The 227,317-nt window shown below is 48.3% G+C and overlaps 6 protein-coding genes across 16 annotated transcripts; 1 reads left to right on the top strand and 5 right to left on the bottom strand.

Annotated features, from left to right (window-relative positions):
• Window positions 1-5,879: 5,879 nt before the first annotated feature.
• MYORG (myogenesis regulating glycosidase (putative)) lies at window positions 5,880-17,390 on the bottom strand. The gene is made up of 2 exons (XM_012463226.2): window positions 17,276-17,390; window positions 5,880-12,411 (listed from the first exon to the last, which is right to left on the bottom strand). Exon 2 carries the CDS (start codon window positions 12,346-12,348, stop codon window positions 10,204-10,206), a length of 2,145 nt encoding a protein of 714 aa, XP_012318649.2. The 5' UTR covers window positions 12,349-12,411; window positions 17,276-17,390; the 3' UTR covers window positions 5,880-10,203.
• Window positions 17,391-18,779: 1,389 nt separating this feature from the next.
• SPMIP6 (sperm microtubule inner protein 6) lies at window positions 18,780-37,238 on the bottom strand. 2 transcript variants are annotated; one of them, XM_064376093.1, is made up of 7 exons: window positions 36,962-37,238; window positions 25,596-25,740; window positions 22,768-22,883; window positions 21,379-21,454; window positions 20,913-21,147; window positions 19,525-19,611; window positions 18,780-19,057 (listed from the first exon to the last, which is right to left on the bottom strand). In XM_064376093.1, exons 1-7 carry the CDS (start codon window positions 37,094-37,096, stop codon window positions 18,952-18,954), a joined length of 900 nt encoding a protein of 299 aa, XP_064232163.1. In that variant the 5' UTR covers window positions 37,097-37,238; the 3' UTR covers window positions 18,780-18,951. The 2 variants fall into 2 exon arrangements, with proteins under 2 accessions (XP_064232163.1, XP_064232158.1); XM_064376088.1 differs by lacking the exons at window positions 22,768-22,883; window positions 25,596-25,740; window positions 36,962-37,238 and having other exon boundaries at window positions 21,072-21,147; window positions 21,379-21,601.
• A 440-nt stretch (window positions 37,239-37,678) lies between these two features.
• FAM219A (family with sequence similarity 219 member A) lies at window positions 37,679-97,004 on the bottom strand. Of its 4 annotated transcripts, none has more exons than XM_012463227.2 (6): window positions 96,637-97,004; window positions 45,306-45,405; window positions 42,180-42,282; window positions 41,860-41,940; window positions 41,126-41,180; window positions 37,679-40,594 (listed from the first exon to the last, which is right to left on the bottom strand). In XM_012463227.2, exons 1-6 carry the CDS (start codon window positions 96,694-96,696, stop codon window positions 40,436-40,438), a joined length of 558 nt encoding a protein of 185 aa, XP_012318650.1. In that variant the 5' UTR covers window positions 96,697-97,004; the 3' UTR covers window positions 37,679-40,435. The 4 variants fall into 4 exon arrangements, with proteins under 4 accessions (XP_012318650.1, XP_012318651.1, XP_012318653.1 ...); XM_012463228.2 differs by having other exon boundaries at window positions 37,679-40,591; XM_012463230.2 differs by having other exon boundaries at window positions 45,357-45,405.
• Window positions 97,005-97,260: 256 nt separating this feature from the next.
• Window positions 97,261-161,496, top strand: DNAI1 (dynein axonemal intermediate chain 1). The gene is made up of 20 exons (XM_012463240.2): window positions 97,261-97,472; window positions 123,616-123,648; window positions 125,304-125,402; window positions 125,598-125,678; window positions 129,405-129,531; window positions 129,816-129,931; window positions 130,179-130,298; window positions 131,331-131,390; window positions 133,407-133,541; window positions 137,596-137,680; window positions 141,529-141,646; window positions 141,941-141,984; window positions 147,417-147,664; window positions 152,760-152,849; window positions 152,980-153,067; window positions 153,737-153,816; window positions 155,144-155,292; window positions 155,390-155,489; window positions 158,019-158,204; window positions 161,183-161,496. The coding sequence occupies exons 1-20, from the start codon at window positions 97,425-97,427 to the stop codon at window positions 161,279-161,281; spliced, it is 2,106 nt and encodes a 701-aa protein (XP_012318663.2). The 5' UTR covers window positions 97,261-97,424; the 3' UTR covers window positions 161,282-161,496.
• Window positions 161,497-161,558: 62 nt separating this feature from the next.
• ENHO (energy homeostasis associated) lies at window positions 161,559-163,489 on the bottom strand. Its single transcript, XM_012463238.3, has 2 exons — window positions 163,276-163,489; window positions 161,559-162,361 (listed from the first exon to the last, which is right to left on the bottom strand). Exon 2 carries the CDS (start codon window positions 162,208-162,210, stop codon window positions 161,980-161,982), a length of 231 nt encoding a protein of 76 aa, XP_012318661.1. The 5' UTR covers window positions 162,211-162,361; window positions 163,276-163,489; the 3' UTR covers window positions 161,559-161,979.
• Window positions 163,490-174,370: 10,881 nt separating this feature from the next.
• On the bottom strand, window positions 174,371-226,056 carry CNTFR (ciliary neurotrophic factor receptor). Of its 7 annotated transcripts, XM_012463232.2 has the most exons (10): window positions 225,283-225,446; window positions 216,533-216,647; window positions 204,343-204,427; window positions 200,074-200,307; window positions 192,980-193,097; window positions 192,639-192,805; window positions 191,349-191,512; window positions 187,860-188,040; window positions 187,324-187,492; window positions 174,371-187,234 (listed from the first exon to the last, which is right to left on the bottom strand). In XM_012463232.2, coding segments are annotated over exons 3-10 (1,119 nt in total). In that variant the 5' UTR covers window positions 216,533-216,647; window positions 225,283-225,446; the 3' UTR covers window positions 174,371-187,233. The 7 variants fall into 7 exon arrangements, with proteins under 7 accessions (XP_012318655.1, XP_012318657.1, XP_012318658.2 ...); XM_012463234.2 differs by lacking the exon at window positions 225,283-225,446 and having other exon boundaries at window positions 216,533-217,927; XM_012463235.2 differs by lacking the exons at window positions 174,371-187,234; window positions 225,283-225,446 and adding an exon at window positions 225,986-226,056 and having other exon boundaries at window positions 187,320-187,492.
• Between the last annotated feature and the right edge of the window lie 1,261 nt (window positions 226,057-227,317).

The raw sequence follows: 227,317 nt of genomic DNA, 5'->3' as shown, positions 1-227,317 counted from the left end.
AATTAGCCAGGCATGGTGGCTCACTCCTGTAGTCCCAGCTACTCGGGAGGTTGAGGCAGGAGAATCACTTGAACCCGGGAGGCAGAGGTTGTAGTGAGCCGAGATCATGCCACTGCACTCAAGCCTGAGTGACACTCCAGACTCTGTCTCAAAATAAAATAAAATAAAATAGAGCATTTTGCCAATATGATACAAGGTGTAATGGACAGTGTTAAGCAAGATTCTAAAAAAATACTAACAACCCTCCCACCTACCCAAGGATACCTAACATGCTAGTAAAAAACAACATTCCTTACAAATCCATCTGCATTGATTTCAGGAGAAAAGGAACAAAGAATGAAATCTTACCACCATAAAAACAAGAAAAACCCAGGAAAAATATTTCTCTGAAGAAAGACAACTACAGAGACTGCTAGAAACATAAAGAATGATTGCAGAGCTGGTTATTTAATGCAAGTAAACACTTTGCTACACACATTAACATTCAGTCAGTGTGCTCTAAGACAGTCTTAAGGAATATAGTACCCGAGCTTATAAGTTAGTACAATCATTAAGGCTGGGAGTGGTTGCTCATGCCTGTAATCCAAGCACTTTGGAGGCCAAGGTGGGTGGATCACCTGAGGTCAGGAGTTCAAGACCAGCCTGACCAACACGGTGAAACCGCGTCTTAAAAAAAAAAAATCATTGAAAGAAGGTCTAAGACCATGTGGATACACAAAATTTTCAGAATCATTGCTGGTTAAGTGATGATGGCAAACATCCCACCAGGCTGGCTTGTTAACCTGTAAGATCAATTTTAAAAATAGACATTCTTGAGGTGTCTCTTCACCATGGTATTTATAAGCCAAGCTCACAATAATGACAGTGGTCTTAGGACCCTCCTCTCTTCCAACCAAACCAAAAATTAACTAGGGAAGAAAAGAGGCAGGAGGGCCAATACGATATATTCTGGTAATGTGCTTCTCAGCTTTATCAAGTATTTAATAAACAAGTGAAAAAAACCGCCCATCAACATGTTACCTTTGGTAGAAAAAAAATTAAAACACAAAAGAGCAACACACACTTCATCAGTCATTGCTCAGTAAAAACAGTGATTGTCCAGTATTATTGTAATTCTTAATTTTTTTTTCTTTTTTATACTAGCAGTGGGGTCTCATCATATTTCCCAGACTGATCTGGAGCTCCTGGGCTCAAGCGATCCCCCTACCTCAGCCTCCCAAACTGCTAGGATTACAGGTGTGAGCCACCGTGCTTGGCTGTTGTTATTGAAATCTCTATTTCTGCCTTCAATTCTGACAGTGTTTGCTGTTTGTATTTTTGGACTTTTTGTTTCACCCAACTTTTATGCTGAAAGTAGAGTTAGACTAAATCATAATTGATCATTAAAGTTCATTAAAAGTGGGTCAAACTGTATATGTGTTCCACTATTTTAAATCTTGTTTATCATTGTAAATCACTTTTTAAATAGAATGTAATTTATTTTGTGCCTGAGTGCAGTGGCTCATGCCTGTGATTCTAGCACTTTGGGAGGCTGAGGCGGGCGGATTGCCTAAACTCAGGAGTTCAAGACGACCCTGGGCAACATGGTGACACCCTGTCTCTACTAAAATAAAAAAAATTAGTTGAGTGTAGTGATGCCCACCTGTAGTCCCAGCTACTGGGGAGGATAAAGCATGAGAATCACTTGAGCCTGGGGGGCAGAGGTTGCAGTGAGCTGAGATTGCACCACTGCACTCCAGTCTGGGTGACAGAGCAAGAGTCCGTCTCCAAAAAAAAAAAAAAAAAAAAAAGTAATTTATTTTGTGCTTTGATTTTGATAAGAAATTTGCTTATATAAAAAGCACTATTTATTTGTTTTAAAGAGATGGTGGCTTACTATATTAGCCAGGTTGGTCTCAAATTCCTGGCCTCAAGTAATCCTCCCTCCTCGGCCCTGCAAAGTGCTGAGATTACAGGCATGAGCCATTGTCCCCAGCACCCAAAAAAGCACAATTTGGTCGAATCATGTTTTAACATAGACTCAATGCTTCCCTGCCCTTGAACAGGGGCCACAGAGTTCTAGTCTGGCTTCTGTGTCATGTTTAGAGGATGTGGTCCCGACAGAATCATCAATGGTCAGAGTCAGGGCTCAACCTGGAGCTCAGTGGTATAGCTAGGAGTAGAATTCAAGCATAACACTATTGAGAGGCTAATTGTGGGCACTAGGGAGGGGAGAGGAAGCAAGTGTTCTAAGTGCAACAGACTATGTATGTCCCTGTGCCTGAAAGAACTGGACATAGCCAGGTTCTGGCCCCCAAGGTTTGTAAGGTTTAGAAGGTGGCCAGTATCTCTTGTGATGTCTCAGGCACAGAGATAAATGTGCAGGGAACTATGTGCCTCTTCTGGTCCCTGTGGGGTGGACTCTGGCTGGGTGATAGGGAAGGCAACTAGGTAAATATTGTGGGAGTCAGTGAAGGTGGATAGTTTACCTCCTTGTATTGGATGTGGTTTCACCCATGATGGGACGTGTGGGGCTGAGACCTCAATTTCCCCTTCAATTGGGAGCCCTTCAAGCTCCAGAGCATCTCCTCCTAGAAATTTTTCCTAATAACCACTCATCCTATTTTCCCACTCACATGAAAGAGGCTCTGCCTAGAGCACCACCTGTTTTCCCACTACCCCCTTCACTGCCCAGAGTGAAGCAGCATCGAATGACCCTCTCCCCAGCAGGGTGGTCTTAAGCTTTCACTTCTTGGGGCATTTCGTAGAGGTAGCAGAAAACCAAAATACCCTTTTGACCTTAAAAAACAATGCCTTACACCTCTACTGAAAGTGCTTGTTTGCTGAATTGAAGACTTTAAGGAATGAAATTATAATGGCAAAATTTCAATTGAAATTCTGTACAGACATGTGACCCCAGGTGAGGCCGCTATGTTTGGAGAATAGAGGCAGACCTCCAGCCATCCAGACTTTGGCCCAACTCATGCTTTCTTTTCTAGAAGAAGTGCCACCCTCCCATCTCCCCGCTGCTTCCTCTTGAAGCTGTGTTACAGACACCCAGTCTCAATGAGACCAGTTGTCTGCCTTTCCCCAATCCCCACCAAATCCACTTTCCGTCCCCTCCCACCCCTGATCCTGCTCAGGATTATGTAATAGGAAGTTCTCAACTAGACTCCCTGGGGAGGGAAAAGGGACCTGAGAGGGAAAACAGCACAAGAATACAGAGCACAAGAGGCACAACCTCTTCCTGTTCTCTAGACTGGGAGCTACCCAGAACGGGGCCGGCCTCCACTTCTGTTTTCTCCCATACCTCCCCCCAAACCCTGGAGCCATGTAACCCAGGGCTTGCCACATAAGGCCAAGTGTTCTATCCTTCCCTCAAGCTGCTAGAAAAATCCTTGGGCAGGACTAGCCTTAAGATAAAAAGCAGGCTGTCTCTTTGGGAGCTGGGGTGTGTGTGTGGAGAGGGTAGGGTGTCAGCAGAAGCCCCACCGAGTCAAACAATGGCAGGAAAGAAAACCACACAGTTGCCACTGCATTTTTCTTCAAGGCTGACTCTGCACAGACCTTTCCTGGAAGGGATAGTTGTATAGCTGTTTCCAGAATAGAAGGTAGTATTTCTTCAAATGCTTTCCAAAATATGATGACATGTGTGTGTGTTTCCCTCACAGAAGCAGAGACAGAGGAGCAAGAAGGAGCCAGATCATAGAGGCCTTAAACACCAAAGCTTTGATTTTTTTCTAAATGACATGAATGAATTTTACAAAGATTTCCTTGGCTGCTGTGTGGATTGGATTCCAGGGTCCAAGAGTGGAAAGTGTTAGGAGGCCACTATAGTGGTTCGGGCTCCAATTGATTAGATCTGATGTGGGATAGTGGCCAGGGGACAAAGAGGTCAACACTGGCCCTTACTCAGAGAGAAGAGAAGGGACCAGAGTACATGGTGTGGGGAATCAGAGAAGAATACTGCTCTGGAGCCATATCCAGGGTCAGATCTGGGGAAACTAGGACAAAAACTCTCCCAGAAAACCCATAGCTTGGGCTCATAGAGCAGGCTTGGGTGGGGCTCAACCCATTCATATGGTGTTGGAAGGGAAACACTCTCAGGAACAGAGGGTCTCAGGAACAGAGGGTCACAGAATGGGAGCCTAGGCCCCAGTCCCAGCCTTCCTATAATGGCCACTGAGTTTGTCCCTATTACTCCTGAAGAAGGGAGTTCCTCATTTATGCATATCACACCCACCACCCACCAGCCCAGGGGTAGAATGAAGGCTAATGAGGAATTCTGGCCATGACAAGGTTGCTGGAAGCTCCACAGAGGAGGGTCAGCACCCGCCCCGCCCTGCCCCTGCCCAGATCCAGATGTGCAGAGAGAGAGAAACTTGGAATGTGCAGGGACAGGGGACTGGACAAGGTTGGCAAGAGCCAGAGTTCCTGGCACCCTGGAGAATTAGGGATGGGGTAGCTGGCAGCCCAGTTCTTTTTTCTTTCCCTAGCTCCAAGAAAGACCCTTGTGAATCCTGACATTTCAGCATGCCCTCCCAATTTCTTGAATCCTTTCTGAAAGTCAGTAGGGAAAGGGGAAACACTTCTCGGCCTAGAATCAGGCCTACTTGGTGGCAACTTCAGAGATGCACATTTCAGCTAGCTCCCATCCTTGGAGGTATACAGCCTGGCATGGGCCATGCTGTTGAAAGGGGGTGAGTTCTAGGTCTGAGATTCTAGATCCCGGGAAATAGGACACCAAGGTTCTAGTGTCGCCGTGGTTACTCATTTTCCATGATCTCAGGCCAATATCCTCCTCTCTCAGAGCTTCTATTTGTTCATCTGTGCTTTTGTGATTAATGGGGTCAATGGCAGAAGCCAGACTACAAACCAGATCCCAAGCCAAGGACCAGTTTGTTGGAATTTGGCCAGACAGGCTGTGCGGTCTGGCTTTTTCCCCCATCCAGGCTGTCAGACACTTCTGCCTGCCTTCAATGCCCTTCTAAAAAGTATTCCTCCTCCAGGGAAGCCTCACAGATTATCTTCTTCCTTCCCATGTCATACACTGCTTGGTCCAGGGCTGTCCAATAATACTTGTTGCAACTATGTAAATGATGTGTAATTTGCACCATCCATTACATTAGCTACTAGTCACATATGGCTGTTGAACATTTGAAGTGTGGCTAATATGCCTAAAGAACTGAATTTTAATTAACTTTAGAAGTAAATTTAAGAAGCCATATGTGGCTACTGACTACTATATTGGACAACACAGGTTCTAGCCACAGTTTTTCTCTCTTTGTTCCTTGTTTATAATAGTTTATAGGAGTTACCATTTATTGAGCACTTATGCTTTGCCAGTTTTTGCATAAGTGCTTTATACATCTCAGTGACTCCTAGAAATTCCATTTTAAAGATGAAGAAACCGAGGTTGGGTAAAACTTATTTCAGGTTGCATAGAAAGCTGGAGAACCACTCAAATGTGGGTCATGTTCTCCAGCCATTAAAGCAACTTTCCAAGGCCCAACCTGGGGTTCTCCTTCTACACTTACTCTACAGCACATGGCTGGACACCAGGCCTGGGGAGGCTTATCAGTGAGTTATCAGTTGGTAGATGGTAGATGCTTGATGAAAAGGAGAGAAATTAACTCTACTCCCATGCAAGTCCAAAATCCAGCTTTCACTTTCCATCTCCCGGGGCCTAGGAATCCTGGCTGCTGACATCCCACCTTCAGGTATCTCTCTTTTTGCCTTTCTCCTGGACTACAGTGTCCTTTGGTGACAACTCAGAGCTCAACTGGGTGCTATGTGCAGAGGATTGGGGAGGGGGTGTCACAGGCAGGCCCAGAGAAAGCCATTCAGGCTGAGAGCTGGGTTCTAGAAGGATCCTTGTTTTTAATCAAGAAAACAAGAAATAGTATTATAATAACTACCTTTTATTGAGCACCTACTTTGTGCCAGGCACTTTACACACATTTGTGCTTATAACTCTTACAACAACCTGGGGAGGTAGGCATTATTATCACCATTGTACATATGAGAAAACAGAGGCTCAGCAAGGTTAAGCAGCTTGTTCAAGTTAACAGAGCTGATAGATGAGTCATAGAATCGGCACTTGAGTTGTGCATCTGTGAGGGGCCCCAAAGCTTTCATCAGGCATTTTTCACACTGAGAAAATAAAGAAGGTAGAGGAGTGGTGTATTAGTCCACTTTCGCACTGCTGATAAAGACATACCTGAGACTGGGTAATTTATAAAGAAAAAGAGGTTTAATTAACTCACAGTTCCACGTGGCTGGGGAGGCCTCACAATCATGGTGGAAGGCTAAAGGCACGTCTATACGGCAGCAGGCAAGAGAGAATGAGAGCCAAACAAAAGGGGAAACCCCTTATAAAGCCAATGGATCTCATGAGACTTATTCACTACCACCAGGACAGTATGCGGAAAACTGCCCCCATGACTTAATTATCTCCCACAAGGTCCCTCCCACAAATATGGGAGCTACAGTTTAAGGTGAGATATGGGTGGGGGTACAGCCAAACCATATCATTCTCTCCTTGTACCCTCCCAAATCTCATGTCCTCTCATTTAAAAATCAATCATGCCTTCCCAAAAGTCCCCCAAAGTCTTTTTTTTTTTAAATTTTTTGTTTAAAATTTTTTAACATTAGCCAGCAGCTTCCAAGGGCAGAACAAAGTCTTAACTCATTTCAGCATTAGCTCAAAAGTCCACAGTCCAAAGTCTCATCTGAGACAAGGCAAGTCCCTTCTGCCTGTGAGCCTGTAAAATCAAAGGCAAGTTAGTTACTTCATAGGTACAATGGAGGTACAGGCATTGGATAAATACACCCAATCCAAGGGGAGAAGTTGGCCAAAACAAAGGAGAAATGCCCCGTGAAAGTCTGAAATCCAGCAGGGCAGTTAAATCTTAAAGCTTCAAAATGATCTCCTTTGACTCCATGTCTTACATCCAGGTCACACTGATGCAGGAGGTGGGTTCCCATGGTCTTGGGCAGATCCACCCCTGTGGCATTACAGGGTATAGCCTACCTCTTGGCTGGTTTCACAGGCTGGTGTTGAGTGTCTGTGGCTTTTCCAGGTGCATGGTGCAAGCTGTCAGTGGATATACCATTCTAGGGTCTGGAGGACAGTGGCCCTCTTCTCACAGCTCTACTAGGCAGTGCCTCAGTGGGGACTCTGTGTGGGGGCTTCAACCCCACATTTCCCTTCCCGATTGCCCTAGGAGAGGTTCTCCATGAGGGCCCCACCCCTGTAACAAACTTCTGCCTGGACATCCATGAATTTCCATACATCCTCTGAAATCTAGGCAGAGGTTCCTAAAACTCAATTCTTGACTTCTGTGCACCTGCAGGCTCAACACCATGTGGAAGCTGCCAAGCCTTGGGGCTTGCACCCTCTGAAGCCGTGGCCCAAGCTGTACCTTGGGCCCTTTTAGCCATGGCTAGAGTGGCTGGGATGCAGGGCACCACATCCTGGACTGCACACAGCATGGAGACCCTGGGCTTGGCCCACAAAACCATTTTTTTCTCCTAGGCCTCCAGGCCTGTGATGGGAGGTGCTGCTGCAAAGGTCTCTAATATGCCTTGGAGACATTTTCCCCATGTCTTGGTGATTAACATTTGGCTCCTTGTTACTAATGCAAATTTCTGCAGCAGGCTTGAATTTCTCCTCAGAAAATGGATTTTTCTTTTCTATCTCACTGCCAGGCTGCAGATTTTCCAAACTTTTATGCTCTGTTTCCTTTTGAAAACTGAATGCTTTTAACAGTACCCAAGTCACTTCTTGAATGCTTTGTTGCTTAGAAATTTCTTCTGCCAGATACCCTAAATCATCTCCCTCAAGTTCAAATTTCCACAAATCTCTTTGGCTGGGCAAAATGCAGCCAGTCTCTTTGCTAAAATATAGCAAGAGTTCCCTTTGCTCCAGTACCCAACAAGTTCCTCATCTCCATCTGAGACCGCCTCAGCCTGGATTTCATTGTCCATATCATTATCAGCATTTTGGTCAAAGCCATTTAACAAGTCTCTAGGAAGTTCCAAACGTTCCCACATTTTCCTGTCTTCCGATCCCTCCAAACTGTTCCAACCTCTGCCTGTTACCCAGTTCCAAAGTTTATTCCACATTTTTGGTTATTTACAGCAGCACCCCACTCTATTGGTACCAAATTTACTGTATTAGTTCATTTTCACACTGCTGATAAAGGCATAACCAAGACTGGGTAATTTATAAGGAAAAAGAGGTTTAATGAACTCACAGTTCCACTTGGCTGGGGAGACCTCACAATCATGGTGGAAAGGCACGTCTTACATGGTGGCAGGCAAGAGAGAATGAGAGCCAAGTGAAAGGGGAAACCCTTTGTGAGATCATCAGATCTCATGAGACCTATTCACTACCACCAGAACAGTATGGTGGAAACTGCCCCCATGATTCAATTATCTCCCACCAGGTCCTTCCCATAACATATGGCACTTATGGGAGCTACAATTCAAGATGAGTTTTAGGTGGTGACACAGCCAAACCATATCAGGTGGCAAAAGGATACATTCTCTAGGGGTTGGGGGATTGGTTCTGCTACCAGAGCTGTTGATGGAAGCTGAAGTCCACCCTGTTTCGCACCTACCCACTCTGGCATGCCACTTTTCTCCAGACTGAGCTGCAAAGTCAGAAAAAATTCACTCCGCTGAGGTTGCTCTTCTCAGAAAGAGAAAATGGCTGGCACAGTGGCTCATGCCTGTAATCTGAGCACTTTGGGAGGCCAAGGCAGGTGGATCATGAGGTCAAGAGATCAAGACCATCCTGGCCAACATGGTGAAACCCTGTCTCTACTAAAATACAAAAACTAGCTGGGCATGGTGGCACACGCCTGTAGCCCCAGCTACCCAGGAGGCTGAGGCAGCAGAATGGCTTGAACCCAGGAGGTGGAGGTTGCAGTGAGCCAAGATCGCGCCACTGCACTCCAGTCTGGTGCTTGGCGACAGAGCAGGACTCTTGTCTCAAAACAAACAAACAACCAGGCATAGTAATGTGTGCCTGTAATTCCAGCTATTTGGGAAGCTGAGGCTGGAGAATCGCTTGAATCTGGGAGGCAGAGGTTGCAGCAAGCCGAGATTGCACCATTGTACTCCAGCCTGGGTGACAGAGCAAGACTCTATCTCAAAAAAAAAAAAAAAAAAAAAAGAAAGAAAAGAAAAGAGAAAATGGCTGACATGAAAGACCTTCCCCTGTCTGTTTATTGGTAGTTGTCAGTGTGTGCATGTACTTTATGTTCAGAAGCAGCACAGATCACCAGAATAAGAACATCACTCCCATTCTAGGCCACACCCCAGGCACATGTGCAGGGAGTGAGGCAGCTGAGGAATCTTGAAAGGGCTATTTATTTCCTACCGGAGTCCCAGGGAAACCACCTGGGAGGAGGCTGGCTCAGCAATCAGAACCTCAGATTTGCTCCATGCTTTCTTCCTCCAGATTAACCAGCCTCAGAGAGGTTGTGTTCATTTCATAGATCAGGGACCCACGATGCGACTTTCTCTCTCTCTCTTTCACACACACACACACACACACACACACACACACACACGAGTTAAGGCACAAAGTCTGGCCTGCATGGCTCTGCAAGTCTGTTCCATCAGGCACATCTGGCCCAGGGCTGAGCCTGTGTATGTACACAAATGGATTAGTGCAGTATTAGGAGTCTCTTCACAAATAGGGAACATGATGATGGCTCTGTGCTAAGCCCAGTCCTCCTGTTCCCTGGGAGGGGACCTCTTGCCTCCTTGTCAGTTAGCCAAACACCTTCTCTCCAGCTGGGCTGGGACCAAATCAGCCACAGTTCGGGTGAGTGCTGGGAACTAAGGACCTGGCTTCCAACACTAAGAAAGCATACTTTCTAAGTGTGGTGAGGGCTATTTGGGGACCTTAAATAAGATCAAGTCCCCACCTCAGATGGACAAAGATGGCCACCAAGGCCAGGATGAAGAGGTTTCTCTTTGTGCTTTTAAACCCCAACCATGTGTAACAGGAAGAGAGCTGACCTATTTCCTCTAAGCTCTCTGGCTCCCACCCCAGGGAAGAGGCTTCTGCAGACCGGTGTGAGTGTGCAGGAGGGGGAAGGGCACAGTATAGAGGTGGAGGTTCCTGGGAGTACACGGTGCGGGTGTGACGGAGAGTTCGAGGTCTGCATGAAGGCTGGGGGCTGTGTGGTTCCCGGGCCCTGGGCTGGGTCAGGACGCCCAGGTAAAGTAGGCAACCTCATCCAGGTCGACCGGGTAATCGGTGAGCAGCACCGGCGTCTTGTCGAAAAGCTCGCCCTTATAGCTGCGCCACTTGCCTGCGGGCAAATAGACGTCGCGTTCCTGCTTGCCCGGCTCCAGCACCGGCGCCACAAGCAGCGTGTCCCCAATAAGGAACTGCGAGTCGATGCGGTGAGCTGTCTCGTCGCCGGGAGCGATCCACCAAAGGGGGCGCACGATGGGGTCACCCGTGTCGGTGACCTCGCCCGCCAGCTCAAGCAACAGCGGGGCCACGAGCGAGGCCCGTAGGGCTGCGAACTTCTGCGCGATGGCCACCACTTCCGCGTCGTAGCGCCAGGGCGGGATAGAGAACTGCATGGCGGGCATGAAGGCGGCCACTTCCAGCCAGCGAATGTAGAGTTCGCGCTCGGGCACGTCGCCGCCGGCTGTGCGCTCGGGCACGGCGTTGCCGCCCACCATATCGGGTAGGATGAATGGGTAGCCCAGCATGCTGACGGTGAGCACCGCCGGGATGAGCGAGCGCAGCCCCAGGTCGTAGCCCCACACCGAGTCGCGATCCACCAGGCGGAAGAAGCAGGAGATGTTCTGTGACTGGTAGCCCACGCGCACCTCCGCCAGCGAGAAGAAGGGCAGCGCCATTTCAGTGTAGCGCCGGCTCCAGACGCTGGGGTCCGGCAGCGGCCGGTAGGTGCTGAAGTCCCGTGGCAGGTAGCTGACCTCGCCCGCGTCGAACTTGAAGGAAACCACGGAGTAGCGAGAGCGCAGCCGCCGCAGGTGTCCCTGGAACCAGTCGCGGGCTTTCGGGTTGGTGAAGTCGAGCACGGCACCGATGCCATTCCACCAGCGCACCAGCGCGGGCAGCCGGCCCGTGGGTTCGCGCACGAACAGCTCGCGCTCCACACCCTCGCCAAAGCGTGACGAGTTGTAGTTGACAAACGGGTGCACCCAGAGCGTGACGCGGAAGCCAGCGTCGCGCAGGCGGCGGAACATGTCGCTGGCATTGGGGAATTTGACCTCGTCAAAGTCGAAGTCGCCATAAGCGGGTGTGTACATGTCGTCAATTTCCAGGTGGCTGCTGTTGAAGCGGTGCTGGCGAATCTGTTGTGCAAAATGCAGCACCTTCTCCTGGTCCACGGCGCGCCCGTACAGCGCCCACGTGGACCAAATGGGGTCTCGGAAGGCCTCGGGCGCTGGCACCCTCGAAGGCTTGTTGAAGTAGCGGCGCACCATGTACTTGTGGATGGAGGTGACGTCCGAGCCCACGCACACTCGGTAGCTCAGCTCCAGCGCTGCGGCGCGGCCGGCGGCCGGCTTGTAGGGCGTGTCGTGGTAGCGTGCCTGCAGCCGCAGCGAGCGCTCCGTGCTGTTCCAGCCCAGGTGGAAGGGCACTGAGTCGTTGACTTTGATGGCGGCCGCGCGTGAAGATAGCCAGTAGCGCTCAAGGATGCCCCCAAACGCGGCGTCGGAGGAGTAGACATCGCTGGTGACGAAGGGCTGGGGCTCCTGCTGGCCGTCCAGGCGGATGGGCCAGTGTTGCGTCCTCATCTCGGCGCCACCATACCAGTGCGCCGCCGCGTCGCCCAGGAACATGGCGTGCTCGACCGCCCTGCCCTGCACAGCCTCCTCCCAGCGCACGCGGTAGCACATGACCGTGTCCTTGGGCCGCACCGTCTGGATGAAGTAGTTCAGAGGCCGCCCATCGGCCGTGAGTGAGCAGCCCAGCAGGGCGCCGTCGCGGCTGCAGGAATCGAGGTCCAGAGCGCCGGAGCGGAAGGCCAGGCGGAAGACCTGCTCTCCCTTCTGGTTGCGGATGGAGAAGCCGCCAGCGTTGAGGTCCAGCAGCTCGGCGCGAAGTCGCTCCGCCTTGCGTAGGGAGACGCTGTAGTAGCACCAGGCTACCACGGAGGCCAGCACCAGCAGCAGCCCAAGGACTGCGGAGCCCAGCAGCGGCTTCAGCTCTTTGGAAGGCTTGGGCTTGGTAGGCGAGAAGTTATCGGGCAGGAAGGTGTACATAGCTGCCGCTGCGTCGGTCTCCGGATTCTGACGGTCTGCGTAGCAGCCAGGCTGGCGGTGGCGGGGATAAGCCTGGCTCTTCTCCTGAGGGTTCTGGAGCATTAGTGGCCTGCTAAGAAAGGAGCGGGCCGTGCGGCCATCTGACCGAGCTCATCTCAACCTGCTCTGAAAGGAGGAGAGAGAGATGGAACTGAGCTTTTTCATCCCATGTTATTTCCATTTGCTGCCGCAAGCTAAGAAGAGGCGTATACTTTGGGAAGGTGAATACTGGAACCTGAAGGCTTGATGAGTGGCAAAGGTGAGACTCTTACCAGGACAATCTGTGTCTAAGCTACCCTTTCTCATGGTTCCTAATGCTTGCCCAAATTAGGACTCTGTGACTGGGGGGCGGGGCATGTGCTGGGAGATGGCAGGCATCCTCATTTTCCTAGTGGAGAAATAAACCTTGAGAGGGTCAGGAAGCTTTCCAGGATCACAGGGTAAACCAGGCCTCCCCGTATCACACATGGCGGCGTTTGGGCTGAAGAGATGGGGACGGAACTGGAAAAGTCCTGCTGTCCTAGAGGTGTGGATGGCCAGGGTGAGAGAGAAGAGATGGTTCAGCCAGCCCCTTGAGACTTTCTTTCTCTCTCTCTCTTCCTTCCTTTTTTTTTTTCTTTTCTTTTCTTTTCTCTCTTTCTTTCTTTCTTTTCAGATGGCGTCTCCCTCTGTCACTCAGACTGGAGTGCAGTGCTGCAATATCAGCTCACTGCAACCTCTGCCTCCTGGGTTTAAACGATTCTCCTGCCTCACCCTCCCAAGTAGCTGGATTAAAGGCACACACCGCCACACCCAGCTAATTTTTTAATTTTTGGTAGAGATGGGGTTTCACCATGTTGGTCAGGCTGGTCTCGAACTCATGACCTCAAATGATCCACCCACCTCGGCCTCCAGATGTGCTGGGACTACAGGCGTGAGTCACCGTGGCTGACCCCCCTAGAGTTTTTTTTTTCTCTTGAGTTGGAGTTTTGCTCTTGTTGCCTAGGCTGGAGTACAGTGGCACGATCTCGGCTCAATGCAACCTCCGCTTCCCGGATTCAAGTGATTTTCCTGCCTCAGCCTCCCGAGTAACTAGGATTACAGGCATGTGCTATCATGCCTGGCTTTTTTTTGTATTTTTAGTAGAGATGAGGTTTCTTCATGTTGGTCAGGCTGGTCTCGAACTTCCAACCTCAGGTGATCCGCCCACCTCAGCCTCCTAAAGTGCTGGGATTATAGGCATGAGCCACCACACCTGGCCTCCTTAATACTTTTAACAGAGTGGCAGGCTAGCTTCCCTGTCCCCAGAGGGTGAGAGGAGGGAGGAAGGGAGAATAGCTCAGGAATGGGTTTTTATCTTGAGTCAAAAGCCAAATGAAATCTGGAGATTAAAGAAGACACCCAAAGCCAGACTCAGCCCCAGGGCCTGGTTTGGAGGGAGGTAGGACTGGAACATTAGGGTCTGGGGCAGGAGCCTGGCATGGGAGGCCAGTTGTTTCTCACATGTGCTTCTCTTTGCCCTCAAGCTCACCCAGCTCTCAGCCTTCCATCACCAAGTCCATTTCCCTGCTCACCTTCCTGCTCTGCTCCTGGCACCACATCTGTGGGCCAGCTACTTCCTAGCTCTGTTTCTACCATTCACTCACTGTCCTGTTTCTGTCATAGTTTGGGTGCTGTCACTTCTCCTCAATATTACTGTATTATTATTCCCCCAATAGGACTCTCTGCTTCTAAATTCTTTCTTATCAGTGCCTTCTGATCTCGGCAACCGTAGTGATTTTTCTAAAGCACTTATCAAACCATGTCTATTCCTAGCTTCAAGAGCTGTTCATTACTCCCATGATGAATTTTTTTTTTTTTTTTTTTTTTTTTTTTTTTGACATAGAGTCTTGCTCTGTAGCCCAGGCTGAAATGCAGTGGCAAGATCTCAGCTCACTGCAACCTCTGCCTCCAGGGTCCCAGTTCAAGCAATTTTCCTACCTCAGCCTCCCAAGTCACTGGATTACACCATGCCTAGATAATTTTTATATTTTTTAGGAGAGATGGGGTTTTACCATGTTGGCCAGTCTGGTCTTGAACTCCTAACCTCGTGATCCACCCGCCTCAGCCTCCCAAACTTCTGGGATTACAGGTGTGAGCCACTGCGCCTGGCCCATGATGAAATTTAAAAGTGTTTGCTTTGGCCGGGCACAGTGGCTCAAGCCTGTAATCCCAGCACTTTGGGAGGCCGAGGCAGGTGGATCACGAGTCAAGAGATCGAGACCATCCTGGTCAACACGGTGAAACCCCGTCTCTACTAATACAAAAAAAATTAGCTGGGCATGGTGGCGCATGCCTGTAATCCCAGCTACTCAGGAGACTGAGGCAGGAGAATTGCCTAAACCCAGGAGGCGGAGGTTGCAGTGAGCCAAGATCACGCCATTACACTCCAGCCTGGGTAACAAGAGTGAAACTCCGTCTCAAAAAAAAAAAAAAAAGTGTTTGCTTTGCATTAGAGGCTCGAGGCATGATGTGTTTTCAGCTACCATTCTGACTCCATTTCCAGCCAGGCCTATCTTGTGACTACTAAGCTCGTTTCTTCCCCAGCCTAAATCCTTTAGGCCACCTGCTTCAAGAGATTTCACTCACCTAGCTCAGACCAACACACCTCCTCCACCTACCTGCTCTCCAGGGATCAGACACCCATCACTACCCCTATAACACATAAACTCTGACACACTATATGCTAAACATCCAGATATGAGGCCATGCATGGTGCTCACGCCTGTAATCCTAGCACTTTGGGAGGCCAAGGAGGGTGGATTGCTCGATCTCAGGAGTTTGAGACTAGTCTAGGCAACATGTCGAAACCCGTCTCTACCAAAAATACAAAAAAAAAAAAAAAAGAAGAAGAAAAAAACATTAGCCAGGCATGGTTGCACGCACCTGTAGTCCCAGCTACTTGGTGGGGGGAGCTGAGATGGGAGGGTCACTTGAGCCCAGGAGGTTGAGATTGCAGTGAGCCAAGATTGTGCCACTTCACTCTAGCCTGGGTGACAAAGTAAGACCCTATCTGAAAAAAAAAAATGTCCAGATATGACTGCAGGGAAACACAGGCTCAGGGGAAGAAGTGTGTCCCAGTCTGTGATTCAAGGCCACTGACTGTACCTGTCCAAGTTTTTAGATCAGAGTCCAACAAAGAAATAGTACCAGCCAGGTGCACACACAGGCATACACACAGCTAGCCAGCAGTTGCCTAACTGCTCCAGCTCGGGGGAAGAACAGGAAACTGGCAAACAGTAATTAACCTCCTCCCAGATGCCAGTGTCTGTCTCTAAGTCCCCAGGGACTTCTAAGGAGATGCCGGAACTACTCAGATTTTTCACCTCCCCTATGCAGAGACTCTGAAGAATGCAAGGTGTGGAGCAGAATTTGATTCTAAATGCCAATACACAGCTCCTCTCAGAGGCACTCCCCACAAGGTGCTAGCTCAGGGCCTCATTCTCAGTTCCCTCTGCCCCCAGTTGCTTCAGTTTGTCAGCCCTAGCTGGTCTTTAACAGACTCTTATTCCCTTCCTCTCAGCCTACAATGACTTAGCTTTCCTCCCTATTCCTATATAGATACATCTCCTCATCCTCCCAAAGTGGAAAACTCCTCCTGGAAAATGCAGCCAGCGGCCTTTAGCTGATGCCCTTAAGCTGAGCAGAACCCAAAGAAGGCCTTAGGTGGCTCAGATCATACTTGTGAGTTTATATTCATTCATTCAACACAACCAAAGCCACATTCTGGGCACCAAGGAAATAAGGAGAGAGAGGGTCAGTATCTGAAGAGAGAGACTCCCTCATTCTCAAAACTTTCATATGAAGTCAGCCTATCTCATGAGCCCTGGAGGCATGAAGAGGCCACCAAAGTGGGTTCAAAAGCCCTTTCCAACAGTTAGGTTCTGCAAATCTCAATTTTCCAGGATCTGAGGTTCTTTGATGAAAGACAGAAGCCCACAGGCTTGGGCACCCAGCCACCTCAGGCACCATGATAGTCTCCCAAATGCCACCACAGCATCCAATTCTATCAACAGTGTGATATAGCAAACATAGCCACAGTGTCCATTTTACAGATGAGGAAATGTGGCCCAAACGGAAAAAGGAACTTGTCTGAAGTCTGCCAGGTAGCAAGGCTGCCTGGATCTAAAATCCCAGCTCAGCTCCCCACAGCACAAGTTTTAGGAGGAGATGGGATGTAATGGTCTGACCTGGCTGCCTGAATGCAGTAGCAGAAAGGAGCCCTGTGGCTGAGCTGGTGGAACTGGCTTCCATCAGATGGACATGGCATGGTGAGACCTGTCTTTTCAAGGGCTGGTGCTGCTGCTTGCTCCATGCCAACCTCAGGGCCTCTTAGGGGCAGCAAAGAGGGCAGTTTTAATGGCATCTAGTACCCAGGCTTTGGGGGAGGAACTCTGTGGTTCTGGTGTTAACAGTGGCACCAGAGACCTCTGTAATCTGCCACCTCCGCCATCTAGCCAACCCAAGGCTAGTGCTAGCAGGTGGAGTTTGCAGGGCGAATCTCCCTGGGCTCTTCTCCTGCTGAGCCTCTCCCCACTGGACACTCAACCTCAGTCTTGGCTGCCATGGCTAGTTTGATCTGAGGGGGAGGGCCCCACCCTGCTCAACTGAGGGAAGGCCATTCCTAGTAGAATAGTTAGTTGGACACAGTTCCCAGTGGGGGATGGAAATGTCAAAGGCAACTCGATCCGGCTCATCTCCCTCTTCTGCTCAGCGATGGGATCCGCGGGATCGAGTGACTGCCTACACAGCCTGGAATACTCTACATTCCCCCTCAGCACCCTGCCCGAAGGCTCTACTGTCCGAAGGGACCGGCCGAGGTCAAGGGACCTGTCGCCCGGAGGGAATCGCGGCCGTGGGATGGGCCCAGGTGTCCAGGCTCGCTCCACCCATTCATCGGTGGGAACTAAAGTTCAGAAATCGTGCCCCCTCAGTAGCTCCCCGTCCCCCACGGCCCTCCTGCTGGGCTCACCCACTGCAGCTACAGCCCGGTAGAAGTAGGGGTGAAGGAGCTTCCCGCCGATCCCCTCCGCTTGAGCCAGAGTGGAGCTGCCGCGGCGCCGCGCGGGGTGCTGCCTGGCAGGACACAGCTGAGCCCCTCCTCGGGCCCCGCCCTGGGGCTCCTCGGCCACGCCCCTGTCATCCAGTCTCGCGTCGGGCCTCAGAGTCCAGCCCAGCCCCTGGCGTTCGACCTCTCCTCCCAGGTTATCACGCGGACCTGAGGCCCTGCCCCTCAGCCCCACCTTCCTCTCACTGCTCTGTACTCTGCCCCTGGCGTTTCAGGCTTGCTCAGTCCCGCGCCCCCCGGTTCCGCCTCCCGCCGGCGGGCTCGCGCCTGCTGGGCTACTGAGTACCCGCAAGCGGGCGGGGCTCAGCCCCAGGCCTGCTGGGACATGTAGTTCTGCAGAAAGGAGCAGCTGCGGAAGGTTGGGGTTCTTGTGCCCCTAGCCAAGGTTTGGAATGAAGATGAGAGGGAGAGAGCCTCAGGGTAAAGGAGCAGGGCTGACCTTTGGAATTCCTTCCTTCCCAGTTTGGGCAAGGTATACCGATATAACGTTATACCGCCATATGGGTATAACGCTCTCACAAGCCCTCAGTTTTCCCATATGGAAAAGGAATGGCGGAATTCTGGGAGTATCTCAGCGCCCAATGCAGGGTGATTCCAATCAAGGGCCCCACGAAGGGAGCTGTAGTTCCAACCAGCCGGGAATCCAAGTTGTCGGTTCCCACCGGATCAAACCAGAGGTGTCCGAGGTCAGAAACTGAGAAGACCAGTTTCTGTTTGGTGTTTTACAACGTAACCTGTCTCCCTGACCGCCACCCCCAGACAAGTTATTTATAGGGTCCAGTCCCTCCTCCTAGTTACAGCCTTTAGTTAGAAATGCCCAAGCTGCGGGAAAGTGGGCGTGCCCCGCCATGCCCCCGTCTCCGGGGAGTGTGCAAGACTTTGAGGTTTCATTTCTATTTTCTATTTTATTTTATTTTATTTACATATTTATTTATTTTTGAGTTTCCCTCTTGTTGCCTAGGCTGGAGTACAATGGCGCGATGTTGGCTCACTACAACCTCTGCCTCCCGGGTTCAAGCAATTATTCTGCCTCAACTTTCCAAGTAGCTGGAATTACAGGCATGCGCCAACACGCCCGGCTAATTTTGTATTTTTAGTAGAGACGGGGTTTCACCATGTTGGTCAGGCTGGTCTCAAACTCCTGACCTCAGGTGATCCACTGCCTCGGTCTCCCAAAGTGCTGGGATTACAAGCTTGAGCCTCTGATGTCTGGGAGGGCATCTAAGTTTGGGGGCATACTGAGGAGGGTCTTCATGGGGTGGGAAGTAGATGACTCCTGCCTGCATTGCAACATGGACCCATTTGTTTGGGCTCTGGGATGCAGGGGAGGAGGACAGCAGCTGGATATAGGGCTACTGTTCGGTATCAGGAGGGCACTCAGGGACGTACTGAGATGATGGGATTGGAAAGGCTCAGGGAAGGGCGACTTTGAGAAAAATTGTATCTCAGTTGAAGGGGTTTGGTAGAGGCCTGAGTGGCCCTTCACTTCCAGATCCTGCTGGGTAAGGACACAGGAGGCAGGCTTTGGGGGTGAAGAGTTTATTTATTGCTCTGCCCCCATGGCCCAGCGAGCCCAGGCTCTACCAGCAACGATAGTCAGGATAGGTCTCAGACACAAACTCAGGATGGATGACATAGTTGTTTCTCTGGGGACCACCAGTCTTCTTGAAGTGACTTGTGTCCCACCTTCAGGGAGAGATGGGTAGCCCTTTTGGATCCTCATCTGCCAAAGTGAATCTGACTCCAGTTCGTAATGCTAACCTTATCCCTACACTTTGCCTATAGCACTGACCTTGGGTTTCAATACTGACCTCCTGACCTTAGGTTCCACTGTTAAATGGCTGATACCCAATATTTCCTCCTTAACATTGACTTCTTACTCTTTACTTCAAGCTCTGAGCCCAATGCCAACCCTGTACCCCACTGCCAACCTGTAACCCTTCAATATCGGCCTCCTAGCCTTCTCCTAGGGTCCTTTGACCTTACCACCTTTGACTGCTCCATGGCACTAGCTCCCCCTGGTGGTATCTGCCTGTCAGTGCACTGCAGCGGAGCGTTCTCGTTTCATTTACCCGCCATCCTCCCCCCGCCCGCCCCGCCGCACCGAGACTCCAAGATCTGTGTGCAAATGAGTGTGTGCGCACTAGACTTACCTAAGGTTCGGATATGGGCAGTATGACGGCAGGGGAGTTGTAACAGCACACTGCATTCCGGGTCGGTGCTCGTAGGGAGGTACACATCTGGAGGAGGAGGAAACCGTGGGCAGGGAGGGGTTGGGCCTTTTGACTCGCATCCCACAATTTAGACCAAGCCCCTGGACGGCGCTTCAGGTGTCCATCCCAAGGCCACAAATCCTCCTCTCCTTCTTCCCCACTCTTCAAGACCCCCACTGTAGCACTGGCTCGGGAAGTCCCCCTTGGAAGTCTTCCTCCCGGCAAGGCCTCATTTCTGCCGTTCAGGGAAGAACGCTGGACGCTGGGGAGGGTCGGGCTCTGGTCGTTGAGTGGGGCAGAGGGATGCAAGAGAGATGGAGGAAGCTGATGGGAGCAGGGTGGCTGGGAAGATGGGAGGAGATGGCATCCGGAATGCACTTAGAGGGATCTGTTTGTAGGAGGTTAATCCTTTCTCCAACTCTCTAAGGATGAGAACCAGGGCCCTTCCCCCGCTACTGGACAGCAGTTTCTCCAGCACGAGGACGAGGCATCGTTTCTGAGCTTTCTAAAGGCTCAGATACTTTCCCGCACCCCCATGCCCTTGAGAGGGATAAGACTCAGTCTCGCACAATGAATCAGGCTCTATCGGCCCGGAATGGGGTGGGGGATCACTATGGACGCCCTCTGCACAGCTCTCTGGGCTACCGCGGACGAAGTTCTCCCAGGCTTGGCTGCCGCCGGGTGCAGGACAAATGCCGCGCTGCAGTCTGGGCTCCAGCTGTGCGCTCGGGCCTCAGTTTACTTAGCAGTAACACGCGAGGGTGCCTACCTCTGCAGGTGGTGCGGGATCCGAGGAGGCCAGAGCCATTCTGGTAAAGTGGTAACCATTTCCTGGCTCACGTAGCCCCCAGCGATGACCCCTACCCACTACGGACGGTGACGGGGACCCAGGAAGAGAGGACATTTTTCTGAGGACTTAGGGCGCTCCACAGCCTAGAACCTGTGTCTCTAAGGCCAGGTGTCCAGGGAAGGGGGCAGGGCCAAGGAGACGTGGGAAGAGGATGCGACTGATGTGCGGGGTTTCTTCCTCAAAAACCCTCGGGCGGGACCTCCAGAGCATATACAGAGGCTAGGATGACCTTGAGCCCAGTTTGAGAGGGACAGGGGTCGGGGACTTGGAGTAACCTCCGTTCTGGTTCTCCCGCCTTAGTTGTTAGCTCAGGCCTTGAAGCCCGAAGGCGGGACACGGCGGGGCCTCGAGAGCTTGCAGCGCGGGGGTAGAGCAGGCTAGGGGCCCGCCCAGAGGACGCCGGCCTGGCAGTGGGGCGGGGCTCTGGGGCGGGGCTTGTGGGCTGGAGCCCGGCTGAGGCGGGCCGGGCCCTGCGAACCTTACAGTCGGTTGTTCCCGGCACCAAGGCCGCAGGCGGCGGTCAGTGCAGGGCGTCCCGCTGGCGTAGGAGTCCATCCCGCGCAGACAGTAGTGGCGGCCAGAGCAAGCACTTTCGTAACCGTGGAAGGGCAGGCGGCTGGGCAGCGGGTCCACGCACCCGCATCGGGGCGCGATCCGCGGCAGTTGCTGGTTCCGCGATAGTGAGTTCAGCATGTTCACCACCACTTCGCGCTCTGCGCCCGCGGGTTTCAAGTGCAGGAGACCCAAAGACAGATGCACAGGGATGGGAAGAGGCCGCGTCACAGAGCGAGGCGGAGACAAAAGCCGGACGGATAAATTCAGGGTTCCGCCCTCTCCAGGACCCTCGGCCTCCTCTCCGTCCTCAGGTCCCCATCGCGCCCTCCTCCTGGCCTTCCCCTACCCTCTCCACCTGTTCTTTCCACCGCCCCACTACCACTCTTTACCGTAGGCATTGAACCGCTCCGGCTTAGGAGGGCATTCCAAGGGTATTCCTCGAATTGCTGTCTCCATCCCAGCCTCCTAGAAGTGGCACACATGCTACCTCAAGCTCTGACTTGGCAGAGCTGCTCCCTTTTTGGGATCCTCCCAGAACACCCGGACCTATCGCCCAGGCCGTGCCGTCTCCTGCCCCTCAGCAGCTCCCCACCTTTCTCCAGGGCTCTGAGTGTTTGCCGCTGTCGCCTGGCAACGCGTTTACGCTGCCTCCAGGAGCGGGTGGGATGGGGAAGGCTGAAGGTGAATGCAGTTTGGCCCCGGGGCCTGTGACAACCCTGTTTCAGAGTTTGCCTTTGATTTTACCCCTCTTTGTCTAGCTGACTGTTTAGCTGTGTCAGGGTGCCTCTCGAATGGGGGTTTTTAGTATTGCTTGCCCATTCCATTCAGAACTTGTGCAAGAGTCTAATTCTTGAGGAAGTTCTAATTCAAAAGGGTTCTGTCAACCCAGGGTCAGCCATCAGCCTGCAGTTAAGAGCCCCGGCTCTGGTCTTGGGTCCTCTCAGGTGACCTTTAGCCTGGGGCCGTGGCTGGACCTTCTCATGTGTCCTTGGAAGACTCTCCTGTATCTGCACTGCTACTGAGTAGCCTTGGTCTTCCTCTTTCCATCTGTGCTCACATCACAAAGGAGGGGAAGGTGGAGCAGGGAGATTGAGTGTATCACTGACTCCTTGGCTAGCCCCAGTATCACAGGGACCAGACTATATGGGGAGGGGCCAGCTGGCAAGCTTCAGAAAGGTAGCATATCAAGAAGTGCACACCAGCCATGTCCCTATAAAGGCCAGCCAGGGATTGGGGCAGAGAGCACCCAATCCCCAGAGACTGAGAGCCAGGGGCCCAGCACAGCCCCACTCTTGGGTTCCTTTTTCAACTAAAAAGAAATACAAACCTGGCCAGGCATGGTGGCTGATGCCGGTAATCCCAGCACTTTAGGAGACTGAGGCAGACAGATCACTTGAGGCCAGGAGTCCAAGACCAGCCTGGCCAACATGGCAAGATCCCCATCTCTATTGAAAACACAAAAATTAGCCAGGTGTGTTGGCACACGACTGTAATCCCAGCTACTCAGGAGGCTGAGGCAGCAGAATTGCTTGAACCTGGGAGGGAGAGGCTGCAGTGAGCTGAGACTGTGCCATTGTGCTCCAGCCTGTGTGATAGAGTGAGCCTCTGTCTAAAATATATATATAAACTCTAGTTTCACAGATGGGGAAGAGCCCTGGGGCAGTATTGTTGGGAAAGCAATGAGGACCTAATGGTGAAATATCAGTCACTGTGGTTTGGGAAGTGGTGGGATATGCCTGTCCCAGTCCCCAGGCATCTGTGCTGGGTGCAATAGATACCTTAGGCAGCCAAGGAAGGTAGGTGGTATATTTGTTGCAGCAGCTGCTGTTGTAAGGTTCCGTCCTCCATGTGTTGTACCGGTCACTGCTCAGGTAGTTTGTTGTGCATTTGTCTGCTGGATTTTAGGGGTGGAGATGTCAAATAGTGTTACTTCTTACTCCAGGATCTGGGATCCCTCACGTGTTTCTCTTCTGATCCCCAGTACAAAGCTGAGCCTCACAGACTGTCCTCAGGCCAGATCCTAAGCCCAGCGGGCCTACACTTGTCTTAAACACTGAGATGCAGCCCATGTCCCACGTAAGGCAACCTTCTGAGTTTAGTCTGAATCCACTGTGCCACTCTTCATCCTGCCACTACCCTTTTTGAATCAGCCTACCTGGACGAGGGGACTCTTCCCAATTCCTCCCTCTCTCTCATCTTCTACTCTAGGTTCCAAGGTTTTCCTATTCTACCTCCTTCAAAATCACTTGAATCTGGCCAGGTGCGGTGGCTCAGAAGCTGGGGCAGGCGGATCACTTGAGTTCAGGAGTTCAAGACCAGCCTGGCCAATATGGCAAAATCCTGTCTCTACTAAAAATACAAAAATTAGTTGGGCATGGTGGTGTGCACCTGTAAACCCAGCTTCAGGGGGCTGAGGCATGAGAATCGCTCGAACCAAGGAGGTGGAGGTTTCAGTGAGCCGAGGTCATGCCACTGCACTCCAGCCTGGGTGACAGATCAAGACTCAGTCTAAATAAATAAATAAATAAATAAATCACTTGAATCTACTCCCTCTTCCAGTGCCCCATGATCTCACTTCGTATCTTCGCAGCACCTTAACCAGGAGACATATAATTTCTTGGTTAATAGATACCTGTCTCTGCAGATAGACTGCTCGTGTTCAAATTTCAGTTTTGCCAATTATTATCTGTGTGACCTTGACCAAGTTAATTAATTTTGCTATGTCTCAGTTTCTCCAACTTTAAAATGGGGATAATAGTACTATTTACTTCACAGGGTTGCTGTGAGATTTAAATGAGTTAGTATATGTAAGACATTTAGAATGATGCTTGGCACATGAACAGCTGTTAGGAATATTCTACTGTTCTCCTTGCCTCATCTTTGAAATTCTATAATCCAACCTTGACATAGCAGCTGTGGTACTTTTTCACAAATGAAAATTTAGCCAAGACACTCTCCTACTTAAAACCCTGTAGGGTTTGCCCCGCTCAGCCCCCAGTCACCTAAGCCTGTCCTACAAGGCCCTCCATGATCCAACAGTCTGAAAGAACACATGTGTGAGACAGTGTGGAAGAAGCCCTAGCAGAAGAGGAGCTGTGTGAGGGGAGGGGTGGAGTGCTGGGATTTGGAGTTCAGGGATGGTAGTTTGGACATACTGAGACTGAGGTATTTGGGGACATCCAGGTCAAGATGACTATAAGCATATGAAGGAGAGTGGATTTTGGGTGAGAGGACAAATCTGGAAATTAGGACTTAAAGCTGTCAGTAATTAAAGCCTTGTGCTAACTCAAATGGCCTTGGAGGAGGAGCAAGGGGAGAAGAGGGTGCAGGATAATACCCCGAGGAACCCCATGTTTCCACAGTGGATGCACAGGAAAGGGAGGCATCAGAGCAGCTGAGGAGGAAGTTGTTTCAGGAAGTAGAGAGTGGTCATAGTGTGCGTGCTGGAGGATTAACATATATATAAAAAAAAAGTAGGGAGTGGTCAGAAGAGTGCAAGTCATTGGTCTAGGACGGTAAAGATCTCGAAAGGTAAAGACTGCAGTCCTGTGGATTTGGTAATCAGAGCCACTCAAGAGCAATTTACTGTTTCATTATAGGAGATGCATACCCCCAACTTACAGTGGGAATTCTCAATCCATTCAACAAAGACTTAACGAAGCCAGGTGCTGTGCTCGATGGAGAGGCACAGCTGTGAAAAAGACCAGACTTGGCTCTTTTTGAACGTACAGCCAGACAGATCATAGATGCCCAAGCAAATAAGAAGACAGTTTCTCATAAGGTATAAGAAGGGGTGAGGAAATAGAGACAGTGAGTACAGATCATGTTTCTGAGAACCTTGGCTGTTGAGGAGAGGAGCAAGAGAGAATTTTCAGTTGGGAAGAAACTTCTCTAGTTCCAGGTTGAGGGAAAGAGGTATGGTGGGGCAGAGGGATACAGGAGAGATGAAGGGAGCTGATGGGAGCAGGGTGGCTGGGAAGATGGGAGGAGATGGCATCCGGAATGCACTTGGAAGGATCTGTTTGTGGGAGGTTCATCCTTTCTCCAACTCTCTAAGGATGAGACCTAGGGCCCTTCCAGCTCTTTTTTTTTTCCCACAGACAAGAACCCCAAAAGGCAAGGCATAGGTCATCTCTAGGACCAGGGTCAGGTCAGGTAGTTGGGAATCGAGGGTGGTCAGGGAAGAAATCTAGGTCATAAGTGGAGATAAAGTTGATATAGAATCAGGATGGAGGCCAGGACTGGTGGCTTAGGCCTGTAATCCCAGTACTTTGGGAGGCTGAAGCGGGCAGATCACCTGAGGTCAGAAGTTTGAGACCAGTCTGGCTAACATTGTGAAACCCTGTCTCTACTGAAAATACAAAAATTAGCCAGGTGTGGTGGCGGGTGCCTGTAATCTCAGCTACTCAGGAGGCTGAGGCAGGAAAATCACTTGAACCCAGGAGGTGGAGGCCAAGATCGTGCCATTGCACTTCACACTGTGCTACAAGAGCAAAACTCTGTCTCAAAAAAATAAATAAATAAAAAAGAGGATGGAGTTCAGGATCCAGGTGGTCAGGTTCAGGTTGGGGGTCATTTTAGGGGTCAGCAAAGGGCAAGACCTTACCTTCCTCTTGAGAAAACCAGTACTTCTCAGGCAAATAGGGGTGGCCTGATATGGACCCTCTATAGCTGTAGTCCTGTAGGGCACATTTGGCCATCTTCTGCAGGGCTTTGGGATCCACATGGCGCTCCATGGTATGAGTCAGACCCTGTGCCAGGGAAGAGGGGAGAGGGGAGAAGTGGTCAGGGGCATAGAGACCCCAGCCTTGGGGTGTTGCTGGATCTAGATCCAGCCTCTCTTGAGAAGGTCAGCCCAGGTGGGTCTCCCAACCCCCCTCCCCATGTCAGAGGGATTCCCATGCCAGCCTTGGCTCCTCTGCACAGTTCTCTTGTCTGAGTTACCCTTTTCTCCTTTCTCTTCATCCAAGGCTGGGACTTGGAACCAAGCAGTGGCCTTAAGTCAGAGTAGTTTTCTGACTTTCTAATTTCTGCCATTTCCTGTCTGGTAGCTCATAAAGCTCAGAGTTACATGTTCCTGTCCTTTTTCTCCTAGACTGTGTGCTGCCTGGTAGCAGGGCCGGGTTTCCACCAACAGTGCAACAGGCCCTAGCACAATCTGGAGTCTCAGAAAAGGGGGCTACCCTGGAGCTGGCTGCCTTATGTAGGTGTCTTGGACAGGGAAGGCTCTCTGGGAATCTAGCATCTTGAAGAAAATGAAGGACAGTGCTGGAGGGGCACCTATTTTAAAATGTAATTCCTGGTCAGGCCCAGTGACTCACGCCTATAATCCCAGCACTTTGGGAGGCTGAGGCAGGCGGATCATGAAGTCAAGAGATGGAGACCATCCTGGCCAACATGGTGAAACCCTGTCTCTACTAAAAATACAAAAATTAGCTGGGTATGGTGGCACGTGCTTTTAGTCCCAGCTACTCAGGAGGCTGAGGCAGGAGAATCGCTTGAACCCAGGAGGTGGCGGAGGTTGCAGTGAACCAAGATTGTGCCATAGCACTCTAGCTTGGTGCTAGAGCAAGACTCTGTCTCAGAAAAAAAATATTTAATTCCCTGACTCCAGCCTCACCCTGATTCTGCTGTGGCTCTGACCCTCGATTTGGCCTGGTCCTCATCCTTCCTTGACACTTTTCCTGTTCTTGGTCCAGGCCCTGGTCCCCTCTACTTTTTGGAGTTCACCTCAACTTATCCTGTCACTTCTCGTCTGATTAGATCTGTGAAGCCTGGATCAAGGCCTCCCTTCCAGGCCCCTTTCTCCTTAGCTGAGGGCTGAATGCCAAGTTAGTTGTGGACCCACAGGTATCTGCAGGCAGCTGGTCTGAAAAGGCAGCTGGGTCACAGGGGTGGGACACTCAGCAAAGTCAGATAGGGCTTCTTCCTCATAACAGGCAGTGAGGTGCTGGGACAGTGATGTTATCACCCACACTTGCTCCTTATGTTTTTTTTTTTTGAGACAATGTCTCACTCTGCCATCCAGGCTGGAGTACAGTGGCGCCACCATGGGTGCAGTCCTAACCTCCCAGGCTCAAGTGATCCTCCCGCCTCAGCCTCCCAGGCATGTGCACCACACCTGGCTAATTTTTGTATTTTTTGTAGCGATGGAGTTTCACCATGTTGCCTAGGCTAATCTTGAACTCCTGGACTCAAGTGATCCTTGTTGGCTTCTCAAAGTGCTGGAGTTATAGGCATGAGCTGCCACACCTTGACCTTCTCTTGGCCAAGGTTGAGACCTGGTTGCTCCCAGTGCTCTAACCATCCTGAAAACCTCTCTCTCGAGGGCTTCTGGGATCAACTGTGCCCAGCTGACATTGTTCTGTGGGCAGAGCCTGCACAGTCACACTTCTGTGTGGATGGAGAGCAGAATATGGGAGATGGGTGGATGGGTCCCATAACTCAGCATTTCTCTGAGCTTTATACACACACAAGCACACACACACCCCTGTGCACCCAGATACACTCATAGATGCATGTATAGATGTATATTCATATGTCCACTTACACACTAAACACTCAGACACACAAACACAAAACAGTCATTTAGAATAATTCATAGATATCATCAGTTTTTCTGTGAGATGTTTTCCTAAGGCGCGTGCCATCTCTGTCTGCTCCTATTGATAAGTAGGAGATTATAAAAACTTGTAGAAGGCTCTGAGCTGTGTGTGGGCTTTGTACACCATCAGCATCATTGTCCAAACATGTCTTTGGACAATGTTTTGCAAACTCTGAAGTCAGTATGTGTAGGTCTTTCCTCTTGGCTGATGAGATTCTTCAGAAAAGAATCCTTCAACCTTTGGCCTGAGGGTAATGACTTAGCTGCCAGTGTTCTGAGAATCTAGTGCTGACGATCGCGCTGGGGATTTTAGCCTTCAGTATATGGAGGTTTACTTGGTTTCAAAATGGTACCCTGTCCTCAATTGGTATCCCTAGTCCTGAGGTCCTTGCCAAAAATTAGCCTTCTGACTTTTGCAGAGGCAGAGGTGGGCAGTTACCCTGTGGCATGAAATAGAAGGGGTGGCTAGTGGGTTTAACTTTTTTTTTTTTGAGATGGAGTTTTGCTCTTATCACCCAGGCTGGAGTGCAATGGTGCAATCTTGGCTCACTACAACTTCCGCCTCCTGGAGTTCAAGGGATTCTCCTGCCTCAGCCTCTCAAGTGGCTGGGATTACAGGTGCCCTCCACCATGTTCAGCTAATTTTTTTTAAATTTTTTTTATTTTTAGTAGAGACAGGGTTTCGTCATGTTGGCCAGCTTGGTCTCGAGCTACTGACCTCAGGTGATCCACCCATTTTGGCCTCCTAAAGTGCTGGGATTACAGGTGTGAGCCACCTGGCCTGACTTAACTGCCTCTTAAACAGCTTTCAAATAATCTTTATATTTTGCCTTGGTCCTGTCCCATCCTCAGTTCCAGAGAAGCCTAGGATTACCAGTTCCTGAGCCTTTCAGAAATTCTGCAGTTTTACATTGAATTATGGCTTGGCTTTCCCATTGCTGGCTTTAGATTCAGCTTTCTCAGATCTGCTAAGTCAATTGCTACTTATTTATCATCTTTTCCAACTTCCAAAATTGTGTTGTCATTGCCTCTTCCTTCTCACCATCCTTATGAGTTTATCTCTTAAATATTCATTTACTGTAGTTTTAGAGGGGTTTAGGAGGGAGTCAAAACGTGTTCAATTTTAACCAAGAGAATTATAATTCTTCATATATTCCGTATATTAGTTCTTTACTACTGGCACCTGTACATGTTGCAAATTATCTTTTCTGTTTGTGGCTTCTGTCTTTACATTTCTTTCTTTCTTTCTTTTTTTTTTTTTTGAGACAAGGTCTCACTCTGTTGTCCAGGCTGGAGTGCAGTGGCACAATCACAGTTCACTGCAGCCTTGATCTCCTGGGCTAAAGCTATCCTCCTGCCTCAGCCTACTGAGTAGCTGGGACTACAGGTGCACACCATCACACCCAGCTAATTTTTTTAAAATTTGTTTGTAGAGATGATGTCTCCCTGTGTTGCCCCGGGTAGTATTGAACTCCTGAGCTCACGTGATCCTCCTACCTTAGACTCCCAAAGTACTTAGATTACAGGTGTGAGCCATTCCACCTGGCTTTTACTTCTCTTTATAGTGTCTTGATGAACAGAACTTCTTAATTTTAATATACTTGAATTAATTAAATTCTTCTTTTGTGATTAGTGCTTTTTGTGAATTATTTAAGAAATCCATCCATACTCTCAGATGGAGATAATGTTCTCTATTTCCTTATAAAAGCAAAACAGTTTTATTTTCCATATTTAATCTGTCAGGAGTTTGGACAACTCATCTTCTTCAGGTGTGTTTTAGTTATTTCTTGAACTTTTGCCCTTCTCTATAAATTTTAAAAACAGTTTGTTGAATTTTTCAAAAAATCCTGTTGGGATTTTAATTAGTAGCTGGGACTACAGGCACATGCCACCACACCCTGCCAAATTTTGTATTTTTTGTAGAGATGAGCCTTCACCATACTGCCTACGCTGATCTTGAACTCCTGAGTTCAAGCAATCTGCCTGCCTCGATCTCTTAAAGTGCTGGGAACTGTGCCCAGCTGCACTTAATCTTTATGATAGTAACTCTCCCTATTCGAGAGCATGTTATATCTCTCCATTTATTTAAGTATTTTTAAAAAAGTATTCAGTAAAGTTGGCTGGGCGCAGTGGATCACACCTGTAATCCCAGCACTCTGAGAGGCCGAGGCGAGCGGATCCTGAGGTCAGGAGTTCAAGACCAGCCTGGCCAACATGGTAAAACACTGTCTTTACTAAAAATGCAAAAATTAGCCAGGGGTGGTAGCGGGCACCTGGAATTCCGGCTACTTGGGAGGCTGAGGTATGAGAATCACTTGAACCAGGGAGGCAGAGATTGCAGTGAGCCGAGATCATACCATTGCACTCCAGCCTTGGCAACAGAGCAAGACTCTATCTCAAAAAAGAAAAAAGTATTCAATAAAGTTTTATAATATTATCCATACAGTTTTACACACATCATTAATTTCTAATTATCTTTATTTTTTGTTGCTAGAATAATGCATATTTAAAAAATTATGCTTCCTAAATGTTGGTGTGAAGAAATGTGATTGACTTTTAATATTTATCCAATTATTATAATAATTTGTGTAGATTCTTTTTTTAAAAAGACTAGTCCAACACAGTAGTGAGAAAGAAAGAGTGGAACATGAAGTTTGATCTGGGCCAGGCATGGTGGCTCATGCCTGAAATCCCAGCACTTTGGGAGGCCAAGGCAGGTGGATCACCTGAGGTCGAGAGTTTGAGACCAACCTGACCAACATGGAGAAACCCTATCTCTACTAAAAATACAAAAATTGGCTGGGCGTGGTGTCACATGCCTGTAATTGCAGCTACTCAGGAGGCTAAGTCAGGAGAATTGCTTGGAACTGGGAGGGCGAGATTGTGGTGAGTCGATAGCACCACAGCACTCCAGCCCGGGCAACAAGAGCGAGACTCAATCTGAAAGAACAAAAACAAAAATAAAAAGTAGTTTGATTTGTAACTGGCTGTGAACAATCAATTGAGATAACTCACTACCTTAAACCAGTCAATTTATCGATTCTATATGTGCAGTTGTATTATCTGCAAATAATGACAGTTTTGTTTTTTCCTTTCCTATCCTTACATCTTTTTACTTTTTCTTTTTGTGGTTCCTTGCGAGGACCTCCAGTACGATGCTGAGTAGAAGTAGTGAACATCCTTGTCTTGATTGCTTCTACCATTTAATCAGAATAATGTTGGCTGTATACTTTTGGTATATATTCTTCATTGGGTTATATTTGCTAAGTTTTTCTTTTTTAGTTATGAATGGGTAATAAATTTTAGTAACTGCTATTTCTGCAACTTTTTTTTAAATAGCTTTATAGAGGTATAATTTGCATACCATAAATTTCACTCAAAGTGTACAGTTCAAGATTTTTTAGTAAGATCCCATGTCCATTTCTGCATATTTTGAAATGATCTTGTGGTTTTCTCTTGAATCTGTTAATGTGATGAATGATATTTATTTTTCTAATGTTAAACCATCCTTGCATTTATGAAATAAATACAATGTAACTATCATGAATTATTTTTTATACACTGCTGGATACGGTTTTCCAATATTTTATTTAAACTTTTGCTTTTGTATTTATGAGTGCATTAGCCTATATACTTTTCTTATACTGTTTTGATTAATTTTTTTTTGTGGGCTCAAGTGACCCTTCTGCCTCAGCCTCCCTAGTAGCTGGGACCATAGGTGTGTGCCACCACACCTAGCTAATTTTTAAAAAATTTTTGTGGAGACGAGGTCTCGCTATTTTTCCCTGGCTGGTCTTAAACTCCTGGGCTCAAGCAATTCTCCTGCCTCAGCCTCCCAAAGTGCTGGGATTACAGGTGTGAGCCACTGTGCCTGGCCCTCTTGATTAATTTTGTATCAAAGTTATGCTGGCTTCATATAATGAGTTAGGAAGCATCCTCTTTTTTCTGTTCTCTGACAGAGAGTTTGTATAAGATTAAAACAACTGTTTTTCGAGCATTTGAGGAATGCAACTTTATATTGGGTGTTTTCTTTGTGGGAAGTTTTCAAATTACTGGTTTAATTTTTTAAATTGTTATAGGAGCATTCAGATTTTTTTCTAATTCTTCTTGAACTGGTTTGGCAAGTTTTATTTTTCTAGTTTTGTCCATTTGTTTTCAATTTTATTAGCATAAAGTTGTTCAGAACATTCTCTTTTATTTTCTTCTACATCCACTGTTAGACCCTTCTTTTATTCATCTGTGCCTTGTTTTTCTTAATTCTCTAGAGATTTGTCTATTTTATGAGTCTCATCAAATAATCAACTTTTGCCTGTTCATCTTGTTGAATCTTTGCTTTCTAGTTTAACTTTTGCTCTTATTTTCATTATCTCCATGCTTCTATTTTTTAACATTCATTCTTTTCCCCAAACTTGTTAAGTTTGATGTTCAGGTCATTTATGTTTTACATTTATTTTTAGACAAGGATTTAGGCATATAGGTTTTCCTCTACAGCTTTTCTCATACTTCACAAGTTTTGATATGCAGTCTTTTCAGTTCTGAGTATATTTCCATTTGTTTTCTTATTTGACCTGTTATTTACAATGGTGTTATAAAAAATTTTAAACTTACAAAGGATTTTGCTTATCTTTTTGTTGTTGATCTGTAATTTTATTACATTGAGGTTAGAGACAGTTATTTTGCATGATGTCAGTCTTTGAATTTGGTTTATGTTTGTTTTATAACCTAGTACTTGGTCAATTTTTTTTTTTTTTGAGATGGAGTCTTGCTCTGTTGCCCAGGCTAGAGTGCAGTGGCATGATCTCAGCTCACTGCAACCTCTGCCTCCCAGGTTCAAGAGATTCTCCTGCCTCAGCCTCCTGAGTAGCTGGGAATACAGGCACGCGCCACCACACGCAGCTAATTTTTGTAGAGAAGGGGTTTTACCATGTTGGTCAGGCTGGCCTCATACTCCTGACCTTGTGATCTGCCTGCCTCAGCCTCTCAAAGTGCTGGGATTACAATTTGGTCAACTTTTATCATGTCCCTTGTATGTTTAAATCTGTAGTTATTGAGTTCAGGTTCTATTTATATTAAATCAAGTATATTAATTATGTTTCAAGAGTTTTAGATCTTTGATTTTTTGGGGGATTGGGGAGGAGGTCTGCTTGACCTATCAGTAATTGTAGTATGTTACAATCTAATATGGTATATTTTTATCAATTTCTCCTTCTGGTAATTCTTTATTTTTATTTTAAAAAAAATTTGTAGAGATGAGGTCTTGCTTTGTTGCTCAGGCTGGCTTTTTTTTTTTTTTTTTGAGATAGGGTCTTGCTTTGTCACCCAAGCTGGAGCACAGTGGTGTGATCATGGCTCATTGCAGCCTCAAACTCCTGAGCTCGAGCCATCTTCCTGTCTCAGCTTCCTGACTATAGACACACACCACAACACCCAGATAATTTTTAGCTTTTTTTTTTTTGGTAGAGATGGTGTCTTGCTATGTTGTCCAGGCTGTTCCTAAACTCCTGGGCTCAAACGATCCTCCTACCTTGGTCTCCCAAAGTGCTGGAATTACAGGTCCTTCTACTAATCATTTTCCTTCTCCCCAGAGTATATCCTTTAGAAGTTCCTTTATTGTATATAGATCTGATGGTAGTAAACATTTACATTTTTGTTCGCTTGCAAATGTCTTATCTTTCCGTGGTTCTTGAAAAGAAGATACTTTGAAAATACCTTTTTCTCTGTCTGCTTTTAAGGTCATCTCTTAACCTGGCATAACTGCAGTTTCACTGTGAGGTGACTGTGGAATTTCTTCAATCTTTTTTTTCCTCTATTTGTGGATTCATTTATTTCATTAGTTCTGGAAAATTCTGAGCCTTTTTCTTTTTAGATAATTCCTGTTCTTTATGCTCTTTCCTTCTGAGGCTCCCATTAGATGTGTGTGGAATCTTCTCATCCTTTCATATTGTTTAATGTTTCTTTCATATTTTCATCTCTTTGTTTCTCTCTGTTATGTTCTGGGAAAATTCTTTCAGTCTATCTTTCATTTCACTGGACTTTTCAGCTGTGTTGACTCTGCTTTTTAATCCATCCACTGAGTTTTTGGTTTAATAAATATATTTTTTATTTATAAAAATTCTATTCAGTTCCTTCATATATTTGTCTACTCATTTTTAAATCTCTTATTGCTTGCTTTTTAAATGATTTCATATTTTTAGTTGCTTTTATTTTTTAAATAGAGACAAGGTCTATGTTGCTCAGGCTAGTCTTGAACTCTTGCCCTCAAGTGATCTTCCTGTCTCAGCCTCTCAAAGTGCTGGGATTAGTACAGCCACTATGCTTGCCAAATTTCACATTAGAAAAAAATCATAATGATTCTATATTCTTTATTAATTCTAATATCTGAAATTCTTGGGAGTTTAAGTTTACTGTTTGTTGTGTCTGCAGGTTCTGTAATATGGTGGTTTGTTTTCTTTTATCTCTTATTGCGAGCTCATGTTTAGTTGGCTTTTCTCCAAAGGATACCTGGAAACCTACATTGAGGATGTTTTCCACCATAGAAGATAAACATTCATGGTGTGTGTCTGTGTTGGGGAGTAGGGCAGAGACATGAAACTTTCTGGTTAAGTTTGGAATTTACAGACTTAATTCCTCTACCTTTCAGCTAGTTTAAGGCCTAAATGCCTGTTTGTAGTGTCAATAATGGCATTTGTCCTCAGGACAATCCTGCCTTCTTAATTATACTTACCACTCATCTCCATGAGAGTCCAGTACAAAATAAAAATTAATTTTTATTCAGAACTTGAGTTGTTTCGAAGCAGGAGGGCCCTTCAGAGTTTCTAGGCCACCATACTGCCAAAAGCAGAAGTCTTCCTTTTTTTTTTTTTAAGAGACAGGGCCTTGCTCTGTCATCCAGGCTGGAGTGAAGCGGTGTGATCATGGCTTATTGCAGCCTCAACCTCCTGGGCTCAGGTGATCCTCCCATCTCAGCCTCCTGAGTAACTGGGACTATGAGCACATGCCACTGTGCCTGGCTAATCTTTGTATTTTTAGAGAGACAGGATTTCACCATGTTGCCCAGGCTGGTCTCGAACCCGTAGGCTCAAGCAATTCGTCTGTCTGCCTCAGCCCCCCAAAGTGCTTGGATTACAGGCATGAGCCACTGTGCCTGGCCTTTCCTTCGTTCTTAATCCCACTGCTATCTGACTTTTACTCCTCACCATTTATTGAAGCTGTCTGGTTAAGTTACCAAGAGTTACTACATCCAAGAGATCTCTTTCTCTCTCACTAATGCTTGACACTGATCTTTGTCTAATAATGCTGTCTTTATTGGTTTATCTTTGATTTTTCTCCTAGTTCTCAGGCAATAATTTTCTGTCTTCTTTTATGGCTTTTCTTCCTTAACCTACCCTTAAATATTTGTATTCTCCAAAGTTATGTCCTTGGCCATTTTCTCTCTCTTCTTTGGCAATTTATCTCTTCCTATGACTTCACCGACCATTTATATGATGATGACTTCAAAATCTCTATCTATAACCCAGACCTCTTTCCTTTGCTTCAGATAAGTATATCTAACTACTTGCCAAACATCTTTTCCTGGATATCCTCAAATATTTTTGTCCTAAAATGAACTCCAAATCTCAAATCTGTTATTCCAAACCTCAGTTGATAGTGTTAGCATTCCTCCGGTTGCCACAGCCAAAAACTCAAAGGTCACCCTAATCTCTCCTTTCACCATCCAGATGGTGACCAAGATCTGTCGATCTACTTTTTAAAATTCCTTCCTATTGAGTATGGAAAAACAGGCACGCTCATATTTTGCTTGTGGAAGTGTAAATTGTTACAAGCCTTACTTATTACAGCAATTTGAGGTATATAGCAAAAGTTTTAATAATGTGTATATCCTTTCTCCCAACAATTTCACATCTAGTAATTTATCCTAAGGAAATAATTGGAAATGTGTACAAAGATATGTGTATAAGAATGATTATACTAGCAAAATTGTATAAAGAACCTAAATTTTCAATAAGATTCCTTAAATATACCACTTTGTAATAAATTTTATTTTTATAATATTTGTTTCCTGAAAGGGCATATAATAATATATTAACAGTGGTTATTTTAGGTAGTAGGATTTTAGACCTTTATTCTTTGTGCTTCTCTGAGTTATCCACATTTTCTACATTGAGCAAGTATTTATTTTGTAGTTAGACAAAATAAATTATTTTAAAAAATTCTCTGCTGTTCAACAAATTCCTTTTTTCACTGTGACAATCTCCTTATCTTCCATCTACATCCTCCTTCCTCATCTTTCACCCCTCATTGGCCTTCCTGTCCTCAGCCCCAGACCCTGCAATTCCCTGACACTGTGGCCAGAGTAGCCTAACTCAAAATTCAACCATGACTCTCCCTCCCAGGTTCAAAAACCTGGAGCCTGATGTCCATGCTCTTCAGCATAGCCGGAGAGGCCCTTCTTGGTCTGCAGACTCCTCTCTTATCCAAGGACTAAACTCTCCTGCTCCAGCAGTTTGTTTTGCCCACAGGCTGCCTTTTCTCATGACTCTCTTCTGCTGAAAGCTTCGTCCTCCTGGATCACGCAGGAGATCTGCCCTTCAAGTTGGGCAGTGCTCTCCCCTTTCTGGCTCTCCACCTCTGCTTTTGCATGTTCCACATTGGGCAACTCTACTTTGTTTGCTTGTTTGCTGTGAGCTTCTCAAAGGCAAGGTCTGCCCCTTCCCTTTTGTATACTGGGTTGCCTACACATGAAGATACTCAGCAATGTTTTGTTGGATGGTACACACAGATAGATTCTCTTAGGCAGAGTCACAGTTAGACTCACAGATTTCCGTCCACCTGGCCACCAATCTTCAAGCACAGACACAAGGAAACTGTGATACATATACATAAAGGCATAGCTATAGAACAGTTTCTGGCCGATTTCACAGGCAGCCTCTGGGACTTTGCACTTTCTGATCACTCGTCTGGAACTTTCAGCTCTTCTATTCTTTCAGTTCTTCATGTGGCTAGTTCTCTCTCATCTTTCCAGTCTCAGTTTACTGTCACCTTGATAGAGAGTTTTCCATGACCTAAGTAGCCCTCCCTTTCCATTTCTACTTCCAATATTCTATTTCCTTTACAGTATTTTTGAAGAATTTATAAAACTGTTGTTTATTTCTTGTTCATTATCTGTCTGTTCCTACCTCCTACCCTGATGTGATTCCATGAAGGCTGGATTTTTGTGCTACTTTACAAACCATTGTAAATTCTGTGCCTAAGTAAATGAATAAAACACACTCATATACAAGCTACACATAATTAAAACACACATTGCCAGGCATCCAGACTGGCCATACACACTCTGGCAGGCCCCTCCGCGCCAATCTCCCACTTACCGGAGTCAGAAACTTGTTGGCTTCCCAGGCCCACAGAGGTGGGTCCTTATAGACCTCCTTCATGGAGGTGGGAGCCCTGTAGGATTCACTGTAGGTACTGATAGGGGTCTTGGTCTTATGGGAGAACAGGTACATGGTGTAGTCTTGGAGATGCTGTGGTAGGCTCTACCTGTCAAGGGCTCCTGCTGGACATCAGTGACCACCCTTCCCCTAGACAGCCCACACCTCCAGCCTGGCAGGTGCCCCTAGCTGCTGCAATCCCCTCCTGCAGAGGATCTCTCAGCTTCCTTCCCCAATAGTCTTCCTGCTCCCACCCCACAGTGATGCCCCGTCTTCCTGCTCCCACCCCACAGTGATGCCCCCTCCAGGATGGGCAGTGCCCATTGTGATATCACCTGGCTCAGTCCCATCCCTGGGGAGGTGAGGAGGTGTAATTCCCTCGCTGCTCCTGACCCCCTCCTGCCTCCGGTCTATCAAAAGAGCCCAATTTCTAAGAGTTCAGAGGGCCTCTGGAGATCTTCTAGGTCAGGCTTCTCACTGTTGAAGAGAAACAGAGGTTCTGAGGGGTTGTGACTCACCCAGGGTCATGCAACAGGTCAGTGGCATGCCTGGGAAACTGTGGGTGGAGGTGGAGTAACATGTGCGCCCAGAGGACTGGTTCTCTCTGCTTCCCAGCCCACCTGCCCCTTGCCCATACCCCAGGGAGGGAGCTGAGGCTGGCTTGTTTGATGCTTTTAATATCATTATTTGTGTTACACGATACACAACCAAGGATGATGGTCAATACTGCAATGAAAATGTTAAAAAAAATATTATACACGGCTCATGTCTTCCACACACCTTCCTGGAAATAAATTAGTGAGCACGGAGAAACCTGGCTGGGTGGCAGCCACAGCTGAGAGTAGAGGGAGTGTTAAGGCAGTATCTACAAGGGGAAGGGCGGCAGGAGGGCAAGCTAAGGCCTAGATTCTTCACTCTAACCTCCCAGACAGGGAAGCGGGGAGCCATGCCCCTCCCTAGACACAGAAGCTGCCACTACCAGCTTCCTGTCTCTCTCTGCCACACATACACTGCCTCAGCTGGAAGCCCTTGCCTGACAGAGAACTAGTATGTCCTGTGGAAGGGAGATTTTCCCTGGTGTCTCAGGGCCACAGTGATTGAACAATGGGCCCGAGTCACACAGCAAGTCAGCAGCAAAGTCTAAATGAGCCCCCAAAAAGAGGAGGTACCCATGTTCTAGAAAGGTGAGTCAGGAGCCCTGGGTTGGTGGAGGTGGTAGTGGGAGGCCTGGTTCTGAGGTCTAGATGATAGGGGCACAGGGGTTGGGGGGATGTTGATCTGGGGGGTAGAGATGGGCTCAGATGGGGGCTAATATGGGCCTTTTGGGTTCTGCGGGTACCTTCTCTGTCCTTGCCTCCCTTTGGCATTTTCTCATTATCTAACTTGGGCCCCTGCATTAGAGGAGGTAGGGATGGGTTGGTGGATTGGGGAGTGGTGAGCTGTACCCCAATAGTTTCGAGTTGGCAGTTCCTGGGTATGATGCAGGGAGAGGTGCCACCCTTCCTAAGCCAACAGCCTCACTCCCTCCTCTCATTGCTCCTCATTCCAGCTCCTACCTCCCAGGATTGGTGTCCAGAGAGTGGGTTGTGGGTGAGTCCACTACATGCCTGCAGCATGTGAGTGGATCCATGGGAGTGGATTCACCAACATGTGTGGGGTGTTAGCATGAGCTGATCCACCTGAGCCTGTGCTATAAGGTATGTAGGGCACAGGCCTGTGCAGTCTTAGGCTAGCTGCACTTTCATTTTTCTTCACACGGTGGCAGGTCTACACTGCCCAGCCCCAGAGGAGGGCCTTCCTCACCTCTTTCTTCTTGATTTTCAACCTCAGCTTTCTTTTCACCCTCCCCCAAACCAGCAATAGCAGAAGCAGCTGTATACACATCTTGACCTACAGATACCCTATGCAGTCACACACAGTAGACATCCCCCAACACACATACACATTCACAGACAAACATGTAATCCCAAACAGAGCCACATGTGCTCAGACATACACAGTCCTGATAGGAACTGCCCCTTCCCCTTTCTACAGACACACACAACTCATCCCACCCCAACCTCTCGGTGTACTGAGACACACAGAGATTACCCCCTCCCCACCACAGAAATTCCTGTGAAGAAACACTTTCAGGTATAAAAGGATCTTAAAAATAATTTCAGCTGCTGTTCATTTTCTAGCTGAGGAAATTGAAGCCCAGAGAAAGCAAGTGGCTTGCTGAAGATCACAGGGAGGGGTCAGAGCCACCACAGAGAACCCAGGCTCTGACTCCCAACCCAGGGCTCTCAGCCCATTGCACTGCTGAGCTGCCTTCTGCACTGTAAACAGACCACACAGGCACTTCCCCACCAGCGACACCCACATCTATGACGGGAATAGACTGAGGAGAGGCAGGTCCAACAGAGACACACACACCCACCCCCTGACAGCCTCAGAGATACACACACATTCTGCTAAGCACTCCCTACCACATCCAAATAACCACATCCATACAGCCACTCAGCCCACTGGATTCTCCAAAGCTTGCTCCTGGATTCTTACTGGGAAGCAGCCTCCCAGATCTTGGTGAGGGGAATGGGCCATTGGAGGCCAGCCTTACTCCCTGCTTCCAGGGTGGCATTGAGACTAATGAGGAGACGGGTGGGTGAGGGTGGGGGTGGGATAGGGTGGTGGCAGAGAGATAGATGCATTGGTGAGGGGCCAATGAGGACAGATCACACCATCCAAACTTCAGCCTGTCTCTAGGCCCACCTTACCCTGCCCTACTCCCAGGGAGCAAGGAAGTGGGTGAATGGGGCAAGAGGAGGAAGAAAGCAGTGATCCAATGAGTGAGGGGCACTACCCTGAAGGGCAGCTTTGCCAGGCTTCCCATCTGAGGAGGGGGAAATGCAAATAGAAACATGGGCCCTCAGGGGGCGTGTGAAGGGGGCTCTGAGGTGCTGGGATCCGTTCCCACTGCCCTGGGCCTTTCTCCCTCTGAGCCCCTTTCCTGGTTAGGCTGAGGCCGGGGCTGGGGGGTTCATGGCTTCGCTGGGGTGGGGCCAAGTCCCTGGTTTTGTGATCCCCCTACTCGTTAATGTTGACCTCCCTGACGTCCAGTCTTCTCTCTCCGCCACCGGACTCAGCCCTGGGAAGTGGGGTAGGGTCTGGGTGAGGTTCCCCCAGGTAAGTGAACAAACGGCCCCACCCCTCCTCAGCCCCCGGGTGGAGAGAGACCCGATTTTGGTTTCTCCGGCTCCATGAACACACAGAGGTACACGTCCTACCATAGGAGGAAGCAATGATTTTTATGAGGTTGGCGGCTGCAGGGGCATGGGGCCGGGGACAGGCAGACGAGCTGGGGAGGGGTTGGCCTCTGCCCGTCCTACCCGGCCCTTGGCGGCTCTGCCCCAGCGGCCGCAGTGGCCCCGCCTGCTACTGAATGTGGCAGGCGGTGGAGGACATGGCCTGGCAGCACATGCAGGTGGGGTTCACGGACTTGGGGGGAATGAGGTCTAGGTCCTCATCGTCGGGGATCTCATCTAACCGGTAGCCGTCCTTCAGCAGCTGGATGTTCAAATCTTGGTTGATCTGCTGTAGGCAAAGGGGAGGGAGGTCAGGCCCGAGCGGCAGGGAGGCACCACCCATGGCTCTGCAGCCACTCCAGGTGGTCTGTGCCCCAATCCAGACGGCGAGCACTGCCCTGTCCCCGGTCTGTCCATACCCCTAGGCCCTGTCCTGCCCAGGCGCCTCCCTCCGCCTCTGGACTCACTCTCTTTCTAGTCACCCCTCCCCATTCTAAGGTCAACTTCATACCTCTAGTCCTGCTTCTATTTGGGTTTTGCCCCTATCAGGCTGGCTATCACCTGTATTTCACAGCGTTTCACATCGTTCTATTTAAGTAGCCTGCTCCAATCTAAACCCCGCTCCTAACCCTGGGCTCCCTGCACTTGAGGCCAGTGACAGCTTCTTTTCCATCCTATCCTAGGCCTACCCTGTGCAGGGTACCACCCAGCCCTGCCCAGCCCTCTTTTCCCATGTACTTGGGTGTTGACCCCAGCCCTCCCACTGGATAGCGGTGATCCTGTCTGGTGATGTCTAGGGCGGAAAGGGGTAGGGGCTCACTTCGGCAGAGGAGTAGCCGGAGGAGGAGTATCTGGACATGTCAAAGTCATCATCGCTGGCCATGGAGGAAAGAGAGGGAAAGTGATTCTAAGAAATTAAGTAGAAAACTCTCTGCAATCCCATCTCCCCATTAGTCAGCATCCCACACCTCCTTCATAGTTCCAAATAAACAGCAAAATCTCAATAAAAGCCATGCCTGCTATGCAAATGCAGAATTTTTAAAGACAAGTTCCCTAGCCCCACCTTTGAAAATAAATTGCTATCCTTAACCTCCTTTGAAATATAGCAGGTACTCCTTTTGCCCCCTTCCTTCTCATCTTTTTTTTTTTTTCTAGACTCAAATCACCCTGACTTGTGGAGTTTTCTCAAAGTCCAAGTCTAGCCAGGTGTTTTCCAAGGACTAGGGCTCCTCCCTGAGACGGTGGGGCATTAAGCATCACATTTTGCTAGCCAGGGACCACATCACAGGCCAGTTAGGAAAAACCATTGGATCAGTTGTCCCAGGCTGACAGCAGACAGCACAGGCCCCCCTTTCCTCTCTCTGCCACCTCCCTTAAGCCTCTGGTCCCTGCCACTATAAAAAAAATTCCAGTCCCTGGAGAATTCACCCTTGGAGAGATTCTGGCTGAAGAATACTGTAATTCTGACATTATAGCAGGTATGGCCTGTATGGCCCACTTGTGCAACACAGGTTCCTTTGGTCTGCCCAGCTACCCCCAGGCCCCCATACACACCTGTCTGTGTCAAGGGCTACCAGTGGCTTCTCATCTGGGCTCTGGTCAAGCGAGGAGTAGCCTTTATTGGGGACGACCAGCCTGGGTGAAGAATTTTGGGAGTTGGAGTGGCAAGTGGAGCATACAAACCTGGCAAGGGACTAGGTTGGGCCCCGTCCTACCACTTCCTTCCTTTCCTCCCTCCCCACCTTGGATCCTGTTGAGGCTGTCTCCTCTCAGAGAGGAGCTGGGCCTGAGGAGGGAGGAAAGAGGGGGAGGCTCAAGACCAGCAAAGATGTTACTGGCTGGCAGGGTCCAGGTGGGGTAGGGAGGGCCTTTACCTCGTTCGGGCCATGACATTGTTCTTCTTGGGTTGCTGGATGACAGGGCTACCCATGCTGCCGTTCTTCAGGGAGCCCTTCTGGGCCAGCTCCCGCTGCTTCTCTGCAGGAAAACATGGGAAGGAAGCTGTGTCCTGCCCCTGAGGCCACCTGCCTTACCACTCAGGGCAGCCTGGGCTGGGCCTCCACTGTGAAACCAACTGCTCCTAGAAGGACTGAGGCAGGGACCCCAACTCTAGGCCCCTGCTGCTTGGTGGATATAGTACCTGGCTCTGCACAACCTGAGGCAGACAGTGGGGGGGAAAAGAGGAGGCTGCCCCCTGTTTTCTAGGAACCACAACTCCCATGTCTAGTAGTTAGTGGGTACTTGATGCCAGGGAAAGGCTGGAGAGGGAGAGACAACCACAGAAGGATGGGACAGTCAGAGAGGGCTTCCTTTAGGTGACACCATGACCTGGAGAGAGGTGGGCATTCTAGGAAGGAGGGATAATATGTGCAAAAATGCATTGATAAGTGAGCACAAATGTGGCTTTGGATACAGGGGTGAAGAGAGAGGTCAGGTTAGCGAAGTAAAATCCATTTATTCAGTCACTTATTCATTCAGCAAATATCCATGTCACTAATCATATGTCAGGTTCTGTGCTTAGAGGCTGAAGACTCTCTCTGGTTACAAACTCAGAACATGAAGGACTTGAATGCCAGACAGAGGAGTATGGGATTAATGCAGAAGGAAAAAGGAGCCACTGAAGGTTGTGATGTGGGAGAGGCAGAATTGGGCTGCAAGGTAGCGGGCAGGAGGTTGGGGGAGCCCATTTAGCTACACTGCCTGAGTGGTGTTCCTGATTCCTTTGCCAAGGTCTGAGTTCTCCAAGGCTCCAGAGCCTACTAGGTTCATGGGATTGGCCATCAGGTGACCCACTCCACTGCTTGGTGTGTGACAACTGTTACAATAAGTAGCTGTCTGGGCCCTGGAGGAGCCCCATCTACCCTTCCCTACTCTACTCAAGTAAAGCCCAGATATAGGAAAAGGAACTGTTAGGTGGAGAGGGACGCTAGGGAAAATGTCTCATAAAATAACCAAATGCTCCAGAGGGTAAGGATGAGAATGACCTTTACAGCTACTGTGACTCACTTTGAAATTTCCCCTGACCTCATGTCTCTGAATCTCTGTCTCCTATGCTTTGACCCTCTTTCTTTGCCACTGCTCATCTGATTCCAGCTTTTTCCCAGCTTCTTTCCAGCAGACGGCAGATGCCATTACCACTCTAGGCCTCTAGGGGGTGCAATTTGCCTTAAAGTTTCTGGTGGTACTTGGTGCAACAGGAGCAATGCTGTGAATTTTCAGGAGGAGCTTTGATGGTAATGTAATGGAGAGGAAAAAAAAGATGTTATTTTAAAAGCATGCTAAAATTGTTTGAAATAGTGGGAAAAAGCAAACAATAAACTGGCAAAAGCAAACTACAGACTACTATACAACCATTTAAAAGAATGAAGTCACTTTCTATATGCTGACATTGGAAAGAGCTCTAAGAGTTAAGTGGTGGGAGAGCGAAGGCCAAGTTTCAGAAAATGTGCACGATATGATACCACTTATGTTAAAATACAAAGTAAAAATACGAAAACTAAAAAGGCTTGGAATAGTTAGCTCTTAGGAGAAGAGTGTAATGGGGGAGAGTAAAGAAGTTATGTTTGTTAAAATACTTGTATTGTTACATTAAACAATAATAGGCTGGGCATGGTGGCTCACACCTGTAATCCCAGCACTCTGGGAGGCCAAGGTGGGCAGATCACTTGAAATGAGGAATTCAAGACCAGCCTGGCCAACGTGGCAAAACCCCATCTTTACTAAAAATACAAAAATTAGCCGGGTATGGTGGTGCATGCTTGTAATTCCAGCTACTTGAGAGGCTGAGGTAGGAGAATCATTTGAACCTGGGAGGTAGATGTTGCAGTGAGACAAGATTGGGCCACTGCACTCCAGCCTGGGCAACAGAGCAAGACTCCGTCTAAAAAACCCCAATAATAAATAAAATTGGCTGAAGTTTTAATCTGATGTCCTAGGAATATGAACATATTCCACTGAGAGAACTGTTCTTGTTTAGAAAAACAGCTCAAGAGGCTCCCTGGGTGTGGTCTGGAAGGAGAGAAGCAAGCAAGGTAAGAAAAAAAAAATAGTAGTTGAATAATAAAAGCATAGGGTTCTGTGGAAAGGAGGGAGGAAGTTGTAGGGAAAGGGCCTTTCAGACTGAGGAGGCAGCAGTCATTGTTGGGCAGCAGGAGGCTGAGGAGGAGGATGGACAGAAGGGTGCCTCGGATGGCAGAGGAATGTGGAAGGACAGTCATGACCTAATTTTAATTGTAAACTCTTTTCTGTATGTCCTATTTTGTAATTTCTCTTCAAGAAACCAAAGTTTTCATAGAAGTTTATTATTTACAGCAGCTGTGAGACAGTGAAACTTTGGTCCCTGAAGAGAGAGGGGCAACACGTGGGGTGAAGGGAGAGCAATAGTGACAGGAACTATGGACAGTAGCCAGGAGCAAGGGGACTTCACAGGATCAGGCTGCACAGTAAACTGACTTTGGAGTAGACATGAGACAAAGTCACAAGGGAAACATGACCCGGAAAGAAGGGGAGATATTTGGGTTTTCTAAGAAATGAAGGGGAAATTCCCCCAAATAGTGCCAACCAGGCCCTGAGATCTCTAGATGGGCTCAGGTTGTAATCGGGAGAAGGGCTTGGCTTTTAGGGTTGGAACCCTCATTCCTTTCTATCCCTTAGACGTAGCAAGTAACACCCTACCTCTAAGGCAGCCTGATCCAGTGTTTGATGGGACTTCCAAGTCCTCTCTCTGGGATTCCATGCTTTTCCTCCTGCAGCTATCCCCCAGAATACCTGGAATGTTCTTGGCTTCAGAGATGCCTCCTAGAGTTTCAGGCTCCTGCAGAGAACTGTAACTGCCCTCTTTGCCTGCAGGAGACAAGGTGCCTGGCAGTGCCAATGACTTGGAGGTTTGAGTCTTGGAATCATCTAGGCTGAGCTGGTTTATCTGTGGCACCTCATTGTTGACCCAGCCCAGAGCACCTTGTCTACTCCCCACATCTCCCTCACCCCCCCGACACACTCACCCAGCTTCACTTGGAGCGGGGATGGTTTGTAATTCATGGCTACTGACTCACCCTCCCGGGCGTCACAGTCTCCGTCTGAGATGGAGGCGGCGGCTGGGTCCTGTGGGGAGAAAGCAGTGACAGAGAGTTGTTAGAGAGTGAAGACAGGGGGCTGCTCTCAGCCCTGAAGCTAGCCTTCCCACCTGCCCCCTAGGCTTCTGTGAGCATTCACCCCTGACAGAAGACAGGGCATTCAGGGAGAGAGGGTAAACCCATCTACTGTGGGACAAAATCACTGGGCTAGGTAGAAGAACCAAGGAACTGGGTGTCTGTCCTTAAAGTCCTGTATGGTCCAGCCTCCTTCAGAAAGCCCACCATGATTTCTTTAAACTCACAGAACTTCCTTCTCCTAACTCCCATACTAGTAGCCCTTCCCCTCAGGCCTTTTCTGTGTACTTGCTTAGCAGGGTCTTTCTAGGTTCCTGTGAGTTTAAGTCTAGGTTAAGGGGAGAGTAGTGTTCTCTGAGATGGGTCTTCTCCCTGTTTCCCAGTGCTGAACAGATGCCTTCACAGGATCCAGAGAACTGACTGGCCAAGCCACACCAGCTTTCAAGGCTACAGCCACTGGACAAAAAGAGAGGACTTCTCTAGTTCACAAATGATACCTAAAGACTGTCTCCTGGGAGAACCTGAAAGGTTGGCTAGGTATGGTAGGTGAGAAGACAAATAATGACAAACCAGCAGGTGGCTAGTTAGTCTTTTGCTGCCCAGAGTGCAAAACACTTGATTCTACAGATGGCCAGGAAGATAGGAAAGCATACATTCTGTGTATTGTCCTGAGTCTGGAACCTCTGACATCCTCCTCACTGCCCTTTTTGCTAACTTCCTCTCACAGAGCTGGGCCTTGTGCTGTCCCGAGTCCTTTTTTTGGTAGGACTCTGTCACCTAGGTTGGAGTGCAGTGGCAAGATCTCAGCTCACTGCAACCTCCGCCTCCCAGGTTCAAGCGATTCTCCTGCCACAGTCTCCTGAACAGCTGGGACTACAGGCATGCGCCACCACGCCCAGCTAATTTTTGTATTTTTAGTAGAGATGGGATTCATCATATTGGCCAGGCTGGTCTTGAACTCCTGAACTTGTGATCCGCCCACCTCAGCCTCCTAAAGTGCTGGGATTACAGGCATGAGCCACCGCACCTGGCCCAAAGTCCTTGTCTAGCCTTGCCATCCCCTCACAAACACCCTTCTCTGCTGCAATATCCAGAACCCTGGCCCACCCTGCCTCAGTCAGCTGGAGGCAGCTGAGGTCATCTACATTCTTCTTGAGACTCTGATGGCCAACCATTGATAGGGGTGATGACATCCTAGTTGTCTTTGCATTTTAACCAGGGCCTGTAGAATGCTAAGCCTAAGGTGTGAGGAGTGCAGAGGGGATGCAAGGCTGCTGCCTGTTCTGCCTCTGAGGATGCAGGGAGTAGACAGATGGGCATGTAGAATGCTGCCATGGTGTCAGGCCCAGGGATCTGAGTGACTGCTGGTGATCCAGCAAGGGAAGGATATATAACCATTATGGTGGCTTCTGTTCCCTTTAAAATGAGGCAGTGGGACTGAAAACATGCTTGTCACTAAGGGGAAAGGGAAAAGTCTAGAATGTTTGGGAGGGAAATCTTGGCCTTGTCTGTGTTCCTTCAGGCCACCCAGAGCACATCCTTAGCCCTGACTGAGTAGGAGAAGAGCAGGAAGCTTTGCTCAGAAAGAAAGGCTGAGTGCTGCAGTCTCTGCATCTTGGGCCATTTCCCATGCTGCAAGTCCTTCATTCTCCCTGGCTGAGCAACCTCCTTGAGAGACTCATAGCACCTGTGACACACAGCCTTGGAGAACAAACCTCTAGTGGCCCTGAGATGCCTCTCTGTAGCCAGAACACCCTCTCAGCTGCTACCTGCAGGGGAGGTGGAGATGGGACAGCTGGGCTCTGGATTTCCTGTGGGCCTCAGAAAGTGCTCACTGAAAAGCAGCCAGAGGGAAGGCTTTTTAAAGGACAAACCCCATAAACATGCTGGTGGGACCCTACCAGGGCGGCACTGGCACATTTCCAAGTCCCAAGTCACATTCCTTCGCCTTTTTTGTAGCATTTGTCACATGTCACATACACCACATGCATTTGGAAAAGGCTTCCTCCCTTGGCTCATCTCTTGCCTCTTTGACCATCATTTCTCTGTCCTCCCACAACCCTTTGCCTCCTCTGTAGGGTGCTGCCCTCGGCCCTCCTCTCTCTCCTTGGGGAGCCCTGATGTCTCCTATAGTTCGGATTGGCATTTTTATATTGATGACTTCTAAATCTTTGGCCTTTCAATCCTGCTTCTCCTCCTTAACCCTCCACCCCATCTATCATATAAGAGTGTTAGGCCTCACCATTCTTTCTCTAGGGCTGATTTTTAAAAACACAAGCCCTTAGACACTTGGGGCTAACTTTGTACTCCTCAGTGCAGATGAATTCATCAGAGTTTCTTCTTTCAGTCTGGAGTACTGGGTGTAAATGGTAACAAGGGAGGTAGACTGCATAGGAAGGACAGGGCCTGGGAAGCTGTTGAGCATCTCTGGTCACAGAGACCTACATGTGGCCCTTGATGCCTACTGGGCAGTTCCTGGTGGTATGTGATCCTGAATGAAACTGCCAACTCCTTTGGGCCATGACTCAGGGCGGGTCTGACCAGGGGACAGAAACCTAGGTTGAGAGGCCCCACGCAAAGCTCACCATTCAGCATCTCCTCCATCACTATCCATGACAGAAGGCCACCTTAGTGGCAAGCAGAAAGATCTCTGGCACTGTGCCTGCAAACTTAAGCCTTTACTGTGAGCTTCCTCTGTGTCTTCCCTTAGAAATGCAGCCAATGCACCACAACCATCACATGGCAATGTAATCAGGGAGATTAAATGTAAAATATTCATGAATGTAAGTATCAGAAAAGACTCCAGGCAGAAGGAAGTGCCTGGCTCCAAGAAATCAGGGAGAATTTAAAGTGCCCCCCAAGGACATCTGAAGGCGTTAGCTAGATCCGGGAACTAGAGTGGGGATTAACAAGATTATTAATAAACACTCAGCAGAGACAGACATTGAAATGCATCTCTAACAGCAGCCCATGTTTCTACAACCCTTCAAATAAATTATCCAAAGACTACAGAGATGATTAATAGCCCAGCCTCACTGTTTCTGGGACAGGATATATAGGCTAATGGCCAGTGCAAAGCCAATATAGCTAGAGGAAGGCAAAAGCATCAGAAGACTCCTTAGAATCATAATAGTTTGGTCCACTGATTTTCATTAAACTGTGTTCCCTGAGTGACTGTGAGTGGGGAACAATAGGATGGGGGTCTGGCTTCCCTTTAACAAGGGTAGATTCACCTTTTTTTCATTTATGTATCAGCCTGTTGCAACATTTTGTTGGAGAAAATGTTGTTTTTTTTTTTAAGGTTAAAATCTTTTGATTTTAAATCTTTAAAAATGTTTTATTGTGGAAATTATTATAGCAAGTAGAGAAAACAATGTAGTGAGATCATGGGTACCTATCACCGGCTTTGACAAATATCAACTTATCAACCCATTCTTTTGAAAAATGAGGAAAATTAGGCCCAGAGGGGAAGTGTCTTACCCAAGGTCAGTGATGGAGTCAATAATCTTTCAAAGCATGTAGTGAGGGACATAGGGAAGAGAACATGACTTGGGCTTGGAGCTAAAGACAGGCCCTCTGGGAGGCTGATTCTTTCCTGCAGGCCCAAGCATCAGTCTGCATATTAACCTCTTCCCTTGTCTCCCTGCCCCAGGGCTGTACCAACTCATGAACTATCTTTAGCTGGCTGGCCTTACTTGTTGGAGCTGTGGGTAGCGCAGTCAATACAATTGTAGGCTGGGACCTAAGAGATCCCAGAAAAGCAGGATAGAATTGGGTGGGTAAAAAAGGGAAACAAAGAAAAAAACCAAGTGTAGAACTTTTAAGACTCATGCCTGGAGTCTTAAGAAGGAGGACCTGGAGAAGTAGATGGAAGAGTGTGCTTTCCTGAATGACTCGCAGACCTTTACAGGCTACTCTGGTAGGACTCTGGGTGGCAAAAAAGAAGACTGGTAGCGGGTCTTGTAGTTCCTAATGTATGTCTTCAGATTCATGGGCTAATCTGATTCACATAAGTACCCAGTAGACATGTGATTGCCTCCCCAACATTCAAATTATACTCCTCCTCCACTGGGCAACAGACATATGGCTTGGATGGGCTGACCTCACTCTCAGTGCTAAGGGGATGCTCTGATAAAGGAAGACAGTCTATACAATCCCATCCTCCATGCCACACAGACTGAAAGGAATAGCGTTTTTTTGTTGTCGTTTTTTCCTTTTCTTTTTTTTTTGAGATGGAGTTTCACTCTTGTTGCCCAGTCTGGAGTGCAATGGCACAATCTTGGCTCACTGCAACTTCCACTTCCTGGGTTCAAGTGATTTTTCTGCCTCAGCCTCCTGAGTAGCTGGGATTACAGGCATATGCCACCACGCCCGGCTAATTTTTTTATTTTTATTTTTAGTAAAGACGGGTTTTTCCACATTGGTCAGGCTGGTTTCGAACTCCTGACCTCAAGTAATCCACCTGCCTCGGCCTCCCAAAGTGCTGGGATTACAGGCATGTGCCACTGCACCTGGCTAACTGAAAGGAATATTGTAATGGTTAAAGGCACAGATTCTGGAGCCAGAGTGCCTAGGTTCAAATTCCAGCTCCTCCAGTTACTAGCTGTACTATCTGGGTTTCAGCTTCCTCTTCTGTAAATGGGACTAACACTAATACCTAGGTCAAGGGTTCTTGTGAGGATAAAAGGAGTTAATATGTATTAAGCAGTCAGAATAGTCCTTAGCATAGTATATCCTGAGCACTATATCCATGTTAACTATAAAGATATCATTAGTATAGGTTCAGTGAGGCCTACACTACCATGGTCAGTGTGCATTAGGAATGGTTGGCCTGCAGCTGCAGCCCTGATACCACCACATAGGCTGGGGCCTGGCTTATATATGGAGGTATCTGTGGAAAAGGTACACCCTCCTTACTGTGAAGAAAGGCCTGACCACAGGGCACACTGTTTCCTCTCTTTCCTCACTCCAGTGTGATACAATTCTTTCATTTATTTAATGATGCTAGGGCTCACAAATATAAATAGAAAAGAGTCCCAGCTGGGCATGCTGGCATGTACCTGTAGTCCCATATACTAAGGCAGGAAGATCACTTAAACCCAGGAGTTCAAGTCCAGTTTGCACAACATATTGACATATTGAGACCCTATCTCTAAAAATAAAAGATAACAAAACAGTCCCATCTTTAAGAAGCTCCCAATAATTATTAATAGAGGTAACTAAGAGCTATATAAAAGTAGAAGGAATGGGACAAAGGGAGGGTGGTCAAAGGAGACACTTGAAAAGATCTCAAAACATTCGGTCACCAGTTAGTTTAAGAGCGAGGAGTAAGGACATGCAGGGAACATGTGAAAAGTCTCAGAAGCATGACACTAGCACAGTACATTCAAAGAATAGTTGGCATTTTGCTATAGTTGAAACTTAGAAGGTATGCTGAAAGGTTGCAGGAAATCAAGCTGGCGGAGTCAGGAGGAGGCTCAGATCATGCTGGAGGGTGGGCTTTGATATTTTTCTTTACTCAGAAGATGATGGGAAGCCAATGAAGCCTTAAGCAAGGAGTAACATGATCAGATTTGAGATGGAAAAGGATCCTCCGATAGCCATGTACAAGATGGGTGGGAAGGGAGTGAGATTGAAGGTAAGGATAATTAGGAAACTACTGAAACAATGCCAGCAAGAGATAACAGGGGCCTGAACCAAGCAGCAGCAGAAGATAAAAGGACAGAAAGGAAGATGTCAAAAAAAGAGTAGAATTGACAGGCTTCTGATGTGAAATGTAAAACAAAGGGTCTGGACATTCCTAGTTTTCTGTCTGGAGTTAACTGGGAAGAGTTCTAATTACTAAGACTAGTTTTTAAACACAGAAGGCACAACTGCACTGCTAGGGAAAAGCAGATGAGTTCATTTGGGAACATGTTGAATTTTGAGGTATCTTTTGGATACTCAGATGATATCACTAGTTGGTAGGATTTGAAATATGGGAGCTCAGAAAATAGGTGTGGGCTGGTGATGATGGAAGTCACAGAGAAGAATAAGTTCATTCAAAATGAGCAGAGTGAAAAACAAAAACCAAGGATGAAGTTCTGGGATATATCCAACCGTAGGTAATGAATGGAAGAAGGAGACTGGGTAGAAGCAGAGAGGACTATAAGAGTAGAACTAGGAACCATTCAAGTAGAGTTTCAAGGTGGAATAAATCAAGTGTCAAATAAGCAGATGGGTCCATAAGAAAAAGACTGAATTTAGAAATAAGGAAGTCATAGGTAGTCTCAGTGAACACAATTTTAGCTGGTAGAAACAGAGCGCAGATGATGGGATTTAAGGGAAAAGGAGCAAGACTGAGAAGGGAAGGAATGAGAATGGGTGGCAGCCAGAGGGAGCTTTAGAGTTGTAGAATTTCTTTAGAGCTAGGGAACACCAGATCTGTCCTAGACTGAAGGGAAGAAAGCTGTGTAGAAAAGGAGATGTTTGAGGGGGCATGGTCTTTGAGGAATCATGAGCAGGTGGAGCCAGAACTTTGGACCATAGGAAGGAGTCTCTTTACCAAAATAGAAGGGAAGTAAGGAAGGTGGGGAAAGAAGGAAGGGAGGTGGGGGATTCAGATAACATGGAGGCAGAAAGAGGGTGGAAAGTTAGGGGAACTCCTTCCTAAAAAACTCATTAGCAAAAGGAAGGAGGTGGACACTAAGGGGTTGGGGAAAAGAGGGGTATTTGGTGGCTGGCCAGAGTGGAAGGAGATCAGACTGGCTGGGCTCTCAGCTACAATCCTCATCCTTCACCCACTCATGATCTATTCTCGAGGATGAAAGGCGCTCTCCGTGGTGCTGAACAATCTTGCTGTTGTCTTGTGGACTGAACATGACAATCCAGGGTAGAGACATGATTCAATATCAGCTTTCCCAAGAAGAGAAGGTGACCTCTGTTCTCACCTCCAAGTAGTAACTCTCAGGAAGATGAAAACTGAAATGGATTTAGAGTGAGATATGAAGAGGCAAAGCGCTCATACCAATACGATTTAACCTTTCTTCACAGAACACAGAATAATTTTCCTTTAGTTTTAAGGCTAATTGGGGGAGGCAGTTCTGAGTTGGAGAATGCTGAAAGGCTACCTCTCGAATAAAGTCATGTCTGTACCTGTTTATTTTCCCTGGGTTGTGGGTAACCCCCCATATAGGCACTGAGGAATGAGAGCTAAGCAGAACTCTGGCACAGTTAGGGCTTGAGGAATATCTCACTTTATGGTGTTACTACTCAGCTATTTCCTTTTATATAATCCTTTACATAATCATATATTAGTTTATAGAATTAGGGCTTAAAGAATCCCTTTATATAATCCTCTCTATATAATCATATAATAGTTGATATTATGAGTGCCTAAAGAATATTTCCCTACATATATACCTATAATTATATCTTAGTTCATAATCGGAGGAATGCCTAGAGTGGACACAGTACAGACCATGAATTAAGGAATAAGCAGCTTATAATTGGAGGAATGCCTAGAGCAGACACAGTGCAGAGCATGATTTAAGGAAAAAACAGTTATACCAGGACAAGAATCCATGGCCCAGGCGGCAGCGTTCAGTATCGTAAAGATACCCGCTGCATGGCAGGCTTGGAGCAAGAGCCACTCCTCCTGATAAAGGAGTTGTAGGACCTTGCTCCAGTTCTTGTGGAAGGCTGCCCTCAGAACGGCAATCCACCTTGGTGACTGTGAACTTTATCAGCTCTTGCTACTGTGCTACTTGAAAAGCATCTTCCCATAGAACCCATTGGAAGCTGCCAGAAGGTGGTGGTAACCTTGACAGCTCTGTCACTGCTATGTGACTTAAAGCATCCTCCTATAAATCTTCTTAGAAGTAGTTTGCCCATAGATAGAAGTATTGCATACTGCACCCTCTTCACTGCACACGGCCCACCTTCAAGCCTCAGTGCCCTAATGGGGGTGAACCCCTTACTGCACATGGCCCTTGCCTTCATGGGAATGGGTCCCTTGCTGCGCACTGTCCACCTCCTGGCCTAGGTGACCTAATGGGGGTGGACCCATGTTTTATTGCTCACGACCCTATCACTATCCTTAAAGATGATTTCACTCACTGCCCTGCCCCCTAACCTATACACAATAAATACTCATGCTTCTGGACATTTGGGGCCTCGCCTGACTCTACTTATAGGTGGCATGGCCCCCCGAGCCCAGCTGCATTTTCCTTGTACTTCTGTGTCCTGTTACTTTATTTCTCGGATCCTGCACCTCAGCAAGCATAAGTCACACCATACGACCCTATGGGGCCATCAGCCCTACACTGGGTAATAGCAGGAGGCAAGACAGACAGAAAAACAGAAAGCAGAAACCAGGGCCAGGAAGGATAGTGCTGATAAGAAACAGGAAGTCAGGGAAGGTCTGTGGCTCAAGCCACTCTCTGACAAGTGGACACAATAAAATAGAGCATCAAAGACCAGCTCTGTTCCTTATCACAAATTTATCTAATGGTCAGCTGAGAAACTACTTAGGGCTGTGGTCTTCCTGTTCAGGGCCATGCCATTCCAAAACATCTCATGGCAGTGTGTAGAAATAACCACGTTTAGGTATCATATTTTATAGGGAGATCCAGAATATAACTCAACTTCACTAAGTGCTCATGGTTGGGTATAAGTCTTGCCTCTGGTCCAAGAATATTTAGTAGCAATCTATGCATTAGTTAGATGGCTCTACTTCCCTGCAGAGGGCTGTCCATTCAGCCTAAGGCATTCCCATCTTCTCTGACTCCACACCTCAACATATGAATCATCTGGCCAATGACAGTTCTTACTCTGCAGTATGACCTGAAGTTACACCTCAACACATTGGCCATTTCTGAATCCCATTGTTGGGCACCTCCTGTTTTTGTTCCCTATCTCCTTTTCTCCAAGATTTCTCCAGGCACTGCCTGCAGAGCCAGGGAATTACCCAGGACTTACATCTTTTTGAGACATATTAAGATCCTCAGGGGATAGGTGCAGCAAACTACCAAGGCACATGTATACCTATGTAACAAACCTGCACATTCTGCACATGTGTCCCAGAACTTAGAGTAAAATAAAATAAATAAATAAAAAGATCCTTAGGGATCCCACTTACAGCAAAGGACAAAGACTTCTCATAGGGATTAGGTCTTTGTGGGAGATCTAGAGGAGAATAAGGGAAACATAATGGAGAGGATCTCTCCAAGTGTTAGTAGGTCCAAAAAATAGGGGCAGAACAGAAAATCTGGAGAGAAAGTTTGTGAAGCCTACATTTGGGAGAGAGGGCAGAGAATCCTGGGTGGCTCAGGGAGGCCTCTTTTACTAGTCTAAATCTCCCAAATCTTCTAAGTTTTCTTTAATAGAAGACCCAATTCAAACAAAGTCAACACACTGAGTGTCCACTCTCCAGCTCTGGACTATAAGCTGGAAGTAGAATGCAGAGGAGGAAAGCCTCTCCTCTCCTATCCCCTCCCTTTCCTTTCCCCTCCCTTCTTCTCCTTTCCCCTCCTTTTTCTTTTGTTTCCTTATTTTTCTTTCTTTTTTATTCCTCTTACTTTTTTAGAGACAAGTTCTCACTCTGTCACCCAGGCTGGAGTGCAGTGGTGCTGTCATAGCTCACTGTAACCTCCTGGGCTCAAGTGACCACCTGCCTCAGCCCGTTGAGTAACTAGGACTATAGGCACACACAACCACTATGCCTGGCAAATTTTTTTTTTTTTCTAGAGAGGGGTTCTCACTATGATGCCCAAGTTGGGAAAGCCCTCTTTTCTTTATACATACCACACTTCTGCAGAACATTTGCATTTTGGGGTAAAGTCAAGTTCACCAAAAAGAAATGTGAAGGATTATCATGTTTGGGCTAGAATTTGGGAGCTCCAACTGGTCTTGGAGTAGCTGAGGATTTTCTGACTCCTTAAACAACTGCTAGGATAGAATTCATTACTAAAATTAAGCACTGCCAAGCCTTAGTATCTTTAATGGTATCTGTTACTGGGACAAATAAAATGGAGAAGGGTGCTACAGCCCCAGGCCTAGTAACAACTGTAGCTATGAAAAGTTTTATAGTTTTTTTCTACTATAAAGTAGTACATGCTAAAATTTTTAAAAATCACCTTTAGTTTTACCACCTTGAGAAAAACTCGTTAATGTTCTACTGTATCTGAGTCTTTTGCATATATTACAGCAGCAACACTCTGGGGTTTCCCTTCCTTCTTTGGGAGTTGGTGCTGTTCCCATCTTCACGGTCATAGGGGTGAGCCTCCAGGAGCTATGCTGGTTCTATGTGATTCCACCCCTTTGGATATATGCTTGGATGAGGCAGAGCGAATTAGTCTCCCCTGGAATCAGGAAGTGGGGCTTAAAAGGAGATGTAAAGTTCAAGACTGTGGATTGGGTAACAGAGAGAGCCACTGGGGAGGGAAACAAGAATACAGCTGATGTTCAGAAATAAGTAAATGCAAGAGATTGTGAGAGTGCTCCCTAGGTTTCAGGCCCTTGTTCTAGGGTCTGCCTTACCCATCCAAAACCTGACTTAATGCTGTGCTTAGGCATTGTAAGAAATCCAGCCTAGGCAACATAGCAAGATGCTGACTCTCCAAAAACAAAAACAAACAAACAAACAAATTAGCCAGGTGTGGTGGTGCACACCTGTAGTCCCAGCTATTCGGGAGGCTGAGATGGGAGAATTGCCTGAGAGCAGGAGGTCGAGGCTGTAGTGAGCCATGATTGTGCCACTGCATTCCAGCCTGAGTGACAGAATGAGATCCTGTCTCAAAAAAAAAAAAAAAAGAAAGAAAGAAAGAAAGAATCCTTAGTCTCTTTCTTAGCTTAAATTAACTTCAGTTGCATTTTTAAATTTTGTTACTATAATCACAGAGTACCAACTAATACATGTGCATTTTAAAGAACATTCTATATTTTGTGGCTGGGCACTGTGGTTCATGCCTGTAATCCCAGCACTTGGGGAGGGTGAAGCAGGAGGATCACTTGAGGCCAGGAGTTCAAGACCAGCTGGCCAACATGGCAAAACTCCTTCTCTACTAAAAAATATAAAAATTAGCCAGGTGTGGTAGGGCGCTGAGGCATGAGAATCACTTCAACCTGGGAGGTGGAGGTTGCAGTCTGCCAAGATCACATCACTGCACTCTAGCCCGAGCAACAGAGTGAGATTCCGTCTCAAAAAAAAAAAAGTATTATATTTTGTATTCTGTATTTTAAAAAATTATTATCAGAACATAATCAGCTCTCCATATATATATATTTTTAATAGACGCAGGGTCTTGTTTGTTGCTCAGGATGGAGTGCAGTGGCTATTCACATGCACAATCATAGCTCATTATGGCCTTGAACTCCTAGACTCAAGTGATCCTACTTCAGCTTCCTGAGTATCTGAGATTACAGGTACATGCCACTGCACCTAGCTTTATATTCTTCTTCTTCTTCTTTTTTTTTCTGGAGTCAGAGTCTCAACTCTGTCGCCCAGGCTGGAGTGAAGTAGTGTGATCTAGGCCCACAGCCTGAGCCTTGCGAGTAGCTGGGATTACAGGACTGCGCCACCCATGCCTGGTTAATTTTTGTATTTTTAGTAGACAGGGTTTCGCCATGTTGGCCAGGCTGGTTTCGAACTCCTGGCCTCAAGTGATCTTCTTGCCTCGGCCTCCCAAAGTGCTGGGATTACAGGTGTGAGCCACTGTGCCCAGCCCTTAGCTTTATATTCTTCCATAGTTTTTGTAACTATGAGTTTAATGGCTGCATTATATCCATAGAGAGGATGTATAGTAACTTTGTAACCATTCATTTATTTTTGACATTCAAGTTGTTTGCAACTTTTCACTATTATAGATAATGCTACACTGAAATCCACATATATTTACATTTAGGATCATTTCCTAAAGTAGATTACTAAGTAAAAAACATGAGTGCTTTTAAGTTTCTTGATAGATATTGCCAAAATGCTTTCCCAAAGGATTGTTCAAATTTGCAATGCCTCCAGTCATGACTGAGAGCATAGCTGACTTTTAATGCTTTATTTTTCACTGTGTGCCAGGGAATTTTAGGTCATCTGAAATTCTCTTCCAAGAGAGCTCTGTTCCAGTCCTCATTTACCTGGTTCCCTCTGGGGAATCTTCTTTCATAGAACAGAATTTCCTCTGGGTATCACCTGCCAGACAAAATAATCCTGACTTGAGGCCACCAATTAAGAACAAAAGGAGGGAAGACTCTTACACTGAAGATTGGGAAGGGCTTTAAGTGGAGCACCAGCGCTGCCTGGCAACTGGTCACTGTGCTTTAGCCAGTCCTCCCCATGCCAGCATGTCAGCTATAGGTACTGTGACTGTAATTGCAGACCCAGAAAGCAAATCTCACAGAGTGTCTCCCTTGCTTTTAGACGTGGGGTGGGAGAATTAACCAAAATGGCTCCGGAGTTATCCCAGCTATGGCGGCAGCTCCTTACCTATTATTTAGTTTTCAGAAATAGGAGAGAAAAGGATGGTGAAAGTATGAAGTTGGTAGTGAGATGGAAAAAAAAAAAAAAAAAAGGATTTGTTTTTGAAATGAAGAGACAGGAGGCCAGTGAACTTTTAAAAGACGATTTAGAACCCTGCCCTGCTTCTTCATGGTTAGGAAAAGACTGATGTCTTAGATTGATGCTCTGCTATTCATTCTAAAAAGCCTTCATTTGGGAGATAAAATAAATACCTCAACTCAGGGATACTCACTGTAGCTATGGCTTGGGGGAAGCCTGTGCATAAAGGCCTAAGGGCCAAGCCTCATGACCCAGGAGGTAGGCACCAGAGTCATAAGTGGAGAAGGCTTACTTCCTTTTGGGAGGACTGGTTTGGCCTAATCCTGACCCTCATCCCCCAAGCCAGATGTTGAAGAGGCTCCTGCATCAGTTACCCTTGGACCAGTTTAAGACATAGGTCTTGGCCTATGTCAAGTCTTGTGACCTACAAGGTCTTTGAACCCCACATCACCCTCGCCTCCCCCATTTCAATCTCTTTAGGGAAAGATTATCTCATTTAATGGAGAAAGGGGTTAAGGTGCAATGTTCTTTAAAAATAGATCTACAATGGTTAAAATTGGCTGGGCGCAGTGGCTCACACTTGTAATCCCAGCACTTTGGGAGGCCAAAAGTGGGCAGATCACTTGAGGCCAGGAATTTGAGACCAGCATGACCAACATGGCAAAACCCTGTCCTTACTTAAAAACAAACAAACAAACAAACAAACAAAAATTAGCCAGGTATGGTGATACACACCTATAATCACAACTACTCAGGAGGCTGAGGCAGGAGAATCGCTTGAACCTGGGAAGCAGAGGTTGCAGTGAGCCAAGATCACACCACGGCACTCCAGCCTGGGTGATAGAGCAAGACTATCTCAAAAAAACAACAACAACAAAAAACCAAAAAAACCCCACAATTGTTAAAATGGTAACTTTTATGTTATGCATATTCTAATAAAATTTTTTAGAAAAGATTGATAATCAGGATCTAGGCAGAAAAATAAGAAGGTGTGTGGTGGGCAGTGGAAAGGAAGCAGTCCCTTCTCTTTTTATATTCAGATTCAGACAACGCAGACTTTTGGGGATGAGGCCTTTCATAGGAGAGGGAAAATTATTCTAAGAACAGGGGATTTGGAGGCAGCTGGGGATTTGGGGTTGGGTTTCTGGGGGATTTCTACTTGACGTGCCCCTTAGGGGGCTGAGGATTTGGGGTTGGGTTTTTAGGGGCTTTCCACTTGATGTGCCCCTTAGACAGGGCCCAGAGGACAGGAAGATGGGAAGGTTGTTCACGGTTAACAGAGCTTCAGGGAGCACAGTCCAAAGGATCTTTCAGTTTCCTTCCAGAATGTGCATTCAGTTCTTCAGGGTAAGGGAGGAGGCACAGACACTGAGGAGAATTCTGCCCAGGAATCAGTACAGGGCGTGTGGTTGGAGAGTCCTTGAGAGTCCCACATGTGGTAGGAAGCGAAAACAAGAGAAATGCCAACAGACACTGACATTTGTCTGGGCCAGACTGACTTGTGGATCCTTGTCTGAATCTTGGCTCCAAATCTCACTTAAGGCTTTTTAGTAAGCTTCAATTACTCAAGGAACAGAGTCTGGCCTGCACTGGTTCATAAATCTTTGGGGCTCCTTGATTTCCCAGGAAAGCAAAGTAATTGTCTGGCAGAGTCAGTGGGATTTCTTCCCTCTGGCCTTGGAAGAATAAGGACCAACTTGTCTGCAATGGACAATAGACTTGGAGGGCTGGTATCAAATAGCTTTTCCCCTCTGTAGCATTTCCTGTCGCTGCCCTTCCTCTCCTTTTTAGCTTGTTCTAAGTCTCTAACACCCATTATGCCTGGCAGGCACTACTCTTTGCTCACAAAAATAATTTGCAGCTCTAAAGCTCAGCTCTCTAGCCAGAGCAGTCTCCCAGTCTTTCCTTTTTGTCATCCCAATAATTAAACATTGGTCAACTCACCACTTGTTTAAAACTCTGATAATCACTGAACACCAACAAGGGCAGGGCACGGTGTACACTGGGGAGGGAAAATCACCAAAAACCTTAGTTCTTGCTAAGAAGAAAATTTAAAAGTGTGGAGATGACAGGCACACAAATCAGTCTATTTAACGAAGAGAGAGGAACAACAGAGGCAGGAATGCATGGAGGGTGGTAGGAGCACAGAGGAGAGTGATGGTGGTAGATTATCATCTTATCTGACATAGAGGACTGGGCCTGGGCAGAGGCCAGGTTAAAGAAGAGAACTGGCTATTGGTCACTGAGTACTTTGGAAGAGGGTTCAAAGCAACTACTGGTGAAGCTCAGCCCTGGGGACTAGGACTCTACCCTTATGACTTTTTGTTGCTGCTGATGCAGCTCCTACCCTGCCACAGGGCACTCACCCATTTTTGGGGGCCTTTTCCTTAACCATTGAGATAAACAGATGACCCATGGGAAGGGTCAAGAGGCTCTAGCTTGGTGGCTGGAAAGGGTTTTTATTAAGAAGGCAAACAGGTATGCAGAGTCCTGTCCTAAGAGTGCTTAAGAAAGAGAAAGGCCAGGCATGGTGGCTCAAGCCTGTAATCCCAGCACTTCGGGAGGCTGAGGCAGGAGGATTGCTTGAGCTCAGTAGTTCAAGACTAGTCTGGGCAACGAAGTGAGACCCATCTCTACAAATAAGAAAAGAAAACTTAGCTGGGTGTGGTAGCATGTGCTTGTGGTCCCAGCTACTTGGGAAGCTGAGGCAGGAGGATCACTTGAGCCTGGGAAGTCGAGGCTGCAATGAGCTGTGATCACACCACTGCACTCCAGTCTGGGTGACAGAGTGAGATCCTGTCAGAGAGAGAGAGAGAGAGAGAGAGAGAGAGAGAGAGAGAGAGAGAGAGAGAGAGAGAGAGAGAGAGAGACTCTGCTGAAACAAACTTCTGCTGCACCCAACAAGGCCTAGGCCTGTAGTCACTCTCACAAGGCCTGCTGTGTGCAGCAGGGAGGTCAGGGCTGAGGGGCCCATAGAGGCTCAGGGGCCAGCCTGGGGTTAAGCAGGTCAGAGGGGGGAAGGGGAGGGTTAACTCTACTTATGAACTCCCATCTGAGTCTCCCAAGAGAAGAAAGTTCAGGTATGTGTGTTTTAGGGGTGCACATGTGCCAGCTGGTGGTACAGACGTAGGGAGGGGAGATTCTAGTCTAACACCAGCTCAGGGTATGTTTTTAGGGGTGAATCTAGCCAGTTGCTGGTTATGCATCTCCATGGAAAACAATACCAACTGCTAAGCTTAGATGGTTCTGGGGTCCTTGCAGGAGTGTCTCCCCAGGCTCAGGGCAGTAGAGGGCCTTTCCCTGCCCACTTGTCACTCTCTGGCTGGTGCAGTGACACTCATCGGCTAACTCAAAGGTACCACCTCATACTCAAGACATCAACAGGAAGGGGCCCTGAAACAACAAATGACCAACGCCTCCCAAAGAGCCCCCTGTAGCTCTACAGTCCACATCTCTGAGGACACTTGCTCTTCTCTGAGTATACTCCCTTGCCACATCCTTCCCTGCCCCCATACGACCTCTACCTCTTCTAGACAGCTCTGACACACCTGCACTGCCTCAACCTTCCACCTCTGAGATGGTGACCCCATCTGTGCCCCAGGACAGTGCTTCTTAATATATTAATGTATGTAGAAATCATCTGGGGATATTATTTAAATGCAGATTCTGATTCGGTAGGTCTGGAACCTGAATTGTCAGCATTTCATGTTAGCTCTCAGGTGGTACCAATGCTGTTAGTACAGGGACCACACTTGGAATAGTAAGGTGCTAGGCCAGCCTCTCTACCCACACCATCCTCAGACAGCCCTTCTAAGTGCCCTCCATCCTGGCCTTAAGCTGGTTACATTTCTAGTGTGAAGAGGGAACAACAGTCTGGGAGGGGAGGGGAGGAGAGGAGAGGAGGGACTTCTCAAAGCTCATGTTTGGGAGGCAGCTCTACTAAGAGCTCTGGCTGGACCCAGGCAGGGAGTTATTTGGAACAATTTAGCCCAGGTGTAGTTCTTCTGGAACTCAACCAATCATTTAGTTAATATTGCTTAAATACCTGCCAGAGGTATGGCCATGGTGCTAGGTGCTTTATCTATATTATTTCATTGAATCCTCCCCAAAACCAAGTAAGGCAAACACCATTCTCATTTTAAAATTGAAGAACCAGGTTGCATAAAGTAATATGTCCAAAGTCACACCTTGAAGGTAATTTGAATCTAATTTACTCATCTCTCTTACCCCAGCCCCTTCTCAGAGACTTAGATAAAGTCATGAGATTTAACAATGCACCAGAACTTACACAGCTGTGGGACTGTTGTCTTGCAAAGCAGTCACTTGGAAAGTGGTATCTAGTCCAATCATGTCTCTAGCCCCTCTTTAGAAAATAGCATGGATGCTTTCTGATCACAAGCTTCCTGCTCAATGAGTTCTCCACAGGAAGGAAATATCGGAGCCACTGAAGCAGTCGATAGCTCAAGATGGAAAGAGAGACTGGCAGGAAGCAGCAGAAAGAAAATGCTGCATTGGAAACCGAGAATGGTGAGCCCAGGAGACAAAAGAGGGCAGTGCAAGAAAAGGAGATGAAAGGGGCCTTAGCCACCAAATTCAGTTCTGGTCCTACATTTTAAGGGCATTTATATCCTAGGCACTGTGCTGGGTTCTGGACATATAAAAATAATATGGGCTGGGCACAGTGGCTCACACCTGTAATCCCAGCACTTTGGAAGGCCAAAGTGAGAGTACTGCTTGAGCCCAGGAATTTGAGACCAGCGTGGGCAACATAGTAGGATTCCATTTCTACAGAAAAATTAAAGAAAATTAGCTAGGCATGGTGGCATGTGTCTGTAGTCGTAGATACTCAGAAGGCTGAGGTGGGAGGATCACTTGAGCCTGGGAGGTTGAGGCTGTAATGACCCATGATGGCACAGAGCGACAGAGCGAGACCCCCTCCTCTAAATAATAATAATAATTATAAGGTCCCTGCCACAAAGAGCTCATAAGCCAGTGAGTGAGGCAAGTGAATAAGCAGATAATTTTAATAATATGCTGAGTGCTATGACAGAGGTTTGTATGTGTACAGGACAGAAGCAACTATCCCACTCCGGGAATTAGAGAAGACTTCTCCAAAGAAAACTGATGGATGAAGCCTGAATAAGAAGCACTGCTGAACCAAATGAGGGAAGGAGTGGGAAACAAGAAGAAAAAGAAGAGAAAGGACTAGTGGGGAAGATGCACATGACTACAGAGCAGGCAAAAAGAACTGCCCAATTTTGCTAGAATGTTAATGTTAGGGGGACAAAGTGGCAGGTGATGAGACTAGAATGGCAGGAAGACTTAAAATCATGAAGGACATTGTAAGACATGTTCAAGACTTTGGACTTTACCCAGAAATAATGGGGAGCCACTGAAGGATTTTCAGCTGATTGTCAAATTTAGATAGACAAACTGCTTTGGGAGCAGGTCCATAGAATGGGCAGGAATGATTAAACTGGAAGCAGGGAGACCAGATAAAGGTCATTGCAGTAGGTGACAAAGCTTGAAAAAGTGTCAGTGGGTTGGAAAAAAGGAGGTGGAGAAGAAAAACATGTTGAGGTCAAATTGCTGGGACACTAAGACTGGTTGGATCTGGGTCTGAGGGAGAAGACCTGGGTGAGGATGACTGCCAGGTTTCCTCCTGACTCATATGACTGTGTGAATTGTGATGCCATATAAGATGGAGAAACAGAAATAAGAGTAAGGCTTATGGTTTTGTATAAATGTGTGTATGTTTATAAATAAGAAGGGCTAGAAAAAAAAAACAATTGAGGAACACCAATATTGAAGAAGTAAGCAGAAGACTAACAGCCATGGACAGAGGGGTAGGGACCAAATAGGGGTAGGGACCAAGGAGAGATCGGAGTCATGGATGTCTGGGATAGGCCGTTTTGAGAAGAATAATGTAAGACAGAGGAACCAGAACCAGAGTCTAGAGGGGCTCTTGTATGATAAGAGAGACTGGAAAATAGTTGAGGCTGGGGGAAAGAACGAGCAGAGAATGGCCAGCTATTTGAAGACGTCAGGAAGGAGGACTCAAGACACTGTTCTCAGGCTTGCTAACATTTCAGCAAAAACTTACTTTGTTCTAAGAAATTATGAGTCTGATTCTCGTGAGGCTTGCAGGTCCTCACAGAGAGACATTCTCCAGTAGAAAAGTCCAGTGTGGTCCAGAGATCATGGCACATCTGCTATTTTTTAGGAAGTGTGGGCAAGAGGTGGGCTAAGATTAGGGAGGCTGACCAGGGCTTGGCCAACCTAGAACTATTAGAAGTAATAGTAAGCAGTGGGGTAGGTAGTTGCCCCAAATTCTGGCTGCACCAGAGTCCCCTGACTTAGTTTTGGTCTATCCTCCCTAGGCTATGGCAAAAAGCATCAAAGACCCTTGACTTCTAGTCCTTGAGGCAGGGGACCAAAGCCAACATGGACCTACCAGGAGTGGCCTGAGAATCTAGAACACAGAGAGGAGCAGCCTGCATTGAGATTTTCCCAGAACCCACAACACCTTTACACCAACAGTGAACATCCAGAAGGAGGCTCAACCATGGAACCTATAATCTGTGATGTGGTGAAAATGCTTTCTCACCTTTTAATTTTATTTTTTGAAATAGGGTATCACTCTGTCACCCAGGCTGGAGTGCAATGGCACGATCTCGGCTCACTGTAATCTCCACCTCAGCTCAAGCAATCCTGCCACCTTAGCCTCCTGGGTAACTAGGACTACAGGTGCATATCACCATGCCCAGCTAATTTTTTATATTTTTGGTAGAGACGGGGTTTTGCCATGTTATTCAGGCTGGTCTCGAACTCCTGAGCTCAAGCAATCCACCTGCCTTGGCCTCCCAAAATGCTGGAATTACAAGTATGAGACACCATGCCCAGCCCTTTCTTACTTTTATTATTATTATTCCTCATGTCTAGTCAAAGCTTTCTCACTTTTAAAACCTTCAATAATACTTTTCTGTAAAAATAAACAAATGAGGCTGGGCATGGTGGCTCACGCCTGTAATCCCAGAACTTTGGGAGGCCAAGGCAGGTGGATCACCTGAGATCAGGAGTTTGAGACCAGCCTGGCCAACATGGTGAAACCCTGTCTCTACCAAAAACACAAAAATTAGCTGGGTGTGATGGTGGGTGCCTGTAATCCCAGCTACTCAGGAGGCTGAGGCAGGAGAATCGCTTGAACCCAGGAGGCAGAGGTGGCAGTGAGCTGAGATTGTGCCATTGCACTCCAGCCTGGGCGACAAGAGCAAAACTCTGTCTCAAATAAATAAAATAAAATAAAACAAAACAAACAAATGATTAAATAAAAATAATCACTTGACTTAATTATTAGTCTTCAGATCTAGTAATGTAGTCAGTAACCTGTATGCCTCCACTGTGCTCAAAGTTAGGGGTAGATCCTTGTTCTTCTGTCTCCTGCATGTAAACACTGACACCTGTGAGTAAATGGGCAGTGCACTGAGATGCAGGAAAGCTAAGCTCACACTAGGGCAGAGGAGTGGCAGTCTCAATGAGGTTAGACTAACTTTTCCCAAAACTCTGACCTTGGGGACCTACTACATTATTAAAAGAAAAAAATCATATTCTGGGAAAGAACAGCCTGTGTTTGGCTATTTACAAAAGTAGGTCTGTGAATGCTGTCAGAGTTGAATGAATGTTTTATGCTATTTGGGACATTTTCAGTAACCCAAAAGGCTAAAATATTTTTGTTGTGAAGGGAATGCTTGTTCTGTAGAATTAAATTTTGGTTAGAATTAGAAACTCCAAAATTCCTTTGTTCCTGGCAGGGGAGCAATAATTTGTCTTCACCCACTCTGCAACCTTGTGGCTATCAGAGGGTTAGTTATATGGCCTTCACATCTGGGCTTCAAAGAAGCACATAGTAGCCATTTCCAGGAGTATTTTGGCTTTTATATGGACAGCTAGTTTCACAGGCAGTAGGAGCTTGCATTTTTCATATAATGACTTTCACTCTTTCCACCAGCCCCTTCTATTTTTCACTCCAATGAAAACATCTTGAATGTTGGACTAACAATGATTTTGTCCTGTTCTGATGTTTAGGAGAGTAATTTTCAGCTCCTTGTTATGTCCAGGTGAGACTAAGATGAGTTGTCTCTTTATAGATAGGATAAATGATGACATACAGAAAGAACCCCAAAATCCAGGATCCTAGTCTATAGTACACCCTGGGCTGCTTTGGATTCTGAGAGAATTTTGCATCCTCCCCCTCCCCACCACTGGCCCAGCTCTAGCCAGCTGCAAATTGTCTGGATTGAGCTGCTTCGACAGGCTGATGTTATCGGCTTCACGGTGCCTGGAGCATGCAGCTAGGAATAGGCAATGGCGCCGTCTCACTGGACGTAGTAATGAAATTTAGTTTTTGAAATCCAAGTATAAAATCTTGAGAGCTGACTTTAAAATCTGCCTCAGGACAGTTGGTGGTGGTGTGGAATTCCCAGCAGAACCATCTAAATAGGGGAATGGCTTCAGTCATGTATTAATAAACAGTTCAGAGCAATGGAAAAATAGAGGATTGCAGGGAAAGTGAGTTCCTAGTCTTTGTTCCTCCTCCCTCCTCTGAACTGTGCTGCCAGGTGAGGACCACTCCATTTGTGTGATCCCCAAGTTGGGTCTAGAAGCACCTCTCCCTGAGTTTCCTGCGAGGCCTCGGTTGCTAGGGAGATGGAACAGGGATTGGACTGCCCCTAGGGGGATGCCACAGCAGTCTGGGTGGTCTCAACCAGCACTATTTGTTTTCAGAGGAGGCTAAAAATGGTGGCAAAGGAGCAGTCACTCGCCTTTCCTTCTATCTTCCAAACCTCATCTCGTGCCACTCTTCCCTGGGCTTACTACAGTTTGCACACTGGTCTTCTTTACTCTTGATGGGGCATCAATATCCTTTGTAACTTCATGCTCCCCTTCTGGTTAAATCTTTTTTTTTTTTTTTTTGAGATGGAGTCTTACTCTTTTGCCCAGGCTGGAGTGCAGTGGTGCGATCTTGGCTCACTGTAACCTTCGCCTCCCAGGTTCAAGCAATTCTCTGCCTCAGCCTCTGAGTAGCTGGGATTACAGGTGCCCGCCACCATGCCTGGCTAAGTTTTGTATTTTTAGTAAAGGGGTTTCACCATCTTGGCCAGGCTGGTCTTGAACTCCTGACCTTGTGATCTACCCGCCTTGGTCTCCCAAAGTGCTGGGATTACAGGCGTGAGCAATTGCGCCCCGCCTAGTTAAATCTTACAACATCCTTCAGGTCTCAGATGACACATATCACCTCTTTTTTTTTTTTAATTTTTATGTTTTGAGACAGTGCCTCACTCAGTTGCCCAGGCTGGGGTACAGTGGTGCAATCACAGCTCACTGCAGCTTCAGCCTCCTGGGCTCAAGCGATCCACCTACCTCAGCCTCCCAAGTAGCTGGGACTATAGATGCATGCCACCACACCTGGCTAATTTTTGTATACATATATATTTTTGTTGACATGGAGTCTATGTGGGTGGGACACATCACCTCTTAAAAGAAGCTTCCCATAAATTCCAGGTTCAGTTAGATCCCTCTATAATGTAGTCCCACAGCCCCTATTCCCCCATACATTTCCTTCATGTATTTAGCAAATTTTATATAAATGATTATTTGTATAATTTGTTTAATAAATGTTTGTGAAGGTAGGAACACGCTTGCCTCCACCATGTCCTCCCAGTGCTTAGCATAGAAAATGAAAGGCCATAATCTGAAAAGACAAACACTGCTTTCTACTTGATTTGAAGGCACATTAAGGATTTTTCTATAACAGAGAGGTGGCAAACCCTGCTGACCTATCAGACCATGCTAGGGTCTTGTCTAATGGTGTCCCAGTGACAGATGATGCATTTCGTGCTCTTTCTAGGATTACTTCTTCACTGTAAGCCTCTGGTCAGGGGCTGAAAGTTATTTTGGAGAACAGCCAAAGTAGGAGTCCCCCAAACCCTCACTCACTCACCTGAAGGCTTGGCCTAGTTAAAATTCCACTTAAGGTCCACAGCCAGAGCAGCAACTCAACTTCAGGTCAACTTCTCACAGAGACTAACAACCAACTGAGCAGACAGATGCAGCCTTCTTTGTGACTCAAGAGGTAGGATCAGCTGTTAGCTTGCAGATATATACTTCCACAATCAAATGATTAAGGCCCAACTCTTGTTACTGAGTTCAGAAGAATGGGAAATCAGCTTGGAATCCAAACCATCAGAAAACTCTTTGGAGGGAGATAGGGGTGGGGCTGTTCTGATCCTCTGTCTGTTCAAAGTGCTTTCTGACAACCTGGAGTTTGTAACCATGTTCAGCAGTCAGTAAACACCCAAGGCAGGGAAGCTCTTGGGGGTTCAGACATAAGGGCAAGGAGATGGCAAAGGAAAATGCAAGAAACCTCCTGGAATAGTAAATACAGCCTCTGGCTGGAGAGTAGGGTCTATGAATAGTTTGCCTGTGAACTGCACTGACTCAGAGTCTAGACAGGTTGTTTCACTTTCTGAGCTTCTAGGTCTGTTTTTATTCAGGCTCTGAGATCCCTGAAAGAGCCTCCAGGGTGGAGAGTAAATGAGTTGTCCCAGGTCAATGCCAGATGGCAGCCCTGGGGTTAGAATTCATGGGCCCTTGTTTCCAGCCAGCTGCGCCCTCCCCTGAGTCCTGCGCTGTTTCTTCTTTTGAATGCTCAGGATTGTATTCAATTTAGTAAGGTTTGTGGATACATAATCACAGCTCCTAAATAAAACAATGCCTACAGAACATCCGCTGTGAGGAAGACAAACGCTGGGCACCTTTGCCCCTGAGAGCAGACTGAGAGCGAGCTCTGGCTGAGGTTAGGTCTGTTCTACTTGAACAAAACCCAACACAAACAAACCCTCTTGGGATCTGGCAAAGTCTTCATCTGTTCTTGTTTCTTCTCCAGGGTTCCTTGTGCATTAAAAGAGCCCGTGCTTAAACACACAGTAAGGGCCTCTCCTGGAAGCTGGAATGTGCTGTTTCTAGGAGCAAGAGACAGGCCAAGCTGAGGGACAGCCTGGATACAGATCCTCTGAACATTTTTTCACCCATAAATTAATTACTACATTGTCAATGGCCCCATCTCCAAGAGCACTATCATGCAACACCTCTTGAGGTGGGCTGGGGGCAGCCCTAGTCCTTCCAGCCCAAACTCCACCAGGCCCACTCAAGGCTCAGGAACACCAAAAGTTCTTCTCCTTGCTCTCCCCTCCCATTATGACTGGTTGGTGCTAGAAGAGGGAGCCTTCAGCTGTTCTCTCAGGGTTTCATTATTTAGCATCAATTTCTTTGACAAGGAGGTTCTTTGAGGTATAACGCATGCCTTTGGGCTTGACAGTTCCTTCAATAAGGGACTCAGAAACCTAAGAGAGGAAGAAAACAAGGTCTCAAAAGGAGGAGGGCCTTGCGCAAGTTCCTGAGCAGAGCTGGTTGAGAGGAATGGGGTCCTGAGTGTTTTCATTGAGCCTCAATCCAGGCGGACTTACCCTCCTGGATTGAGGCTAAATCCACTCACCAGGGGAGTAAATTGAGGGAATCACTCACCAGCTCAGGGAATCATAAAGTGAGAGCTGCTCTGATTCATTTAGCTATGGAAGAGACCTGGAGGTAGAGGAGGAACTTTCGACCAGAAAATTCAATCCCTACTATATGATTGTGATTCTTCTGACTTTTCAGACTCTTTACACATGACTTGGGGAATTGGGAGGAAATCCCTGTATAGTGCTAATTTAACTCTGGGGGGCCACGTGCATGGCTAGGGTGGGGGTGGCACACTGCAAGCCTCCAGACTTGCTAGTTTTATTTCTGCTTCCATTTGCTACACACTCCTGCAACTCATATCAATGTCCTTCCCCGTCACCAGCAAAAAAAGACATATTTCAATTAAGTATATTCCTACTGGTAGGCCGAAAGTCCAGTAATTGGCTCATGAAAAGATCCTGCTTCAGGCCTTGAAACCTGCTCAATGTCTCTCTTTAATTTCCCCTCCTTCATGCCACCTTCTCCCAGATTGAGGAGGGAAGTACAGGGGTATTAGAGACAAAGGATCTTTTAATATTCCCTTGTTCCACTGGTTTCTTACCCCATCTCCAGGACTCTTACTATGCTGAAGTATTAGGGTGTCAGACCCTGGCCAGGGACAGCTCAGGAGATGACATAATTGTCTTGCAAGCTTATTTCACCTTCAGAGTGATGATGACCTCAACAGAGAGCTAGACGTATAGGGGGAGGTAGGGCAGCACCTGGAGGGGATGAGGGGAATCCCTAGACCTATAGGGCTTGTCTTGGAAAGAGAAGAAGCCATGCCCCTTTCACAGCCAGAGACATGTGCAGGAAGGCTATTCAAAATTAAATAGGCATGGCAGGGCTCTGGCTCATCCCTGTAATCCCAGTACTCTGGGAGGCTGAGGTGGGTGGATCTTTTGAGCCCACGAGTTCGAGACCAGCCTAGGCAACATGTCAAAATCCTGTCTCTACCAACAACAACAAAAAATTAGCTGGGCACAGTGGTACATGCCTGTAGTCCCAGCTACCCAGGAGGCTGAGGTGGGAGGATCACCTGAGCCTAGGAGGTGGAAGCTGCAGTGAGTAGTGATCATGCCATTACACTCCAGTCTGGGTGCCTGAGTGAGACCATGTCTCCAAATAATAATAATAGCTGGGCACGGTGGCTCATGCCTATAATCCCAGCACTTTGGGAGGCCGAGGAGGGCAGATCACGAGGTCAAGAGATAAAGACCATCCTGGACAACATGGTGAAACCCTGTCTCTACTAAAAATACAAAAATTAGCTGGGCATGGTGGCACGTGCCTGTAGTCCCAGCTACTCCGGAGGATGAGGCAGGAGAATTACTTGAACCCGGGAGGCGGAGGTTGCAGTGAGCTGAGATCACACCACTGTACTCCAGCCTGGCGTCTGGAAATGGAGCGAGACTCTGTCTCAAAAAAAAAAAAAAAAGATAATAATAAATTAAATGGGTACAAGGCCTTAAGGACACAGCATCCAGGCCTTTCAGACCTGGCACAAACAGGAGGAGCTCTCCAGGGTTCTGAACCACCTCCCCTGAAGTCCTTGGAGGCTCTGGGCAAGAGCCCTGCCTGCTGGTTAATGCCGACCTAAATGTCACTGGCTCATCTCTGCCCATTGCTGATACCAACTGCTTGCTTGGACCTATGGCCCACATGAACTGCAGTAGCTCCTGCATGACTCTAGTCACTCTCTATGGCTGCAGCCTGGGCTTCATGCCAGCAGCCTGGCTCCCTGGCCAGATTTTCAGGGGGTGAGGCAGAGGATCTTGGTGTGTGCGAAAAAATATCTCCCAGTCCCGCTGGAAGCTCAGGATAAAATGGAGCTGGCTTGGGGACAAAATGGCCATAGGGGAGGAAGAGAATTCTCCATGTGATAAAGCAACAGACAGCTCATCAGCTCCTCCCCGATCTCAGCAGCTGCTGCAAACACATGGACACACACACGTACTCATGCATGCATATACATGCATGTCAGATTCTCCTTCCTGTCACTGCAGAGCCTGTATTGCTGCAGAGAAGGTAGAGTCTCTTTTGTCTGCACTTGAGCAGAATGCACCCACTTTGTTTCCATCATAGATATCACAGAAATCTGGCAAAGAGCACCAAAACTTAAAACCTAAATAAAATAAAATAATTATTTATTTTCCTATATCCAAGAGGAAAGAGCTGGGTATGGTGGTCTATGCCTGTAGTCCCTTATACCAGGGAGGCTCAGATGGGAGAATTGCTTGAGCCCAGAAGTTTGACTCCATCCTGGGCAACATAGGGAGGCCCTGTCTCTAAGAAAAGCTAATAAAAAATAAAAACATTTTAAAAAGAGGAATACATAGTCACTGTAAAAAGTCTAGGTAAGCACAAAAGGAAAAGGAAAAAAAAAATAAACCTACTTCTACTATCTAGAGCTATCCAGTGTTAACCTCCTGGCTCACAGCCCAGGTCCTTGGGTGTATGTGCATGTGTGCATGCATGTGTGAGTGTCAGTAAGAGGCAGTATAGCACAGTACTTAAAAGCATTGGTTTTGGAGTAAGTCTTATTTGTGCCATTTACTTATCTGTGTGATCTGAATAAGTTTCTAACCTCTCTGAGTCTCAGTGTTTCATCTTTAACATGAAGAAAATAATAGTACCTATAGCTTCCAGCATACATTTTGCAGTCACAGCCAGAAGATGGAAGGGGGCTTCCTTTTGGTCAAACTTCTCGCCTCCTCTTGAGCTTTGGGCCTCAGCCCTTTCACTCACTTGTTCTGGCTATCACTTTCTGTCTTTGTGCCTAGGGGTGTACCATTCTTCTCCAGGGGCTCCTTATGTAAGTCCATTTGCTGGCTTGGGCAAGCCTGCTCCTCACTCTGAGTCCTGGCAATTTGACTCACCACCCTGTATGACTCCAGTCACTCTCTATCACCCTCACCTCTTCTTACCTGCTCTACTAACATCCATCACCCTCACCTCTTCTTACCTACTCTACTAACACTGTTCCCCCTGCGATCATGAGCTCCTGGTTAAAAGCCAATGGCTTTTTCTCAGTTGATCTACCACCTTGGGCATCATTGGACAGTGCTGAGCACATTTTTCTGGAAGCTATTTTCTCTTGGCTTTAATGAAAACGTTATATCCTTCCTACTATTCCTCCTCTTATACTCTAGACATAAGTGCCCTTCCCAGTGGTCAGTAATTCTCTTTCCACATGTTCTCTCCTTGCATCTCATATAGACATATTATTTCAAGTAATAGCTCTCTGGGCTTTACAATTCTAAACCCATATCTCTATCTCTGACCTCACTCTCCAGACCTCATTTCGAACTGCCTACTATTCCACTGATGCCATGTTCCTCCCCAAGCCTTATTCTTCTTTTTAACTATCTTTATCTTGTTATTGACAAACCATTTTCCCAGTTAAATAAACTCAAAAATGGAGGTAGGGGGCATAATTTTAAAAACTTTTAGGCTGGGTTTGGTGGCTCATGCCTGTAAACCCTGTATTTTGGGAGGCCAAGGTGGGTGGATCACCTGAAGTCAGGAGTTCTAGACCAGGCTGGCCAACATGGTGAAACCCCGTCTCTACTAAAAATACAAAAAATTAGCTGGGCGTGTTGGCGGATGCCTGTAATTCCAGCTACTCAGGAGGCTGAGGCAGGAGAATCGCTTGAACTCGGGAGGCAGAGGTTGCAGTGAGCTGAGACTGTGCCACTGCACTCCAGCCTGGGCAATAAGAGCAAAATTGTTTCAAAATTAAAAAAAAAAAAAAAACGTTTAATTATTGAAGTAGTTTTAAAAATTGTTTAAAGAGATAATGTCTCACAATGTTGCTAGGCTTGTCTGGAACTCCTGGCCTCAAGGGATCCTCCTGCCTCAACCTCCTGAGTTGCTGGGATTATAGGCATGAACCACCATGCCTAGCTTATTATTGATATAATTTTGTATTTACAGAAGCGTTACAAAGACAGTCCAGAGTCTTTGTATTCACTTCATATATAAAAAAATTAGAATCCTTCTGAAAAAAATATTTGTCCTTTCTCCTCCTTTTACTTATTCATCCAATCATTTATTTACATCAGTATGGATTAATGTGTACTTATTTTAGGGGAGTTATAATCCAACATTATCATATTTGTTTTGTTGTTCAAATGGTTCCAGCTTTGACTATTGAGAACACTTTCAGGTTGGCTCTTGTTTTATTTTAACCTCTCTGTAGGGTCATCTTGATCCACCTTTTTCTCCTTTATCCCTATAGGAAACCAATTGTGAACCTAGAAGGTTCTTCAGAATATCTAATGTTTAGCTTAAAAAAAAAAACTTCCTAGCCAACATGCTGCTTCAGGCCCTTCTCAACATATTCCAGGATCACTGCAGTAGTAACCTGCTCATCTCCCCACCTTGTCCCCTCTTCCTCCAACTCATCTTGTATGTCACTGATAAAACACTCTTCTGAGAATTAAACACTGCTCTGATTGCAATACTCCTTTGCTGAAGACCTTCTGATGGTTCCTACCACTTTAAAAACTCCTCAACCTGACATCAAATAGTTTTAAAAACATGACCCCAGTTTGCCAATCTGGCTGCTCCTCCGACTGCCATCTTTCTAAATCCTTTGATCTCTTTGCCCTACCTGTCAGCCCTCTATGCAGATGACTTCCAATTTCTATATCCAGACTGACTATATCATTTTAAGCCATTAAAAAATCTGTAATGGTTTCCTTAACTTATGAAAGTAATGCATATTCAATGGGGAAAGCAAAGCAATACAGAAGTGAATCAAGTAGGAAGTGAGCCTCTGACCCTTCTCTGCCTTCCCCCTTCCTCAGGTTGGTTTTAAGAATGAAGTGGCCTCTCCAGATTTTTCAGTATCTCTCCTATATTCCTATTAAATTGCTATACCACAGTAAACAGCTTTAGAGACATGCTTCTTGACATAAGAGTTTATAATATAAATCATAAAAGGTTAAATTCAGAAAATATATTTATTTTTATATTGCAACTTAAAATTTCAAGGCTTTTTCCTTATTTTATCTCATTTAATATCTGAGAATCCATCTATCATTTATCCCAATTTTACAGAGACAAATAATCTGAAGCCCTATAAAACTGAGTAACTCCCCTGAAGTCCCATAGCCAGAACTGGGCCCCAAGTTTACCACATAAAGTTCCTACTTTACCACATAAAATGGCCATACAGAAAACCACAACACAACAAGGACAACATTATGGGAAGGAGGCCAGAAGCCAAAGAGAACCATCCAGAACATTCAAACATTAGTGATCACAGTTTTACTTTGGGGAAGGTGAGAATAAATTTGTCCCCTTGCTTTCCTTATATGGTGAAGGTGGAACTGTAGGAGATTTCTCAACAGGGAGTAAGAAACAGGAATGTATCTGCTCAATGTTGATGGTTTTATTTTTTCTTGAGACAGAGCCTCACTCTGTCACCCAGTCTGGAGTGCAGTGGTGGGATCCCAGCTTGCTACAACCTCTACCTCCTGGGCTCAAGCAATCCTACCTCAGCCTCCCAAGTAGCTGGAACTACAGACACATACCACCATACCTGGTTAACTTTTTGTATTTTTGGTAGAGATGGGGTTTCACCATGTTGGCCAGGCTGGTCTTGAACTCCTGAGCTCAAGAGAGCTGCCTGTCTCAGCCTCCCAAAGTGCTGGGATTACAGGCCTGAGCCACTGCGCCTGGTCAATGTTGATGGTTTTCTGTTTCCAAAGAAATGCTCTGCCTTCTAGAAGCTACAGGGCTCTGTAGAACTTGAGAAGGAATTGGGAAGATGTGAGTCAAGTGTGGCAGGTCAAAGCTGGGGTCCATAGCAGGAACAAGACTATTTAGACAAGTGACACACAGGTCTCTGGCAGCATTTCCATACTCAATTCATCTTATGCCCTCGTTGGTATGCATACCCAATTCAAAAATATGGAAAGTATGAGCTGTATCACCTGGGTAAAAATGAGTGTCAAAGAGCATGATTTTTGACCATTTGTTTTCCCAAATAGAAAAAAAAAATCAGAGAAAAAGGTGATATTGTTTTGTTGTAACAAATTCAAATGCAAAAATGTAAATACAGAACATGAAAATTCTATAATTCACTACTGTTGCCAGTTTGTTTTATACTTCCAGACTCTTAAAATATGTAATCATATATACCAATTTAAACATAGATGGAATCAGATGATCTATCTTCCATATGTATTTTACAATGGTAACTTTACCACAATAAAATACATATATCATGAACATCTTTTTATGTCAATTCATATTAGATTTACATCCTCCTTTTAAAAGGCTACCTATATATATGCTATGGGATGGATACTCCATAATTTATTAAATCAGTCCTCCCTGCTGGAGGTTTAGATTCCTCTTTTTTTTTTTTTTTTGGAGATGGAGTCACCCAGGCTGGAGTGTAATGGTGCAATCTCGGCTCATTGCAACCTCTGCCTTCTAGATTCAAGTGATTCTCCTGCCTCAGCCTCCCAAGAAGGTGGGATTACAAGTGCCCACCACCATGCCTGGCATGTATTTTTAGTAGAGATGGAGTTTCACCATGTTGGTCTGACTGGTCTCGAACTCAGGTAATCCACCTGTCTCAGCCTCCCCAAAGTGCTGGGATTACAGGTGTAAGCCACTGCAGCCAGCCTAGATTGCTCTTTTCCCACCTTTTTTCTCACTATTATAAGGTTGCAGCTACTAATAACTATTATATATATTATAACTATTACAATGTTATTACAAAATTATGTATATGTATTTATTTATAGTTATTATAATTCTGGGGTTTGGGTTTTTTTTTTTTTTGAGACAAGGTCTCACTCTGTTGCTTAGGCTGGAGTGTAGTGGCAACCACAGCTCACTGCAGCCTTGACCTCCTGGGTTCAAGGGATCCTCCTACCTCAGCCTCCCAAGCAGCTGGGACTACAGGCACATGCCACCATGCCTGGCTATTTAAAAATTTTTTTTTGTAGAGATGGGGTCTTGCTTTGTTGCCCAGACTGGTCTCAAACTCCTGGGCTCGAGCAGTTCTCACACCTCAGCCTTCCAAAGTGCTGGGATTATAGGTGTGAGACAGAGCCTGGCCAATGATAATTTCCTATAAAAGAAAGTCTTCGGCCAGGCGCAGTGGCTTACGGCTGTAATCCTAGCACTTTGGGAGGCCGAGGTGGGTGAATCACAAGGTCAAGAGATCGAGACCATCCTGGCCAACATGGTGAAACCCTGTCTCTACTAAAATACAAAAATTAGCTGGGCGTGGTGGGGCGCGCCTGTAGTCCCAGCTACTCAGGAGACTGAGGCAGGAGAATTGCTTGAACCCCAGAGGTGGAGGTTGTAGTGAGCTGAGATTGCACCACTGCACTTCAGCCTGGCACCTGGCGACAAAGTGAGACTTTGTCTCAAAAAAAAAAAAAAAAGTCTTTATACCTTTGTCTATTTCTTTAGTTTAAGAAATTCCTAGAAGTAGAATAGCTGAGGGGGGTCAATAGAAAACATACATTTTATATTTTGAGACACTGTTGCCAGTTACTGTTCCAGAGAGGCTGTGACAATGTATACTCTCACCAACTGGCTGTGGGAGGTACTTGGGTTTTGAATTTGGAAAGACCTAGATTAGTTCTCAAGCCAGCTGGTTGTATGACTTTTGGCAAGCTATCTTTCTTAATGTCCCTTTCATTTCATGGGTGTTATATTACCTACTTTGCAAGGCCAGTGTTAGAATGAAATGAAATAATGTATATAAAACACTTTGCAGCATGCCTGGCATGTAGAACAAAGGGTGGATGTTTTTTGTTTGTTTGTTTTTATGTTGCTCTCTGCTCATTTACTTTGTTTCCATCTAGTCTACAGTATTCATCAGTCCTAATTTCCCTGCCACCAAAAGGAACTTGGGATGTGGACTAACTTGAGCTATGAGAATCAGCAGCAAGAAGTTGCCCTCTTAATGGGTTTGCACTTCCCAGGAAAGCCTTGACGCCAATTTCTGGGGCTCTAACTTTCATAAGGAAATCACAAAAAGACAAACACTACTCTCTCCTTCTCAATTATCTTGACTAGGATCTTAATTAGGTCATGCTTAGTCTCCAGGACACTGCCTGATCAGGCCATTTCAGCAGCTGGCCCTTCTCTTTAAAACAGATCACTACATTATGATCTGGAGGCTACAAAGGATCCATGGAAACAGATGGGGTGAGAGACCCTGAGACACATTAACTCTGGAACCCTGGGGAGTCCTGGTTGAATTCTGTCCCCCGTGTCCTTCCATAGCCAGTGCCAAAAGTGGAGTGCTAGGACTGAAGCATGGCTTCTTGGGGCTTTCAGTTCTAAAATGACTTAATTCGACTTAAGTTGAATTAACGAGAGCCCAGTGACAATGCTCCAAAATGCCAAAAGGGGGCAGTATAGTGTTACGGTTTAGAGCACGGCCTCAGACTCCACACACCTGGGCTTGAAATGGTTTTGCCACTTACTAGGTTGTGTGAACTTGGGTCTCACTTTCCTTCTCTGTAGATTAAGAGTATACCTTCTTTACAGAGTTGAGAGGATTAAATGAAATACTGTGTGTCTGGTGGCAGAGAAGTAGAAGTGCTTCTATACAATAGGACACACATCTGCAGGGTGTATGGTTGAATGTCAGATATGACATGGGGTTACCGAGTAAATGAGACTAGAAGACAATTCATTCAGTTCAATTCATTCATTTGTTCATTCATTCATCCAAAAGCTATCTAGTGAATGGGCACAGGAGACAAATGGTAAGTAAAAATGAATCTGGTTTCATGAAACAGCCTTCAGAAGGACCCATGTTAATAGACTAATTATACATACTTATGGAAAGTTATAAATGTGAAAAATGCAATAAGGGGAAGGCTACTGACCAAGTCTAGGGATTATCCTCTGTGATGAAACTATAGCTGAGCTAAGAACTGAAAGATGAGTAGGAGTCAACAACGAAAAGGTGGAAGGTACAGCAGAAGCATTCCAGGCAGCAAGAACATTATGCACAAAGGCCCTAAAGCAGAAGGGAGCATGGGACATTAGAGAAGTGGTGCTGAATGCAGTGATGGGGGTTAATGTGTTATGAGATGAGCTGAGGAGAAAGGCAGGAGCTAGATCATATATTAGGGTTATATTAAGGATTTGAGTCTTTGTAAGTAAGGCGAGGGGCTACACGGGAATTTCTGCGAATTGGCAACACTTTCCTCTAATGTTTACTTTCATGTGGATAAAAGGGATAGGGCTTCACACAGTTCCTGCTTTGACCACTCAGGAGAGGGGAGCAAAGAAGTCATTGGCAACAGGTCCCTTCCCAAAACAGAATGAGGCCCTCTGGATTCTCATAGCACCAGGAAGAACTAAACATAAGGAGGAATGTGGGCAGGGTATCCAAGGCTGTGAGGCTCTTATCAGAAATCCTGTACTGGGAGGTTGACCGTCACTGCAAACCCTAATGTTTTCTAACTGTCGCATGGCTGGTCCCTAGCTAGCCTCCACCTCTCAGACATCCTGCTCCATCAGATGCTCCATTGTGTTGGACATAATTATCAGGGGACTAATAGCTCTTAGGCTGGGTGGTAGAGGTGCAGGACTCCCATGGGTAGGGAACCAGACCTAAGAGGGGGTACAGGTTTGCAAGAAGCAGCTCTCAACTACGTGTGCTTCCCTTATGAGCTGGCTTGCAGTGCCTTTGGTGGGTGCACTGTATTTGTCTGGGGCACATGTACCCACAGAAATATAGTTTCTACAGTCCTTCCTCTGTGAGGAGAGACAATAGGGGTGGAGATACCGGGGCCACACAGTAATGCCAAAGTACCAGAAGGTGGTGACTGTGTTCTAGCCCTCACAGGTATTTTTTTTTTAATTAAAAAAGCTATTTTTAAAGAAATGGTATCTTACTATGTTGCCCAGGCTGTAGTGCAGTGGTTATTCACAGGCCTGATCATACAGCACTACAGCTTTTAACTCTTGGGCTCAAGTGATCCTCCTTCTTCAGCCTCCTGAGTAGCTGGGACTCCAGGCTCATGCCACCACACCTGACTCTCACATAGGTTTTTAAACTTGACTGGAAAGAGAAAAGGACCTAAGAGAGCTAGAATTGCCTGTCCCATCCCTCTCTACAACCTCTCCCGGCTTGTAGCCCAGCTAAACAGGAAACCAGGCTTGGGTTCTTGCCAGGGCCCAGGCTGGGGCAGGAAGCTCAGGAAACGAGCAAGACCCTCCTCAGCATAGAAGGCTGCTCAGAAATCCCTGGGAAGCTAAAATAAACCCAGCCTGTGCTGAACTCTCTCCCAGAGGAGGAAAAGACCACAGTTGTTTCTACTCCCTACTATGAGTCAAGCATAGCCCTAAAAAGATTCGCAGACAGCAGATGCAGGAGCTTCATGAAGTATACTGCTGTCCCAGTGAGAACACACTCAGTAAGGACCCTCCCCTCAGAGAAGCACAGGGCTCAGTGAAGCAGGGTAGGATACATGTGGTCTGAAGACACTTCAGGGATATCTTGGGTTGATAAGAGCAGTGGTGGAAGAAGCAGACCTAAAAGGGAGAGGGCCTGAGACCAGGTGATACCTGTGGGGTATGAAGGCAGAAAATTAACAGGGTTCTTTGCTGTACAAATGTGAAGGAAATTCCTGATAGAATAATGAATCAAGGCAATGACAGTCAAGGGCTGTAAAAACATAGGTGAAAGGTTGAAGGGGGACTTTTATTTATTTTTTATTTTTGAGACAGGGTCTCACTCTGTTACCCAGGCTGGAGTACAGTGGCACAATCATGGCTCACTGCAGCCTTGACCTCCTGGGCTCAAGCAAGCCTCCTGCCTCAGCCTCCCAAGTAGCTGGGACTACAGGTGCATGCTACCATGCCTAATTTTTGTATTTTTTTTTTATGGGGATGGGGTCTCACTATGTTGCCCAGACTGCTTTCAAACTCCTGGCCTCAAGCAATCCTCCTGCATTGGCCTCCCAAAGTGCTAGAATTACAAGCATGAGTCACTATGCCCAGCCAACTTTTGTAATGGAGATAGCCTAACTATATACTACATCAATGTGAACACCACAAAAAATAGGATAAACATATGTCATGTGCTTCCTGGTGTGAAATACATACACATCACACCTCGAAAAGTAAGTTGTAGCATACACAACAGACCTCAGAAGGATTCTTTACAAAAAGTTGAATTTAAGTTTGATCAAACCTTGAGATCTAACTATCAATTTGCAAAAACATAGGAGACAGAAGAATAGGATAAAAAACATCACAAGGATGCAATCAACAAAATTCAGAATGTGGGAAACTCCACGGGACAAAGGACTGAGCTTTTTCTTTTTTTTTTTAAACAAATAAATTGCAAGAAAAGAAAAAGTGGTGGGAGAAACTACAGATTAAAAGAGACATGTCAGGCAGGGTGTGGTGGCTCATGCCTGTAATCCCAGTACTTTGGGAGGCCGAGGCGGGTGGGATGACCTGAGGTCAGAAGTTCAAGACCAGCCTGGCCAAAATGGTGAAACTCTGTCTCTACTAAAAATATGAAAATTAGCTGAGCATCATGGCATGTGCCTGTAGTCCCAGCTACTTGGGAGGCTGAGGAGGAGAATCGCTTGAACCTGGGAGGCAGAGGTTGCAGTGAACTGAGATCACACCATTGCACTCCAGCCTGGGTGACAGAGTGAGACTCTGTCTCAAAAAAAAAAAAAAAGAGACATGTCAACCAAATGCAATCTGTGACAAGATTCAAACAAACCAACTAGAATGTGATGTTAAGGAATTAAAGGATTTTAGGGGTGATAATGGTATTTATGTTAAAAATAGTAATGGTGGCCGGGCGCGGTGGCTCACGCCTGTAATCCCAGCAGTTTGGGAGGCCGAGGCAGGCAGATCACGAGGTCAAGAGATCGAGACCATCCTCACCATGATGAAACCCTGTCTCTACTAAAAATACAAAAAAAATTAGCCGGGTGTGGTGGCACGCGCCTGTAGTCCCAGCTACTTGGGAGGCTGAGGCGGAAGAATCGCTTGAACCTAGGAGGTGGAGGTTGCAGTGAGCCGAGATTGCGCCACTGCACTCCAGCCTGGAGACAGAGCAAGACTCTGTCTCCAAAAAAAAAAAAAAAAAAGTAATGGTGTGATAATGGTAGTTATGTTAAAATTATCATTTTTAGAGATACTGTGTTATAGATGGTTATTCACTCATATCCCACCTACTGGATTATCGTGAATATTAAATTATTAAATTTAATTTGAATATTCAAACATTAAATAGATATTTAAATATTAAATTATTCAAGATAATCCAGTAGGTGGGGTGTGGGTGAAATAAGATTACCCTTGTGTTGATAGTTGTTGAAATTGGGTGACAAGTCCTAGGGAGTATGTGTTTGAAAATTTCCAGGGCAAAACATTTAAAAATTTGAAGAAAGTGAGCAAACTGGATCTGCCTCCTCTAGCCCACTGACATGGGGGAGAGTAATAGCAATGTAGACTTTTTCATATGTTTCTTGAGCCCTGAAAATTGACCTTTGGGAACTGAAACAGTGGTAGGACACCCTCCACTATCACCAATGGTGGGGCTCTCCAGGAAGGCCCACTCTGCTAACAGGACTCAGCCGCCCTCTGCAGGTCCCCCAGCCCAGCCCCACTCATTGGGAACCTCTTCCAGAGATCAATGAAAGCACAGAGCAGGTCCTTCTCCAGCCTGGACTTAACCACAGCCCTCTCCAGGAGGCCAGCGACTCCTCTCATTTGGTGATGAGAAGAATAACCCATCTCCCACAAAAGTTCCCTTGGAAATCATGGACAGAAAAAGGAAATCAGCAACCTTTTCATTATCATCAACCCTTAGACCAGAAATATATAGTAATTCGTAGTTCATTTTCACAAACATGATCTTATTTATTTTACAAACAGCCTGAAAGAGGTTAGGAGGCTGGCCAAAGGTCAATAACAAAAGTGGTAGGTAGGATGTACCCAGCCTACTTATACCACTGTTGTGCATAGCTCCTGCCCTGAGGCCTGTGCCCCTCATTAGCTTATCCTGATTTCCCCCCCACCCCAAGGATACTCAAATCAATTCCTCCTGTGGGAGCTTCCTGTGACTATCTCTCTGCTGTATGAGAGCCCATGGCAAATGAAGGATGTAAAATATGAGGTTCCATCAGGAAGTTGATAGGGAGGCTGACAGATGGTCAAATCTTGGTTCCTGAGTGGTTCCTTTTGGTACCAATGTTTGCTACATTAAATACCACCCCCCAACTTGGTCTCCCGCCCTGACTCCACATAATTCTCCCTTCTCTTCCCTAAACCACTAGCCACCACCACTTCCCCACATCATTATCCTCACTTGGTCTTTCACTGAGTCTAAGATGGCCTCTAGGCTGGAGCTGGATGCAGCAGGTCAGCTGAGAGCAGAGAGGACTTTCTGGAAGCTAAAATCCTCAGGGAACAGCTTTGGCATTCACAGGAGGCCTAGTGGAGGCTCCTTCCACCAGCTGCTGCAATCTGCATGCCAATGTGGCTACTGGCTTTCCCACTAGAGGCAAGCCTGCCCCAGACAGAATGGCCTATACATTTGGGTTTTGTGGTAAGGAGAACCCCATGCCTGATACACTAAGAAAGGACATCCAGGCTGGCACTCTTCCCTTCTTCCAAGATCCCCAGAGACTTTCTTCCTTTCTAGGAGGATGTGTACAAGTCATATAATGTTGGAAGACTCAGGCAGGAGCTCTTCATCAGCAGAGCTGTTTTTCCTCATTAAATATTAAAGCTTACAACTCCATTAATAGCATCTCCAGCCCCACAACAAAGCTGATGGCACAGTTATCAGCTCTTCTACCTATGGGAGAGGGGCTAGATTGGCCCTCTTATGTTCTCCTATGTCCTTTACCTCTGAAAACTTACTTAATACTGCAAAGGGAAAAGATGAGAAAAGGCCAATTTGTAAGGAACTCAGATTGCTAAATCAGCTGGGGACCCCTGCCCACTGAGGAGCAAGGAGAAAGTCACTCCTTATAAGAACAAAATCCTTCTCATCCTGTGGTCTGAGCTCAAACATCACGTCCTCACAGAAGCCTTACCTGACATCCACAATCTAATGTAAGAGAATAATTTATTATTCTCTCTTTTCCTACCACATTTCTTGTGTTTTCTATCACTTGTCACATTTGGTAATTGTAATTTTGTTTGTGCACTTTGTTTAGTATCTGTCTCTCCCAATGGATTGCCAGCTTATGAAGGTAGGTAACATGTTTGCTTTATTCATCATTTTACTTCCTGTGTCTGGCTCAGTGTCTTGCATATAGCAGATGTTCAAAAGATGTGAATTGAATCATGAATGAATGCCCCATCCATGTATTCCCCTGAGTCTCCCTCAATTCCTCAACATGTACCTTCCACTGTACTCACTAATTCCCACCTACTCATCCCCGTCTAGGTCTTTACTGTTCCCCTCCTTAGAATAACCTCCCAACCTCCTTTCCACTCCTATTCATCTTTAAAGGAGCCAGCTGTATTCTTCTGTAGTTCTGTTTCACAAGAGCAAGTATCTTCTTCACCAGTCTGTAAGCTCTAGAGGCAGAAGCTATCTGCTGAGGGTATCAAAGGGGCGTTGGGGTGACAAGACTCGTAACACATTAAAGTGGACACCTTAAACCAAAATATCATTTATATCAAGTTATCTGCTAGAGGTTATAGAGGCTTTGGGATTGGTTGAGAGCTCACTAAAATATTCAGGGAAGGCTCCTGGAGAATGGAAGTTTATATTGATCTCTGAAGAGTATGTAAGAGTGAAAGAGGCAGAGGAGAATTCTTAAGAGGAGAGGAGGCCTCAAGGTGCCAATAGATGAAAGAAGGTAAAGGACATGGCTAGACTTACTAGAAAGAAAGCTGGCTTGAATGGTAGAAAGTATGGCCAGCTTTGAGGGGTAGTGTAGATCTTCAAAAGCCAGTGGAGAAGTTCAAGCTTGATACAGAAGAACTTAATTGGGTTCCAAGCTGCAAAGGAGAGTCTAATTTAGGCCATGTCAACCTCCAGCTGGGTAATGGCTAAGTCTGTTTACCTTTCTGGGAGTCTGCTTGCAGATCTATAAGTAGGCAAAATGATTTTCTGAATCTACTTAATGAGATGGTTCAGGTGCTTTGAAAACATCTTTTCATCTACCCTAAAATGGAATTAAAGATAGGCTGGGAACGGTGGCTCATGTCTGTAATCCCAGCACTTTGGGAGGCCAAGGCAGGCAGATTACTTGAGGTCAAGAGTTAAAGACCAGCCTAGCTGACATGGTGAAACCCTGTCTCTACTAAAACTATAAAAATTAGCTAGGTGTGGTGGTGTGCACCTATAGTCCCAGCTACTTGGGAGGCTGAGGCAGGAAAATTGCTTGAACCCCGGGAGGCAGAGGCTGCAGTGAGCTGAGATTGCACCACTGCACTCCAGCCTGGGCAACAGAGCGAGACTCTGTCTCAAAAAAAAAAAAAAAAAAAAAAGGAATTAAAGATAGGAATATGACACTACCCATAAACTCTACACAATGACAAGGTATTAGGGCCACAGGACAGGTAAATGGAGAGCTCACATCTCACTGAAGGAAAGAAAGGGATGCATGAAGAAGATGGTGTTTTTGTGACAGATCTTGATATATAGGAAAGATTAGCAAACACCTATTCACAGAAAACTAGAAAAGCACTGCTTGTGCTAAGTTCCACAGTGGATTTTTGGACTGTTTATAGTACACACACATAACACAGCCATGTTTACTGGTAGGATATTATTCCTAGCTCCTACTTTGGAAAGAGTAGGGCATTTGCACAGAGCAATGTGTCTTCTTGGTGCCCTGGCCTCTGGCCCAGTTTAAGACTGCTACCATAGAGAATGTGAGATAAGAACATGTTCACACTCCCACCATAGCTCTGGTTCCTCCCTGTGAAGCTACAATGAAGTCTATCCTCCTTTTCTTTCCTAATCCCAGTCCTTTAGGTATTTGAAAACCTTAAAATGCTTCTCTGAGACCACTTATTCACAAGCCAAACAGCCCAGTTCTTCCAACTATTCTCACATGACATAGTTTTGACTCCTTTCATTATTCTAGTCACCCAATCTCTTGAATGATGGTATCAGTACAGAATGCAGGACTTCAAATGGTGCTGACCAGTACAGAATAAGGCAGAGTGGGATGATTACCTCCTAGGAACTGAATTCCATGCTTCTATTAATGTAGCCCAACAGCACATTAGCTTTGTTATATAGTGGACTTGTATTAAGCTTTCTGTCCACTCAAGGACTAGCTCTCTTTAAAGGTCCCTACCTTCTCCAATCACACAGCCTCCCTAGATTCCTATTGAAATTCTGTCTTTCTGAATTTAGCCAGCTACCTTTCTAAGAGTCACATTACACATGTGTGGTATAGTTTCTAATAAATGTGGAACCATCATCTCACTATCCTCAGTGGACTCTTACATGTATTGGCAGTAAACTTAGCTCAAGATGTTGAGTCCAGGTTCTTGCCTTGATTTTACACTGCTAAGGCAAAGGGCTACTCTGTTTCAGATATGTCCTGAGTTCAATATAACAACAGGTATGGCTATTAAATATGATCATGGAAGCTCAACTGACAATAATAGAAGTACAATATCAATATGTTAGGTAGTGGCAGTCCCACAATAATCTGTGCTGTGCAGATCACATGGAGAGCTCTGTGTTCAGTTTCAGGGGTGAGAAACATAAAAGTAGCCACTAAACCAGCTAGGATGACTGGGAATTTGGAAGCCAGTGTCCTGGGAAATGGTAAAAGGAAAAAACAGGCCTATTTAGCCTGGGTAAACAAAAGAGTGCTAAGGCTGTATAACCTATAATAGGGCCTTTCCTCACTAGTAACTTCTGGCTTATAGGTCTCTTCTTGTAACCTATTCCTTCTTTCTCCTTTGGTCAAGGGCTTATAATTTCATATTAAGTGTGGTCAACCACTCATATGAAATTTATGAGATCTTTTCCTGAATCTGCTTCTTTCCCTCTCTTATCTGCTCAGCAGAGTCAAGGTTACTCCCTCTCACCTGGCCTATTTATTTCAAAAGGATTTAAACTTTATATTAATTCAATATTTCAGAAACCAATGCCGAAAACCAAGTAGAAAAAACAGTTTCTTCATTCTTTTTTTCTTTTTAGACAGGGTTTTGCTTTGTTGCCCAGTCTAGAGTGTAATGGTGCAATCATAGCTCATTGCAGCCTCGAACTCTTGGGCTCAAGCCATTCTCCCACCTCAGCCTCCCCAATGGCTAGAACTACAGGCATGCATCACCATACCTAGCTATTTTTTAATTTTTTGTAGAGACAGGGTCTCACTATGTTGCTCAGGCTGGTCTTAAATTCATTGCCTTAAGCAATCCTCCCACCTTAGACTCTCTAAGCACTGGGATTACAGGCATTAGCCACTGCACCTGGCCCCTTTATTCATTTCTTAAGGAGCCATATCTTAAGACTTCAGCCCCTCAGTGAAACAGATTGCTCGGCTGGCTAATATCCCCAAGAGTTCCCCTTTCCTGTGTTCTTTGCCCAGGATAACTATGATGATTTAGGGCTGCTGGGATGGCAAGTAGAATACTAGAACTGCTGTTTCGCCTTCTGAAGACCACAGCAGACATGGAAAATCAACCAAACCATGTCACTCTTTCATATGGAACCAGGACTCTGCCTTAGAATCCATCTAAACACAATGCTCCACGCAGTAAATACTGATCAAGTGGCATTGGTATGAAGGGTAATGCCTGTTTATCATCCATGCTTTATGTAGCCTGTGGAGTAGGAGGGGGTAAAATAATTATGCAGGAATGTCTCTTGAGTGGTGTGAACAGTGGGAACATTTACTGATACTGCAGAGTAAGTATTGAAACATCCCCTAATCTGGGAATCCACTTTTCATCTTAAATCTCAATTGAGACAGGATTCTTCCTGATAAAAGATTTGCATTATCTTTATCTTCTCTACTGCTTGGCAGAACATAAAAGCACAAAGCACAACCCAAGATAAAAATAAGAAATAGAACTAAGCCACAGTGGGAGCTAAGCTATGAGGACACAAAGGCATAAGAATGATATAATGGACTTTGGGGACTCATGGGGGAAGGATGGGAGGTGGGTGAGGGATAAAAGACTACACATTGGATACATTGTACACTGCTTGGGTGACAGGTGCACCAAAATCTCAGAAATTACCACCAAAGAAATTATCTACGTAACCAAAAACCACCTGTTCCCCAAAAACTATAGATAAAAAAAGAACTCAGCCATGGGATAGCCACACCAGGTTTAAAAGTAAAGTACTCACCTGTAATCCCAGCACTTTGGGAGGCGGAGACGGGCAGATCACGAGGTTAAGAGATTGAGACCATCCTGGCCAACATGGTGAAACCCCGTCTCTACTAAAAATACAAAAAAATTAGCCGGGTGTGATGGTGCATGCCTGTACTCCCAGCTACTCAGTAGGCTGAGGAGAATTGCTTGAAACCAGAAAATGGAAGTTGCAGTGAGCCAGGTCCCGCCATTGTACTCCAGCCTGGTGACAGAGCTAGACTCTGTCTCAAAAAAAAAAATAATAATAATAAAATAAAATAAAATAAAATAAAATAAGTTAAGTACTCGCTGGGCACAGTGGCTCACACCTGTAATTCCAGCACTTTGGGAGGATGTGGCAGGGGGATCTCTTGAGCCCAGGAGTTTGAGACCAGCCTGGGCAACATGGCGAAACCCCATCTCTACCAAAAAATACAAAAATTAGCTGGGGATGGTAGCACACACCTGTAGTCTCAGCTATTTGGGAGGCTAAGGTGACAGGATCACTGAGCTTGGGGAGGTCAAGGGTGCAGGAGACAGAGTGAGACTGTGTCTCAAAACAAAAAAAAAGTAAAGTACTAAATGGCTAAAATATACAATATGTAAATTATATCTCAATAAAGCTGTCCAAAAAAATAAGCATCAAACTAGCATTTGGTAGAGGGACATAAGGGAAATAAAACTCCCTTAGAAATATTATGAGAAAAGGCACTTGGTATTTGCCTCTGCACCCTAACCAAAGTTCACCAAGAGCTTCCTACTGATAGCAGCAAGTTCAGACCCTGAAAAATCAGCAACTTTCCGTTAGACACTAGCGTAGGGCAAAATGGTGTGTGTAATAAAAGATGCTTGAAAGATCTAGAAAGACTATAAATCTAGACTGGGTCACCACAGATACTAATTTTTAAGCTAAAGCTTTCCAAAGAGTATTTTTCTTTTCTTTTTTTTTAATATAAAAATTTAAGTCTTAATCCTGCTTCTTCTGTATCCAAAGAGTATTTTTCATGAAACACATTGGTTCTAAAAGATGTTAACAGATGTAACCTGAAAAAAGGTTCTATGGTTAGATAAGCTTGGGAAACATTGAGTTAAAGTAGAAAAGGTTCCTTTACTGCAGGACATCTCAGAGCCTTTAAAATGTCAGTGGGCATTGTGATGGGATGGAGCATATAGTCTTTCCCAAAGAAATTTTTTATGGAGGCTTTTTCCCCCATGAAGCACCCCAAAGGATCAATATTCCTAATACTATAGGAAATGCTGGTCTAAACCATGGGTGGCCAAGGGCTTCACCAATTCCTTCATAAGGATAAAATGGGAAATTAATATGGAAACTAGGCTGGGTGCAGTGGCTCACACCTGTAATCTCAGCACTTTGGGAGGCCAGAGTGAATAGATCACCTGAGCTAAGGAGTTTGAGACCAGTCTGGGCAACATGGCGAAACCTGTCTCTACAAAAAATTAGCTGGGCATGGTGGCACATGCATGTAGTCCCAGTTACTCAGGAGGCTGAGGTAGGAGGATCACCTGAGCCTGGGAGGCAGAGGTTGCAGTGAGCCAAGATTAAGCTACTGCACTCAAGGCTGGGTGACAGAGACCCTGTCAAAAAAAAAAAAAAAAAAAAAGATCGGAGGACTATAATTGTTGTAGTGGAGCAAGCATAGAAAGTCAACACCAAGACAAAAGTATGCCAAATTGCAGGGTCTTTATTGCCGGTAGCCATGGAGGACTTGCGTCTCTCCAACCCGTGGCCCCGAAAGGAGGGTGTCAAGACCTTTTATACCTGTAAAACCACATCACAGGTGAGGGTGAGGGGCGGGGGTGGGGGTGAGGGGCTTCAGACATTCTGAGGGCTAGTGGATTCTGTAAATCACCTCCTGGGCGGAGATGAGGGTGAGGGGCTCCGGACATTCTGAGGGCTAGGGGACTTTTGACATTCTGATTGTTACTTAAGTGGTTCACAAAAGTCAAGATTAGTTTACACATTGTCTGGGTAGGGTGAAAATTACAGACCTTAACTACTTATTACAAGGCGCAGGGGCCAAGATGGCGTGGGTTTGGACTGCCTGCCTGTCACATTAGGGGTTACAGAGAGCAGTTTCAACAGAAAGCTGAGGTATGGTTGAGGTATGCAGTTTTATGGGACTTTTACCATGTCACATAACGTTTAGCTTGTACATAATTATGTTTAAGTTAACTACATAGAGAAATATATATGGTTCTCACTCCACAGTTTGCATGCAGTTAATTCAATAAATCTTAAAATGTTCCTTCAGGTATTGTTCTTGATAGATAGATGGGATGTACTCTGCTTATAACAGCCAAAAATCTGGTGGCCAAATTAGCAAAAGCAGGCAAGGAGCCACAATCACTGAGCTTGTTTCTGCCTAGGTGTGGCCTCTTGTCATATGTTTAGACTTAGGACTTGAACAGTCATTCAGTAAACACCATTCATAACTGTATGTCCCCTCTTACTTTCACACACACTCACATCCCTCACCACCATCACAGAAACTTAAAATTGACCTTCAATAACCACAACCATCTGATCCTCAATTTGCTATCTCTGAATAACAATGATAACAAATACAAGTACAAATTTGCTTGAACTCCCTCCTGAGAATGTAAAGCCTTGGAGGAAACTCCTGCGAGCCTGTGTCCACCCTCTCTCCCAGGGCAGACCCTATAGGCCTCTTTCCTAAATAACTTCCCTAATCCACAGTCCCTCACTGCAGCCAGAAGTTCATTTGGCTGTCCCATAGTGAGGCCTGTGAGTCATGTGCCAATTTCTGAACTCCAGAGCAGAGTCAAATTCAGAGCTTTTCCCCTCCTTCCTTCCTTCCTTTCTCCTGCTCAGAAAGCCAGATTCCCACCAGAGCCTCCTTAAGAAACAATGACTTGGGACCCTGAGCCACACCTCTAGCTTCCTTCAACCAGCACCTCTGGTTATCTGCCTTAGCCCAATTCTCCTGCCTTCCCACACGCTTTGGAGCTCTCTGAACCAGTTCTCCCAGGTCTGTAGGAAGGAACAAAGCGGCTAAGCCCAAGAAGCTAAATTTCCCATATTCCCTTTCCAGACACAAGGCTCCACCTACCTTTTTAAGGAGGGGAGAGGGTCCTTGAGACTAATCAGGTTTGAATGAAGAAGCCTGTTTTCCATTTCTGCTCACTCTGGGCTTTAGGCAGTCAAGGGCAGCAGGCAGCTGGGGCTTGGAATGACTCAGCCTGAACCCCAGGTACCACAGAAGCACCTGCCTGCAGAGGCCACATTTGGGACCTCTGAGAAGCCAAGTAACTCCTGAGTGATCTCACCCCAGAAGTCGGCTCCTTTGGCACACCTTGCCTGGAAGAAGCAGCTTGGGCTCTGCTTCTACCCAACTGCAGCTTGGGCTGGTCTCAGAAAAGGAAAGTATGTGTCCTTTTCCACTTTGACTCTTGCAGGTGATGTAGTAATACAAATATCCATTCCAGAAGGAATTAGTGAAAGAGCCCAGCTCAATCAGTCAGAAAAAAAAAAAGAAAAAAAACCCTCATAGATTTGACTAGAATGATGGTAAAAGGCAAGGCCAGACACTGCAACATAAAGCACTCAGACAACAAAGGATTTTATTTTTTCTTCATCCAAGTGCTACTGGAAAGAAAATAACAACAAAACCCACTATGGCTCCTTGTTGCCATCACCAATTCCCTTGCATTCATCAAAGCAGATTGTAGGGGAGAAGTATCCATTGGCAGGTGAGCGTATTTCTTAGCAGCCCTTTTGAGGTGGAGTGGGGGACCAGTGCCAGTCTGACCTTTGATTTTCTAGAACTTCTAGGTTCCTCATAACCCCAAGAATGTGGCTTCAGCAGTAGAGCAAAGGAAAACAGCAGCCTTCTCTGATGTAAGAAATCTCTGAGACCAAAAGGTAATGGGGTCCTGAGTTTCCTGAGGTAGTGATGATCTCTTCCTCCATCCAGGTGTCCATGACACAAACCTGAGAGTCATCCTTAACTCTCTACCTCTCCACTCCACCTCCCAACAGACAGCATATCCTGCCTATTCCACTGTATTAGTATCTGTGTATCTGTCCCATTGTGTTTCTCTGCTCTGCAGGCCTTCATCATCTCCTAGCAACCTCCAATCTCATCTTCTCCAATCTCTCATCCACCACTGGAGTAATAACCTAAATTCAAGTTTGATCATGTTATTCCCTTAATTCATTCCAAATGCACTCTTTTGTTTCTTCTTCTATGCCCTTTCTTGGCTTAGCCTCATTTTGTCAGTCTGCCAAGCTTCTAGTACTCTTCCTAGGGCCAGTCCAGCAATGTCTCCTCTCTGAGGCCTTCCGTGACCACTTGATGAGGGCCCTTCCTGCTTTCTTTTGGTGCTCCTGGGCTTGGTTCTTCTCTTGCAGTACTCACTATTCTGTAGTGCCTCAATCTGAGTTCTAGAGTGTGCATCTCCCTGGAGCAAAATTCTGTTATTGAGCCCAGAACAATATCTAGCAGAGACTACATTCTTACTTGGTGTTTGTTTGATGAGGAGATGAGTAGTAAGGAGCTTCAGGCTTGAACAGACCTGATCCTCAGTTTGTAATATAGGACAGGAAAGAAGCCTCTCCCCAGGAGCCTGAGAAATACTGCTGGGTCATGAGCCACATGGACCCACTAGGAGAATTCACCCTTAAATTGAAAAGTCGTCTGACTACAAGAGGCAACTTAAGGTGTCCAGAACATAAAATTTTCCACAGTGGCTACTTACTATCTTTATAATGTTCTCTCTGCCACTTTCAGGAGCCGCTATGGCCTACCCATTGTCCCATCCTGACCATCCCCATCCATCCCTGAGTGTCAGGAAGCAGTAGGAGTCTGAAACTCCTTCCCAAGTTCATGTAGTCAAGGGGTTAGAACCTCAGCATTCCTCACCCTCTCCCAAAGGAGGCTGTCACTCTTTCTCATGACACTCCATTGATCTCTACTCTTTTTGACATACATCTAAAAACCTTCCTGTAGCCATCTGAGCCCATCCTTCTTTTGGCCACCTATGGGAAAGATCTTACTGTCTCTGTATCCTTAAGGTACTTGATCTGAGTAGATGCTCGTGAACTAAACAAATGAGTTAACAGATAACCTAGTTTCAGTGAGGCTAGAGTAACATGTCTTTCAACTGTACAGAGACCCTGTCTGGTGCCATTTCCCATTCTTTAAGTCTCTTTAGTCCCTCAGAACACAGGAGGCAGGGTATTGCCTGACACAATTAAGTGCTTAAAAGCTCCATTTGTTCTTCTTACAACAAATCTCTTCCTCTCCAATTGCAGCTGAAGAGAAGACATAGACTGTGCATCTGCACCAACAAGCTGAGCAGACAGACAATAGGTCCAGAGACCTATCCCTGTTGCTCATACAAACAATATACCAAACTCAACCCAACTGATCAACAGAGAGCCTTGGGCTGCTAGGAGCTTCTCTAGATCAGTGAGGTGTATGGCTCAAACACCGAGCTGACACACAAACTGTGCCTATCCCTCACAGTTTCTTTGGGAGAATCTATGCTCAGAAACACTCAGGATTGTCTGAGAGACAGATATAGAAGGAATGGAGTCCAATGGATAGGTCTCTAAGAGGAGCTCTCACTCCTTTCATAAGGAGACAGGAAGAGACCCTGGGGACTTCTCAGGGATATATTCAGGCCTAGTTCAGCTGCTGAGTTGCAGCAAGGCCAATTAAATAATTGGTGTGATGGGGAAAGGAGGGAAGCCACTCCTTTCAGGCAAACTCCCACTAGAGACAGGAGGCTCCATGCAGCTGTGATAACAGCAGCAGCAATAACAGGGCAGGGATCTCCTCCTCTTCCTCCCACTAGCTGAGATCTAATGCTTAAATTAGCACCTTGGAAACACCCAGATCTGCTAGCTGCCTTCTCTGCAACTCCTCCAGGACTTCTTTTCAAGCTTGAGTTTCTCTTTTAAGTAAATAATTTAAAAAATAAAGATGTGCTCCCCCTAGAGTTTATCTTTTCAAGTAGGGAATGGCCTCTGGATTCTTCCCATCACTATGGGCTGGGGAGAGTTATTTGATGATGGCATCCATGTGACAAGCGTCTATCTGTACAGCTTGGTCCAGAAAGGGGCAATGATGCTGACACCAGCATTGCCTGGCTCCCTTGGGGCTTAAGGAGGCAGCCCCTACTCTGCCTTCAGGGGGGATCACACTAAGAAAGTAAGCAAAAGAAACAAACTTTGATAAACTGTGGGCTCAAGGGCAGGGCCACATCTGTGTCTGTGTTGCTAACCACTCTATCCCTAATAACTAGTTTAATATTTGGGACAGAGCAGATACTCAATAATTATTTGATAAATCTATTGCTGAATCAATAATATCAGGTCTCTGTGATAGTCTTTAGAAAGGGTTAGGAATCAGGGCAATGTCTATGACCCTCAAATGAGGGATGATTATATTGCTCTTTCCATAAGGCTCACATTCAACTTTAATAAAGTATACTCAGGCTGGGCGTGGTGGCTCACCCCTGTAATACCAGCATTTTGGGAGGCTGAGGTTGGTGGACCACTTGCGGTCAGGCATTCAAGACTAGCCTGGCCAACATGGTGAAACCCCATCTCTAATAAAAATACAAAAATTAGCCACGCGTGGTGGCAGGCGCCTGTAATCCCAGCTACTCGGGAGGCTGAGGTAGGAGAATCGCTTTAATCTGGGAGGTGGAGGTTGCAGTGAGCCAAGATTGTGCCACTGCACTCTGGCCTGGGTGACAGAGAGACCCCCGTCTCAAAAAAAAAAAAAGTATCCTGCAGACAAGGGTGACTTTAGCACTTAAAAGGATCTGAAGGCAGTCAGAGCTTTTCTAAGTGCCTCCTTGCCACACATACTTTAACTCCAGGGCCACACAGACTGGAAGCAGCTCAAGAGTCCTCTACCCAGCCAAACCACTATTCAGAATTTTAGGCAATAACAGAAGCATGAAGGACAACTGAGAGAGCCTGGTGGCTCTATTTCTTCTCCCCTTTCCTTGAACAGCTATTTCCTCCCTTCTTGGGAACCCCAGATGGGAGATAAGAGCCAACTCATTGCTTCCTTCTCCTGATACACTTGAACCACCTCTTCCTTCATCCACCCTTTGTTTTGATTCTTGTTTAGATGCTTAGAACTGGAAGGGCTATCTAGTATGACAAGACAGGTTACCTAGAAAGAGAACTCAGAAAGGAAAATTCTCTTCAGCCAGCCCAAAGTCATTTTTTACGTTCAGGGGATGGACTTCTCTCCAGGATTTTCCGGCTCCCAAATAATCCTATGATGGCATTAGGCTAGGAAAAAGTCCTGCAACTCCTCTCTCCAGTTTAATATTGTATACTTCTGTAAAACTTCTTTGTTTTTGCTTTTAGAACTGTATAAGTAGTCACGAAAGGAGGAAAAAACCACTTGTCTCCTGCTAAGTGGCCACTAATGATTGTCTCTACCATCCTCCAAAAGGTGTGACAGAGAGGTGGTGATGGGTCCCTGCCAAAGCCCATCTTGGCTGTCATAATGGGTAGGTTACTCGACCAGGAAGTTACAAAGCACATCTGTCAGCCAGCGGGTTGTAGGCCCAACGGTAGACCTGTTTCTGGCAACTCTCCCTAACACAGAAGCAGAAGACTTAGGGAGCCTAGAGCTTCAGAACTTGGCAAGCTCAGCTCTGCTCCAGCCAGCACAACTCAGAGAAATAGGTCATCCACACTTTTGGGTTCCTAACCCACCTTGCCTCCTTCCAATTCCAGCTCAGGCTCCAAGGGGATAAAGCAAACACAGCCTAGACATTCCCTCTCTACCCTACTCACTATACGGGCTGGCTAGGCCTCCACGTCTCCCACCCGGTTGCCAGGCAGACAAGAGAGGTCAGGTAGCCCCCAGGAGACCAGCAAGCATGGTCTCCCTTAGGCCTAGCCTCCGTGCACCCGAGTTGCCCTCCCCCTTCCATTCCCTCCGCGCCGGCAGCGATGACATCATTCCTCCCTGACTCCGGGACCGCGGACAGGCGGCAGGATCCGCGCCCAGCAAGGACTTCAGGCACGTAGGCCTAAGATAATGGGGGCTCTTCCCAACCAGTGGGCACAGACAGCTCCAGCGCGGCCCCGCTTCCTCTCCCGTTGGTTCCCGAGCGCTCACATCTGCACCCCGATTCCCCATCTCGTCGCGCGTACTCTCCTTCCCCGTTTAGATGCCCCCAGCCTGGACTGCCTGAGTTCCCCAAAGGAAAAAAACGGAATTCCCAGGTTCTGCACGAACCACCTTCCCCCACTGGTCCCTCACCCCGGCCCAGGGTTCTTATCCATATATCCAGCGGACAGGCGGGCAGGCCCCTCCTCTTCTAAAAGCTGATTCCCAATCTCTCTTAGCCTGACGGCTCCCCCGCCTTTAGCATCACAGGCCTGTAGAACTAAACGCCTCCCCATCGCCCATCCCAGCCCCCTGGGCCTGCCGCCGGCGGTGCCCCATGACAGCTCCCTCGCCAGCCCCCGCTATGGGCCTCCACTAGCATTGTGCACCATTGTGACCCCTCCGTTCCATCCGACGGTGCTTTGCCTCCACCGACGGTGCCCTCCGCCCTTACAAGTCCCTTTTCTCTCACCCAGCATATTCTCCCACGGTTTTCTCATCCTGCAAGTTCCCCTCCCCCGGCAATACGTTTTCAGGGATCTCTTTGCCCCATCCGAAGGCGCCCCTCCGCACAGTCCCCGAGGCCTGATTGCCTCCTTCACCCTCAAGCGACGCCCCCTCCCGGCCCTGGCCTGCCCGCCGCCCGCCCCCTCACCAGCGGCTGCATCTCCGAGTGTGCGGTGGGCACCTGGAACCGGTCGATCTCCTCCATCATGGTGCCGGCGGGCGAGCAGACCAGGGGCCGGGCGCGGCCGGGGATGCCGACGGGACCGCGCGGGGCGGCGGCCCCAGGAGCCCGGCGGGTGGTGCAGACTAGGCCGCCCTGGACCAGTCGGGAGGGCAGGGGCAGGGCGGATGCAGGGGTGGGCGGGGGCGAGAGGTTCGCAGGCTGGCTGACGCCGGCGTGACTCCGTGGGCTTGCCTAGCACTACAGCGGCTGCGGCCGGGGCCGAGCTGCAGGTCTTGCCTCGCCTCCTACTCCGCCACCGCCTCCTGTCAGCAGCTCAGCCACTGCGGTTACTCGGCAACTCCACTTCCGGGTCCGGGACACCGCCCGGAACTTGCATTATTCATGAGGAGGCGGTGTCTGGGGACTCCAGCCCCGCCCACATACGGGAGTTCCGAAGGTGCGCAATTCCTGAGGGGCGGGGCTTAGTGGAGACTGGCTCGCCGCGCGCCCAACCCCGCCTCCTCTCCGGGCCGGCTGGGGTCTTCAGAGGCGCCTGCGCCTTGGCTGCCGGATGGTTGCTGGGTAACCGCGTCAGGGAGTTGGATTTTATCCTGCAAGGACGAGGAGACCCACAACGACGGCTGTCCTAAAGAACCCTTGCGACTGGTTGTTGAAGTGGAAGAGAGTCCAGATTTCTTGTGTGTGGTCAAGGAGACGGACAAACTTTTTGTCTTCAGGCGAGGGAGCGTTTTGTAAGCTCTCCAGGGATTGAGATGTTTCCTGCTTCTACCAAGACTCCCCATAAACAGCCTCGTAAGCAGGTAACTCAGCACACTTTGCCTCCCCTGATGACCTCTGACCTTCGTCGTTGCTAGTGACTACTAATCATACCTCTCCTACTGATCCTTGATCTTTTGTCTGTTGACCCCTAGCCTTCTCACCCCCCCGACCCCCGCCCCGTGACCTCTGGCATGTGCTCCCACTGACCTCTGACTCTGTCCTGCTCTTTACCACTAATCCTGGTCTTCTCGCTCATACTGTGTAACTGTATAAGTAGTCACGAAACTCACCGTTTCTTACCTCTCTCCTACTTTTCTTAACCATCCCCATCCCTTCACTCCACTTTACCCCATGGACTCATTCTGACCAGTCTATCCGCCTTAACTCCCCCATTCCCCTTACCACGAGCGAGTTCCTTCCTCCTTGTCCTCACATTCTTGTCCCAAAGGAATTTTTTTCTTTTCTTTTCTTTTTTTTAAGACAGAGTCTTTGCCCTATAGACCAGGCTGGAGTGCAGTGGCGCCATCTCAGCTCTCTGTAACCTCTGCCTCCCAGATTCAAGCGATTCTCCCACTTCAGCCTCCCCAGTAGCTGGGACCACAGGCGTAGGGCACCACACCCAGCTAAATTTTGTATTTTTGGTAAAGACAGGATTTCCCCATATTGCCCAGGCCCATCTCAAACTCCTGAACTCAAGTGATCCTCCTACCTTGACCTCCCAAAGTGCTGGGATAACAGGCATGATCCACTGTGCCCAGCCTCAAAGGCATTCTTTATCCAACCCTTTACTGAGTGCCTAGCTCTGGGCTAGGTGGGAACACAGGCCTTGCCGTTTGGGAGTCCACAGAGGGTGTGCAAGAGAACTAAACAGGACACAGGACAGGTTATATGCAGGAGTCTGATTTTATTTTCTGTGCTGAGAGGGTTATCAGGAGAGAGAGGGCAGGCAAAAAGGAAGAGGAGAGAGGCCCTTTCTCATCACTGTCCCCACCCCCACACTGCACAATCCAAAACTCACCCCCAACTATTTCTAGAGCCTCATATGTCTCTCTTCCCTGAGAGCCCCTGGTCCATTCCTGTGATTCATTCAGCTATGTGAACATTATGCTCTGATTACCACCTGGACAGATGTCATCCCTTCTCACAGGAAACCCGAGTCATACACCCCTTAACCCACTGAGCAGAGTTCTGCTTTCTTCCTCAGCATCACCACAGAAGGCAAGCTAGTCCCAGTTTCCTAAAGAGCCTTCTGTGGTGAAGCCACTCAGTCCTTCAGGAACAACTTTTTCCAAACCCTTTATGAATTACCACTCGGCTAATGTACAGTTTCTATCTCTGGAAAGCAAGACTTCTATTTATTTATTTCAAGCCTAGGAATATTGAGGTGTAGAGAGTCAATCTGTGGCCACGCTATTTATCAGTTTGCATATTTTGGTCTAGCCTTCATATTAGCCTTTGCTCCCCTGCTTCTTTCACCTGGTCTTCTGTAGCAGATGGACCTGACTTCCTTAGGTCTCTGCAGCCTTGGGGAAGCTGCTATTCCTGTATGACCATGCCCTAATTTTATGTTGGATTGGGCTTTATGTTGAAGTACATGTACTGTGTTTGAGCCTCCTGACCCTATATTTACAGGCAGTTTACTTTTATTTATTTTCTATTTTTGCGTTTTTTACTTTTGAGATGGAGTTTCGCTCTTGTCATCCAGGCTGGAGTGCAATGGTGCAATCTCGGCTCACTGCAACCTCCACCTCCCGGGTTCAAGTGATTCTCCTGCCTCAGCCTCCTAAGTAGCTAGGATTACAGGCATGCACCACCATGCCTGGCTAATTTTTGTGTTTTTAGTAGAGATGGGGTTTCACCATATTGGTCAGGCTGGTCTTGAACTCCTGACCTCAGGTGGTCCAACCCTGCTATGCCTCCCGAAGTGCTGGAATTACAGGCATCAGCCACTGCACCCCAGCAGTTTGCTTTTAATATAAACAGTATTGAGGTCTGGTTCATATATAATAGAACGTACCATTTTAGTTGTACGTGTTGACAAGTTTTAACAAATTTACACAGGTGTGAACCACCACCACACTCAAGATATAGGATACTTTATCCCAAGAAGTTTCCTGTGCCTCATCCCACCTCCTGTTCCCCACCCCTGGCCTGCCTAGGTAACCATAGATCTGCTTTCTGTCATTGCAGATTTGATTTGTCTTTTCTAGCAACTTGCAGTGTGAACAAGCTTGGGATAGGTTTCTCTAGCCTGTTAGGGAGACATTAGGGACTAGTTACGTTGACAGCAGAGAGAGGTAAGAGTAGACATAAAGCCAGAAAAACCTGGGTCAACTGGCACTGCCCCCTGGAGGGAAGTGTTGTTTTAGTTCAGAGTAAATATTGGTATGTGGGGTGTGAGGAAAGGTCGGGTTTTGCTAGGTTGTATTCACCCATTTTCTTGCCTCAGTGAAGACCAATTTGAGTCAGTGCTAATCAGGTGTGGGATGTCCTAGAGATGTTTGAGAAGTTGTCCCTGTCTTCTGGGAATCAGTTTGGTGAGGGAGACAGAACACAGGCATACAAAGATAAGGGAGGATGAGATCCTTGGGGATGAAGGGGAGAGAGACCTGCAGGTTAGAGCAACAGAAAGGCTTCAGGGAGGAGGTAGGTAGGACTGGGATGCCATGGGTGAGGGAAGATCAGGATTGGGTTTGTTAGAGAATGAGGGGAGATTAAATTCCATTTGTTCATGTCGCTCCACTAATCATACCTTTTAGCAGTTCCCTGTTACTCTCAGGATAAAGTCCCAAAAGTCCAGTTTGCTTGGTATGGCCTTTGCCACCCTGCATGGTCTTGCCTTTGCTACCCATCCTACTTCAAACCTCACCATTTCTCTGTGAAAATTCCACAATCCTAGCAAACTGAACTGCCCTCACCTCCTGGAAAGTGATATTCACACTTTTTCTCCTCTAAGCTTTTGAAATCTTTTCTGTCTGCTAGTACCTGCTCTACCCCACTCTGCCCCAAATCTTTCCTTCATATCCTATTCATACTTCAGGTCTAAGCTTGGCCTTCATATTCTTCTACAAATGATTAAGTCCTCTTTCTGGAGGCAAGGTAGGGTGCTATCCCCACTAGACTATAAACTCTGTTATGGTAAGGATCATGTCTGTCTTGTTCATTGATGATTCCCCTCTACCTAGCACCATACCTGGACTATATTAAATTCAGAGAAAATAAGTTCAATATGAATTCTGAATATCCCAAGTTGCTCTTTGGACATTTTTATCTGAATGTGTTTGAAGGATAGGAAGGGGTGAACTTGGGATGGGGAGACTAGTGGAGGATTATTATAACAAGGAGATGTAACTGTGTAAGCATGTTTTTCCAGGTGCATGATCGTATCTGCAGTAGGGCTATGAATGATTCAAATTTGAACCACACGTATCCATGCCTTAAGAGCTGGGTGTTGGAGACTAAGAGATAAAAAATATTGATGTGTAAATATTCATGCAGTAATTATTTATCATACCCACTCTGTATTAGGTACTGTTCTGGGTATTGGTGATATACCAAGAAACAAAACAAACAAAAATCCCTGCTCTCATGGAGCTTATTTTTTAGTTGGTGGTAAAGGGTCAATAAATAAATATGTAAAATATATGGTATATCAGATGGTGGTAGACCCCAAGAAGAAAACTAAATAGAAGAAGTAGACTAAGAAGTTCAGGGAATCAGAAGATTATCATTTAAATAGAAGGGTCAGGGAAAGTGTCACAGAGGTGACATATGAGCAAAGACCTGAAGGAAATGAAAGAGTTAGCTATGCAATATCTGGGGGTGGGGTGTGGGGTGAAGGGGTGGGGATGGGGGAAACATTCCATATAGATGGCATAGCAAGTATAAAGTCCCTGAGATGGGCGCCTGCTACACATGTTCTGGGTCAGCAAGAAAAGGAGTAGGAAAAGTGGCAGGAGATAAGGTCAGAGAGGTACATTCCATTACCCCATAGAGTTAATCAAATAACCCATGGCATATTAAATTGGTCATTATGGAGCTTCATGAATCATAATTTGTAATTAAAATGCATGAACGTCAGGCACCATAAACCATGACCAGCTCAAAACATCACTGGTAATGCCCAAATAGCAAAATGTCCTTCCTGAAAATTGTGAGAATGCCAACTGGCTGCATGTATACATGTACAGGAGGAGCTTTGCAGCGTTGCCAAACATTGCCTGGCAGCCAGACTTCTTAGTAGAAAACCGAATTAGAGTCTTCTGTGAACTCCAGTTAAAAGCTAATTTTAGTTTATGACTAACAAATTTTAGTACCCCTTTATAACTCAGTTGGTTACCATAAAAAAAATCAGAGTCTGGAATTTTACATCATTTTCCTGTAAAAGCCAAAGAAACTACTTCTATTTTGGATCATTTTGTGGTCTCTCAAGAGGCTCCTATTGTGCAATACTTTTAGAAATATTGATCTAGATTAGGAGTGACTAGGGTAGGAGTGAGTGGGCAGGGTTGGGTATAAGGCCAAGAGTCTTGTATGATTCAGAGATTTTGAGCCTGGTGATGGGGCCTGGTATCCATAGTTGTAAAGACAGGATGATGTATTTCTGTATGTCCAAAGTAAGATCGCTTCATTCCTGTGATCTCAGTGTCATTCTTATACATATATTCCTCAAGCCCTAGATATGATCTTTTACCCCCTTACCTCTTAAATAGCTCTCACATTAAACTACTTTTTTTCATATACACTGCCACCTCCCTAGCCCAGCCTACAATCATCTCACCTTGTAACTAGTCTTGTAACTAGTACAAAGCCTTGTAACTAGTCTTCCCCACATTCACTCAGTCCCTTTTCAATCCATTCTCTACACTGCATCAAAAGTGATCTTTTTTCTTTTCAAACTGTCAATCTGATTATGTCATTCCCCACTTAGAACACTTAGTGACTTCCCATTGCTTTCAGGATAGGGACCAGATTTTTAGATAATCCCTCCAAAGACCTGAATGGGCCTGAGGCCTACCTGGGTCTCTATACCTTAATTTGTACCACCGCTCTTCTCCCGTTATTGCTGTACCTTAGTTCTATGTGCTGCCTCCCTCTTTCTGGAATGCTCTTCACACCCTCCCTCACACACATGTACCTATTCTTTTTTTTTTTTTTTTTTTGAGACAGAGTCTCACTCTGTCACCAGGCAGTAGGCTGGAGTGCAGTGGCGCAATCTCGGCCCACTGCAACCTCTGCCTCCCAGGTTCAAGTAATTCTCTTGCCTCAGCCTCTTGAGTAGCTGGGACTAGAGGTGCGGGCCACCACACCCAGCTAATGTTTTGTATTTTTTAGTAGAGATGGGGTTTTACCATGTTGGTCTGGATGGTCTCAATCTCTTGACCTCATGATCTGCCTGCCTCAGCTTCTCAAAGTGCTGGGATTACAGGCGTGAGCCACCATGCCCGGCCACACATGTACCTTCTCTTAAGATTTCAGCCCCCAAATCAATCCCCACAACCTGCCCCAATGCCCCCTGCCCTGTTATGGAAGATAGGGTAAGTGTCCTCTGTTATATAGAGTCTCATTGCTCTGTGTTCCTTTCTTCCATAGCATGCATCACAGTTTGTAATTATTCACTTAATTTGTGTAATTATTTGAGTATTATATGTCTCTCCCATTAGATTGTGAGCTCCTTGAGAGCAGGGCCTGTGGATGTTTTGGCTTATATCTGTATTCTCAGCTCCTAAAACAGTGGCCATGACGTCAAAAGCTCTTGATGAATGTTGAATGAATGATCAACTCTGGTTGGGGAAGTAGCACAGGGGTCTATGGAAGCATGTAGTAGGGGATCTGCGTTCTGATTCTGGGGGAATTAGGGAAGACTTCTGCAGGGGACCACCAGTATTTAAGGTCTGGATAGAGGAAGAAGAGTCCAACATGGAGAAAAAGAAGGAGTAATCAGAGAAGTAAGAAGACAACAAGGAAAAATAATATCTCAGAAGCCAAAGGAAGAATGTGTTTCTAGTGAAACTGTATGGTAAGCCAAGTTGCATGTTGCTAATGTGTCAATGAAGATAAGCACTAAGATATAACCATTAGATTTAATAACGTAGAAGTTATTGAGGACCTTGGAAAGGACAATTTCAGAGGGAAAAGCTAAACTGAATTGAGCTCAGAAGGCAGTAAGGACTATGTAGGCAAAGATGAAAGACTTGAATATATTAAATGCTGAGGGGAAGGATCCTGAATGGAGAGAGAAGTTGAAGATAAAGGAGAAAGGTTAAATAATGACTGGAGCTAAGTCTCTGAGGAGATGATGCTGTGGACAGGAGGAAGCACACTTTGTAACAGGAGAGGAGAAAGGATGGATGCAGTTGATGATCATTTTGAGGTTTAGCAGCAGAAAGCTGAGAGAGTTTTTTCTTCTTTTCCCCTAGTAGTGTTATGGAGTTCCTTCTGGAAGTGATAACTAGAAAACAAATTTTGCCAATGGCAGTTCCATTTTGTTATGATTATAGTCATGCTATTTTCAGAGTTATGGTCTGAGGTTTGTCATGCATAATTATCAGATTATAAAACAGCTGTAAGCATTTGAGGCCAGAACTTGTTTTCCTCCCCTGTGTACTAGGGGGCCTAGCATATTGTTAGTACTTGGTACATGCCAGGTACTCAAATAATAATGGCAGAGGGCTCTTGTGCTCATTGCTAGGCTTTGCAGCCTGCAAGTTAATGCTAAGGAGTAATGTTGACTCTCTGGCTCCAGCTGTGAGCAAGCCACATTGTTTTCTGCCAGTTAGGAATTTGTATGAAGTGTTCAATCTTTGCAGTCACTGAGCACTGACAGAGTTGTATGCAAGAAGCAAGCAAAGGACACAGCTGTTGTAACTTTAGCTTCACTGGTTTGAGTCTCACAACACTTTGTCCTACTCACTGAGTCACTAGATTCTGGTTTGCCTGGTGAATTTATGTCCTCCATTTATCTCACCTCCTAGATTGAGAACCCTGGGTGTGAGAACTAACTCAATCTTGGTTCTTCTTTAGCTGTCATCCGAGGACTTGACACATAGTAGATGTTTAATAAATGCTAGATGAATGAATAATGACTGAATGAATTAGCTGATGAGTGAATAAATGAGTGATGGAAGGTATGTACTGCACTACCCTGAACACTATCTTTTCTTTCTTAGCCTGCAGAAGAAGCAATTCATGTCTCCTTCATCCTAGTCAAAGCAGCCTAATCCTATTAATTATGTATGACCCTACCCCTAATATTTAAGCTTATTTTTCTATGTTTATTCTTACATTACATCCATTTGCTCATTTACTTATTGTGTCAATGTGTCAGGTATTGAGCCTCAACTCTTGTTTGAGAACAAATTGGTGTATATATAGATAAAATAATCTGCTGATCCTTGGAGAGGCATCTGCTTCCGTGCCTCTGTGTCTTTGTTAATTATTTTGTTTCCTCTGCATGATATGCCCAAGTCTTCTCTACTGTTCCTGCCCTTTACAGACCTGGCAAACTCTAAGGCACATTGCTTTAAGTTAAGGTCTTTAAGTTGCAAGGAACAGAGGCTCACTCAAGTTACCTCAGATAAGGAGGATGAGAGAAGGGGGACGGCATATATGTGGGGAGTTACAGATGGTTATTATAAATACATAGATACCCTAGAATTGAAATTGGAAAGCAATTGATTATGAAACAGGTATAGGGACCAACTCCTTTTTCCATATCTCTCATGGCCTCTCTATTACTCTTAACTATGTTTCAGTCTTATTCTTATTTCCCAACTGGCCAGATTTTCCATGGTCTCTGCTCCCTCATAATTTTAGTATGTTTCCATCTCATCATGGCTGTTCTGACGTCTCTCACAAACATTTCCATCAATATCTTAATCCGACTACTGGTTTTCCCTGTAGTCCTCATTCAAATTCTTAAGGAGGGAATCTGCTTGAACCCAGCTCATCTATTCATGCTAGGCAGTGTCAGCAGGGAACGAGATCCTATGGCTGTTTAAGCAACCAAAGCTAGAAGGAGGTATTCTCTTTCCTCAGCTCCTCCAGTGCAAGATATAACTTGCTTTATTCTAAAGTAACTTCTACGTTGTTTCTGGTAAATCTTTTTCTCATGAATTGTACCGGAAGGGGCCTCAGATTTCTTCTAGTCCAATGCTTTCATTGAGGGCTGATATTTACATTATAAAAGGTCCTGTCCTTTACAAAAGCCTTTACTATAGGGTTTTAAAAATAGCACATTTCTGCAATGAATTTTAAAATATAGCACACAGGCCAGGCATGATGGCTCATGGCTGTAATCCTAGCACTTTGGAAGGCTGAGGCAGAAGGATCGCTTGAGCCTAGGAGTTTGAGACCAGCCTGGACAACATAGCAAGACTCCATTGCTATAAAACAACAGCAACAACAACAAAGATTAGCCAGGCATGGTGGCATGCACCTGTAGTCCCAGCTACTCGGGAGGCTGAGGCTGGAAGATCCCTTAAGCCCAGGGGTTCAAGACTACAGTGAGCTATGATTTTTACCACTGCATTCTAGCCTGGGCAACAGAGTGAGAACCTGTCTATAAAATAAATAAACAAAATGCAGCATACTTTATATATAACTCTTAAAGACCTTAATTTAGGGGATTTATATTCTGACCATGATGCAGAAATCTACACTGGACTTTCCTTCCCACTGTAAACAGCTGTAAGCTTGAACATAATACATGACACTAATGTTTTGAGGTATTAGACAATGGACAGCATAGAACAATGATTCCTGAGGGAAGTAAAACACTCAGTGTGAATCACACATTTACCCTTGCTCTCTGCCTAGGGACAATTTCTTGATCATAGCTCAGAGACGTAGATCCAAAGGAGAGCATAATAGTACCAGGGAGATAACCCAGATGTTGGAATTAGCAGGCAATGTCTTTAAAGCAGCTGTTATAAATATATTTATGGACCTAAAGGAAATATCATTTTAATGGATGCATAGATGGAGAATCTAAGCAGAGAAATGGAAACAGTAGAAAAATTCAGTATCAGAAATTAAACATTTCGTTGGCTAGGCCTAACAGCTGAATGTGAATATGGATCCATGGAAATTATTCAATCTGGAGAACAGAGAGAAACAAGTTTGTTTTGTTTTGTTTTGCTTTGTTTTTCTTGTAAAAAGAGAACCTGGCTGGGCGTGGTAGCTCATGACTATAATCCCAGCACTTCAAGAGGCCGAGATGGGAGGATCACTTGAGCCCAGAAGTTTGAGACTAACCTGGGCAACATAAGGCAACCTTGTCTCTACAAAAAATTAAAAAATTAGCCGGGTGTGGTGGTTGTGCGCCTGTGGTCCCACTACGCAGGAGGCTGAAGTGGAAGGATCGCTTGAACCCAGGAGATCAAGGATTCTGTGAGCTGTGACTGCGCCACTGCACTGCAGTCTGGGTGACAGAGTGAGACCATGTCTCAGAAAAAAGAGAAAAGAAAAAGAAAAAACAGGCACCCTGTTACTGAGTCTCCATGAAAAAAATAAAAGTAAAAGAGAGGGCCTTAGAGACCTATGAAATATATTATTTATGTATCTGGAACATGTGTATAGTTGGAATATGAGAAAGAAAAAGAGGAGGAAAAATAAAGTAATAGTGGTCAAAAGTTTCCTAAACTTGGTGGAAAACATATGACTATCAGAAACTCAGTGAGCCCAAGCAGGGTAAATATAAATAAAACCGTATCTATGTCTGTCAGAGTCAAACTACTGAAAACCAAAGATAAAACCAAAACCTTGGAAGTAGCCAAAGAAAAATGACACATTGCATACAGGAGAACAATTATATGAATTGTAGTTGACTTCTCATCATAAACAATGTAGGCCAGAAGACAATGGAATGGCTTTGTTGTTGTTGTTGTTGTAGTCCCACTCTGTCACCCAGGCTGGAGTGCAATGGCATGCTTACAGCTCACTGCAGCCTTGACCTCCTGGGCTCAAGTGATCCTCCTGCCTCAGCCTCCCAAGTAGCTGGGACCACAGGCATGTATCACCAAGCCCAGCTAATTTTTTTATTTATTGTAGAGACAGGGTCTCACTATGTTGCCCAGGCTGGTCTTGAACTCCTGGGCTCAAGTGATCCTCCTATCTCAGCTTCCCAAAGTGCTGGTATTACAGGTGTGAGCCACTGTGCCTGACTTGGAAAGACATATTTAAAGCACTGAAAGAAAATTACTGTCAACTCAGAATTCTATATCCAGAAAAAAATACCCCTCAATTATATGAATTGTGGTTGACTTCTCATCATAAACAATGTAGGCCAGAAGACAATGGAATGGCTTTTTTGTTGGAGCTGAGTGATGTGATCTTGGCTCACTGCAACCTCTGTCTACCAGGTTCAAGCAATTCTCCTGCCTCATCCTCCTGAGTAGCTGGGATTACAGATGCTCACCGCTATGCCTGGCTAATTTTTTTGTATTTTCAGTAGAGACAGGGTTTTACCATGTTGGCCAGGTTGATCTCAAACTCCTGGCCTCAAGTGATCCTCCTGCCTTGGCCTCCCAAAGTGCTAGGATTATAGGCATGAGCCACTGCACCCAGCTCTTCTGTTAATTTTCTTAAAAGACAAATGACCGTTTAAAACAAAAAACAAAACCATGATTGTCAAGCAGGGCTTATAATGTACACAGAAATAAAATATGTGACAACAGTAGGGCAAAGGATGAAGTAGTGGTGGTAAATAGAATTATTATGAGATTATTACATTGTGAAGTGTAAAGTGGTACAATATTTATTTTTAGTAGACTATGATAATTTCAGGATGCATATTGTAACCCTTAGAGCAACCACACATGCACAAAATACAAAAAGGCACACATGAAAAGCCAATCGAGAGAGCAAAATAGAGTACTAAAAATATTTAGTTAACACAAAAGAAGGCAGAAGATGAACAGAGAAACAAAAACAGATGAGAGAAACTATCAAAGACAATATGGTAAAGGTCCCCAATTAACAGGCAGAGTTTATCAGGCTAGGAAAAAGTAAAAACCAAATATACGTTGCCTGTTACAAGAAATATATTTTAAATGTAAAAACACAATATTTGAAAATAAAAGAATGGAAAAATACACTATGCAATGGGAAGCATAAGAAATCTGTATGAGTATCATTATCAGACAAAGCAGCCTTCAAGATAAGAAGTATTCCCAGAGATAAATAGGGACATTTAAAAATGATAAAGGGTCAATTCAAGAGGGAGACATGAAATCACAAAGTGTATGCCTCAAGATATAAGAATCAAAAGAACTTCAATGTGTAAGCATCAAAAAATGACAGAACTGATGGGAGAAGTAGAAATATTCATAATGATAATTACATATTTTAACATTATTCTCTCAGTAGATCTGAACAATGCTATGAACCAACTTGACCTAATTAACATTTATAGAACACTACACTTAAGAACAATAGAATGACAACTACACCCGAGAACTGCAGAATTTTCACACGGATCAGCCATACACTGTGACATAAAATAAGTCCAAATGCATTTCAAAAGATTAAAATCTTACAGTTTAACTTAGTTCAAATTCAACTTCCATCCTTGCCAAAAAAGGATCTCAGCATATTAACAGTAGTTTGAACAAAATAGAAGTAAATAATATCTTTTAAATCTCTGGGTATTTAGAAATTAAAGAATACTTCTAAATAACCTATAGGTCAAGAAAATCATAAGGGAAATTAGAAAATATTTTTAATTGAATTTTAATGAAATAAAACATACCAAAAATTGTGAGGTGCTGCTAGAATTGTGCTTAATAGAAAGGTATAGTTGTAAATGCTATATTAGAAAAGAAAGGCTAAATGTGGTGGCTCACATCTGTAATCCCAGTACTTTGGGAGGCTGAGGTGGGTGGATTACTTGAGCCCAGGAGTTTGAGACCAACCTAGTGAGACCCCATCTCTACAAAAATAAATAAATAAATAAAATAGAAAAAAAATAGCTGGGCATGGTGGCATTTGCCTGTAGCCCAGCTACTTGAGAGGCTGAGGTGGGTAGATTGCTTAAGCCCATGAAGTAAAGGCTGCAGAGAGACATGATTGTGCCACTGCACTCCAGCCTGGGCAACAGAGTGAGACCTGTCTCTTCTGCCCACCCCCTCACCACCACCACACACACACACACACACACACACACACACACACACACACACACACAGTTTAAGATCAGTGTTTTGTTTTGTTTTGTTTGAGACGGTATTGCTCTGTCACCCAGGCTGGAGTGTAGTGGTTGGATCTCTGCTCACTGCAACCTCTGACCCCTGGGGAGCAGGTGATCCTTCTGCCTCAGCTGGCTAATTCTTGTATTTTTTAGTAAAAATGAAGTTTCATCATGTTGGCCGGTCTCAAACTCCTAAATCAAGTGATCGGCCTGCCTTGGCCTCCCAAAGTGCTGGTATTAGAGGCATGATCCACGGTGCCCCACCTAAAATCAGTGTTCTAAGTTTCCATCTTACGAATATAGAAAAAATTGAGTAAATTAAATCCAAAGAAGTAGAAACAAGATTTATTTCATCAATTCCAATTACTTTACTGTTTCAGAGACACAGTAAGAAAATAATAGCAAAGCCAGAAGTTGATTATTTGAAAAGATTAATAGTAAAGTTGATAAAATCTAGGAAGGCTTATAAGATACAAAGAAAGCATAATAGCCAGTATCAGGAATAAAAAATGATATATCAGGACACACCCTACAGATGTTAAAAAGAATAATAGGAGGATAGTAGGAACAACCTTATGCTAATAAATTCATCAACTTAGATGGAATGGATGAAATTTTTGAAAAACACATTTTATCTTAACACAAGAAATGGAAAATACTCCATACCTATTAATAAATTGAATTCATAATTAAGAACCATCCCACAAAGAAACTCCAGATGCAAATAATTTCACTGATGAATGGTGTCAAGTATGTAAGGAATGAATAACACCAATCTTATACAAAGTCTTTCAGAAAATAAAGGATAAAGGGAATAAGTTCCAGTTCATTTTATGACATCAGTGTAACCCTGATATCAAAATCAAAGCATTGTACAAATAGAAAATTACAGGCTGCCGGGCGCGGTGGCTCACGCCTGTAATCCCAGCACTTTGGGAGGCCGAGGCGGGTGGATCACGAGGTCAAGAGATCGAGACCATCCTGATCAACATGGTGAAACCCCGTCTCTACTAATACAAAAAATTAGCTGGGCATGGTGGCGCGTGCCTGTAATCCCAGCTACTCAGGAGGCTGAGGCAGGAGAATTGCCTGAACCCAGGAGGCGGAGGTTGTGGTGAGCCGAGATCGCGCCATTGCCCTCCAGCCTGGGTAACAAGAACGAAACTCCGTCTCAAAAAAAAAAAAAAAAAAAAAAGGAGAGAGATCCAAGATGGCTGATCACTAGCAGCTCGGGCTCGTAGTTCCCAGTGAAAGCACAGAGAACAAGAGGACGCCACACTTTCAGACGAATATTTGTTGCTCATGGACCAGGAGATTCCCAGGAGAGGAGCCCCACGTGTCGCCAGGGCGACTCTTGTGGCCAGCGTGGCGGTTTTGCTGGTGCCTTAGCATGCCAGTTTTTGGTGCAGAGTCCGGAGATTCCCTGGCAGAAAAGCACCATCAATCTTAACACTGCTATTTTGGCCTGCGCAGTGGATTGCTCAGATTTCAGTGCTGGGAATCAACAAGTTGGACATCTGCTCAGAGACCTAGTTAGAAAGTCAGTAATTACAAAGAAAACAGACGGATAAATATATAATGAAGGGAAGAAATCAGCGTAAAAAGGCAGAGAATACTCAAAATCAGAATGCCTCTCCCTCTACAGGGGATCACAATTCCTCATCAGTAACGGAACAAGGCTTAATAGATTACAAGTGTGTTCCAATAACAGAAGCAGGTTTCAAAACGTGGGTGATAAGAAACTTCTGTGAATTAAAAGAACTCGTTCTAACCCAATGCAAAGAAACTAAGAACCTTGAAAAAAGGTTTGACGAAATGTTAACGAGAATGGACAATTTAGAGAGGAATATAAGTGAATTGATGGAGCTGAAAAACACAACACGAGAACTTCGCAAAGCATGCACAAGTTTAAACAGTCGAATTGATTAAGCAGAAGAAAGGACATCAGAAGTCGAGGACCAGCTCAGTGAAATGAAACGAGAAGACAAGATTCGAGAAAAAAGGATAAAAAGGAATGAGCAAAGTCTCCAGGAAATATGGGACTATGTGAAAAGACCTAATTTACGTTTGATAGGTGTACCTGAATGTGATGAAGAGAATGAATCCAAGTTGGAAAATACTCTTCAGGATATCATTCAAGAAAACTTTCCCAACTTGGCAAGGCAGGGTAATATTCAACTCCAGGTAATACAGAGAACACCACAAAGATATTCTTCAAGAAGACCAACCCCAAGGCACATAATTGCCAGATTTATTAGGGTTGAAATAAAGGAGAAAATACTAAGGGCAGCCAGAGAGAAAGGTCAGGTTACCCATAAGGGGAAACCTATCAGATTTACAGCAGATCTCTCAGCAGAAACCCTACAAGCCAGAAAAGAGTGGGGACCAATATTTAACTCCTTAAAGAAAAGAACTTTCAACCCAGAATTTCCTATCCAGCCAAACTAAGCTTTATAATTGAAGGAAAAATTAAATCTTTTGCGAACAAACAAGTACTTAGAGAGTTCACCACCACCAGGCCTGCTTTACAAGAGATTCTGAAAGAAGCACTATACGTATAAAGGAACAACGAATATCAGCCTTTCCAAAAATATATCAAAGAGAAAAGAACATTAACACAACGAAAAATTTACACTAACTAATGGGCAAAACAGCCAGCCAGCATCAAATGCCAGTATTAAAGTTATATATATTCTAATCGGATAAAAAGCCAAAACCCATTGGTATGCTGCATCCAGACCCATCTCACATGCAAGGATACACAAAGACTCAAAACAAAGAGAAGGAGGAAGATGTATCAACCAATCAGAGAGTAAAAATAAACAAATAAATAAAAAGCAGGAGATGCAATTCTCGCCTCTGATAAAGTAGACTTTAAAGCAACAAAGAGCAAAAGAGGCAAAGAAGGACATTACATAATGGCAAAAGGATCAATGTAACAAGAAGAGCTAACAATTTTATAGATCAACGAGACAGAAAATTAACAAGGACATCCAGGACTTGAACTCAGACCCGGAACAAGTAAACTTAATAAACATTTATAGAACTCTCCACTTCAAATACACAAAACATACATTACCACCTCACACCTATTCCGTAAGTGACTACATAATTGGAAGTAAATCACTCCTCGGTAATCGCATAGCATTTCATAGGTTTAAATGAAGTATTGGTTGGCTGCTCGTTTGTTATTTTCTTCCCTTATTCCTTCCTGTTTACATCAAGTATAATTATTGGTATAAAAGAGGTTTTCAATACCCATTACCAAACTGCATTCTAGCCTGGGCAAGAAAGCAATACACCCATTCTCTCTCCCTCTTTCTCTTCCTTTTCTTCCTCTTCTTTATTCTTTTTCTTCCTTTCTTTCTTTCTTTAAAAAAAAAAAAAAAAGGCCGGGCGCGGTGGCTCAAGCCTGTAATCCCAGCACTTTGGGAGGCCGAGGCGGGTGGATCACAAGGTCAAGAGATCGAGACCATCCTGGTCAACCTGGTGAAACCACGTCTCTACTAATACAAAAAGTTAGCTGGGCACGGTGGCGCGTGCCTGTAATCCCAGCTACTCAGGAGGCTGAGGCAGGAGAATTGCCTGAAGCCAGGAGGCGGAGGTTGCGGTGAGCCGAGATCGCACCATTGCACTCCAGCCTGGGTAACGAGTGAAACTCCGTCTCAAAAAAAAAAAAAAAAAGAAAATTACAGGCTCATATTCAAATCCTTAACAAGATAATATCAAATCTGTTCCAGCAATATATAAAAAGAATAATAGATCAGATCAAGTGAGGTTTATCCCAAGAATACAAAGTTAACTCATTAAAAAATCAAAGCTTTTTCACATTAATAGGATAAAGAAGAAAAATCATATGATGATAACATCTCAATAGATTCAGAAACAAAAACAATGACAAGATTAAACATCCATCCACAAAAGATTGTTATAATGATCAAATAAGATAATATACTCCAAAATGTTTAGTAAACTGAAAGATGCTATATAAATAGAAAATATTTTTATTGTCATCCTTCTGCTGTGACACCCTGAGATGTCCAGGCTCCTTCCTTTCTAATAAGATTTCTTGGGACCTGGAAAACATACTTTTCAATTATTCTAAGCCCTCAGAATGGAACTCAGTTGCCTTGCATGGCAGACTACATGGAATAATAAAAATAATGACAACCAAAATGTTTACATTGCCATTGGTACTTGAGGGCTTATTTTGTGCTGGGTTCTGTGTTAGTGCTCTTCATATATTGTTTTATTTTATCCTCATAGCAATTCTATGAGGAGGGCACTAATATTTTTCTCCCCCTTACTGATGAGGAGACCAAGTTTAGAGACTAAATGCTTTGCTCAACATCTTATGTATAATTCATAGCAGAGCCAGGAATCCAGCAAAGACTTACTCTAGAGCTCCAGCTTTTAAACCCTATGCTTTTGGCCTTCTGCAGCCTTATCTAGGAAGAGTCCTATAGAGTTGGCTTCTGCCCTCCTGTGCTTCCAGAGAGAAATGGGGCTGGTCTTGTAGTCTCTTTTCCAGCATTCTGAGCACTGTGCTAACACTGCATTCATAGGAAAGAGAAATGTATGTAACTATATCTTGATTTTTACATTCTTAATTAGCATTTGAATTATAAAAGTAATGCATATTCACATTTAATATATTAGGCTGGGTGCAGTGGCTCACGCCTCTAATCCCAGCATTTTGGGAGGCTGAGGCAGAAGGATCATGTGAGGCCAGAAGTTTGTGACCAGCCTGGGCAACATAGTGAGACAGTGTCTCCACAAAAGATTTAAATATTAACCAGGCCTGGTGGTACGTGCCTGTAGTCCTAGCTACTTGGGAGGGTGAGGCAGGAGGGTCCCTTGAGCCCAGGAGGTCATAGCTGAAGTGAGCTGTGATTGTGCTGCTGCACTCTAGCCTGGGTGATGGAGTAAGACCCTGACTCAAAAAAAAAAAAATTTGAGTTATGACAATGTATACATAACAGTATTAGTCCTCTTCCCCACAATTCTGTAGTCACACTGCCTGGACAAAAACCACTGTCAACAGATTCTATATATTCTTCCAGAAATTTTGTATGTATATGCAAATATACATATACACATATTCTTAAAGTAAACAGATGGGTGATCTATTCCTGTAACTTGCTTTTTTATTTGACAATATGCCTTGGATAGCTTTCCATAGCAATACATAAAAGTTTACTTCATTCTTTTTACTTTATTTTTCAATAATATACTATTTTTAATTGACAAAAATTGCAATTTATCACATAAAACATTTTGAAATATGTATACATTGTGGAATGGCTAAATCAAGCTAATTATTATTATTATTATCTTGAGACAGAGTCTCGCCTGTTACCCAGGCTGGAGTGCAGTGGCACGATCTCAGCTCACTGCAACCTCCACCTCCCAGGTTCAAGCGATTCTCCTGCCTCAGCCTCCCGAGTAGCTGGGATTACAGGTACCTGCCACCACCCTGGCTAATTTTTATATTTTTAGTAGAGATGGGGTTTTGCCCTGTTGACCAGGCTGATCTCAAAATCCTGACCTCAGTTGATTTGCCCACCTTGGCCTCCCAAAGTGCTGGGATTACAGGTGTGAGCTACCACACCCAGCCAATCAAGCTAATTAATATAAGCATCATCTAGCATATTTATAATTTTTTGAGGTTAGAACACTTAAAACCTATTCTCTTAGCAGTTTTCAATAATAAAATACATTGGTTGGTTGGTTGGTGGGTGGGTGGGTGGGTTAGGTTGTTGGTTGATTTGAGACAGGGTTTAGCTCTGGTGCCCAGGTTGGAGTGCAGTGCATGATGACAGCTCACTGCAGCCTTGACCTTCTGGGCTCAAGTGATCCTCCCACCTCTGCCTCCCAAGAAGCTGAGACTATGGGTACACCCCACTACACCTGGCTAATTTTTTAAAATTTTTGTAGGGATGGAGTATCTTGCTATGTCACCCAGGTTGGTCTTGAACTCCTGGCCTCAAGCATTCCTCCTGCCTAGGTTTCCCAAAGTACTGGGATTACAGGGATAAACCACCACACCCGATCTAATACATTGCTATTTACTATGGTCACTATGTTACACAATAGTTATTATTTTAAAAATATGCATAACATCCCTTTGAATTGCTGTATTACTTACTTTATTTACCTAGGCTCCTATTGGTGAATGTTTGTGTTTTTTTAAAAAAATTACAAATAAAAGTGCAGCAAGCAATTTTGTACATTCATCTTATGCGGTGTGTCTATTTCTTTTTTTTTTTGAGACAGGGTCTTGCTCTGTCACCCAGTCTGGAATGCAGTGGCACAATCTCAGCTTACTGCAGCCTCTACCTCCCGAGCTCAAGTGATCTTCCCACCTCACCCTTCCGAGCTGGGACTACAGGCATGCACCGCCACACCTGGCTAATTTTGTTTATTTTTTTTTTTTTTCGTAGAGATGAAATCTCACTATGTTCCCCAGGCTGGCCTTGAACCCCTGGGCTCAAGTGTTCCTCCTGCCTTGGCCTCCCAAAATGCTGGGAGTACAGGCATGGAACCACTGTACCCAGCCTGAGGTATGAATATTTCTATGAGAAAATTCAAGAAAGTGGAGCCATTGAGTTGAGGGATATATGCATTTTAAACTTTGGTACACATTGCAAACTTTGGTACAAAAAGTTTGCATCAATGTATGATAGTACACCCTGCATACCACTGTTCAAAGTTTTAATATTTTTTTCAACTACAAACACTTATTGAGTGCCTTCTGTGTGCTTTTGACACTACACTAGGCTCCGAGATTTAAAATGTACTCAGTGTAGCTGGAGGAACATTTGTTGGTGAATTGCTGCTGTTCCTTCGGGACTAAGAGCTTTTACCCTTTTAGAAACCGAAACTGCAATCTGGCGAGGTATTTAGTTTCAGTTTAGCTTAATGGAAACCTGTTAGTGAATTTTAAAATAAGGACCAAGACAACTGAGATGGTAAACGAAGTCTCCTGGGCCCCAGGAAGGAGGATGCAGCATCTGTGGGTTTGCATGCTTCGAAGAGCCCCTCTTTCCAGGAACAATTGTTTCAGCATTGAACTCCTGAGCAGAGATGTAAGCTGCTGAAATGTAGTCATCCCTAAGGCAGGTGCTTCCTAGTAGGCAAAGGGCCACACAGATCCCGTGTGGCTGAGGGCAGAGCAGGGTCAATAAATGTAATGCTGTCAGCCATCATTTGTTGGGCACACACTCTGGCCAGTTGCATGTAAAGTGCCCCACACTATGCACCTTATGTGTGTTGACTCATTTAATCCTTATAACAAGCCTATGATTGTCTGAGGGTGTCATTATAATGCCCATTTAAAAAATGAGGATACTGAGGTTCAAAGAAGACAATTAACTTGCCTGGGGTCATAAAACTATTAGCAGGTAGCAGAGTGGGGACTCAAACGCAGCTATGGTTGACTTCAAAGCCCACACACTTGGGTTCCATGGCTCCATCTGATCACATACTCATTTTTAAAATATTATATATTTATGATAGAGAAGAGCTTAAGAATTTTTTATCTCCTTATTTATCCCTAAAATATGCTCAGGGACAAATAGATGGCTTGCATTGTTCAGTGGGCTCATGAACCAAAACAGGTCTAAATGCAGGTAAATGACCAATAGGTGGTAATAGTAATTATCTCTTACATTGACTGGAATTTTTGTTTTCAGTGTATCCTTCCATTGACTATGTCATTTGATCTGAACAATTCTCAGTGTCCTTGTCTTTAAAATGGGAACAGTTTCATCTACTTTTCGGGGAGGCTGTGAAGATCGGGAACAATGACCATACAATACCCAACAAGGTGCCTAGCTAGAGTGCTCACTAGATTGCAATTAGGGATGGTGATGGTAATCAACTGGTCTCTGCCTCTCTCCCCTCCCTTAACCCCGCTGCAGACAGACTTCAAACATCTGCCCTTGGTATGTGACTGCTCTACATGAGAATATCTCTTTCCAACCATCTCATTCTCTCTCAGCTCTTCTCCACAGCTTTCCAGACTTCTTTGGGACTTACTGTGTGCCCTTTGGCTTCCTCAAGTGTCCCAGGACAGACTTGAGTGCGGCTGCACTGGAGGCTGCTTATGGAAAAAGACAGTCCTTAGGGCTGGGCCAAGTTAGGAGGGGTGTTAACTTAAAGATCATCCAAAAGTGTACTGAGCCAAGGAGGTGATCCAGAGTTGTTCTAGAACAAGGGGGTTAGAGGCCCAGAGAGGTGGCATCTTGAATGAGGTAAAGGGACCCATGTAGAGGCTGGCCTGACAGAAGGGTGACCAGACGTCGTAGTTGGTAGTATTGAGGGAAGGGAGAAAGATGCTTGGCATAAAGCAGAGAAGTCAGATGGTTTATGGAAGAAATCCTGTTAACCTAAGGAAAGAGAGGAGACATTTTATGTGGGCAGCCCTCTTCTAGGTCAGCTACTATCATCTGTGTAAGGCTCAGGGCTTATCTAACCACTGGAGACGTAGGCTCAGTCCCTCTGCACACATGGATCTTTCCTACATAAGCTTAGGGAGAATTGTAAGTGACTGAGTCTGGCTGTAGGAGGAGAAAAGTAGGAGATGAGGTAGATGCCATGTTTGGGGACTTGGGCTTCATCTCATGGTGGAACATGGGCTCTTGAAGGCTTCATTTTATTTTATTTTATTTATTTATTTTATTATTTATTTTGAGACAAAGTCTCACTGTGTTGCCCAGATTGGAGCATAGTGGCACAATCATAGCTCACTGCAGCCTTGAACTCCTGAGCTCAAGCCATCCTCTTACCTCAGCCTCCCAAGTAGCTGGGACTACAGGCACACGCCACCACATCCAACTAATTAAAATTTTTTTTTTGTAGAGACAGGGTGTTGCTTTATTGCCCAGGCTGCTCTTGAACTCTTGGAGGCTTTCAATCAAGAGAATGACACAATCATATTTATGTTTTAGGAAGATCATTTGTAGATAGTGATTAAGAGTTGGGTTCAAATCCTGGTCAACTTTGGGTGAGTCGCTTGGTGTCTCTATACCTCAGTTTTCTCATTTGTAAGGTAGAAATAATGACAGCTCATACTCCACAGGGTGGTTGTGAAGATTCAATGAAATAATTTACATAAATAGCTTAGTAAATGACTGAGCCAGAGTAAGTGCTCAGTAGCTGAAAATAATTATAATGATATAATTATTAGAGTAGAGAGAAACTGGAGTTAGGGAGATCAAATGTGGTTAGACAAAAAATAGTAAGGGCCTGAATTAAGGATAGTTAAGAAAGATATTAAAGAAGTAGAATTGTTAGGCTTTGAAACATAATCCTAGTGAGAGGGTGAAGAATGGACAAACATCTTTAATGGTTCCCAGTTTCCAACCTGGGTGACTGAATGGTAATGCACTTGAGAGAGAAGGAATCCTGGAGGAAATGACAGTTTAGGGTGAAGAAAGAATACAATGAGGTCAGTTTTACAGATACTGAGTTTGAGTACTCTGTCATTAATTTGAATATGAGGTTCTGGGAAGTCTAAGTTACAAAAATAGATATGGGGAGACCAAGATCCTGTCTCTCTCTCTCTCTCTTTTTTTTTTTTTTTAAGTCTCAGCTCACTGTGACCTCTTCCTCCTGGGTTCAAGTGATTCTCCTGCCTCAGCCTCCTGAGTAGCGCACACCACCATGCTCGGCTAATTTTTGTATTTTTAGTAGAGATGGGGTTTCACTATGTTGGCCAGATTGGTCTCCAACTTCTTGCCTCAAGTAATCCACCTTTCTCAGCCTCCCCAAGTGCTGGGATTGCAGGCGTGAGCCACCATGCCTAGTCACAATCCTGTCTCAGGGAAAAGAAATAATAAAAATAATAAATAGATTTGAGCTTCATCATAAGGTAGAAGATGGAAGATGACGCTATGGGTGGGGGATAAGAGCAGCCAAGGGGAGGGTGTAGAATAGAAAGACCAGAGGGTCAAGCATATATCCCTGGAGAGGTCAAGGATATTGAGGAGCCATTGGAGAGATCAGTAACATGGAAAAGAAGGTGGTGGAGAAGTTTCAAGGAGGAGGGAGGGAGCCCTCAGCAATGTCAGGTCCTATAAGAGAACTGAGAAGTAACCACTAGGCAGCTGAGTTGTGACTGGTGACTTTTATAAGGGCAGTGACTTCCATCCCAGTGCTAGCCTCTGTGCTAGTGATCCAAAATAAGACTCAGTTCCTGCTCTCACAGTGCTCACACTGAAATCCACAGCAATAAGGATAGAAAAATGCTCTGCTGTGAAGGAGTTCAGGCTGGGATATCTGTTATCCCGTTGATCACCAGGACTACATTGTCTGCCATGGTGGGCTGGGAGGGTTTCCTCTTCCTGCCTCACTCTTTCATAGACATCTTCCCTTGGCCAAATGGAATGACCTAGCCAAGAGAAGAGGACTTTCTTTGGTCAATAGCATAAAAATGTCAAGCTGCCTCCTATATATACTGCAGTTCTATGCTTCTTTTCAGACCAGACCCAAAGACTGTAACAGAGTGTCTATTTGAAGATACGTTTGATCATTCAGTACTTGTGATGGAAGGTGGAGGGTAGCTTTGCTTAAAGTGAGGAAAGGAAGAGTAGAGGGAGGTAGGAGAAAGGTGGAAAAGGAAAAGTTAGATGAAGAACTAGCAGAAGCTAGTTGGGTAGGGTTTTGTTAGGCAGAGGTAATGGGAGCAGGGAGAGGGAAGGGGAAGATGGCATTCCTGGCAGAGGAATGATAATAGCAAAGGTGGAGAAGTGGGAAAACACAGGCCAGGCTCAGGGACTCGCTGACTGCACCTGGGAGTCTCAGCACATGGTGATAGGAGAACAGGCTGGAATGGAGGCTTGGGGCCAGATGATAGAGTTTTGAGGGCTTGGGGAAGAGTTTGAATTTTCTTCTGTGGCTTGATAACTTCTGGGAGGAACCATCAAACAGCCTTTCAGGAATTCAGGGTTGTCTGTCTCAGGCTTCTCATTCTGCAAGACAAAGGGGCCAAAGTGGCAGCCTGACATTCGATCTCCTTTGCCATGGTTGGGAAGTCAGGGCTGTAGCTGATTTCACTGGCCTGTTTTGCATTTATTATAGTGTGGCTTTTATAGTGTGTTAATTGAAATATTTCCAACTGCCAAAAACAATTACACTCAAATTGCCTTGTCAGTTCTTTTATTGCCAGATAAATGTTTTACAGACATATTTACAGGGGGCAGCGGTAACTGGATCACATTTTCTATTTAAGCCTTGTGGTTTGGGTTGGGATTGGCCCTTCTGTGCTATATTGTGAGCCTGAACGTTGTTACACATTGTGACGCTTCTATCCCATTACCTTATGGATCAGAAGCTCTTCAAAGGAAAGTAGCTCTCTGGCTCATGTGGCTTAGGCTCCAAGAAGGGTTCCCATCATTGGAAACCCTGACAACCTGGCAGAACTCTGAATCCTGCTGCCTTCTCTACTAGCAATAATCCCAGCCCAAGCTGAGGCATGCTTTTCTCTTTCCCTAGAATCCCTTTCCTCCCTTCCACCCTCCAACCCTCTCCCAAAGACCCTATCATGCAAGAGGTGTAAGAACCCATCTAGTCTAACTCCTTCTCTTTGCATTTGGGAAACCAAGACCCAGAGGGTCCTCCAAGATCACACAGGTGGTCAGTAACATAGCTGGAACCAGAGGTTCCTTTCCAATGTGCCATGCTACCACCAATGTGTCCCCTTCAGCTCCTCTGCTGCAGAGACCCCTCCTTCTGTGAGCTAGGCCTGCTCCTTCCAAGAGCCCCTCCTTCATGTCTCCAGTCCCCTGATCTCCCTCATACATCTGAAACACCTATTAATTCTATATATAAAACTGTGGAATTTTTTTTTTTTTTGAGGCAGAGTTTCGCTCTTGTTACCCAGGCTGGAGTGCAATGGCGCGATCTCGGCTCACTGCAACCTCCGCCTCCTGGGTTCAGGCAATTCTCCTGCCTCAGCCTCCTAGCTGTGGGATTTTTGTTGGTTTCTTTGGTAGAACTTTCTTTCTTTTTCTCTCACTTTCTCTCCCTCCCTGCCACCCTCCCTCCCTTCCTTCCTTCCTTTCTGATGGAGTCTCACTCTGTTGCCCAGGCTGGAGTGCACTGGAATGATCTCAGCTCACTGCAACCTCCGCCTCCTGGATTCAAGCAATTCTCCTGCCTCAGCCTCCCAAGTAGCTGGGATTACAGGTGCATGCCACCACACTCGATTAATTTTTGTATTTTTAGTAGAGACAGGGTTTCGCCATGTTGGTCAGGCTGGTCTCGAACTCCTGACCTCAGGTGAGCCACCCACCTTGGCCTCCCAAAGTGCTGGGATTACAAGCATGAGCCACCATACCCAGCCAACTTTGTACATGATGTTTTCTCCTTCTGAAGAACATTTTCTCCACCTAGACAATGCACACTTGTCCTTTGACACCCAGTTAAGGAATTGTCATCTCTGGCTGGGTGCGGTGGCTGATGCCTGTAATCCCAGCATGTTGGGAGGCCAAGGTGTGTGGATCACCTAATGTCAGGAGTTTGAGACCAGCCTGGCCAACATGGTGAAACCCTGTCTCTACTAAAAATACAAAAAATAGGATGGGTGTGGTGGCTCATGACTGTAATCCAAACACTGGGAGGCCAAGATGGATGGATCACGAGGTCAGGAGTTCAAGACCAGCCTGGCCAACATGGTGAAACCCCATCTCTACTAAAAATACAAAAATTCGCCAGGTATGGTGGCAGATGCCTGTAATCCCAGCTTCTCGGGAGGCTGAGGCAGGAGAATCACTTGAAACAGAAAGGCGGAGTTTCCAGTGACCCAAGATCGCACCACTGCACTCTAGCCTGGGCAAAAGAGCTAAAACTCCATCTCAAATAATAATAATAATAATACAATAAAAAATATAAAAAATTAGCTGCACGTGGTGGTGCATGCCTGTAATCCCAGCTACTTGGGAGGCCGAAGCAGGAGAATCTTTGAACCTGGGAGGCAGAGGTTGCAGTGAGCCAAGATTCCATCATTGCACTCCAGCCTGGGTGACAAGAGGGAAACTCTGTCTCAAAAAAAGAAGAAGAAGAAGAAGAAATGGTCACCTCTGTAAGGCTTTTCTGTGTACCCCAGGCTGGGTAGGTGCCCCACGTACTTCCACCATACCCTGTGCATATGTATCTCTGTTGCTGGCACAGAACTGACTTTCAAAGGAACATATGCTGAGTGAGTGAGTGAGTGAGTGATAAGCATTGATCACACTCATCTGTCCTCCAGGGACCTTGAGCAAATTGGGGCAGGGACCTCATCTTTCTTCTTCCCACTGCTTAGGTTAGTGCCTGACACACAATTAGGTACTCCACTAATGTTCATCAAATTGATTTGAGGATGTTGCTCTTGAGAACATAAAATTTAAGCATGTTAGAACAGGAAGGTTATCGTATCCAATCCTATGCATTTTACAGATGAGGAATCTGAAGATTATAGAGAAAAACACTTTTCCCAGGGTTATGATGACTAATGGGTTTTGATGGCATTCATTTATCTATTCAGTAAGTATTTTGAACACCTACTGTGTTCTGAGCATTGTTCTAGATGCTGGGTCTTTGTGCAGCAGTGTACAAAACAAAGTGTCTGCTCATGAAGAGCATATATTAATCCCCGAAAGTGTTTACGAATCTGAACTTTTTTGAAATCCCTTTATTGCCTGGTACAGAGATGAACACTTCGAATATGCTTTACAAATATTTGTTGAATTAGTTGCAAATAAGAAATTCCAGTGCTAAGTTACTTGGTCGTGCTCTTCATGGGTCAGTCCCACTGATGCTGAAACAGCTTGCCTCAGATATAGGACCTCTCTGGCTGGGCTAAAATTGTCACTGAGACTGTTTCTGAAACTTGGGAAGGCTCAGCGTCCTTTGACTGTGAGATTCCTGGGCAGGACCCTCCCTGCAATACTGTTTATGATATTTCCTTGTCAATTTGCTTATGACTTACCTTATGTTTTCTGTTCTTCATTTAGAGCATCAGCATAGGCAGAGGAACCAGGAAGAAAGTAAGTGCTGAGACTATCATCGTCTTTCAGCAAGATGCTAATAATGTTTTTTTTTCTGTTGAAAATATTATCTATATGTTTTTAGAAAATGCAAATGAACTAAAAGAAGAATATTAAAATCACCATAAACCTACCACCCTATAATAACTTTAGTTAACATGTGATGTTACATCCTCTTAGATATTTTTATGCATATATAAAATTACATGTATTTATTTACTATTTTTCTTTTGGAGGAATAAGGGGGAGAGATATACTTATTTTTAAATGAAACCAAATTGTATATGTTATTTTATAACATGTTTTTCACATAAAATATTTAGAGTGCCTTCCATTGCTAATAAATATACTTTTATAGCATCATTTGAAATTACTGCATAATATTTTACCATATGTTCCTTAAGACTGTACCATAATTTGTTCAACCATGCCTCATTGTTGGACATTTAGACGTTTCCTTTTTTGGCTGGACACAGTGGCTCATGCCTATAATTCCAGCACTTTGGGAAGTTGAGGCAGGCAGATCACTTGAGGTCAGGAGTTCAAAACCAGCCTGGCCAACATGGTGAAACCCCATCTCTACTAAAATACAAAAATTAGCCAGGCATGGTGGTGCATGTCTGTGGTCCCAGCTGCTTGGGAGGCTGAGGTAAGGGAATTGCTTGAACCCAGGAGGTGGAGGTTATAGTGAATTGAGATCGTGCCACTGCACTGCAGCCTAGGTGACAAAGCGAGACTCCATCTCAAATAAATAAATAAATGTTTCCTTTTTCACTGTTATTAGCAATCATCTAACAAACATCAATGCACCTAAATCTTTGGGCGTATTCCTTAATATAAATTCCTACATGTACAAATTTGGGTCAAAGAGTATAAACAGTTATTAGGCTTTGATAAATATTTTCAAATTGAGTTTTAGAAAGGTTATACTAATTTGTGAGTGCTCATTTTCCCACAGCCTCATGAATGCTGGATATTAACTTTGGTTGTTTTCTAGTTTGCCAGTTTTATATTTTAAAAAAGTATTGTTTTATTTTGCATAATTTTGATTGTTAGTAAGGGTGAACATTTAAAAAAATATGTCATGGGCCACTTTGGCAAGATGTTTAAGTGTATACCAGGGAAAGGCAAACCTTCTAGTTCTTGATTTTTTTGCTCCAAGGACCTAATGGGACTGTGGGACTTAAAGTAACTAAGTACAGACAGTATTGGGTAACCTTAAGGTGGCAGATGGGAAGATAAAATATAAATTAAAGTTGAATAACAACTTGTCATCCTTTCTTGATGTCTAAACCACTTTGCATAAAGCCCTGCCTTTGGCTGTTGGTCCTAGACATTAGCTTCTGGGCTTTACAGAAGGCAGTAGGGAGGAACCAGTTCTTCTGGTCCCACTACTGGGGCCAAAGGCCTACCAACATTCCAAGTTCCAGCTACCCTGACCCCCAAGGCAGAGGTGGCCAGGATCTTCCAGACAATGAGAACTCTGGCCTGAGCTGTTCTTTTGGACTCTTTCATGAGTGGTATGTTGTACATTTTGTATTCTACATACAAGGGGCAGAACTTGGCTTCTGGGAGTGTTTGTGAATGAAGGTGCTTCCTGCTTGTTTGTCTAAGTAGATCAGACACTCCCAGCCTCATGTGAGGTTTTTGTCTAGGATGAAGATTCAGGGACTGAAGTGGGAGAAGGTACAGATGAATGGGCCCAGTCCAAAGCCACAGTTAGACCCCCTGACCAGCTGGAGTTGAGCGATGCGGTGAGTGAGTAGCCCCTTATCCTTGCTCCTTGTACCTCTTTAAGGTTCAGAGATGTGTTCTTCCATAGTACACGATAAGGAGCTTGCCCAGAACCTGGATGTGAGATGTCTGCTGATACTCTGGGGGATCCTCTAAGCCTCAGATGGGGCTGGGGGGCCTTCATGTATGACCCTCTTGGTATTTCTTTCCCTCAGGAGTTAAAGGAGGAGTTCACTCGGATTTTGACAGCCAACAACCCACACGCACCCCAGAACATTGTCAGGTACAGCTTCAAAGTAAGTCATCCCCTCCTGGGCAGGGACATCTATACCCATCTCCTTGGAGTGATAGTGACTTGCTACATTGCAAAAGCCTCTCAGTAATTCTAGAGGAGAGCACTTTTAAACTAAGGTCCTTGGCTGGAATCCTGAGATTTCACATGGAGTTTTCTAGAGATTTTTGAAATTTCTTTATGAATCTCCCTTGCAGTCTTACTAATTGTAGTCTTAAGTGTCCTGCAGAGCCACTCTTCTCAAGAATCTTGAAATGAATCATTTGGTTAGAAAAATGCTTTTCTGATATGTGTAACATGTTTTTAACTAACATAAACTATTGGGTCTTCAGAAGCTGAGTTTTCTTCTACCCAGCCACCTGGATGGAGTACAATTTCCCTCTGAACAAAAGGAGTTGGCCTTCTTCCCTCCTGACCCCCAGCCCCACTGGAGAAGTTCTAGCAGGCTCCAGTCTCAGCATTTCTTGACGTCACAGCCAGACAGGCCAGTGACCTCATCAGGGCCCTCCTTTAGTACACATGGCATGGGTGGGTGAGTTCTGACTTGGTAGACACATACTGGTATACCTTTGTAGGGGACAATACTGTTTATATTCATAGCAAAGTCAGCTCCTGTGGGTATCGACTGAGGAGAATTTCCAAGTACATTTGAGCTGCAGTGGAAGGGATGCATATGTTTCCTATTTCATTATTCTGAAACCTGTTTGTTCCATGCTCACTGTGTGCCAGTGCCAGGTCCTAGATTAGGTTTTTCACATAGACTATCGCATATAATCCTCCCATTTCTTTGGTATGAGGACTATTAATATATTAATTTTATGAAAACTTAGATTAGTTAGATAAAAACAAATTACAAAAGTCACCTAACCAGAATTCAAAGCAAGATTTCAACTAGTTTGTCTGACTCCCAAGCAACATTACACTGCTTCTTTAAAAAATTTAAAATATATGGCCAGGCGCGGTGGCTCATGCCTGTAATCCCAGCACTTTGGGAGGCCGAGGCAAGTGGATCACCTGAGGTCAGGAGTTCAAGACCAGCCTGACCAACATGGAGAAACCCTGTCTCTACTAAAAATACAAAATTAGCCGGGTGTGGTGGTGCATGCCTGTAATCCCAGCTACTCAGGAGGCTGAGGCAGGAGAATTGCTTGAGCCCAAGAGGCAGAGGTTGCAGTGAGCGGAGATCACACCACTGCATTCCAGCCTGGGCAACAAGAGCGAAACTCTGTCTCAAAAAAAAAAAAGAAAGAAAGAAAGAAAAAAGAAAAGAAAATTTTTAAATATATATGTATAATATTTTGAACATATAATAGAAACCTATTCAAAAGATTTAAAAAACAGTGAAAATGAAACCTCCCTCTCTCCCCTGTCTTCTTCCCTGAAGACAAGAATAGTTTCTTCTTTTGTTCGTTTTTTTAATTTTATTGAGATTTAATTTACATGCTATACAATTCACCCACTTAAAGTGTACAATTCAATGGCTTTTAGTATATTTACAGGTTATACAATGACCACCACAATTTTAGAACATTTTCACTCCCCCCAAAGAAACCCCAAACCTCTTAGCTGTTCTTCGTCAATCTTCCATCCCTTCCAGCCCTCAGCCACCACTAAACTATTTTCTGTTTCTATGGATTTGCCTATTCTGGACACTTCATATAAGTAGAATTATACAGTATGTAGTCTTTTGTGACTAGCTTGTTTCACTTAGCATGATGTTTTCAATTCATGTCATAGCATGTGTCACTACTTCATTTCTGTTTAGCCAAATAATGTTCCATTGTATGAATAAACCACATTTTATTTATCCATTCATCAGTTAATGTTCATCTGGATTGTGTCTGCTTTTTGGCTATTATGACTAATGTTGCTATGAACATTTGTGTAAGAGTGTTTGTGAAAGATTTCTTGAACACACTGCTTCTTATTTAAGATTGTGTAGTCAGCCCCTACACAAAGATGCTGAAACAAATCCAGATATGTTTCTTGAAAGGGGCTACTCAAGAGTTTTGTGAATGGCTTCCTTTGGGCTGCCCCAAAAGGTCATAGAGAAGCTGCCTTATCCTCACTGATGCTGTGCTGGATCCATGGCACACTCTATAGGGTCCTGTCCTTCTGACATATGAAAGAGGACCTCTGTAGGACTCAGTGTGCCGGCCATGGGAAGCACACTACAGACAGAGGATTGGCATTCCCTTGTCAGTTTCAACACACTCTTCTTGCCCCTCCTTTGGGAGCCCAAGTCTCCTGGGAAAGCTCACCTTACCGAACCTTCCAAAAGCCTCCCATGACTGGTGGCATATCCCCACAGAGCTGGTTTCCATCTCATTGGTCCTGAAAGATCCAAGAGCTTTAGATCCCCAAAGCTGCTACTTTCCTTTGATGTGCTGGAGTACGGAGGCAGATTGTTCTCATCTAGGCATGCCTTCCCTCCACTCACAGAAGCCATGGAGTCTGAATTTCATTCCTAAACTGAAGAGGAAGATCCCAGTCAACTACTGGGAACAGGATAAAGGTGAAATATCAAATAAAACTATAAGGATAATTTATTCCCTTGGGAACCTTCATCATGGAAATAGTTACTATTTTGTTGAACGTTAATATTGAGCACTTACTATGTGTCAGACACTGTGTTAATAAGTTGTTTTTATTATTTTTAATACAACTATCATGCAAATTAGATATTATTAGCCTTCTTTTATAGATGAAGAACTTAAGGGTTGGAGTGTTTAAGCCCAAAGTCGTGAAGATAATAAGCAGAATAAAGATTCGAACCCAATTCTGCCTGCCTCCAAAGACCATGCTTTTAACCGCTGCACTGTTCCATCTTCCCATACATCTGAGTTACTGAAAGAGAAAGGGCTCTGTGGTGACTTTTAAATCTAGAGCTTCCCAACCTGTGTGATGGCAATCCTTCCAGCCCTCCAGGGGCAGGGAGATCTGTGCAGCTGGAGCCCATGAACTGGTTTCCTGTACCGTGAGTTTACCCTAGTGTGCCTACAAACATATTTTCTATATGACTTGAAAGGATTTTGCAGAAACCAGACTATAAGCTTGTGAAATAAGGGATTGTGGTCTGCTTTCTTCTCAGCTTTATATCCTAGGCACCTGGAAAATACTTGGCACATTGAGGCTGTTCAAAAATTAATTCAAGAATGAATGAACAAAATGACCTGGGTTGTAAGCCTAATCCTGCTTCTCATTTGCTGTGTGACCCGGACAAGTGCCAACCCAAATCTTTTCTGGAATTCCATGGTCGTCTTGTATGAAATTAGGGGATTGGGGTTGTCTCTGAGGATCTATCCAGCCTTAGAATCCACTAAGTACAGTGGACACAGGGCCATGCCAGGTGTGTCTGAGGACTGTATCTGCCCAGGGAATGTGGTATGTGGTGTGGAAAGTAAACTAGAAACTCTTGGCATGGATGTAGGAGACAAGACATATAAGCTGGTGATAGGCATATCTGGAGCCACTTGCAGTTGGAAAGGCAAAGTATTTTAAAATAAATCCTTGATGACAACTTTAAAAAAATATTTTATTTGATTTGCCTTCTCTTCTTTTTTCTCTTTAAACTGAAATGCAGTGAAAATTTCAGATTAACTGAGGATTTGGTGAGTTACATTTCCTTTAACAAAGATGGACTATCTTTGATCTTACAGAATGAAAGCAGACTACATTTTGACCAGCTCTTTTAGGGACCCCTGGTCTGACTCAGCCCCTCTCTCCTTAGGAAGGCGCATACAAGCTTACTGGCTTTGTGAACCAACTGGCAGTTCACTACACCCAGGTTGGGAACCTGATCCCCAAAGACTCAGATGAAGGACGGCGGCAGCATTATCGCGATGAGTTAGTGGCAGGTAGGACTCTGGGCCATCCTGAGGCTATATCCCTGAGCCTGTTCCCCTCACTCTGTTCACTCCAGGGAGTATACCTCTAAGCCAGAACTTTGCAGAGCCTCTGCTAACATAAAGTCCAATCACTGGCTGTACTGAATAGGTCAGGGAGCTAATGCATCACACTCAGGCCAAGGACAACCCCAGGGACAGGTAGTGTCTGAAAAGTAGAGACCAAGAAGGCCCTCCCTGCCAGGGATTGGGAGAGCAGGCCTAGACTTTGGACTCATTGGCAGTATCCTACCAAGATTCTCAGGAGTCTGCCAAGGTGGTGATTTCAGAAACGGAAAACCTTGAAGAAGATGAAGAGCCCAAGGAGTTAGAAACTGAGCCTGGGAATCAAACAGATGTGCCTGCAGCTGGGGTACAGTATAATATCACTCTACATCCCTCTTCTTCCTGCTCAAGCTGTGGATGGCGGCTTCGTGGGTAAATTGGGAAGGGAGGAGGGAAACTGAAGGTGAGAATAGAGGCTGCAGGTACCAATGTGTCTGGCAGCATCACTCTCTCCTACCTCTGTCCTATCCCAGGAAAGGACTTGCCCCATCTCCCAATTTTCTACCACCTCCTTCTCACAGCTGAGTCCTGATCCTCTGGGTCTTTATTTTCAGGCAGCTGAAAAAGTGACTGAAGAAGAATTGATGACTCCTAAGCAGCCCAAGGAGCGAAAGCTCACTAACCAGTTCAATTTCAGTGAGAGGGCTTCACAGACCTTCAACAACCCTCTCCGGGTAGAGCAGCCCCCATCCTAGCCCCTTTACAGCTCTTCACTGTGCCTGGCAGGGAAGAAGCAGGCCTGACCCTGGCCTCAGCAGACCTCAGCCTGGTAGAGGTGACAGGACAACAGATGCCACAGTTTATCTCCCCAAGCAGAGCTGAGCATGTGTTCAGGACTCTCTGTAAGCCATCCAGGCAGGGGTTTAAAGGGAGTAACACGGAGGCTAGAGCCCCCAAAACTCCACTGGGAGGCTTAAACTGGATCTGGGCTTTGTAGAGGGGTAGAAATTAGGACTTGGGAGGAGAGGGGAAGTCACAATGTGTTTGGGGAACAGGAGGCCTAGGAGCCAGTTCAACTGAAGTTAATGATCTCGGTGATGGACCAGCTGGCAAAGGCCAGAAAGTTCTCTGACTCATAAGAGAGGCTCTTGAGAACCAGGTGGAGGGAGCCTCTCAGGGTTTCAGGTGAGAAACTCACATGTAAGGGCAGGGTTATACAGAAATTAATCTGAAGATGGAGGGCAAGGTCTACAGGGTGAGTTTTTGACAGTGCCTTGTTACCCTGTGTGGTCTCTATTCTGACATTTGGTAATCTGGGTGATGCACAATGGGAAGGGGGCGTATTCCCCTGGTAGAACCAGAGACCCTCATATTAGAGAGAAGCCTTCTCAGGGCGTGGGGTGTTAGTCTGATGACCTGCCAGAGGCTGACCTCTATGCCCTGGCCTGGCTTTCTGCAGATCTGTTCATCCCCTACTTGGAATGTGTCTTGGTTAAAATGGGCACAAACAGGATTCCCTGCCCCTACTTTCTAGCTTATAATTCTTCTGAGGGAGGCCAGAATGGACATAATATAGGCTTTGAATGCATCATTCAGTCCTTCACCCATGCCCCTCTTTACTTCCCCAGCTCTGTGTCCCACACCCATCAGCCCCAACCAACTCCTTCTCACTTAATCCAAACAGTACATCTTTGAGATGTACTGTTTGGATTAAGTGAGAAGGAGTTGAGGGCTTTCTGTAGGTCTCCTGTTGTCTTATTCTCCAGGAAAGAGAATGTCAGACGGAGCCTCCTCCCAGGACAAACTTTTCAGCCACAGCCAATCAGGTAAGACCCTGGGCCAGCCTGAAAACCCTTACCACCCACCTCTATGTATCCTTTCCTCATTGAGCAGCAAAGGCAACACTGGGTCAAGGGTTCCTCTGACAGTCTCCTCATCTACCAGCCTTCCTGCTCACTGTCCTGAGCATCCAGGCTCTGAACACCAGGCACATGAGACAGTAGGTCCCTATCCAGTGAGCTGTGGACCAGCCACATGACCCAAGGGCAAAGCTGTCCAGGCTGGAAACAGGCATGGCTTCTGGATGAAGCTTCCTCCGGGGCCAGGGGAGAACATTTGCTTCCTTGAACTCTCTGGAACCCGTGGCACCCTATGACTGACTCCTAAGCAGCCCAAGAAGTGTTAGTACTCTGATCCTGCCCTTCAGCAGCCTGCAGTGTTCCTGTAGCCCCCCTTCCCCTTCAAGTCCTCCTGGATGGCCACACTTATTTGAAGAGGCTATGGTGCCAGGAGATCTGATCTCAGACCTCACATTTTCTGTTCATACAGTAAGATCCTGAGCAAACCATGTCATTTTTAATGCCTCAGTTTTTTTCTCTGTAAAGAGAGGATGACAAGCTGCCTCACAGAGTTGTTGGAGGGTCTGAATGAGATTACAAAGGTTGAAGTACTTTTCAATGTGGAATATGAGATTGTGGGGGAATTTTTAAATGTAGGATGTGCCTATCTGACCTCCAGGTGGCAGTGACTGCCTAGCTCTAGGGAGCACACGGTGTGATGGGGACATTTACCCAGCCCCAGATCCTTGTTGCTTCCTCTGCTACTATCCTGGGGCTTTTCTTCCTGTCAGATCCACTTAGCAGAGGTTCCCTTACCTTTAATGATGAGGTGTGGTCAGTGCCATAGACAGCCAGCCCAAGCCAGTATGTTTATACCATGTCTAGGGTGGAGGTGGGAAGATGAAGATAGATAGATAGATAGATAGATTTATATATATATATACATAATATATATACATATATATGTGTATATATATATATCTCATATATATGTGTATATGTATATATCTCATATATATGTATATATGTGTATATATATATAATATATACATACATACATATATATGGATATATACATATATATACATATATATGATATATATATGTATATATATAATACATACACATATATATGTATATTTAAAATATACATATATATAAAATGTATATATATAATATATATACATATATGTCTATTTAATATATATATAATATATATACATATATTATATATTAAATATATAATACATATAAGAAATAAGACATGTTCCTTATTGAAAGCACTATAATATATATATTTATATAATATATAAAATATATTATATAAATATATGTATTTTTTATTTTTTTGAGACAAGGTCTTGCTGTGACTTCCAGGCTGGAGTTCAGTGGCACAGTCATGGCTCACTGCAACTTCTGCCTCCTGGGCTCAAGCAATCCTCCCACCTCAACCTCCTGAGTAGCTGGGACCACAGACGCATGCCACCACACCTGTTTAATTTTTGTATTTTTGGTAGAGATGGGGTTTTGCCATGGTGCCCAGGCTGGTCTCAAACACCTGGGCTCAAGTAATCCACCTGCCTCAGGCTCCCAAAGTGCTGGCATTACAGGTATAAGCCACTGTGCCAGCCTATTTTTAAAATATTCTAATTCAGAGTCTTATAAATCACCAACAAAAAAATGGGAACTGGCCTGATGTTTGCCCATTTGTTCTGCCTGCTGGGGGCTGCATGCTAGAACAATGTTGATCTCCAACTAACCCAGCCTCTGAGTTTCGGAGTAGATAAATCCAGCCCAGAGATGTCCTTATAACTCTTTCATTCTTGTTCTAGAGCTGGTGGTTTGCAGGGAAGACGGGTATTGAATACATAATTCCAATGGGTCAAGTAGAGGATGCTTGTGGCCAGGGTTAATATGACCAACTTCTTAAGTCTTGAAGGCTGAAAAGGGCTGTCTGGGTAAAGATTACCTTACAATGATCCTTCTCATCTCACCCTTGCTTAGTGGGAGATCTATGATGCTTACGTAGAGGAACTTGAGAAGCAGGAAAAGACCAAAGAGAAGGAGAAGGCAAAGACCCCAGTGGCTATAAAAACAGGGAAGATGGCCATGAGGAAGCTGACATCTCTGGAGTCTCAGGTTTGGTGTTAGTTCCTATAGCTCTGCCACAGAATTCTGAATGAGACCTTGGCCTCTGGGTAGACAGAAGCCTGGCTGTCGGGGAGGGTTTCAAAGATGCTTATATCAGGGGCTAATGTTGAGGTATAAATAGTTCTTTCCTTAGGGGAAGATATGAGGAGAGCTACAAATGCCTCTAGCATTCCATACCTCCCTCCAGTTCAATATATCTGGAGGCTAGCAGGATTTTAGAATTATATAGAAGACATGTTTCTTTTTGAAAGAACTATATGCCTTCTGGAAGAGCTGAGGAGTCTGCTTAGGGTGGGGGTGGGATGTGAGGATAAGGTGCCACTTCCCTGGGCAAGGGCTTATAGGATTTGGGAAAGTGAGATGCTTTTTCACTTTCAGTACTTGGGTTTACTTGTGCCCTATACTGTAGGTGAATCTTCAGGGCCAGGAGCCAGATCAGAGATGATCACAGGTACCATCAATGCTAGGCCAATGGGTTTGACCACCCTGGGCTATATTTTCCATGAAGAGCCACATAGAAGTCATTATAAAGGTCATGGTTGGGAGGCTCACTGGGGGTCTAGCCAGCATAGGTTTGGGATCATCATGGGAGTCATAGTGATGCATCTATAGGGAGTCACTGAAGGGAAGGTCAACACATGGAGACGCTGGAGGGCCACATTTGTCCCTTTAACAGAGAGAAATCAGGATCAGGAACCAGTGTGGATCAGGATGGGTTTGACTTGCAATGGTATGGGAGGGACAATGTCCACAGGAATCTGGGGACTGGTTTCAGCACCTCGGAGAGTTCCCATGGCTGCTCTGGAATAGTGGTTCTGCTCTACTTCAGAATCGAAGCTAGACCAGATAAAGGAGGTGCTGCTTTCTATGCCTGAGGTGTGTCCGCTTCCACTCAATTCTGTTTCATTATCCTGATAATATCACATTTTAGGGGAAGTTTAAGAGTCCCCTGCCTTGGCTTTACAGGAACTGTCTGAATGCTGTTTTATTCAATCTAGGTATTAAGTACCTAGTGATATGGCCATGCTGGGTACTGGCACTCTGAGGTGAAACTCCTGCCCTGAGAGTTACTCTGTGCAGACCCTTGGCTTCCCCTGATCCATTCTTTAGAGGTTAGAGGCTTCACGGGCGCCACTTGCCTAGGTCAGGGTTCACATGAAGATCCATCAGGGATTATGAGCTCTGTGCTGAGACCCATGGTTGGAGAAACCTCAACTGTAATTGCTAGGACCCAGAAACCAGAAGAAAAGTCCCTGTGGCTGAGACTAGAATCTGACCTGTGTTCTAAGCCTTGCTAGAGTTGGTGTCTAACATCCTCAGGGATGAGGGACAACTCCTCTCCATGACACCGGACTCTTCAAGCTTACCTGACTTGGAAAAAAGACTATGATACAAGCAGATTCCACCCTCTGGACCAAGATTCCACACTGGAGGCAGGACACCCTCCCCCAGTCCCACCCAGCAATTGCCTTGGTGTGCAACCTCTCCCCAGGGCAATAACTAGAAATCCTAAGTACTGGGCCAGGCTGTCTGTGCAACACAGTGGGAGAGACAGTCACCTTCCCAATTGCCCAGGCTCAGTGCTTGAGCAGAGTGATACCCCTTCTTCAAAGAACGGGGTCTGATTATGTGGGTAGAAAACTCAAATGTGCTAGAGGGGAGAAAAGAGAAAAACTTAATGATACCCTATAGGAAGGGCCTCCTTGGTGGACCTCAGGTCTCTGTCTTGTCAGTGATTTGGGTGAATTCACAGAAATCAAAGCAAGTTTGTCTGATCAGAATTATTAGGCAAGAATGGAGGAAAAGGCTCACAGGCCCACAAGTTTAGTCAGAACTAATAAAGATATATGGCTGCTCCAGTAGCATAGTATCTGGGACAAGGAAGTGACAGCCCACAACACTCTCCTCAGAACACAACTGGAAACCTGCGTCTCCCAGGAACAGGAGAGGAGTGGTCAGGCTGGGGAGGCACTGGCTGGCTGTGTGGGTCTCAGAGCATGGGCCCTGGAGCCTACAGACCTGGGTTTATATCCTGGCTTTGCTGTTTTTTAGCTCAGTTTTTGTGGAACCTCAGTTTCTTCATCTGTAAAGACACCCTAATGATACTACTTTGCAAGATTGTCATGGAACCTAAGATAATACTAGTGCAGCCCCTAACATACCACTTTTGTGCTACTGATCAATAAATGGTAGCTATTGTTATTGATATGCCATGTCATGACTGATGGAGCTGGGAAGTCACCCGAGGGAATGCTGACTTGAGGGCGTGTGGCTCTGTCCTCCTACCTCAAAGGAACTATCATCAATCACCCAGTTCCTTGTGGCCAGAGGACAGAGTTAGGCCCATAGGTGGAAGGTGCAGGGAGGTAGTTTCAGCTAACTGGCTATCTGGCCACAGAAAACACTTGCCAGGAAGCTGCTGAGGGGAGATGATTCCTGCTCTGGGTCGGAGAATAGAGTATAGCTGGGACCAGGTGAACTCTGAGGTCTGTAACTGTAAGACTCCAATGAATGTCCTCCTTGTTCAGTTTTCTAGGATGGTCAGTTTTCTAAGATAAACTTGGAGTCTCTTTCAGCCATGGCAAAAGGTTCTCAAAGGTCAGTCTCCCAGAAGTGACTTCATAACCCTCCGCCGCACTACTCTGCATGTTTCCTCAGACACCATCACCGCCAGGAACTGGGTTAAAGATTAACATGTATTATTATATTTGACTATCACAATGACCTGATGAGGCAGACACCACCATCCACCCCAACTTACCAGGAGGACTCTGAGACTCAGAATCTAAGTAACTTGCCAGAGGTTGCCACCAGGTTCTAATTGGTGGGATGGGATAGGTGTGCAGGTCTGTGTGGCTCTAGAACCCATTCTCTTTTTTTTTTTTTTTTTTTTGAGACAGAGTCTTGCACTGTCACTCAGGCTGTAGTGCAGTGGTGCGATCTCAGCTCACTGCAATCTCCACCTCCTGGGTTCAAGCAATTCTCCTGCCTCAGCCTCCCGAGTAGCTGGGAATACAGGCGTGCACCACCACGCCCAGCTAATTTTTTTGTATTAGTAGACACAGGGTTTCACCATGTTGACCAGGATGGTCTCGATCTCCTGACCTTGTGATCTGCCCGCCTTAGCCTCCCAAAGTGCTGGGATTACAGGCATGAGCCACTATGACTGGCCAAACCCATTCTCTTGACTGCTACCTGATGCTGCTGTTCCAGGGAAATTGAATCCTCGGGAGCCATGGGCCTGGCCCCCTGGCCCCACTCTGGAGGGCTGCCCACTCAGCTGGCTCACTCCTGCCACCTACCCTAAACCCTCTGGGCCTTTCCTGTCAGTTCCAAGCTCTTTGCTCTTCTGTCAGCCTACCCAGTACCTCATCTTGTGGATTTATGGAATTTCACACAATGGCAAGCTTCCTTTTGTTCAAGATGAGTCACGTTTTCCTGATTTTAAGCTTCCTGCTTTCTCATTAGTCTGGGCTGTGGGGAGGGCCTGGAATTGGGAGTCTCAGCTCTGCCTTGTACTCTGTGTGTATAAGCATATCTCTCCCCTCTTTGGTCCTTGGTGTCTTCCTCAGCCTTTGACTGAGTAAGGACTGAAACCAGATGAACACTAAGGCCTTTAATGGGAGTCTCGTCATTCTCTGAGCTGGTAAAACTTTTCTGCCTTCACCAAAGAAGGCTCCAACCTGCCCTTGTCTGCTCTCCCCTCCAGACCCTTCCCAGGCTATTTTCAATGCCCTGTTTTGTGCCCAGAGATAGGCCTTCTCTAAAACAAGTCCAGAATGAAAAGCATGAAGCAGGTTCTACCCAGGGGCCAAATATATCAGCTCAGACCCTTTGTGCCACTTGTGAGGTAGGAGTTCCTGGAAGAGAGTAGTGGCATGAGCTGGGCCTTGAGACATGCAGAGAAACCTTTACAGAGCTGTCTGGGTTAAGTGGTGTCAGAGAGGCACTGCTGAAGCAATTGCAAGTGTGACATGGCTCAGGACATATAACCTTGCCAGGTGCTAGTTTCTGAGGACCTGAGGTTTCTGTATCCCCACAGATTGATGATATCACCAAAGTGTCCCAAGCTGCTAAGATCATGGAGCGGATGGTCAACCAGAATACATATGATGATATTGCTCAAGGTAAGAGTTGAAGTGCTGGCAACCACTATTATTGCCTGTATTAAAAATTTCTCATAAAAGGTTGGGTTATTTGGGTATCTCATGCTAGGTCCTATAGGTGCAAGTGGAGAAAAAATGGATGTCACTGGGGAGACAAGACTTATGCGGATTAACCATGACTGATGGCATAAGAAACAATGGGTATACTGATGAGATCTGACAATGGTGCAGCAAAGAATACCTGCACATTGGTGATCCAGTCTCATCTTCCTGATAACCCTGGGAGGCAGGCAGAGCAGAGACTTACCCTTACTCTACACATGAGGAAGCTAAGGCTAAGGCCACCTGACTAGTGAGTGGCAGACCCAAATAGAGGTCTTGAGCTTCCTCATTCTATTCCATGTACTCCACTCAGTGCACCTTGGGAATGCTATATGTGCCAGAATGTATGGGGTAGACAGAAACCACTCTGGGATCCTCATGTAGGAAAGAAGGAAAGTGAGGGATGAGTGGGAGTAGTCAAGGAGGCTTTGGAGAGGGCTGAGCTAGATGCCAAGGGAGAAGTGGAGTGTGAGAGGGAAGATAGCTACAGGGAGGATGTTCTGGGCAGGGATGTCATGAGCAGTGTCTTGGCAGTGAAACTGAGTAGGAATGGACTCTGGGGACAAAAAGCAGCAGGCTCCCTGACCCAAATAGGGCTTCGTTGAAAAGAGGTGAGAGTTCAGGCAGGAGAAGTGGTTGGAGCCTGTTTATGAAAGGCCTTGAATATCATGCAAGGAATATGAGCTATCTCTGCAGACAGTTCAAAGAACTGAAGCTTTCTAGGCAGGGACACAGCTTGATGAGAGCAAGGCTGGAGGAGGGTGTGATTGGGTACAATGCAGGGCAGAAATGAAGGTGAAGTTCAAATGTGGGGTGGAATAGGCCTTATCACCCCTGACCCAGCCTGTGTCTTAAGGGATGGAGAAAAGGGAACAGCTATAATAGTGAGAAACAAGCTCCAGCATTCACTGGGAGTGTCCTGTGTTATCAGGCATTGTGCTGTGCAATTTATATGTTGTTATTTTGTTTGTTCCTGATAGCCACACTGTGAGGTGAATACCATTATCATCTCCATTTTATAGACAAGGAACTCAGGCTGGGATGTTGCCACTTTTTCAAAGTCACAGCTAACATAAGGTGTGAGTGGTGGAATCAGAACTCGAAACAGGCCCCTTGGATCCATAGCCTAAGCACTTCACCACTAGGCTGCAAAGCCACTGAGCTGGAAGAGACATTTCAAATAAACACACTCAATAGATCTATCCTGGTGATTAATTAGTGATGAGGTGAAGAAAGAGATTGATTCAGAAATGCTTAAATCCTGGGGGCCTGGGAAATTCTGGTGTCTTTGACAGTGTCAGGGAAACAGAATCCTTCCCATGGCATGAACAGCAAATTCCCAAGTGGCTTGTATTTCCCTAAGAGGTTGTGCATTTATTTGGAGCAGCTGCCTTCCCAGAGTTGGCAGTTCCTCGACACTGGCTGGTCTCCTTTGCTGACAGCCTAGGACTCTTCTTGGTGACTTGATGCTCATTGCTCACCCATGGGATACAGAAACCAGGGCTGCCAAAACCAGCAGCCTAAACAAGCCCCCTCGTTATCATTCAGGCTGGAAAACGATCTTGAGTGCTTTTCAAAGCTGTCAAAGAACACAACAGCTGTGAATGAGTTTGTCACTCACACAGCTTGGCTTCCTGAAACCCAGCCTCTGCAAGTGGCCCACCAAAGGGCTGCAAACCTGATTAATATCCATGGAGAAATTGGCCTTGGTGAACCACTTTCATTTATAAGAACACAGTCACATAAAAATGCACTGAACTTTGATTTTTTTAATTGCATACTCTTTCCCCTTTGGGAAAGTGTAATCATGAAGGAGACATGAAAATAGAGAAGTGTTACCAATTAATCTCTGCTCTGAATTGAAGTCTTTTCAAAGATAACCCAAGCTGGGGAATCTCTGATGTGATCAAGGCTCACGCCTCTCTGACCACTGGAATCTTTTTCGTCCTGAGACATTTTTGAGGTTTGAGTGAAGTCCCACAACCTCAAGGCATGGGCACTATAGGAGATATCAGGGCGATGCCTAGGCGTGTCCTTGGCTTCATTGAATGACAGGATTCATTTTCTAATTGGTCACATTTTGTTGACAGAAGACCAAGAACTACTTCACTTCTGTTGATTAATTTCACTGCATTCTTTAAACAGTTTTTTGGTTGTCTGTTTTGTGGCTGGCCCTGTGCTAGGCACTGGAGATCCAGAGATGAATACACATGCTTCCTGCTCTTCAGGTTCTGTCTTGTAGGGGAGACAGGCAAAAGGATAGAGGCGACCTAGTGTGACAGATGTTTCAGTAGAGGAGAGGCAGGGCTGGAACAGAGGAAGAAACTACTGCTCAAAAGAAAATTAAGGCCTTACAGAAGAAGAGGAGTTTAATCTAGATCTAGAGTGAGTAGGAGTTTGCCAGGAAGAACAGGACATCTTAGACATGAAAACACACAGAACAGGAGACAACTAGACTCATTGGCATGATTTGATATGGAGGGGACATGAACAGCTGACTAGAAAAAATGTGGAAGTGGGGGCCGGGCGTGGTGGCTCACGCCTGTAATTCCAGCACTTTGGGAGGCCGAGGCGGGTGGATCACGAGGTCAAGAGATCGAGACCATCCTGGTCAACATGATGAAACCCCGTCTCTACCTAAAAATACAAAAAATTAGCTGGGCATGGTGGCACGTGCCTGTAATCCCAGCTACTCAGGAGGCTGAGGCAGGAGAATTGCCTGAAGCCAGGAGGCGGAGGTTGTGGTGAGCTGAGATCGCGCCATTGCACTCCAGCCTGGGTAACAAGAGCGAAACTCTGTCTCAAAAAAAAAAAAAAAAAAAAGAAAGAAAGAAAAAGAAAAAATATGGAAGTGCCGGCCAGGAGCCTTGGTTTGATCTCCTCTGCAAGGAGAGCCATTGAGGGGCTTTCAGTGGAGTGAGGAAAGGGGTGTGGTGAGGTGATTTGTTTGTTCTCACTCTGGTTGTTCTATGAAACAAGGGTTGGAGGAAGAGTTACTGGGGGTAGGAGACCAGTTAGAAGGATGTTGTCATAATACAGATGATGGATGTTGGGGCCTGAACCTGGGCGGGGGCTATGGGTTTGGAGAGAAGTGAATGAATTAAAAATATAGTCAGAAGGAAAATATGAGAAATGATGGAAAGAGATCAGTCAAGGATTACTCAGTTTCTGGTTTAGACAAGTGGAAGAATGGGGCATCTATCTAACTTAAAGAAAATGGGAGGCAGAGACAGTTTATGGGCAGGAGATGAAGTTGAGTTCAGAGAACCCATGGGGGACCCAGGCAGCTTCAAAATAGTGAGGCTTGGCTGTGGATATGAAAATGGGCTGCATTTTAGGGATTTTGGAGGCAGAATTAATAGAACTATTAATCAGCTCCTGGCAGCTGAACCCTTGAAATTTGGCTGCTCCAAATGGAGCCTCCTGAAGTGCTAGGGAAACACATGGGAACAAGGGCTGCAAAACCTGGGATTTTATCCAGGTAGACGTGGCTGCTTTATTGTAATGTACCTCCAACAACAACAGTGACGGTAACAGTAGCTAACACATAGAGATTACCATGTGCTAGGCATTTTTCTAAGCTCTTTGCATATATTAACTCGATTACTATATCCTCACAACAGAGCTCTGAGATAGGTAGTATTATTATTTCCACTCTAAAACAGAGGTTCATTGTTTTGCCCAAGGAGGTACAGACAGTAAGTGGTAGACCTTGGTTTGCCATAAAGTAGCAGTTCCAGGGCTGACTCTGCCTGTGTATGTGTAAGATTTTAAGTACTACGAGGATGCTGCTGACGAATACCGGGACCAGGAGGGTACCCTGCTGCCGCTCTGGAAGTTCCAAAATGACAAAACCAAGCGCCTGTCCGTCACCGCCCTCTGCTGGTAGGTATAGGAATTGCAGCAAACCCAGAGCCCCTGAGTGCCCTCTACATGCCAGACCCCCAGTAGCCCCTTCTGCACTTAACCACCTTGAGTATGACATGTGGCAGTATGAAAAAATATGGAACTTGGATTCTAATGAGATCACGAGACCACCCCCAGGACTCCCAGTTGGTGAGGGTCTAAGCTGGGGAATAGATGTCTGTAGTGTAGTTAGTCAGTGCCCATGGGAAGCCCCTTGTCCACAGGAAGGCCATGTTCATTTCCTATGCCAATGGATTCATATTTTTTTTGCAGGAATCCAAAGTACAGGGATCTGTTTGCAGTGGGATATGGCTCCTGTAAGTGATCTGGCTATTCATTTATTTGTTCATGTAAACAGCAAACACTAAGTACCTACTCTGTGCAGGGCTCTTTGCCGGTTGTAAGAAATACAAAGATGGCTTGGACATAGTTACTGCCCGCAGGGGGCTCACAGTCTAATGGGGAAGACCCACAATCCTACTGACAATTAGTGCTGGGTGAAGGAATATTCTAAGCTGGATGTGCCAATGGAGCCTAGAAGGAGTTATTCTGACGAGAAAGAGGGGAGAACATTTCCGGCAGAGGGACCCACAGATGCAAAGGCTTGGAGGCATGACGAATGTGGCAGAATATGAAGCTGCTGGCGGGGCCAGGGTCAGCCTTCAAAGGGCCTGGTAAGCCATTCCAAAAAGCTTAGACCTTCTGAGGGGAAACCACTGAAGGAATTCAAGAAGGACAGAGACATGACCAGTGCATGGAGGAATTGCAGGCATTGCAGGTGTGAGACTGGAGGCCAGGAAACCAGTTAGGAGACTGGTGCAGGCATCCCAAGGAGAGAGGACAGGACCTTACCACACAGTGGAGTGGAGGAGGCCCCCTTCCTGCGTCCTCCTCAGGCCTTCCTGATTTGGGTGGGTGGGGGCCTAGGAGATGGGAGCCCCTGAGCTTTAGTAGCCCACTGCTGTCCAGAGTGTGCCCACCCCTGCCAGTTACCCACCTGAGGTCAGTAGGCAGCACAGTGGAAACTGTGTCCAGGCAATTTGCTTTCCCTTCATGTGACTTGGTCCCAGTAGAAGCCCCTAGTGCTGTGCTGGCCTGGACATTCCTCCTTCCCAACGGGAGAGGGCCCTACACTTCGCAGTAGTCTCAGCTCCCCAGTGCTAACAGCTTCTCTGGCTGGGAGGATCAGCTTCTGCAAACACAAAAACCTTTCCGTTCTCCAAGCTGCTGCTGGCTGGCAGGCATACAAGCTCTCAGTCACTGCCCCTCAGACTGCCTGTCCGCCCATTCTTTGACCAGGATGGGGAGGGGGAGGGGGTGTTTGTCATTCCTCTCAGGGAGGAGATCTTGGAGCTGCTCCCAGTCTTGTGGTCTGGGCCGCCTTTGAGGATGCCCTAAATGCCTGCTTTATGTCCCCACTCCTGAGGGTGGGCTGCTGCCAAGTGGAAAGTGCCCTCCCCCCTCTGGCAGGGAACGAGCACATTCCTCCCCCTCTGCTGCAGCTACTGGGCCTGGAACGGGGCCTGGGGGCTGGGCAGGCCCTTCCAGGAGTGGGTGTGGACCCTCCTGTGAGGCTGCTCTCAGCCCAGGCTCTCTGCCCAGGATTGAGGCAGGGGTGTAGGGGTTGCTCCCCAGAAGGAGGGAGGAGAAACTGCTTCAGTTTTAGCCCCGTCCTCCTCCCACCCAGGTTCAGAAGCAGGCTCAGCTGGTCAGGGTCATGTGGAGGCTGTTGTGGGGGCTGGGGGGCTGGTCAACTTTGGGCAGGAGCAGTAGAGTAACTCACCTCCCACCAGCAGATGACCTCAAGCCTGACAAGCCCGCAACGTCCTTTGAGTAGGTGCTTACCTGGGAAAGGTCTCTTTGTCCTTCCTTGATCCTGTTAGCTACATCCATGTGCCTGAGTGGTACCCATAATCAGCTACAGTCCTAGGGGTGGAGGTGTCACTTCCAGTGACATACCTGGGACCAGAAGCCTCTCTGAGCCTTGGTTTCTTCATCAGTGACACAGAAAGGCTGACAACCTGCCAGACCTCCATTCCAGGGCTATTGTGAGGTACGCTTGAGAGAGAAGTAAACATGCTGCAAGTGGAGGAACCACCTACACATAAAGGACAATCACTGCTGATTTGTCTGTCATTCTTTCCCCTAGCTTTCCTGCAGTACCCTCAGGGGGCCTAAGCAGAAAAGGGGGCTGTGGGGACAGAGGGGAGTCTCTTAGGGAGCAGGGCCCAGTGGCAGCGGCAGTGGTATTGGCTTTTGTTGTCACTGGTTCAGGGGTTGTTGGCTAGCTGAGCATCTATTCTCCAGAGCCTTGCATATCTCAGAACCACCTACAGAGGCCTGAACAGAGCCAGGCTGGGCTGGGACTCAGGAAGACCCCTGCATCCATCCTGAGCTTGCCTCCGGGAATCCCATGCTCTTGAGTGCCTCCATAGGAGAAAGAGGGCGAAGCTGGGGCAGGCAGAAGGCACCCTAGCTGCTGGCTGTGGGTCATTGTGAGGAGCAGCTGGTCTCACCAGCATCCATCACACTGTCTTTGGAAGCTCCAGATACCACCCTCCCAGAATCAGATTTTGCCTCATGAGGACAAACACTGGAGTGAGAATTTGGATTTGTTGTTGGGTTTGACTCTGGTGCGCTTAGTTTAGACCTCATAAACCTCCTTTTTTTATTCCCAGATATTTATTCTGTGACTCAGCCAAATATAACTTTGGCAGGGGTAGGTATGTACCCTAGGAAGGACTGGGGCCAATCCCTCATTTCTGGGATAGGCCAGTTTAGTTGGAGCCAGCCAGGAACAAGCAGGTAGAGAAAAGAAAATCTGGGCAATTGCCTGCAACAGCACAGAAATATACCCTCATGCGTCCCCTCTATCGCTGCTGGGTACCAGGTAGTGGGCACATTAGACTGCTTAAAGGGCAAAGATTGGGATGCCCCCTAGGACCAGGTTCCATGTTGCCAGCAGAGTGGAGAAAGAGGCTGTCAGTAGGTACAAAGCAGGTGGAGGAAGGTTGGAAGGCAAAGGAACTAGCCCAGGAAGATATGGCCTTGGGACTGCTGGGATGCAATTATGTCAGCCGGCTGTACTGAAGGGGTCCTTTCCAGCCCATTAGCCAGTTCATAGCAGGGACACAGGGACTCCTCAAGGTCTGCCAGGCACGGATAGTGGAACAGATCAGGATGCTCTGTGTGATCCTGAGGCTGTTACACAGGAGATGGGGCAGGAAGCTTTCCAGAGAGCCACATATTGGAAGAGCAGGGGAGCCAGCTGTCCCCAAGCCCAGCCTCTCTCTGGGGACAGCACCCTCGAAAGGGGCCAACATCAGGCTCTGAGTTCCAGCACTAAATCTATTTGTACTTTGTCCCACCACTCATCCTGGCCTGTCCCTGAGCCTGCCCAGGCCAGAGATACATGTGTAGGGATTTAAATCTTTCCTGATCATTTATTTGTCAGCTTCACTAATTAAGCAGTGTTAATTTCATTTACTGAAAATGGAAATTCATCCACCTCATTTCTCCTCATTCATCCTCCACACACAAAATCCATCACTCCTCTGCTGCAGGCTGCGTAAAATTTACAGGACTAATTATGTTGTCAGGTCTCTTTGTAAATACAGTCCATAAAGGCCACTGTGCTTGCTGGGTTGTAGTGCAAGGGCATTCCCGTTGTTAGTTTAATTACTGGTTAGTTATTTAGGTTCTCAAATGTTTGCCTCATTTTCCCTAAATCAAATTAAATGTCCCGCTTGATGTATTCTGTCTCTAAGGCCTTGCTTTTATTTCCACACTGTTTAAATATGACTTTGAATTGAATGAGAGTGCCTGGAAAAGCCCAGCTGCTCAAGAGACTGAGCCCAGCTTGGCACCATGGCCTCTGGGCCATGCTTGAGGTTTTGAACCCTCTAGCAACTGATACCCTTTTTAGAGCAGCCTTGGGCTGGTCCCCTGCCTTTGGAAACTATGAAGGTCCTAACACAAGCAGCATTTCTGTTCCTGGAGTCCAAGGTGGCAAGGCTGAGGTATAGGAAATGGAGAGAAGGTTTCATTATTGTCATCAGAGGAGCCAAGGAGCATTACATCCATCCAGCTGACTTCTAGAGGGATGGCTTCCAAACCATCCCAGAAAAAAAAAGTACCATCTATGAGAGCCTCTCTCTCTAATTCCTAAAAGTAGGTTTTGGTCATTTTTCCCTAAATGTCTACCATATTAGTTTCCCACTGCTTCTGTAACAAACTACCACAATTTTAATGGCTTAAAATAACACAAAATTATCATATAGTTCTGGAGGTCAGAAGTCCAAAATAGGTTTCATGGAACCAAAACCAGGTGGTAAGAGGGCTGCATTCCCTCTGGAGGCTCCAGGAGAGCAGCCGTTTCCCTGTCCTTTCCAGTTTCTACAGGCTGCCCACATTCCATGGCTTGTGGCCCCCTTCCAGCAAGCAATCAAATCATTCTGACATCGGCTTCTATGGTTTCATCTCCTTCCCTGACTCTCTTGCCTCCCTCTTTCCCTTATAAGAACCCTTGTGATTACATAGAGTCTACCCAGATAATCCAGGATAATCTCCCCATCTCAAGGTCTTTAACTTAATCACATCTGCAGAATCCCTTTTGCCATGAAAAGTGACATATTTATGGGTTCAGGGGATTAGGATCTGGACATCTTTGCAGAGGGGCCCTATTTTGCTTACCACACGCCCCCTCCAAGTGCCTTTTTGCATGACTTAATAAGGGAGTCATTAAACAGCTGCTGTCTTGGAGCTAGTCCTGGGCTAGACTCATTTAGGACAGCACAGGAAGAGAGGAAGCCTGCTGTCAGTCAGTGGCTGGACTGGTATCCTTGTCTCTGTAGCCTGGCATCTACTTCCTCCTGTCCTTGCCTGATACCGCTATATGCCCTCTGCTTTGGCAGAGTGCCCCCAGGTGGAGTCTGCAGCAGCCTTCCTCCTCTCCAGCTCCGGCTCCCCTGAGCTTGATGAGGAGGCTGGGAGGACTGAGCTGGTGGCAGGAGGGCTGGAACTATGTTCATGACTACATATCGGGATGGGTGCCAAGTATACAGAAAATGAAAGAAAGAGTGGGAGGCACTCCCTTGACATGGGGCTGATGGGGACAAGGGCCTCTGCTGAGTGGTCCATTGTTGGTCACCAAAAACTGTGCCCAAGCCAGGTGGGCCTGTGGAAGCCTGAATGGCTGGCCTGGGACTTCTGGATTTGGGACGCGTGCCTAGATCTAGAGCTCAGGCTGCACCTGGAACTGTGGGGATATGCTCATACGTGGCTAGTTTGGGACTCACTGTAGACAATTCCATGTTCAAGCTTAACCTGTACTTGGCAGGGGGGAGGGGTACATGGGCATTATCCGGGCATCTATGGAAAGCTGCCTGCCCCTGGGCTGGGCATCCAAACCCCCACTGAGGGTACTGCTCCTTCCCAAGCTCACACATCTTCTTCACTTAGAAGCTCTCTGAGTCCACATCCCCCTTTCCTGCACCTTGGGGAGAATAAACCTAGTCACCTTGATTGGTTGTAGATCCTTCCATGAACTTTGAGAAGGGAAAAGTCAGATCTCATAAATTCACTTCACAGATGGAAAAGATAAAGTCCAGAGAGGAATCTCACACTCTCTGGAGTGTGAGACCGACATAAAGCAGAGCAGGGCTTGCCCATCTAGTGGGGTAGGGGTGAGGGGCTTCCCGGGCAGGGCAGTTGGATCCTCCAACCTCAGCTGCCCATCTTCCCTGGGTAGATGACTTCATGAAGCAGAGCCGGGGCATGCTGCTGCTCTACAGCATGAAGAACCCCAGTTTCCCTGAGTACATGTTCAGCAGTGACAGCGGCATCATGTGTCTCGACATCCACGTGGACCACCCCTACCTTGTGGCAGTGGGCCACTATGATGGCAACGTGGCCATTTACAACCTCAAGAAGCCCCACTCCCAGCCCTCCTTCCGCAGCTCAGCCAAGTCTGGCAAGCACACAGACCCTGTGTGGCAGGTCAGCCTCAAACCAGGGTAGGAGGGGTGGGGACGGGACCAGCGTGTGGGCCTGGAGCCACTGGAGGAGGGAGGGACCTTGGGGAGGAGAGGACCACAGGCAGGGGGATGAGGATGGCAGGTACCAGCAGTCCAGGATCTGGGTGTGAGAAAAGGCAGAAAAGAACAGAAGGTGAAAATCAGGAGGCAAGAGGGTCTCCAGTGAGAGCTGGGGTCTGCTGCCCCAGACCACCCCTCAGGAAGGCCCCATCTGTTTGCCAAGGATCTCTTAGATGTGGCGATCAGTAACTCAGAAGTCATAGCTGGAAGCTTCCAGGGCCTGACAGGCTCCAGCTGAGTACAGTGGACCCTTGGACAATGTGGGGATGAGGGACACTGATCCCCACACACAGTCAAAAATCTGTGCATAACTTTGGAGTCCTCAAAAACAATAGCTTACTTTTGACCAGAAGCCTTACTGACAACATAAACAGTGAAATAACACATATATTGTGTGTTATGTATGTTTTATATACTCTATCCTTATAATTAAGCAAGTAAATATGTTAGGAAAATCATAAGGAAGAAAATATATTTACTGTTCATTAAATGTAAGTGGATCATCCCAAAGGTCTTCATCCTCGTCATCCTCACATTAAGGAGACTGAGGAGGAGGAGGAAGAGGAGGGGTTGGTCTTGCTATCTCTGGGGTGGAAGGGCAGAAGAAAACCTGTGTATAATTGGACCCATGCAGTTCAAAGTTGTTGGTCAAGGGTCAAGTGTATGTTAAAGACCAGGTCCTTGTCCACAAGCTTCCTCAACTCCCCACACGGCTTTTCATCTGCCATCTGGGCTAGATCTGGGGAAACTCCCAGATGGGTAGGTGCTGCTAGTTGCCTGCCCTTGGGTGGGAATGTAAGGCCTGGTAGGCCAGGTCTGCCATTGAGCCTCTCTGTAGCACCCCCTCTTCTCCAGACAGGCTTAGAGTGGTGCGTGGGGCCTCTGCAGAAGTTTGGCACCAGTCTGGAACCATTACCTGGACAGTGGGGCTGGATTTCACCCTGACTCTGTATTTCCCATCATATTCCACTGGGCGCAGATTTCAGTTTCACTCTCAGAGGGTCTCTTACTTAGCTGTGGCTTGGCAGGCCCTTCCTTATTGTGTCCCAAAGATCCCCTTCCTTCAAAGGCTGTGTACTCTTTTCCCATGGGCAGATCTGGGAGGATCTAAGGATGAATTTCTGCCTCACATTGCTCAAGGTCTCTGGGCACATCAGGTAGCACTGGGAACTCTGTCTTCTCTTCTTTTGCTTCCCTCTTGCCCTGACAGTCTGCAGCCAAGCTCTGTACTCCTGCCTCTTACAGCCCTGAGCTCCCTGAGACATGTGGACACCTGCCCTGGCACTGACAGGCCTGAGCAGAGGGAGGACTGCCCAGGCACAGGGGCCATGGTGCCCTCTCAGCTTTATCCTTTACCCAGAGCCTGGGGCAGAGGGTGGGAGGGAGGCAGACCCTCCTGCCATACACCCTCCCTAGCTACTCTCCAACAAAGCAGAGACCAGAGGTTGTAGCCTCAGGAGTTTTCTCTACCAAAAAGTCCACCTCCCAATTCATCAGCAGGCCTTCCAGGCACGTGAAGGTCTCCAGGCAGGGGGAGGATGTCTGTAGAAACTTTAAAGCTCAGGGAGAGGAGAAAAGACTTATCGTGATCATACCCGGCCCAGCCCTCCCCTGCTTTCCCAACTCAGATAGCCTAGGGCCAAGCGCAGAGCATCTCTGGTTGGCTTGATCACCCTCCTTCCTCAAGCCAATCAGAAGGGCAGAGACCCAGGCCAACTACCCTACTCCTACTCTGCTCTGTTCTCTAAATCAAATAGCAGGTTGCAGGGAAAACAGCAGGTTGCAGGAAATAGCAGGTTGCAGGGCATTGAGAAGAAGCATTATTGCTTTCACCGAGCAAGTCCCAGGAAGACAGGAACTCAGCTGGACAGGGCAGCCTTCTGCCGTCCTATCCTGCCAGGAAAACAGGGCTGCTGCCTTTGCAAAATGGGAGACTCAGGTTCTTATATAGAATCATGGCATGTGACGTAGGCAGAAGCCACCTGTCTCTCACCTGTTTACTCACTTCCTGTTCCCTTCCTTTCTTCTCATTCCTTCCTCCCTCTTTCATTCACTTACTCATTCATCCATTCAGTAACTCCTCCCTGTGTGCTCCTCTGGTTGATCTCTGGAGTTCCCACTGTGAAGATAACCACAGCCACAGGCTGCCCAGGGCAGAGCAGCATGCTAAGTGCTAAAGTAGAAGTGTGCAAGGAGGGGCACCCACATTGTCCTGGACGAGGACCAGGGGCTGGAGGGCTGGGCAGGTCTTTCTAGAGGAAGCACCACCTGAGCTGGATTGTGAGGGAGGAGAGTTAGTGAGATGAAGAAGGGTACAAAGGGGGCCACATGTGCAATGACATGGGGCATCAAGCAGAGTAGTCTGTTGGGAAGTGACACATCATTTGAAACACCCTGTGCTTATCTATTAAGATGCTCGGACATTGGGTCAGTGGTTTCAAGCGAAGTGTTCATGCAGAAGCCCAATGTATTAAAAATTTGAGAGTGGTGCTCTGGTAGGACCATGTTGCTTGAGGGTCCCCTATTATCATTCCCTCTACCTCCTGACCATAGTTTGGAAATTGCTGCCCAACCATCAGAGAGTTTGGAGCAGAGGAGTAACATGGCCATATTTGTCTCTTGGATAGATCCTATGACTGCAGCATGAGCATTTTTGAAGCCCGAGCTAGGGCAGGGGCAGTGGAGACAGAAATGAGAAGACAGGGTTGAGAGCTGAGGGGGTAGTAAAATCAATAGAGGGAAATAATTGATTAGATATGGGGAACGGGAAGAATTGATGCTGCCTGGGTTTGAGGTACTTAGTAGGCCATCCATAGAAGTGAGAAATGGCAGAAGAAAAACAGGTTTGGCCAGAAATTAATACAAGAAACCCAAGGGACACCCAGAGGGAGGTGTTCTCCAGGCAGTCAGCTATATGAGTCTGGAGCTTGAAGGAGGGCCAGGCTGCTGAATGAGATGTCAGAGACATCAGAGTCTAAGTCCCACGTAATGGGATTGTGTCAGAAATATTTGGGGGAGGCCAGAGAGGTTGTGTTAGATCTCAAATGCCAGGCTGAGGCAGAAGGAGTTTGTTCTGTTGGCAGTGGTGAGCCACGGAAGGTTTTGGAGCCAAGGAGAGGACTGTCTGTTCTAAGAAGATTGGGCTCCTGTCCCACAGCACAGGCTTCTTCTCCAGGGAGCCTGCCTGAATAGCCAGCTCTGTGCAAGCCCTACAGTGAAGCTTCAACCAGCAACACTGTGTGTGTGTGCATGTGTGTGTGTGCGCACATGCGGATGCACATGCTGGTGCAGTTCTGGGGAAGGAGGCAGGAAGGATGTATGAGCAAGAGACTAGGGTCAAGTAGGTCTGCCCTAATCAAATAAGGCAGAAGAGAATAAATCAGTTAAGCAGGCTCCAGCTCCTCCCTACCACCTGGTCCCTGGGAATTCATTCATTCTCTTAACCTCACTTACCACCCTCCCTCTTTTGCTTTATTCCTACTGGCCGACCTCCACCCCAGGAGCAGGTGTGTGACTTGCACACACACATACACACAGTCACTTGCAAATACACACACACCACCCCCCACTGGGCATCAGGCTGCTAAGTGGGGTGTGAAATACAATTTCCATGCAGTGCTGGCGTCTGCTCATTAAACACTTCCTTTTGCAGCTCCCTAGCGCCTCTTACAGCCTGGCCTTTGACACCCCCTGTCCCCTCCCCGCTTTAAAAGGACCACCTTTACACAGAAGGAGAAGTGGTCTCAATATTAGGGCTGGCTCTGACTTACACCTCACAAGCTCTGTAGTCCAGTGGTGCTCTCTAGTCCAGTGAAAGTGCAAAACAGCCAGCTGCCTGGACAGGCCAAGACAGGACTCAGCCCCCCTCCTGTAACTCCAATCCATCAGGCCTTGGGCTGGCTGGGGAGAAACAACCCATTCTCCACTTCAGTCCCCAACAACCCTGGTGACAGCTGCAGTTATAGGCAGCAGGCAATGGCACCGGGTTCTTGGCCTCCCTCACTGGTCCTCTGCTTGTGACGGGGTGGGGGGGGGGACAGGACGGTGGTCCCAGCATGGGCGGTCTGGAGGGAGCTAGAGAATGGAAAACTCTGGGCACCCAGCCCCACCCCAGCTCTCCGGGACATGGCTTGGCCAGGCCTCCACATCTGGCAACAGAAACTTGAGTCTCAAGCATGTCATCTTCATAAGACAACAGCTCTGTCTCCAAAACACTTTCCCATATGTGTGCTTCCAGCCCTGAGAAGATGGGTGGAGCAGGATAATTAACCCCGATTTGCAGATGAAGAAACACAGCTCAAATCTGGGACTGCGAGCAAAGTTCTGAGAGCAGGAGTTAGTAGCAAAGGAAAGGTAGGAACAGAGGAGACACTTCCTAGAGAAAGGCCAACCCTGGAAGAGGTGGGCAGGAGACTTAGGGCCTGCTCCTCTCCAGCCCCCACAAGCAAGCAGGGAAAGGCCCCTGCAGAACCTTGGCACCTAGATTCCTAGGATAATGGTATTAATGAGGACATTAGCTATCATGTATTGAACACTTAATATGTGCAATGTTCTGACATAAGGGCTTCACATATATTATTTATTTCTCATAACAAACCTATGCTATTATGACTCCTGTTTTATAAACAGGAAACTGGTTGATGGGCCCTGTTCTTTCCAGGTCATGTTTATTTATGTAAGGTGGTTGAACCCATAGCCACTTCCTTCTCCCAGCAATGGGGCTCCTGGAACCCAACCCAGGGAGGGATTGGGTACCTCCCCAGTAAATTAAGGCAATGCTTTGACTGGCACTATTCCCCAGGATGGTCAAGGAGAAAGGAATGAGAGACAGAGATGGATGGAAGGAGGGAGAGAGGACCAATCATGGGATTCTGGGAAATGGGCTCCCAGAACTCGCTTCTGAGCCTCAGATGGGTGCTTGTGGAGCCCTGCTCTGCCCACAGACATAACTCAACACCCTAGCAGGGTCCCAGAGCTCATGTTTTGGGATGTTTCAGGTCAAGTGGCAGAAGGATGACATGGACCAAAACCTTAACTTCTTCTCTGTGTCATCTGATGGCAGGATTGTGTCTTGGACTCTCGTGAAGGTGCCTGTTTCCCAGAGAGGGTCATACGGGGGTGAGTGGGGAGGCGGGGAGCTAAATGGCAAAGGGCCCCCAGCCCTGCTGATCCAGCCCAACCCACGTGCCCTCCCCCAACATCCCTCTGTGACTACAGAGTGAGCTGGTCCACATAGATGTCATCAAGCTGAAGGTGGAAGGCAGCACCACGGAAGTTCCTGAGGGCTTGCAGCTGCACACAGTGGGTAGGAGCCCCAGCCCCCTCACCTCCGGGCCTGGCCAGGTCATTCAGGCCCAGTGTGGGTCAGTGACAGTGGTCCTTCTCCTGACTGAGCGTTCTGTCTGCAACCTGTGCCAGAGCCCAACAGGATGTAACAGGAAGGCCTGAGCCCTTGGCTATGTGTAGACCCTCCCTGTTTATACAGCTCCCATCCCTCTGTTGCAGACCCTGTTCCTGTTTATGCAGATCAGGTGCTGTTATGCAGATCCAGCCCTGTTTATGCAGATCAGGCCCCTGTTTACCCAGATCCTGTCCCTGTTTACTCAGTTCCTACCCTGTTTATGCAGACTGTATCCCTGTTGGCACAGACCATGTCCCTGTTTGCAGACCCTGTCCCTGTTTACCCTGACCCTGACCCTGTTTAACTCAATCCCTTGTTAACCCAGGCCCCCATTCCTGTCTGCAGAACCCCTGGCTGTTTGCAGAATCCTAACTGCCTGGGACAAGCAGGCCAGAGGACTGGTTTCTGTTTGCCTGGCCTGGTCCCAGCTCTTACAGGGGCCCATGTTCAGTCTGTCCTGCACTGAGTCCTGCACTGAGAGTGCCTGGGCTGAGCTCCTCTGCTGAGGAGGGGAGGCGCTGGGAGCCTCCCTCTCAGAACTGGGCTAAACCTGCTCCTCCCTCTTCTCCCAAGGTTGTGGCACTGCCTTTGACTTCCACAAAGAAATTGCCTACCTGTTCCTAGTGGGCACAGAGGAGGGAAAAATCTACAAGGTGAGGCCGCCCTGTGCCAGCTCCTTAGAGGGCCACTTAGACCTGAGCAGCTGGGAGCTTAGAGTTCTCAACAGATCCTATTTTGATGGATTTTAGTTCCCATCAGTTCTAGAAGGCCTCTTGAGGGAAGAGAATGTATTTCTTGACCTGCTTGGGTGGCAGGAATAAGGGCTAATGCAGGAAAGGGGATGGAGAATCTAGAGGGTGGCTTTAGCCCAGCCTGGCATCTTTTCCTCCAGGTCCTCCCTCCCTTCCTGGGAGTTGAGGTAGAAGTGGGAACTCTAGTTGGGGGAGTTAGAACATTTTGGGAAAACTTCCTGGAGGAGATTTGTACTTGAGTTGAGCTTTGAAAGCCAGAATTCTCTCTGAATACTGGCTACATCCCAGCCAACAGGATGGAACCTCGCGGTCAGTTTCTACCAGGTCTCAGTGGTAGTAGGTGAACATCCTTCTGAACCTCCATCCATCCAGAAATAGCTCTGCTGCAAGCTTTTCTTAGGCTCAGAGACTCAGAATGTTAATTACAGGCAGCCTCTCGGGAGCCCCTGAGGCCCAGCCGGAGCTGGTCTGAATGCAAAAGAAGTCCCCACCCCCTCTTCACCCCTCCTACTGGCAGCCCAAGAGAGGCAGGAGTAATGAGAGACTACTCAGTCACACTGTCTCCTGGAGGGAGGGAGAGAGGGGCACGCTGGTCAGGGCAAGAAACAGAATAGGAAATCTGGAGATCCAAGTTGGCTCTGGCTCTGCACCTGCTCTTGCCTGGACAAGGTGGGATGTTTATCACTGTTGCAAGGATGATGTCTGGGCTGCAGGTGGACCCAGGGCTCTGTCTGTCTGTCCATAGGCCCTGGCCTGGAAGATGGCCAGACCACACCTCCCCCTGGGCCTGATACATGCTTTGCCCTCTGTTAAGGAGAGAAGGCCTTTTCTGCCTGGCCTGGAATCCTGGTCAGGTGGTCCTAGCATGGGTGATCTGGAGGGAGCTAGAGAATGGAAAACTCTGGGTACCCAGCCCCACCCCAGCTCTCTAGGACATGGCTTGGCTAGGCCTCCACATCTAGAGCACTGGGCAGACTACAGCCCTTTCCTTCATCCTCCACAAAGGTTCCCCTGCCTGTCCTGAATCCTCAGACCCTCAAGCCCTTCCTTTCCCCCTGGGTGTGCTGAGGGTGGGAGGAGCAGCCAGGAGGTTGGCCCCAGTTCAGCTGGGATGCAATGTGGGGTAAGGACAGGAGTGGAGGCTAAGGCTCAGATCCTCCAGGCCCCCAGAAGAATGGTGGCTGCTGACCTTTCTATCACTTCTGACTCCTGTCCCCTCCCCTACCAGTGCTCTAAATCCTACTCCAGCCAATTCCTTGATACCTATGATGCCCACAACATGGCAGTGGATGCTGTGTCCTGGAACGCATACCACACCAAGGTCTTCATATCCTGCAGCTCCGACTGGACAGTGAAGATCTGGGACCATACCATCAAGTGAGGGGCCTATTCCTGGTTCTGCCCTGGGCCCTCCCCCAGGCTGTGGCATTATGAGCTCTCTGTGCCATGGGCTTTCCACCTTCCACCACTGCAGGACCCCGATGTTCATCTATGACCTAAACTCAGCCGTGGGCGATGTGGCCTGGGCACCATACTCTTCTACTGTGTTCGCAGCTGTCACCACAGATGGGAAGGTGAGTGGCATTGTCCTGACCTCCTCACTGAGTCCCTACTAGAGATCAGGTGCAGTATCTCAGGGCCTCCCTGATGGAGAGCCCATTCCATGCTGAGGTCAGGAAGGAGAAGGTGGGACATAAGGACTGTGTATTTTTAAGGGGCAAGCCATCCAGGGCCCAGCCAAAGGAGGACTCATTCATCCCATGAGGCCTCAAGGAGGGAATGGGACTGTTCACCTTGGAGGAGAAAGTGCTCTGGGGAATGAGATGCCATAAAGCAGTTGTTTCCTCTGCTCTGTGGTGGGGAACTAGAGGTGGGCAGGGCTCAGCTCCATGTAAAGAGAAATGTATGAGCCAGAGTTGATCAGTGACTCAATAGTATCTATAAGGTAGTTGAAGTCTCCATCCCTGGAAGTGTGCAAGCTGATTCTGAGGGGTCGAGTGGGAGGGGGCTAGTCAACACAGAATTGGTGAGAGCTCAGAAATAAACATCTTGTGAGCACATTGTTGGATGCAAACGCGTTTTCCCTGTGGACTTTGATATAAACTGAGAAGCACTGGCTGCCCCAAGGAAAGAATGCAGTGATGAGGGCATCATCCTAAAGTCTGTCAGTCATCTATTCCAGGAACAGATGGCTACTCAGGGCGAGCGATGGTGCCCAGCTCCAGGCTGGACCTTGGTGGCTTAGATACCTGCTCTTGTGGAGCTTATGTTCTAATGAAGGGAAAGATACAAAAAGCAACAACAAAACTCCCAGTATGAAGTGCTAGGCAGAGAATTATTAATAAAAGATTGTGATATGTAAACATAAATGTTCATGGCAGCATTACCCCTAACAGTCAGAGGGGCAACAACCCAGTGTCCATCAACTGCTGAATGGATAAATGAAATATAGTGTCTCCTTGCGGATTACTAGTCAGCAAGGACAAGGAATGAAGTACTGATCCCTGCTACCACATGGAGGAACCTTGACAACATTCGTGTGTAAAAAGCCAGTCACAAAAGACCACATACTGTATAATTCCATTTATAGAATACATCCAAAACAAGCAAATGTGTAGAGATGGAAAGTCAGTTTGTGTGGCTAAGGGCAGCGAAAATGTTGTAAAATCTGTTGTAGCAAAGGTTGCATAGCTGTGAATATACTAAAACCAAGAATTTTATACTTTAAATGAGTGAATTTTAAAGTATGTGAATTATATCTCAATAAACCTGTTTTATTAAAAAGAGAAAGAGGTTCACAGAGACCAGGCAATGAAAAAGAAAAAAAGGAAAACAGAGAAAAAAGAAAAGGACTGGGTGGTCTCTTGGATACAGTGGTCAGGAAAGGCTTCTTTGAAGAGGTGACACTCATGCTGAGAGCTGACTGGCAAGGAGGCATGTAGAGATGGGGCAGGGGAGCAGGCCACCTTGAGGGAGCAGCCGGGGCAGACGCCCTGAGGTGGGAACGAGCCTTCCTGTTTAAGGAACAGGAAGGCAAGTGTGGCTGGAGTCTAGTAAGCAAGGGGCAAGAACATGAGGTGAGAGTGGGGAGGTGGGCTAGAGTGAGGGATCTGGATTTTATTTATAGTGCCAAGGGAGTCTGTGTGAGAATTTTAAGTGTTTTAAAGGTAAGCCTGCTGCTGTTTGGAGGATGGATTGTAGCAAGTCAAGAGTGGAAGTGGGGAGACCGGTTAAGAGGCTGGCACAGTTGTCCAGAGTTGATAGCAGTTTGGTCTTAGGGTGTGGTGAAGGTAACACCCAACATTGACTGACCACTCATATGTCAAGCACTGTCTTTGCACTTTATATATATTAACTGGTGTAAACCCTGGCTCTGCCACTTACTAGCAAGTTAGCCTCTAAGAGCCTCTAACTCCTTGGTTTTAAAATGAAGATAGCAAAACCACCTTACAGAGTGGTTGTGAAGAGCATAATGAGGCAATGCAACCATGTGGTGCACTTGCTCAGAGTCTAGTACCTAGTAAGTGCTCAACAAACGGTAGCTACTATTTTCTTTTCTTTTTTTTTTTATTTGAGACAGGATCTCACTCTGTCACCCAGGCTGGGGTACAGTGGTTCCATGTTGGCTCACTATAACCTCCGTGTCCCAGGTTCAAGTGATTCTTCCACCTCAGCCTCCCTAGTAGCTGGGAATACAGGTGTGCGCCACCACACCCAGCTAATTTTTTGTATTTTTGGTAGAGACAGGGTTTCACCATGTCGGCCAGCCTGGTCTTGAACTCCTGACCTCAAGTGATCCACCCACCTCAGCCTCCCAAAGTGCTGGGATTACAGACGTGAGCCACCACGCCCAGCCTGTAGCTGCTATTATTGTTAATTCTGTATAGATTTAAAAGTTCTCCTAAACTTTTTTATACTCACTCTTTCAACCATAGGAAAAACATAAACAGAGACACAAAATTCCCCCTCCCTCCACCTCCTGCTCCAGTGTGCTAGCCATTAGCCTTCTATAGTCTTTCCCCAGAAAGTCCAGGGGCTGATTCCTCTGAGGTGGAAGACAGGCCCCATTACCCCTGAGTGTGCCGACACCAACCTCTCCACAGACCCACGTGTTTGACTTGGCCATCAACAAGTACGAGGCCATCTGCAACCAGCCTGTGGTGGCCAAAAAGAAGAACAAGATCACTCACGTGCAGTTCAATCCCATCCACCCCATCATCATTGTGGGCGATGACCGCGGGCACATCATCTGCCTCAAGCTCTCGCCCAATTTGCGCAAGATGCCAAAGGTACAGGCTCCAGGACTTTGGGCTGCTGCAAGAGCTAAAGTCTCCAGGAGGGTGGGGATGACAGAAGGGAGGAGCCAGGGTGACCCCCCAGTTTCTGGCTTGGGAGAGCCAGGGTAAGGATGGTGTCATTGCCTGAATGAGGCTTATGGGAGAAGAAGCAGGTTTGTGAGAAAATAGCAGTTTGACATGCTGCATTTGAGTTACCTGTGGGGCCCCAGGGGACTCCCAGGTGGAGACATCCAGTGAGCAGGTGGATCTGAAGCCTGCGGAGGCAAATGTGGGGTTATCATTGATTTCTTCCCAGTAGAAATGCTGTGGGTCACCCAGGTAGGGGGCTCAGGGCTGAGCCACTGTCTCATTGGCTGGGCTTTCATAGGGCTTCAGCTCCAATGGTCCCTGAGCTGGGAGCTGTGGGTCTACATAGAGAGGAAGGAAATGAGCCATGAGGAGGGTAACTAGGGCAGCAGCTATGCAGTCCTCCTTCTCAGCTCTGGTTCCTGTTTCTAGGATCTCCAATGATCAGGAGACCCTGCCTAGAGCCCAGGGCCCCCAAATACAGGTCTGGACCCCAGAATGATGATCTTAAAGTCCAGACCTGAGTCCACATTCAGACTTATGAACCCCGACTTTGCAGCCCAAAGAATCCTGAGCCCAAGAACCCAGAGCCCAGTCCTGCCCATTCGTGTGCTAAGAGTAGAGATGGCTCTTTGCTTTCTGCCAGGTTCTGGGCCAGGATCAGGACTGGGCCAGCTTGCCCTGATGACCATCCCTCCTGACAATTTGAGGCATTTACTGTAGTTTGAGGCAGTGGCAGGGGCTTGTGTCTTTCAACTGCTGACTTCCCACAACTGTGCTCCTACCAAGGAAGGGACTGCTGCACCATCCCTCTGGTGCTGGCTTGGTCTATTCCCCACCATGGCCAGGGAGGCAAGGCCTGGGAGTGTGGCCGGGCCTGTAATTGTAGCCAGCTGGGGGAGGGGGTGGACTTGGCTATAAATACTCAAAAGGCTGCTAAGCGCCTGCAGCTGTGGCCCAGAGGCTGTGGTGGGCTTGAAGGGAGGGAGGGAGTCTGGCATGGTCTGAATCTCTTTGCTGAGCCCAGCTAGTTGGCCTCAAGGAGTAGGAAGGAGGCAGCACAATTTGTGGAACAGATAAAATCTGTTCCTAATTTTCTGAGGAGAGAGACCCAGGTTGAAGTTGGCAGAGTTGGACAACCCTCTAGGAGGGATAGTGGTCATTCTTTGGGGGAGGGTTATGGCCATGACACCATAAGGGTGGTAGACATGGGTGAGAGCCTGCCCTGCCCACTCTGATCCAGGGAGGTAAGGATCTCCCACAGTTTCAGTTCCCCTCAGAGAAGGGTCAGTCATGGCTGGGAGAGCCAAGCTCTGCATATTTGGGGACCTACGTCTCTGAGGACCTGAGCAGGGACAGTTGGGGGCTGTTGGGTGCTTGAGTGGATTAAAGGCTCCTGTGAAATTTCTATCTGACCCAATCAGCCAAGTGATTCATGCAAAATGAAATCCTCTGGGCATCCCTATTGCCCTTCCTGTGTGAGCGGCAGGCTCCCTGCCCTTTCCAAAGGGCTTCCCCACTGAGGCCTGGACTACCCTGCCCAGGGAGCTCCCATGATGGGTGTCAAGAGCCCAGTGTGTCAAAGGCCAAGGACTGTCTTTCCCTAACTATAGGATAGATGGGAAATGGAAGCTCGGAAAGGCAAAGGACTTGCCCAAAGTCATATAGAGAGTTAATGACAAAGCTGGAACTAAAACCAGGTCCCCTAACTCCCAGGGGATGGGGTGAAGCCAAGAAGAGAACCCAAGCTTAATTCAGTAAGGAGAGTGGGGAGAGACAGAAAAAGAGCTTTTTGTCCTCTGCCTGGAGAGAGTAGAGGTGAGCTGGGTAGTGGCAAAAAGGCACTGGGCTGCAAGAGGATGGGGAGAAGATTTGGGAGTAGGTATGGGGTCACACCAGGGGGAAATCTGAGCTCCACATGGTGTCAGCAGCCAGAAAGGAGCTAGGGAGGGGCCTACTGGCCCTGCACTCACCCCCACATCCACTTTACAACCCTGGCCAGACCAAGGCAAGGCTGGGGTAGGTGTCAGTGAGCAGTGGGCACAGGTGACTAAGAGGATAGGGGCCAAGGAGCAGAGAGAAGGCAGGAAATGGGGAAATGACAGCTGCCCAGCCTGCCACAGCATAGACCTCAGCCCACTGCCTGGACAGTAGGGAGGGTGGGACTGGTGCTGGTTTGCCAAGGAGTTCCCTGGACCTGTGGGTGACACACACTCCAGTGTCCAGCTTACAATGGAAGGATTAGAGTGCTCTGCAGGTGGGGTGAGGGGTCATAAACTCAGGATCTGGTCTTCTGAGGGACAGCCTCAGCCAAAGACACCTGGAGTCATATGGACTATTCCCTCTGCCCTTATGAGTCTCTTGACACCCTCCCCAACCCTGGGTATGTCTGACACAGCAGGCCTGGCCCCAAATGGCACCCACTGCCAACCTGACCTGAAGGCATCATGTGAGAGGACTAGGTGGGGACCCCTGAGGCTCTGTCCACAGCCCCTCCCTCCCCAAACACAGACCCATTAGCTCCTGGATAGGACTCAGCCAGGGACCTTGCCATGGTAAGGATGGTGTCAGCAGTCAGCCCCCTGCCTTCAAAAAGCTGGATCTCCCTGGCCTGGAAGGCTGTTGCTCTGAGGATCAGGGGATGGATGCCTTCTCCCACTCCTGACAGCGTCAGACCCCATCTGAGGTTCAAGCCAGAGCTGGACTCCTTTTTGCAAGCTATCAGCTGAGTCCCTTTGCCACCTAACCCAAGTTGGGGAGAGGGGAGGCAGGGATCCAGAATTTACTAGCAGGGGAGGGGTAGGGCACAGCTGGACAGGCTGGGCAGAGGTAGTGCTAGGACCCAGAGAGAGGTAGCCCACCTGTCACCATTCCTCCCCCTTGTACGCTTTCCCTCTCCCCAGGAAAAGAAGGGGCAGGAGGTGCAGAAGGGTCTAGCTGTGGAGATCGCGAAACTGGACAAACTGCTGAACCTGGTGAGGGAAGTGAAAACCAAGACCTGAGGGCCCAGCCTCAGTCTCATCGCTTGAATCCAGTACTCATAGTGCTTGACCCTGGTACCCAGCCCAGCCTTAGCACCCAGCATGTGACCCCACCCCTGATCAGGTCCCAGCATCTGCCCTTCTTATTCTGCTCCTTAAGGTCCTAGCACCTCACCCCAGGACTTGGCCTTCAACCATTACCCCTCTATAACTTTGCACAAATAAACCTGTCTGGAAACCCACCACACCTTTAATTTTGCTACCACAGGGCCCTCAGGAAGAGAAGAAAATCTCAGGGTAGAGCCATAGTTCCATTTATTATCCAGCAAACAGTGGGAGGACCAGGGGAGGGGCCCTGCCTGGACACCCTCCTATTATTGCCATGGGTTCCAGTTTGCTTCCCCAACCTAGAGGCCCTAGAGGTGCTTAGCCTAGGGAAAGAGTGAACCCGGCTTCTGGCCCTTGGCCCTTGGGATGGAGCATAGTCCAGATGACCCTGGCCCTAGCACCAACTCATAAGCCCCCACCCCAGGCCCATCTCCTTAGGTCCACTGAGCTCCTCTTGGGGCCAGGCTGGCTAGACTCTAGACTGCTGGGTCCAGCTCCAAGCAGGCAGACTCTGAGTTCTGGACCCCCAGCCGGCTGAACTCTGGGATCCTAATTCCAGGCTCTGGGTGAGGTGGACTTAGGTCCGGGGCTCCAGGTTAGGCCAGGGGCCTTCAGGGCTGCAGCAGGTAGCTGCCTTCATGGCTGGGCTTCTGGGGTGGTGGTGCCTTCTCAGGACAGGGGCCAGGGCTGGAGTTGGGACTGGATTCAGAGAGAGAGTCAACGTCGGCAGAGCGAGAATGGCAGGCCCAGCAGAGGATGACCCAGAGCAGCAGTAGCAAGAGGCCTACAAGCCCGTTGCAGACAATGGCGATGAGGGCCCCCTGGGAGATGGCTGCCCCCATGACGGGCACCCTTAGACCAGCACAGACAGTGGAGCTGCCTGGATGGTGAGGCCCATGCCGAGGCAGGACTCTGGTATGGCTGGCTTTCCAAGGAGGCTCTGCTGTCTGCGTGATTCCTGGGCGGTGGAGATGTCTACCTGCAGTCCTGAGCCTGTTGGGGGTACAGAGAAAAAGAGTGTGTGGTGAGGAGGGTGGGGTGAGGCCTAGGAGGAGAAGGGTAGGGAAGAGAGCCTTCCTCCCACATTTCTGGTCTCCCTGGTGAAAGACCTTGGGTCCCAACAGGCTCAAATACCCCACAGAGCCAGCACCCCCACCCGAAGGCCTGGTTCTGGGCACCTGAATGAGTGTGTAGCCAGCGTGGGGAAGCTGGAGTAGGCAGCCGTCATCTCATTCTCCTTAGACCTGGTGGTCATGCCCTGGCCCTGCCCACTAAACTTGCAGCCCTCAAAAGCCCTCTGCTGGTAGGTAGGACCCAGGCAGCCCCCGGCCCAAGAGGATGGGGGCTGTGAGCAGCTCTGGTGTGGCCTGGGCACCTCCTCTCCCCAGGACTCCAGCCAGCCCGACCAGGAGATCTCCAGAGGCGCCAGCTCGCACAGAGGGAACTTTGTGAGGCCCTGGCAGGCATGTGCAGGCTCTGTGCATCCAGGGCTGTGTGTCTCCATGAGGGGTTGCCTCTCTGAGTCAGGTGTGTGTGTCTGGCGTCTCCCTGTCCCTCCGTTGGATGTGTGACTGTGCCTCTGCATACCTACCTCTGTGTGTGTGTGTGGCTGTCTCTCCGTGTGTCTCCACCTCTGAGTGTGTCTCCTGTATGTCTCGTTTCTCTCCCAGTGTGTCTCTGGGTATCTCTGCATCAGTCTCTGTGTCTCTCTGTCTCTCTCTTCCAGGCTATGTCCCCCTGTGTTCCCATGGACATGTCCCTCTCCCCTTCTCCGTGGGGTCTTTTCAGGGGTTCCTGTGTCTCTTTGTGTCCGTCTCTCTCTGCGGCTGTGTGTCTCTGTCTCTTTATCTCCATCTTCGGGTTGCAGGTTCTTGGCTCCCGTGCCCGTGGCGGGAGGCCCTCCTTACCTGAGTTGAGCCTGGTGCGCGCCCGCGGGAGGGTCCGGGGCAGCGGGATGCTCTGCGCCGACTAAGGCTCGGGAGCCTGCGGGCGTGGGGTGGCGGGAGGCGGGAGGCCAGCAGAGGCGACGTCCGCTCCCCTGGACCTCCCCCTCTGCCGCGCAGCCTCCGCCGGCCGCTCCCGCCGCGGCGCGACCGGGGCGGCCTCTGCCGCGGGCGGTCTGCGGCGAGCGGGCACCTCCTCCCCTTGGGGCCGCACCTCCTCCGCGGCCGCGGCTGCTCGCTCGCTCGGCAGCGCTCGGGCGGCGGCGGCGGCGGGAGCTGCGCGGGGTTCGGCTGGGCTCGGCTGCGTTCGGCTGAGCTCGGCTGCGTTCGGCTGGGCTCGGCCGGGCTCGGTCGCCAGCAAAAACAGCGAAGAGCCCCGCCTCTTGGGAGGCCGGCGGCCTGTGGCCCGGGGGCGGAGCCATCCTCGCGCCGCTGCTGCCACTCAATTGGTGGGCCGAGCCCCGGTTCCCGCACCATTGGTGGTGTGCTGGGGTGGCGACCCGCCCGCTCTGGTGCCGGCGCGGGGCGGGAGTGGGGCTGAAGGAGTAGCTGGCCCAGGGTCTTTCTCGGGAGAGGGGATGGGGTGGGGAGGGGGTAGGGAGGGGGCGAGGCTTACCCTTACGTAGGGATTTCTTGCACCCTCTACACCTGGAAGAGGTTGTACACCCCGCATCCAAGAAAGGCCAAGGCCTCTGCATTTCCACATCTGAAGAAATCACCCCTCTATATCTGGGAGAGGTCTTCAAGCCTGTCTTCCGGAAGAAAGCCCCGCGTCCCCACACCTGGCAGGAGACTGAACCTCCTCAGTTAGGGAACAGCCTATGGTGCAGTCCCGCACTTGTCTCTGCCACCTGCGTGTGGACTCTGCATTCCCACTTTAGAGGGCCGCATGTTCCCTGGCCCTACGAAGGTGTGAAAGTCTCTGGCAACGCAGGTTCTTTGGACACATTTACTGAGTTCCCACCCAGTTTTGGTCGCAGGCTTGCTGCCAGACTGTGTGGGGAGCCTGGGACAGAAATGGAGTGTTCTGAGCAATGGTTCCGCCCTGGCTGGAATAGGTGCAGGCATGGTGTAAGTCCTACCTCGCCATCCTAAAAGCTCCCCTAAGAAGATAGCTTGGACAGGAGCAGTGAGGTAGACCTCTTCCTCCCCGACGCTTACAGGCCAGTGATTGTCACCTATTCTGATCCGGGCCCTCTTCTCATCCCGCTCTAAATGGTCTCCTTGAAGGATCACATCCTTGAAGTTATCATGAAGACTCCCAGTGCTCCCAAGTCTAGCTTTAACTTCTCTCTGGAATCCTAGACTCATATAATTAAGTGCCTACTGGAATTGGGGTGGTATTGATGCCTGGTTCACTTACTAACTTTGTGATCTTGAGCAAGTTATTTAATCTCTCTTAGCCTCAGCTTCCTCATCTGTAAAATGGTGGTAATAATAGCTACCTCTCAGGGTTGTTATTCACTAATTTATACCAGATCGACCACAGCTCAGCAAATGCCAGCCGACACAGCCCCAAGGACCATGTGACTAAGAGGCCCCTTCCCCCAAGGCCATGAAATTCACATAAGACCCCTAAAAATCCAGATGCTATCTTGAAAAGAAGAAAGGAAAGACTGAGTCATCCAAAGCTACCAAAGTACTTAGAGACTGTCTAAAATAAATTATTGGATCCTATAGAGTTTACCAGAGTGGATTACTTTTAGCTCCCCCAGCCACTGCCCATTACCCAGCAGGGTGGGGGCATTGTGAGAAAGATCAGACTAGTTATAGGAAATGGAGGAGACTTAAATCATTGCACATCTGAGTGTAATGTGAGCGAATTTTGTGACCCAGCTGCAGGAGTTCAGATTTTATCCTGAAAACAGTGGGGAGCCACTGAAGAATTTTGAGCAGAAGAGTAATGTGATCATATCCAGAAATTAGTAGAATGATTTGGGCTATGGTGTGGGATGGGGTCTTGAAGGCATTTGAGAGTTAAGGCAAGGATTAATGATGAGGGACTGAACTGATGGAGTGGAGAGAAAAGGAGAGCATTGAGGATATTTGGGAGCTACTGTTGGTGGGACTTAGAGGTCTAGAGGATAGGGGAGGTAAGCAGGAAGGAAAAGTCTGGGGTAACTCCAAGGTTAGTGACTTAAGGATACTGTGATGCCATTTACTGAACAAGCCTCAGGTTTAGGAAAGAGGTCCAGGCTAAAGATAGTATTTTGTGAGTTATCAGCAAAAGAGTGATAGTTAAATGAGAAAAATAGATGAGCTCACCCAGGGAGAGTGAGAACTAGTTTAAGCAAAAAGATAAATGTATAATCAGATATTGGAACCTAAAGGCAAGGATGACTCAGGAACAACAGAAACTGAGAGATCAAAAGCCCCCCAGAAGAGTTCTCTCTACCTTTCATCTCTGTTAATTTCTGCCTGTCTCCATTTCCTTCCCTGGCCCTTGCCCCTGTCCTCCCCATCCCCAGATGGACTTACAATATTCTCCTAGTTTACATGGTAAAAAGCAGGACTTCAGACAATTCTGAAGTTTTAAAGTTTACTGTGTAGGCAACCAAAGAGACTGGCTGCTGCTGCCAGCTCCTCCTTGTCCTCCTCCTCCTTTTTTTTTTTTTTTGGTTTGCAAAATTTTCAGGAAATATTTTGATTCAACTTAGATGCTTATCTTTGGACTAATCAATCGTGGTCAAGGGATGAAGAGCAAATTGATTAACATGATAACCGTATGGGCAGTGGGGAGGTGGAGGTGGTGGTTTCCAGGGGAAGGAGCACCATAAAGAAGCAAAATGGCAGCTGTCCATACAGTCCACCCTTTGTTTGCCCAACACATACACATCATTTCCTATTATATGATTCCAAAAAGGCCCTCACCTACATAATCCATCCCACAATACAAATGCCAATAAACTCGCCTTCTTTCCAATGGAGAACAACTGAGTGACACATCCAGCTGCTGCTTCTGGAGATCATAGCATAGGACCACCGTTCTTCAGATATAGGTTCTCTGGGTAATGTCCCTTCATGCTCTAGTGAGGTCTCCATGAGGTATGAAGTGTGGCTTCTAATAATCCCAGTACCTTTTAACTGCCTTTGAACTATCTTTAAACTACTCCCCCTAAGGAGAAGTCCTGATATGTAGAGATAGAAGAAATAGAGAATAAAGTGGGGTGAAAAGGAAGCACTGTGGATTGGTCACTAACCCAGAACATCATCTACTATAGATTTTTTTGGCCATTAATAATAATGAAATGATGAAACTAGGAAGTCTCATGGCATCTGTTTGTTGACTTGCTTCTTTGGCTGTGGAGTTCCCTCTCGGTCAGCCAATTTGGCTGCCTTAGTTTTTGGCCACAAGGTGGAGATCCCTTATCCAGTGTTTTGAGAGGGCCATTACGGAGGATTTCTCTGTGGGGCACTGCACTGATTAGCACTACAACTTCTGGTGATGTTTTACAGATTATCCTGGGATTGAACAATCCCAGAGCTCTACATTTAGGAGAATTGGATAAGGGCTTTTCCCCCAACAGATTATGCAATTATTTTAAAACTATAATCAGCTGCCTATCAATTTCATTTGGAGAAATTCCATTTGCTAATAATATGTTTAATTGGTTCTAAGGTGCATTTTTTTCCCCCAGCTTAAACAACTATGTAATCAGAATGTGTCTTACAGTTAACAGCATGTAATAGTTTTTTGGCCTCTCTCTCTCTCTCTCTCTCTATATATATATATATATATATGTGTGTGTGTGTGTGTATATATATATATTTTTTTTTTTTTTTGAGAAAGAGTCTTGCTCTGTCACCCAGGCTGGAGTGCAGTGACACGATCTCAGCTCACCACAACCTCTGCCTCCCGGGTTCACGTGATTCTCCTGCTTCAGTCTCCTGAGTAGCTGGTACTATGGGCACACACCACCATGCCCAGCTAATTTTTATATTTTTTAGTAGAGACGGTTTCACCATGCTGGCCAGGCTGGCCAGGCTGGTTTTGAACTCCTGACCTCGTGATCCACCTGCCTCAGCCTCCAAAGTGCTGGGATTACAGGTGTGAGTGCCCAGCCCTCTTTTTTCTTGGTCATTTATAAAATAACTTGCCTCTTATAATCAATGAAATCTGAGATTACTAAATATAGCAATTTTATCAGTCAGAGTTCTTTTTCACAAATAATAGAATCAATTCTGGGTAAAGCAGAAAAAGGATTTGTTAGAAGATATTATTTAGCTCAAAACTGTTAGGAGGGCTGGGGAAATAGACTTGAGACTAAGATCCTAGGAACAATACCCAAATCATACCACACACCTGATGGAGAAACCACAGCTGTTGCCACTCCGAATACTAAGTACCAAGAGTTCAATTTGACTGCCAATTTTACAAGCCCTATGGCCCTTCTGTGATAGAAACTCAAGATTGCAACCACTAGGAAACCACTGCTGTTGCCGCTACCACCCCGAAAAGCTGGACACTTGTGTTACTATCGGCAACGGCAGAAATCAAAGCCCCGTGTCTAACCTGCTTCCTACCTATATCAATCAGAATTAGCTAGGTAACACAGTAATTACAAACAACCTTCAAATCTTACTGACTTAAAACAAGAAAAAGGTATTTCTTCTTCATGCCATAGTTTCAGCATGCAGGGGGTGGGAGGTGGGGTGGGGACAGGAAGTCTTGCTCACTCTGGCCACTCAAGGATCCAGGCTGTTTGAGGCTCCACCATCCTATGATGAAGCTGCCTTCTTGACCTTCTTGACATGAACTTTCAGGGTTTGCCGAGGCAGGAGAAAAAAGTAAGGACAAGCATACACTGGCTTTTGCTCACATTGCATTAATCAAAAGAAATCTCACAGCCATACCTGACATCAAGGGACAGGGGAAGTACAGTCTTCCTAGTACTCAAAAGGAGAGGGGACCCAGAAATATTAGTAAACTTCAGTGTTTCCCTCACTCATATTGCTCACTTCCAAATGGAAGTCTCATGTGGGTGAAGTGTCATCCCTGTAAACAATGGTATGCTGTGCATATTAGTTCTGACTTCTATACTGAGTAGGCTGGATTTTGAAATGAGAATTTTCCCATATAAAAAAACTGTATGAAAGGTGGACATCCATGAATACAACAGATTTCTGCTACCATAATCAATACCAGAATTTTACAGAATCATGCTTTTAGAATCTCTAGGTTTACCAAGATGATTCAGGGCCTGAGCACACTTTTGTAGCGATTTCTCATTTTTAGCTCTATGTCTGGGTCTTTTTCAGTCCCTCTGACTATGCCTTGTGGCTTCATAGGAAATCATAGGCTGGGCTAAAAGGGCTGGGATCCTTTCTTCTTCCACCTGCCGTGGAATGATGCCCTTGCTTCGCCCCATTCCAGTCAATGCATTTTACAATGTGAGGAACCATCACATTTGCCTGGCAAGGTGGGGACAAGAAGGGCTTTCCAATGCCGAATCTTCCAGTGTATCTCCAGCCCGATTGCTAGGCTCTCACAGTTTCCTAATCAGGGTATTAACATTAGAGAGCAGCAAATAACCCAGCTCCTGAAATTCAGCAAGGCACATAATTATCTTACTCCTAGTAATCTAAAGTTAAGGCTGAAACAAATTTCCTTATCCAAGTGAAATGCTTACTGCATTGTCCCCTAACTGCTCACAGACCACCCATTTTGGATAACTCATTTTTGTTGTCTTGACTTTTTATTACTGTATTTTCTCTCTCTCTCTCTCTCTCTCTCTGTTGCTTGTCTCACTCTGTCACCCAAGCTGGAGTACAGTGGGGAAGTCTCGGCTCACTGCAACCTCTGCCTTCTGGGTTCAAGCAGTTCTCCTGCCTCAGCTTCCCGAATTAGCTGGGATCATAGGTACCCACCACCACACCCGGCTAATTTTTATATTTTTAGTAGAGATGGGGTTTCATCATGTTGGCCAGAGACTGGTCTTGAACTTCTGACCTCAAGTCATCCACCCATCTTGGCTTCGCAAAGTGCTGGGATTACAGACATGAGCCACCGTACCCAGCCTATTACTGTATTTTCAAGAGCTTCAGCTTCAGTTGGCATATGAGCTAAGACACAAGAGACAACAGGTGCTAGTTTAACTTATTGCTTTGCTACGACATAAAAAGTACTTCCAGGTTTCCAGGCTGGGATGAGGAGATCCTTACTGCTCCTTTACACATCTCAACTTAGTTCCTCACTTGAAGTTCTGTAATTTAGAATACTTTGGTCTTGATATCTGATTTCTGTGTTGTTACAAGTCAAAGAAACCTAACTTGAACTAGTTTAGGCAGAGGGGGATTTATTTTCAGAAAACTATAGTGTGTCACAGAATCCTAGTGCAAGAATAGGGCTGGAACTTTGGAACAACTGGATTTGGCTATCTGAATATCATCAGGACTCTACCGCTCATCTTTGCGCCCTTCTGCTTGCTTCCTCTCACTCCCTCTCTCTCTCTCTCTCTCTCTCTCTGTCCTTCTCTCTCCCCCTCTCCATCTCTCCCTCCTTCCCTCCCTTCTTCTATCCTTCAACTTCCCTCTCTAGTCTATATAATATTAAAACCAGCTCCTGACAATTATCAAACTTCACAGCTTACAACCCAGGTACCCAGTAAGATGTTGGCTCTTCTTCAGTTCCAGCTCCAGATTATCCTTCTCCGTTTCAGTTCCATAATTCCTCAGGACTTGCTCTCATCAGCCTGGCTTTGGACAGATGCCATTCCCTGCACCAATGATCTGTTGGGGGAGGTCATAAGACCATGGCTTTCATGATAACCATAAGAGTGGTTCCCACCAGAAGGGGATGCCTTCCAGACATAACATAAAGGAGTCTACCATGCTAACTTTTATGGATACAGGGGAAAAGATAAATCTGCAAAGTAGATAAGGAAGGATATGTCAGAGAGGCAGAAGGAAAACTGGGGAGACCATAATTTTGGGGAAGCCAAGAAAGGACAGAGGTTCAAGAAAGAAGGAAGGGTCATTAATCCAAAATTTCAAAGACTGAAGTAGTTGTTGTAGAAAAGGAACCGTGGGACTTAAGAATAAAGAGGCTCTTGATTATCCTGACAAGAAGTAGTTCTAGTGGGCAGTAGGAAATGGAATTGGGATATGTAGTGAAAGCCAGAGTTTAGTGGTTTCCAGAGTGAGTAAGAAGTGAATCCCAGCACTTTGGAAGTCTGAGGTTGGAGGATCACTTGAGACCGGGAGTTTAAGTCCAGTCTGGTAACATAGCAAGAGCCAGACTCTACCAAAAAAATACAAAAATTAGCCAGGTGTGGTTATTACAGGCACACCTGTAATCCTAGCTACCCAGAAAGCTGATGAGGGAGGATTGCCTGAGCCTTGGAGCTGGTAACTGCAGTGAGCCGTGATTGCACCACTGAACTCCAGCCTGGGTAACAGAGCGAGACTGTCTTAAAAAAAAAAAAATAGATACTACATAGACAATTCTTTTTTATTTTTATTTTTTTTAAAGCCAACTTATTTTTATGAGAAAAAATATCAAACATATACATCCTAAGTGTAATATTTCCAAATTTTTTAAAAGGCATAGCATGTGAAATTGTATTTCCATATTTTCAATTTGTTCATGTTTGCTGAAATCATTCTATTTATGGGAATGAATGGAATTGTTAAATATATACTGATGTGACTGGCTCATCTTTTCTTACCTTGCTTTGAAGGAAACCAGCTCTTATTGGAAAAAGACAACAAGGTAAAATAAGAATGGGACTTTTTTTAAAAAAAAATGTTTATGAAGCAAAACAACCCCACAAGAACAAAAAGCGGAAACAACTCTCTTTTAAACACATGTTACCATTAAACTCTGGGGACTTTATGCAACTGGGTGCCTGAGCAATAGCCACGGTGCCATGCCTTACAAATGAGTAGTGTGCTAAGTTTCTCTTTCGTTATTTGGAACAAAGAACATTTTTTCTTAGACTCAAATATTCCACTGGATAGGAGGATTCTCTGGTTGACAAACAAAATTCAAAATGTTATACTGAACCCCAAATTTCTCTTCAAAGAATCAGTATGTCAGTATGTTCAGCTCTCTTATTCTTTAATTCTCCATTTTAAAACTTAACTTCCTTGTAATTCGAGTAAACAACCTTCGCCACTGGTTCTAATCCGTAGCTCACACCTGTTTCCCTGGCCCCAGGCTCCATCCTGACTCATCCCAATCACCTGCTCCATCCCAATCACCTGCTCCATCCCAATCACCTGCTCCAGTACCTGCTCTGACCCGCCCATAACCGTCCTTCCGCCAAAACACCCACCCTGCCACTCCAGCTCAGATCGCTGCGCTCTTTAAAATAGCCAATCAGGATTTGTCTAGCTTGTGCAGTCTAACCCTAGCCAATAGGGGAATGACACAGCAGTAGGACCAACCCCCTCTTCCCCCCGTCAGGCATAAATATCTCTCCACGCTTGTCCAAGCTCGCGGCCGCCATTGCTCTGTCTGTGAGCCTCACCTCACAAGGCAAGAAATTTCTAGTAAGGGAAATTGAGCCTCACCCCAAAAGGCAAGATATTTCCATTAAGGGAAATTGAGCCTTACTCCAAAAGGCGAGATATTTCCAGTCAGGGAACTTGAGCGTCACTCCGAAAGGCGAGATATTTCCAGTCAGGGAACTTGAGCCTCACTCCGAAAGGCGTGATATTTCCAGTCAGAGAAACCGAGCCTCACTCCAAAAGGTGAGATATTTCCAGTCAGGGAAATTGAGCCTTGCCCCAAAAGTCGGAAAAACGTGAGCCCAAAAGACAAGATACTTCCATTAAGGGAAATTGAGCCTCACTCCAAAAGGCGGGATATTTCCAGTCAGGGAACTTGAGCGTCACTCCGAAAGGCGAGATATTTCCAGTCAGGGAAACTGAGGCTCACTCCAAAAGGCGAGATATTTCCAGTCGGGGAAATTGAGCCTTGCCCCAAAAGTTGAAAAAAACGCAAGCCCAAAAGACAAGACATTTCCGTTAAGGGAACTTGAGCGTCACTCCGAAAGGCGAGATATTTCCAGTCAGGGAAACTGAGGCTCACTCCAAAAGGCGAGATATTTCCAGTCAGGGAAACTGAGGCTCACTCCAAAAGCCGAGATATTTCCAGTCAGGGAACTTAAGCCTCACTCCGAAAGGCAAGATATTTCCAGTCAGGGAAACTGAGGCTCACTCCGAAAAGCGAGATATTTCCAGTCAGGTAAATTGAGCCTTGCCCCAAAAGTCGGAAAAACGCGAGCTAGAGCAATGAAAAAAGATATTCAGAACTTCTCTTTCCCCTCTTCTCGAGGAAGAAAGAGGTATAACCTGTAGAGCTGCTATGGGAGCCTAGGAACGTGAACAACCACCCCCCACCCCCCAGCCAAAACCGACCTACAGCGGATCAAAAATTTCCCACCCAAGACCCCCGGTGGACAATAAGCAGCCCACCAAGAAAACATGCAGGAAAATATGCTGGTCTAGGTCTTGAGGATCCTCTTGGGCAGAAAACGTTGAAACTTAATTTTGTCACTAACAATTGGCCAAATATTAACAAGAAATTACAAAAAAAATAGAGAATTGGAAAGATAAACCTATAAAAAAAGCTTCTAAAAGAGAGAGAGTTCAAGACGGCATGAAACCGTTGAGGTAAACAAGTGGGCTCCTTGCAGTCCACCGGAGGATTCAACCCCCCTGAGGTGGGTCAGGTGGCCTGGTGGATCGTTCCCACCCCCAATTCCTCAGGACCCCTCCACCCATCCTGCCTCCCCTGCCGCCCTACATAGACAATTCTTTCAAGAGAATTACCTGACTGTAAAAATTAGGAGGAAGGAGAATAGATTAGAAAGACATGGAGTCAGAGGAAATTTTTTTATTTTAAATGATTTGTTACATGTTTTTGACATGGCATATTTAAATACTGGTGGGAAGGAATCACATGAAAGGATATAACTGATGATAGTTATTTTTGTTAGTACTTCCCATCTTGCATGGGCTGTGCAGATCCAGGCAGGCAGGGCCAGGGACAGAAGCTAAGGCCCCGGCCAAAGCTGTGAACCATTTCAACTTCTCCCAAGCCAAAGCGGAAAGTAGGGCAAAGAGAGGAGGTGCCTGTCTTCAACACTGGATGAGCCAGGTTGGGGACCAGGGCACACGCAGGGGCCTGGGATTATGTGGAGAACAAAGGGTCCCAAGGCTGGAGCCAGTCCTTGGCGGTGAGCCACTGTGGTCAGCCAGTGCCCATTTTCGTGCTGACAATGCTTTCATACTAATGCAGACCTCACTCCCAAGTCCCAGACTGGCATGCATTGTTGTTGTGGCTGCTGCTTATTGTCATTAAGATTTGTGGAGCATTTATAACATGGCAGGTACCTTGCAGGTTTCTTTATATACATCATCTCATTAAATCCTTAGAATGGCTGGCATAGTGGTTCACACCTATAATTCCAGCACTTTGGGAGGCTGAGGTGGGCAGATCACTTGAGCCCCAGAGTTTGAGATCAGTCTGGGCAAAGTGGCAAAACCCCATCTCTACAAAAAATACAACAATACAAGGTGTGGTGGTGAACACCTGTAGTCCCAGCTACTTGGGAGGCTGAGATGGAAGGATCCCTTGAGTCCAGGAGGCGGAGGTTGCAGTGAGCCGAGATTTCACTCCAGACTGGCTAACAGAGTGAGACCTTGTCTCAGAATTAAAATAAAATAAAAAATAAAAATCCTTACAACAACCCTATGATGTAGTTACTATTATCCTATTTTCCACTTAAGGAAACTGAGCATTAAAGAGATTAATCAGGCTGGGCACGGTGGCTCAAGCTTGTAATCCCAGCATTTCAGGAGGCCGAGGCAGGCGGATGCCTGAGCTCAGGAGTTCAAGACCATCCTGGGCATCACGAAGAAACCTCGTCTCTACTAAAAATACAAAAAATTAGCTGGGGGTGGTGGCACATGTCTGTAATCCCAGCTACTCAGGAGGCTGTGGCAGGAGAACTGCTTGAACCTGGGAGGCGGAGGTTGCAGTGAGCCAAGATCTCGCCACTGTGCTCTAGCCTGGTGATAGAGCGAGACTCCATCTCAAAAAAAAAAAAAAGAGAGAGAGATTAATGAACTTGTCCCAAGGTCAACAGGAGTCCAGGTTGGTCTGACCCCAGAGTCATTCTCTTAACTGCTGTGCTGACTCAATGTCCTCTCCCAAGAGGTCTCACACTTGACATGTCTGCATCTGAACTCATCTGTCCATTGCCTGGTATATGACTATAGGCAAGTGAGTGAATGACCCATAGTTGTTGTCAGCTTGCCCAAAGCCTGTCCTTCTCCCACGCTGTTTAAATAAACAGTCGTGCCGCCTCCCAATTAACAGCAGCTGCACAAGACTCTTCCCTTTCCCTGCCCTCCCCACCACTCACTCAAGACATGGTGACTGTGTGCTCTAAAAGCCCCATTCTCACTGCCCTCGCCCTAGTCCTCTCCTGCCCGGACATAGCAAGAGCCTGCTCTCAGGCCTTCCCCATCATTCATTCAAAGAACCTTCCTTAGGCCTGCTCGTTTTCTCAGCCACCATGGGACACACATTCCCTTCCCTCCTAGCCCTCCTTTGCACAGCCCAGAGCAGTCTTTCCAACACACAAAGCTCACCAGGTCTCCTCAGATCCCTGAACCCCTGACTCTGAGCAAAAGCTTTAGAACCTCAGCCTGGCTTTCAAGCCCCAGACTGTGTGGTCCCACTTCCTCGGCAGCCTTAGCGCGCATCTGACCCCCTTCTGAGCACAGGAGCATCTGCACCATGGCTGCCTTCCAATCTGTCCTTTCTCCTGCCCTGCCCCACATGGGTAGGGGATGTCCTCTGTCTCTCCACAGGCTCAGCCCCACTCCCCATATGTGGTTTTCCAGTGTCACTAAGCCCAGTGGTAGGCATGCTAAAGTGTGCAAAATCAGTAATGTCTCTCTATTTTATAAAAACTAAATATATGCTTGGGCAATAATGTGAATGTATTTAATGCCATAGAATTGTACACTTAATAATGGTTAAAATGGTGCCTGGGTGTAGTGGCTCACACCTGTAACCCCAGCACTTTGGGAGGCCGAGGCAAGAGGATTGCTTGAGCCCAGGAGTTCAAGACCAGCCTTGGCAACACAGGGAGACCTGTCTCTACAGAAAATTTAAAAATTAGCTGGATATGGTGGTGTATGCCTGTAGTCCCAGCTACTCAGGAGGCTGAGGTGGGAGGATTGCCTGAGTCAAGGAGGCTGAGGCTGCAGTGAGCCATGATTGCACCACTGTACTCCATCCTGGGCAACAGAGCAAGACCCTGTCTCAAAAAAAAATAAAAGGTTAAAATGGTAAAACAAAGCTAAATATAAATCCTCCCCCAGCATTCTAGTCCCTGGAGCTGGTAGAAAGGTCATTATTGGGCCTTCTCCTTACCCTGTCCTCCCCAGCTTACAGAGGGCCTGGGTATATTATGCTGTGATCCCATGGGCTCTGCTGAAATGCCCCTGTTGGGACCTCAATGTCCAGGAGCCTTGCTTCCTAAGCCCACCCTGCTCCCACTCCTGGGGTACCATTAGGGAATATTAGGGTCCCCCCTGCCCATGCAACTATAGACTCAGTCTTTTTTGTGTCTGGATTCCTTCACTTCTTCTCCCCTCTCCTTAGTATAATCCTCTCAAGCAGTTTAGGTTTCCAGAAGGCCAGGGTCAGAAAGATGGCTGTGGTTACTTCAGCTATGGGCCTGAGATCTTCCCTACAAGAAACAAGGAGAGAAAAAAAAAAGCCTGACCCGAACTTCTGCACAAGACAGGAAAGGGAAGAGTGTGACTCCTGGTCAGTCATCCTGGCACACCACCTCCTGCAGTAGGCAGTCCAACCCCTTGAGGGCAGAAATCAAAGGATAGCCTTCCCTGCACATGCAGACACACACTGACAAACATGCACACATACAGCCCACAAAGCAGAGACACATATCATCCAAGCAAAGATGTATGTACAGACAAGCCTACCCACAGTCACAGGCATGCAAATAAAAACACACATCTGCACAGCAATACACATGATTACAACAACTACACACATACCACATGGCCAGGAAAACACATGAAGAGATTCACAGGTCTCCATCACACACACACACACACACACACACACACACATGCATGCACACAAAGATAAGCCTACCTACAGAGTCATGTAATAGGTGTCAGCAAATGTGTTCTAGACCAATGACTAAAGGAAGAAGTCAGAGATAGACATGGATCAGTTTTCTAGAGATTGGAAGAATGTGTGTACATGGAGGAGGACAGACTCGGGGAGAGAAAGCCAGGTAAACATAGGGAAGAGAGAGGTCCTGATGCCAAGAAAGGAGGGTCATGGGTAATTATCAGGTGCCAACCTCTTGCTCAGCCCTCATCGATTCATCTATGCATTAACAGTTACTGAGCTGAGTCCTCTACTGGGCCCCAGCCCTATCCTCACATATGCACAGCCTGGGAGGGAGAGAGACCTGTCCATGAGGAACTATCACACAGAGTGGCAGATGCTACGGTGGGGGATGCACATGCCCCTCTGGGCAGCAGTGGAGGGCAGATATCAGGGGATCATGAGTAAAATGTTGAACATATAGGAGTTGGCTGGATGAAAGGGATGGATGCGGAGATCACCTTGGGCCAAGGAAATAGCATATAGGAAGATGTAAACATTAGTTTCCTTTTGCTGCTGTAACAAATTACCATAAAGGTAGTGGCTTCAAAAACACAGGCTGGGCGTGGTGGCTCACCTCTATGATCCCTGCACTTTAGGAGGCCGAGGTGGGTGGATTACCTGAGGTCAGGCGTTCGAGACCAGCTTGACCAATATGGTGAAACCCCATCTCTACTAAAAATACAAAAAGTCAGGTGCCTGTAATCCCAGCTACTTGGGGAGGCTGAGTCAGGAGAATCGCTTGAACCTGGGAGAGGAGGTTGCAGCGAGCTGAGATCGTGCCACTGCACTCAGCCTGGGTGACAGAGAGAGACTTGGTCTCAAAAAAAAAAAAAAAAAAAAAAAAAACCCACAGATTTATTATCTTACAATTGACTGCTCAGAGGTCTGAAATCAGTTTCAGTGGGTTAAAGTCAACGTGTTGGCAGGGATTGTTCTTTCTGTGGGTTCCGAAAGGAGAATGTATTTCCTTGCCTTTTCAGCATCTAATGGTTGCCTGCATTCCTTGGCTTGTGGACCAGTACTACATCCTCAAAGCAAAGCACTCCATCTCTGCTTCCATCATCCCACTGCTGTCTCCCCTGACTCCTACCTCCCTCTCTCCTGTTGGGACCATTGTGATTTTATCACCCCACCCCAGATAATCCAGGATAATCTAATCTCAAGATCCCTGACCATATCTGCAGAGTCTCTTTTGGCTTATAAGGTAATATTCACAGATTATGGGAATTGGGATGTGGACATCTTGGGGACCACTATTCAGCCTACCTCGAGGAGAGTGGTATATTATCTCACAGTCTTTCAAATGGCCTCCAATTTTATCACCAGGTTGAAGATAAGGAATGGGAGGCTCACAGAAGTTAAGTGATTTGCCTTCAACAGGCAGAGATAGATAGATGATAAACGTTTTTTAAAACAGACAAAAGGATACAAAGAAAAATGCAACGAAGCGCTCAAAACCGCACCACCCAGAAATGATCAGTATTACATTTTGTAGCCATATGCATAATATAGAGAAAGAAGCATTGAAAGAGAGAGGTTAGAGAGAGAGCCATACAGGTAGAAAAAATAAGAATGGGTCTGTTCTCATAGTCCTAATGGGACATACTATAGAAACTATTTTTTAACCAAAAGTAGAAAATGTACATTTATTTGAGTTTAATAGAGGAAAAAGAAACTGAAGTGAAAATGAAGGAACAGCTGATGTATTCTTCACCTTAAAAGAATAGTCATTCCTAAAAGACTTCTCTCAAACACCATTTCAATTAAGAGGTTGGGCCAGGTGTAGTGGCTCACACCTGTAATCCCAACACTTTGGGAGACCTAGGCAGCAGGATCACTTGAGCTCTGGAGATCGAGACCAGTCTGAGCAGCATAGAGAGACCCTGTCTTTACAAAAAAAAAATTAAAAATTAGCCAGGCATAGTGGCACATACCTGTGGTCTCAGCTACTTGGAAGGCTGAGGCAGGAGAATTGCTTAAGACCAGGAGGTCGAGGCTGCAGTGAGCCGTGGACAGCACCATGGCATTCCAGCCAGAACAACAGAGCAAGACCCTGCCTCAAAAATAAAAAGAAGGTTGGACACATCTTTGTAGCAATGTGTAGGAAAATAAATAAATAAAAAGGAGGTTGGAGTAGGATTTTACCATTATACTCTGATTTTATCTGCTATTTATTGACTCAGCTATGAACAAAGATGTGATTACTACTTCTGCTCTCCTTGACACCCCACCTCTCCATTCCAGACTGTGCATGTAACCTTTGATTCCCCCAAGACTTTACTAAAAGCCTACTGCTGACCGGAAGCCTTACTGATAACATAAATGATTGATTTGCACATATTTTATATGTTATATATATTATATGCTGTATTCCTACAATAAAGCTACAGAAAAGAAAATGTTAAGAAAATAATAAGGAATTAATAATATATTAATATTTACTATTCATTAAGTGGAAGTGGACCATCATAAAGCTCTTCATCCTTGTCTTCACGTTGAGGAGGCTAAGGAGGAGGAGGAAGAAGAGGAGGGGTTGGTCTTGCTGCCTCAAGGGTGGTAGAGACAGAGGGGGAGAGGGAGGCAGGAGAGGCAGGCACTCTTGGTGTAACTTTTACTGATTTTAATCTGTGAATAAGTGGACCTGCACAGTTCAAACTTGTGTTGTTCAAAGGTCAACAGTATTCACATTGTTTGCAATTAAAATTCCCACACTGTAATCTTAGCCTAAATGGAATTAAGGTTAATTCCTAAATGGAATTAATGTTACCACCACTTCTTTACCATGAATCTCCCTTCCTCAGTTCCTGAATTCGACTAATCTCTTGGCTGACTGGATTTTTGTCACTGAGTAGTCTTCCCTGGAAAGGTTCGTGAGTACACCATCCCCCAAATTCATGATTGAGATGAACCACTCTGTTGGTTATGATTTAGGGTGACACTTTTTTACCCTCAGAACTCTGCAGATGTTGCTTCATTGTCTTTGTCAAATGCTACCTTGGAGAAGTCTGAGACCAGACTGAATTTTCCCCCTTCCCCATTGTAAACAAATGACTTGCTTCTTCTGCCTAGGTGCCTTAAGTATTCTTACTTTAGCCCCAAAATTTGGTAACTAAATCAATGTGTCATTTTTCTTTTTCAGAGGGGAGGGTCTCACTATGCTGCCCAGGCTGGCCTCAAACTCCTGGGCTCAAGTGATCCTCCCACCTAAGTCTCCCAAAGTGGTGGCATTACAGGTGTGAGCCACCTAGCCCAGCCAAATCAATATGTCTTAATGTCAATTATTCTGTGTCAATTTTTCTGGTATATAGTATACCCCTTTCAATCTGAATATTCAGTACTTTCATTTCAAGGGAAGATTTCTGTATTTCATACCTTAATATCCTTTTATGTTCCATTTTTAGAACCCCTACTTTAGGACTGTTAATAGTTAAGCTTATGGTAGCTTGTCTTTGTCCTATTATCTTCTAATTGCTTTAATATCTTTATCTTTTCCCACCACGTTTATTCTCAAAATCTCAAAGCTTTCCTAAACAACATTATTTTGATTATTATTATTATTTGAGACAGAGTCTCCCTCCATCACCCAGGCTGGAGTGTAGTGGCCTGGTCTCACCTCACTGCAACCTCTGCCTCCTGGGCTCAAGCGATTCTTCGGCCTCAGCCTCCTGATCAGCTGGGACTACAGGTGTACACCACCATGTCCAGCTAATTTTTTTGTATTTTTTTTTTTTTTAGTAACGTTTCTCCTAAACCAGATTGGCCAGGATGGTCTCAATCTCTTGACCTCATGATTCGCCCTTGGCCTCCCAAAGTGCTGGGATTACAGGCATGAGCCACAGTGCCCGGCCTATTTTGATTTTTAACCAATATCTAATGGTTAAAGTCTATTAACGTCTATTATATTAATGTCTATTGTGTTTTTGTTTCTAGTTTATTACATCTTTAATAATATGATTTCAGTCCTCTACTATTTTACTTACTTCTCTAATCTCCCTTTCATCTCATTCACTGTTTTATCATCTTGTCTGAGTTCTTTGTTCTCCTGATTTCATGCTATTAATAAGGCCTTCCATAACAGGAAGGATTTTCCAGGACTCTGCTTTTATTCCTTTGGGTGTGTTTTCTTCTAGATTGGGGTCTTCATCTGTTTTTATCATCATCTTCCTTGCTCCCTTCCTCCTCCCCCTTCCTTCTCCCTTCCTTTCTTCCACCGTCTCTCCTTCCTGTCTCCAAAATGGCCATGCCATTTCCTTTCCTCTTATTCCTCTCTGCTGGGGCCCATGTTTAGCCAATCTCTCCCTGCCCTGGTGTGCAGGCCCTGGAGCCCCTTCCCATCTTGTCTATGCCTGTTTATCTCCCCTGGAGGGTATGGTTTGCAGGCTAGCTGTTGCTTTTTTTTGCAGGGGGCTATTGTTGCCCCCATCACCCATGACTTCTATGGCCTGAGGATGCCTGGCTAGGGCTGCCTGCTGTCCTTGATGGGGCCTGAGTACTGTCCCTCCTCTGAGGCCCTGTTAGACATCTTGTTCCAACTGGTGAGTGGGGCACAGCCTATTCCTGTAGGCACTGGCTTGTCCCCGCCAACCCCATCCCCGGGAAGACACCAAGCCATGCAGCTCTTCTTGCTTCTCCTGAGATCTCATGGAGAAACACAGGGGCCTCTCCTTACAAAGGTTTTTTTCCAGACTTTTCCTAAGCCTGCCTACTTACTCAACAGTCCGCTTAGATGACAGGAAATTGTGTTTGGTGGACCCATCTTTTCTCAGTGCTACTTTTGGGGCTGGGGTTAGGAGACATATTACTCACTCACTGCACCAGAATCCTCTGTTATTTCTTTGGCTGTCATATTTTAAGGTTTATAAAAAGGATTTCCTTGTTTGCTTGGACTTGATGAGTTTGTAATAGTGTTGTTTTTATTTTGGCTTGTGTTCGTTTTATTAGAGGGGGGTGGGGTGGGGGGATTCTGTGATGGTGCTACTTTGTCTCATTAACTCAGAGGTCCCCACCTTGCTTTGTCCATACCTCTCCCCTTGGACCGCCTCCTCTGGCAGCCCCAGCCCCCAGCACTTTCAAGTTCCTGGGATGAGACAAGAGCCCATAGAATTAGGCCTCAGCACACAGTGGGTTTCAGTCCGAGGAAGACAGGGAATGAGCGGGGAGCATTTCATGGAGACAGAGTCAGAGGGAACTCAAATACTTCTTGGGAGGGCATCTGGGCAGAAGCACAGAATGAACCATGGCATGGAAGTAGGAGAGGATGGGAACAATTATCAGGGAACAGGAGGAGTCCAGCTGGAGAAGTGCCAGCTGAAGAAGTTGGGGAGAGGCTGGAGCAGTGGGCAGGCAGGGCCCAGGTAGGGGCTGCTCTTGTTATGACCAAAGCACTTGGCTCTTGGGTCTGGAATCTCAGGAATACTAACGGTGGGCGGGGCAGGTGCAGTAGGGAAGCCTGGTTCCTGTCTCTCCTCCCCATCCTCAGCCTCTCCCAGAGGCCTCCTTTGACTGCTCCTCTCTTGGTGCCTCCCTGTCCTGGTGACCTCCAAGGTGTTCCTGTTGTTGTCTTGACAGCCGCAGGTGAAACTTCAGTCATGGCCACACCAGGCACATGCCATCACATGTGGTAGCACTGAATATCTGGTACGAATGTAGCACAGATGTCCCCCTGGCCACCTAGCCACACTAAAACAAACACAGTGCACAGCTGAATACCATCACCTCCATTTGCACATGATGGCACAGTGACACATGTTGTTGTGGGCATACTTTGCACACAGCCCCACAGTCTGGCTCCTTCTCTGGGTCAGTTGCTTCCAAATCTCTTGAGAGCATGTCCTGCCCCCTGGTGGCCATTCCCCAAGCCACTGCCCCTCTGGAAGGACCCTTTCTACCTCCTTACCTTCTGGCCTAGAACAAGCTCTTCCCTCAAACTGGAACTATGAGACCAGGCCCCTCAGATGTCCTCCAGACCAGCCTCCCCCTGCAGATGTCCTCCAGACCAGACCAGACTACCCTCTAAACATCCTCCAGACCAGCCTCCCCGCTCAGAGGTCCTCCAGATCAGCTTCCCCCGCTGATGTCCTCCAGACCAGCCTCCCCTCTGAAGTCCTCTAGACCAGCTTCCCTGCTCAGACATCCTCCAGACCAGCCTCCTTGCTCAGAAGTCCTAGACCAGCTTCCTCCCTCAGACGTCCTCCAGACCAGCCTTCCCCCTCAGACTGGTGCTGTCAGGCAAGACCTTTCTCAAACAGGGTGATCAACGTCCCAGTTTGCCTGGAACTATTTTCTGAGACTTCTAAAACTGGGAAAGTCCAGGCAGACTAAAACTAGTTGGCAGGTCTATGGATCCGTGTGCCTTCAGCTCAGTCTCCCCTCAGACTGGACCCATCAGACCAGGCCCTTTCAGACACCCCTAGGTCAGCTTACCCCTCAGGCTGGCCCTTTCAAACAAAAGCTCTTCTGATGCATGTCCCAGACCAGCCCTGGCTCAGGCTCATCCTGTCGCACTGGCCTTCTCAGACTCACTCACCCTCAGATTGGCTTCCCTGTCAGCCTGTCACTGCCAGGTCCCTTCCAGCCTTTCCTCAAACTGGCTCCATCCAACGCCCCTCCTCAGACCTCCTTCCTCTCCCCATCCTCCGAGAAGAGACAAGGTGGGGAGATTACATCCCAATCCCTCTTGCCCCCAGGACCTTGGCCTGCATCTCGAGGCAAGCACGGCCTTCCCAAGGCCTCGTGGCTCTGGGCTGTGGGCCTCAGGACCTGCAGACAGGGAGGTGCAGGATGCAGGACTGGGGCTGGAGCCCAGCATTCCGTTCTCTCCATGTGAGAATGAACTTTCTTGGAGTTCCCGCCTACACAGGCAGAGAGCTCACAGGTTCCAGGGAGTTCTCAGGGCCGGAGGCTGCCCAGGAGGGACTCCTGCCTCATGTTGCCCTCTCTCTTGGCTGGCTGCTGAGAATGCACACCAGACGTGGGATGTCTGTGCTGAGAGCTGCCAGCCTAGGAGCAGGAATGAAGGGCAGGCGGGCGGCCGAGAGGGGGCAGCAGAAGCCAGGACAGCCCCTGGCGCAGGCCGGAGAGGAACTGCGGCCACAGGCTGGGATCTGGATGGAGGTGGGAACACAGAGGGAGGCAAAAAAGAGAAGGACTGACAGAGTCAGGGAAGAGCGAGACACAGAGGCGGAGACAGGGAGAGACATATATACAGAGAGACATATATACAGAGAGACAGAGAGATGGGGATGGAGACACACGAGGCAGAGGGAGAGGGAGAAGGCAGAAAAAGGGAAGACAGACAAGGAAGAACAGATGCGAAGACAAGCATGGAGACAGAGAGGGATGGATATAGAGACAAGGAGGGAAGAAGAGACACAAATGGAGACATACAGAGAGATAGGGATGGAGCAGAGACATATAGAAAGAAATGAAGCTAGGAACCAGGAGAAAGACAGACTCAGAGATAGGAATGGGCGGGGTGACTCACGCCTGTAATCCCAGCATTTTGGGAAGCTGAGGTGGGCGGATTGCCTGAGGTCAGGAGTTTCAGACCAGCCTGACCTACATGGAGAAACCCCATCTCCACTAAATATACAAAAATTAGCCGGGTGTGGTGGCAGGCACCTGTAATCCCAGCTACTCAGGAGGCTGAGGCAGCAGAATCAACTGAACCTGTGAGGCGGAGGTTGCAACGAGCCGAGATTGCGCCACTACACTCCAGCCTGAGTGAGGCTCTGTCTCAAAAAAAAGAGACAAACACAGAAATAAGAATGGTTTTTTCAAGAAGAGAGGGGTGGTGGTGCACAGAGACAGGTCTAGAGTTGTAACAATGGGGCAGAGCCACACTGGGAGGAGAGATCAAGTGGGCAAGAGGCTGATAGGCCAGGACTTAGAGCCGGGGCCCAGCCCCAGTGTATCATGGGAGCAAAGAGAAGTCGGGGGCTGCAATGAACCTGGGGTCTGGGATCCCAGCCTCCCCTTCCCCCAACGCCTCAGGGTTGTTTTAATTCTCCAGATTCTGTTTTAGTTCCAAGAACTGATGTCTGTACTTATTGTGCCTAGCTCCCCAGAACCACTGTGGGAACTGGATGTGGAGGGACAGTACTAGAGAGAGGCGGCAGCCAGAGGCTGAGACCCTCCAAGGTAAACAGCCTCTGTGAGGCCAAGGGCCCAGGACCCACAAGGAGGATGACCACCCCAGGCCCAGGCCAGTTGTCTAGTCAGAGGCAATGACACTGCCCCTCCAGCCACCCTGGGTTTGAGACAGAGCAGAGTCTCTCTCTTAGGGCTGGGGGCAGAGAGATAGAGGCTCCAGTCCTCCCCTCCATTGGCCTCTGAGACTCCGGCAGGCCCCCTCCCCTCCTTCTGCCCCCTCCTCCTGAGGCCCCACATAATTGCTTTCCCATGTTGCTAATGGAGGCCAGATTGCTGATGCCCAAGCTCTGGGTGGGCGGTGGGTAGGTCAGGGCTGACCAGGGCTCTTAAGACAGAAAGACAGCACAGGCCAGAGACGCCTCACTTCAGCCAACCCACCCCAAAGATGAGGGTGGAAGTTCTGGCACAACCCAGGAATGTTCTTGGCAAGACAGTTAGTGACCCCTGTTATCTCTATTCATGCTGGACCTGGAGCATAGGTTCAGGCTGAGCCACACCTCACAGGGACCAGACCCACAGGCCAAACTGAGGGTTTAGGGTTCAGAGCAGGTCCACAGCCACCTCTCAGGATGTCCATCCTGGAAACCTCTTCCTGTGAATGAAGAGCCCTGCACTTCCATAGCTGGGGCTGTTCAGCTTGAAAAGCCACAGGCTTCACCTTGATGCCAGGCCTTTGCTTTCATGGGTCTCCCACCTAGAACACCCCTCTCTCTTCTAACCTGGAGGAGCCAGCCACTTTACTCTGGAGCCCCTCACCCAGCTCTGGAACTGTCTTGTCCAGGCTGGACTCATCAGTGCTTGAGGCACTGTCAATGCCCACTCCCAGGGCATGATCCCTCCTGGGATGCCTGGAGATCCCAGGAAGGGGTGTCCATTTCTGGAGCCTGCTCTGAGGGCAAGGGTTTGAACTGGGAGAATGTGTGTGATGGCATGGGGGAACTGGTGGCTCCGTGGAGGTGTGGTGCTCAGTGCTTGCCATTGGAAGTGTATCAGGACACATCTGTGCACCAGTGGGTATGGATCTAACTTTAACTCCACCCCCCTCTTCTTACTCCAGACACCCAGAGCAAGGCCAAAACCTGGTTCCCCAGGTCACAGGGCCTCCCTACTTGGCCCCAGCCCCAGGCATTCCAAGCTGAGAATGCCTGCTTATGCTCAGTAAGAAAACTTCTGTAAGCAGGGTCTAGACCTAAGTAGGGCTGGGACAGCCAAGCATCCTCCTCTGATAAGTCAGAGGGATCCCAGAGCCCCAGTTTGGGGACTGGAAAAGAGTGGGCAGGGAATGAGACTGGACCAAAGACTGATCACCCTATAAAGCCAAAGCCCCACCCTCTCCAGCTCCACACTGACTCCCGACTATAACCTAACCCTGGGAGTAAGCCTCTGTCATTCCAGCCCTAAAGTCTAGGTCACATCCCTGGTCACACTCCAAGCAGCCTCCTCCTTCAGGCAGCACCCCCTGCCTGTCCAGGCCCAGGACACTCTGTGTTCTGAGTCCCTGTGGCCTGGCTGGGTCCTAGGCCTGACCTTCTAGCACCCTTGGACTGTCTCCTGGATGGCAGGGATCACGCACACCCCCTGACCCCAAGGATGAAGACTGCCCCTCCCTTTCTGCCATCTCTATAGTCCTGTGCACTGGGCTCAGGCCTGGGTACTCACGGAAGGCAGCTCTGGAGGTGACCCTTGAAAGGCCTCTGACCCAGCCGAGACTTCAGTAGCCTCCAGGACTTACCAGATACCCCCATGAGACCCTCATTTCCCACCATTTTTCCCTGGTTGCAACTCTGCTCCAGGGAAGCCCTATTCCCCAAGAAGTAGACAACGCCGTTACCAGATACACTGGCCTGAAAGCTGAACACTTCTCTCCACCTTCCCCAACCACAATTTCTTTCCTCCACCAGGCCAGGAAGGGGCAGGGTCCTTAGAAGGGGGGTACCCTCCCAAAGTGGGTCTGTTTCAAGAACTCATGAAATGGTGACATTTAATGAGAACCCCCCACCCCCCCCACCCTGTATATACATCTATAAAAAATTCAAATACAGCAAGTTACCATTGAGTCAGACTAGAAGGGACTGACAGGGCATTAAATACTGTGGGATAGGAACAGGGACAGGTGAGGGGTATACAAAACAGGGCAGAGTGGAGGGGACTGAAAAGTGTGGGTGCTGGGGGGAGGGGGATGGCTGGGCCCCCCCTAGCATCAGGAGCTTATAATCTGATGGTGGCAACAGAGACCCTGGGATAGACAGGAGGCTGGGGCAGGAGGAGAAATCGGATGTGAGAGGCTCCCCTCACACCCCTCAAGGGCTCCTGGGAGTCGCTGGCATTGGAGGGTCCAGCCCAAGGGGCCAGGGTGAGGGGGTCTTTGGTGGGTGGTTTAGCTGCATGGCCCACCTCCCCTGAGGGAGGAAGGAGGGCCAGCTTGGTGCGGCAGGGCTAGGGGTCGGCAGGCCCGGGCCCGCCGGGGTCTCCACAAATTGTGTTTGAAGAGAATGCAAAAGGTCCTCCTGCCCGTGTGCAAAATAGAACCCGGGGTCTGCAGGCTCAGCTCCAGCCTCCTGCTCCTCTGCAGGTGCTCTGCTTGTCCTCACAAGATGCCAGGTTCTGCAGAGACAGGTAGGGGCCTATGAGGGAGGGGGCTGGAGTGGGGGTTCCCTCAGGTTTCCTCTGCCACCCAGCCTCGCTCCACCTACCAGATCAAGAGATTGCTGGCAGTGGCGGCAGCGGCAGCCAGGGCCAGAGTGACAGGGACGCTGACCAAGAAGGGTGCCGAGGGTCCCCCGCCGCTGCCCAGCTCCCCAGGGTCACAGATCTTCGTGGTGGGCGGGGGTGCCAGGGAGCTGGTGGTGCTGGTCGTGGTCTCTGGGGAACATGGGGGAAACTCAGGGCAAGGCCAGGGCTGGGGTCCCATCCAGATCTGGGGGCTCATGAGAAAAACCATTCTGCTTCCTATACCAAACTGGTACTGCCTCTCCCATTAGACAGGCCCTGCCTCCTCGTCGGGCAGATCCTGCTTCCTAAGGCTCACAGATGACCCCTCCACCCAATGACACCTACCAAGGATGTCCAGATAGCAAGGACCAGGAATGGCAGGGGTTGAACAGGCAGGCAGAAGTGTGGCTACCAGAGTATGGCTACCCCCCAGGAGCAGAGGCTGGAGGCAGCAGGGTAGAACCAGGCCACAGGGCAGCCAGCAGAGCCCAGAAGGCAGGGGCGGGAGCAAGCTCACCCGCGGCCTGGGCCTCGGTGGTGAGGTGTCGCGGTTCCTCAGTCCAGGGTGTAGCGTGGGCGGCCACACTCCAGTCACTCCATGTCCCGATCTCATTGTCCTTGGCTGCCACCTGGATAATGTACTCCTTCCCGGCGTAGGCATCTGTGATGGTGTGTGCTGTGCCGTCCGACAGCTCCACCTGCACCAGACCATGGGGTGGGGGTAAGGATACACCCGGGGGCCAGGAGAGTGAGGTCCCTCCAGAGGAAGTGACCACACCTCTAGGGAAAGGAGAGTGAAGGGCCCTGAGGGCAGTGAGGACTTCCCTGGAGGAGAGTGAGGACACTTAGGGAGGAGACCCCACGGGAAGACAGTTGTCCCTGAAGGAGAGTAAGGACATCTTTAAGGAGACCAGAAACACACCAGGCGGTGCCTTTGAAGGAGGTCTTTGCCCTGTGCCTGCGACTCTGCTGTGGCACCTGCTCTCTCACAGCCCCCAGCCTGGCTGAATCCCGACCGACCACAGCCCCAGCCTGGAGGTGGCAAAGGCAGTGGGTGAGAGGAGATGGTAGCGCCGCGCTCCTCTCCCACCAAGAAGCCGCTGAGAGGGGAGGTTCCACACACCGACTGGAGCTAGGCTGCCTGAGTTCCAAGTGGGCCCCATCCCCTAGTAGCAAGGTGACCAAGTTAATGTCCTTGTGCCTTGCCATCCTCATCTGTAAAACGGTGTTCATGAGAGGATCCATCTCTTAGGGTTACAGCGAGGACCAAGGCATGAGGACAGCACCAAACACACTTCAGCCAGCAGTGCCATCACCACGGCTTCTGGTCAGAGCCCAGGTTCCCAGATGCCCAGGGCATCTACCAGCCCGGCCAAAGCTGGGCATCCCCTTAGGAAGGCCTCAGTGTGGTTATCACCCTGCCGAAGAGGAAAGGGGTAGGGGACAGACCATGGGGCTGCGGGGAGCAGGACAGCTGCTCCATTTCCTCCTGGAGGCATCGCCACCCCACCCCCACCACGCTGGCCCCATCCTGCTGGTCTCCCCCCACCTCCAGGCCAGCCTGCCTGTCCGGCGCCCCTCCCAGGCCCAGGCTGGGCTCTGGTTCATCTCAGCGGCACCCGCTGCCTCATTAAGCCGCCTCGTAAACAGGGGCAGCAGGCGGGGGCGGAGAAGGGGGCTGCTCTGGGCCACGTCTGGCTTCAGGGCTTTTTCGGTCCCTGTTCCAATCTTCCCCCCAGAAAACTGCGGTCTGGGCTACCTGACCTGACAGCCTGTGAGTGCATGCGCACATGTGTGTATATGTGTGTCTGGGCAAGTGCAGTGGGTCCAAACAGGGCAGGAAGCCCTTCCAGTTGCAGCTCAACCTGTGGCCCTGATGCAGTGGTAAAGGTCAGGGTCATGGTGAGACACCTTTTGGGCCCAGACCCTGGGCTCAGTAAATCCTAATCCCAGCTCTGGAGGTTCAGAGGGTCCCAAAGACCCTCTTCTCCTGGAGCCAGGGTCCTAGTTCCACCTCTGACACCCCAGTCCCTTTCTGCTCACCAAAGATACCCTCTGGGTGAATAGCCCTGGCTTTTTTAGCTTCGTCTCCCTCCTGCCAGGATTAGGCCTGCAGACCTCCACGTCAGTCTCTTCCCACAGGGAGGGAACCACAGGGAACAGATCAAATTGCCGCCTCATTGCAGGCTCATGGTGGGTACCATACCTCTAGGAATGTGGCCCCCAGGAGATCAGTGCTCTTCTGGGGGCCACATCTCCGAGACCAGAATCCTTCTTCCTAGGTTATCAGTGATCCCTTCATCCTCCCTCTCAAGAGAAAGGCTTTTCAATTGGCCAGAACTCCCTAGTCACTGGCATTCACCTCCCTCAAAGTCCTCCATGGTCTGCTGCAGCAGATGCCAGACATGCCCTCCAAGCCTCCCTGCCGAGTTAGGGTGAGGGCAGGAGCTGCAGGGAACCCATGTTGGGTCCCAGTACTTGCCTCCCCCTTGTCCATGCTGAGACAGGCCCTGCCAGGCATCCCAGGGCCCATTCTTTTGCAATTCCTGGTCTGCATTTTCCTCCTGAAAATCCAAATGGTATTTTTCTTTGCTCTGCCCTTCATGCCCCCTCCAAATTATACACCTGCCTCTCCCAAGGTCAAGGATCGGGGAGAACAGACTGTTCAGAGCAAAACTTCAGCTGAAAAGAACCGTAAATCCAACCAACCCCAATGCCAGTGAGACACAGAATGGGGCTAGGATACACTACAGGCTACGTGTGTTCTTGCCACGGAGCCTGCACACTTTGCTCTTCTCACCTCAGTGTGGGGGTCAGTTTTGCGCAGGGTCTTGGCATATTAGTCACACACACGTATGGTGTATGGTTCCTGCTGGGAGCCGTGTGTGTGCATGTTCCTGTGTGTGTGGTGGGCAGTGTGCCAGGTCCACTGCAAGTCGTGTGCGCCGCGACGCGCGGGGCTGCTGCCTGTAGCTCGTTAGCGGGGGAGGGGGGCTTGTGAAACTAGACCCTGGTTATTAGCAATGCATTAGGTGCGGGCAGCTGGCCAGGCGGGAGGGACTCCGGACTCTGTCAGGGAAGATGTGAGTGTGTGAGCAGCCTTTGTGGGGGCCAGGCCCGCAACCCGGACAAGCACCCAGGAATCGAATTACGCACTTTAAAGGCCGGACAGGATAGGGGCATGAGGAGCTGGAGATGGAGCCTGTTAGATGAGGTGGGAGTACAAGGTGACCCCCAGGAACCAGCCTGGGTTGCCCCATGGAGGACCCTCCCAACCCCCCCGCTAGCCCACAGGCCTCATTGGCCACACAGAGTGCCCACAACACTACGGGCCCAGGACTCTCAAAGCAACCCCCTAAACCTCTGGCTGACCCAAACCTCTGGCTGCTCCCCAGAGCTCTCTATTATAGCTTGATCCAGACCACAACCTGACCCCATACTGACCCTTGTCCACTGCTTGGTTCCAAGCCTAGGCCACCTTCCGACTCATAACCTCAAGCTGACCCCTAAGCTGGGTCTGAATTTGGAGTCCTGATGCCAGTCAATGCCTAAACTCCCACCCTGGACCAGGCTTGATCACATTGCCTGATCTTGACCCCTTGAGCCCATCTGTGAGCCCTTGACGACAGGCACGTTCCTGCCCCTTGAGGCCGGCACAGGCCCAGAGCCTGGGCCAGAGTGTAAAGAGGGAGATGCCTGGTCAGGACTGAAAGGGAGCCCTGCCTGTCCTGCCCACCATCTCCCTTCCTGCATTTCTCTCCACTACCTCGGGGAGCCATAAAGGACATATGTGTTCCTACTGCACTAACAGGGGTCACTGGGAACACCTAAGGACACCTGCCTCAGCTCCATCCATTCTCCCAGGCCCACCTGGTACCCCCCCGCCCCCCGGAGAGCCTGATGCATCAGGTCTCACACTGGAGCTGCTGCCACCTGGGATATGGGTGCCACTCTCCACATGATTCTAAGTCGGGCACCCAGGATCTTGGCAGGGCAGGGCACTCACATGCTGCCACTGGTCCAGGATGAGGGGTCGGTAGCGCAGAAAGAACTTGAGAGGAAAAGACTCAGGGTCAGGCCAGGTCGACGGGGTCTGCCACGTCACCTCCAGCCGGCGAGGGTTGCTGGGCACTGGCCGGGCTACCACATTTTCTGGAGGATCAGGCTTCACTGTTTAGGAGACATAGCTTCATTACTACACTCATCTTTGGCAACAACCCACTTTGTCAACTCCAGCCACCATGCTGACCTTCTCATATTGCCAACCATTGTCATCATCATCATAGTCACCATGCCTCTTTTCTGTTGTCAATTCTAGCAACTACCATAGACCATGATCTCATTACTTCCAAGTCTGACATCCCCATCATCACCAATGACTGTCACTACAGTCACTGTCACCAGCTTTTCATATCAACATCCCAAATTTCATCTCACCATCCCATCGTCCCAACCCTATTCTCATGCTGACCTATATCCCAGTAACTAAGCCCATGTGATGCCTCCATAGTTACCACTGTCACCCCCACTGTCACCTGAATTACCCACTCCTACACCAGCACCACACACTCCCCCAGGCTTGGTTTTTCACTTCAATTTTTCCAGTTCCAAACTAAGATCTGGGTCAAGGGTAAAAGACAGTCCACAGGTGTTGCAGATCTGGGTTGGAGGTAGGCTGGGGATCTGACAGGGGCGCCTAAAGGCCCAGCTTATGTAGAAATACTCTGGCTAGTAATCCAGCCATGGGGTCTGGGGAGAAGACAGGAGCAGTCAGAAGGTCTGGCTGAGGCAGGGGAACAGCAGGCAGAGAGCCTGCCTGGAACAGGGCAGGGGCAGGTAGAGGGTCTGGCTGGGATGGGGGGTCAGGCAGGGGAAGGCGGTATCTGTCCCAGTCCTGTCTCCTGTTCTGACACCTCATTCATCATAGGCCGTAAGGAAGCTATTAGAGTTGGGGGAGTGTAGTGGAGGCTGCAGCTGCACAAGGGTCTGGCCCAGCCTGTCCCCCCTTCCCCCTGCTGCATGTTCTGGGAGCCAGAAAGATGATTGGAAGAGCTGCTGGACAGGTCTCTTGGTCCTTCAGGTAAAGGGCATTAACTTACACGTTCACAGGTGCGTATATGTCATGCATATATGTGCACAAATATGCACACTGTACATGTGCATAGGCATGTACATGCCATGTATACATGTGCATGCATGTGGACATCTCCACCAATGTTCATGTGCCTCTGGCACACATCCACTTACACTCCCACTGGAGTACACAGCAGGTTCCCCCACCAACCACCACACGTACCAATGGTGAACTCATCAAAGGTGATAGCTGTGGCATTGTGGCCCAGGGCATTGCTGACACTTATGGAGACCTTGTACTTGATGGTGGAGAACAGGTGCATGTAGCGAATGTGACAGCGGTTCTTGAGGGCTGGGTCCTTCTCACAGACCATAATTTTGGAGCCGTGCCTGGGGAGAGGTGAGGCCCAGGTACTGTTACCAACATCAAGGGTCAGGTGGGGCAAAGGTTGAGGGAAGGTCAAGCCCAAGACAGGGCTGGGGTGTGGACTGAGGGCATGGTAGTGGGATGGGGGAGAGGTCAGAGGTCAGGGCTGGACCCGGGTTACATGCGCAGCTACTCACAGCACAGTCACATTGAAGGTGTTGGGAATGTAGGTGGGGGTGGGCAGATGCCAGTTGCAGTAGAAGCCCTTGGGGTAAGTGTTGGAGCGGCAGCTGAGCACAGGCTCCCGCGGCGGCACTGGGGGTGAGGACAGCATAGTCAAGGCATTCTTGGAGCTCCCAGTCCCCTTCACTAGTGTGGGGACAGGTGGGCCCCAGAGCCCCAGCTCTCCCCCCTCAACCCATCATTGATGCCAAAGTTGTTGGGGGGAGGCTGTCAGCGAGGGTCTGAGGCTTCCCAGGCCACAGAGAGCCAGATGTTTAATTAAAGAAAAACAAGGGCTGTACGGACAGGGAACCCCCCCCTCCACCTGCTCAATGGAGGCAGAAACTGTGGGGAGCAGGGGGCTGTGGGCCTCAACTCATCAATCACAGGATGGAGGTGATGTCTGGGGGAATCGGCCCCAGCCCCACATCTCCTGCCACTTTGTGTCCACTCCCAGAGGAAGACTGTGTGCTACGGAGACGAGGGGAGTCTTGAATGGGTCCTCCGACTGCTGGAGTGATGGGGTCACTTCCTGGAGAAGAGACACCCCAGACTTCCCTCAGTAGAGATGGAGACACAAGGACAGGCCTGGTGGCTACACAGGAGCAGAACTGAGTGGCTGCTCGTGTGCATATCTGTGTTTGTAGACGTCTGTGTGCAGACGTATGTGCTACATGCATATCTCTATGAGACATAAATGAGTGACCAGGGATCTGTAGGAGCAGCTATTCAGATGTGTGTGAATCTGCGTGTCTATGTATGAGTGTGTGTGTGTTCAAGTGCCTGTTGAAAGCAAGCTGCTGTTCCCTTTGCGTGTACCTCACCCCAGTGCCAGCCCCTAGCATCTCCATCACACCTTTAAGAAGCCCTTTACGTGGTAAGCAGCTGCTCTCACTCTGGAATAGGAAGGCCCAGAGAGGGATAGGAACCTCTCAAGGTCAGACAGCAAGCTAGAGCTGGGACTAAACCCCAGGATGGGGGCTACACACACACACACTTGGGAAGTCCTTTCTTCTGTCTAACCTGAACTCTTTTTGCTGCCGTGAGCACTTAGTCCAGCTGTCCCACCCTCAGGCTTTGGGTAAGGCGTGAGGACAGGCGGCTCAGGTTCCTGGAAGGAGGCAGCTTATGTGATCTGACCCAGGCAAGGAATGTCCGTCTGTGGCTCCAGGGACACTGACACCTCCCTCCTGTGCCTCCCCCCCGCTGCCGCCCCCGGCCTGACAGGTGGACAGGAAGTGGGAGGGGGGCAGCTCAATAAGCCAGGGACAGTGAAGGGGAGTGCATGTCTATGCATGCAGAGTGGCCATGGTGACACAGGGGAACAGTGGGCTTCCATCCACAGTGTGCACGTGACTGTGAGTGACTCTGTGTGATTGCGTGTTCATGTCCAGTATATGTGATGCTGGGAGGGGCCCGGGGCAGAACCCCCAGGATCCAGATCTGGCTTTGCAGCAGAAGAGATGAGGGGGCAGAGAGGGCAACAGGAGAGCTCCAGGGCAGCAGGTGGAGGGAGCAATGCTGTGGACGGGGACAGCTTTGCTGTCCAGGCCTGCCAAGGGGAACAGGACCCAACTGAGACCCCACAGGGTCCATCTTCGTTCTGCTCTCCACTGTCCGCCTCCCAAGCCTTCCGGGCCCTGTGTCTATCTCGTGTCATTCCATGATCATCCTGTGTGTCTTTAGTGTCCCTTCCCTGTCTGCCCACGGGTGCAGAACTCTGCCTGGGGGTGGGGTGGGGGGCGGCCAAGGACACAGGAAGTGCCTTCTGGGGGCCTGTTGGCCAGGCTGGAGTTGGCAGCCACCCCAGGAGGAAAGGACATTCCGAGGTCGGCGAGAAGCCTCCACTCCCCGCTCCTGCCACCGCCCCCCTTACCCCCAGCTTCAAAGGGGAAGGGCAATGGGGGTGGGGTGGGGATCAGAGCCTGCAGAGTCAGCTCCCTGCTGCCTGGGACTCCTTGGAGGGCAGAGCGGGCCACAGCACTGAACTCACAGGCCCCCGCCCCCCACCAGCCTCCCTACTGATCAGGCTCCTCCACTCCCCGACTGTCCTCCCCCCTCAGACCAGCCTCCCCTTCCAACCTCCCCCTCACGCCAGTTCCTCTCCCTGACTGGGGAGGTCACGGTGGGGTGGGGGGTGGGGGCCCGATTGGGGGCTTTGTCTGTCATCTGGCTACTCCTGCCTGGCCCTGGGCCCTGAGCAGGGAAGGGCTTGGGTTTCCTGACAGGGACCAGGTTTCTCAGAGGGAAAAGGAGGAAAGAAAAACAAAAGGAAGAAAAGGAGTGACTTGCTGCAGCTGGAGCCCAGCTGAGGGGCTGGGTGGGCGGAGGTGGGGGTGCTGTGAGATTGTGGGACAGTGTGGGATTGGGATGCCTGTTGTGAGTGTGTTGCGAGTTGGAAGAAAAGCTGTTTTTAAGATGCTGTGATTGCGAGGCTGTGTGTAACTGTGAGAGGCTCTGTGTGTGTGACTGTGAGACTCTGGGCAGTTGTGTAACTATGATGAGAGGCTGTGTGGGACTGGATGACTGTGTTTGCACGTGACTCAGGGTGAGGCTGTTCAATTTCGAGACTGTCTCTATGTGCAAGGCTGTGTAGCCAAGGCACTCTATAAGACTGCCTGTAAATGTGCCATTGTGTCTGAACGCAGTGACAGCTAGACCTCATATATGAGGTAGTGCATATGTGATGGAGCCTAGTGAGACTGAATGTATTTTGCAAACTATGTGTGTGGGAGGGTGCCCAGAATTCCCAGCATGTTCACATGTATGAACTGAACACCGTGTGAGTGCATGTTAAAGAGAGTGTGTGAGCAAAAGCTCCTGTGCACATAGGTCACAGTATCAGGCTCTGGACACACAGGCATCTGGGTTGCCCCTTGTGGGGGCTCCTGAGACACCCAAGTGACTGTGTGTCAGCATGTGACATGGTGTCCCTGGGTCCCACTCGGGGCCGTGTGTGCGTGTGCATGCGTGCGTGTGCCCCCGCTGGCCCAGGGTTTGTTTGTTTTCCTCCTAATTGGCTTGTTTTTCCATGTCCAGCCCACCAAACCGCATGTTTTTCCTCTCATCTCGCCAGCCCGCCTGGGCTGGAGCCCCCGGCACGAATGAGGCCTGCCCGCCGGCCCAGAGAGGAGGAGGGGCAAGCTGCCCACACCCTAGGCCAGGCCAGATCAGGCAGGGTGGGGCAGGGTGACCCTTCCACTCCAGCCCTACCCACGCCCCACCCACACGCCGCCTCCTGCCTGGCATTCAAGGCCCAGGCCTGGCTCAACCTTATCTCATGGCGTCCCTTGAGGCATTCCAACTTCTGGACTCCCAAATGCCTCCCCCTGCCCCTCCCACTTGTGATTTCTCCCCAGGCGTCTTCTTTGACCATAGCCCTCTCCCTACTCTTTCCTTTTCAGCCAAACAGGGCTGCGGGGAAAGGAGTGCTGAACCAGGGGATCCAGAGTTTCCATCCTCATCAATCAAGTAAGAGTTTTTAAAAACTGGACAAGGAACTGTCCATTTAAAAATCATTTTAATCTCTGGTTTGTTTTAGCTTAAAATCAGAACAATACAGAATCAGCAGTGTCTTGTAAATAAAAAGATGCTACTAAAAGGAGCACTGTGATCCTGCTTCCTAATGTGGGGGTGGGGGGTCCTTTCGTCATCCTAAGGAGGAGAGGGGTTCTTAGGGCTTTGCTCGTAAGGATCTACTTGAGAACAAGAAGGCGGATCAAAGAGAAAGCAGTTCAGAGATTAGCCTGGGTAAGGAGACTTCCAACAGAATACTGTTAAGACCAAGTTCCCTTGGAAATAGAAACATAAAAATTGCACATGTTTAGGATAAATACTAAGTAATTTTTGGTTTGAATGACCCACAAATCAGGGGTAACTCTTTCTGTTCTCTGAGAGCTGGCAGATGGATAATTTGATATTGAGTGTTGGCAAAGCCAGTCTCTTGTTACTAATATAAAGTGACTGAGACAATAATGATTAATATCCCCTGTTCCTCTGACCAGGTCTTTAGGAGGAAATAATGCAATGAGAGATAAGTACCTGAAACTAATGCTACAGCCAACTCATGGCCAGCCTTCCTCTGGCAGTAGGGCCTGGAGGGCAGTGAGCACTCTATATAAAAGGTCTGGGCCCTGCTCACAACAGGGCAGCTGTGGGCATGTCCTGTCGGTATAGACTATGGACATTACTTCAAGACCCCAATTCTCCTCCAATGACTTCTCAAAGAAGATCACATCATTAGGAATGGGAGCCCAGGGTCACCAAAGCCTAGCCATCACAGCCAGGACCCAGCCATCACAGCCAGCCTTGTCCATCTTGAGGACTTCTGGGACCCAAACTGAGAAGGCGGGGATGTGGGTGACTGGTGCCAAGTTGGGTTCATCCTTTTTCCATGGCACTCAGTAAATGACCCTTTTCCCTCTGTAAGGGCCTGACCTAGGCTGAGTGCTCCACTTCTGCTGGACTCCAGAGTGGACCAAGGAGGGTTCTTAGGCTGGTCCTGTGTTTCTCAAGCTGGCCAACAGGGGTCACTCCACTCATGGCATGCAACTAAAATGTTGGATTTTGAACACCATCTCTTCAGTTTAGACACATTAAACAATAACCAAAAAAAAACAGCCTTCCCATGGGGAAAGGTACATTCCCACCAAAATGCATTTTCACATCTCTTTAAGCCCCACTGGTGGGTCAGTATTTTTGTGGGAGACCTGAACAACCCTTCAGCCTAACATTTTACATGGTGATGTATGCCAGTCTTCTGACAACGAGGTAAGTTCTGCTCCCAGATCCCTTAAATATCTCCTAGGTAGCTTCTAGGGAATAAGGAGATCATTTTTGGGCAGTGGGGTAAACCGTACCCAAATAAAATTAGGCCAGAGGAGCTTGACTCACTGGCTCAGGAGAAAAGAAATAAAGAAATGGAACTATGTTCAGAGTATTCACTCTGTTGGTGAGTACCCCCAGCTGGGATCTGGATGCTTGCCCACCTCACTCTCACCTTCAGCAACAGTGATCCTCATCATTCTGACTTCTCCAGATCTCTCTTCCAAATCACACTCACCTGGTCTTCCCTCTACCTTCCTGCTGGCTCCTTCTTGTTTCTTTTTGTGGCTCATTTCTCTCCATCGACCTCTTTACATGCTGATGGCCTTTAGGGCTCAATTCTGGGTCCTCTTCTCTCTTCACTCCATGATCTCTCCCTTGGCCATCCACCCCTCCCATGGCTTTAATGCTGACAACCCCCCAAATATCCATCTCTAGCAGAGGCTTCTCCCCAAATCCCAGACACTCAGACCCACTGGTTACCAGTCATCAACTACTGGTTGTCCTCCAAGGATCCCACCAAACAGGTCTGCAGCAGATGTCTAGGGAGCCACAGATCCCTTGCCCATGCTATTAACACTTCTAACTCCCAAATTCTACAGTTATTCACCTAAGAGCTTTCTTTTGCTTTGCCTGCTGGGATGAGGCCAAAAGTGCTGGAGAATCAAAGCTCCTCCCTCCCACCCCAGGTGAATCTCTCAACCACTGATAGGCAGGTGCGTATACACATCCCAGCTCCCCCACCCTCAGGCAGGGCAACTCAGGTGTGTGTTCTACATCTGCACCCTCAGTGGTAACGTCAGTTGCTAAGAGGCAATATCTGGATAACTCTTTTTTTTTTTTTTTTTGAGACAGACTCTTGCTCTGTTGCCCAGGCTGGCGTGCAGCAGTGGCACAATCTTGGCTCACTACAACCTCCGCCTCCTGGGTTCAAGCAATTCTCCCACCTCAGCCTCCCCAGTAGCTGGGATTATAGGCACCTGCCATCAGGCCCGGCGAATTTTTGTATTTTTGTAGAGAGAGGGTTTTACCATGTTGGCCAGGCTGGTCTTGAACTCCTGACCACAGGTGATCTGCCGGCTTCAGCCTCCCAAAGTGCTAGGATTATAGGCGTGAGCCACTGTGCCTGGCCAACTCCCTCTTTATTGACTAACTTAACTTCCTTTTTAAGGAAGTGTCACTTTCCCATTCCTTTATGATATTCCCCTTACCTGCCAAGTAAACTACTTGCCTAAGAATTCTCACCTTGGGATCTGATTCTAGGGAAACCTAAATTAAGACACTGTTCAAAGAGCGCACATTATCTTTTCCTTCCATTTTCTTCCTGTTGCAGTCGTGGATCCCTCCAGCTGTCTTGACTCCTCCCACCCTCTACTCTTCTCTCCTTCCCACCTCCAATCCATCACCAACTCCTGGAGGTCCAACTGCCCCTTCTCAGCTTCCTCAACTCCATGCCCTGGTCCCAGGTCCTTATCCTCTCTCCTGTATCCAGTAACAGCCTCTTTCCTACCTTGGTTTTTCTCCATCCAACCTGCCTCTCTTCACTCAGAGTGATCTTTTAAGAACATGACCCAGAAACTGTCACTGCACAGCTTCCAGAATCATGATCTGCCCCCCGTCCCCTCCTTCAGCTCCCTCTCCACATCTACACCAGCCCAAGTGGCCTTTACATGCCCTTTCAGCCACTGAGGCCTACAGTCACAACCAGCTCTCTGCCAGAAATGATGTTTCAATGCGTCTTCTAAATTCTCCAAGTCTCCATTTGCTTCCCACTCCAGGAAGCCTTCCTCCTTCCCTGGGGCCTCCTGGAGTGCCTCACCTATACCTGTATAACCACATATCCCACTTCCCTCTTTGAGGCCCTCTGACCAGCCCTTGTGGGAGCAGACACAGTGAGGCTCCTCCAGCTCAGACCCACGACCTAAGGGTCTCTCCCGACTCATGTCCTGGATGAGCCATGCCTTACCAGCTCTCTGCCCACATTGTCAGAGAGGATAGGATTTTAGGATACCCAAGACCTCCAAGGGGGTAGGATCCATGGGCAAAATGTCTAGGGGTCTGAACTCAGTGGGCAAGACTGGGCTCAGAGGCCAGAAGAGCAGGCCAGGACAGATCAGAGGGCAAGGGTCAGGCAGCAACTCTCCCCTCTCTGTGTCCCCCTAACAGGAAGGGGACTTGATCTGGGCTAGGAGTCTGGGTCTCAAGGAAGGAGGGAGGCTGGATGAGGGGTGAGGGCAACACTTACAGCCCACGTGCAGCAGGACTTGGTGGCGCAGGTGCCAGGAGTCACGGTGGAAGCAGGCGTAGAGGCCGCTGTGGCCCAGTTCCAGGCCACGGAGCACCAGCTGAGAGCCGTTGAGCAGGTCAGGGGCCAGGTCTGTCCCATTGACCCGCCACGTCACCGCTGCATCCCAGTTTGCTGTCCCACATGGCAGCGTCACGTCGGAGCCCAGGCGCTCATACTGCACGTGGGGTGCCTCTGTGGGGGGCAGGGGCACAGGGCAAAAGCTGTAAGTCACAGCCCTGCCCAGCACCCCCAGGTGAATGTACTCAGACAAGAGCCTGAGGATGCATGAGAGGCTTGGTGTCTGACTGTGTGAGTGTCTTGGGAAGATGGAGAGTGTTCAAAGCTCCTCTGTGCCTGTGCAAGTGTGTGGGTATATGAATGTCTCCAAATGTGTATGTGACTGTGCATGTCCAGGGCTATGAGTGTGAATGGGCCATCTTCTGTGTGTGTGTATGTTTGCATGTGAGAGAGAGTTTGTATAGTGCTGAGAGGGGTCAGTTCTCCGTGAAAACCAGGTTCCTCTCCAGTCCCTGGATGCTTTAAAGTTTCCTGACCCCCATGATCTCTTGCCACCCACAGGCCCAGCCCAGTCACTGACATCCATTACCCAGGCAAGCTAGCACTGACGAGCCACACTCCTGGACTCCTTTTTCTGTCTCCCTATCTGTTTCTCTTCCCCATGCCATCCTCGTCTCTTTCTATCCTGTCTCTATCCCTACCTCCCCCATCTCTCTTCCTGTCTTTCTCCCTCTCCTCTGATTGCCCAGCCCTCCACCCCATAACAACCCACCCCTCAGCCATCCAGGGCTCTGGGCAGCAGCAGGAGAAGGGAAAATGGGCAGCAGGGAACCCTAGGGAACTCCTGGCAGCTGTCAAATTCACAAAGCAGGAACTACTTAGGGTAGGTTGGAGGTTAGGGGGTTGTGGTGCTGCTGGGATGGAGCGAGCACTCTGACCATTCCTCTCCTGCCCCCAGGAGGGGCCTGTCAGAGCCAAAAGCAAACCCCAGCTCTAGCCTCAGCAACCCAGGCGTGATGGAAGGAGCCCAAGAGACTGGAGATGGAAGGGTGGAGGCGAGCACCTGTCGAGAGGCAGAGCGAAGTGGGGGAAGCAAGTGGGGAAGAGACAGATTTGATGCAGCCACAGAGAGACAGGGAGATGGAACTCTCAGGACACCCCCTTCTCATCCTGCCCCCTGAGCGGGAGGGACAGATGCTTCCCAGGTCTTGGCCAGATCTGTGGAGTGAGGATGGGAGAGGAGAAGGGAAGGGGAGGGGCAGCAGTTGGGGGTGCTGCGGGATCCCTCGTTAACACTCCTTACATCTCCCCTCCAGAGAGCCACCCTGCTGAGTTAGGGGATTTTCAGAGGCAATTCCTGTTAACGAGCCAATTAAGTTGGGCCAGTGGCCTCTTAATTAGACTTGTTAACACCACCAAGACTGCAGGGGGGGGTAGGGATCCCCCTTGGGTCCACTGGCCACCCTTTCCCCGAATTGGAGCCCCCTCCTCAGCACTGCTTTGCTCTGCACTGGAACATCTGTCCTGGTTTGCTGCCTCTGTCGTCCTTGCTGTGCCAGGGTCTGTCTCTCTGTGACTCTGGGTCTCTCTCCCTTGCTGCCTGTCTCTATCCTGCCCCTCTCTGAGCCTCTCTGTCCCTTTCAGAGGAGAAGAAAGCAGGAAACCCAGCCAGCCCTGACCACTTGTCTGTGGGGCCTGGGACCAGCCGAACAGAGGATGAACAGGCGGAAGGGCGGTGGCTGGGGGCCTTGGAGGCCACAGCTGTGAAGCTGGACCAGACACTGAATGGGGGCCTCCCCCTGACCAGAGGCCTAGTGTCCAAGACTCAGGCCACTGAGCCCCCCCAACAATCCACTAGCTCCAGCCACTGAGCCCCTCTTCCAGCCTCCCTTCCAAAAACCTGGAGCTTCCAGGAAACATGCCAAGCTCCTCTCTCTGCACCCCCTAGCAGAGACTGCATCCAGCTGCCTGAGGAGGAGGCTGAAAACTGACCTTTGGGGAGGGGGCGTGGCCACCCTGGTCCCAGCAGCAACACAGTCACACTGACCAGGCAGCTCAATGCTGACTCAACCCAGTGTGGCCGTTAATCCTGGGAAGCAGGTACAGCCACCACACGAGGACACAGCAACCCAACAATGCATCAAATACAACAGCTATAACACCTCCCCACCACACCTTGTCTGCTGCACAAGAAAAGTAGAAATACAACCTGACAATAATGACAAACCAATCATGTAAGGGCAGGGCAGGACGAAAAATGACAACACAATGGCAGAAGATGACAGGTCACAATGGAGAGGCAGAGGGGCAACAGGAGGTGACAAGCACACAGTGTCACTACTGCTACAGTAACACAACAACGGCAATACACACGGCCATGCAACTGCTCCAAAGATGGCAGTGATTTAATCTTTTGTCTCTGGACAGCTCTGCTCCCACCCCGTGGGTGCCCCTACTGATGTGCTGTCCATTTCAGAAATTAAATCAAGCAGCAGGGGGAGGATGGGGTTCTTGGCCCTGACATGGTGACAAATGCTCCAAAGGAATCAGCTGTGAAAAGGTTGTTAGAAGCCAGGATGAGAGACAGAGACAGGATGAGGTCATAGACATGGAGAACACAGAGGGACAGAGCTGACGGCTCCCTCGCACCTGCACACACAGGCTCACAGGGGGACCACATGCCAGAAACAGTCCCCCTGGGCATCCTAAAGCAACTTCACTTTGCCACACACACAGGAACAAGGACAGTCACCCCCAAAGAAGAAGGACATGCCGGACAGTCACCCATAAGGCCACAGTCAAACACAAGTTCACAGTCACACAGGGACACTCGCTCACTTCAGGAATGGTAACACCTGACACAAAATCACAGGTACACGTACAAGACGGGCACCATCACCTGGAGGCACAGTTATGCCCAGGAACACAGGGAAACAGTTTAATACAAACACACAAAGAGAAACAGATATATAATTACACACGGGATACAGTCTCAAACTCGAGAATATAGCCCCACAGGGGGCACGCAGACAGGCAATGTGACATAGACAGTGTCATACATGAGGCACAGCCCACAAAGATACAGCCGCACAGAGAAATACACTCAAACAGGGACAAATGCTGTCACTCTCAACAAGAACACAGTCTCATACTCTCAGAGAAGTGGTCTTATGTCCAGGATCATGGTGGCACAAGGTAGAGACCACTGGCAGGCCCTAGGGAGGCCCAGTCAACGTCCCTGGAGCTGGCCAGGATCTCTCTGGGTCTTACTGTTGATCTCATAAAGAAGAGTCCATAGAAGCCTCAACTCACTACCCACAGCCTTGAGGGTGGCAGAGCCCAGACACCAGGGTCTGCTCCATGCCTGGTCACTGGAGGGGCCCTCACCCTCTCTTTCACCCAACCCGACTGACATGAAGTAGGAGGCAGGAATCATGCAGGCAGGGAGCTTAGGGAGCCCGTTCGAGGTGAGTTTTTAGTCCAGATCCTGGACTGATGTTGCTGTTTGAGGTGCTGCCCCAAGTGCAGTAAAGGGGCAGGAGGTCAAGTTAAGAGGGCCCCTGTATCTCCCCGCAGGGACATGGCTCCTTGTCTTGTGGGCTGTGGCAGGTCTTAGCCCTTACTGGACAAATAGGTAGAGGGAGGGCAGGGAGGCTGCCAATGGCCCAGCTCTGAGCTGTCCCTCCCCAATGTGGCCATTCCAGCTGACTAACCTGTCCCTTTTTTAGTACACTCACCCTCTCCTTCGTTACCCTGTCCCATCATCTCATTCTCAGTCACCATCTTTGTCCCCATCTTCCCTCTGGGATGAGGCTGGGGTAGAAGGCCTGCAGTCTTGCCTACTGTCTCCAATCAGTGCCTCCAACTGCACCCCCACAAATCTCCGGGAGATCCCCTTTCACCCAGATACTCTACACGGGCCCCATCCCAGCCTCCCCTACCAACTCCCATCCCACCTGCCTGTATCCTATGCCATCCTAGCAGGAAGACAGATCATTTCAAGCCAGAGACACCATCAGCATTCCAACACCCAGGTGTGGCTGTGGAGGACTGTGCATATCAGTATCACATGACTCCATGTCCCTCTGGGTGGTCATGTATGACAATGCCAGTGTGTGGCTCTTGGGTGGTATCAGGATGCAGCTGTGCCAACAAGGGTTCATGCCCACCTCTAAGAGGGGTCAGCGGGCGGCTCCCGCGAGCACTCACCCTGTGGACTGTGTCTCTGGGTGTAGACAACTGCAGCGGCAGCAGCAAGCACAGCACAGCAGGCCCACGGGACAGGAGCAGCCATCTGTTGGGAGAAACCGGGGTTGGGGAGAGGGGCAGCATCAGCCCAGGCAGGAGCCCCTCCTGTTCTCAGGCAAGACTGGGAAATCCCAGCCCTAGGGCCAGGGCACCTTGACCCCAAAATGCCCTTCCTAATGAGGCTCAAGATCCTCTTTCAGGCAATATAAAGCAACATTATTGGCATCTGTAGGCAAAGGTTTGCTAAGATGGTAGAAGGCAACCTATGGTGGTTTGCTGTTAGATAATACTGCTGGCTGCACAATGCTGTCAACTGCGAATGAGTTATACAATATTGGTAATGCCAGGGCCATTTTTCTAAAAAAAAAATAAATAAATAATAACTTTACTGGTGAGGTTAGCTAATTAGCTATAAACATCATAAACTGAAAGGGTAACGTTTTAACTTAATTGGAGGTCTGTACTTCTCCAGATTGCTTTGAATGGAAGGACCCCTGCCATGCTCCTGGGGATCGAGCCTGAAACCTGGATGCTTGGGAACCTCTCGGATCTGTCATCTGTCCCTGACACCCCCGAGGCAAGCCTTGCCACTGGGCCCTGGGAAGCTTAGAGTAGTTGAGTCAGGGCAGTGGGACATGACCCAGGTCGGATGTGGCTTTTGCATAATTGTACACCAATGCTCAAGAGAAAATGAGGGATTTTCATATGTAAGTCCTTGTCAGGGACCCCGGCCCACCCTTGATTGCAGCCATGTGCCCCTAGGAGCCTGGGAACCCAGCCCAGCAGGTGTGCATCAGTGTCTACATGCACCCATGCAAGTACAAGGCACACTCAGGACATGGCCCCAGAAGCCAGGATGGATCCAGTGCTCCCCAGTCTGGTGTCCTGCTTCCTGAAGAGTCCAGTTGTTCTCTCCCCCTTTCCCAGCACATGCCTATACTTGATGGCAAGAAAATAATTATTTCCTGCAGAATGGGCCCCAAATGTGACAACCGCCCCCCTACGGACCTTCAGTCTGAGGAGAGGGAAGAACTATCAACCACACAGAAGCAGAGATCAGAGATACACTGAGGGATGCTACCAGGCACCTAACCAGGGCCACCCTCTCAGATTCCAGCCAGCCACATAGCAAAGATGCTGGCCAGGGACACTGCCCCAAACCAAACAGAACCCCAAAGAACAGCTCCACAGACAGTGTAAGATATACCAAAGACTGTTAGAAGAACCATCAGACAAAGTCAAAGAGGCAGGCAGATGAAACCAGATAACCAGCCAGAGAGACGGTCAGAGAACAGCGGACACAATCAAAGGGCTCACCAGAAACACTATAAAGGACAGACCCAGGCAGACATACTACCAGAGGACAAGCAAGGAACACAGGCAGTGAAGCTGTCGGTGACAAAGCCAGAGAGCTAAGACACTGTCAGAAACAGTGCCAGAGAAACTGTCTGACGCACAAGCAGAGAAATACCAGAGAAACTGATAGACACAAACAGGCGTACACTCAGAAAAACAGCTCAAGAAAAGAGCCAGAGCCACAGCCAGATGCTCAGTCAGGAAGTAGCCACACCATTCCAAACACTGCCACAGACACTGTCAGACACACAGTCAGACATATTGCCAGAGACGCTGTTAGAAAGGCTGCCAGAGAAACAGCCAGACACACAACCAGAGAAACTGATAGAGACGCAGTGCCAGATACACCCCGACAAAGTGCCAGAGACACAGCTCGAGATGGTGCAGGCATAGCATGGCGGAGACAAATGCGGGTATCAGCCTGAAGCAGCTGCGGAGAGGCTGGAGAGCAACGGACTTTCTGGGGCTTTCTGTGGGAGGGGGATCCTGTCTGCCCTGCCCTTTGCTACCCTTGACCCGCTCCAGGAAAGTCCCCTCCTCTGAGCCTGCTTTTCCTTTCCTCCCTGTCACAGCCACAGGTGCCCTGACTGCCCCTCTCTGGCACAGCAAACTTCTCTGTTTCCCAAATGGCCCCAGCTACCCTTTGTGCATCAGTAATACCTGGAGCCTTACTACCACTTGGTCTGGCTCCTTCTGACCCTTAGCCACTGCCCACTCGTCAGCTACTCCTCAGGCCTAGGAGGTTAAGACAATGGCCAAAGTTACACAGCCAGCAAGTGGTGGAGCCAGGAAATGAATCCAGGACTGCCTGAATTCAGGGCTGGTGTAAGAAAGAGAAAAAAGAGACCAGCAGCCAGAGGCCTACCTGGATCCCCAACCTCAGCCCTGGCCAGTCACCCTCAGACCCTCCCCTACTGACTCTGCCATCTGTCCATGCCTTTCTCCTCACAGCCAGGAAGATCCTCTGCCTCCATGCCAGGCCCACTGCCCACCACAAGGGAGCAGGAACCAGGGCACAGGCAGGTAGAGCAGGCGGAGCCGCTGAGGTTAGATCCCAGGATAGGAGTACCCAGGGAAAGGAGAAGTGGGTGGCCTCTACTCTCAGCCCCCTCCTGGTCCACATAAGCACACACTTCCATGTATGTGCATGAGTGCACGCACATGCACACACACACACACATGCACGTGCACACACACACACACACACACAGGCCTCTGCAGGGGGAGGGGTGGCTTCTTCATCAAAGTCGCCTCCATCAGCCCGATGAGTTACTGTAAGGGCCGGGCCCTGGGCCAACGGGGCTGCAGCCATGGGAGACGAGACCGGCCGGGCGCTGCTGAGAGCGAGTGCTGCAGAGTGGGGGTGGGGTACCAAGACAGACACTGCAGGGTTGGGGGCACCCAGAAAAGACAGAGACTCAGGGAGGAGAAGCAAGAGGCAGGGAGAGAGGAGGAGCTCTGAGTGGAGACCCAGAGAAACAAGGAAAGGCTGAGATAGCAAGAAATAGAAGAGACACAGGGGGAAAGATGGTGCACCTAGGAGATGGGCAGATACTCAAAGGCAGAAGGGAGGAGACCCTGGCAGGGTCTCTGCTCACCCTAGGACATCTCCGTGTCCTGCCCAGCTCCTCTAGCACAAAGGAGGGTGGGAGGGTGGTCAGTGCAATTTGAGGCAAGAGCAGGGCCTTCCTGGAGGCTGGAAGGATTCTTGCTGGGGATCTAGAAGCCCAGGCCCTAGGGGACAAGGGCAAAACCCCATCCCTTCACCTACCCCTTCCCCTGCAGATCCAAGAGTGAAACCCCACCTCTGCCCCTGCCCCTGCCCCCTGCAGATCCAGAAAGCCCCAGGCCAGTTTCACTTCCCCCTTTCTTCAGAGTCTCAGCTGGGCCCACTGCCCAGGTCAGAAGGACGAGGCCAGAGGCATCCAGAACACACCTCCATCCTGCCCTGGCTCACTCCAGGCCACCCATCCCAAGGCAAAGAGCATCTTTCCTGAGGATTTTCCAAGTCCACACCCCATGGCTCTGGGATAGATCTGCAGGATAAATCCCATAGAGCCCCAGATAAGGGCTATTTGAACTGGCCCAGGCTTCCTGTCGGCCCCTAGAAGTCAGCCCCAGAATGAGGAGGGAACAGAGGGTACCCCATGAGCAAGAAAGGAGCCCAGCACCTGGCAGCCCCTGAACCTCTTGTCAGCACAAGGGTCCCTGCACTTCTCCCAGCACAGAACCCCAGTGTCATCATTACTCCCACACAGGTGACACATTAAGAGTCAAATTCTGGGGCCCCAGTTTACTGTCATTGTCCCGCTGTGGCATGAAGATACCATTATACAATGATAGCCTTGCCCAGTGAAAATGACACAGTTGTACTGTTGACAATGACATACAGGGATGTTCACAGTCACTACAATGACAATAATGCAGTGAGTGACCGTCACATACATTGATACCAATGAACAGGGCAAGGATACCAGTTGACACTGGCACAGTCACAGTGACAGTAACCTCAGAATCAAAGATGCAATGAGACTCAGTCACACAGAGTAATACCAATGGTGACATCAACACAGAGACACAGAGATGTTGATAGACTCAGTAACAGTCTCACAGAATGATGCCAGTCCACAGTAATACTGGCAGTCCTGGAGTCTGACAGTTGCCATCGGTAACAGTAACAGACACAGTGACAGGCTCCAGGTCAGGAACCCCTATTATCCGGTTTTAGAGTCGGGCTTAGGACCCAAGACCCAAGAACCCTCTTGCCAGTTGCAGCAATGTTACAGTTGGTCTGCGCCCTTCCCCTCACCCCATGCCCAGCTGAGGGCACAACCTAGGGGAGGGAGGTGTGAGTTTTGGAAAGCCTCTATTTATCCCTGCAGAATCACAGACAGCAGTTTAGATTGTACAAGGCCAACCCTGGGGAAGTCCTGCCACCATCAGGTTGGTGTGGGGGGTAATTAGCACCACTGACTGTGTCTCAGCTGTAATTGCATGTGTGTGTTGATCTGTAATAGTGTGTTGTGAACTTCAGGGTATGGGTTGATGTGGGCATGCTGAGGGTCAGGTAGGCTCAGTCTAGCCTGGACAATGAATGAGCAGGGAGGCCTCAAAGCAAGTGACCTCAAAGCAAGGTTACTGTTCCATCTCCGAGGCAGGGAACTGAAATCCAAATAAGGTCACCAGATGGACTCCCCCCCATTGCCAGGGATCAGGGTGGGTTCAGAACATCCATCTGATGAAGGGCATCTGGCCCAGCATAGAGTAGAGGGGACTCCCCACAGCTTCCAGTCCCCGCTCTGACCCCCACAGCCCAGACTGTAGAATCCCACGGTGTGAGCGGGAAAAAGGCACCTTTTATCCTGGGGCCTCATCTCCTTCACCTCTCCCCACAGTAGCCTAGAGGGCCCATCTCAGGAATGAGGCAAGAACACAGGACACAGCATGGACTCACTGATTCAAACATCTGGGGACTGTAGACGCCTCAGAACTGCAGAGGAATTAGGTTGGAGCAGGGAAAGAGAGATACAAAGACTTGGAGATAGATAAGGAAATGAGAGACAGAGCAGGCAGCAAAAACAGGGACAAGGACATGGCGGGCCGGGAGGAACAGCAATGACTGAGGGGGAGCTTGGGAGAGACAATCAGAGCGGGCGGGAAGCTCCGGGACAGGGAGGAGGGGCTGAGGCTGTGAGGCCCCCAGATCCCACCAGGCCTAGGCAGCCTGGACAGTGTGGGCGGTGGGGGAGGGGGCAGAGGCCTGAGCGGTCCAGAGGCTTAGGGGGTGGGGGGACCAGGCCGAGGAGGGAGGCCTGGCCCCTGGCAGCTGGCCTAGCAGGCCCCCCACCAGGGAGGGATGGGCCTAGGTCAGGGGCCAGCTCCTGGGCTGTGGCTGGCTGGCCATGGCGGGCAGGCTCACACTCCCGGTGGTGTTTCTCCCTCCTGTCTCTGAATCTCCGGTCTCTAGCCCCTTCTCTTTTCCCTCTTCTCTGAATCCAGACCTGCCTCTCCTCTCAGCTCTCTCAGTGACCCCACCCAAAGTGGCATAGGGCTCCAAGCTGTGCCTGGGTTCAGGATTCAAGCTTTACTTCCTCCTGGGCTACCATGTCCCCACCCACGCCAGTGGCAAGCCTTGGTGCTCAGGGGAAAGGACCCTACCCAAGCTTAGGCCCCATCCTCCTCCTTAGAAGGGGGGAGGATAAGCTGAGCATCAGTGGGAGGGGGCCAGGAGGGAGGCAGGGGGAGCGGTCCCCCAGCTCTCACCGCTGGCTGAAGCTGTGGAAAAGGAGGCGGCCCAATTGAGTGAGCTGGGGGGGTGGGTATCCGCACCTGCTGCTGTGACCTCCACAGCCGGAGATGGGGGCCTGGGGGGGGCAAGATTCCGACAGATTTTGGCAGTAGCCTGGACTCTGAGTGCTCAAAACCCCCACCCCCAGTCTCTTACACTGTGGGGACCCTGAGATCAGCATATGTGTGCCCTGCTGCACGTGTGTGCAGGCGTGTTGTGTGGGGGAGCCTGGGGCCCTCCCATGATGGGCCTGACTGGGCAGCTGGGGAGGCATCCTGGGGAGATGGGAATCTGTCACCAGCCTGTGCCCACATGTGGAGGCCCACTTGGGGCCCTGCGTGCTGCCTGGTGACCTGGGCATGGGCTTGTATATTCACATACATGCAGGCCTGTGCTTAAGCAGCCCTCTAGATGCAGAAAGGCTGGGCTTTCATCCTCAAAAGTCATCTGGTCCAGCCCCCTGCCTCTTGAATGGAGAGGAAGAAGGGGCAGATAAGTTTATATCCTCCCTTTAGAGACATAGGCTCTAGAGAGCTTCACAGAACCTGAGGCACCGGTGCCAAATCCTCCAGCCCCCAACCCCAGTCCAGTCTTTTCTGGTTTCCAGAAAAATCAGGAGCCCCCCTTTACCCAGGAAAGGCACACACACCAGTCAGGTTAAGTCTGTGGGGAGTGGGGTGCTGCTCCTCTTGGAAGGACAGAATGCTGCAGCAGGTTAGACAGCTGGAAGAACTCCATGAAAGGCAGGGAATGGGCAGAGCAATAGGGTTGACTAAGACTTCCCTTAGGAGGGGCGATAGGGTAGGGAAAGGCCTGAAGCGGATGCCGGGGACAGGATGGGGACAGGAAGGAGGCTGCAAGACAGGGCCCTCCATGGAGACACAAGAATGGGTAGAATGGCTTTCCAGAGTTGGAGGCTGGGACAAAGACCTATTTGCCTCAGCATCTCCTACCACACCCACCCCTGGCCCCATCCCTGCTATGGTGCAGACACACCCTTGCATCCACACAGAGGCTCATGCATGCAAGCTCTCTCTCTCTCTCACACACACACACACACACACACACACACGCACACACACATACACCGGGGGGTGGGGACAGCAACGCATGTGATGCATTGGCTTATAACAAAAAAAACCTGAAGATGGTCGTTCTGACAGAGCCAGAGTTGGGTGGGGGAAAAAGAAGCTTCTAATGTCTTCTGTGTTCTGTTCTCTCTCTGTCTCCTAACATGCATGTGCACCATGCACGCTACTTCTGAGGAGCCTTCTGGTCTGCTGGGCAAGACCAAGCCATCCTTCCTCCCCTTTCCTCCCCTCCTCGCAGTGGGGAAGCCAGAGCAATCTGTTCCTGATGGGTAAACACAGGCGTGAGTATGCACACACACATGCTCATGCACACACCAGTCACTCAGTCCACACAGCACCCAGTGCTCACTTCACCCCGAGACAGAGCACACACTTGGGCTCTTACTACACCCAGCAGAGCTCTCAAAGCCCCCGCCTCCTCAGATACACAGGGCCAGAGCTTTACAGACACACCAGGCAGCCCCTCACAAACACTGGCATTCAGAGCCTACCATCGTGGCCACATATCAGGGCCTCCCACATGGACACCCGCTCCCACAGCCCCGTACACATTGGTGTGCGTGCACACACACATTACAGTCACACACACACAGACTCCCTCACAGCCATGGTCTCACATATGGATATCATCACACACTCAGAACAATCAACCTTCCACACAGACACCATTGTACCCCTCCAAAAGCCCAGAGCCCCCAGATGCCCTCAGCCTCTTATGCCCCAAAACCGGCAATGGGTAACACCCATATACGCACCCTGAATAGCCACACTGTGCCGGGACCTCAGGTTGCCTAGCTGTGCCTGAGGGGAGGGAGAGAAAGACCAGGGTGGCCTAGGGCAGGAAGGAAAAGGGAAGGAAATTCTTAGTTGGTCCCTAAAAAGTGAGAAAATAGATGATTATTCCCCAGGCAGCTCCTCCTTCCCCAAAGCCTGCTTTCACCAGCATTAGGTAATGAAGGAAGATCCAGTCCAGACAGGAGAGGTGAAGGAAGTACCTGAGGGAGACAGATGGTGGCACTGGAATCAGCAAGAGCCAGAAAGGTCCAGAAACCAGCCAGCTCCTCAGGCCCTTGATGCCTTTCCTCATCACCCCCTCTTCTCCACGATGAGGATCAACAGCAGCTCTCAGCCTAGCTATCTGCTGTGGGATCCCAAGGACTCTTCAAAACTTCTTTGTGCCCATAACTGTCTAGCAGGCACCCAGATGTCTGGCCTGGCTGCAGGAGGGGCAGGAGAGGGGAAGGAGATAGGACCTCCACTCCAGCCCCCAGCCCCCACCAAAGCCCTGGCATCACTGTGTTCTATTCTCTCTGCCCCCTAATGTGCATGTGCACCACGCCCACAGAGAGGTAGGGCAGATGCCCAGAAGCAGGGGGACAGCAGACAGAGCAAGTGGGTGCCACTCTAACCACTGAGGAGAAGAGTCCTAAGGTGTCCTTGGACCCTGCAGCCCCGCCCCCATCTCCGGAGGAGTAGACACAGAGTCGCTGTCCAGGCAGAGTGGAATCCAGGCTGTGCTGGCAGGCCCCAACTCAGGAAAGATCAGCAATGCTGTGGACATCCTTGCCACTTGCCACTCCAGGTGTAGCTGGGGCCCTGATGCCCCCATCCTAAAAGGAGCCTGACATGACTCCATGGAAGCCAGGCAGGATCTGTCTGGGGCAATGCCATAAAGTCAGATGATAGGGACTTTGGGGAAGGGGGCAGTGGGGACAAAAGAAACCAGGCAGCAGGGTGTAAGGAAACCAGGTGACAGGGCCCCAAAGAAGGTAGGCAGTGGGAGCCAAATGAAACCAGGCAGTGGGGACTGGAGTTAGCTAGGAGGTATGGACAAATGAAGCCAGGCTTTGGGGATCAAATGAAACCAGGCAAAAGGCCCACAGGATGTGAGAAAAGAAAGATATCAGGAGCTCATCCCTTCTGTCTAGATGTCACCCCACACTGTGGGCCTCTCTCTCTGCAGCCCCCCTTCCACTCAGGCAGTGGTCCCCTCCCCCAGGCCGATGGACACAGCCAGAGCCCCCTCCCCTCTCAGAGGCCTGGTCCGATTGCAGCCAATGGGCCCCGGCCCCATCCCTGGGACCTCAGGAAGTCCCAGTCCCTCCCACCGGCTGCAGAGGCAGGGGGGCTGAGGGGAGAGAAAGAGAAGAGAAGAGAGACAGCTTGGCAGGGGGAGCGCGCCGAGCAGCCGCGGGGGGCGGGGGGCGGGGGCCGAGAAAGGAGCGGGAAGCGCCGAGGCGGGCCGAGCTGGCTGGCGGGCCCGCGCGGGCGGGGGCGTCGCAGCGGCAGCAGGGGTGACAAGTCCTCCGGCCCTGCGGTCACTGACCTGAGTCCCCACGCAGGCGCCCCGTCGGTGCCTCCGGCTCTCCGCGGGTCCGCCCGGCCGCCCGCGGGCATCGGGTCTGCAGGGCTTGGGCCCGGGCAGCAGGGACGGACCCGGGAGGCAGGAGCAGCCCCCCTAGAGGTCCGGGCAGGCGGGTGGGCGAGGGGCCGCGGTGAGCGGTGAGCTGAGCGACGAGGGCCGAGCGGCGAGTGAGCGACCGGGCAACCGGGCCGGGAGGAGGGGAGGAAGGAGCGCGCTGCAAGCGAACGAGCAAGCGAGCTAGCTAGCGGAGGGAGAGTGAGGGACGGCATGCAGTGAGGTCATCCTTTGAATCTAATTGTCTGAGTCAGGAGGAGATGTGGCACTTGATGCTGGGGGAGGGGAGGGAGAAGGGACCCTCCCCGCTCCGGTCCCGGCCCCTGTCCACACCCAGGGGCGGCCGGGGCCTCCCTTCCCTGCCCCAGGCAAAGTTGCTGCAGGCCAGCTCGGGCAGACCACTACCCGTCTCAGGGCTGACCTCTGCTGCCTGGGGCTATCAGCAAGGGGTGAGAGATGTGGGACCTGGCCCCAGCTCTGGGCTACCTTCTTCCTCCCCGGAGTGACTACCCCCACCCAAAGCCCACCAGCTCACCTTCACCACAATTTTTAGGGCACAGGAGGCTCCCAGCCTACCCGCAGGTCCTATTCCGGGTCCTATTCCTGCCCTCTGAGGATAAAGTGGGAACTTGGGCCAACCTTCCAAGTTGCCTTACTTTAGAAGCATGGGGCCCTAACTCTATTCCTGAAGTTACTTCCAATGCTGGGAATTTGGAGAAATCTGGGAACTGAACCCCAGGCTCACCATCCTGCCCTCTGGGAATGATAGTGCAATGCCACCCGTTCTCCAGTTACTTTCTGCATTTGGGATGAGGACCCCAGGTCCCCCTTCCAGAGGGACAGGAGCAGGGCCAGACTCCTAGGGTCTCCAGGAACCCAAGGGACCAGGCTGCCCGCAGGGTGAGGGGCAGGTTGGCCGCTGGACCCTGGGTTTGTCAGGTGTGCACACCCGTAACACATGAGCACATGCACACAGGGTCGGGGGCACCAGACAGCTGTGGATACTTACACCAAGGGCCATAAATCCCTCCCTTTGCCCCTGTTGGGGAGGGGTGATAAATATTTAAGGGGCTTTTAGCTCAAAAGGGGCTGGAACGGGGGAGGGAGGGGGATCCACGCTGCCTGATTAATGGGGTTACGGGCTTGGATCAATCCGTCCGCCCGCCGCTCCCTCCTTCCCCCGCCTCCCTCCCTCCGCCTAATGTGCTTTATCAGGAGACGCTTTTCTGACTTGGCAGCGTTGGGCGTTTTAAATAGACCCATTTAGAGCTGGGGTTGGGGGAAAAGGAGGGGGGTGGAGGAAGACAGAGATTGAGACAGGCTGGGAGACAGAGACAAATCAAGAGAGAGAGATGTGCCCCAGAAGAGAGAGACTGGGAGAGGAGAGACAGAAGGAAATGCAGAGATACCATCGAGATAAGGCACTGAGGGTGAGGCTCCCACAGAGACTGAGATGGAGAGAGAGGATGATGGAGAGAGAGAGGGTGATGGGAGGCCAAAGGGAAGCTGGGCGGGGTGGCGGGGGGTGTGAGGAGCAGAAACAAACAAAAAGAGAGACAGGGAATAAAGGAACCACCAGCAGCAGGGAGAAACCCAGAGAGAGAGGCTCTCTGCAAGGGCTGAGTGCTAGCCTGGGAGACAGCAAATATCTTTTATTTCCAAAAACAGTTTTTCAGCCACTTTGTTAAATTAAAAAGCTGTTTTTAAAGTGGTGCTGGAGGTGCTGGTGGGGGAGGGTGAACAGAACTGCCAAGTCCTCCCTCTCCGGCCTCCTCCTCCTCCTCCTTGGCCCCCACAGAAGCTGCTTCAGCCTGAGCCCCTGGGGTGATCTCCAGCTCCCCTGCTCTCCAAGGCAATCCTCTGAGATCCCCAGGAACAGGGTCAGGGCATCTGAGCTACTGTTCACTGGCAGGAAGTCCTTCCTGCTGTCTGGCCTCAGTTCTTCCTGCTGCAGGGAGCTCATTCTTTCCCCTGACCACTATCCTCTCTTCTCCAGCTCCTGTCCCGGGTTTCTAAGGTGGTTCCAGTTTGTGGAAGATTATGTGCTCTCAAAGCTCAGTAGCCCACTTTCCAAATAAGCCACCAGACTCCTCCCAAGGTATCTCCCATAAATATTATCTTTTATTCTGTAAATTCATCTCCTAGCCCCGTCCTAGTCTCAACTTCTATCAGATACACACCCCATGTCCTTGGGTCCTCTGGAAACAGTGAGGTGAAAAGCTTAACTTTCTGTAGCCATCTCAGGCCTCCCTTCCTCCTCTCCTGGGCCCCAGCTCCATCTTAAGCCCCTTTTATGTGTGAGCCTGGGGTACCCCACTCCACCCTCAACAACACCCTGGTCCCAGTTGTGAAGGGTTAGTCCCCCCCAGCCCCGAGCCAGGAAAATGGCCAGTCTGTTTGGGAGCTGAGATGAAAAGCCTGGCAGGCCTTTGTGGGCCTCTGGCGGGTTTTGGACAATAGGCCCTTCCGTTCCGCTCCAGTGCCTCGATTCCTTGGATGCCCCCACCCCCAAGCCACCAATCCAGGGGCCTTGCCTGGCTTGAATGAGAGACAGGGAGAGTCAGGCATGGCCCCACAGCTGGCCTCAGAAGATTCTGGACTTTCTGACCTCCCATTCCACCTCTTTCAAGCCTAGCTGCTCCTCCAATCAAGCCAGAGAGATGTTTTGGGGGCAGAGAGGAAACCTGAGGACACTGAAACAGAAACATACTCTCATATCTGGGACTCAGCCCCCACTTAGTGTAGAACCCTGTTTGCTGACTTAGTGTTGCCCTTGCCTGTGTGACCATAGGTAAGTCTCTTCCCTTTCTAGGCCTATAATGAGAGCATGAACAGCCTCAGCCAGGCTGAATCCAAAACCTCTGGAAGAAGAAATGACAGGGGAAGAGAGGAAGGAATCTCAGGTCCTCCTCCACTCATGTCCCCTAGACCTACAGCCCCACTGCACCCGCCTCATGCCCTGAGATTGACCTGTCCCACCTGGGCCCCAGCACCTACCTCTTCACCACTGGCCACACACCAAGCACATCAATGTCCTCCTCTTCTTCCTCCAGACCAAACTCTTCAGAACTTCCAAAACCAAGGGGGTGAGACAAGGTGACAAGGCTAGATTCTAGAAGGGCAAAGGGCACACATCAGAGGTCACAGAGGAGCCACAGGCCTTAGTCCAACTCAGAGGCCATTCCATACTTCAACCCCCACTGTGAGAAGGGGAGACTGAGTCAGGCAGCAGATAAATATCTGTAAGAAGAAAAGTTGAGAGTAACACAGACCTCTTCCAGCACCCCTTGCTTACTTCAGGTTCTTAACCACAGGGACAAAGGTTGCCAGAAGGCAGTGGCCTGATATAACACAGATACACACCCACAGACAATCTATAATTCCCATACAATCAGTGTGCAGACACACAGGCACCTCCATATCACACACATCTTCACATGCACAATCTCAGAGTCACAGGGTCACAGGCATGGTGCAAATAACCACCATCATAACACCCCCTTCCTATCACCAGTATGATTTATTGAGCATCTGTTATATGCCAGGAACTGTGTTTGGCACATTATATGCATTATCTTAATCTTCATGATTTCTCCATGAGGTAGGTTCTATTGTTCTTCCCATTTGATAGCTAAGGGGATTGAGCTTCAAGGAGGTCTTGCCCAAGACCACAAAGCTGACCAGTTCCAGAGCCTAGATTTGAGTCCATATCTGGCTCCAAAACCTTGCTGCTTACCAGTTTGCCTGTGCAGATCTCTCACCCACCTCCACAGTGCCTTTCCCAATAATAATAGCAGGTAGCACTTGTTCAGGGTCCTGGATTTCCCAGACACTATGACAAGTACTTAATTTACATTTTGATACTGAACCATCAAAACAAGCTTCAAGGCTGGGCATGGTGGCTCACACCTGTAATCCCAGCATTTTGGGAGGCTGAAGCAGGTGGATCACCTGAGCTTAGGAGTTCCAGACTAGCCTGGGCAATATAGTGAAACCCTGGAGGCTGAGGTGGGAGGATCGCTTGAGCCTAGGAGGGGGAGGTTGAAGTAAGCCAAGATTGAGCCACTGCACTCCAGCCTGGGTGACCAAGTGAAACCCTGTATTAAACAAACAAACAAACAACAAAAAACACATAAGCTTTTGAGGTAATCCTGTTTCCATTTTACAGACCCTAAAACTGAGGCTCGGAGAGCAGAAGCAGCTTGCCCAAAGTCACACAACTGGTAGTTGTTAAAGGAGCTGGCCTTGAACTCAGGGATATCTTGAAAGCCACTGTTGCTTCTACAAACTCCAGCCACTCAAAAGACCCCTCACCTTCAATAAGACCCCAGCTGATCCTCAGCGTCCAACTGCTCCCCTGAAAACAGGTCCCAGATATATCTGCCAAAGGTGTGATTAGGTGCCTAAACACATACCATGAGAAAGGGACTCCATGTCTTCTAATCCTGCCCAGAGATGCAGAGACATCACCAACCAGGGAGAGAGAGCCAGAAACCAAAATAAGGTGTTAGAGACAGGCTGGCTGATGGTGACAGATACAGCCACAACAAGACAGGCCCAAAGAGAGGGAGACTGAGGGGAAGCCAGAGACAGAGAAGGACACATTAGGCCAAAGAATAAGAGAGATAGCTGGAAAAGGAGACAATAGGAGTAGAGGACGTTACAGGCTGACATGAAAAAACACAGATACACTCCAGTATGCAGACACATATAGACCCATTTGACCTTCACAAGAAACAAACTGAAAGCAAGCAAGGCTCAGGCTGTATGGTGTGTGTATGCGTGTGTGCATGTTGTGGGGGAAGCATGCAGAGTCTGTATCGCTACGCACATTACACCAGCTGCTTCCAGCAATTTCATCTGATTAATAATAAATGCCCCATAATTACAGCCGCTCCCCCAGCCCTTCTTCCTGTTTTTTGTCAGCTGCTGCCAGGCCAGCCCCCCATAGACCCTATGGTCCCCTCCATCCTCACCTGCTGCCCTCTGGAGGCTGAGAGAATGTGAGCTGGTGGAGGCCAGACTCCCAATCTGAGGAGGGATACTCATCTGTCTATCTTGGATTCATGCCCTTTGCCTCCAAGCAAAAGGTCATCTTACTTAGATCTCACTCAGAACTCTTCCCCCACATGGGTATAACCTGTGACCCCTAATATGGCCTAGGGGCCCACATCTGGAATGCAGAGAGATGAACTCCCCTTGCCCACTCTTTATCACTCGTTGGCTGAAATTTGTCACTCCATCCACAAACTTCACCTAGCCTCAGAACCCTGTAGACTCAGAGGAGAAAGGGACCAGGATAGGGGCCCTCACCCCATCATTCCAATCCCAGACAGCTTGAATCTCTACCCACTTGTATACCCTCGAGCTCTGGACACATGGTGGCTCTGCCTGCCCATTCCTGAGCATCCTACAACCCCACCCCTGCAGGTCCACCTCCTTCCAGGCCTCCCACCCAAACACTCCAAGGCAGCTCTATCAGAATCAGCTGCGGGGTTGTGCTGATCTGTTTCTAATCGCTGGGGCCTGGTTCACGCTTGCCCCCACCCCCCAATATTGATTCCATTATTTGGAGAGTCATTGACGTCAGGGGCCTGGATGGGTGCCAAAACTGCCTTCTCTCCAGGCCTGGGCCAGGGCCCAGCCCCCTATCCCACAATTTCACAGAGGGGCCCAGAAAGGTCAGCTCATGGACCAAGGTTACATGGCATCTTCCCTCTGACTCTGGGCTCCTCTTGCCTTTTTGGGACCACCATGCAGCTCCCTTCTGGAGAAAGGGGCTACACAAAGGCCTGGGATTTAGAAGTGAGGTTGGGGGCAGCTATAAAAGGGAGTCTGAAGACCCTCATTGGGACTCTGGCTGCAAGAAGGGGCTCTGAAGAGGTAAGGAGGAGGGCAGTGGCTCAGAAAAGGGTAGTTGGGAATACTTTGTTTTTTGCCACATTCTTATTTTGGAACATCCTGAAGCTAGACTTGAAATGGATCCTACTGAATACTTGGTTTTTATGTCTGGTATCGGATGTATCTCCAGACTCTCTTAGAAGGAAATTCTCTGCAGTGTAGGATAACAGATTACCCTAAATGTTGCCATAATTTGACTAACTGGCACCAGTAATTTTATACATCTTTGCTCCACATAAAACAAAGGCTCTGTCTCTTGTGCCTCTCTCATCCATGCTACCTCAGTTTCCCCACATTCACGCACTCTCCCAGTCTTTCCTGGCGTTGGGTGTGTGTCTCTTCCTCTTTATCTTTATCTGACCCAGATGCAGCCACTGGCCCACACCAGCAACTCCTGGGCTCTGGCTGGACAGAGTATTTTTAGGATTTGAACCCCGTGTTCTCAGACAGACATTAATACCAATACAGACACTCTGTGGTGCCCACAACAGCTACACAGTCTCAGAGTCCAGCCTTGGAAGGTCAGAGATAGGGTCCATTCCCTCAGCTGGAGGGTCAGAGATAGGGTCTATTTCCTCAGGTAGAGTCTAAGAAACCCACACTTAGAGAGGGCAAGGGACATGTTTACAACCACATAGGGGAAAAAGGACCTTGCCTTCTGAAAAATCCTGAGGGTGGGAAGGGGGAGGGTGACCTCCGACCTCTGCCATGGAGTCAGGGTGATTGCCCTGCCCCAGCCTCCTCTGGTCCAGACTTTTCCAAGGAAGGGGCCTATCCTCTGCACTCTTTCCCTTCACTCAGGGAAGTCCCTCCTTCCTGTAGTCTAATCTAAAAACCAGTGTTCCTTTGAGCCAAACAGGGATGTAGAACAAGGGATGGTGGGTCTCAAACCACAAATCCCAGGAGGTTCCCTCTCCCCACGATCTGTCCCACTCAGTGATTCATGCCTCAACATTTATTGAGCACCTATTCCCTGCCAGGCACTGTACAGAGAGCCAGGCACATGGTCCTGCCCACAAGGAGCATTCAGTCCGATGAGAGAGAAAAAGATGTATTATTGTTCACACAAGAATGCCTTCCTAAGGTGTAAGAGATCTGTGCCAAGGGCAGGCGAGTACAGGGTGAGCAAGGTAGATCCAGTCCTTGAGTCTCACAGAGCTCAGAGGCAACTACTATGCAACCTCGCTGAATGTCACATGGTGAAAGTATAAGTAGGGTATATGGTGGGACACACTTACTGCCCTGGGTCTGGAGAAACCTGTCCTTCTACAGGACACAGCACTCTTCGCTCCTAAACCCAAGATGGGCTCTCAAGCTGAACACAAGTTACTATCATAGTTTAATTTCAGTTCCTGCTACTGTAGCTCTAGCCCCAGCTTTTGGGAACTGGCTGCCCACAGTAGCAGGGTCTGACTCTTCCTGAACATCTGCTTCAGTTCCTCCACCCACCCCTTGGCCCCCAGAGTGCCTAGCTCTGGTGACCCCCAAACCGGCACAGATCTGTGCTTTGGGACTCTCTTTGCCCTCTGGAAAGGTAAAAGGGACTGATGACCTCAGTGCTCTCCATCCCCAGGGACCACTTGCCTTCTCAGCCCCTCCCCACAGGAAGCCAAGAGCCCCTGTGGGTGTCGTCACCCAGGGCCACAGGAGTTTACACAGCTGAGGTCTCCCCCACCACCCCCACCCAATGGTGGATCTGGAGGAGGGGTCAGTTCTCACTTCTCAGGCTCCTTGCTCTCCAGGAACCCCCCAAACCAAGCACACACGATCCCCCCCACCCATCTGCATTTCAAAGAAAATCCACTCCATATGTTTCTGATTCATTTACACTTCAACTCACCATGGTGGGGCAGAGAGCAGGGGCGCCTTGCCTCCCAGCCCCCCACCCCCATAGGGGGGCTGGAGAGCATGTGTCCCCTTTGGGAACAGGCAGCAGTTATAGCCCAGTCATCTCAGCACTGGGGTAGAGACCATAGGACCATGTCCCTACTGTGTGGGCTCCCATGGGGGAAGACAGTGTGCCTCAGGCAGCCCCAACTACTGATGTCCAAAGCAGCAGAGCACACAAAGTCCGTGAGAATCTCCAGGGGAGTTGGAGTCCCAGGGCTGGTTGCAACCTAGCCCCCGCAAGGCTACTGCTCGTTTGGGGAACAGCGTGGGGAAGCCTAGGCATGCCCTGGAGCCAGGATAAGGGCTCAACAGGCAATCCCAGAGACACACACAACATAACATGGTCTCTACCCCTCCCCAGGCAGGGCAGAGGAGAGAAGAGAGGGTGAGCTCTAGTCTTCTCTAGCTACCTTCCCTGCATAGATTTGAGGCTGTTATCTCTCCTATAATTACAGATTCAACACCCTGGAGCAGTCATAGGAGCCAAAGTCTGCTCCCTCCAGTCTTCACACCCCTCCCATCTTAAGAATGATTGAGATATGTGTGTATGGGGCGGGGGCGTCTTGGGAGGACAAGAGTCTTATTTCCCCCACCTGGCCTTCTCTACCACAGAAGGGATGTTCAAAACTATTCAAGGGGAATGGGTGTGCATTGATATGGCACATGGAGGAATCTAAGGGTTCGTGTCACCCCTGTACCAACAATTTTGGCAGATCTTCCTGCTAAGAGCCTAGTCTCCTTATGGAAGGAAAGCAGGGAAATTTAACTGGGTTAGCCTTTATCACCGCCCCGCTTCCCGTCTCCATCAGCCCACAGCCCATGTGAGGGATGTGACCAAATGTGTATCCTCTCTCCTCCTCACCTTTGGAGGGGACGGATCCTGTAGCAGTCAGACTCTCTTCCTCACCTCAAGTGCCCCAACAATCACCACAAACCAAATGAAAGCATGGGCATATCTGACCATGAGTCCTAAGTTCCACTGGGATTGTGATTGCCACAATCTTAGTGTGGTTCTGAATGTGAGCCCAGGATGAAAGTGTGAGTTTAATCTAAGCATCTGGGTCTAATGTCCATCTGAGTGTGAACTCCAAGATGCAAGTATGGGTTTGAGCATAAGCCCAGGTCCCAGCATGCATCTGACTATAAACCCCAGTGGGGCCAAGTGCAGTGGCTTACGCCTGTAATCCCAGCACTTTGGGAGGCTGAGATGGGCAGATCACAAGGTCAAGAGATTGAGACCATCCTGGTCAACATGGTGAAACCCTGTCTCTACTAAAAAATACACAAATTTGCTGGGCGTGGTGGCGCACGCCTGTAGTCCCAGCTACTTGGGAGGCTGAGGCAGGAGAATTGTTTGAACCCGGAAGGCAGAGGTTGCAGTGAGCCGAGATCGCGCCACTGCACTACAGCCTGGCGCCTGGTGACAGAGCAAGCCTCTGTCTCAAAAACAAACAAACAAACAAACAAACAACCCAGTGGGTCTGAATGTGAGCTCCAGGACTGAAGTGTTAGCCTGAGTCCCAGAATTCCTGTACAAGTCAGCATAAGCATTAGAGTTCTAGTGTAAGTCTGAGTGCGAGCCCCTGGTCATAAAGGCTTCTGAGTATGAGCAAAGGTGACTCATATGGAGTCTGAGTGTGAACACTGGTGTCCCTTTTTAATTCTGAGTGTGAGTCCCAAAGTGCCCATGTAAGTCTGGTTAAGTGTGAACATCAGAACCCTAGTGTGAGTCTGAGTGTGAACACTGGGTCTCAAAGTGATCCTAAAATGGAAGGGGAAATCTCAAGTGTGAGCACCAGAGTCCTAGTGTGAGTCTGAGTCTAAGCTCTGAGATCCCAATGTGAATCTGAGTGAGTCACAGGGTCTCATGTGAGTCTGAGGGAGTGACCAAGATCCTGGTATGAATCTAAGTGTGAGCCCTAGGTTTCCATGGAGATCTGACCCTCAGAGTCCCCACATGAATCTAAGTGTGAGCCCAAAGGTCATATGTGAATCTCAGCGAGCTCCAGGGTCCCTGCGTGAGTCAATGTGAGCCCTAGCTTGGAAATGTGAATCTATTAACCCCAGTGTCCTCATTGAGTCCTTGAGTTCAAATGTGAGCCCCATGTTCCCCATGTGAATCTGATTGTAACTCAGAGTCCCAGAATGCAAGTGTGAATTAGAGTGAGCACCAGAGTCTTCGTGTGAGCCCTAGAACCCGGGTGAGATTCTGAGTGTGAGCTCTAGGTCTCAATGTATATCTAAGCTAAAGGATAAGACGGTGAATCTAAGCATGAGCCTATAATCCCCGTGTGGGTCCCAGTGTGAGCAGAGTCCCAACATGGGTCTATGTGGAAACTCCAGGACTGAAGTGTATCCCTGGATATGAGCCCCACAATGTGTGAGTCCACATGAGTGTAAATCCCTAGACCCTAGAAGGAGTTGAAGTGTCCCAGTGTGCATCTGAGTATGGATTCCAGAGCCCCCGGAAGCCCTGTGCATAAACTTTAAACTCCTAGTTTTTGTGTAGGCTCAGGGTCTCAGTTGGAGCATTAGCCCTGACAGTGTGACCCTTAGCTCCATCTCACCAGTGCTGACCAGAAGCCCCTGCACCAGCTGAGAGGATTTGTGTGGGCTGTGACAGTGGACAGGGGGGCACAGTTTGAGACACCAGGCCCTTCTAGCCCCCAAGTCCTTGCTAGCCCTACATCCCTAGGAATATGCAATGGCTCAAGCCCCATCCCCACACATACAATGGCACACCATCACACAGAGAGTTAGACACACAAAAAAATACACCTGGTGTTTCAGTCCCCTCAGACACACAGCAATTACAGATGCACAGACACACCCAGCATTTCAGACTCTCACCACCTCAGTGATCACAGCCACACAAACACCCCCAGTGACACAGACACAAATACATCAAGTATTACAGGCAGAACAACTAGTGTTACAGACACACTCCTACAGCAGCATGCAGACACACACCCAATGTTACAGACAAGCTGCCAGGCACACAGACACACACAAACGCTTCTCAAAGAGACAGACTAGACAGAAAGAGAAAGAAAATCCTGAATTTTCAACAAGGCGTGAAATAGTCCTGCCCGCCTGAAGCTACTGGAGGGGGGAGGGGGACAAGGGAGCAAGCCAGTGGGCTAACGCTGGAGGAAAGGCTCGGGAGAGGAAAGGAGCCGAGAGGGAGAGCTGTCCGTCTGGTGACCTCCCCACGGCCCAGCCCCCACGCACGCGGAGATACACTACTCAGAGCAGGGACACCCAGGCTGGCTCACAGTGAGCTACACTGGAGGAGACACGCACGAGCAGACTCACAAAGAGACACTTGGGGAATACACCACAGGCGGACTCACACAAGCCAGGAAGACTTACAAAGAGACACACTGGAGGAGACCCACTACATGGAGATACATCCAGGCGGACTCAAGAGAAAACCATGGGAGGCCGACCGACACACACACACATGCACACATGAGCGCGCGGATTCACACGGACACACATGCAGTGGCAGACGCGCAACCGTCCGTTCGCATCCCCGGGAGCTTTGAAGTCCAGATTTCTGCCCGAGAAAGAAGCCACCTTTGGGCGCGAAGGAGCCACTGCGAACGCTCCAAGCCCAGGAATTTTTTCAGACCCCGCGCGTGCAGCTGAGGGGTGGGAAGAGGGACACTAGGGCGAACCGCCGGAGCCACCTCCCTCTAATCGACAGTCCGGCCCCACCACCACCACCACCACCACCACGCCCAACCCCCGGAGCGCCCGGACGTGGGGGCCGCTTCTCCAGCGCCCCCGCCCCCGAGTTTGCGGGCAAAGTTTCTCGTGAACTTTCCTGTCGCCCCCGGCCGTGGGCCCACGGGTGTCCCCTCACTCTTCCTGCGCGCACGAGGGCCGCGGGTTTGTCCGTCAACCCGGGCTCTGAGGGTCCGGCCGCGCGCACTCCGCCGCAGGGTACTCACCGCGCCCTCGGGCCACCCGTGCTTCGCGCCGCGCCTTCCGACTGCCCCGGGCAGCGAGCAAGGCGGGGAGCGCGGAGCTAGCACTGCCCGCCGGATCCCACCTCGGAGCCCGGAGCCGCGCCGGTTGGAGCCGCCGCCTCCGCTGCCGCCGCCGCCCGCTCTGCACCGGCTCCTCGGCGCTCGGCGGCTTTAACCCCCTCATCCTCCTCCCTCCCTCGCGCGCTCCCTCCCTCCTTCCCTCGCCCATGTGACCGCGGGCGCCCGCTCGGCCGCGCGCGCCCTCGCTCCCCTCCCCCTCTTGCCTTGTCTCCCCGCGCCTCCGCGGCCGCGCGCCACGACCCCTCCCTGCCACGGGCCCCGCGCTCCCCAGACTTGGCACGCTCCCGCGCCTGGCAAGCGCAGCCAGCTCGCGGGGGCACGCTTGCCCTACGAGGGCCTGTGAGCCCCCACTCCCACTCGCCCGGCACTGGCATGCGCTCTGCCCCCCCCCGCTGGCACACTCGCCCTCACTGGCACGCGTGGCCCCTTCGCGTTCACCCTTTCTCGGGTGCGCCCTCCAGACGGCTGTGGTCCCCGTGCTTCACGCGCAACCCCGGCCGCGGGTCTCGCAAACGCGCGTGCACACACACCCACACCCACTCCGCCTGCTCCCCTAGGGCGGCTGGGCGCGCACCCACCCCCGGGATCGCTCCTTCACACTCACTCTCCCCCTCGGCCTTGGCCAGGTCTCTCCTGCGCACACTCCCGCACGTTCAGGCCCTGACCGCCTCGCACCGACTCCCTGGCACGGCACACCCCGAGCCAACTCTCGGGGTCCTCCCTCCGGCGTCACCGTGAGAGGAACGCGAGCCAGAACCCCCAACCCCCACTTTGGGCAGAAGAAGCCAGAAGAAGCCAGCCGGCTCCGCCCCTCCCCTATTCCTACTGCCCCCCACAACGACTCCCCTCCGGGTCACCCCCTCGCGGGAGGGAAAGGGGCTTCCTTGATCGGGGATGGACCCGGCCGGGAGCTCAGGCCCATGCCTCCCATGTCTCCGATGACACCAACGTCACTACTCGCACGTTCTTCGCGCCCCGAGGACACACAGCAGGGATGAGAAGCCTCCCCTGGAATGAAGGGGTAGGGAGGGTGCACCCTCAATGCTGGGCACAGGCACACCCCTCGGCGGCCTTGGCGCGGGAGGTACACCCCTCGAGAGGAGGCTCACTCCCTTCGCAGCCTGGGCCTCTGAGGGGCCAGGGTGTTCACTGCACTCGCCCCTGGGCCTCCAGTCTGGCTGCAACATGGGAGAGTAAGGTTAGACAACCTGACCAACTTCTGAGGCCACGCGACAGCGCAATGGAGAGGCCATGGCAGAGGCGGAGACCGAGAAGGCTACCCCGTCTCCACCTTTTGGATTTTTCACCTGACCCATGACCCATAATCCTGGGCCCTCGGGGGAGTTGCTCTAGGGCTGAGGGCGAAGAGAAGCGAGGGAAATGTCTCACTGTTTCCTCACATCCTTCCCCAGTAGGCTGCCTAGAGCGCCCGGGCCCTTTCCCAACAAATGCCTCAGGGACTCCCACTGCAGAGGAAAATCCTTCTTCCCGCCACGGCCTGGGCTTTTCACTTTCACTTCCGTGGCCACGGAATCCCCTCCCTACAACTGGCAGGGGTCGGCATGGGCTTGAGCTCAGAGACGGCCGGCTAGGACTTCAGGACACACAGCAAATTAGCTGCGCCCCGCTGAGGACCAGCCCACAGCCGCCCACACTAGGTATCCTCTCCCCGGGCTCTCCGGGCTGCTGGCCTCCTGCTTCCCGGGCCGCAGACCAGGATTAGACGGTGGACTAGGGGAAGGAAGGGGGCGGTGAGACGGGATCTTGTGGGGAGCAGAACTTGCCCCTGCCCCTGCAGCGAAGATCTAGGCTCTGGCAAGGTTCGGTACACCAGGGACCGCTCCTCCCCAGGGTGCTGACCGGCCTGGGCGCTCTCATCCGGCCGGCGAGGGGCGGACGGGGTGGAAATAAGCGAGTGGTTGGGGAACGGACTTGA

This window comes from Aotus nancymaae, unplaced genomic scaffold (assembly GCF_030222135.1).
Source record: "Aotus nancymaae isolate 86718 unplaced genomic scaffold, 86718_ANA_hifiasm-v0.15.2.pri h1tg000003l, whole genome shotgun sequence".
Classification (NCBI taxonomy): Eukaryota; Metazoa; Chordata; class Mammalia; order Primates; family Aotidae; genus Aotus; species Aotus nancymaae.
Note: the sequence above shows the minus strand (reverse complement) of the source record. Positions and strands in the feature narration are given on the sequence as shown.

What these genes read in the sequence shown, in the direction of transcription:
- DNAI1 (XM_012463240.2), top strand. Translation starts at nt 97,425, where the DNA reads ATGTTTCCTGCTTCTACCAAGACTCCCCATAAACAGCCTCGTAAGCAG. An exon ending in TCCGTCACCGCCCTCTGCTG is followed by an intron (nt 141,647 to 141,940) that starts GTAGGTATAGGA and finishes TTTTTTTTGCAG; the next exon opens with GAATCCAAAGTACAGGGATC. An exon ending in CTGTCACCACAGATGGGAAG is followed by an intron (nt 155,490 to 158,018) that starts GTGAGTGGCATT and finishes ACCTCTCCACAG; the next exon opens with ACCCACGTGTTTGACTTGGC.
- CNTFR (XM_012463235.2), bottom strand. Translation starts at nt 204,427, where the DNA reads ATGGCTGCTCCTGTCCCGTGGGCCTGCTGTGCTGTGCTTGCTGCTGCC. An exon ending in ACCTTCAATGTGACTGTGCT is followed by an intron (nt 192,806 to 192,979) that starts GTGAGTAGCTGC and finishes ACCTCTCCCCAG; the next exon opens with GCACGGCTCCAAAATTATGG. An exon ending in CACCGAGGCCCAGGCCGCGG is followed by an intron (nt 187,493 to 187,859) that starts GTGAGCTTGCTC and finishes CATGTTCCCCAG; the next exon opens with AGACCACGACCAGCACCACC.
- SPMIP6 (XM_064376093.1), bottom strand. Translation starts at nt 37,096, where the DNA reads ATGTACCTGTTCTCCCATAAGACCAAGACCCCTATCAGTACCTACAGT. An exon ending in CTGGTTTTCTCAAGAGGAAG is followed by an intron (nt 22,884 to 25,595) that starts GTAAGGTCTTGC and finishes CCTAAAATCCAG; the next exon opens with CAGACAAATGCACAACAAAC. An exon ending in TGCCCATATCCGAACCTTAG is followed by an intron (nt 19,058 to 19,524) that starts GTAAGTCTAGTG and finishes CTCTCCCTGAAG; the next exon opens with GTGGGACACAAGTCACTTCA.
- ENHO (XM_012463238.3), bottom strand. Translation starts at nt 162,210, where the DNA reads ATGGGGGCAGCCATCTCCCAGGGGGCCCTCATCGCCATTGTCTGCAAC.
- MYORG (XM_012463226.2), bottom strand. Translation starts at nt 12,348, where the DNA reads ATGCTCCAGAACCCTCAGGAGAAGAGCCAGGCTTATCCCCGCCACCGC.
- FAM219A (XM_012463227.2), bottom strand. Translation starts at nt 96,696, where the DNA reads ATGATGGAGGAGATCGACCGGTTCCAGGTGCCCACCGCACACTCGGAG. An exon ending in ACTCGGAGATGCAGCCGCTG is followed by an intron (nt 45,406 to 96,636) that starts GTGAGGGGGCGG and finishes TTCTCCCCACAG; the next exon opens with GACCCAGCCGCCGCCTCCAT. An exon ending in AATGTCATGGCCCGAACGAG is followed by an intron (nt 41,941 to 42,179) that starts GTAAAGGCCCTC and finishes TTCTTCACCCAG; the next exon opens with GCTGGTCGTCCCCAATAAAG.